This window comes from Heloderma suspectum, chromosome 1 (genome assembly GCF_057233095.1).
Source record: "Heloderma suspectum isolate Gila_16-S chromosome 1, 16-S_ref, whole genome shotgun sequence".
NCBI classification, from domain to species: Eukaryota; Metazoa; Chordata; class Lepidosauria; order Squamata; family Helodermatidae; genus Heloderma; species Heloderma suspectum.
In genome coordinates this window covers 247918920-248207277 of record NC_139458.1, presented here as the reverse complement: position 1 = coordinate 248207277, position 288358 = coordinate 247918920, and the positions used below count along the sequence as shown (strand labels likewise).

At 44.2% G+C, this 288358-nt stretch overlaps 1 protein-coding gene across 5 annotated transcripts; it reads left to right on the top strand.

Moving 5' to 3' along the window:
* The first annotated feature begins 75673 nt into the window (after positions 1–75673).
* Positions 75674–244412, top strand: SERTAD2 (SERTA domain containing 2). 5 transcript variants are annotated; one of them, XM_084823518.1, is made up of 3 exons: positions 189656–190125; positions 190331–190557; positions 235844–244412. In XM_084823518.1, exons 2-3 carry the CDS (start codon positions 190517–190519, stop codon positions 236805–236807), a joined length of 1005 nt encoding a protein of 334 aa, XP_084679644.1. In that variant the 5' UTR covers positions 189656–190125; positions 190331–190516; the 3' UTR covers positions 236808–244412. The 5 variants fall into 5 exon arrangements, with proteins under 5 accessions (XP_084679676.1, XP_084679637.1, XP_084679655.1 ...); XM_084823550.1 differs by lacking the exons at positions 189656–190125; positions 190331–190557 and adding an exon at positions 75674–76237; XM_084823511.1 differs by lacking the exons at positions 189656–190125; positions 190331–190557 and adding an exon at positions 187604–187732.
* Positions 244413–288358: the final 43946 nt, after the last annotated feature.

Below are 288358 nucleotides of genomic sequence, written 5' to 3'. Positions count from 1 at the left end.
GGGGATTCTGGGAGTTGTAGTCTAACTCATCTGGAAGGCACCAGGATACAGCAGGCTGTGTTACACCAAAACCCTACTCCTTTTGTATTCCTGTTCACAAAACTCACAACAATTCCCAGTGTGTTTGTTCGTTTATCTTGATGACTAGCATAATGTATAGCACATAGGGATGTCAGAGAAATCTGCAATGGAATCAAATGATTTGGATTTCTATGAATTCTACCCATGGATTCTGCAATGGACTGGCTTTTCCCGAGTTGCATGGGCTGGTTTTTTTTTTTACTTTCTGGAATTTTACGCAAATTCAGTCATAGAAAAATATGTAAAATAAAAAACCAGTGGAAGAAAATGCAAATTTCCCCCATAGGCTAAAGCATGAAAATGTGCATTTGGAGGGGATTTGTGCATTTCCACAAATGCAAATTTGTACAAATTCAGGAAATGGGAAAACATCTGGTTCTGTCAATGAGCAGATGACAGAACAAAAGGCAATCTGCAACAGAATGGATTTTATAAAATTTGCTCATCCCTAATGGCGGACGTGGTCATGAACACCTGAATAAGTTTCATGAAAAAGCAGGGCTGGAATGTGTTTAATTTCCCAGGCACCACTCCATCTTTTTTAAAATCAGAAAATCATCTGTTAAGGAAGAATAGATAGAACAGCTGCAGAATGCTGGCTTGAGTGATAGGCCAGAAGACCTCCATCTGGAAGCACCCCCGTAAAGACTAGCACAAGGACTACCACTGTGCCAAATTTTTTTATCTGTTTATTTTCAACCATTCACTGGGGGGGAGGGGCAAAAAGAAATTGCACCTGAAAATTTGAGGGAAAAGGTGAGAATTTCAAAGAAATTTCTCAGGGTGCCGGGCTTCCATGCTTACCTTACTGTAAGACAGTGGCTGAGCGGAGTGGGCATAGTCTTTACCATCCCTGCTCCCCATTCCTCTCTTGGAGCCTCTGCGGCTGCTTGAGCTTCTTGGAAAGCCCCCCGGAGGACTTAGCCAGGACTTCCTCCTGTCGGGCTTCCCTGTACAGGGTGTACAGCCTACAGGGTGCCTGAAAGCTGAGGGAGGCATTTTTGGTCTTGCTTTGTTGTTGGCAAACCGGTTTTGTGGGATCGGTTCCAGCTTCTTCCTCCTGATGAAGTGGACAAGGTGCTTTCATCTGTAAGGCCGACCACCTGCTTACTTGATCCTTGCCCATCTTGGCTCATTATGAGCTGCAGAGAGAGACTGGGTGAGGGGATCAAGGCGGTGGTGAACGCCTCCCTTGAGGAGGGAGTGATGCCATCAGCCCTCAAGGAGGCAGTGATAAGACCGCTCTTAAAGAAGCCCTCCTTGGATCCTCAAGTTCTGAACAACTTTCGCCCAGTCTCAAATCTGCCATTTTGGGGCAAGGTGATTGAGCGGGTGGTGGCGGTGCAGTTGAAGGCACACTTGGAAGAAACTGATTATCTAGACACATTTCAGTCAGGCTTCAGGCCTGGGCATGGGACAGAAACGGCCTTGGTCGCCTTGGTGGATGATATGAGGAGGGCTCTGGATAGGGGTGAATGCTCCTTCCTTGTTCTCCTCGACCTCTCAGTGGCTTTCGATACCGTTGACCACGGTATCCTCCTGGACCGCCTGGAGGGGTTGGGCATTGGGGACACCGTATTGCGGTGGTTCCGGTCCTTCCTCTCCGGCAGGTACCAGAGGGTAGCACTGGGAGAGGAGGTTTCGGACCCGTGGCCACTTACTTGTGGGGTGCCACAGGGTTCCATCCTCTCCCCGATGCTATTTAACATCTATGTGAAGCCACTGGGGGCTATCATCAGGAGGTTTGGGGTGCAGTGTCATCAATATGCGGATGACACGCAGCTCTACCTCTCATTCAAATCTTCACCAAGGTTGGCTGTAGAATCCCTGTCCAAATGTCTGGGGACGGTGAGTGGCTGGATGGGGAGGAATAAGCTGAAGCTCAACCCTGACAAGACCGAGGTACTTTTGGTGGGAGACAAGAGGAGGCTAGGGGATGTTGACCTGGTGTTGAATGGGGTACGGCTACCCTTGAAAGACCAGGTCCGCAGCCTGGGGGTCATTTTGGACTCCCAGCTGTCCATGGAGGCTCAGGTGTCAGCTGTGAGCTGGACAGTGCTGTATCAACTCCATCTGATATGGCGGCTGCGCCCCCTCCTTCCCGACCATCTGCTCCCATCGGTAGTACATGCCCTGGTCTCCTCTCGTTTAGACTACTGTAATGCGCTCTACGTGGGGTTACCCTTGAAGACGGTTCGGAAGCTGCAGCTGGTACAGAACGCGGCGGCTCGCCTGATTAAAGGCAGCCGCCGGCAAGATCACATCACTCCAGTGCTGAAGGAGTTGCACTGGTTACCAGTTGTTTTCCGGGCCAAATTCAAGGTGTTGGTTTTGACCTTTAAAACCCTATATGGTTCCGGCCCAGCCTATCTTAAGGAGCGCCTCCAGCAACACCAGACAGGCCGCTTAACAAGATCAGCCTCAGATGGCCTTCTCTCTGTCCCATCAGCCAGGACAGCTAGACTGGTGGGGACGAGGGAGAGGGCCTTCTCTGTGGTGACCCCCACTCTGTGGAACTCCCTCCCTAGGGAACTCCGTCATGCCCCCTCTTTAATGAGCTTCCGTCGTGCATTAAAAACGTGGTTGTTCAGGCAGGCACTTGGGGTGGGTTAGGGTTTTTAAAAAAAAATAAAAATTTTATGGTAAAATTTATTGTTTTAAATTGTTTTATGGTGGGTTGTACATCGCCCAGAGTGGCTGGGTGACCAGTCAGATGGGCGATTAATAAATTTAATAAATAAATAAATAAATAAATAAAAGTCCTTTTAACAATGACAACAAGAAAAATAATAAGTAAAATAACAATACCTCCTCACTCAGCTTTCAGACACTCGGCAGGCAGCAGCACAGGGAAGCCCCACGGGAGGAAGTCCTGGCTAAGTCCTCCATAGGGCTTTCCAGGAATCTCAAGCAGCCGCAGAGGCTGCAAGGACAGAACCGAGGGGCGGGGGGGGGGGAATGGTGAAAGAAAGAGCACACGCGCTGCCTCCTTACAGTAAGGTATGGACTGAATGAAGCCCTGCACCTTGAGAAATTTCTCTGAAATTCTCAGCAACCCAATAAAAGAGGCAGAAAAATGCCTACATCTTTTGCAGGGAAACAAAGGCTGTGAAAGGGCAGATGGGGTTTCGGCACAGCGCTACCAAGGACAGACTAGCGCAGGGAGAGTTTGTCACCTTCCAGTGGTGCAGCTTGGGGCCAAAGTCCACGCCCCAAATGACTCCCCAAAGAGCAGTGACTGCAGCACCTGGGCCGCCATGGGCATGCCAGGGCCCACCAAGGAGGATGCATCCTGTCTTTTCCCTCTTCCTCCTTTTTGTCAGCTAACTGGGCATGTACATGGTTACAGGTGCTCATTATATTATTTTCTCTCTTTTTACTTTTAAAACGTATTATTCTTTTCTACAGCAAAATGGTACTTATTATGTCTTTTAGCATCAGGGTAGCAGAACCAAACTCCATTTTATTCCTATAGTCATGATGGTGCTATGATTTAAGTAAGTTTAAGGGCGCAATCCTACAGCCACTAGACAGTGTCTAGATGGCCATAGGATTTTTTGGATTCTGGGAACTAAACTCGGGGCCAGGGCTTGGTTCCCAGAAACCCAACTCCCCCCTCCCCCTTCCCCTTTTAGTCAGCACTGTTCATTCCTGGCTCCATGCTAGTAAGAACAGTGCAGAGTGGGCGAAAAGGGGGCATTCCTGGAGGCGGGGAGAGGAGGAGACTGCGGAAGCACCGTTATGATGCTTTCTATGCACTGTCTGGCCTCCCCTCGCCCCAACATGCCCCAGTTAGGCAGCCGAAATCGGACGTCTAGCTGCAAATGCAAGGCAGCTGGAGCATGGAGGAGAGGATCCCCTTTGTGCTCTGCCCACCCTGCATTGGATTGTCGTCCGCTTCCAATTTCGGAGGTGGCCAACTATCCCCATAGCATTGCACCCTGAAATGCAAAACTGCACATGCTTAAAGTCTGTCTGTCTGTCTGTCTTTCTTTCTTTTAATCAGTGTTGGAAAACAAGGTTTTTATTTTTTATATTTTTTGCTGTAACGTATCAGGAATGTAGAAGCAGTTGTAAAGTATGAAACGGTGGGGCAGAGTGTGGGGTGGGGAAGAAGAAAAACGTTAGTCATGTGCTTCATAACTGAAGCAACACACTGGCCTGTCTGAAGGGGAGTCCCATGAGGCCTTTAAGTCCAGGGCCTAAAATTACATCCCTGCACCACTGGGTTCACTGTAACAGCTTCTAAAGCACCCATTTACTTGTATGTCACACTCCTGTTAGAGGTGAGGCCAGCACTCTTATCTGTCGTCCTCCTCTTCATTCAGAACCTGTGAAGTAACTAACTTCTTACTGGCTTCCTCGCAATCACCACAGTTCTTCCCTGGCTCACCCTTCGGGAAGAAAATGGCTTTTCTGTGTGGTTGGTTTGCATTCAGATCACATTGCTGAGAACTTCACAGAGTCCAGGCGTCCCCTGCTAGAAACGGCCTCATTTTCTTTCAGACCCTTCAGTAGCTTTGGATTGAGCTGACAATCAGGTTTGCTTTCCAGATACACATGCAAAATATCTCCTAAACCAGGTTTAGGAAATACTTGTACTTAATGTAATTTTACATTTAATTTATACTGTGTTTAAGCTTTAATTGAGTTGTCACAGACTATACTTGTTTGGCATTTCATTGCCATTTGATCAAACTGTTTGCAGGAGTTTCTCTCTCTCTACACGCATGTGCCATTTGCCAACTGAGAGAACACTTGGTTTATTTACGTATTTGCTCGTTCATTCAATTTATGAGCCACGTATTTACGTATATGCTCGTTCATTCAATTTATGAGCCACCCTATAGCCAAAGCTCTCATTTCATGAAGTGGACTCTAGTCCACGAAAGCTAATGCCATAATAAACATGCTAGCCTTTAAAGTGCCATGAGAGTCTTCATTCGTTTTAGGGCAGGGCTGGCCCTACCATTAGGCAAAGTGAGGCAACCGCCTCAGGTGGCAGATATTGGGATGCAGCTGTGGCAGCCTCTTGGCTGTCTTTCATGAGCTCTCCAGATGTTCCCCTCTGTTGGATAGAGCTGTGTATGCCACACAGCCTGTCCTGGGCACCCTAAACTAGCCTGCTGCCTCATGCGATGGAGAACACTATCCCATTACCAGTGTCGAAGTAAGATTCAATTGACAGGCCAGTCAGCTCCTGTGTATGGCCTAGGGAGGGAATGCCATTTTGTCCTTTGCCTCAGGTAGCAGAATGGCTTGGGCGGGCCCTGTTTTAGGGACATACTAACATGCGTGACAGACAATGGAGATACATTGGTTCCTTAGTTCCAAATGGTTATAGGAAAATACTGAATTTCAGAATGCACCCGGGAAAGCATGAAACCCAGAGTGAGTGGTTGCGCAGTGGATTTTAAGGACAGTCTCCTTTTAAAAACATACTGCAATGGACTAATGCAGCTATCCCTTTGGAAGCCTAAACTAGGTTTGTTGATGTGATTTGTATTTTCAAAGAAACATTGCCTTGGTTCACCCTGATACTTCTGTCTCCAGGAATCCTGCTGCTTGCTCACTATGTCTTTCTATACCACCCTCATTCCTTCCTAAACCCTCCCACATTTATCCTGATGAATGCCTCCCCTTTCCGCTCACCTCCAGCCACCTCCATAAATGTTTTAAACGGTGTTGCCACTACTATTTTGGCAATGTGGTTATAGCAGTGACTGGAAATATGTCTGTAAAAATCATTAAGAAAAAGTATTATAATGCTTTAGTGCTACAGCACTCTTTCATTAAGTAGTATTTTACTCATATTTTAATAGCTGTAAAAACACTTTAGTGCTAAAAGATCAACTAACAAAAGTAAATGGGTTGGCAAAGTGATGCCCACCACTAAGGTTATGGTGAATGTGCGCTGGTGGCTGTGGTAGGTTCACCTGCCCGAGGCACACTGCCCACATCCAAACCCTGCCCTTTAAAAAAGACAAGAGTAGCACTTACGGCATCTACACCTGTGGAGGTGGCGCTATGCTTCCATTCTTCTGAAAAAGGTTAGACTCCTTGCGATCTGAGAAAAGATGGAAGAATCACGAGGAAAACATAGGATGGCAATGACTGGATGATGGCATTCTGCATATGCCCATAAAATGTGAGTGAACAAAACATGGCAATTCCACATTTAATGCCTAGTATGGAAGTACCCCTACAGCAGCCTTCCGCAACCTGGTGCCTTCCAGATGTTTTGGACTTCAACTCCTATCAATCCCAGCCAGCATGGCCAATGCTCACAAATGCTGGGAGTGTGGTCCAAAACATCTGGAGGGCACCAGGTTAGGGAAGGTTGCCCTAGAGCAACATGGGAGCATGTGGGGTGGAAGCCACTACAAATGCCACTAGTGGCATTTTTGACATTTCTACTGCAGCCACTAACTTACCTGACAACTGAATTTAAACAGGACAGCAGCTTGTTATCTGATCACCTATGTGAACAACTGCAATAGAAACTTTAGAGACTGTGTGTATTTCTTCCCCATGCGCACACATGGCTTTGTATGACTATTGCTTGATTGGCCATCAGATCTAGCTCCTGCCTATCTGACCAGACCCTACTGATCCACCTACACCTGGGTAGGCAATCTGGTGCCTGGTGACCACCAGCCATGCTACCTGGAGCTGATGGGAGTTGTAGTCAAAAACATCTGGAGGGTACCATGTTGCCTAACCCGGATCTACACCAAGCCTTCAATATGGCACAAGCGGAGAGAAAGTGCTTGCGGACAGTTCTGAATGATTCAGGCAAGAGAGCCAGGCCACACACCAAAGGAAGCCAACCCGTTTCTCTTCCTCCTCCTCCTCCTCTTCTGCCATCCTCTTGTCTCAGCAGTTGTCAATTTGGCAAAAGTCGAAGAAGTAGGGTGGCCAGATGTCCTGCTTTACAGAGGACAGTCCTCTATTTGAAGGTGTCCTCTATTTGATGGGCTGCTCAGTCAACGTCCAGCTTAAAGATAAAGAACCATAAGAAGGGGCCTGGAAGTTACATCTGGTCAGCAGACTTTGGAAGTACACAGGTCACCTGGGGCTTTTCTTCATGAGGCATTTATTGTGAGCTCATCATTCCCTACTCATGGTTGTTTAAGGGTTCTTTAGACAACATCATGACCCTCCAGTTTCACTTCTGTTTGTAAACAGCACTTTGAATGAGTTTTTTTTAGAGCAGGGGAAATGGGGTATTATTTCTGATGGCCGAAAGAAAGTGCAGTTTCTACTTGTGTATTTGTGCTATTCCACTATACCACAGTGCCACCTACAGGTTATGTAGCCAAATAGCAGGGGGGGAAACACTAATTGTGTAGTGCTCAGATCTCAATTCTGTGACAAAAGTGAAAGTAGTTACAGTGGATTAACAGCCTCATATAGAAAAGCTCCTGGTCTTCCCCACCATGGTGAGATGCACTGAATTTCTATTTAAATTATAGTTATGACTTCTAAATTTGCATTTAAACATATAAATTAGCATATATAAATGTTATGCTAAGTGGTGTCTTTTTTTACCTCTCTTTTGGAGATGCATAAATGGCCATCCTACAAAGACAGGAGGAAGAGGTGCTGGATACTGTACATTCACCAACTTTTGCTGTCCCTGAGCTGCAGTGTCTCTTCGCAGCTGCCTCTCCCTGCTGCTGGTTTGCCAGCTCATCCTGAGTGCCTCTGTCTTCCAGCTGTGCCTGTTTTTTTTCAGGTACAGTGACTTGCATTTTGAAAAGAAACAGCCAGGCTGCAGGAAGAAATACAGGCTGGCCTGTGCAGTCACAGTCTGAACTTTATGTTATACCTGCAAAACACACCTTCATGACAGAAAAATTAAAAACCAGCGAAAAGCCGCTTATTATTATCACTCCTTGTTAACAAATGCACAGTGACATCTAGTGGCAAATACATGTATAGATCTTCTCCCTCACGTGCTAATGTTGATGTTCAAAGAGTTTGGGGCTTTGTTTTGTTTTTTAATTTAGGGAGGCATTGAAACATCTGTTAATCCACTTGCAGTCTGAAATGATACAGCCCAGCAAGAATTGCACCCCGTGATTCTACTTTTTATGTAGCTTGGCTTGACCAAGGAAAATAATTGAAGGGTTTATGTGTGTGTGATTTATATTGCTATAGAAGTTGTAGGAGAGAACATTTTCATGACCAAGGCTGCTTCCATGCTAAGCCTTTCCCCCCTAAATTGCCATTCTTTCTTCACTCACTTTTACAGAGCATCCTGATGATGTTGTTGCCATATTGTCGCATTCCAGCATTTTTTGTGTTCCAAAGATCTAGCTAGATTCAGTCATGCTTCAAGTAAGCCCATTTAAGTAAGCCCATTTAAATCACTGGGACTTAAGTCAGTTGTGATTAACTTCGGTTCCATTTATTTCAGTGGTCTACTCTGACTAAATCTGGATCCAACCCTTAAATTGCACTAAAGTTCAATGTCATCAACAGCATGTTCAATGTGGACAGCCAAAGCGCTACTGAGGGTTTTTAGAGGAGGGCTCCTATGCCTTTAAGTGAAAGTTTCCTGTTTGCAGATCTTGCCTGTTTTATCTCTTCCAGTTGATCCTGGCATCTTTTCTTAATTGACCCAGTGTTACTTGGCTGCTGGAGTGGAAGGCCACAATCCACCATTGATCTTTCCCTTCCCATCCTCCTTCCTGGGCCCCCTGAAAAGCTTCTATGGAAACTCAGGGCCCTCTCCTAAACAGTCTGGGCTCTGCCACATAGTAGGGATTTGGCAAAAAAAGTGGATGCAAGAACCTCATATGAGTGAGGCTTCACTCCTCAACCTGATTTGGGCCAATTTCCCACTCTTGTCTGCAGTGACACAGCCAGCACTATTCAGGAGGGCTACCCAAAACTCCAGACAGGGTTTTGGGGGTGCAAGGGGCTGCAGGTAGGAAGAGGGGAAGAGAAGCATTAGTTGTGTGAGTGGCCTTCCGCTCATGCAACTGTTGGATGCAACCTGATGTTTTGTATTTGGGAAAATGTAGTATGTCTGTTTGCTCTTCCCCTGCACACACTGCCATGTCTGCACCTTTTGGTCAACTTTCTTTTCACATGTAATAAAAATTAAAGCTAATTCTTCAGTGCCAGTAAATTCATCCCCTGTGACACACCAGCACTGGAAAAATCCATTCAGCAATGTTTTTAAGTGACAAAGGGCACTTCTAGATGGAGGCCTCCGAGTACTACCAGTCAAAAGACATTTTGCCTTTCCCTCCTTAATGGATTTTCTGTCGTGAGACAAAAGAAAAAGAAAACAATAGAAGAAGCAGAAGCAGTGGGAAAACACAGAGGAAGATTACAAATAGAAGATGATATCTCAACCTGCCCCCTGTAAAATTCTGTATTTGAGACAGGGCAATGGCACAGTGAAATCCTCATCTGGAAGGACCAAAAGAGCAGCAGGGGCAGCCTTTTCCAGCTTCCCTCAGAATTAAGTGAAAGGACCTGCCTTCATCCATACAGGGCTGGCCCTGTCATTTGATGCTGGCAGGGGGAAGTAGCAGCACCATGGTGTTAGAGGACAGGGCTGTGTGTGCCATGTTGCCTGCCTGTTGCCCTCAGGTGTAGCGGAAGATGTGGTCCTAGTGGAGTAAGATTCAACTGCTGGTCTAGTTGGCTCCTGTGCATGGAAGTGGGAGGAAAGGGTGCCATCCTGTCCTTTGCCTCAGGCAACAAAATGTCTTGGGCCATCCCTGCATCTTCCCCAGATTCTTATTTAAAGAAATTGTCAGAAAGTAATTGCAATATATGAGGATGGGTTTTCAACTTTAAAAAAATGTTGGGAGGGGGCTTCAGCCAGTCTGAACTAGTCTGATTTAAGCATGTTGAGCTGCTTAAGGAATCTATTAAAAAACAAACAAACAAATGTTTGAACCTGAACATACAGAGTCCTTTAAAGATATACTGAACCACATATTTTGCCAAAAAACAGCCTGTTCTATTGATCTATAAATGATCTTTCCTTTTAGATTGCTGTTGATGCTCCCTATAGAAAATCAAGTTGATTTTTTTTAAATGACATTATAAATCAACATATAAACATTATTGTGACCAGGTTTAGACCTGATGTTTGCTGTAGCTTCACTAATCTCTGCTTAACCTCATTCATTTTCTCTTTAAGAACAAAACTCCATGAGATTTGCTCAAGGACCTTGGATTATGTCTCCTATGTCAGACTATAGCACTCATGGAAGATCAGTGATTAAAAACCTCCCAGTCATGTTCAACCCACAGCTGCACAACACCTTAAAAAAACTCCCTTTCTATTCCTGATTTTGATTTCTCCATGTGGAATTTATGATCCATTGGCTCATCCTGTGCAGGAAGAGTGGTACAGGAAGCATATGACTGGCAATGTGACATGAACATCCACAGTGCCATTTCCACAATGCCCCGGGTTTCACATGCACTATGCCAGTTCATCCTTTAATCTTCTGGACCTTTGCCCCCATTCACTGTTAGGCGCCAGAATGGGAGGTGGTAGCCTGCTTTGTTTTTCTGCCTTGTGTTTTTCATTAGTCTCTCGTGTACAAAATACAGAGTCTGCATATACAGCCATGACAGGAGAATGGCAACGTAGCTATCTTAGGTAGTTGCTTGTGGAACAGAAATGCATAGAATCATAGGAACAAGCTGCTTCTCCATGTTTTGCCTTGAGAGTAGTTTCTGTTTCAGCTCCCATGTCAGTCCTCTCTGCATGTTAGGACGGAGACGTAGTTAGAAGGGTTTTCAGTCATCATCATCAGTGATGTTACTGTCCAGTAGGTTCTTATGACGTTCACATATCCACATTCCAGACGGCATTCCATTCCAAATTACACTGTGGCCCCACTAGCTGAGGAAAAAGCTGTGTTTTCCCAAAAAAAAGAATCTGCGCCTTCTCACATGTAATGCTAAATCATGCCTTAGTGCTACAAAATTTATACTCTGCAAGATTTGGATTCACACATTCCCATCTCCCTTCTCCCTTCTCATGGATATAAAGAGATTGGAAGCTTTAGTCTCTATTTTTAAACTAGTCAGAGTTCCTTGTTACATCTGAATTCAAACCATGGTTTATGATCCTGGCTTATTAGCAACAAACTAGGGTTATCTGAGTTTGGATGTAATGAGGAACACTAATCATTATAGAAGTGGAAGCCAAAGCTTCCGATCTCCTCCTCATGACTGTGCCAGAGGATAAAAGATGAGGGTGGAACATACAAGCCTGAGGTTCATTCCTGTAGTGCAAAAGTATGGTTTAGCGGTATGTCTGAAATGGGCCATTGCAATTTGAGTTCTGGGGAAATGTGATGTTCCTGGAACAGAAGCAATTCCTTGAGGAAAGTGTTTATATCCAACGCAACAGATAACAGTCCATGTGTTGACTTATGAACTGACCATCTAGAAATGCCTTGTGTGATAGTGAGGCCTCAATTAGTATAGCTAAGAAGAGGTCAGCATCTTGTTCTGTTATCATTACAGCAATTTGGATGGTGCTTTTACAAGCAAGTGCCACAGGGAGGCATTGTGGAATGTACATGTTAGAAGAGATGGTTAATCATTAAACAAGAACTAATGAAAATAATTGTGTGGGCATATATCCTTCTGTGGACAGTTTTGGAGCCACTTCACATTACTTCTTTTTTCTGACACAGGTAATTTTCATGGAGTTGTGTCATTCATACCGTCTGAAATCGGGCACATAGATGTCCTTTTTGCTGCAAGTAGCCAAACACACTGACTGAGCAATTAGTGAACAGCAGCAGCCCGATCAATGTGTACATGGGAAAATGAATACTTGCTCAATTCCTCAGAACAATATGGAGGATGGTTAGTGAACAGGACAGAGGTGGACAACTTGTGTCTCTCCAAGTGTTTTGGTGTATAACTCCCATCAGCCCTAGCCAGGATAGCCAATGGTGAGGAATGATGGGAGTTCTAGGCCAAAACATCTCAAGGGCCACAAGTTGCCCACCCCTACAATAAGATAAATGTAATGCGTTAAGTTGCAATTACTGTAATTGAAATATTGATGATAGGGTTTCTTATGTTCTGGATTTCGTCTTCTTTTATTTCTTCTTTATTTAAAATATTTTCCAAAAGCTTATGGTGACTAACAACACTGCAACATACATTGCTCTGAGTTCGGTGGAACTTACTTCTGGGCAACTATACTTAGGATTGCAGCCTTAGTTAAAACAAGTATGATAAAACAAAATGACTAAGGCTGCAATCCTATACCTGGGAGTAAGCCCCACTGAAATTACTGGGACTTCCTTCTGAGTAGCCATGTATAGTACTGCACTGCAAAAAAAAACAGCAGAACACAAGAGTCCAAAGCAAAGCTTAAGCCAAGTAAATATTTTCCAATATTAAAAAAGAACAGCAAAAATTCAGAACAGTAATTTGAAAGCAGTCCAATGCAGAAGCTTAAAATTCATTATGTTCAAGTCTCTCCTCCTATCTTTTATCCTCGGTGCAAAAAATAAAAGTCCTCTCCAGAGCTCTGCTCCATCACACTAAATGGTGGTCAGAGCTAGCAGTTCATGAGAGCACAGAGGATTTAAAGAAGAAAATGTAAGTCTTCCATTCTTTTTCCAGAACCGGCAGCAAATGTGTCACCTAAGGCTGCAGTGCCCATTCAGTTCTACTGTGTGCCAGAGCAGGAATCAAGAAATAGATAAGTTCACCACAGGAAACAATGCCTCTCTAATCCCACCTTCAACTCACTCTATTTACTTTGTTTATTACATTTCTATGTTTTCTAATAGCTGAAGATCTCTGGGTGTTTCAGAAAATAGAGCTTAACACCATAAAATATTAGAATGTAATAAAACATAGCATAACAACCTTTTATTTATTTTTTAAAAAGAGCTACAGAATGAAACCAAAGAAAAGCTAATAACAACACTAAGATCTAAAAAGCAAGAACAGTTTATGCAAACTGAAGGACTAAAAAGCTAAAAACTGTCCCCAGGGGGGAGGTGGACTTTCTGCACTTGCAAAAGGTTGACAAAGTGCCTTTATCATTTTTACCATGGTTCACTCCAGGGTTTCTTCCTAAAACAGTCTCAATAGCCAAAATGCTTTGGGCAATATCCTATTTGGCACAAGGAGCTAATATAAATTACGTTGCACTAGTATAGACTACCTCTAGTGCAACACCAATAGTGTTTGCTGGCATGATGGGGCAACTTATCACAACAGCAAATGCTATTGACATTGCATTAGAGGTAGCTTATGCTAAAGGTAAAGGTGTCCCCAACCAGTCATGTCCGACTCTAGGGTGCGGTGCTCATCCCCGTTTCTAAGCCGAAGAGCCAGCGCTGTCCGAAGACGCTTCCGTGGTCATGTGGCCGGCATGACTGAACACCGAGGTGCACGGAACGCTGTTACCTTTCCCGCCGAGGCGGTACCTATTTATCTACTTGCAATTTCTTGCTTTCAAACTGCTAGGTTGGCAGGAGCTGGGACTGAAGACGGGAGCTCCCTCCGTCACACGGCACTCGGGTCTCGAACTGCTGTCCTGCTGACCTTCCGGTCTGCAGTTCAGTGTCTAAACCACTAAGCCACCACGGCCCTAGCTTATGCTAGTGCAATGGAATTTATGTTAGCACTAGTGCTGAATGGGACACTGCCATTTGTTTTAATAACCCTTTAATTTTCCTCAGAATATGCAGTAGCGGCTAGAGTGCTGGACTGGGAGCCGGGAGATCCGGGTTCTAGTCCCCACTCGGCCATGGAAGCTCACTGGGTGACTTTGGGCCAGTCACAGACTCTCAGCCCAGCCTACCTCACAGGGTTGTTGTTGTGAGGATAAAATGGAGAGGAGGAGGAGTACGTACATCGCCTTGAATTCCTTGGAGGAAAAAAGGCGGGATATAAATGTAATAAATAATAAATAATAATAAATAATAGTGCAGTCCTTAACAAGTCTACTTGGGAGTAAACTCAGCTGTGTTCAATGGGGCTTACTCCCAGATAAGTGGGTATAGGATTGCAGCCATAATGCTTTGTTAATGGACGGAGAAGATATTCCTGTCAAGCATGAGAATAACAGGCTGCATATTCTACTGATTTATCAACAGCCATCACTGCTAGGTATAAAGGGTTTGATTAGACAAAACACTGTTCACATACTCACTCAGTTTTTGCTGATTTGGAAGAGCCTAAGCCTGATGTTCATAGAGCAACTTTCAAGAGGTGAAAAAGATTCTTGAGAATGTGAGGTAACAGGACTCCCTCACCTAAATTGCTCTGAGATATAGGTCACCTCTCTCTCTCTCTCTTTCTTTCTTTCTTTCTTTCTTTCTTTCTTTCTTTCTTGTCTAACCTCTCCAAAACGAACATAAAAAATCATGAAGCAGCTTCAATTGAATAAAACATACAGTAATTGCAGATGGACTCCGAAAATACAGATGGCCACACTAATCAAAATGTCTCTGTGAACTTAATAGTCTTCCCCAACCTGGTTCTCTCCAGATGTTTTTGGCTACAACTCCCATCAGCCCCAGCCAGTATGAGCAATGGCCAGAGATGATGTGAGTTGTGATCTAAAACATCTTGAGGGTTCCGGTTGGGGAGAACAAAACCAGATAGGTTCCTGAGGACTTAACTGCCACCAGCTAAGCTGTACATCTTCTAATACCCATATATGTGATAAGTAATATCATATACAAAGGATCTAACCCTGCAATCTCCAACCTGGTGCCCTCCAGATGTGCTAGGCTACAACGGTCAGAATCTCCTAGCCAGCCGTGCTGGCTTGCGGATTCTGAGAGCTGATCCTCTAGCACATCTGGAAGCCACCAGTTTGGGGAAAGCTGATAGTGAGCTTTTCTACACAAGGTTGTTAATCACTGTATCTACTTTCAGTTTCATCACAGAATTGATATCTGAGCTCTACTGGAAGACATTTTCTTTTCCTGCTTTTCTGCAACATAACCTCTAGATGGTGCTGTACTATAGTGAAATAACACAATTATACAAGTAGGAAAATACATTTTCTTTCACTTTCACAAATAATAGAGCTTTTCTACATGAGGTGTTTATTATGCGCTCATCATTCCCTACTCACTATTGTTTATGGGTTCTTTAGATGACATCATCACCCTCCAGTTTCACTTCTGTTTTTAAACAGTACTTTTGGCTAGCTTTTTTTAGAGCAGGGAAAATGCAGTATTATTTGTGAAAGTGAAAGAAAACACTTTTCCCACTTGTGTAATTGTGCTATTCTGCTATACCACAGTGCCACCTAGAGGTTATGTGGTGGAAAAGCAGGAAAAGAAACACTCTTTGTGTAGTGCTCAGATTTCAATTCTGTGACAAAACCGAAAGTAGATACAGTGTATTAAAACCCTCATGTAGAAAAGCTTATACTCCATTTTCCTCACTCTAAAAAAAACCATGAAAGTGCTCTTTAAAAACAGAAGCAAATCTGGAGGGTCACAACATAATCTAAAGAACCCATAAACTACTGTGAATAAGGAATGCACATTAATTGTGTCGTGTAGAAAAGCTCCTAGCCATTTGGTTACCCAATGATTATGAAATGTTTGGGCTAATAATATCCATTTTTCCACTGCAAGGGAACAGTTTGATGGCAATACTCACATTGCTTGAAATTTAAACTGGCTTCAGTTCTCTCTGCTTAGTTCCTTAAGCAGTTATGATTCTTGATCAAACTGGTTGGTGTCATTTCTGGATAAACCATGCCATGGTTTTTCATGAGATCCAGCTGAAAAACAGCCTCTGTAGTTTCACGAGATCCAGCTCAAATGCAGAAAGAATTTAATTAGAAGTGATATGTAATGCAGAGGGAGATAATGCAGAAAGCGTGCGACACTGAGCTTAATGGCTTTTTAAGAACATAGGAAATTCTGAGATATAATAAGTTCCAGATATCAAGGGAAGTGCATCTATGCAGTCATGGCCTTCTTAACTCTCCAAATTCTCCTGTTACTTATCTGTGCAACAAAGCAATCCTCTCTTCAATTTAAGCCCTGCTGAGTGACGACAGCATTGCTCCCATGATCCCCTATGTGGACAAAGCCTGAAGATATTCTGCGTGCAGGTTCTCCAGCAAGTAAAGATGGCTTACCCATCTCTCCAAATGCTGCTTTGGGCTTTTGCAGAGTATTACGTTATTTATTTTATTTATATCCTGCCCTTCCTTACAAAGAGCCCGGGACAGCTAGTAGGCTATATAAAATGCAATAGCACTAGAGGCTTCGCACCTTGCATAGCTCCTTTAGAATTGTGACTGGTTCTGACTGAAACCCAGAGCAGATGCCTCACCTGACTGACATTGGAGCCACCGGCTTCCACTGCACTGTACACCACACAGACAACATTAAAATCATGACTCTAAAAGCACAAACGTATAATAAAATACAATGAAACCATCAACACCATCAATCAGTCAAAAAACAAATATGGCACTTGCCTATGCCCCCCAAACCTGCACAAATAAATAAGTCTTTAACTACCACCTAAATGACAACAGCGCAGGAGACGGCTGAATCTCTACCAGAACAGAGTTCCACAGCTCAGGTGCCACCACCAAAAAGGCCCTGCCATGTGTGATAGCCCCATGGGCTTCATTCCTCAAGGGCACCACAAACAGAGCCTCCCAGCATAGCTTGCTGGACTATGCCCCTTTGAGCTACTCAGATGGACGCAGTCGCTGCTCACAGACAGACAGGTAGTTGCTTCAGCAGGTAACAATGTCTGACCCAGAATCCACACCAGCATGGCATCACAGTTAATATGCTGCCAGCGGAACCCTTACCCTGGGTCAGCACTGCTATAGCAAGAGCAAAAAGAGAGTCAGTGGTTCACTACAGTGGGGTAGTGGTTAGAGTATTAGAGTAAGACTGGGGAGACACAGGCTCAAATCCCAACTCAGCCATGAAGCCCACTGGGTCACCTTGGACCGATCCAAGGTGGGAGTCTCAGGCTAAATTACCTTTCAGGGTTGTTGGGAGGACAAAATGTTGGTGGTGGGCAGAACCATGTAGGCTGCCCTGGCTCCTTGGAGGAAATGTAATAAAATAAAAGTGGGAGGGGTAGAAGTGGGGGCTTCAGTACTATATACTGTATAACTCCTTGCCCTTTCCATAACTAGCAAAACCAAGAGAAATTAAGGAAAATCATTACATAATTGTAGTATCAAATGTGCAAAATAAAAGAAATCATGTAAATTCACTCAATTTGCATAATTCATATTACTTGGAGAAATTAACGTTTCTTGATACCGAATTTAGATTGCCTGAGTGCAGACTTTTATTCTGTTTTTCACTACAGAGTACATACATCTCAGTGTATTCTGGAAGCATTATTAACCCTCCCTTTTCTCATCTGTATTCTGAAGCCAGTAATGGTGGATTGTAGGGCAGAGCAATGGAAGCAAGAGCAATGGAAACCTGAAAAGCCAAGCTGCGCATGGGCATCCACTGGAATTTTTCCGGGGTGGGTGGGGGAAGCTGCACAGCAGCTTATGGTTGTAATTCACGTGCATAATGCACACTGTTACAGCCAGCTGTGCACTTTTCTTGTTTGTTTTCTCTTTGTTGCTTAGAGTCATATTCCATGACATTTAGAGGCCTACACAGAGTAGCAAGGGTGTCCGCTGGAATTTTTCGAGGGTAGGGGGGACTGCACAGCAATTTGTGGTCGCAATTTGAGCACATAGCACACACCGCTACAGCACACGTGCACTTTCCTTGTGTGTACTCTTTGTTGCTTACCATCACATTCCATGATAGGTAGTAGCCCACACACAGTAGTAGAAGGTCCTGGGAACTGAACAGCACTCATGCGGAAGGGTGTTATATTTAAGAAGTATCATGAACTCCAGCAAAACTGTTGGAGCGTTATTTATTTGGAGTGAGGGATAAAAAACATACACCTAGGAACAAGAGGAAAAAAACCCCAAATGCACAAACACAGTATAGCTGCCTTCAGAATGTCATACTGTATATTTTATGGCATCACTGCCCTAACATTGACAATTTCACATGTCTCATCCTAGAATGATTTGCTTCATCTTTGAAACATTGGTGCACTCTCTAGAGGAGTTTTCCCCAACCTGCTGCCCTCCAGATGTTTTGGACTGCAACCCCAGCATTCCTGACCCTTGGCCATGCTGGCTGCGGCTGACTGGAGTCAAAGTTCAAAACATCTGAAGGGCCCCAGGTTGGGGAAGGCGGCTCTAGAGAGTAGCAGTGGAGTCTGTGGGGAGTGTCTTTAGCAGTGGAGGGGGAAATCAGTGTGCCAAAATAGGCAGATCTAGCCTGAGACATTTGTACACCAGGGCCCGATCTACATTGCGCCCGCCACCGCACTGAATTCGATGTCCCGTTGGGTTAAACGCCGATGTCCCGTCAGGCCAGCACTCCTCCCTGTGGGCAGCCCTACGCTCTCTCCCCACTCCACTCACACACCCAATTTCTCCCAGAGTGGCCCACAGGCATGCGGTCACCCCCTCCACGGGTGTCCCATCGCTGGGGTCGTGCTGACACAACTTCCCCTTCTGCCAACACAGGTGCGGCTGCACCGGGGAGGTCAGGACAGCCCGCCCAAGGCTTGGCGGGGCCCGCTGTCATGGAGCCCAGTGGAGCATCTTCGGGGCAGGCGAGGACAAGCACCGCTGTCCTCAGAGCCATCATCCGCCTAGAGGGCTCCATGAAGAAGACCAGTGGCTGGCAGCTTCCGTGTGTGGGCAACACGCAGGCTGTTATTCATGGGGGCCCTGATCGGGACTCCCAACCACACGCTTGGGGCGAATGGTGGCATCCCCCTGGAGAATGCTGTGGAGCTCTGCATAATATGGACAGGTGGCGCGTTGTTCCCTGAATGGGAATCATGGTTAACCACCCTCCTCTACTCCTGGCGTATTGACTTTGTCTTCCCCCTGCACTCAACAGCGCTACGGGTGTGGCCCCGCTCAGTCATCTGCCTGGAGATCTCCTCAAAGAAGTCCAGGTTCCTGTGGCGGCTACGAAGCTGCTCCTGGATCTTCTGCTCCCCCCAAATGTCCAGCAAGTCCACTATCTCCACGCGCCTCCATGACACCCCTCTTCCCTTGCTAGTGGAAGCCATCCTCTGTTGACACGGATGGGGGAAGGAAGGGTGGCCCGATGCAGTAGATCTTTCCGAGAACTGTACTGGTTGGGATTTCCCGCGACGGAAGTGGGATCTCCCTGCTGTCAAGGGTCACCCAGGGGCCCTCACAGTAAGAGCCTAAGAAAGGAACACACGGAAGTAAATTGCAGGGCAGGGGCTGACCCACCTAGCAGTCACAGTCCATGATGGGCATCACAGGGTAGCCGCATGTCATGGCCATGATTTGGAGCACCTTCCGTGCAGGGGGCGCCCCACCACATAACCGGGTGGATGCTCTCATGTTTGCCCGTGCAAGTGAGACAGAGCACGTTGCCGAAGCAGGGAAAAAAGGAAAGAAAGCAGGTGGGCGGGCTTTGCAGCCTTTTCTGGGGGAAGAGAAGTGGGGAAAACCGCCCCGACTCATGCTCCAGGGCAAATGCCATCCCATGGGTCCATGTGCCCATACACGTCACGTGTGCCAGGAAGGCCGATCAGCCACCCAGCGCACAATCCCCGTAATGCCAGTCCAGCAGTCTCAGGATGCATTGTTTTCACAACCACGGGCGTGCCTTGACTCTCTCGGGGTGGAGGGGAAGACACCCCTAGTGTGGAGGGGAATAACACCATGAAAACTCTGGGGAAGGCATTGGTGGGAGGACGTGGCCACCTCGCGCAGTACACGGGGGCGCTCCTGGAGAAGGGACAGAATTCACGGCGATGAGAGCAGCGTGGAAGCCTCCGAAAGAAAAATTTCCCACACTGCCGCAGGGGGAGCAGCTCGAGGCGCCGCGATACGTGTCCGGCGGGGGGGGGTGGCGAGGAGGAGAGTGGTGCGCAGACAGGGGGGCACGGTGGGTGCCGACTGATGGCGCCACAGGTGGAAGAGCAGAGTGTGTGGGGGAATACACAGTGCGGAATGCAATGCGTGGATGAAAGGCAATGGGCTGGGAGAATACCTGGGGGAGTGGCGGTCACGAAAGGTAGGAAGTGTTCTTTAAGTACTTACCATAAGATCCAGGCAGACAGGCAGGCTGCAGTGATATCCACAAGCCCCAAACTAAGATTCTTCGAATCTTCGAAGAAGTTATCCTGGTTTTTTTTAAAAAAGGCAAGGGCGGGGGCGCTGGGGGGCTACCTCTTTGCTCACAGACACCGACTGCTCAAGGAGAGACACGATCGATGGCCGGAACACAACCTGGGGGAGTGGTGCGCTCTGATTGGCCAGCAGGGAAATACAAACACCGCCGTATATGGCTGTGCATGGGAGGGGACAACGACCATATACGGTGGCGAAGGTGGAAAATCGGAGCACATTAGGGGGAAATCCCGGGATAACAGGGTGTTGAAAGCAGGGGTGCAGACCCCGGAAACTCCGGGTCCAATACGAGGCGGGTACTGCATAGTGTGAAAGGCGGGCGGTGAGACCGAATTGGAAGCGAGACGAGGTGGTAAGTGTAGATCCAGCCCAGGTCTACTCCTTTGTTGTGTCTCAGCGGGTAGACCTGGTGTCCAAACAACATCTTTCCACCCACCATTGTAATCCCTCAGTTCTTTCCACCACTCCCTTCACCCTGTAATGGCCCTTTGGGCCAAAGGGCATGCTTAAGACCACGGGGTCGGGGGGGGGGGAGTCATCTACTCAGCTTGCAGCCCAGCGCTAGGTTCTGCTCTACAGGCAATGCACAATAGATTCAGGGATCTTCACAAGCAGTTTCTTTATTTCTACAATATGTGAGAAAACACAAACTTCTGTGGAGCTGTCTCAGCTCCAAGGCCATCACTAAGAGAGAGATGGGAAGCGGTTTCACTTGGGCCTCCTACAAGAGCTAAAAATGGAAGATTCTCTTAACATTATGTATATATCACAAGAATCCGTTCTAACCCTTAATAAATTGCACTGCTGCTACAATCAATTTCACAGACCCATCTGCATTTCCCTAAGACATCAACGACACTGGACTACACTGCAGAGTTGTCATACTCTACCCTAACATACACACACCGCTCTGCAAAATGGGAATAACCGCACTGGGTTACTTTGCAGGACTTGGGTAACCCACATTTTCTCAGCCACAGCCCTGCCTCCTGCAATATGGGTATAATAAGGATGAACTTTATCTCCACACGTTGTCAATGTAGTTTTTTAAATGTTTATAAACTCCGAAAAAATATTAACAAGACCTGTTGCTACTACTTTTGGAGGTGGGGGTGGGGTAGACACACTACTGCCCAAACCCAGCTACAGGAAATCCTGGATTTCTAAATTGTTTTTTAATGAGGCTGCAATTACTCTCTAACAGGGAAGACCCCCAAAAGGCCCAACACACCCAGGAGAGTTATCACACCCAGATAGTGGGCATTGCTGTGACTGCATTCATTGGCTAAAAATGCTAAAAGGTGGGAGCAGGAGAGTTTCTCACAAAATGAATGGGCAGAACAGTGGCTGCACATTTTGCCTCATATCTTGGGTTCTACAAGTGCTAGAAGTGTGCTGTTTTTTAACTGAAAGCTGGAAATCTGAGGATTATGGCTCATCCCCAGGGAGTCAATTGACCCTCCTCACCTCTTCCTGCAGATGTCCACAAGCATGGTTGAGATTTGGAATGGCTATTTTGATAATGTGACAGTTCCCTTTCCCTTATGTTCTCTTTCAGCACTTTCTCAGCTTTTGTGGGTGCAAGCATAGGGTTTTAAAGTGCTTTCACATACCAACATTAACAGCCCAATTCTATGCATGTTTACAGGGGGCAGGTGGGTGTTAACCTACAAAAAGCCAGTGTACATAATGCATCTTCCCTTGTGATTCTGGGACTTCCAGGGGTTGTCCTTACAAGCACCCCGACTCCTGTGTTCTCCTCCCACCTCATCTCACCTGTGAAAACAACGCATTGGTTCACTTTAAATTAAAGTGAACTCAGCCAGGGGCCCATGCCAGCTTGAACAGGGCGGGAAATCAGTGATTTGCATCCTCACAGTCAGCCAGGGAGCCTGTCATATCACTGCCCATTTGGTTTATGGGGCAGGCGCTCCTGCAGGCTACCAAACTGAGGGCCTAGCAGGCCATGTTGCTGCCTGCTGGGCCTGCCAGAAAGCCTGCCTCGCTGTCCCTTCCAGGTCCACATTCAGCCATTTGCATTGCAGTCACTCTCAGCTGAGCTAGATGGAATCCTACTGCCAGTTTAATTTACAGACCTACCCTGGCTGGGCCTCACCCACCCATGTTATGGGGAACCAGAGAGTAGGTGCTGTTCCCGCTCTCAGAATGGAGCTACTTCGGCATGGAGGGGCCTGGTTGTGCTGCTGCCAGCTACAACCCCTTTGTCTTACGAGGAGGTGCTCCCGTGGCGCCAGAGCCAGTTAAACTTGAGGGCATCCCGGACTCCTGTGTTTTATTTACAGACTTTCCGGCCTTGCCCGTGTGGCTGGAAACTGAAACTAGAGATAGATGGGGCAGGAGCAGCACCACAGGCCCTGTTGCTGCTCTCAGAATGACATCCTGACAGGGGGGGAGGGGGCATTTGCACCCCCTTGCCCCTATGAGCAGATGCCCATGAAGCAATGCTTTAGTTGCATACATCATTCTGCTGTCAGACACATAATTTACAGATACAGGGCTGTATCCAATGTTAGGCTAGAAGAAAAGTACAAGAGGTAGTGTTGTTACTACAGTGTTTGCACAAGCACTAGAGGAACAAATAGGGGTCCCTAAACTTTGTGGGTCGGTGGGCACATTTGAAATTTTGAGAGTCATAGGCACTCTCACAGAATGGCTGCCATGGGGAGGGGGCTTGCCCATTCATAAAATAGCTACCACGGTGGGCATGGCAGGTCACAAAACACATTTCCCAGAAGGCAAATGGGTGAGATTAAAAGAAAAGTAACTTGTCCAAGAACCTGAGTACAAGGAAGAGGTGGGGGCTGAGTTTCAAAAGGACAAAACCACTCTCTTGAACACAAATAAACATGGCATTGGAGGGCAGCACTTCACTTTGCAGTGTGCCAGCCTCTGAATAAAAATATATATATAAAAAAATAAAACAAAAATCAGGAGGGTCAGGGAGCCTGGCGGGCATCAAGAGAGGTCTCCACAGATATATTGGTGCATAGCTAAGGCAACCAACACCTAGCTAAATGAAGTCAGAATGGCTTGTGAAACAGCTCGTGCAAGCGGAATGAGAGTGTTCAATCTGATGCTTGTGCAAGAATGAAACGAGGTTTCCGCAAGTAGTAGAAGCATTGTGCTGGGGTAATGACACCATGGGATACAACTCACAGTCACACCAGCTAATAACATTAAAGATTTTATTTCCTGGACCTATAACAAAGATGGGCAGTACGGGGGTGGGGGAGGACTAAATAAGCAAAATTAAAATACTGCAATTGCTTTTACAGTAATTTGCCTAGCATTATGCACAATTGCTTTTAATTTTACAATAAAGGCTAGTATCTTTTGGCAGCCACCGTGACTTCAACAAATCATGTCTTATTTGAGCCGTGGCTTTGACAAGAGCCCAACCACAATCAAGAGGCCAAAGAGGGTGGAATAATATCCTATGGCTGTTTTTTCTATCTTACTTTAACAATTATGACAGTCCTTAGTTGACACATCTTCTCAATGCAGCTATAATTTGAGCTTACTTCAAGCCAGTCTTGCATAGCAAGATACTTGTTAATATTTTGAATCAATCTGTACTGATTTTTTGGACATATTACAAATATAACAATCAATATGAAAATATATTCAAGAGAACTAAAACTTGAGAGCAGAAAAGAAGAAACTCCCAGTGGCTCAAAATTTCACTAAATAGGCACAGGCTGTTGTGGGGATTTATTGTATTGTATTGTACTGTACTGTATTGTATTTTAAGTTAAAATTGTTCTTTTGCTATTGGTCCTGATCCTGTGAAGATGTTGTAGAAACTGCCTTTATTCTTCAACTCAGATAAGTGCATAGAAAAGGATTTTTAGAAGGTGAGAGGAAAAGAGATGGGAGAGAAAATCTAGAGCAGTCTCTTAGATTGCAAACCTATACCTACTTACCTGGAAGTAAGCTCCATGGATCTCAATTAGAGTTACTTCTGAGTGGACTTACCTAGGATTGCACTGTTAGACTGCAATACTGGGCAGACTTACAGGGCAATCTAATGCATGTTTACTCAGAGGTAAATGCCATGGTGTTCAATGGGGCCTGCTCCCAGGTAAGTGGATATAGAATTCCAGTCTTACTAGGGCATAACCTCCATCGAACACAGTGGGAACTTTTGGGAAACATACAGGATTCCACTATATATCATCAATATAGAGGACTGACTATATGGTGGCTTAGCAGACAGACCAAAGCAAGGTTTTTGATTTTTATTATATTAAGAATCGCCACTGTTACACTCGGAACATCCTAAAAAGTCATTCCACATGACACTAAATTTACCTAAAGAATTTCTCCATATATATGTCACCCATTTCTTAGAATAGTCTTCCAAAACCTGTTACTCTCCAGATTTGGACTACAACTCCCAGCATTCCTCTCTATTGGTCGTGCTGGCTGTGGCTGGTGGGAGTTGGTCCACAACATCTGAAGGGCACCAGATTAGGGAAGGCTGCCTTAGAATCTAAGGCTTGGGGCATAATCCTGTCAATTGTGCCCTACATTATCATAAGGCCCTGAACCTGGAGGCCTCCGATCATTCAATGCAGGACAGGAGGAGTGACAGAGGTTATCTTTGGCTCCCCATCCTCTCTCCTGCATGTTTTGCTAGACAGGCTTTTTAGCCCTTCTAGTGATGGCGCTTCGGAGGGGGAAGGAAGCAGGCTGGCAGAGGACCAGGATACCACATATCCTGGCCTCTCAAGTCTTCTCCCCTCCTTGCCCCCTGAAACACCCCTTTCCCCGCTCTCTGAGGTCAGTTATCCAACCTTGAAGAGCAGCCCGCACAGTTCTTTCTGCACCAGCTGCAAAGGGGTGGGGGAGGGGGCGGATCTCTGACTCCCCCTTCTGAGGTCGGAGCATCGTCTCCAACTTTGGAGAGGGGACTCCAAATAATCCTATGGCTTCTCAGATGCTGTCTAGGGCACATAGAATTGCTTCCTTAGATGCACATTCTCAAAGATTTATATCTTATTTATTTATTTAGGTAGTTTATTTTATTACATTTCTATTCCACTCCATAGCCGAAGCTCTCTGGGCAGTGTACAGGTGTTAATTTGATTATTACATTTATATACTGCCTTTTTTCCTCAAATGAACCCAAGGCGGCTTACATGATCCTCCTCCTCTCCATTTTATCCTCACAAAAATCTGTGAGGTAGGTAAGGCTGATAGTCTGTGATGGGCCCAAAGTCACCCAGTGAGCTTCATGGCTGAGTGGGGACTAGAACCCAGATCTCTCAAGTCCCAATCCAACACTCTAACCACTACACCACACTGGTTCTTTTAGTCTTCAATATTGGGAGAGCTGCAAGCTTTCCAGGCCTTTAGAACAATTAATTTGGCAGCAATGGATACCCATCTAATCCATGCTGTCTGTGACTTATTTAAGTCCTAGATAACTGATCCGTTTTCAATTATTAAATGAATTAAAAAAACGTTGCAATGGAAGATTTTAAAAAATTCACATAATGTCTATGCAACAGTATGAGGTTTTCTACACTGTTAGTCAGTGGTATCTACTTTCGGTTTTGTCACAGTATTGAGATCCAAGTACTGCATGAAGAGTGTTTCCTTTCCTGCTTTTCCACTACATAACCTCTAGATGGCACTGTGGTATAGTGAAATAATGCAAATACACAAGCAGAGATAGTGCTTTCTTTCCCTTTTACAGTTAAATCTCACATCTTCCGTGCTCTAAAAAAACTCGCTGAAAGTGCTGGGTTAGATACAGAAGCAAAACTAGAGGGAACAATGAGCGTATGATACATGCCTCATGTAGAAAAGCCCACAGGGCCACCCCACTACCTCTGCTCAATGGGCGGAAGAACGTGTTATATTTACATAAGGATAGAGCCAATAGCTTGATTCAGACTTAGTCAGGTTTGGAGGAACCCCACTGAAATCAGTGACTAAATTAGGTCTCATTGATTCCAATGGGTCTACTCTAAACATGACTAAGTCTGAATCCAACCCAATGTATTCAGTTTAAAAACAATTAAACACAATGTTTAAAATACCAGAGTTAGTAGTGACCCGTATTGTGGTGCCCTAGTATACTGATCTCCCCACGTCACTTTTATAATATGAAAATGGACATGCCAGTGTGTGTTAACACATACAAGGAAATGGATGTTAGGACTGATTTTTCAAAGCAAGTCATATAGTTAGGGGCTGAAAAACAGATACCTACCAAAGTGGGTAGTGATTGAACACTTTGTGACACTGCTTTACAAGCGAATAAGTGGGTGCCCCAGTGGCAAAGGAATCAGTGTGACACCTGTTCAGAAAGAAGAGAGGATAGAGAGGATTGTTCCTACTGCAAAGCTTTTCTAGATGAGGCTTTTATTATGTGTTTGCCATTTCTCACTCACTTTATATGACATCATAACCCTCCAGTGCTTTAGACGACATCATAACCCTCCAGTTTCACATCTGTTTTTAAAGAGCAGTTGCGCAAGGGTTTTTGGAGCAGGGAAAATCCAGTATTTTTTGACATCATAACACAAAATGCAAGTCCCCATTACTGTAGTTGCATTATTCTGCTATACCACACTGCCACCTAGAGGATATATAGCAGAAAGTATGGAAAGGTAGGAAAGGGAAAAAACTTCAAGTAGAGTTCTGCAACAAAACCAGAAGTAGAAACAGTGGGTTAAACAGTCTTGTCTAGAAAACCTCATAGAAAGAGAGTGGTGTTTGCTGACAGTCACAAATGTGGTTAGGCTTTGAACACCCTTCAAGTGCCTTCTCCTAGTGACTGGAGCGTCATGCTTTCAGTTGAGAAGCAGCAGGAGGAACTGTGGATAACAAAACCAAAAATCTCTAAGTTGTGCACAGAACTCAGTGACTGCAATTGCAAAACCAAACAGAGAAACCCAAATATGCTGTGCAAGTGTGTTTGTTATGAACAGCCTTGTGCTGGATTGTGCACATATCATGGAGCATGCTAACTTGCACTGTTTCAAGGTTTACTTTTGTATTATCTCTATTCTTCCTTTCCAACTATAATAATTTACTGTAGCATATATTCACAATGGTACTTACTTAATTATATTCCTGTTGCATGAGTTAATATGAGGGAACAAAACTGTCATATCTCTTTCAGATCTCTTTAGTTACCATGCATATAATAGCATTTTGTAATACAATTGTTTCTAGGCCCTGAATTTAGATTAGTTATGACTTTAACTGCAAGGCACAGACACTTTATTTTGTATTTCCCATACTTAAGTATGCTGCAGGAGACATGAATTCCCGAAACACTGCTATACTGCTTAGAGAAGGACTGGTTTCATGGCCTACATTTTTCATGCTTTCCCCCCTACTATTTGAACAATCTTTATTATGCCGCTCCACCACTACTGCTGAGCTGTAAAAAGTTAATTAGCTGGATATAACAGTGAGTCACACAAATTAGCAGTGTTCACCACATTCTTAAATGTGTCATTTATAAAAATGTCACCTACCATCATCTTTGGGTAGCGGGAGGTCTGTCTTTGCCAGAGAACTAGATTCTGTTCTAAACTTTAGAATCTGAAGTCTAAATCCTAAACTTAGCATGGAATTCAGGTTCTGAAATGAAAGTGGCTAGTTGCTTTAACTAGCTTCCAGTTTACTTTTACAAAACATACAAATGTGTGTTAAGGCAGGATTCCACAATGTTAGCCCATTTGTTTACATTTTCCCCATTACTCTAACATTGCAGCTTTTTGCAAGCTAGACTTGCATGTTATTGGTTTGTATTACATTCAACTGGTCCTGAATTAGGTTTCCTTACAAAGCTTGAAATTGATATGTTCCCCTGCAATCTTAGGCTAGTTTTAGATAATCTCTGTGATGTCAGATCTCAAATGCACATAGACCAGTGCCCCACAACTGTTCAAACTGCCAAATTACAGTATTTCCCAAAGGGGACTGGGATCTAGGCTTGAACATCTTCAGGAAGTATTGTACAACTTTTTTTTATTTTGAAAGGCATTTTCTGCCAGGGATTAAATCTATATTTCTTTGTTGGCTGGGGTGGGTGGAAGAAGGAGATATTATGTATTTATTTCTGCATGTTAAGCACTGTTACTTTCCTGGGGCCTAAGGCTGCAATCCTGGGAGTAAGTCAATGGATAAGGATTGTCAAACTAAAAAATACAAAAATGCTTTACAGCACAGTGTACTTTTGGGTAAAGAGATGACATAAATATGATAAACCAACAAAGAAACTGATAGGCAACTATAGCGACTAAGCTTTTGTCCTTTTCCTGTTCTGACACTACTAGAGGCAGTTCAACTGCTAATTGGACTCCAACATACTGAAAAGTCAATAAAATTATGAAGATTGTTGTTGAAAGAGCTCCAATCTCCAGGCAGATGAATCACCATAGAAACAACCCTGTACCCACAAGCTCACAGTGGCAGTATACATCCATGAAAGCAAACTCACCTTGGTCATCTTTATCTTCTCTCCTGATCTTAAGAAAGGTAAAGTAGAAATGGATGAGAAGTTCTCTCAGCTTGTTTTTTGAAAACGAGTTACCAAACTTCTCAAATTTCTTCATAAAAATTCTGGGGAAAACTTGAAATTAAAAAAACAACAACCCTGAATGCGAGAGAAAGTAAGAGGGCAGAGGGCTTTGAGCACTCGGGTCTTAAAAACCTGGGTTTGAAACCATGTGTATTCAGCCATGTTTTCAGTTAGGGCTACCGCCTCGCTTTTCCTGACAGGCTCCTCCTCTAACCGCTTCATGGCAGGCAGGTACAACATGGTCCTCTCCATGCTGAGAATAGCTGCACCGATTGAATTTGGCCAGTGCAGGTGGGTGAGAATTTCACTCGGTGCTTTTAAAAAATAAGAACTGACCAAAATCCACACATTTTTTCATATGCAGGATGGAAAGAACTTGAGAGTAAAATAATTCAAATGTGGAAGAACTGAAACGGACAGATTTGTCCATCCCTAGGTAAAAGCCTAGGGAAACACTTGCTTTGCTTTAGCACATCCCCTAACAGCCACCTTTACACTACACGTGCCATGGAGGCCTATCAATACCGGCCGAGACAGCCGCTAGAACAGACTAGCTTTTGCAGAAAAAGAAGCAGTCTTGAACAAGAGATTAATTGCGCCGGAAGAAGAGACTTTGTCTCAAAACACATAGAGCAGAGCATTTTAGAGACTTGCACAATGACTAAATTATTATAGGCTATACTGCGCTATTCTGAATGGGAAAAACAGGCTGCATTCTGTGAATGGGTAAAGTGGCTACTGCGCTAGGCTACATATTGTGAATGGGAAAACAGCACTACTGCGATATAGTGAAAGGATGAAACAGCTCGAAGTAGTGTTAAGCGGGAAAGAAAGCCTGTGTCCAAAAGTGCCCTACTGTGAATAGGGAAAAAGAGGGAATAGCGGGGAGGGGTGGCCCGACACCTTGGCCACATCACTGCCAGAACACAGCGGCATACCTAGGATTTAATGCGGGGGGATGGGGCACACTGCAGTGGAACTGCGTGGGAGCCATGTTTAAGGGGAAAAGCCACACTAAAAGGACTTTCCGAAAATGCGCCTTTTCCAGAGGGAAGCTGCGGGGTTGTTGTGGATTGGTGACAGCACTGTCTGCTGTGAATGACCCTGGTGTGCTCTCACTCCACACTAAATCGGTCATGTAGATTGGGCCCAGGAATTCTGCAATCGCAGGGCACTCAGGATTGAATGGCTTCACCATAGATGGATGTTTTGGATGGTGAGGCCAGCCTTCTGCCTTTTAGTAGTTGTTCAGAAAAGGGAATCTGAGCAGGCCCAGTGTTTCTCATGTCTGCACCAGAGGCTATACCTATCAATATTCCATAATGATATGTTGTATGTATTCAGCATCTAAACAACTTGGCTCTGTCCATAATAAAATAACAGCCTTGCCTATAGACCAGTCCTCCCCAACCAGGTGCTCTCCGGATACTTTGGATGGCAACTCCAAGCATTCTTGGCCATGATGACTGGGGATGATGGGAGTTGAAGTCCAAAACATCTGAAGGGCAGACACCATATTGGAGAAGACTACATGGACTTACTATCTAATAAAGGCACAACTACTCAAGGTACTGGAGCTCTGTGCTTTAAAACAGAAGGCAGGGAGGAGATTTGCATAAGATGTTGCATTGGTATTGTGGGAATTCATTGCCCTGGAACAGGGACAGTACATCTTAGCTATCAAGGGCAACACAGTGGGGAGAAGGCAGCAGAGCAAAACATGGCTGACTGTGTTCCTGACTGAGTTAAGAAGTTAGTTCACTTCTCAACCTCTGGATGCAAGTTCACCTTGCTTAGTCAGAGGAAGCTTGAATTTTAGAGCTCATTGCCATGCATTAACAGCCCATCACCCAAGATCGGTCTAGCTTGCTGCTTCCTTTGAGTATATGTTAACACCATGAACATAATACCACCAGGCAAAAGAGTGGTGGCTGCCAAACTCTCTTTCATTCCTGAGATCTTCTATGCAAGCTCAGTGAAAGAAATATGATGATAAACGCTTGCTTCAATTACTCCCAGAGCTGCAGTTGTAGAGCTTTTGTTCGTCGTATCGCAGCCAGAAATAATTAGAATATGTTTTCTTTCCTGTAATATTTTGGGAAAGGCCATCAAGAAATGCCACCTGTTCCACCATGTAGCATTTCCAGCCTTTGTCTGTGATTGGCAGCCTGGATATGGACCATGAATTACAGAAGTTAATTTCCCTGTTGCAGTCAACATCTGGCTCTTTGGCAGAACTTGAGAATCAGTGTCCTAGTAGCCTTGGAACCATACCCGGTTAACAGAGGCAGAAGGGGTGGAGCTGACCTTCAGAACACCTGTATACTTTTGGCTTCAGTGTTAACTTGGAAGATCTGAGTCACATCTGTCATTGGTGATTGGTGGGGGGGGGGGCAGCTAGGATCCAATAATAAAAATAGAAGAAATAAAGAACAACAACAACATTGTTGTGAGTGTGGCTACCTAGATCACTGCAGTGGTACCATTGGGTCAGGACGTTGGGGCAGAAGTCTGGGGTCCCACTCAGCCAAATGGGCAAAAAGGGGTCCAAACACAGCAGGGCTGGCTTACTGCCTGTTGAAGTAAGTAAAGTAATACACAACACTACCATGTAAAGAGGGGTTGCGTGTAAGCCCATTCAATCCAGAGCCAAAACTTACCTAAGTGCACCACTGCCATTGTGAACAAGTGGTCAGGGCCTTGGCCAAAGTATGTTAATGTTTCCTAATAACTGTGAATGCCTTCTAGAGCAGGGGTGCAGAACCGAAGGCCCAGGGGCCAAATCCAGCCCTCTGGGCTTCCCCAGAAAGCAACGTTCCTTTCCCCTGGCCCCACTTCCTATCTCACAACCATGGATCGTTTGGTGGTCTCCTGGTTTTGTGCATTTTTTCACCATTCTAAACAGTTGAAATGCCTCTCCTAAGGCTTAATTACTGCTGGAAGTAAGAGCTTTAAGCTAAAATATGCTGATATTTTGGGGTTTTGGCCCTGTGCCTTTGGCCTTTGGCCCTGCCCACCACTGGAATGCACCCCCACCGACCCATCCTGGAGAACTTATCTGAAATGGAATTAAGCCTTTGGGCTGAAAAGGGTTGTGTACCCCTCTTCTAGAATCTGAGGGGAGCTAGCTGAATTGCTCTCATTCCAGTTAATAAGTGAGCCCCACAGCTTTTCACTTTTTGTATCTCTTTCTGGAGTCATGCATTCATCCTGGACATCATGTGAACTATGTCTGCAGGCCAAGGGTAAAAATATATCCAAGGTTTGCCTTACCATAAAGCAATGTGAAACAATCGCTTCAGGCATCAGTTTCCAGAGGAAGCCTCATTTTCTTGCCTCCAATCTCTGTGTGCACTTTTTAAAGAGCTCCAATCCAGAGAGGTGGTGTCATGATCACTTCAGGTACAAAAATATCTGTGGTTGGCACTGATAATATCTGTGGCAGTGCAAGAGTATCAGGTCACATGCACATCTTTGTGTGTGCACATGTGTTTCTCGAGGTGTCTCTACACAAGCGATTTATGGCACACTCATGTTAGGCCACTCAGGGAAGTTTGCAGGTCCATTACATAAAGTCATCAACCTCCAGGACGTCTCCTGTGCCTTTTCCTATTTATACCACTTTCAAAAAGATTGGCGATAAGCTGGAACATTAAAAAAACACAGAATATCAGCAGTGTGAAATGCCAGTGTAGCACTATGAACTTGCCAAGGAAGACTTTCCTTGATTCAATCCACGTGTCTGCCATGTAAATGCTTAAGCACATTTCTTGATTAGAGGAGAAGAGGGTAAAAAGCCTCCCTGCAATGAAGGGGGACAGATCTGATCCCCCAGCCCACCAAGCTCAGAATCAACATCCAATGTTGATTCACAGCACCCATTCAGTTCAATGGGGCTTACTCCCAAGTAAGCGTGCTTAGAGTTGCAGACTTGCAGCACAATCTTATGTCTACTCAGAAGTAAGTCATAGCTTTCCTGTGGGCTGTGAGGAAACAGTACAGCACAAGTTAAGCGATGAAAGCAAGACTCCCTCGCCCTGCTCCTTTGCACACATGGGGCACGGGGAGGTGCTCCTTCAATTCGAATCATGTATCTGCCATGTAAAGGAGTCCATCCTAATCCCACAAAGAAACCGAAAGCTGAAAACCCTGGTAAGGATGTGGTTTTTTTCCTAATGTAGAGACACCCTCAGTGTCCAAATGAATGAGTGAGAAAGGAAGAGGATCTTGTGTTTGCAGTGCATATATATATGTGTGTGTGTGAACAATATCTTTTTCTGTCAGTGCCTATGTGACATTGTATTTGCCTGTATTTCTGTGAATAGCATATGGGAGGAAAACTGAGCAGGGGGGGAAAGGAACCATTTGTCTTTCCTTCTATATTTCTCATCAATAATATCAATATCAATATATCAATATCAGTATATCAATAATCAATATCAATAATCAATATCAATAATATCTTATCATTAATATCAGAGGACTAACATATGCTTAACTCTCCAGTGGAAATCAGTGGTACTTCAGAACAGTTAACTTTGGCTGGCTGTCCCATGTACAGTACGAATCCTCTCTGGTGTTAGTTATAATGGATCTTTTCCCATTGTTTGTAGTGTAAAAATTAAGACCTGCCAAGGGTTTGGCCTTGATTCTTTAATACTTGTGATATGAATGAATCTTTGAGGGCCAAAAGAGACACTACTTTAAATGTATGTCTAGCAGCTATGTCTTTTTTTTCATTCTTACTTTAGGTGCAGGGGTCCTGATGCAGATTGGGGCCCTAGTGTGTGTGTGTGGGGGGTGTAGGTGGGGCTTTTAAGATGCAGATTGGGCCCCGGATCTTAAGAAAAGCCATCCCAAACTCAGCATATTATAGGAAAACAACATTCATATTAAAACTTCCAGCTTTCCTATGCCCTGCCAGGCTGAAGCTGAGAGGGCGGGAGGAACAGTGGAAGTGATCTTTGCCTCCTTATCCTCCAGTCTCCTGTATTTTCACTAGAGGTGCTTTTCAGCCCATCTAGCGAGGGCACTTCAGAAGGGGAGCGAAGGAGGCTGGAGAAGGCCCAGGATCACTCACATCCTGGCTTCCTCGGTCTCTTCCCTTCCCCGCCCACCAGAATGCCCCCTTTATTGAGGCTCTGGGGTTGCTTTTCCGACCTTGGGGAGGCAGCTGGTGCAGATCTCTCTGCACTGCGCGAGGGCAGAGGGGTCTGGGGTTGGATCTCCAACTCCCCCTTCCAAGGTCAGAGTGCTGCCTCTGACCTCGGAAGGGTTCTACGAGCCATCCTGTGGTCCCTGAGATGCTCTCCCAGGGACCATAGGATTGCTCTCTAAAACAGCCATCTTCTCTCCCTTGTTGAAATCATCTAGCCTTGGTTGTGGTATACAAGAAGGAGTTAGTAATGAGTGAAAACAAGATTTCTGAAGGACTTTCACATTACTACACATTCGAGTTTTGCGAAGAGATATCACAGACCTATTAGACTTCTTACATTTCACAGTTTTCACTGCCTCCCTGGGATCTGATGAAAGAGACTAGTACGCCTGGGCATCATCAGCAGACTGCTGACCCTGAGCCCAAATCTCCAGATGACCTCACCCAATTTCATGTAGATGTAAAACCAGCATGTGGGACAAGACAGATCTTCACAGCATCTTGTAAGCAAGGAGTGTGGAACCTCTTTCGGCCCGAGGGCTGCATGCCACTCTCAGGGGCCACATTCCAGCGGTGGGCAGGGCCAAAGGCAAGAAGGGTGGGGCCAAAAATGACAGGATATTTTAGCCGAAAGCTCTTACTGCCGGTAACTCAGCCTTAGGAGAGGCATTTCAACCTTCTAAAATGAGAGAGGGGGCTTGCCCCAAAGCCAGGAAACCACCACATATTCAGTAGTTGGGGGAAAGGAGGTTTAGCTGTCTGGTGGGCCTCAGACAGCCAGATTGGGACCCCAGGTGGGTTAGATTTGACCCCTATCCCTGAGTCTCAGCACCCCCGCCACAAGCCACCAGTGAGACGATGGAGCAGCAGCCTCTCGGAGTGGGACTCACTGGTCCCTCCCCAGTAGAGAAGGGCTTACTACAAATAGAGCTCCTACAGAAGATCTTGATGAAAGAAGCATGCCTGCATGCCCTAAAGTACAGAAGCCATTGCCACTAAGGTCTCTACAGGTAAAAAGAACAGCAGGGAAACTAGCATTTAAAATGGATATGCTTAATGTTATTTTTTTGAAACGCAAAACCAGTTAAGCTTTTCCTAATAGAAAAGGCAACCATCTTTCCTTTCTTTCTTTCTTTCTTTCTTTCTTTCTTTCTTTCTTTCCACGATAGTTTTTCATGCATGAAATGTACAGGGGAGAAAATGAATGCATATCACAGCTGCTGATCTTCTCCAGAGCACATCCAAAATCCACACAAAAGTAGAAGGATCCCGTCTGTTTCTCTAGTGGGGCTTTCCTGTTGGCAGGATCAATCGTTCAAGAACACCCTGGCTGGCAGCTCTTGAGCAGACAGCCTCAGGCCAAATCCCGCTAGCAAATGCATTAATGGTGGAAGAACGTTTTGCTTCTGAAGCAGACTTCAGTTCAGTGACTTCTCTGGGTGGAAAAGTTTTATTAAGTGGCATATTGTGCTGGTTTAAAAATAGCTCTTCCCCCTCCTCATCCAAACCACATTCCCTTTGGGAGCACAAGTGAATGCAAAAGGAATCCTGATCACAAGCATGTTTCTTACTCAGCCACAACAGCCTTCTCTTAAATTGCTCTAAAATGGATGCAAGTAATGTCACAGAGAGTGCGATTGGAGCTCTTTCTGTCTGGGTGATTCTTGTTGCCAGAGCAAGGGGGTGTCCTGTCCTCTGAAATCAAATGTACACAGTCCAGAGGAAAGACATAACAGAACACCTCTAAATGAGCTATTTCTTTAAATATATATATATCAGGATCAAGGAAACAGTATTCGATTTCTTTCTTCAGCTCCTTTCATGTTTATTTATTGTCAGATTTATAAATCGCTCTCCCTAGAGAGATATCAGAGTGGGTTGCAAGAAATTAAAACAGAAAATACTAAAAACAATTGCAGTAAAAGCAGATGCATCAATCAAAAAGTGGCTGGAATTTAATCATCAGTCAGGAAATGCTTGCCTGAAGAGAAAAACCTTCAGCAAATACCAAAAAGTAAGGTAGGTGCATGCCTGATCCCAGTTGGGAGGGCGTTCCACATGTTACCCACATGAAGCTGTGCTCATCCAGTCCAGGAGCAGCTGTGCTGTGCTGCTGTCCCTGGCCCTGTTCCTTGATATCCACATGTTAGACACAGATGTGTGTAGGGAAGATGCCTCTGCATGTAGATCTCTACATGTGTAAGCTTCACTGGGACCTGGGATCCTGCATGATGAGGGTTCCAGGTCCTGGGGAAGCCCCATTCATACAGGCTTACACCCTGCAGACATTCATGCCTAGTGCCACACAACAGGACATCCTTATGCCCCTTGATTTCATGAGCACCCTGACATGCAAGCCATGTGTAAAGGTTAAAGCTGCAAGCCTTCCCCAACCTGGTGCCCTCCAGATGTGTAGGATTGAAACTCCCATCATTCCCAGCCAGCGTGGCCAATGCTGGTTTATAGGTTTATTTATAATATTTTTGGATTGCGGGACAACTTTTTGTACAATAAAACCAGGGATTCATAATAAAAACAGAGAGCGGAATAATGTTGTCTTCACCAGCCATCTAAAGGACACGAAGGAAGAGGTTAGCCTAACCTCCCCAGGGAGGGCATTGCACAACTGGGGTGCTGCTACAAGTACCCGTCTCAGGTACCTACCAACCTCTCCTCTTTAGGAGGTGGGACACATAACAGGTCCCCAATGAAGAGCACAGGCTCTGGGCAAGTTCATGTGGGAGGAGGTGGTCTTTCAGGTATACCGCCCCCAAGCTGTTTAGGGCTTCATAGGTAACAATCAGCACTTTGAACTGGGCTCAGAAACAAATCCGTCTTAGAATATATTGCAGCTATTTTCAGGCTGGTGTTATATGGTTTGTAAAATGCTTGCCAGGTAAGTCTGGCAACCACATTTTGCACTAGTGGCAGCACCATGCAGAGCGCATGACAGTAATCAAAACATGAGGTGACTAAGGCATGGATTACTGAGACCAGATCCACCTTCCTCAGGAAGGAACCCAACTGGCACACCAGCCGAAGCTGAGCAAAAGCACTCCTGGTCACTGCTGCTGCTGCCGCCTAAGGTCGCCAGGAAATCTGGCCCTTTTGGGCCTCACTGGGTTTCTCCGGTGCCCCAGACTCAACTTACATTTGCGAGCTGAACGGCAGGTTTTCCTGGAAATCTGGGAACTTTTTCAGATTTCTAAAAATTTTATTTGTGCAAGTGCAATTTGCACAAATGTCTGTTTACGCAAATGTTTGAAAAGATGGAAAATCTGCCAGCTGGCCCGACTCACTGCAGGCCAAGTTGGGCCAGCTGGCAGAAGTCGGAATGGAGTCTGGGGGGCTGACCCCACAAAAGCTTGTTGAGCTCCACTGCCTAGCTGGATTCCTCCAACATCCTTACCACTGCCTGACCATCCAGTAGAAGTGCTGGATCAAAGACTGCCCCCAAACTGTGTATGCGATCTTTCAGAGGGAGTGCTACCCCATCCAGAACAGAACATTCATACAAGTTTAAACACTGGTTTGCCCTGTCACCCGATGTGTAAGCTTTTCAGATGGTGGGCCACAGGAGATCACACTGGGCTCATGATTGCCCCCTCTGCATGAAGAAAGTCATGTTCATTCAACCAGCTCACATGATGCCTTATTTTGTAGTGCACAGGACATGTGTATATCCCCAGGCCACAGATGCATTCCCCCATGTACAGCCTACATACTGGGGAGGGGAGACCTAAGGGAAGTTAACTTATGGGATCAATCTATGGGACCAACAGGTGCATCCTAGGAATGAAAACCCAAATCCATTCATTCGTCCTCTGCGGGCATATGTATAACGCAGACACAAACTGATATATCAGTCATCCCCCTTCTCAGCAGAACCCTGGGAACTGTGGTGTTATGAGAAAGGCCTATGGACCTCTAACAGAGAATGCTCAGCACCCTCACCAATCTCCCATTCCCAGGATTCTCTGGGAATGGGGAGCCATGAAAGCTAAACTGGCAGATTTCTTGGGTAGCTATGCCCTTAGAGTGGGTCTGCTCCAGCTGGTTTCCCCATAATATATTCTAAGACGGTTTGGCAGCCTTTTTTCCGCCGAGGGCTGCATTCCCTTATGGGTAATCTGCCAGGGGCTGCATGATGGGTGGGCAGGGGCAGAGCCAAAGGTAGTTGGGTAACCCATTTTCTCTTTCTGCCACTCCCTTCTCTCTCCCTCTCCCTCTCCCCTTCTCCCCCTCTTTCTTCCCACACAGTGGGCTACAGGGAGAAGGGGCAGATGGCTGTTGCCAGAGGTCTGAACTGATTGCATCCAGAGGGCTTTTGAAATGAGGCTGTGGGCCACATGAAATTAGGCTGAGGCTGCATGCGGCATGAGAGTCATAGGTTGCCGATCCCTGTTCTAAGACATAATCTCTAGCATAGTCCACGCTGCATCCCTTCTCAGGTAGAGCACCTAGGCATTAGAAGATGCCGCTGACATCGTCAGTCATAAATGTCATAAAAGCAATGCTAGTATCTAAACTACCAGCTGGACATATCTTCTGAAATGGTAGCCCTGCTCCCTAATCTTCAATGAATGGGAGCTAACAGCAGTTCTTCCACAGGGAACGGCACTCCGCCCATGCTCAAATGCACCATCTTCTTAGTTACTACTTCCTTTGTGCCAAAGCTGAGCTCTGTCACTGAAATAGCCTTTGGGCTGAGCCTCTGTGAGCTCTGCCTTGTATTAAGTTCTGCGAACTGGAATCAAGGAGTGGAACGTTGCACTAACCCAGTACAGGTCAGCCCAGAAGAGAAAAATGGGCTGCTTTTAAAGTGTGATTTCCAAAATGGTTCTGCTGTCTCATGAATTTAAAATGGTGTTGCTTGCCTTTGCTCCAGAAATGCATTAGGCTGCTGCATAGCTATTTTTCCAAATAATTAATCTTTCCAGTGGAATAACTTCAAGCCCCACATTTCCTGTTATGTTATACGGCTGCAATTTGTAACCAGAGATCCTGCCCAGTGTTCTGCAGGCAGATTGCCAAATACATGACACTTTACCTACAGAAGTGCCCTACACAAATAATCCTTAACCACAAGTTAAACAGTTAGGCGCTGTTCTGGTCCAGTGAAAAAAGGGGACAAGGAAGCGAAAAAGAAAAGAAGGGGGGGGGGGTTATAAAGTTGTGTTAAACATCCCAATTTGATGCTCATAATATTTTAGTTTGTAACTTGGGCATCTGGAAATATCCATTTCTTTTAAGCCATAATTTGTGTTAGAAAGGAGCTTGAGATTGTTCATGTCACAAAAATGATTATATTGGCTCAAAGACATTTTTTGAGGCTGTTTATTTCGGTAAAATGGGCAGCCTTCTAGCCATCTGCAGACCAGATGTACAGGTATACTAATAACATGCTGATGAGGCTGAATGATTTAAATAATAGCCTTAAGTTCATACATGCATGTATATTACTTGATTTCTCTACACTGGAGGACTGCGCATGTCTTCACTGCCAGCTAAGTGTGTGAGTTGGCTCCCCTGAAATGTGTTTCATTAGAGGTGATGTGAGCAAGATACAATCTTTACAAAAAAAAACTGTAGTGTTATCTCCCTGATGGCCCATTCACAAATGCAAGTCATCACTCAATGTTGCAGTCATCCATTGATAAATATGTGTATGTGAGATGGCTCTTTCCTGCAATTCTATACACACTTACCGGGGTGTGTGTGTGTGTGTGTGTCTCCACGACAATCAAAGGAGAAGCCAATGGTGGCTTACCTGGATTTTTCAAGTAGCCGGCTTTGCTTTGTGCAGGGCTCCACAAACGAGTGCACCGCACCATACCAAGTCCCTTCACAGGAACATACTTCCAGGTGGGGTGGGGGATTAGAGTGAATGTCATCAGACTGGCAGGGGCTGATCAACCAATGCGAGAGATTCCCCCCCCCAATGTGAGAAGCCTCCCCTGTCCTCCCTTACAGCTGACAAAGCTGCGAACGATCAAAGCTTCACATTAATTACTCCAGAGCAAACATTAAAGGAACACAGGTGCAGCCTTCTTTCTCCCCTGAAGCTGCCAAAGCTGCGAACAACCGAAGCTTCGAAGCTTCACATTAATTATTCCCTTACAGCTGAGAATGCAGCTTTGACATAGCTCTTCACATCCTTTAGGAGAATTAACCCTCTGAATACTTGAAGCACCGTGGCTCCAGCCAGCCCCCTTTCTAACTTGATGCAGCACAGGGTTGAAGGTGCAAATTAGTTACTTCTGAAGGGCAATGAACCAAACAACGGAGAATCTCAGCTTCGAGATAGTACTTTACAGCCTTTATGGAATTCATGCTTTAAAATGTGCTATTTGATTGAAGGGGATCTTTGTAAATTTTGAAGTGTGCATTCAGGGGACAAGCGTAATTGACCACAATGGGAGTTACTTCTGGGTAGACACTAATTGGTTTGTGCTGGGAAACACAGGCACAGGAAACACAGGGACACGAAACCCCTGCACATACCTGAGGCAAATGCGGGGATTGGGGCACACAACAACTATACCATGGAGAATCCGGCTTAAGGAAAAGAATTGGACTTAAAGTATTCTCCGGAAATCTGGTTTTTCCGTGAAAAGCTCCAGGACTGCTGCAGGATGGCCATGACATCATGTGCCCCAAACAACCTCAAAATGGAGCCAGCTCGCAGCCAATAGACCATGGAGACACACACCCTGGCCCCCGGGAGCAAGTCCCATTGAAATCATACTGATCATGTGGATAAATGAACACAAAAACCAAACTTTTGACAGTATCCCAATAAGGAAGGGTCACACTCCACCTACACTGCCCAAGGCTCCTTGAACCCTTGCAGTGTTTTGACAGGATGAAGCACTTCTAACCTCAAGTCCAAGGGAACTGCAGAACTTCTCCCCCCTGGACTTTGCTTTGTGCTGCTGTGCGTTTTCCCTTTTAGCCAGCTGAGTTTGCTTTTACATCAATAGATCAGATGCTCTTATGGTCTGTGGTAAAGGAGGAGACAATGGTGTTCTTGCGGCATTTCATAAAAAGACAGGAAATAATGAAAACAAACTTCATTCATTACTCAGGACAGAGAGTCAATTGCAGCCTTCCCTTGTTTACAATAAACATTCCACTAATGCCTCAAATAAATCAGATGTTCATGGCACTCTGCTTTTCTCCTTCCATACTACTGGAACTTCAGTGATGCTAAGCAACATGAGGTCACCGTCTGAGTGGCTCTATAATGCACCCTTGGCATGACACAGCATTAGGATTTCGAGAGTTGTGCTCTTGCAAGCATGCCCCACGCCACATGTTGTGAGAAAAGCCATCTTCATTAAGAACAGAAGAGCCCTGCTGAATCAGAACAAAGGCCTATCTAGCCCAGCATTCTGTTCACATGTGGTAGCTGTACAATTTGTGGCACCTTTATGGTTCTGATTCTCACATGATCATACCAATAAACTATGTGTCAATGAGATATTGAATTTTTACTGTGTTGTAAGGCTCTAAATGGCTTGGGACCCAAGTTTTTGTTGAAGCGCCTCTCCTAGTATGTAGCAGTCCAGCCGCTGAGATCTTTAGTGGAGGTCCTGCTTGTGGCCCCACTGCCTATAGTCAATACCCAGGGAGTTGTGACCTAAATGAGGGCCCTCTTGGTTGTGCTGCCACTATTATGGAATTCTCTCTGCCTTTGGAGGTGCATCTTCAGTAGGGATGTTGGAGAAATCCACAACAGATTCAAAGGAATTCCGATTTTGATTACTCCAACCCACGGGTTACACAGTGGATCAGCTTTCATGGGGATTCCACAGACTTGCAGATCAGGTTTTCAGTTTTGTTGAGAATTTGTGCTAATTCTCATTAGTACTCATTCACATTAGCGCATTTGCACAAGTGTGCATTAGCGCTAATGTGAATTAGCACTAGTATAATGAAATTCTGTTTTAAAAAATCTGATTCCATCAATGAGCAAATGATGGAACAAAAGATACCTGACAATCCGCAAAATACAGATGGAAGAGATTTAACAAAATCCATACATCCTTAGTCTTCAGGCATCTTTATGAACTCAGTTTCATTGGTTGCTTAAGATGCACCTCTTCACCCAGGCCTTTGGGTCCTTTTGATGAGACTGTGGAATAGTTTGCTGAACAGTGTTTGGTGTGTTTTATCTTATCACTGGTTAGATCTGATGGATTTTTAGAGTTTTAATGGCATTCTTTTATTTTTGCTCGTGTCTTGTATTCTTTATTTATAAACCACTTTGTGATTGGTTATGAAAAGTGGTCTAATTTTGGTCTATTACAGCAGTGATTCCATATTCATGTACTAGCAATTTGAAGAATCAGTTTTCCTCTTTTATGGGTGTTTGTAGCATCTTTGCCTAGCATATTGACTAAGCGAGTGAGGGTGCGCAACCAGCTGAGAGGACCAGGACTCAACATCAGTCTTTCCAATTTCCTATAAAGCTGAGTGAAAGGTAAAGTCAAGCATACCATGGGAGAGGGAGCTTAAGCCTTCCCCTCCCCATGCTTTCTCAACCCAAATCACTTTTAAAGGGCTTTGTTTAACTTTTTTTCTCCTGTAGATTTGGGTTTTACTACCACAAGAGTCCCACTGGGAGAAAAACAGCTTTAAAAGGGTGGCTTAGGGAAGGACATGCAGGAGTGTTTTGCTCCCCCTTCTCACTGACCATGCTTCACATTCAATACGACAATAGAACCAATTCCCTAGGGAGGTGGTGGGCTCTCCCACACTGGAGGCATTCAAGATGCAGGCTGGACAGCCATCTGTCGGGGATGCTCTGACTTGGATTCCTGCATTGAGCAGGGTTGGACTCGATGGTCTTGTAGGCCATTTCCAACCCTACTATTCTATGATTGTATGATTCTATGAATAGCCCCACTCCACCATGCTGCTTTTGAGAGAGAGAGAGAGAGAGAGAGAGAGTTTTGTTGTTCAGTCGTTCAGTCGTGTCCGACTCTTCGTGACCCCATGGACCATAGCACGCCAGGCCTTCCTGTCCTGCGCTCTCTCCCGGAGTGTGCTCAAGTTCATATTCATTGCATCGGTGATGCTATCTAGCCATCTCATCCGAGAGAGAGAGAGAGAGAGAGAGATGTTATAATATTGAAAAATGTAACTAAAAGTCAAGAAATAAGGTATTAAAACTCACCTGAATTGGAGTAATGAAAAACGCACAGTTAACAAAATAGGAAAAAGTTATATTTGACATAATCAAGCAAACAAAACCCTGCAGAAGATAATTATTTATTTGTATTTTATTACATTTCTGTACCACGCAATAGCTGAACCAGCGCTTACAGCATGGAAAATCCATCATGCTATGTTATATGGACTTGGCAGCAGACCCAGTTCTGTTGATGTAATATCTAGCTGATCTATGAGCAGTGAACCATGAAGTCCCAGGTTGTCCCATGGAGTCCCAGGCATTGGTCACAAAATTCAGCATCCAGAGCATCTCTGCTTTAATTTTTTTTTTAATCATAAGTTTCTAGCTATTATGGCTGTGTGAATATACTTGATTCACGCTTGCCAAAATTTCAAAAGCCACAGAATTTTATATTGGCTGCAATCCTGAGAATCTCCATTTTGTTTTATTTTGTTTTAACACTCTCTCATGTGCAAGTTTCTAGCCCTTGGGGCAATGAGGAAAAGCTGAAGTGCAAAGGGCCAAATCTCAAAAGTCAGACTGAGGCTCTGTAGGATGGACAGAACAATTGTCAGAACAGAGAATATCTGTGCCTTCTGCCTTGCTGGGCTCCTTGTCCTATGCGCCCTATGGCCATCAGAAGCAGACGTAAGGTATGCAAGTGAAGGAAATAATTTGCTTCATGTATGGAGGTCCCAGAATTCAGCTTTTTTGATGAAGAATTTGGATGCAGAAAGTTATTTCTGTTTATTTATTGCACAGAATACCCACAGTGCTGAAGAAGCTTTTTAGATGAAATGGCAGAAGTGGGAATGGATGACTTTGCCCCATTCTTCCCAGGTCTAAAGTACTTTGGTGACACACAGCACTACTGTAGAATCCAAGCTCCTACAGAGCTACTGGGATGTGCATTTCTGTACGTGCAGAAGGAGTAAGGAGCCAGTTCCTGTTCCACCCCTCTATATCCTTGTGTGGTCCCCAGTTGTAGCTGAACAAAGAAGATGTACAAGGCTGCCTGTGGCATGAATGGGTTAGCATTTCAGATATGCTTCGTGTGGGGTGTAAAGAGCTCCTCAATGGGACCGACAATGGTAGGCAATCAGGCTTGGAATGTTTATTTTCACCGCTTTTGCAGTAGACAGAAAGTGAATTAATCATGTGCAATGGTATTTGTAGCTATTGTGTCTCAGTGGTTGACTACGCTGTGATAACAGTGAAAATAAACATCTTACAAGTAGGCTGCCAAAGAACCCTTCTGAATTAAAAGCACTCAACGAGCCATTTCATTAGCGGATGCTTCTGCAGCTAACTAGATGTGGATACGTATCCCACAACCACTCGAGGCAAAATTTACAAGAGCTGCGTTGCTTGAAGCAACCAAAACATTGATTGAGCTATAAAAACATAGCAGATGATGCAGTTTTGGAAAACAAGAATCACAGTTAGTGGCAGCTTTTCAATTGGGAAATGAAAGAAGAGCCATTCAGAAAACAGTCCTTGTGCCACTGCTAAGGAATCTGGAGAGAAGCTGGGAGTCAAGCAATCAGGATCAGAGGGCAAACCAGGAGACAGGACTGGAGAGCGAGACCAGGAACACAAGACACAGCAGAGCTCTAGTAGAGCTTGTTGCTCAAGAAAGGAACTAGTGAGATAGGAAGTCACCTTATTCTTATCCTACTTCCTCCATGGAAGGAGCCAATGGCCAGCCTGGGTGGGCGGAGCTAAACCAGGGGTGGAATGTTCTTTCCAGAGAGGCTGTAGTTATACGGCTTACCACACAGGGCAGCGGTTGGCAGTTGCTGACCTACCCTCTGGCCATCTGAAGTGGCAACAGTGAAGTGCAACAGAGAGCAGACAGGTTCCCTCCTCTGGGCAGATGCGTTGTTGGGAATCCTGGTGTTGACAACATGATCCCTTGAACGCTGAGGAACTGCAGGTAATCTTCAGTTTGGGTAATTGTTATTGTCAAAATATACAAATATAACTGAGCAAGTCTAGTGAAACTTATAGCAGACCAGCCAACCATGAAAAAGAAAAATGCAAAGTGAAATGTTCATCAACATAATTTACATCCAGCAGAGAGGGTGCTCCTGCCCTCTAAAATTGAACTGGTTCCATTCATAATGAACAAATGTATAATAAATTCATAAATGAATTCTAGCCAGCTTTGTGGAATGTTATCATCTGAATTGCCTAAAAGATTTAGCATTCAGCATGGTGCAAACTAAGGGTGCTTCTAGATCAGGAGTGGGGAACCTCAAGCCCGCCGGGGTCCCAAACCAGACTTCTGGAGTTCCTCAGATGGCCATGACACTTCCCTGGCCTCACCCCTTTCCCCCAGTCACTGATCATTTGGTGGTTTCCTGGCTTTTGTGCAGTTTTTTCCCCCGTTCTAAACCTTGGCAATACCTCTCCTAAGGCTTCGTTCCTGGCAGTAAGAGTGTTACACTGCAATGTGATGGCATTTTTTGTCCCTGCCCCTTTTTCCTTTAGCCCCGCCCACCTCTGGAATACAGCTTCCAGGAGCTTCTCCAAAATGGAATCCTGCCCTCAGGCTGAAAGAGGTCCCGCACTCTCGTTGTATATGGAGGGCTCATGGTGCTAACAACCAAAAGGCAATGTGAAGCTTTTCCACCTTTTCTTCCTTAACAGCCTTTTTCTGGTAAGAAAAACAAATGAACAGAAGAGGTAGAAAAACATAGGAGGGCTAGGAACTGAGGATGTGAATGAGGCAGGGTGATTGCACAATAAAAGCCTCATCTAGGAGGGCCCCTTTTTCTGATGACATTGTCTGTGCTACGAGGTATAAATGCGCAAGACGAATATGGCGTCACCATGATGGGATCGTATCGATATGATGCAAGGTGTAGATCAGGTTCAGCTGTTCCCCTCTGTTGGAGGATAGAGTTATGTGTGTCACACAACTTGTCCTGGGAAACCTAAACTAGCCTGCTGCCTCAGGAGTGGTGGAGGACACTGTCCCATCACCACTGTTGAAGTCAGAGTCAACTGACAGTCAGCTTCTGTATGTGGACTGGGAAGAGAGTGCCATTTTGACCTTCACCTCAGGCAGCAAAATGTCTTGGACCAACCTTGCTTCATTCCCTTTGGTCCTCCACATGTTCTTGTTACTTCCAGGCTCAGAATGTTATTTTTGCTACAAATTTCTGACATTCCCTCTGTGCACTGCCAGTCAGCATGGTGCTTCTGGGCCTATTTCCTCAGCTGGACATACAGCCTTTGGCCATAAGACCACATGCGCTGGCCTTGAATCAGGAATACGTTACTACCACACCTGATTCCAGGAAAAGATCACCCACAGAACTGGCTGGTCTTGTCCAGCTGTAACCAAGGCAATAGAGCCTTTCTTCCAAGTGCCTTCATTTTGAGTAACAAACAGGAGAACTTGCTTACAATAGATTATAGCCAAGTAGTTTTCTAGCCCGGGGTGGGCAAAAGGTAGATCTGGGTCTACTGGTAGATCTGTGGGTGATTTGCAGTAGATCAGCAAGGATTGCTTAGGCCTAATTGTTTAACAATAGCAGCAACAAAATTACTCCCCACCCTAAATTATACTGCTGAAATTAAGCATGTCTACCAGGAGTAGATTTTTGTGTGTAAGGATGGTGAGCTCTATTCAGTTCTCAAAACATATTCCTGGGCTCAGAATTCTTTAATTTTAAGTGTATGTCTTTTGCAACAGGCCCTGGCTAGTAGATGTCAGGATCCTAAAATACAAGATAGGTCCTGCAAGCCTGAGGTCTGCCCACCCCTGATCTAGTGTGACTGAAGGATAACATTCTTCCAATTTGACCTCACGGATGCCTCCTTTACCTCTCAAGTGTTCCTTGTTGTGAGCAACATCAATCATTTTGCCCCCTCATTTTTTTTTAACGTTATGTCAACTTCTGCTTATTGGCTTTGCAAAGTTCTGCCTGCTTGCCTGTCCCACTCGTTGAAGGAGGAACACAGCCTGCTGGTCTAGAACTATGTCCCCAATGCCCAAAGAGATGATGAATAGCATAGTACCTGTACCAGCCTACCCATATTTTTTTAAAATACTTTTTATTCTATTTTTATCTTTATAAGTGAAATAAACAGTACCAACAACCTAATCAGTAACTACAATTTCCCAACAATACAATATTCTTAGGAGGACACAGCAATACAAAAGAAAAAAAAAAAGGAAACAGAAAACAGAAGAAGGAGAAGGAAGAAAAAAGCATGGAAAAATATAAAAAAATATTTAAAAGGATTAAGTTTAAAGTCCATTACACCAAAACTTCAAATCCCATTCTACTTAAAAATTATACCCATAACATTGGCAATAACAATTCAATACAGCATAAATAATCACCCTTACATTTCAATATCATATCATCAATATTGTAGCAAGGAAGCAGGCCTACAATTCATTTCCAGTAACCATATATTGCCCTTCGGCTAACATATAATAGTAAAGCTTAACAATTTAACCAGCCAAAAATCTTACTAACCAATCTCATAATAATGATAATAATAGTAATAAAAAGGAGATTAAAAAGAATAAAACGTTACAACAATCACTAATGTATTTTGTACTAGATATATAAATGAGTGTGCACATTTCTATACACCCTCAAACAGTAAATTTAAGTCCAGTATATCATATCCATTTTAAAAAGAAAGGATTTAAACAAAGAAAGAAAGAAAAAGGGGAAAAATGAGAGAAGAAAAAAAAAGGACTTCTATATATATGAGCATTTATCTCTAGCCTAGCCTGAATCTTACAGACTAAACAAAGCCAGTTAACAAAACATGTTTGTAGATTCAAGTTCATGGGGCTGGAACAGAAATCTCACGTGATTTTCCATTTAGCCACACCTCCGCCATTTCATGATTTAGAAAGGGCTTCATCTGGTCTTTAGAAAAAAATGCAAAATGTAGCAGGATATTTGCAAGGACAAAGTTTTTATCAGAGCAAGTAACTCCTCTGTATTTTTGCTTCTCGGAACCTTTGCCAAGGGATTTAAGGGGGAGGGGGGAGGCGGAGATCTTTTTTTTTTCGCCTTGATGTCGCCATCCTTCTCTTCTAACAGATCTTGCAGGTCCTCAAAATATTGTTGATATTTCTTAATCCATTCCTCAAATATTGTTGGTGTTTCTTAATTCATAAACTACAATGGAGCACGTCAGCCCTAATTTCTCCTATTTAAATAGGAGGTTCAAAACAACTTTGAGCGATGATTAAGCTCTGGCAGACTAGCCTCGGAGTCTAGCCCCCCTGCTACTATGCAGAGAGAGCTATTGTTCCAAAGCTTCATCCAGATGCTGCTCCTGTCTCCCCTTTTCATTCCAGGGGAGAGATGAAAAGGTTTTTCAACCTTTTAAAAAGCTGTTTGAGATAGCGTCCTGTGGAGGCTCCGTGGAATGCTGCAAGGGCGACATTGGCTCCGACCGGAAGTCCAGCCTACCCATATTTTGAGATCTTCTGTTGAAGCTCTTCTCACAGTGCTTTCCTTACCAGAAGTGTTCTGCATAATGACAAAGGAGAGGGCTTTTTAAGTGGTGGCACTCTTCTTATGGAATGCCTGTTCTAAAGCAGTGTGCCTGTAACCTACAATACATTCTTCTTGGCAACAGGTTAAGCCTGGGGGCAGGGACAGTCTTAGGGTGTCTCTACTTTAACAGAAAATCCCGCAGCCCTACTGGAGTGTTTTGCTTCCATTTCTGTGGCGCAATTAGGATTGGTTCAGACAACAAACATGACATGGAATTGAAAACACCCTTTCTCAGCAGCTGGGTGTGTGTGTGTTAGGGATGTCAGAGAATTTCGCCATGAATCTCGGGAAGGCTGAATGCCAGCGCATTCGGCCCCCCGAAATCGGTGGCGAAACGGTCTGCCCCCTCTGCCCCCCCTTGGACGGGACTTACCTTGGGCAAATCTCCCTGGCAGCGGCGGTTCGGCGGCGGTTCGGCGGCAGCGGTTCGGCGGCGGCGGCGGCTGGTCTTCTGACTGGCTGCCGCTGCCGCCATTTCCAAGTTAAAAAACCAAAAAAACAAAAACGTGATAGGCTACGTAAAGATTTACGTAGCCTATCATAGCTAGATTTTTTAAAAATACCGTGATAGGCTACGTAAATGTTTACATAGCCTATCACGGCTGAGTTAAAAAACAAAACAAAACTGCGCGTACGCAAATGGCGGCGCCCATGGGCGCCGCCATTTGCGTTCCTTATTTTGGCACGTCTAGTCTACGTAAACATTTACGTAGACTACGGCGAAAATAAGGGGAACGCAAATAGTGTAGCGTCTACGCTATTTGCGTTCCTCTTATTTTCACCGTATTCTACGTAAATGTTTACATAGACTAGACGTGCCAAAATAAGGAACGCAAATGGTGGCGCCCATGGGCGCCACCATTTGCATATGCGCGGTTGTTGTTGTTGTTTTCACTCAGCCATGATAGGCTACGTAAACATTTACATAGCCTATCACGGCTGACTGCAGGGACGCAAACGGCGACGGCTATGGCCACCACCATTTGCAGCCCTGGCCGGCCAGGATTCGTGGCGGGAGGGACGGGGCGCCTCCCCCCCGGCCAGAATTTCGGGGGGGAGGGACGGGGCGCCTCCCCCCCGGCCAGAATTTCAGGGGGGAGGGACGGGACGCCTCCCCCCCGGCCAGAATTTCGGGGGGGAGGGACTGAGTCAGGTAAGTGACTTTGCTACATCCCTAGTGTGTGTTTCTATATTTTCCAATGACACAGTGCCATCTAGTGGCGGAATTATCACAGTACGCCAGCACTGCACATTGCGGAAATGGCAGGTTTTTTGTTGTTTTTTTAAATATTCCAGCTTATCTCGTGTCTTTTTTAAGGTGGGATAACTGGGAAAAAGCTCAGGAGATGTCCTGGAGGTTGATGACATTGTGTAAAGGACCTGCAAACTTCCATGAGTGGCCAATCATGAGTGCACGATAAATGCCTCCTGTAGAAACAGCCTTAATATTAATCTTTGTAACCTGCTCTGGGAGTCTTTTTTGGTTGAAGAGTGCATAAAAATCTTTAAATAAGTAAATGCCTTAGCCTGCCTCATTCTGTCATTAATATTGTGGTTTATTGTATATTTTAATGTTTTATGATATATTCGCTGTTCACCAACCTGGATTCTACTGGATGAAAGACTGTATAAAAATGTTTTAAATAAATAAGTAAATACAATATTAACAAAGTACTAGTTTCTTTGAAGTTGCCACTTCAAGCAGGGCCAGACCAATATCCTTAACCATAATAAATAGATTTTACCAAAATTAACAAAAATGTCATGTGGCACTTTAAAGACTAATGAAGGCATATACTTTCATGGACCAGAGTCCACTTCATCAGACACTTGGAATGTCATTTTGAGTTAGCCAATATACACACATATACATACACACATACACACGTGTAGGGAGAACAAAATATTAGTAGTGAGATGAGGTGGAAATGAAATCCAGGAAAAATAGACAATGATGATTTTCTTTCTTTCTTTCTTTCTTTCTTTCTTTCTTTCTTCTTTCTATCTAATACTTATATACCATTTAACAGAATAAAATTTCATATATTAAAATCGCTGTTTAAAACATACTAGTAAAACAATTACAACAATTATATTAAAGCTTAGACATATGTAAAATAATTACAGTGACCATTCACATAGTCGTGTTTATAAGCACTAGTTTCCTAGTGTACTATATTTACTGCAAGGGGGCAAGGGGAAGTTTGGTATCTTATATATAACGCAAGCGGGGAGACACCTAATCACTGTGTAAGAGAACCAGGCTGGATGGGGTCTGACTACATATATACAATTCACATATCGTCTGCAGTCTAGTTTGGGAATATTTCAAAATGTGCTTTGGGCTTGAATTAGGCTTCCTGTTCAAAGGCTACAAGTTTACTAATTCCTGACCTCTACAGCTTGTACCTGTCTGATAACAGTATCAACTTTCATTTGGAAAACTGCCTACTACACAGTATCCCTGGGTCAGTCGAGATAAGAGAGCAGTCCAGTATAGTGCATGGAGAGATCTCAGATCTTAATACTTGGACACAAGATCCACCACTAACATTATTGGCCTTAGACTTAGTCAAGTCACTATGCCTCAGTTATCCATCTGTTGAAGAGAATATTATTGGCCTATCTTACCTGGTCGGGAAAAGACCAGGTAAGGGAAAAGACAACAATGACTTCAAGCACACTACACATTTTTGAATAGTAAAAGAAATGGCTACTCCTGCCCTGATTTGAACCCTTCTGGGGTTACTATTCTGCTTTCCCCACCCAGTCTAGTTTAGGATTGCCATACCCTGACAGAGCTTCTGCAGAAACACTTGCCAGATGTTAGAGTGGCCATGTGTCCTACTTTACAGGGGACAGTCCTCTATTTGTAGGACTATCAAAGGACATAGAAACATAGGAAGCTGCCTTATACTAAGTCAGACCCTTGGTCCATCTAGCTCAGTATTGTCGACACTGACTGGTAGCAGCTCTCCGGAGTTTCAGGCAAGTGTTTTTTCACTCCTACCTGGAGATGCCGGGGATCGAACCTGGACCTTCTGCATGCAAACCAGGGGCTCTACCACTGAACTATGGCCCCTCCCATAGCTACAGCCCCTGAGCCAGCGCCCCTTTGAGCAGTCCTCTATTAGAAGGCATCCTCTGTTTGAAAGGCTGTCCAGTTCAAGTCTGTTTTAAAGATGAAGAACCATCAGAAGGGAGAGCTGGCCCTGGGCCTTGAAGCTGCCCATCAACAGCACTTGGACGGCAGACTGAGCAAGGCGCCACAGGTCACAGTCTTCCCCACAATGGTGAGAAGTACTGTATTTCTGTTTAAATTATAGCAATTACTTCTAAATTTGCAGCTATACATATACATTAGCATATCCAAATGCTATGCAAATCTGTGGCCTCTCCTCTTTTTTGGGGTGTGTGTGTGTTGCATTCCCTCTTTTTACCAAGTGTAGCTTTTTCAGTCACAGTGCTGCAGTGTCAGGGGAAACTGTACCTGCTGGAGTTCTCCCTTGTATATTTTAGGTTTATAGCTGACCTATCCTGAATGCTTAGAAAGAATAACCACAATCTAATAGTATATATGGGTTCATGTCCCCTGAAAGGCACAAAGTAAAAATAAACCCAAATAAAAATAAATGGACACAGGAGAAGGAGAGGTAGGGTTGTATGCAATTCGTAAGGGTACAGGTGTTCATCTTACACATCTGCTTATTGCTGATGGACATTACAATATGAGTGCAACATGAAGAGGAGTTCATGCTTTACTTTTTGAACTTGGATACTATATATATATATCCCCAAGTTTAAATGCAAAAGGCACTTATTTATGGTTGTTGTTGTTCAGTCGTTCAGTCGTGTCCGACTCTTCATGACCCCATGGACCATAGCACGCCAGGCCTTCCTGTCCTGCGCTCTCTCCCGGAGCGTGCTCAAGTTCATATTCATTGCATCCGTGATGCTATCTATTTTATATACACTTTTTTATATATTTATATTATATATAAATATATTATATATATATTTTATATACACTTATTTATTACTCTCTTTCAAAATATTTCTGTACCACAGGTCATCAAAAATGATTCCACAGTGGTTTACTGTAAAGCAAAAATGAGCAACAGCCACACAAATGATAAAATGCACACACACGCACACACGCGCACACGCACACACACACATACACAGTTAAAGCCAGCCAAACAATAAAACAACAACAAATCAAAAGCAGCAGCAGAAAAGAACAGTGGTAGCCAGCAAACAATAGCTTAGGGTGCAATCCTATGCATGTTTAGACAGAAAAAAGTCCTACATCTCCTAGCTGGCTGGGGCATACTGGGAGTTGTAGGACTTTTTTCTGTCTAAACATGCATAGGATTGTGTCTCTAATCCATGTTAGCTGGGGGGCGGGGCGGGGGGGATTGGTGACCAAAAGTGATCCAAAACTCTTGTGGAAAGAGGACAGGGCAGAAGCTGTGCAGAGCTCTGTTGGGGTGCTTCCAGACGGAGGCATCCTAGTGCTGCCACTCAAAAGATGTTGTCATCTGTACAAACACACACATGGCACAATTCTGTGAGTGAGTCAGGGGGATGGCACCATAAAAGCCTTATCTGGAAGCACTCCTGCAATTGGGTTCCATAGCATTGGGTCTGTGGTAGCAGCTCCCCTATGGAAAAAGTTACTGGGTTAGGACCTTTAGGGTGCAATACTATGCACATTTAGATGGGGGGGAAAGTCCAATAACTCCTAGCATTCCTCAGCCAACCATGTTGGCTGGAGGATGCTGAGAGTTGTAGGACTTTTCTCTGTCTAAATGTGCAGAGGATTGCACCCTTGGGATATAGAAAAAAGGGTGAGGTAGGGAGACAAGATCAAGGGTATTAAATTGATGCATGGTATAGAGGCTGTGGAAAGAGAGACGTCATAATACTAGAACCCTGGGTCATCCCATCAAGCTGCATAGTGGGTGATTCAGCACAGATAAAAGGACTTCTTCACATGTCACAGCACATCGTTAACTCTGTCACTATGGAATTCACAACCACAAGATGTCGTGATGATCACCAACTTGGACAGCTTTAAAGGGGGATTTGACCAATTCATGGAAAATAAGGCTGTCAGTAACTAATCATGGTGACAATATGCTACCTCCAGAGAAAGCATGCCTCTGAATACCAGGGTCTGGGGAACAACTGCAGACTTTTGGGCTTGCCATAGGCATCTGGCTGGCCACAGTGGGAAACAGGATGCTGGATTAGGTTTGCTGATCCAGCAGGACAGTTCTAGCCTCCACATAAGATTTCAGAGAGGGACCCCCCCACCCCAAGATCTAAGGGAGCAGCTGCAGGAGCTGCTCTACTCTTGGGCTCCCTCTGCTGTTCATCAGTTGGTACTAGAGAGGATGGGGAAATCTGGACCAGGAAAAACTCCAATGTATGCTAGGAGTTTAGACCTTTTAGGCACTAGTGAGAATGGCATTCAAGGCACAATGGCAGGAAAGATCACACTGAATCCAGGTTGCCCAGGAAGCAGGGACCTGATGAAAGGTTAGAAATGATTGGCAACCTCTCACCTGCATCCTTCACAGCATTGGGGAAATGCATTCCAGGAGAGCTCCAGATTATCCCAATGTCCAGAGTTGACTCTTCCCATTTGAGCTTCTCCCACCTGCCACAGGCTGGGGAGGAAAAGCTGTTGCTGGTCCAAAGTAAAGCAGACAGGGTTATGTGGACTGCCCTGATTTGAGGGAGGGGGCAAATCAAACCATGGGAGGACAAGCTGCAGCAGCAGTGTCACAAAGGCCAGAAACCGTGCAGGCAGTGGGTGGGAGGGGGCTCGAAATGTCTAGTTGAACTGCTGCTATGCCTCCATTTGCCAAGAGAGACCAACATTGGGAAGACGTTCTGCCCACCACCACAAAGCTTGCCGAAACTTTGGACTGGTTCACAAGACACACACACACACCATTTGAGATTGCTCACTCACGGAGTTTTGTGGGTCATTTAGATAACGTTGTTAACCTCCAGGGTGTCTCCAACACTAAGAGAGCAATCCTATGGCGGCCATAGGATATGCTCATTTCTGGGAATGACCGCCCCTCTTGTCCGCGCTGCCTCTCAAGCAGTGCAGAGAAGCCCCGTCCTCTGTGCTCGCAAGAGGAGCACGGAGCAACTGAAAAGGGGCGGGGCTGGGGGGCATTCTGGGGCGGGGAGAACAGAACTGTGTGTACGACACATCCAATGTGTTGTATGGCACCTTCCTCTCCCGGTTGCCCCCCACTGCTAGACAGCTGAAAACAGCTGTCTAGCAAAAAATAGCAAGGCAGGAGAGGCACGGAGGGAATGATCCCCTTGTGCCTCTCCTGCCTTGCTTTGGACAGGCGGTCACCTCCGAGGTCAGAGGCAGCCGCCTATCTAGTTAGGATTGCGTCCTAAGGGTACAATCCTATGCATGTTTAGACAGAGAAAAGGCCTACAACTAAGCCTGCTTCTTTTGTACAGACTCATCTTGTCATAAACTGTGGCCTAGTGTCCCACCAATCTAAACCCTTTCTCTCCACACCATCATCTCATCTTCACATTCAGAACTTTCAGTTCTGTCTGTCTAGCTGCCCTGTATGCTTTTTAAAATGTTAATAAGGTTTTACAAGAAAATGTCACTTGCAAATGTCACTTTAAAATATTAAAATGTTACTATTTTACAATGAAATTTTATTTGCAGCCCCTGAGGAAGGAAGTATCTTTTCAAAACACATCGAGCTTATTTTTCTGGCACTTCAGAGCATTTTCTCCTCCATTTTTAGATGCCGTGTATATAGAACAGATAGAATTTCCAAAAATGCAAGCTTGGGGGTTGTTTGCTTCAGCATCTTACTTAGCAATCTAAATTTGGCTTTCAGGACCTCACAATTATATTTCCCAACATCATGCGTGCTGACATGAACTGTGGCCACAAACTCCTCCCCTATGGGCTTACCTTGAGAGGATGCCCCCGCCAAATGCAGTGAGGTGGGTGGCTACTATTTTATTTCATTTATTTAAAACATTTCTTGGCTGACTTTCAGGGCAGATGGCCTCCCAAGGTGGCTTACAGCAATAACATACATAAAAACAGTTAAAATATTAAAATTGATAAAAACATAAAAACAATAAAAGCCAATAATAAAACCAGCAACAATGTTAACAGCAGTAACAGCAACAGTAGCAGTCATATCAAGAGAAGGCCATGGTAAAATAATGTTTTCAAGGCCTTCTTAAAAGCCTGCAATGATGGAGCATGGCAGACCTCCGATGGCAGCTTACTCCAAAAGTGTGGGGCCACTGCAGAAAAGGCCCTCTTCCGTGTGATCACCCACCTGACTGCTCTCACAGGTTGGCAAATGAGAAGGGCCTCTCTTTCTGATCTTAAAGTGTGGGCAGGCTGATATGGGTGAAGGCGGTCCATTAAGTAACTTGGTCCCAACTGTTTAAGGCTTTAAAGGTCAAAACCAGCACTTTACATTGGGCTCAGAAACACACTGGTAACAAGTGCAGCTGGCACAGTATAGACATTATGTGATTGAAGGACCTCGTCCCCACCAACACTCGGGTGGCCGCATTCTGCACAAGCTGGAGTTTCCAAACCATCTTCAGCCCCATATATAGCGCATTACAGTAGTCCAGCCTGGACGTGACTAGTGCGTGGATAACTGCGGCAAGGTCCGTCCTCTCCAGCTAGGGCTGCAGTTGGTGTACCAGCCTAAGCTGGTAAAAAGCACTCCTGGATACCGCAGCCACCTGGGTTTCCCCAGTTAGCTCAGAGTCCAGGAGGACTCCCAGACTGTGCACTTGGTCCTTCAGGGAGAGTGCAACCCTGTCTAAGACCAGTTGTAAACCTCTATCCGAAGTAGTTGGTTTCCCAACCCACAGTACCTCTGTCTTGTCTGGATTAAGTTTCAGATTGTTTGCCCGCATCCAGCCCAAAACAGCCCCTACACACTGGTTCAAGAGTTCCACAGTCTCCCTGGGAAGTGCAGATTGAAATGAGAGGTAGAGCTGAGTATCATCCGCATGTTGTTGTTCAGTCGTTCAGTCATGTCCGACTCTTCGTGACCCCATGGACCGTAGCACGCCAGGCCTTCCTGTCCTGCTCTCTCCCAGAGTGTGCTCAAGTTCATATTCATTGCATCGGTGATGCTATCTAGCCATCTCATCCTCTGCCGTCCCCTACTCCTTTTGCCTTCCATCTTTCCCAGCATCAGGGTCTTTTCCAGGGAGTTTTCTCTTCACATTAGGTGGCCAAAATATTTGAGCTTCAGCTTCAGTATCTGTCCTTCCAATGAGCACTCAGGGTTGATTTCCTTTAGGATTGACTGATTTGACCGCCTTGCAGACCAGGGGACTCGTAAGAGTCTTCTCCAGCACCACAGTTCGAAAGCATCGATTCTTTGGTGCTCAGCCTTCCTTATAGTCCAGCTCTCACAGCCATACGATGCTACTGGGAAAACCATAGCTTTGATTATGCGGACCTTTGTCGGCAAGGTGATGTCCCTGCTTCTTACTATGCTATCTAGGTTTGCCATAGCTTTCTTCCCGAGGAGCAAGCGTCTTTTAATTTCATGGCTACAGTCACTGTCTGCGGTGATCTTGGAGCCCAAGAAAGTAAAATCTGTCACTGCTTCCATTTCTTCCCCTTCTATATGCCAGGAAGTGATGGGGCCAGATGCCATGATCTTAGTTTTTTTAATGTTGAGTTTCAAACCAGCTTTTGCACTCTGCACTTTCACCCTAACAAGAGGTTCTTTATATCCTCTTCTCTTTCTGCCATTAGGGTGGTATCGTCTGCGTTTCTGAGGTTGTTGATAATTCTCCCAGCAATCTTAATTCCGACCTGTGATTCATCCAGCCGGCATTTCTCATGATGTGCTCTGCATATAAGTTAAATAAGCAGGGCGACAATATGCAGCCTTGTCGTACTCCTTTCCCAATTTGGAACCACACGGTTGTTCCATGTCTGGTTCTTACTGTTGCTTCTTGACCCTCGTACAGGTTTCTCAGGAGACAGGTAAGGTGGTCTGGTACTCCCATCTCTTTCAGAATTTGCCACAGTTTGTTGTGATCCACACAATCAAAGGCTTTAGCATAGTCAATGAAGCAGAAATAGATGTTTTTCTGGAATTCTCTTGCTTTCTCCATGATCCAGCGAATGTTGGCGATTTGATCTCTAGTTCCTCTGCCTCTTCGAAACCCAGCTTGTACTTCCAGTAGTTCTCGGTTCACATACTGCTGAAGCCTAGTGTGTAGGATTTTGAGCGTAACCTTGCTGGCATGTGAAATGAGCGCAATTGTATGGTAATTTGAACACTCTCTGGCATTGCCCTTCTTTGGAATTGGAATGTAAACTGACCTTTTCCAGTCTTGTGGCCACTGCTGAGTGTTCCAAATTGGTTGGCATATTGAGTGCAGCTTCCACACATTCCAATGTGTCTGGAATACTGTCATCTCTGCTAGCTTTGTTGTTACTAATGCTTCCTAAGGCCCACTTGACTTCACTCTCTAGGATGTCTGGCTCAAGTTCAGTGACCGCATTATCATGGCTATCAGGGACATTCAGATCTTTCCTGTATAGTTCTTCTGTGTATTCTTGCCACCTCTTCTTAATCTCATCTGCTTCTGTTAGGTCCCTGCCTTCTTTGTCCTTTATCATGCCCGTCTTTGCACAAAACGTTCCCTTGAGATCTCCAATTTTCTTGAAGAGATCTCTAGTCTTTCCCATTCTGTTGTTTTCCTCGATTTTGTTGCATTGTTCATTTAAGAAGGCCTTCTTGTCTCTCCTTGCTATTCTCTGGAACTCTGCATTCAGTTGGATAGATCTTCCCCTTTCTCCCTTGCTTTTCGCTTCCCTTCTTTCGTCAGCTACTTGTAAAGCCTCATCAGACAGCCACTTTGCTTCCTTGCATTTCTTTTTCTTAAACCACTGGATGACTTCCCCCAGTGGTTTCACATAGATGTTAAAAAGCAGGGGAGGCGGGCAGGATGAAACCATGTGGCACCCCACAGGCTAATGGCCATGGGGTGGAACAGAAGTCCCCCAGCACCACCTTCTGAGACCGCTCCTCCAGAAAGGACGGGAACCACTTTAAAACTGTGCCTCCCAAGCCCAATCCAGATAAACGATCCAGAAGGATACCATGGTTAATGGTATCGAAAGCTGCTGAGAGGTCCAGAACAACCAACAGGTAGAACTCCCCGCATCCATTCCCTGGCGTAAGTCATCAACCAGGGTGACCAAGGCTGTTTCCGTCCCATAACCAGGCCTGAAACCTGATTGGAATGGATCTAGGTAATCAGTTTCATCCAAAAACGGCTTGGAGTTGTGAGGCCCCCACACACTCCAGCACCTTGCCCAAGAATGGCAAATTTGACACAGGGTGGTAATTATCTGGAACCACAGAATCTAAATTTGGTTTCTTCAGCAAGGGCCTCACCACAGCTTCTTTTAAAGCTGGGGAGACCTTACCATCCCTCAAGGAGGCATTTACCACCAGGGAGGTCCAGATATCCAGCCCAGCTCTGGCAGATTTCACAAGCCAGGATGGGCAAGGATCTAAAGGGCAAGTAGTAGGCCTCAGTCCTCCAAGCAGTTTGTACACATCCTCAGATTGCACAAGCTGAAAGGCATCGATAACATGACTAGATGGTGCACCAGCCCCATCCATGTCAGTCTCTGTCACAGCAATGGCATCCAAGTCAGCATGAATACGAGCAATTTTATCTGCAATGTGTCTGGAAAATTGTTCACAGTGGGCCTATGAGGGTTCGAGCTGTTGTGTTCCAAGGCTTACACCCAAGAGGCCCTTAACCACATGAAAGAGCGCTGCTGGGCAACACTGAGCAGATGCAGTGGTGGCAGAGAAGTAAGATTTCTTCACCGCCATCACCGCCACAGAGTAAGATCGCAAATGGATTCTTACCTGTGTTCAATTGTATTTGTTCTAAGTCTTCCGCCATTTGTGCTCTAATCATCGAGACAGTCGTTTCAACACCCTCAGCTCCTCAGAATACCTAGTCGTAGAACCATATCAGCTCCTTGGTATTCAGGTGGCTGGCCAGATGGACGATTAAGAAATTTAATAAATAAAATAAAGGAGCCAAACTTAATCCTGTAAAGAATCCAGAAGCAGAAGCCCCAGTAAGGATGTGGGATTTTAGCCTTGTATGGTGAAGCTCTAAGGGGTGAGAATCCCTTTCCTGTCAAGATCCACATTACTTCAGCTGAAACCTGTTGGGATCCACAGTCCTTCTGTGGGTGGGTCCCAGAACCCAAACTGGGTGGTGTCAGAGCCAAAAGTAACCAGGGCTTGCAAAGCAGGCCAAAGGTCCAAATGAAACCAGGTTGAAGACCACATGTGGGCACAGGTTCCCCACCCCTGTTCTATGCAGGGCCAGCCCTACCATGAAGCAGAGCGAGGACCAGTTTGCTTCTGCATGCAAAACGGTGTCTCGTCCTTCACCTCAGGCAGCAAAATGCCTTGTGCCGGCCCTGGTTCTATGGGATCATTCAATAAAATTCCATGAATGAAGTAGTGTGATTGCAGGACAAAGGCCTCATCTGGAAGCACCCCCAGCTCAGCCACTTTAGCCGCATCAGAATGCATTTCTTCCCTAACAAACTCAAGGGAAAGTGATGGTGTCCTAAGAGCCAGCGCTTCATCATGCTGAGCAGCACATGTAACTTGTTAGGTCAGGTCAGGGTGCTCCCAGATGAGGATTTTATGGCACCATTGCCCTGCCTCATTCACAGAATGGGGTGTGTGTGTGTGTCCAGACATTACCATATTCCACTCATAATCCCTCTGTGTTTTCCCATCACTTCTGTGTTTTTCTTACACACAGACTCCTTTAAGGAGGAAAAGGCTGAATAAGCTGCACCACACCTTCTGATTGGTAGCGCTGGGAGTCCTCTGGGTGGGAGCACCCTTGGTTGCCAATGGAAACGTTCTGTCTCGTGTGTGTGGATATGAAAAGGGAAGGGAAATTCTGACAGAAGCGTCTCCTCCAGCAGTGATAGGTAGCCTGTCCACACAGGAAGGAAGTACAGGTTTATAATAAAGTATGAAGGGCAGTATGTTTTCATTGCTGCGAAACATCACGCCACTCATATGCGCATGTTGACTGTCAACTGGTACTCCCCACTGCCAACCCAGGACATTTCGCTACTTGAAGCAGAACCCAAATACTGCCCGCCAGCTATGGCCAACAGCGTAAACATTCTTGCCGCACCAATCAGACACGAATTCATGTCTATCCCCTTGCCTCCCCACCCACTTGCCTGAAGCGGCTTGCTTTACCCTCCCGCATGGGCAATGTGTGCGCATGTGAAATACTTGCATCACTTTTATGAGAGATGCCCATGTTCTACTCAGGCTGGTCCATACCTGCATATTGGTCATTGAATTTCTCGGATGTGTTATGGGACTCCACTGCAAAGCAGGGAGATGGTGTGAGGCAGGGGTAGGCAACCTGGTTTCCTTCCATCAGCCCCAACCAGCATGGTCGATGGTCAGGGATTATGGGAGCTGTAGTCCAACCATCTGGAGGGCACCGGGTTGCCTACCCTGCGAGGGGATAGAACGTTTTAATGCTAGATCCGCGGTTCTGGACCTTTCACACGCATGCAAGTCGTCCTCCAGGGAGCAACGACCACGCACGTGTGAAAGTGCCCCCTCTCTGTCCAAAGTAAGGCACGAGTCAGCCCACGAGCAAATTCTGACGTTCCGGCTCTTCGGACTGGCGCTCCTCTTCCTTGTGAGGGGCTGCGGGGCTCTGCGGAGCCGCCCGCGCCCTGGGCTAGAGCGGCGCGCGGGAGCGGGAGGCAGGCGGCGCCTTCCGGGGGCCTGGCAGGCTGCCGCTGTTGCTACCCTTTTGCTGCCGTCGCGGCGCCGGAGCTGAGCGCGCCTCTGGAAGGGCGGGGCCTGATTGTGACGCGCCCTGCTGGTATTAGAACACTTCGCCTTCTATTTTTAGGCCCTCCGGCAACCGCAGGACACGCTCCGTCTGCCGCGGCCCCGCGGGAGGGGCGAGAGCGGCAGCCCCGTAAACAAGCCAGCCGCGCTCTTCTTTCTGCAGCGGCGCAGCTGACGTCCTGCGCGCCATCATCCCGATTGCACGAGAGACGATCGGCGCGACGGGAGGGCCAGCGTCCCTAAAACGCCAGTCGTCTCGGGCTGCGTTTCTCACGCGTCTCTCGATGAAACGTGTCCGCGTACTCTCGGAAGAGGCGCTCCTATCCCCACTTACCCGAGCGTAAGCCCTATTGAACCCCAGGCGAGTTACTTCTGAGGAGCCGCGTGCAGGATCGCACGTTTCATCGCATTCAGCTACCGGTCTCGAAAAATGAGCGCGTTGTTTTGCCCAGTTTTACACACACACGCGCACGCACACCATTTCCAGGCTGCCCCTCCTCCATCCTTGGAGTTACAACTACGATAAAATGTGGTTTTAGTGACACGGTAAACGACAACAAAAGTATGCTCTTTTTGTCTCTGGTACCTTCACTTCCTCCTTCCTCTTTGACTGGTACATTGTCTCTGCTCATTCTCCTGTTTGTCTGGTGCCCTTGATCCACTCCCCTCACGCCAAAACTATATGGCAGCCCCCTTCCTTATGACTGATTACCTTCTCATGTAAATCCGAATGCCTTCCCCAGTAGCACCCTTACAACTGATTCTCTAGGCCACGCTTCCGCATTCAAATCACACGCACACACCGCACAGTTAAAACTGCAGAAGTGGAAGAATGTCAGTTTATTTTATTCGCACAAAAGGCAAAATAGACACCTTTTAAGGTGCAGATTTTAAAAGTCTGGTCAGAAATACAGTTGGGCTTCTTTCTGGTGAGGAGAAAATCGAGCTCTGAAATGGGCTTTATCCACCAAAGTCTCAGAGGATGGACACTACATTTAATGTTCTGATATAGCAGCCTTCCCCAACCTGGTGGTCTCTAGATGTGTTGGACTACAACTGCTCTCGCTGGCTGGGGATGATGGGAGTTTTAGTCCAACACATAAAAACTATGCTGGATCAGACGAAGGCTTTCAATGGGTCCTAGTCCTGATGGCCATGTGCTACCTCCAGTATCAGAGGCAGTATGTCTATGTACACCAGTTGCTGGGGAACATGGGCAGGAGAGTGCTCTTGCACTCATATCCTACAATTGCGATCATGTCCTGTTCGTGGGTTTCCCGAGGGCAGCTGATTGGCTAGTGTGTGAACAGAATGCTGGACTAGACGGACCCTTAGTCTGATCCAGCAGGACTCCTCTTATATTCTTAAGTCCATCCAACCAGAAACCTACATGAGTGCAACAGTACCCACCCTCCCAGTGGAGGCTGGGGGCTCCAATGCCAGTGGGGCAGTAAATCTACTCTGGGTTCTTACTAGGTCTTTCATACTGTTCCTTCTCCAAAGAAAGGTGCAGGGGCTCAAGCACACTTGGAAGCCACATCTTCTGAAGTGACCAGTGATCTGAAATATATATGGACTGGCGAATTGTGAATACTCAGCGGTGAGGGTAAGAACTGCAAGCTCAGGAGGCAGCCTCTCCTTTCATAGGATTTATCATTTCACTTGTTCAGCAGTGAATTCTGACATTCAAACCAGTTTGCAAGGCTGAGCCCTTGCCCTGGAGCAGGTGCTTAACCCCACTGCAAGCATAGCTGCAACAGCAGCTATCAACACTTTTCACCTTCTCCTGAAACAGTGCCCATTGGCTCTGAAGTCAAGGAAAAAAGGAAAGGTTTCACCTGTGCAAGCAAGCACTGGGTCACTACTGACCCCTAGAGGGACGCCACTTACGCTGGCGTTTTCATGGCAGACTATAGCGGCGTGGTTTTCCATTGCCTTCCCCAGTCTTTCCCCCAGCAAGCTCATTTTACCGACCTCAGAAGGATGGAGGGCTGAGTTGACCTGAGCTGGCTGAGACTTGGCTTCCGCTGGGATTGAACTCAGGTCGTGGGAAGACTTTCGGTTGCCATACTGCCGCCTACCGCCCTGCGCCACACAAGGCTCTAAGGAAAGGTTCCTCCTGTGCAAGCACCGGGTCATTACTGACCCCTAGAGGGATGTGGCTTTCGCTGGCATTTTCATGGCAGACTATAGCGGGGTGGTTTGCCATCGCCTTCCCCAGTCGTGACTATCTTTCCCCAAGCAAGCTGGGTACTCATTTTACCAACCTTGGAAGGATGGAAGGCTGAGTCGACCCGAGCTGGCTACCTGATATCCGGCTTCCGCTGGGATCGAACCCAGGTCATGGGGAGACTTTTGGTTGCAATACTGCCACCTACCACTCTGCGCCACACGAGGCTCATTCTGAAATCAAACACAGCAGTGGCATATCTGTGTATTGGAGTGCCGTCCCCCCCAGAAAGCAGGGTTTATGGCAGCCTTCCCCAACCTGGTGTCCTCCAGATGTGTGGAACTGGCAGTGGGGGGAGCTGAGAGTTGCAGTCCAACACCTCTAGAGGACACCAGGTTTTGGGAAGGCTGGTTTATGGCAAGCAGTGTAGGCCAGGATGCTACCTTTGCTGTGCCACTGCAGCTGAAGTAGATCCCTTTGATCATTCCCAGTTCACTCAGATCCATCAAAGCAGAGGGGAGCCTAGAACAGTATGTTTCAACCTTTCAGTGTGTTCAGTTATGTTGTGATCTAAACCAGGGGTGGGCAGAAAGGAGATCTCCAGATACTGTGGACTTCACCTCACAGCATTCCTGACTGTTGGCCATGCTGGTGGAGGCTTCTGGCAGTTGGAAGTCCCAAGCATCTGGAGATTTATCCTCTGCCAGCCCTGCTCTAACCTGTGTTTGCAGGGTTTGTGCAAAACAGGAGCAAACAAAATAACCTGAAAAGGTGTGTGCGAGTTCATTCTAATTTTTAAAAAGTAACAAGACCAGCTTTCATAATTATCATTGCTGATCCAATTTGAAGGCCTCGCATCTCCTCAGATGCAACACTTTTCAATGGCACCAGTTCACACATTAAACTGGCAGTCATCCTGTATACAGAAACCAGGTGACGTACATGCAATGGGTAAAACAGCCCCTCTTGTTCATCAACAATAAACAGGTTATACAACAACCTTAGAAGTATGGGCTCTTCCTCCACTGGGCACAACAGAACAGCACAATCCATTCAAATGCTATATAGCTCCAACACATCCTATAAATATGAAACTGATAGAAATAGGTAATTAGTTAGAAAGTGAACCAAAAGCTTTTGATAACGCATCATTAGGAGCTATCAAAAACTTTGGTTCACTTTACAAAGTGGCTCCATTTTGTCTGCAATCAGGTGGTGATAAATGTCACTAAAAAGTGATTGTGAGGCAATTGTTAGGGAGTTAATTCAGGGCAAATCACAGTCCTGAGATCCTCCTCCTAACCCACCCCACCATGCTGCGAGTAGGTAACATCACACATTTAAATACATGGAATACTGACATAATTAACCATATTATATAGTTTCGTATGTAGCATTTAATGAGAATTCATTAATATCCACAAATACTGATTCTCTAGATAAGCAGAGAAAGTGGTATTAATTAGATGTAGGGGTTGCTGGTTTCAAGAAGGATAACAAGCAAGAGTAATGGCGCATGACTCCACATCAGCACTGTGCTTATTTGGGGGGTTGACTGTACTCATGCAGTTCACTCGCTCCCCGCATACATCAAGAGTTCCAGCCTGCGCCAATGATTCCTTACCTGCTCACCCAGCCATGGTCTGTATGTGCGTGTGTGTGCGCACATGAAATTACTGAACCACCCCAGGCTGTGAACTCTTCAATGGCACCTTCCCCTTTTCTACATTAAGGGAAGGTGGGAGGCACTCAACTTTTCTAGGAACCCTTCCCACTTGTCTGATTGCGGATTATGGCAGCTGTACTAAACTGGGAGCACTAACAGCATATGTGAGGACATGCCCTGCAAATGAGAAAATTCTGGACCTTGGCATGTTATTCAAGGTGGGGCTATATGTTACCTGGACAAATACATGCTCCTCATAACCCCAAGTCTGCTGAGTTGAAAGCTCAGCCTACACCTGCTAGACATGTAGGGAAAGCACTTGCTATTAGTTCCGTTTCTGGCTTCTTCATCTGCCGGACCGCACTCCCTGGCCTCAATTGGGTGCCAGATTTTTTTTTTTTTTAACACATTGGCAGTGCTTCTCTCAGCCTCTAGAAAATGTTGCTGTTTCCTATCGAGCACAACTCTTTTTTCTAGACATTAAGAGATGGTGAGGATTCAGTACAGAACTTAAAACGTGTTGCCACTTCATGCCAAATGTTTCCCAGCCAGCTTTTCCTGATAGCTGGTCCTTTAAATTCAGTGGAGACAAACAGCTGCAGAACTGTGAGGCCACTTGGCATCTGGGTGCTGCTTACGGTTTCTCACTCTCTCCCAGCTGCTAAATGCCCAACTATGCCTTTCCTTTTCTCTCCCCACTGAGCAAATGTTGCATCCTCGTTGGATTGTGGCCAGCCCTGAAATGCTGCTGCTGCTGCTGCTCAGAGTGAAGAGCAAGGAAAGAACATCTCATACCCACTACAAACGCACAGAGCTCCTTTACAGGCCATCTGGAAGCACAGTTGCTGGCTGCAAAATGAGTGCAAGGGCTATGGCTGGATTACAATCTGTTCATAAGGGATCAGGCTACAAAACTTGCCATTAATGCCTTGATCTTTCTTAAGTCACTTTCCTCTTTCCAGAGGGGTAGCTGTGTTAGTCTGTTGCATCGAATACAACAGCATGTCTTCCAGCACCTTAAAGCAGCCTTCCCCAACCTGGTGCCTTCCAACACATCTGGAAGGTGCCAGATTGGGGCATGCTGGGAGTTTTAGTCCAACCTATCTGGCATACGCTTCCATGACCAAGAGCCCACTCCATGCTTCTGATTATGTGGTCTCTGGTCCATGAAAGCTTACGTCACAATAAAATTCTTAACCCATAAGGTGCCACAAGACTATATTGCTGTTTTTACTTTCCTCCATTTTTGTCATTTGCAGAATTTGAATGTGTTTAATGCAGAAATGCCTCTCCTTACCCCTTGCCTATGCATTATATACAGAATTCTAGTTTTGTTTTGAATTTCTAAAGTCCAATACAGGAAAGTGCCTTGACAGCTGTAGAGGGCAGAGCTCTCCCAGGCATAGACAGCAGGGCAGAGGGTATACACAGATCCTTTGCCAATTTTGGGACCCCAGCAAATATCTGAGCTTGGTGCCTTCTGAAGCCAGCCATGGCATGGACAAGGGGGGCAAACTTTTGGAGAGACTAATCTGACCTTCAGGAGTCCAAAGTAAGTTGTTTGAAAATCATTGTCAAACACAATGCTTCAAAAACACAGGGGAACATCTACCAACTTCAGTATCTGATTTTTGGTATATTATTCTGATGAAGGGCAGGTTCACATATGCTTGTTCGTCACATGAAGTCTGTGAATCAGCCACCACAGATCAAACATCACACTCTGAGCATTCATATCACCCAACATCAACACAATACTTTTCAGTGGAGGCAGTACACATTTCCTGGCTGCAGTTGACATGCCTGTCCTTCACTAGATTATGGTATAATTGGATAACTGGTAGCTGAACGTGCAAATTGTTAGATCCATTGTGAAGCACTGGGTATCTGAAGTGCTATTTAGTGTTAGATCTGTTATGGCATATTTATTGGTACAAATTATACCAGTTATGATTTGATGCTGCAAGAGATAGGTAGGGGTGTGTGTGTGTGTGTGAGAGAGAGAGAGAGAGAGAGACAGACAGACAGACAGACAGACAGAGACAGACAGACGCAAGATAAAAATGTTGTTGTTCAGTCATTCAGTCGTGTCCGACTCTTCGTGACCCCATGGACCATAGCACGCCAGGCCTTCCTTTCCTGCGCTCTCTCCCGGAGCGTGCTCAAGTCCATACTCCTTGCATCGGTTATGCTATCTAGCCATCTCATCCTCTGCCATCCCCTTCTCCTTTTGCCTTCAGTCTTTCCCAGCATCAGGGTCTTTTCCAGATAGTTTTCTCTTCGCATTAGGTGGCCAAAATATTTCAGCTTCCGCTTCAGTATCTGTCCTTCCAATGAGCACTCAGGGTTGATTTCCTTTAGGATTGACTGATTTGACCTCCTTGCAGTCCAGGGGACTCATAAGAGTCTTCTCCAGCACCACAGTTTGAAAGCATCAATTCTTCGGCACTCAGCCTTCCTTATAGTCCAGCTCTCACAGCCATATGTTACTACTGGGAAAACCATAGCTTTGATTATACGGACCTTTGTCGGCAAGGTGATGTCTCTGCTTCTTACTATGCTGTCTAGGTTTGCCATAGCTTTCCTCCCAAGGAGCAAGCATCTTTTAATTTCATGGCTACATTCACCATCTGCGGATCCCAAGAAAATTAAATCTTTCACTGCTTCCATTTCTTCCCCTTCTATATGCCAGGAAGTGATGAGGCCAGATGCCATGATCTTCGTTTTTTAATGTTGAGTTTCAAACCAGCTTTTGCACTCTCCTCTTTCACCCTTAACAACAGGCTCTTTAGATCCTCTTCGCTTTCTGCCATTAGGGTGGTATCATCTGTATTTCTGAGGTTGTTGATAATTCTCCCGGCAATCTTAATTCCGACCTGTGATTCATCCAACCCGGCGTTTCTGATGATGTACTCTGCATATAAGTTAAATAAGCAGGGTGACAATATGCAGCCTTGTCGTACTCCTTTCCCAATTTGGAATCAATTGGTTGTTCCGTGTCTGGTTCTTACTGTTGCTTCTTGACCCTCGTATGGGTTTCTCAGGAGACAGGTAAGGTGGTCTGGTACTCCCATCTCTTTAAGAATTTGCCACAGTTTGTTGTGATCCACACAATCAAAGGCTTTAGCGTAGTCAATGAAACAGAAATAGATGTTTTTCTGGAATTCTCTTGCTTTCTCCATGATCCAGCGAAAGTTGGCGATTTGATCTCTAGTTCCTCTGCCTCTTCGAAACCCAGCTTGTACTTCCAGTAGTTCTCGGTTCGCATACTGCTGAAGCCTAGCTTGTAGGATTTTGAGCATCACCTTGCTGGCATGTGAAATGAGCGCAATTGTACGGTAGTTTGAACACTCTTTGGCATTGCCCTTCTTTGGAATTGGAATGTACACTGACCTTTTCCAGTCTTGTGGCCACTGTTGAGTGTACCAAATTTGTTGGCATGTTGAGTGCAGCACTTTAACAGCATCATCTTTTAGGATTTTAAATTGCTCAGCTGGAAGACTGTCATCTCCGCTAGCTTTGTTGTTAGTAATGCTTCCTAAGGCCCACTTGACTTCACTCTCGAGGATGTCCAGCTCAAGTTCAGTGACCACACTATCATGGCTATCAGGGACATCAAGATCTTTCCTGTATAGTTCTTCTGTGTATTCTTTCCACCTCTTCTTAATTCATCTGCTTCTGTTACGTCCCTGCCTTCTTTGTCCTTTATCATGCCTGTCTTTGCACAAAACGTTCCCTTGAGATCTCTGATTTTCTTGAAGAGATCTCTAGTCTTTCCCATTCTGTTGTTTTCCTCGATTTCTTTGCATTGTTCATTTAAGAAGGCCTTCTTGTCTCTCCTTGCTATTTTCTGGAACTCTGCATTCAGTTGGATAGATTTTCCCCTTTCTCTCTTGCTTTTCACTTCCCTTCTTTCCTCAGCTACTTGTAAAGCCTCATCAGACAGCCACTTGGCTTTCTTGCATTTCTTTTTCTTTGGGATGAATTTAGTTGCTGCCTCCTGAACAATGTTACGGACCTCCGTCCATAGTTCCTCAGGCACTCTGTTTATCAGGTCTAATCCCTTAAATCTATTCCTCACCTCCACTGTATATTCATATGGGATATGATTTAGGTCATACCTGAATGGTTTAGTGGTTTTCCCTACCTTCTTCAATTTAAGCCGAAATTTTGCAAGAAGCAGCTCATGATCTGAGCCACAGTCAGCTCCAGGTCTTGTTTTTACTGACTGTATAGAGCTTCTCGATCTTTGGCTGCAAAGGACATAATCAATCTGATTTCGATATTGACCATCTGGTGATGTCCATGTGTAGAGTCGCCTCTTGTGCTGTTGGAAAAGAGTGTTTGCTATGATCAGCGTGTTCTCTTGGCAAAACTCTATTAGCCTTTGTCCTGCTTCATTTTGTACACCAAGGCCATGCTTGCCTGTTATCCCGGTGATTTCTTGACTTCCTACTTTAGCATTCCAATCCCCTATGATGAAGAGGACATCTTTTTTTGGTGTTAGTTCTAGAAGGTGTTGTAGGTCTTCATAGAACCGATCAACCTCAGCTTCTTTGGCATCAGTGGTTGGGACATAGACTTGAATTACTGTGATGTTGAATGGTTTGCCTTGGATTCGTACTGAGATCATTCTATCGTTTTTGAGATTGTACCCCAGTACTGCTTTTCCCACCCTTTTGTTGACTATGAGTGCTACTCTATTTCTTCTAAGGGATTCTTGCCCACAGTAGTAGACATGATGGTCACCTGAATTAAATTTGCCCATGCTTGTCCATTTTAGTTTGCTGATTCCCAAGATGTCGATGTTCAATCTTGCCATCTCATGTTTGACCACCTCCAGCTTACCTTGATTCATTGATCTTACATTCCAGGTTCCTAAACAATATTGTTCTTTACGGCATCAGATTTTCTTTTCACCACCAGACACATCCACAGCTGAGTGTCCTTTCAGCTTTGGCCCAGCTGCTTCACTCTTTCTGGCACTACTTGGAAATACCCTCTGCTCTTCCCCAGTAGTATATTGGACACCTTCCGACCTGAGGGGCTCATCTTCCGGCGTCATATCTTTTAGCCTTGTGATATGTTCCATGGGGTTTTCTTGGCAAGAATACTGGAATGGGTTACCATTTCCTTCTCCAGTGGACCACATTTTGTCAGAACTCTCTGCTGTGACCTGTCCGTCTTGGGTGGCCCTGCACGGCATAGCTTATGGCTTCACTGAGTTACGCAAGCCCCTTCGCCACAACAAGGCAGTGATCCATGAAGGGGATAAAAATGTTAAGAAATCAATTGATGAGAAACGGAAAGTGTATATAGACTCAAAGTCCAGCTGCCAATAAATATTGCCAACAAGCTTTCTTTTCATCTAACTACAAAGTTTCTATGGTTGGATCACAGAATCTGAAAAAAATTAATACATGTATGCAATTCCATTGAGTTCAGTAGGAAAGCATATGCATTCAGATCAGTTATTCATGACACAGAAAAACATTGCTTATCCACTCAGTATCAAAGAAAAATACATTACTGAGAGGCCACTCTTTGGTATGGCCACTTGGAAGTTAAGAGCTGGATTTATTAGGCCCATTGTTATAAATTACATGGTGGATTCTTGTTTGTACTAGGAAACTAAATGTTTTAACTCTTTTGTACTTATATATTCATTTGTTCATTTTTTCCCCTAGGGGGTCTGCAAAATACATTTTGCAGTGTTGTAATTGCTTATCGCTAAATCAACAATAAATTGTAGTTATTCATGACCTCATGCTCCAAAGACCAGATATTGCACTTTGAATCCACTTGATGCCACCTTCAGCTTCCAATTGTCTCGGGGACTCTTTGGTATTACAGTTTCTAATCCTGTTTCAGTTCCATTACTGGATCTGTAATGCAGGCTGATAGCAAGAGATATAGACTTCTAAATTCCCTGTATAGCAATCCTTAAAAAGGGAAAGAGGGGTGGGGGCGAAGTGAGTATTGATAGAGAAAAATGTGGAATGTCGGAGTTCCAAGCTTAGATGATATCAGCCAACTGGTATCAGATAGCACAGATTATAAAACGATGAGTATTTCAAAATCAGCTTCCAGCATGCACAGGCCAATAATTAGTTAGCAATTTGCTGCACGCCCTTTGAAAATCCCACATCATTCCACAAGCCAGGAAAGGGTCTGTATTCACCCTTTCTCTGGGAAGGCAGCAGGGAGCTCTGGCCGTAAACAGCAGTTGCCCTGCCAGTGCTCGCTCACTCTCTGGAAAACGGCACATCCCTCCCCCCAGCTCCCACCCCTGCCAGCGCTCTCTCTGAAATGCACTGTCTTAGCACTCCCTTCCCTCAGGCCTCCCAAGCCACAGGCTTTGAGACAGACAGCCCACTTTCTCTTCATGGCAGGCAATCTGCTCTGCACCTCCACCATGTCCATGTCTAAGACAGGCCACCTCCCTCCTCCACCCTTTCCTCTATCCCTAGTTCTCTTGCAGTGCTTGTTTCTGGACTCCCACAATAGCTCTGGGAGACCCTTCCCCTCCCTGCAAGCTGACTTCCCTGTTAAGCTTTGGCAGAAGAAGCCCTTCTTCCTCTCAACTTCCCCATTCTTTTCTTTTCTCCTTTCCTTTTTTAAGCAGACAAGCACTTTTTGTGTCTCTTTCCTTTCTCTCATTGATATCTTTTCTACCTACACTAGTGAATCCCTTCTAGAAACATCTGGGGAGGGACATATATAGGTGTTTCTATGATAATAGTAGAAGCCAAGATGGGAGAGTTGGAGTGCTTGGTTTTAAAGGAGGACGCAGGTATTGTAGGTATAACAGAAAACTAGTGGAAGAGAGAGAAACGGTGGGATATGGCCATCTCTAGATATAAACTCTGTAAGGACAGAGAAGAGCGTCCTGGAGGAGGTGTTGCTCCGTAAGTCAAAGCGGGCATAGCATCAAGCAGACTAGAAAACCCAAAAGGGACAGACTCCTTCACAGAAGCACTATGGGTGTCAGACTCCAAAAATAATTTAGTACTAGCGACATGTTATTGCCTCCCAGACCAGAATGCTCAGGATGATCTTGAGATGGAACATGAAATCCAAGAGGTTACCAGCATGGTTAATGAACAGTGTCAATGAAGCTATTAAAGAAGGTTTCCTTCAGAAAACTAAAGTCCTACCCGAGTGAGGTGAACAAAAAGCAACACAAACTTGCACAAAGGAAATGCAAGCAGACAATGACCTGGTTTGCAACGCCAACCCATTGGTTTAAAAACTGCTTTACCACACAACCCATGATTGGCTCCTTTGTAGCTTTTTGAGCATGACATCTGAACGCAGACCGATGGGCTGTTTAGGGGCTAAACAACCCAGCAGTCAACCCAACAACAAACCATGGGTTAACCGCTGGGTTGTTTAGCCCCTAAACAATCCAGCGGTCCTGGCTTGCATGTCATACTTCACAACCTACAAAGGAGCCAATCATGGGTTGTGCAGTCAGGCAGAAGAGGCAGGTGTGCTGTTGGTTTTTAAACTAATGGGTTGTCATTATGAGTGAACACCCTCAATAGGAAATGCACCCCCACCCCATTTTGAGAAGTATATTGCTAACAACATCAAGGCCAACAATACAGAATTTTGAAATCTGAAGCAGGAAACCAGGTAGGAAGGCAGTTGGACCATTGGATGACAATGGAGTTAAATGAGTAGTAAAGGAAGATAAGGAGATTACAGAGAAGCTGAATGAATTCTTTTCATCTGCCTTCACTGTAGATGATACAGGACAGATACCTGTGGCTGAACTGATATTTTCAGGAAGGGAATCTGAGGAACTGAGGCAAATAGTGGTGACAAAAGATGAAGTCCTTATTAACAAATTGAAGGCTAATGTCACCAGGCCCAGATGGTATCCATCCTAGAGTTCTTAAAGAACTCAAATGTGAAATTGCTGATCTTCTAACAAACATATGTAACATGTCCCTAAGATCAGGCTCTGTACCAGCATAATGCCAATTTTTTAAAAGGAGTTGAGGGGGGATCCGGGATCGCCTCTGTGCTCCGGCTGCCCTGTATTGGGTACTTGGCAGCTTCTGATTTCGGAGGCTGCCGACTATCTCAACAGGGTTGCACCCTTAACTGTTTTTGTAACTTCTGCGTTCCATATATTCTTAATATATCTAATGCTGCCTTGAGTGCCATTTTTTTGGTAGAAAGGTGGGGTACAAAATAAACAGCCTTAGGGTAAGGAAATCAAACCCAGCACCAAGGATCTATTCTCCAATTGTGGAGAAACCAAACATCCATCACCCATTTTGCCTGATCTGACCACCCCTTCCTCTATGCTCCCAAGCACCAACAAGGAGGTGTATTCCTCCCCCAAACACATGTATGCCCCCTCCAAAATGTTGCCAGGCTACTCCAATGCCTCAAGGAGCCAATACATGGCTTTAAAGAATAATAATTAAATAAGCAATACATTATGCACTTTCCATATCAAATAACAATATGATTAGAAATTGTGTTTCAACTTGGAAGTGTAAGCTACCCATCGCACTGGATAGAGTACGGAGTCTTTATTCCAAACCAGGTTGACATGTTTCTACTGGTATGAATTAGCACATAATACCTGGTTGGTTTGATCAGTTTTCCATATTACTGCCACATTGCCAGCACACCTGGTCAGTGACTGTGTATATTTTTGCACAAAACACCTTGAAAGGTGGCCAAGAAATATTTTACATAAATAAATGGGCCAGTACTCTGCATGAAAGCAACTGTATTTGAACATCCAGGCAATGTACCTTGGTTCAAACAAGATGATTAAAAAATAAGTCAAGTCTCAGGACTGCCACTAGATTACACAACTACGTTGCTACAAAGTCATTTAGCATAGATTACAAACCTATTGTTCAATGTCACTATTATATGATGCATACATACTCAGGATGGCTGACGCAGATGACTTATTCCCCAATATCCTTTCGGCCTAGCATAATTTGGGAGTGCATATGGAGCTGTTTCCCACCATTGGAGTTTATGAGAGCATTAGAATCTGTGTTTGTGATTATGAGCACCAGTCTCTGCCTCTCTCGCTCTCTGTATGATCATTCTTCTGGATTAATTAACGCTAAATGAAAGGGCTGAGAGGAAGCTTCGCGCATGTGGCATCTTTCTTCCCAGATTCTGGCAACGCACGTGATCACTCACATCCCGTGGAGGCTGGCGGTCCCTTTTTCGGTGGGGCTGTGCATCCGCTCTGGGTTTCAGTCAGAGCTCCAGAGGCCCTACCGAGGATGCTGAGCCCATTTTGGGGACAGGAGTCACCACTTCGGATAACTGCTTTAGCGCTCTGACTGAATCCCAGAGCGGATGCACAGCTCCGCCGACATAGCAGCCACCAGCCTCTCCTGCTCATTCCAGTCGAAGTGCCCCCACGCTGAGCCGGAAAGACACACGACCGAGGCCGTCCTCCCGGGGCGCGACTCCCAGCCTCTCCTTCCGCGCGGGCAGAGCGCACCCAGGCAGAGAAGCGGTGGGAAACGTCGCCCTCCCTGTGCAGGTCCGCTCAGAACGCGCTCGCGCCGCAGCCGACGGGCCAGGCAGGGGGACGCCAGGAAGCACGCACGGGACGGGGCCCCCGCGCAGCGCGCGCTCGCTCGCCCCGCACCGCACCGCACCGCCTTGCCAGCAGCCCGGCCGCGCTGCCCTCCGCCTCCCTCCCGGCACGGTGACTTCAGCGCCAGCGAGAGGGCGGAGCAGGGACGGGAACGTCCCCCCCGCCCTTATCCGCCTCCCTCTTCCCTCTGATTGGCCAGCCTTTTCTTGCCTATCAAACAAGTACCCACACTGGATTGGCCATTCTGTGCAGCGGGGGGGAGCTCCCTCCTCTTGGTTCTTCTCCCCCCCCCCGCCGCGCGCTTCTCTTCTTAGCTTCTCCCACCAACCAGCAGCGCGCCTGTCCTCCCGCTCCACCTCTCCCCGCCCCCACGCTCCGCAGCAGTGTCCTCAGAAGACTCATTGAGAGAAAGGGGCCAGGCCACTCCAGCCTCCGGGCAAGGGGCTGCCCAGGCACTGGTGGGCAGGGCTGTCACTCAGTGCCAGCTGGCTTGGACATAGGTTCCCTGGAGAGCGCGGGGCGGGGCCGCCACTCAACACCCTCCTGTGTCTAACTCGAAGTCTGTGAGTCACTGACTGCACAACCCATCCATCCCATTAGATGCCTTGTGCGGGCAGGCGGTGTGAGTAGCGCGCCGCCGCTCCTGAGCACGAGCTCCTCCTGCTCCCTCAGCCCTCCCCCGCGCACGGGCTGCTCCTGTTCCTGCGGGTGTCGCCTGCTCGCTCGCTCGCTCGCGCTACATGGCTCGCTGGTTGTACTTGTTACAGTCTCACATCCTTCTTCACAGCTGCAGCACCAACTTCCCTCCCAGCTAGTCTCCCTCCTTGGCAGAGGCTACTGCAAAGTGATGGGATAGAGCAGGAGCCGCTTGAATACCTGGGGCGCCTGTATCTTCTTCATTCGCAGCCCGGATCGCCCCCTCCTGCCTTCGTAACATACCCCCGCCCCCCCTTTTGAGTCCCCCATCGTCTGCCTTCTTTTTCGTGCTTGCCCACCCTTTCCCTGGTTCCCCGTTCCTCCCCTCTCTCCTGTTTGTTTTGTTTTTTGTTTTACTTTATTCCCTCCTTTATTCTCCTTCTCTAATGAACCTGGATTGTTGAATTCTTCTGAAAAGGGTGAGTACAAGAGCGTAAATAACGTTGTTGATAGACCACGTTTGTTTACAAGCATTGTGTTCTCGATTTGGAGTGTTCATTTAATTTAGGGGGGGAAATGAGGGCGGGGGAAGGGAATGATATGAATGGTGGGAGTTAAGGCTCATTTTGTACCCCTTTGACATGTTAGTAGTTAGTTTTATTCTAGGTCATTGCTAACTGTTCTAAAAGTTAAATTGCTTCAAATGTTTAAAAGTTATGATCAGATATAATTCTTCCCCTCGATTCCCCACCCATTTTACTTCTGTCTCTCTGTCTTGACCACCAATAGTCCTCCTGTCCCACACCTCCTTTACACTTAATGGATAATGGAAACTGATAACTACTTATTGGTGTGAGATGGTTGATGGCTCTATCTATCTATCTATCTATCTCTGAGACTTGTAGTCCTGACCATGCTTACTCAGAAACAAATCTCCTTGATTTCAGTCCCTTGATTTCAAGCTAAGGATATTGGATAGAACAAACTGACTGTTCTGTGGCATGTCATAAACGGTGGCACTGCAGTCGTCTTTCACAGTGCAAGTATTGCTTGTTGTGGTGTGAACTGTGAAGTTGGGTTTGTACTGTGTAGACATGTGTAGCAGGTGCATAAATGTTCATGTGATAAGGGGCTAAGTGACTGATAAGTTACTTTAATGAAATTTTGTTAATTTAACCCATTTTGGAGACAGGCTGTGTCTGTAACTGTGTTTTCAAAGATGTCTTTATAAAGATTGGACAGTTCTTGTTGCTGTTTTGCTCATGCTCAGGCTTCTTTGTTTTGTGTTACTTTTTCCATGATACTTTGGACTTTATGCCATGAACCTCCGATTTTACCTAGCTACCCACCCCATGAAATGCTGTCAGTCTCTTGATTTAAGCCATCACATAAACAGTTCTGTTTAAGGCACACACCATCAATCCTAAATGTACTTTAGTTCATTGGTTGAACTGGTGGGACTGAACCCACTGCTGGGTTGCATCCTGACTGACCTAAGGTAGGTTACAACAGCAGCACTACTGCCATGCAATATATGGTAAAAAAAAATATGAACTGGGTCTCCAAATGTATGTTTGGGCTAAATGTGGACCCAGATTTGAAAAAGTTGAATCTGCTGCTTAGTTTGTGGCCCTGAGGGAGTAATAAGGAAGGAATGGGAGTACGAGTCCTCTCTAAAAAGGAGTGAATGTGAATGTTATGGGGAAGTCATGGCAGAGGGCATGGGTGTTTCCACTGTAGGAAACAGCCAAGAAGAACTTGAGTATCTCTACATGAGTTCAGTCATTGTGATCCTTCTGAGTGGGAAAGCTATGTGTTCCTATTCATCAAACATATATGTCACTGTACAGATGTAACCTACACTTTTCTGCATAGCCCTTGCAAGAAGTACCTAATGTTGTTCCTCTGCATGGTGTTAGAACTGCAAGTGACAGGGTCACTCTTAGGAGGTTACAAGTGAGAAACATGGTTTTGTGCCATTTTAACCAGGGCACTATCCCTTCTTTGGTACAACTTTGCTGTCCCTCCATCACCCCCTTAATGCATGATGTACTTTATAGTTGTTTCCAAAGCATGAAAGTTTGACAGCACTGGAGTGTACTATTTTATTCTTTTAAAAATCATGATTTTGGGTCTTGCATCATGAATCTAAATACCTAGGAGTTTCCATGACTTCTGTGTCTATGTTTTAAAAGAAATTGGCTATCCAAGCACTTCTCATAAACTGGTCCCAAATGTGTTCCAGGTTTTGCATTGGATTTGATGTTTTGTACTGAATGGTGTTTTCTGGTTGCGGGGGAAGGGGGGATGTTGTTCTAACTTGCTTGTCATGGACAGATCACAGCCTGATGAAGGTGGTTGTTGCTGTGACTTTTTGCCTTCCGTTTGCTGATGGATATGAATGGTTTCCAGACTGACTTGGAGATTTTTGCCAACGCATTGTTGGTTTTTGGAATGAGGAACTAATTTAAGTAGTTAACACATTGCCTTCCAAGCACCTTCTCTCACATGTAGGAGTTCATGCATCTCCCTGGTATTTCAGGGAACTGCTGTCAATGAAGCAGCAGAGCTGACCCACTGAGCAATGTTGGTGGAAAGCTTGGAACAAATGTGACCCCAAACAGGCTAGAGTCCATTTGGAGGTAGCATATTCTGTGGCAGTGTTGGCAGCAAAGAAATCTGGCTTCTCCATCTTCATTGTGTCCTCACGGTGTTATTTAGTGGAGTTTTTTCCCAATGCTAAGAGGTCTTTAACATCTGGGCCAAAATTATTAGCAAGTTCAATACCTGGAGGCCTGCTGACATGGTTTCTTTGCACTTTGCAGGTGAAATAGCACACATGTACTCCAATTTGGATGCCTCTTCAGTTGTAGATCATTTGCCAGAAGTATTCTCTGTCTACCACTGCTGCTCACATTTGCTTGGATTCGTTTCAGTTATTGCTGCCTTAAGCTGTGGATGGAATCCTTGGAGAGGTCCATACAACAATATGTTTGCTCGACTGTTGCTCAGGTTTGGTTAGCTGAGGGAAGCTGGCTGGGATGATTCAGGGAGTTGTGAACACTTCTCTTTGGGAATCAGTAGTTCCCATCACTTTGAAAGAAGCAGTTGTAAAGTCACATAACAAGCCAAAACCATTATTAGATCCCTGAATAATTACCAACCATCTTAAATATACCATTCCTGGGCAAGGTGACCTAGCTGTAAAAAGTGTGTGTGTGTGTGTGTGTGGGGGGGGGGGGGTTGGATGAAACTGATTGGTTTCATAATCTGGCTCCAGTCCTGGTTTTGGGATGAAAATGGTCTTGGTTTGCCAGGAGGATGATATCTGCCTGGAGATAGATGGGGGAGTGTGATTCTGTTGTGTCTCCTGAAACTCTCAGCTGCTTTCAATTCCTTTTGACCATGGTACTCTTCTAGGCAGCCTGGCTATGCTGGAGAATGGAGGCATTACTTTGCAGTTGTCCTGCTTTTAACCATCAGACTGACACCAGAAGCTAGGGCTGGCAGACCAGGCTATATAAAAGATAATGATTATATACACAATCAATTTTTTAAAATTAAATTGTATGTTTTTTTGGGGGGGAGTTTTATTGGTTCCCTTAAAAATGAGGTCTGAATACAAGCAAATATGCTAAAGTCTGTGCTAGTGATCTCTTAAATACAGAAGCCAAGGTCCTCTATCAAACACATTGACTGGGTTCAGATGTCATGATAACCCATGATGGGTTAAGTAAGCTACCATGGTTTATTTAACCCATCATTGTTTATCGTGTCATCTGTCGGGAATTTTAAAATCCATGGTGACTTATTTGGCCAAAATAAGCCATTCTGATAACCCCTGGTCTGCAGTAAGGGTTATTTAACCCACAGTGGGTTATTGTGTTGTCCGGTGCTCAGTGTGGCTTATTCCAATTGCCCACAGAGTCACCTGGCAAGAGCAGTCAAACCTGTTGAGGCTGCTCTGCTCTAACCTCCACAGCTTCTTTTCTGAGATCTGACAAGCAGCCGAGGGACAACTGGAGCCAAGCAAGCACAGCCTTCCCTGATACCACACTACAGTGAAGTTACACAAAGACAGCTTTCCCAGAGTACAGTGACAGCTTCCCCTGATCGTGCCATCACGAGGCTTCCATGATCACTACTGTGAATAGGGGAAAATAGGGGAATCGGGGAAGAACTCCGCACTTTTCTGTGAAGAGGCAAAATTCCACAATTATCCACTGCAGCATTTGAAGGCTCCCCATGAGGGCACCCCACCTGCACAATTTTGCCCCATTCCAGCAACTTGCCAAGGACTTATAGCCCCCACCTCCTTTTCCCTTTTCTGGCCACTTCTCTGTAAAAAAGCAAAGTTGGGCAGTACTGTTCTGCTGTGGTGTGGGGAAGCTCTGTGTCAAGTTTTGTCCCGATCTTCCGAAGTTCCAAGGGTTATAGACACCACCCCCTTTTTGTCACCTGGGATTTTTGCCTTTAAAGTCATAGACAATACTGCAGTAGCTGGTTTCAGCTGTCACCCATACTGCAGTACCGCAGATTTGCTCTGTTGCTATATCGCAGTTGCACATTTAAACCCATAGGCGGTACTGCGGTAGCCCTTTAAATGTGCAACTGCGATATAGCAACAGAGCACTTTAGCAATATTGAGAACAGAAGTGGCTCTGCCAGCAGTGTGTGTGTATGGGTGGGGGGGGGGATGAGCAATTCCACTTTAGTGCCAAAGCACTATAGCACTTGAGCGATTTTGAGAACACTAAAGGCATCTATGCCAGCAATGGCTATGGGGGAAATGTGCAGTTGAGGGTTTTGCAGGTGCATCGGGTGCCTCCCAACTAGGGGAGGCTGCTTATGAACTTTTGTCCTGATCCTGCAAACCCCCAGGGGTTTGTTTGTGCTACCCCTTTTTGGTGCACCCCAGGATTTTGCTCCTATAGCCCCTGCTGCAATGTAATGAATGAGTGAAACAGTGCCATAGCTCAGGCGAGAAGTCTGCAGCAGGACAAGGGGCAGGGAGATGGGTCAGATTAGGCACAGTAGTTTATTAGCCCGGTCATGTTGTGGAGCATCATGGACTATTTAAAAATAAGCTACTGTGAGTAGCTTATTAAGCCACTATGGCTTAAAGTGACATCTGAACGTGGCCATCGACAGGGTTTGCACGTTGCAATAAGCCATGGTCATTTGTAAACTACTCACAGTAGCTTATAAACCACCATGGCTTATTGTGTAACCTGCGAGCAGTTTTTCCCCTGCCAGGGTGTCTTATTAAGCCAGAATAAGCCACTCTGATAAGCCATGGTCTGCAGTGAAGTTTATTTAAATGATCATGGCTTATTGTGTCATCTGGCACTCCACAATGGGTTAAAGAGTAGTTTAAAGATCACCTACAGCATCACTTGGCAAGAACGGTCAAAACCACTGTGACTGCTCTGCTCCAGCTGGCAGATCGCTATTTCTGAGATCTGCCTAGCAGCCAGGTACAGATAGCCACTAACAAAAGCTCTAAACCGCCCCTGAAACACTGAAATAGTGCTACTGTGCTACCACACCATAGTTCAAAGTAAAAAATAAGGAGCTGCTCTCTATAGCACAAATTGCCCTATCTCCCCAGTGTGCAACTGTGAAATAGTGCTTCCGTGATAGTGTAGCATTGTGCAAAGCAAAAATAAGGAGCTGTCAAAAGTGTGCTACTGCTGGTGAGGGAAACAAAAGGAATGGTGAGGGGAAGGGAAAAAAGGTTTTCGGTCCTTTGTTTGTAATTGTGCAGTGTTTTGATGGTGCATCAGGTGCCTCCCTACTAGGGGAAGCTGTGTATGAAGTTTTGTTCCAATCCTGCAAACTTCCAAGGGTTAATAAATGCCACCTCCTTTTTGGTGCAAACAGGGTTTTCACTCCTTTAGGCGGAGAGAGGAACTGCAGTGCAAGGGTGGGGAGTAGCATCCAGCACAAAAGAAGCTGGAATACCATCCTGGCCGAGCGGGAGGACTACAGAGGGCGGAGGGGCGAGGGTGAAGAAAATAAGCTACCCACAGTAGCTTATTTGTTCGATCATGTGGGGGATACAGTAGCTTATAAACTGCTGTGAGTGAGATGTGAACCCAACCATCAAGTTAAAATCAGCTTTTCTATATTAAAGAACAAACCTTTCTTTTTGTTATTATTATTTTGTTATTTTTATTTATTTATTATTTTGTTATTATTATTTTAATAATGCAAAAATACATTAGTTTTTGAGGTCACAATATATATGTGACATAGCAGGCACATGTATTTATTATTATTCTAATTATGAATATTTTTGTTGTTGTTGTTGTTGTTCAGTCGTTCAGTAGTGACTCTTCGTGACCCCATGGACCATAGCACGCCAGGCCTTCCTGTCCTGCACTCTCTCCCGGAGCGTGCTCAAGTTCATATTCATTGCATCGGTGATGCTATCTAGCCATCTCATCCTCTGCCGTCCCCTTCTCCTTTTGCCTTCAGTCTTTCCCAGCATCAGGGTCTTTTCCAGAGAGTTTTCTCTTCGCATTAGGTGGCCAAAATATTTCAGCTTCAGCTTCAGTATCTGTCCTTCCAATGAGCACTCAGGGTTGATTTCCTTTAGGATTGACTGATTTGACCTCCTTGCAGTCCAGGGGACTCGTAAGAGTCTTCTCCAGCACCACAGTTCGAAAGCATCAATTCTTCGGCGCTCAGCCTTCCTTATAGTCCGGCTCTCACAGCCATACATTACTACTGGGAAAACCATAGCTTTGATTAGACAGACCTTTGTCGGCAAGGTGATGTCTCTGCTTCTTACTATGCTGTCTAGGTTTGCCATAGCTTTCCTCCCAAGAAGCAAGCGTCTTTTAATTTCATGGCTACAGTCACCGTCTGCGGTGATCTTGGAGCCCAAGAAAGTAAAATCTGTCACTGCTTCCATTTCTTCCCCTTCTATATGCCAGGAAGTGATGGGGCCAGATGCCATGATCTTAGTTTTTTTAATGTTGAGTTTCAAACCAGCTTTTGCACTCTCCACTTTCACCCTCAACAAGAGGCTCTTCAGATCCTCTTCGCTTTCTGCCATTAGGGTGGTATCATCCGCATATCGGAGGTTGTTGATAATTCTCCCAGCAATCTTAATTCCGACCTCTGATTCATCCAAATTGACTGTTAAAGAAGCAGAATGGACATTTACTTTCCATAGTATGGCAAAACTGCCCAGTTAACTGCTAGTCCTTGCTTTTAAAAAGTTTTGGGCATGTAGCATTCCAGTGAGTGATCTTACTTAGTGTCTTTACATGTGTATAGGGAGAGAGAGCCAAAGAGAAATCCCTAATTTCACAGTTGCTCTCCCAAGCATATATAAACTACTTCATGCAAAAGACGTGTGGGCTGCATCAGGGGTGGGCAGAAAGTAGGACATGGTTTGCACATAATGACAACCCATTGGTTTAAAAACCGACAGGTTGCTGTGTATGAGCGGGAGAGAGCGGGCATGCTGCCTGCAATGTGCCTGCCTCTTCTGTTTTTACTTAGCAACCCATGATCAGCGGCTCCTGCTGAGCATAATATCCAAACTCAGACCACTGGGTTGTTTCAGGACTAAACAACCCAGCAGTTAACCCATGCTGGCTGGGGCTTCTGGAGCATCTACCTCCTCCCAACCCTGGGCTACATGATCAGAGTATTATATTCCTGGGTAGTACAAAGGCTGTATTTAATTGGTATGTTTTATGTGTTATAGTAACCAATTAGTATGCATGCTTGTTCAGGAAATGTATAAAAGCTGGAAATTTAATTTAGGTCAATTATTTAAATCAGCCCTTATTCTTGGTGGTTTAAAATATTGAGTTGCATAGCCTTGATTTAAACCAACCCATGTTAATCTCTCTGTGTACTTAGGTTTAATGGACAGCATTATGTTAGGGTGACTGACTCAAGGTATAGGACACACTTGGTGGTGGTGCCATCTTTATAGAACTCCTTACCTGCAGAAGTTTGTCACAACTGCTCATTTCTAGTTTTTAAGATGTCGTTTACAACCATATTGTTCCAGCAAGCATTTGGGGAAGTATGAATTTTATTCCAGACTTGAACAATATTTTATTGGAATTTGTCGCTGTTATGGATCTGTAATTATGATTTTAAAATATAAACTTTTAATTTTTTATTGCATTGCTTGGATTTTGCAGTTTTTAATTGCTGTTAGCTGTTGTTGAAGCATGTAGTTGGTTATCAACTGAATTAATTAATAAGTTACCATTTTGATGGTTTGTGAGAAACCTCTATTTCAATTTGTATGACACCAAATTGTTCAGGGCGGTAAAAACAAAAATAGATTGCAAAGAGTTCCAGAAGGATCTCTCCAAGCTGGGCAATAAATTGGCAGATGAGATTCAGTTTAAGTAAATGAAGTTATGCACATTGCAGCAAAAAAGCCTAACTTCATATATACATGGATGGGGTCTGAGCTGAGGAAAGCAAACTTGGGGTTGTGATGGATAGCTCAATGAAAAGGTTTACTCAGTATGTGGTGCGGTGAAAAAAGGCAAATTGTAGAGCTAGAAAAGGTGCAGAAAGGGACAACCAAAATGATCAAGGGGCTGGAACATTTCCCTTATGAGGAAAAGTTACAAAGTTTGGAGCTTTTTTGTTTAGAAAAATGGAGAGTAAGGGGAACATGATAGAGGGCTATACAATTATGCATGGTATGGAGAAAGTGGGTAGAGAGAGCTTTTCGCCCTCTTTCGCATTACTAGAACCTGGGGTCATTGGGTGAAGCTGAATGGTGGTGGCAGATTCAGAACAGACAAAGGGCTAGATAGGCCTTTGGTCTGATCCATCATGGCTCTTATTATATTCTTAATTTATTTGTCAAAAGCTTATCCAGGCCAAATCATATTACCATTATACAAATTACATAAGAAAAACATAAACTAAAAGCAAATTTTCATAAACCAAGACTAAATAAAAATGGTCTTGGCAACCACCTTGGCCTAAAGGCTACATCCTGGCATGTAGCCTCCCAAATTTTCCAGGCCTTTACAGTCCAGTTTCTGACCCTCACAGCAATAGGTTTAGACTTATTTCTCAACAGGTCACTCATCATGACCTGTTCAACATGATATCCTGGGATCTTATCCAGGGAAGGTGGTAACAAGAGAGGTCCTATATAATAGCGACAGTTGAAAAGAAAATGTGGGAAATCCTCTATAACCCCTGACACACATAGACCCAGCTGTTCATTGAATTTAGGCCTATAATATCTCCTCTTGACAGCCTTTAGTGAAAAAGTTCGAAGACTAGACTAGCATCTGTAAAAGCCCTGCTGATATGTGGAAGTTCTTTAAAAAGAAAAATAAGAACCTGAAGTCGAGCACAGGAGAGCATGCCTAGGTGAGATCGTGCTACCTTGAACACAACTAATCCAGTCTTCTTGGAGGCTTAGGGCAGAATCCTATGCATGTTTAAAAAGAAAAAAGTCCTACACCTCCCAGCATTACCCAGCCAACATTGTAGGACTTCTTGCTGCCTAAACATGCATAGGATTGTGCCCTTAGCAGTTTAGGGGCATCTCTCTCACCTTCACTGATATGGAGTTGTGATAATTTACTTTTATTTCAGTGTTACTGATCAGATACGAATTGGTGTATTGGATCAAAAAGGCCCTTGCAGAACAAGAAAGTATTTTTGCTTGTGCAAGGATTTCTGCCAGTTCTTCCGTCCCAGCTGCAACCCACTGGGTGACCCCCTAACAGTTAAAAGCAGCTTGTGGTGGTCCCAGGTGCTGCAGTGCAAATGAACAGCCAAGAAAACCCAATTGTGCAAACATAACTCTGCTGTACTTTGAATGTGAGGCAATATATGTTTGATCACAAGTTGCAGAAATAGGACCTTTAGGGCGCAATCCTATCCAGATAGGCAGCCGCCTCTGAACTCGTAGGCAACCACCTATCCAATGCAGGGCAGGAAAAGCATGGAGGGGATCATTCCCTCCGCGCTCCTCCTGCCCTGCATTTTCAGCTAGACAGCCAATTGCAGCTGTTTAGCTGCAGGAGGGCTGAGTGGGGAAGGAGGTTGCTGTACGACACACTGGATGTGTCGTATAGGCATTTCCGCCCTCCCCGCCCTGGAACACCCCCAGACATGATCCCTTTTGGCCTCTCCATTCTCCTCTGGCAAACACAGAGGACAGGGCTGTTCTGCGCTGCCTCCGAGGCAGCGTGGAAATGGGGGGAGGTTGGTTCTCCGGGAAGCAACCTCAGAGCGTGGGCCTCAAGGTTGGTTCCTGGAAAACAAGATAGCTTATGGCTGTCTAGCTGCTTTGTAGCGGCCATAGGATTGCTCCCTTAAACATTTTAAGTGATCCCAGGTTATGAGGGAGTGATTTGATTGTTAATGCCATTTGGCTTTGTATTCAGTATCCCCTCTGAATAGTAAGAATTAGGGACTGTTAAGGAAATGGATTATAGTAGTGGAAGAAATTTGTGCAGAACTTTCCTACACCACAAATAAAATAACCCAATAAGTTGTTCTCTTCCTATGTTTAGGTTTTTCTTGGTAAGAGAGCTCTTAATTATGCTGCATTCATTTTAAAACATCATCAAGAACAACAAAATGAAATTATGCTGGAAGGAATGGAATTATCTTTAACATTCTTATGGAACTGTTGCTTACCTAAAAGTGAAGTTGTACAATGACATGAACATAAGGAGAGCTGTGCTGGATCAGACCAAGGGTCCACTTAATCCAGCATTGTGTTCACAGAATAGCCAACCAGCTGCCTGTGGGAAATTCACAAATAGGGCATGGATATAATAGCAGCATCCCACTCATGTTCCCCAGCAACGGGCATACAGAGACATCATACTGGGAGTAGCATATAACCAACAGGACTAGTAGCCTTTGATAGCCTTCTCCTACATAAATTTGCCTAATCCCCTTTTAAAGCCATCCAAATTGGAGGCCATCACTATGTCTTGTGGTAGTGAATTCCATAGTTTAACTATGCGCTGTGTGAAGAAGTGCTTCCTTTTATCTGTCCTGACTCTCCCGCCATTCAGCTTCATAGGATGATCCCAGGTTCTAGTGTTATGAGAAAAGGAGAAAACTCTCCCTGTTCACTTTCACTACCTCATGCCTAATTTTGTACGTCTCTATCATGTCTCCCCTTACTTGCCTTCTTTCTAAGCTAAATAATCCCAGATTTAAAAATGAGGATTTTTATCACTGAATTTTGTGGGAATGGAATCAAGCATGTAACTTGTTGTGTGAGCAAAGTTGATAGGAACTTGGATCTGAGGCTGCTGAAAGATAATCCCTCCCTATGCAGGCATTTGCCTGCTCATGTGTAGTACTAACATGTGTTAGGGGGTTGTGGGCATGCATATAAGCTCCACCCCCAGCATCCTCATTCACTGGTTAGACCTTTCTGTGTTGAGCACAAAGGCCTGAAAAGGGATCAGTAAACACATTCAGCTGAATGCACTTACAGAGATCCTGCAATCCTGGACCCTGCTTTAACTGGAGCCTTCATTGTTCAAAAAGGGGTTAAAATCAGCCCACGAGGAGAGGGAGTACTCCAGCCCCTCCCCACCCCCCCTCTCTCTGGTGGTATTCCTCACCCTCTACTTGTGGGGAGTGACTGTCTCTAGAAGAGAGCCTCCTCTGTCCTTGGGGCTCTCCACAGGGTTGAGAAGGCAAGAAAACCTTTGTTCTCAATCGCATGGAGGGCCCCCACAAACAGAGGAGGCTCTGCTTTTTAGACAGTCCAAGGCAAGAAAATCTAACTGAAAGCTGGACCTGTGGGGATGCTGGGGGCATCCCTGACACACATTATCCCTACACGTGAGCAGGTAAACACCTACACAGGGCAGTAGTAGTCTCTATTCTCCCCACAGCTCTGAGTTGCTGCTTGTTTCTGGAGAAGGCTCATCCCTTGAATAGGCCAGCTCCATTTAGCATTTGCACTAGCACATGCGTCTTTTAAACTAAATCTCCTGCAACTCTTGAAGCTCTCAGAATGAAGGGACATAATTCTGTTTGTTTCATCATGTTTCCGCTCACTTGGATGACTAGGTGTTCATTGCAATGCTTTGTGTCACTGATGGGTATGTTTTAGTAATTAACAATAATTATACAGACTAGCTTGCCTTTAGGGGCTCTCTGGCTCGTGATATTACCAAATGGTTGATGTAGTAAACAAAATTCTCACATTTTAAGATCCTGGTAAAACTCGATATTATTAGTGAAGAAAGAACTTCAGCACAGGTGACAAGGTGCTTCCAGATGGAAGGCTCCTAGTTCTCCCAATCAAAAGAATTCATACAGCTATTCTGTCTTTTCTTCCTTAACATATTTTTTGTAGGAAAAAAGCCAGAAGAATGATGGGAAAACATGGGAGGGCTACAAATGGAAGGCAACGATGTCTGGACTCCCTGTAAAATTCCATGAATGAAATAGGGTGATTGCACAATAAAAGCCTCTTCTGGAAGCACTTGAAAGGTAGCTTTTAAAAGCAGTTCCTGTTGTTCAGCACTGCATGAGAGGGAACAATTATGAAACAGGTAGATGTGTTTCTGAAAATCCCCCCCCCCTTGTGGATTGATTGATTTTTAATTTGGTTGACTCCATTTTTAAATGCTGAATAACCAGTTTGCTGGGCAATGTATAGACTGAAAATGTAAAATATGAAGTAACAATAAAACAAAGATGATAAGACAAGTCAAATAAAATCAGCGGCAGAACATAATAAAACCAAAAATAAAACCAGCAACAGTGGTAAAACAGTGCAAAAATCTAATAGCACTGTAAAACAGTTCCTAAAATGCTTGGGGGAAAATAAAAAAAAAGTCTTCACCTGGCATAGGAAAGACCATAATGTAGGCATCAGGCGAGCCTCCCTGGAGAGGAGGCCCCCTCCTTGGTAGCTACCCACCTCACCTCATTTGGTGGGGGTACAAGGAGAATTGTCTCAGATGTGGGTCTTGGAGTTTGGATAGGTAAATATGGGAAGAGATATTCCTTCAGGTAACCTGGCTCCAAGCCACCCTTGAGGATGCAACCGGAACCTCAAAGGCTAAACCAGCACTTTACATAGGCCTGGAAATGAATTGGAAGCCAGTGTAGATGGCAGAGTGGTAGCATAATGTGAATGTATTGGCCAGTCCCTATTCACAATGTAGCCACCCTGTTTTGGGGTCACTGAAGTCTCTGGACCACTTTCAAAGGCACTCCCGCATATAACGCATTGCAATACTCCAAATTGGAGGTTATGAGAACATGAATTCCTGTCACAAGGCTATCTCTGTCCAAGTAGGGTCATAGTTGTTATCAGTTTGAGCTGATAAAAGGTGGTCTGAACAGGAGCGGCCCATCCATAATGTTGAACTAGCCGGTTACCTGGGACTCTGAGCTAAGTGGGGTGTCAAATTCAAGGAAATAAAAATACAAATAAAAAAATACAAATAAAATAACAAAGATGTCATTATTTCAGTTCCCATGAGCATATAGAGGGGATATTTCTGAGGCTGGAAGTGAGCGAGGGACTGACTGGGGATGGTGGGGCCAAGTCAGGCTGCCTGCCCGCCTTTGGGACCCAGTCCTCTCTCAGGCGACACGAGCTGTCCTTCTGCTCCACTGCTGCTCCTAGTTGGAGGCAGGGACTGAGACTGCCCCTTGCCCCAAAAGCAGCTGCTTCCTTTGCCCTTGGAGGGCTGAGCCTAGAGGCGGATGTTGCCCCGAGGATGCAACTGGAACCCTTCTTCCAGGGCTGTGCTTGTCTCCTGTGTTGCTTTTATCAAGCCCTCTGTGCTGATACAGGGCTTAGTAAAACAACAACAACATCATTTTGGGTGTGTTTCATTATAAATGATAATATTTCTGGTTCCGAAGATGTCGGGGGGGGGGGTTGCCTCTTCATTAAACAGAAAATAGGGGCAAAATGTTTCCCAGTTCACCAAAAAACCTCAGCCTAGATCTGCCCTTGGGGTTTGGGGGTGGGGGCACTGATTGCATGGTTCACCTAGGGTGCCACTTGTTGGAAGCTAGTCTAGGGCCACCCCTGGCTCTGAGCCACTGAGGCCACCTGTGCCTCCAGTGACAGTGATGGTTCCAAGAGAGCCCAAAACAGCACACCTGATCCTTTAGATCTGCCTCCCTGTAGTGTTGCTTCTTGCTATAACTCATTGTCCCTCAAACTTTTTGAACTTTGGGGAGGGGCTGTTACCTTATGTACCCCCTCCCCCTGAACCAAGTGTTAGCCATCTGTTTAGTGAATTAAGTTCACAGAGATGCTTGTATGGAAGGACTGGAGAAATATTCAAGACGATTTGAGCAAGAGCATTTCTCCTCCCATCACTTCACTTCCATAATTTCTATCCTGTTGCCTTGGTCCAAACCCATCCACTCACCCGGTTGGGAGGCAACAAGGGCATTAGGCTGGCCAGAGTAATACCTCTCTTTCTTCATAACTCAAAGTGCAGCACTTTTCTGAGCAGGGATTTGAGTGACGGCTGAGCTGAGGCTTGATCCAGAAGCTTTCTGGTCATAGTTAAGTGCTCCTAAAGCACAATCCTTATGCATGTTTAGACAGAAAAACACCTTACAAGTTGTAGGACGTTTTTCTGTCTAAACAGGCATAGTATTACATTTTTAGTCATTCCTCAAATTAGGCCTGCTTTTGCCAATTTGAGATGTTCATATGTTCCCTTATCTGTGGTGTTGTCCCCTGGAAACGTTTAAATCTGCACTTCTGAAATGCCTTGCATGCTTGCTTATGAATAAAACTTGCAATTGTGGCCCAGGGTTAGGCACTTTTTGCTATGTTGTATAGAGTCAGATATTAGGTACTGTGGGGAAGGTCATTTTTTAAAAAAAATAAATGCTCCCTGCTTTACATATTCAGAAATTTTGGGTTAGTTCTGCAAACATTTTCAGGTGTATGTTCTATTTTATCACTATCACCTTCTCAGCCCCTCAGGCTATAAGAAATATATGATGGGGACTGGGCGGTTATATGGCCATTTGGAAATCAGGATTGCCTTACCACCAGGTTCAGGGATTTACCAGTGTGTTGCTTTGGAACAGTTAAAAACAGGAACCTGTAAATGAATTGAAACCATGACTTTCAAAAAGAGATCTCATTGCAACAGGGAACTTAACACTGAAAGCTTGTGAGCTTGGTAAGCCCTGGGAATATTGTTTTGAAAATCAGTAGAATGCTGGATTTTTTTTCTTTTGTATGATTAATCATTCAAGTTTCCTTGGCTGCATTTCATATCTGCACACATTCCAGTTAATTGTAAAAGGCTCACTTTGTTAAGACAATCTTATATATAAGAGAGAGAATCTATCATTTTCTTCTCTCATTAAAAAAAACACTTTTGGGGGAAGTTGCATTCCCAAAATCATCTCTGCATCCTAGATTATGAGGGATACAGTTTGTATGTTAGTGGGACCCCAGAGTGAAAGGTCACCTTCCAGATGCCCTTCTGGCATAGCCGTGAGTTTGAGTTCATTATATCTCAGATCTGATGCACTGAAGATTCCAAAATGTGTGTTTTATGCAGCCAGCCCCTAGATGCATCTGTGGAAGAGAAATAGTGGTCCAGTACCAGTACAGATATATATCCCTGCTCTGGGTCTGGGGTGCTTAGTCCCCTCAGCCCAGTATGCAGGACCCTATTCAGTTCTGTGAATGATTCAGTGCCCCCCCCTTGCACACACATGCATCCCCCTACATTCCCAGTATAATTTTGTGCTACTCAAGTTGTAGTAAGGAGATGGAATGGGATTTTGATGCAAACAGTGCCAGCTCCAGGTTTTTGAGGGCCCTTGGGCAAGGCACCCTCCATGCCCCTCAGTGAGTCTACCATTGTCAACAGCTGCTATTGCTCCCCATCCTCTTTCTCATCATTGCTACCACTTGCTTGCTTGACAGGCAGAGAGCCAGTGAGCAAGTAGGCCATGATGTCTACTTAACCTCCTTCTCACCACTACCGTTGTCCAGGCCACAGTGAGAGGCAGGTGAACAAGGAGGTTGCAATGGTGAAGTGAAGGAGCAAGTCCAGGGGGCTCTTGTCAGTGGGCTCCTGCTCATATGATTCGGCAGGTGCCCAATTATACCTACCTTTGACGCTGACCCTGGATGCAAAATTGGACTGCTTTTTTCCGCTTGCTTCATCTTGGGTGCCATTTTGCTGTTGTAGCATGCAAGACTTTTGTCTACAATTCTGGTAGGCTGTGACTGGTCATCTGAGGTGTGGGGTGGAATGGGAAACTGCCTGCTGTGTTGTAGCAGGCTAGCATGCATAGATTCTAGAAAAATGAAGGTTGCCATCAGCAACCTTACAAAGGGGCTTGCTGTGAGACTCCTGGTACTTGTTTAGAGAAAGCTTAGGAAGCTCTTCACATCAGTACAAGCCTAAGGGACTTGTACTGATGTGAAGAGAGAAACTCTTCATATTACCAGTTTGGTGATGCATGCAGAAGTAAAGGTCACCAACTTGGAAAATTAATAATGCAGTTCATGTTGACATTTTGGAGGCTGGTTGGGGTGTGGCACACTCCAGCATGTTTTTTGTAATGGATGTGTATACTCTTTTATTTCATGCTTTCAGTGCAAGAGGGGGAAGTGTTGCCAGTTTCTCCTCCCCAACACAATCTCTCTTTGTCTACCAAGCTAAGAAATAGATGCTTTTAAAAAAGTAGTGGTTTGCTTAATAAATGGGACTGATGTGGATTAGAGGGAACCCTTGATAGCAGGACCCTGGCTGCAGTGTCGAGCTAAGAAAGGCTTGATTGCTATTAGAAGCAGTTCCCACAAGTCACAGAGGGTTTTAAAAGTAAACAAATAAGTTCCACATTATCCTCAATATTGCCTGAGGTGTCTGGACTCTGCAGTGAAAGTTTTCTAAGATCGTGAAGCTACTTTTCCCTAGTGCTGCCCAAACCTCTATATCTCCAGCAGCATGTATCTCTTTAGAGTGGAATAGTAATAGTAATGACAATGCTTTAAAAAGCCAAATTGCCATGGCTTGTCTTTATAAACAAGGAACTCCCAAACTTTCTTCTGGGGGAGGTTGAACAGAGGCTAGACCTCTCTTCAGGTGTTTATGCCTTCCTCTATGCCCTGCATGGTGAAAATATCTGTGCAACCCGTACATACAAAGTAGGTAAATAGCATTTTAAAGAAGAGCAGCATTATCAAATTGTAACACAGAACTATGTTGCTGTAATGACATCAGATATTACATCATTTTTAGGAATGTAAAAAGTTGTGGTTCCCGTAGTAACTGTTATGCTGTCTCTTTCTTTCTTTCTTTCTTTCTTTCTTTCTTTCTTTCTTTCTTTCCTTCCTTCCTTCCTTCCTTCCTTCCTTCCTTTCTTCTTCTTCTTCTTCTTCTTCTTCTTCTTCTTCTTCTTCTTCTTCTTCTTCTTCTTCTTCCTACCTGGCACTTAAGATTACAGTACATACTGTACATTTTAGGCAGGCATCAGTTTACACACTCTCCTAATCCATCTTGAATGTGTGTGCAGGGTGCTTCACTTGCCTGTGTGTACTATCCTGTCAGCTCCTGCATTTCTAGCCTAGCTGGACATTCTTCTTAGATTGCTTGTTTGCTTCTCTTCATGTGTATTGTTCTTCTCTTCCTTGTACCTGAGGCACACCTCCCTTTTAGGGTTCAACTTTGGATGCCACACTGATGATTGTAATACCTGCCTGGGGCAAGTAATGCATGTGTCCTGTTGCTGTTAAGGCAGTGCTGAGGAAGGTTTTCTCGTGTGCCTGATCGCATGAGAGAGCATAGTATCTGGATTGGCATTCTGCTTTCTCCTTTCTGTAGTCTCCTCTACTGGGCTTGAACTGTAGAAAAGATCTTTCATTTTTTAGGGTAGTTGCACCTGTTCCCAACCAGTTTTAGGATGATCCACAGTGGACTTGGTACATTCTGTACATTCTGTAAAGACTTGCAATAACATGGAGGTTGGATGGGTGTGGAGACACCTCTTTGTGAATAGACCTTGTGGTGTTTACAAGAGCAGTGCGCCACATCTGAAGAATCTACTTGCGATGGTTTCAGTGAATGGAAAAATGGTAGTATGGGTCTGTCATCTGTGTATCTGCTGATCTAGATGTTGTTCCTGCCTGTACCACGGATCTGGTGGATGAACTTGGAAAACCACTGTGCCTCATAATGCTGATGCACTTATCCTTTTGTAAAGTGCTTTGAAGATTAATAAGACTGTTAGACTGGAGAACTATAAATAGTTTTTTCTAATTATGAAAGCAATTTTCCTGGAAGAAGAAAGCTGGTTTCTAGTGCGATGTGGCGTGTGTGTGTGTGTGCGTACACCCCTGCATGCCCCTATACCCATACATGCTCTAGTGTTTGTCTTGTTTGCTTTTCTAATGGTTTTCCTGGATTTGTGCCATGCAACATGCATGATTATAATAAAATAGGGGCAGTGGGGGCTATTTTAGTGATTCCATTAATGGATTGGGAGAAGGCAAGTGTGATTTGGTAGGTCTGCCCTTTTTTTGGTTCCCTATTAATATCTTTTCAAGGTAACAGGCCCACGTTTAAAAAAATCCAATGACAACCAGTATTTAGCTGTCTTGGGGCCAAACTAATTGTTAAGGGCCCTGCCCCGTTTGTTGTTCATTTGTCTGTCCCATCCTAATCTTTACAACAAAAGGTATTCAAGGCTGAGGGCAGTGAAGCCCTGATCTCCTCAAGCACTTTTCTCCCCAGTTCAGTTCAGTTCAGTTCTACTATTAGATCTGGGCTGGGAGAAAAGTGCATTCCATAATAGAGCATGGGGGATGGGATAGGGTTAAGTGGGGGAAGGTTCAATTCCCCTCAGCTGTGCACTGGTTAGAGTGCAACTGTTTTTGTGGTAAAAATCGACTGCCCTCTGACACTTGATGTTAATGAGACAAGTCTATTAGAGCTTTTCTACACGAGGCATTTGTTGTGTGCTCCTCATTCCCTATTCACGGTTGTTTACAGGTTCTGTAGACAACGCCTTGACTCTCCAGTTTCACTTCTTTGTCTAAAAAGCACTTTTTAGTTTTTGTAGAATAGGGAAAATACAGCATTTAATTTTTAAAGTGAAAGAAACCATGTTTTTTCAATTGTGTAGTAGCACTGCTATATAACCACTAGGTGTCACTGTGGTATAGTGGAATAGTGCAAATACACAAGAGAGAAAAACAGTTTCTTTCGTTTCAACAGTTAAATGCCGCATTTTCGCTGCTCTAAAAAACTCGCTGAAAGTTCCCTTTAGATACAGAAGCGAAACTGGAGATTCCAACGTCGTCTAAAGAACCCATAAACATCCATGAGTAGGGAACGGTGAGTGCACGATAAGTGCCTCGTGTAGAAAAGCCCTTAAAAAACAGAAGCGAAACTGGAGGATCATGTCATCATCTAAACAACCCGTAAACAACCATGAGTAAGGGATAATTAGCACACAATAATTGCCTTGCATAGAAAAGCTCATGGATACACAATGTGGCTGCTGCTACTGATATATCTAATGTGGTCCCTAACTAACATGTGGCATTGTTTGTTTGAGCCAATATTTTCAAAACTTCTACTAGCTGAGGCACACCTTTGGAGCCCCGCCTCACTAATTTATGTGTGGGTCTTTGATTTAGACATGCCTCTTAACTGGAAAACACGACAACTGGAAATGAACGTATTCAAGGTAATGTTCTGAGGTAAAAAAAAAAAATCATGGAAAACAAAGTATGTAAGGATTTACAATGCATTAACTTAGGGCTAAACTACACGTGATGCTCAATGCGTAATTAGGAACCATATCAGTTTTGTTCTTAATGAATAATGAGTGTGGGGAGGCCCTAATTTTCATTGGCACCAGTGGGAGCGTGTTTCCTGGGGCTAATGGGGTAGATGAGACTTTTTGTTGGGACTGCAGCAGGGGAGGATGGGTTAAACTCCCCTCCCTAGGCCTGACGAAAATTGGGTCCACTCTGTGCCTGCTGTTAATTAAGAAAAAAGTGGTGTGGTTCTTAATAAATGCATTTAGCATAATTTATACTGTGGGCCTAAAGCTTTGGCAAACTCAGATGAGGTGGGGAGGGCAAATGCAAGATGTACTAATCAGTGAGTTTCGTTTTTTCTCTTAATTAGTGATCTTGGTGTATTGCTATGCAGTGTTCTTCCTTTTTGTTACCAGTATTTTCAACTTCATTGCAATTCAAAATAAAAATATGTATTTTTTAAAAAGACTGAACAATTGCACTTGCCTGCAGACATTTATGTACTCCAATCGAGGGGTGGGCAGAAGATAGATCTCCAGATGTTTGGGAATTCGACTTCCAGAAGCTCCTGCCAGCATGGTCAGTGGTCTAGAATGCTGGGAATTGAAGTCCAAAATGTCTGAACTTTCTGCCCTGCTCTAATCTAATAGTGTGGATTATAAACTGAATTCTGGGGAAACCTTTAGAAGCGTATTGGGAGTCCCTGAATGAGAAGATCAAAAATGGCAGACAAGTAGGGTGGCCATGTGACACTTTTTATGGAGAACAGTCCTCTGTTTGAAAGGCTTCCAGAGGACTGGCCTCTATTTGAAGATATCTTCAAATAGAAGAGCTGCCCTGTCCAATTTCTGGTTTAAAGACAAAGAACTATAAGAACTGTTGTCCACCAGCTATTGCCTACCTAGACAGCAGACTGAACAGGTAAGCACACAGGTCACCTGGTCACAATCTTCTACACCATGGTGTGATGTACTTTATTTAAATAATAATAATAGTAATTTATAAATTTGCATCTATGTATATAAATCAGCATATGCAAATTATATGCAAATCTGTGTCTTCTTTTGCCCTCTTCTTTTTTTTTTTTGGCGATGCAGGTCTTCTTTTTTTGAAAATTTATAAGTGGCCACCCTATAGAAAAACTTATCTGAATGACAGTAGCAGAGGGTGAACTAACATTCCCTTTCATTGCACTGCCACAGAGGAAACAGCATATTTTGGCCTTTGTGAACTGAGAGCGTACCCTGTACTGCGCCCCAGAATGCTGTGCACAAAGGTTTCATGGTAGACACTCAGGGGTTCCTTGGTAGACAAGGTGATGTGGAAGGGGTTCCCAGAAGATTAAAGAAGGTTTGAAAAACAGGTTTCAAATTACACTAAATTACTATCTTACAATCAAAGGCTTTGAGGCTATACCATTCTTCATAAGCCTTACCTGCATGCAAACCAGAAGCTCAGCTTCTAATACAATTTGTGTGCATGTTTGGCCTTTCTCCATAGTGGTTCCCAATGCTATGAAGAAAGACTTAAGTACAGCTCCGATACGTTGTGCATAGACTTGAGGTTTGCAAATATTCTCTTTAGCAATCTTGAGCAGCACCTGAGTGTTGTATATAGATATGAAGGCACAGGAAAAAAAACCCTTGAAAAAATGCAGGGAGGGGAAATAATTTTTTTTCCAGGGATTTTTGGAAAATTTGAAGAAGAAAAAGCCACCCCCCTGCTCTTTTCCATCCCCCCCCCAAGCCTTCAGATCTCTAGTGTTATGCAAAAGCTCTCCTGTCATTTACTGTAAGAAGTGGTGGCATATTGGGGTGGGACTATGGAATGTGAACTACATGGAACATAGAACGTGATCAACATATTGCAGAAAAAGCCATATGTGATTGGGTGCTACTAGACCAATGGCTTCTACCACTACCACACAAAAGGCACTGCAGCAATTCCATTTTTCTTCCTTAACACATTTTTTTGTGATTACAAAAAAGATGGAAGAAGCAATAGGAAATCATGGGAGGGTTATAAATGGAAGACACATTTGTCTGGACCCCTTATAAAATTCCATGAATGAGGTATTGCACAATAAAATGAATGAGGTAGGGTGACTGCACAATAAAAGCCTGGTCTGGAAGCACCCCTTGTCTTGGTTCCTGTTCCTTAATTTAAGGAGACCCTTTGACATCGTTTTTTTTGTAAGTAACAAAAGTGTTGTGGCACCTTAAAGATTAACACATTTATTATGTCATAAGTTTCCATAGACTGGAGATTTCATCAGATATAAGAAATATTATCCTAAGTTGCAGGTAGACAGGATGGTGGTGTGTGTGTGTGTGTGTGTGTACACACACACACACACACACACTGAGGTCAGAAGGAAAGGAAATGTAGGAAGTACAGGTAGTAACAATTACATTCAAGCATAACAGTGACTGTTCACAAAGCAGTATCCAGAATGTTTGTGTTATCACCAACACTGCTTTGTGAATTGTCACCATTAAGCTTCATGTAAATGTCAGTGGCTTGGTTCGCACATAATGTTAAACCATGGTTTAGCACTATTGGCGTGAGCTGGAACAAGCCTGAACAAAGCCTCAGTCTCATGTGCTCCCCCCTCCCCCCCCCCGTGTGGCCAGGAGGACTTTGCTAGCATTTTTTATTTATTTATTTATTTATTTATTTCATTTCTATACCGCCCAATAGCCGAAGCTCTCTGGGCGGTTCACAAAAACTAAAACCAAACAACACACAATAAAACAATTTAAAATATATAGAACATTCAAACCACAATATAACAATACAACCACAATAAAACCTAGCAGCAGTACAGGAGTTTAAAATACAGATTTAAAACAGCAAAGATAAAAATTTAGAAAGCTAAAATGCCTGGGAAAATAAAAAGGTCTTCACCTGGCGCCGAAAGGAGTACAATGTAGGCGCCAGGCGAACCTCACTAGGGAGCTCATTCCAGAGCCGGGGTGCCACAACAGAAAAAGCCCTCCTCCTAGTAGCCACCTGCCTTACTTCCTTCGGCAGGGGCTCACGGCTGATTTTGTTTCACTTTCTACCAATCCTGGCTTGTCATTGACCTGGTTTTCATGTCAAGGTAGCTAATCATGGGTTAATTAACCCAAGATATACAGGGACATGTGAGCTCTTTCCAGTTTCAAAAAACAACCTATGAACGCCTCATTCATAGGTTGTTAGCATGACGTCTGGACCTGGACACCCTGGTTTGTTTATGGGTTGAACAACCCAGAGTTAACCTACGATTTGTTGTTGGGTTAGCTCTGGGTTATTTAACTCATAAGCAACTTAGGGTGTCTAGGTTCGGATATCACAGTAACAACCTACGAATGGAGTGTTTGTAGGTTGTTCATTGAAACTGAAAGCGGCTTGTGCGCTCCGCATGTCCCCACAAATTGTGGGTGTATTAACCCACAGTTTACTACCATGATGTGTGACCATTATGTACAAACCAGAGATGGTGGTTTATCACAAACTCTAAACACATTCACAGTTTCTGAACAAGCTATCTTCAAACTGCAGCTTCTGAAGCTGGCTTGTTTAACCAGAGGTTGTTATAAACCACATGTGGGCACGCTGCATGTCACCCTCAAAGTGTTTTTGTGTAGCCCGCCATGGGTGCATAATACGATCCCACTGCTGAATTCCCCACCCGCACCCCACCCGGACTCCATTTTATCCCAGAAGCTGTGGCTGGTATTGTTGCTGCCATTGGCACCGATATGAGCAGCCACTCTCAGAGGGCTTTGTTGTTGGGCCGTCTGAGCGTGGAAACAAGCATGCCTTCTGGAAGGCATAAAGTCACAGAATAGTAGGGTTGGAAGAGGCCTATAAGACCATCATGTCCAACCCCCTGCTCAATGCAGGAATCTGAGGGCTCTAAGGTCTTGCCAGTCAGCAGGTGCTGCTGATGGCAAGATTGATAGGTGCTCCAAAAGGGAGAAATTTAAAGAAATAAAATTAAGTGCACTGGTGTCACTGGAGGAGGTGGAAAAGGCAGTGGGGGCTGGTTGAAGGAAAAGGAAAGGGAAAAACCCTCTTCAAAGTGCCTCTCTCATCCATTGGTTTGGGGAAGGAGCCAAGGGGGAAAAGTGCTTTCTACGCTAGTTGCTGTTTCCGCATTGCTGTCCTCTCACTTCAGTAAGTGAGGGGAGTGGGTTGTGCTGTTAAATCTGAGCATAGGAAAAATAAAGAAACAAATGAAACCATCTTGTATTGACACAATGCCAGCCTTGCCCCCTTTTGGCTCTGGCCACATTCCTTTCAGCACACAGCCCTCAACCTGAGAAAAGTTGCCCACCAAACATTGTTGTAACAGGATTAACCATGATCTCTGGTTCATTCATAACGACAAGCCAGGATTCTTTGAATGTGAAACTAAACGTCAACACAGCCCTCCTCGGAGCTGTGTGGAAGGAGAAGAGGGAAGGGGGGGAATATGTGAACCCAAGGCTTTGTTGTCCTCATCCCAGGTTGTTCACTTAGCACTAAACCATGGGTTAACGTTGTATGCCAGCCAGCTCACTGTCTGTACTTTTCCTGTGATCCCACTGTTTACAATCCACCTCGATCCACCCCCCAACCATGTGTATACATACCTGCATCTTAGGATGACACTTCATGCATCTGATGCGGTGGACTCTAGTCCATGAAAGCTTATGCCATAATAAATTCATCTTTAAGGTCCCACTAGATTCTGAGTTTTTTTGCTGTGGCAGATTAACATGGTTAGTTAGCACTGTGGAATTTTTTAAAAATCAAGTTTTGCTACTTTGAAAAAGTAAGTTTTTGCAGGAAGTGAATAAAGAAGAAAGTGCAAGCCATGCTGCTATTTATGCACCCCTTTTGCTCCCCCCCCGCCCAAAAGTCCGAAAACAGAATTTTGCCACATGCTATATTTGAAAAAGGAGCCTATGAGCTTGTAACTGATACATGAGAATGTCAGCAGAAACAGTAGCTGTTTTAGGAATTTCCAGTCTCCAAAAAAGGAGACTGAGATCCTTAGAGGCAAGTATTTGTTTCATTTTACACTTTCACAATCCTCTAGGGTGTCTGGGTGGTGCTACTATACATAATTGAAAATCAGAGTCCTAATTCAGCTACAGTGCTTCTGCTGCTACACACATGTGCACACTGTGGGATGATGGGTATTTATTATTCTGACTTGATTTGGGAAGATGAAGCTCTGCACTCTGTTTAGGGGCACTCTGCATACACCATCACACCTTTTATTGTAGCTTAATGAATCCTTCAGAATTCCCCCCCCCCCTACACTTTTCCCTGCTCTCACTCTTTATGTGGATTAGAATTGCCACTGCACATAAACCATGCATTAAACAAAGTGAGAAAAATGTATCTTTGATTCCTTCCCACTACCTCTTGGAAACAGAAGGGCACAGACAACTAATATGACTTGCATGATGTTGAATTACAGAGGGCCATAATTTGCCCCCCTCTAGGCCTGAATTTTCATTCTGTTTGCCTCTGTAATGCTCTTTCTTGGGACATCCACTCAGACATTCAAACTATTTATATTTGTTATTTGCTTAATTTATGATTATTATATCATCATAATCATCGCTGCCAGGGAGGAAGAGAGGCACCCTTGGGGTTTTCTGCCTCAGGTGCCAAAATAACTTGATCAGCCTTGAAAAATTCCATTTTTCAATGGAACTGAAAAAATTGAATGAAAAAATTCCATTTCCATGCACCTTGGCTTGAGGAGGGGTATGTGTGTGCCACTTGCCGCTGTGCCTCAGGCAGCAAAATGTCTTGGGCCAGTCTTGACTGTATCACTACAGGGCTAAATCCAATGTTATATGAATGGACTTCGGCTTGCCCAGTGGGAGTTTCCCTTCCCCTCCTCCCCCAAACTGCTCTGGAGGGTTGGAGGACTCTCCGAAGTAGATCTGGGGGGTGCACAGGGTGGCTGCGGGGGAATTCAATCTAACAGTGGTGTCCATTACCTTGAATGTAAAGGTAATGTACAAAGCAGTAAGTGGTACTTGCATCTCAAGTTCACCTAGATTAACCCAGTTTCAAATGAGGTGGTAATTTAGCTTGATTAAAGTCAATGTCCCTGCTTTTATGAAGCACTGCTCTGCAACGCGCATATTTCTATGTTTTCTCTATGAATACAAATGCTATTTTATAAACCCATCTTTTTTTCTGAACAGAGAACAAGAGATTCACATAAGAACTTTATTCACACCTTCCCCTCACCCCCACCTCCACCTTCTGTTCTGTTATCCATTGTCTGTGATTGCCTGAAACAGAGAAGGAAAAAAAGCTGGAATATTATGGGGAGGGGGAGAGAAGCTGCCAACAAATAAAAGTTAAGGCTTATTTTTATAATGCCAGAATATCCACATCCCTGGTTGGGCTACGTCTGCTGCCTCTCTTTCCACCCCTCTCCCCTGCGGGCCTCCCGTCACCCTGGGATTTTGAACAAGCATGCTGGAGTCTGGCCATCCAGAGAGGGTTCTCCGTGTGCCTTTTAAATGCTCCTACTGAAGCACAGATTTTGCCTGCTGAATAGGAGCACCATTTGACATGTGTGGAACTTAAACACCACCCCTGGTTTCTTGAAGAAAACACTGTGACAGTGAGTTTGTATTATTCCAGGACACTGAGTTTTCAGTCTGTTCACACAACATTTGTCCAAGTATGAAAAAAAAAAAGGCGTAGCCTTGCCTTATGTCTATGTGATTCCATGTGCCCACAGAATCAGCCACACTTATGGGTGGCAGACAGCTCCAGTCCAGAGTGGAGGGTCTAGTCTCTTTTCCTCAATCTTGCCCTGGGTGTGCCTTCCTGCTGCCAGAGATTGGGGCCTGTCGACTGCAGTGCTTTGTCTTGCCTGGAGGATGGCATCTCCTGTTCTTCTCCTGCCTGTGCTGGGGCCTCTGCCAGCCGCTTCTTCTCGAGTAGGCAGCCTGAAGAGAGGCACAGAAGAGAGATGAGGCTGTCATTTTAAAACTGCAAGCCTGTGGGCCACCCTCCTTACAGCTGACTGGCCATGGTTTCTAGGTGCCCACTACATGCCTGGCACCCTACACAGCCTTTTCTGTATTTCATCCAGATTGCTATTCAGCATCTATGTGAAACTTCTTTGTTTGACTAGTGCCCAGTAACAGTGGATGAGGAGAAATAAACTGGATCCAGGCAAGACAGAGGTCATAGTACATCCTCATGATCTGGAGAATGGGGACTTGTCCACATTAATGGAGTTATATCTCAACTTTTCCTGAATGTGGTATTGGTGGGAGAAAATCCAGCATTTGTTATGGAACTGATCTTATACAACCAACTACCCTCACCCCACTGAGTTGCTTCCCTATGAAAGGACATTTAGTTTGGGTTTGAGGCCTTGAGTTACATTTCCAAGGGTTGGCTGGTTGTACGTTGTTGTTGTTGTTCAGTCGTTCAGTCGTGTCCGACTCTTCATGACCCCATGGACCATAGCACGCCAGGCCTTCCTGTTCTGCGCTCACATTTTATAGTATGTACGTACTACAATATTATAACAACATACCATCCTCATACTCACTAACCTTTCCTATGATTATGTGAGATGTTGCCTTATTATACCTTAGCCGTGTGATAACCTTTGCCAACAGAAGAGAAATAATACTTTCTCTTGGAAGAATGGCAGTGACCTTTTATTGTTTTATAGTAAAATGATGCACAAATTGCCTTTCTCTAAAGTGAATTCCTAGTTCATACGTATGGTGATTTTATGTACCTTAGCATACAGTTTCACACTTCCCACTTTCGTAAACAGTTTCCAGAAGCTGGGTTCATTGTGAACATATGGTATGGTGGGGCAAAGACCAGGCCCACCTGGGCTGATGTGAACAGCCCTTTCATTTTATATTTTAGGCGCAAGTGCGGGTGAGAAAAGCATTCCTCCCCCCAAATTTTTAAAAGTTATCTAGAACAGAGATTTTCAGATGGGGGTACATGGAATCCTGATTCCCAGGAGGTTGATCAAGATTGCAAAGAAGCTTATTTGAAAGACAACAGGCAGTATCCAATGTGACACTATCACTAATGTAAATTATGTTGCACTAGTGTAAACAATCTCTAGTGCAACACTGGGAAAGCCTGTTGCACCAGCAAGCACTGTTGGTGTTGCACTAGAGGTCATTTATGCTTGTATGATATAATTTATATTAACAGTAGTGTCACACTGGATACTGCTCAACTCCCCCCCCCCCATTCTAGTCTTCCTTGTACAATGTGCAGCTGTGGTGGACCTTTGGCTGCTATTTTTAAGGTTCAGGTTATGGGGCTGATGGTAAGGCCTAATGTGTGCACTGATTGTGCACCCTAAAATATGTTTCCAAATTCTCTGCAGTGGGCAGGGGTCCTCTGGCAAGTGCACAGGTGTTTTCTGGCAGCTGAACTGGTGTAGAAAGGGTGCCCTGAAGGTAGGAAAATCACTGAGGTAGAAAGAGTGACAGACAGCAGATCTTGCAACGCATTTTGAGGGGCATCAACCCTAATATAAAGCTGATGGGTGTGCATACTTTTGGAAGAGAAAATGGAGGCTTGGGTTCAAGAGCAAGTGAGGAGTGGGTGACTACTGAAAGCAAATGTGTTAGCAATGAGAAATGAAACCTGATATGAATAAACTGCGTAATAGTGAGGTGATTTCCATGTGCGCTCAGTCTTACTTACTATGAAAAGTGAAGAATAACATTGATCCCCCCCCCCCCCCGGTAAAGACTTCAGTGTCTCAATGATCCCTGGCCATTTACTGTTATGATTCTTACATTTCCTCTCCCCTCCCTTGGTATAATTTTGACTTGGCAGTAATGAGAACTTACATCGGCTTGAGTAATTTCTGTCTGAAGATCTTAAGCCCTGTGAACGCTGAAGAATATCCTGCCTTTCGCTTCTGAATGGTGCCATGCATAATTCAGAACTGCTGTTGGAATGATTTGTTTCAATTGTGGAGCTAGTTTAAATAGAGCTGTTAAAAAGCACGTGTTACTGGTCCTCATTCATCACAAAAGTGAAGTCCAGTGAATGATGAGTTCTCATGGGGCACCATAAAGAGATAAGCGCTCGTCATGGGCTTTGAAATAAATGGTAATTTTATTAAAAGAAAAGGACTGCATCTGTAAAGCTTAATTTTAAGAGCTGAAGTACGGAGCAGAATTTAAAAAAAAAAGAGAGAGAGAGAAGATATGCAAGTGAATTGTATGGGTACATGGCAATTTCAGAACCATGAGAGGATGCTTGAGCTGAGCAACTTCTTCAAGAGGCTCTTCTCCCCAGGCTACTTGTTTATATTCTAGCAGTGGCTTTAAAATCTGGGGGGTGGGGGGACTGTGCAAAACACAGAAACAGCAGCATGTTTATAGTCCTTTAGGTGGCTTTGAAATGTGATATACGGGGTTGTACCTGCTCCATGAAGTACATCCGCTAACACAGCTTGCAAATAGGCCCTCTTCTGGCTGTCTTTCACAAGTAAAAGTTGTCTCCAGATCGACATCCCTGCTCTTCCATAAGAGCTTTGAGTGCAGGAGCAGTGCTCACTGGGTACTTCCAGACGAAGGCTTTATTGTGCAATTTCACTGCCTCATTCACATGGAGTCCAGACATTTTTGTCTTCCATTTCTAACCCTCCTGTGTTTTCCCACTACTTCTTCCATCCTTTTTCTTACTTAAGGATGCTGGAGAAATCCACAATGGAACCAAATGAGTTTGGATTTTCATGAATCCAACCAGTGGATTCCACAGCAGACTGGCTTTCCCCCTGTTGGGTGGTTTCCATGGATTGTGGATCATTCTTCTAACTTTCCCAAATTTTGCACACATTTCATTGTAGAAAAATATGCGAAATAAAAAAACCTAGCCAAAAATGTGCATTTCCCCCATAGGCTAAAGCGTGAAAATACACATTTGGGGAGAACTTGCACAATTTTGCATGTGCGAATTTGTGCAAATTCAAAAATAAAAAAATCCAGTTCCATAGATGAGCAGACAACAGAACAAAAGGTGCCTGACAATCTGCAAAACGCAGATGGAACAGATTTTACACAATCCATACATCCCTATTCTTACCAGAAAAAAAATAAGTTAAGGAAGAAAAGACTGAATAGCTGCACAGTGCCTTTTGATCGTTAGCACTAGGAGCTCTCTGTCTGGAGGCATGCACTATTGCCCAGCTGGAAAAACGGCTGTGTGCATCCCATTCTCTTAGTGAAAACAGGTGTAGGGCAGTGGGGACAACGGGCAGTGTGTGCAGCAGAATGCTTAAACTGAGGTCAGTCTTAGTTTATCGTTGTGTTTCCCTGGCTGAGAAGACAGCAGTATGCAGTGGGAGCTTACCTCTGTGCAGCCTCTACCTTTTTCTCACCTGGCCATCGATGAATGAGTGAGCAGCCCACCAAGACTGGGGTGTAGTTGAAGGTAGCCATAATGCTCCACTGTGTCGCTCTGGCTGAGGAAAAAATGTACTATGGCTGCTGTGTGAGCATGCTCTATTCCCTCTCTTCTGACACAGAGAGAAAGATCACAGGAGATGTGGGGGGGGGATGTTTCACACACACACATACACACACCATATTTATTTTCAAGTCTGCTTTCTAGAAGTGGGGGTGGGGCAGGGAAGAGTTGACATTTTTGATGTTCATAATTGGACATCTGACAAATGGCATGCATGTACCAAGATATTGGGGTGCTTACCCCCAAGAAAATAGTGGACTTTGAAAAATAGGGTAAAAATTGAGATGGCTGTCCATAAGCTGGTCCCAAGGCATGGTCTGAGGGGACATGATGCAGATAGCCTTGCTGAAGCTAAGCAGGTCTGGGTCTGGTCAGTGCCTGGATAGGAGAGCCCCTGGGGACCCCATGTATGCCACCCTGCCTTCCGCAATGGAATGAAGGTGAGATGGAAGTGTATTAAATGAATCACTCCTTCGAATAGCAACTTTGAGCAGCACTGATAGGGCTGTAGCCAAATGGGGCCCCTGAGAAACAAGAGGGAGTTATTCTTCATTAGAAAAAAAGAACTTAGGGGGCAACCTCCCTGACTGCACATGCTCAGTAGCCACAGAATGTTGTCTGTCAGTTGGAAAAGGAAACTGGGAGAGAGGGGGAATGGAATGGTCTTCTGGAGGGAGGCCTGGCTGGCTGGAACCTTGTATAGAAGCATTCCTATTAGGAGGTGAGTATATACCACAACATTTTGTTGCAGGTCCCATATTTAAATAAAATAAACCGCACTGGGAGTTAGGGCTTTCCACTTGGTGGGCCCTCTCTGCATCCTTGCGGCTTCCTGGGACCAGCAGAAGCACTTTTCATTCCCTCAGTTGCACCAAACAATCTCCTCCCCCGCACACACCCCCGCCCCACAATCATCCCTGCTTCTTGCATGGATGTTCAATTTATTTTCTTTCCAACTGTCTGTGAGCTTTTAAAATGGCTCTGACTATAGGGACTGGAAACCCCTTTCAGGGAGCTGTTACTAGGGAGCTCTAGGGAGAATTACTCAAAAGCTCAAGCAGATTTGTGATCTCATACTGAAGCCACTAGTGAACATTTTGGATCTGAAAGGAGGTTTGTGGTGTGTGTGTGTGTGTGTGCGTGAGCGAAATGCTCTGTGAAAACACCCTGCTCCCAGGTCACAGCCCTGATAAACTGCTCCTTTGGTGCCATTTTTAAATTTCAAATTGGTTGTCTTCTAGCCAGTCAGTGACTTCAGTATTCCTGGGGCAGTGGAGGTTGGTGGCTCTGATGTCAGTGGGGCAATGAATCCGTTTCACACATTGGATAGCTCCTTTAGAGTTCTGACTGGTTCTGACTGAAATCCAGAGCAGATCCACTGCCCCACTGACATCAGAGCCACTAGCCTCCACTGCCTCGGGGGGGAAAAAAACTTCTTTCATGAGGTAAGAAATGGTGCCAAAGCAGTGATGGATTGAGGCTGCAGAGAGCATCACTCCAGAGTGCCAAATGTCAGCTCCTGCAGAGTGGAGTTCTGCCGGAATATGTATTTGATTACTGGGGGTGGGAAGCAGGGAGCGACTGTTCTGCAAAAGCTTTCACCACTTTTTGAAGCTCCTGAAAACTTATCAAAAAGAGGAGGGGGAAGGATAAAAAAAATTGTGAAATGCATGCCCCTTTTTGGCGTGGGTATCCTTATGTATGTATGTATTGCATTTATATTCCGCCTTTTTTCCTCTTGCAAGGAACCCAAGGTGGCTTATATTCTCCTCCTCTCCATTTTATCCTCACAACAACAACCCTGTGAGGTAGGCTGGGCTGAGAGTCCGTGACTGGCCCAAAGCCACCCAGTGAGCTTCCATGGCTGAGTGGGGACTAAAACCCGGATCTCCTGGCTCCCAGTCCAACACTCTAGCCACTACACCACACTGGCTCTCTTATCACCCTTTTTTGTTAACATGATCATGGCTTGTTGATTAAGGGTTCCGGTGAATTTTTCAAGGCTACACATTTTTAGCTTGCTGTACTGAATTTAATACTACCATATGATTCATTTTCTCCACCAAGACTTTTAAGCTTCAGATCCCTGACGTTAAAAGGAAGGAGGCATATTTTGTATGGAGGCCATGGCAAATTCTGCCCATCCTTCCTACTTCTCTTTCATCACCACCCTCCCAGCTCTGGAGGGCATAGCACGTTATTCCACATGGTAGTGGGGCCACTTTCAGGTAGAAACAGCTGCTGGCCTCATCTCTGCATCACCTCCTTGCAAATGGCCAACAAGTATCTTGCAGCCCAGCAGAATCCAGTGACATGAGGAGCCATTGAGGTCCTACCTGGCCCTGTAATTCCCAGCGCTGACCTGGTATGACAAACCCTATCTCAGGGTTACAGAATCTCAGGCCTGGGGGACAAATCTGGGTCTCCAGTGGTCCCAACCTACCCTCCCAGGTTTTCTCAGAAGGTACCACCCCCTTTTCCTGGCCCTTTCCCCAGCCACCAATTGTTTGGTGGTTTTATCCCCTTTGTGCAGTTTTTCCCCATTCTAAAAGGTTGAAATGCCTCCCCCAATGCTTAGTTAGCTGGCAGTAAGAGCTTTAAGCTCAAAGATACTTGTGTTTTGAGTATTTTGGCCCTACCCACCACTGGAATGCGCCCCCCCCCGAACTTCTCTGAAATGGAATTTGGCCATTGCGCTGAAAGAGGTTCTGCACTCCTGCCCTATCTGCTGATGTAGCTCAAGAGTGCCACTTAGAGCGTCTGCTAATTTGGCACTATGCTGGGATGCCTGAATAGGCATATCTCACGCTTATTTGTTCTCTAATATGCATCCAAAAATGTAAAAAAAAAAATTATTTTTTTAAAAAAAAATGGGCTAGGGTATGTCAAGGAGGTTCATCCTGACTGGTGACAGTCTATCAGCAATTCTTTTGAGGTGCGGGGAACCCTTGGGTTGGCTCCAGAATCTGCCTTCCATGAGAGGAAGGGACCTTTTGTGAAAGGAAGGGGATCCACTTATCGAAGGTCCCTCTGCCCAGTTTTTGAGGATCCCTCTTTTCTCCCACACCACAGTCATTCGGCATCATCTCCTGACTCTCTGCATAGCATTCTAAAGGGGCTGCCTGTGAAGGAGGGGGAAGGGAACTCCACTTTTGGCAGTGCAGTTCATCTAGCTTAAATCTGGATCTGACCTTTTGTAAAGAAGAAGTCATAGAATCATAGAATAGTAGGGTTGGAAGGGGCCTACAAGGCCATCGAGTCCAACCCCCTGCTCAGTGCAGGAATCCAGGTCAGAGCATCCCTGACAGATGGCTGTCCAGCCTCGTCTTGAACGCCTCCAGTGTGGGAGAGCCCACCACCTCCCTAGGCAATTGGTTCCATTGTCATTTTTCCTGATGTTCAGCCGGAATCTGTAACTTGAGCCCATTATTCCGTATCCTGCACTCTGGGATGATCAAGAAGAGATCCTGGCCTTCTTCTCTGTGAGAACGTTTCAAGTACTTGAAGAGCGCTATCATATCTCCCCTCAGTCTTCTCTTCTCAAGGCGAAACATGCCCAGTTCTTTCAGTCTCTCTTCATAGGGCTTTGTTTCCAGTCCACTGATCATCTTTGTTGCCCTCCTCTGAACCCTCTCCGGTTTGTCTGTATCCTTCTTAAAGTGTGGTGCCAGATGAGGCCTAACCAGTGCTGAGTAGAGGGGAACTAGTACTTCCTGGGATTTGGAAGCGATGCTTCTATGAATGCAGCGCAAAAGAGCATTTGCCTTTTTTGCAGCCACATCACATTGTTGGCTCATATTCAGCTTGTGATTGACAATAATTCCAAGATCTTTCTCGCTTGTAGTGTTGTTGAGCCACGTATCGCCCATCTTGTAACTGTGCATTTGGTTTCTTTTTCCTAGGTGCAGAACTTGGCATTTATCCCTATTAAATGTAGGGATTTAGGTAGGGAAAATTATTCCAGTAGGGAAAATTATTCCCCCCACCCCAGTCTGTAACACACGTTTCCTCAGTTTAAACAACTTGTCACTCAGTGCAGGTTATAGATTGCCTGAACCTATGGGTCTGCCTCCAACTAATATTCCTGCTGCACACCCCTTCCCAACGTGCACACACAGTAAGATAACTTTTTACTGTTCAGTATGGGCATTTACAAGAGATTACAAGTAAGGTAAATGGAGAAGGCCTGACTTATTCCACTGCTCCTTTTCCTTGTCTTCCATTCATTCCAGCCTCCATCTATTCAGACTTCCCTTTTCAGGAAACTTAGCACTTTACCAAATGCTCATGTTTTAACCCATGTTGGATACTGTAGTATTGGGTTACTAAAATGCTATAAATTGAAACTATTTTTCTGTGGAAAGACTGGCCAGATATTGTCATGCGGTGTAAGCTGTTTTTTTAAAAATAGCTGTAGCTCCAGCAAAAATACATAAGCCATATCTCGTTTAAATATCACTCACTCAACATACCTATTAATTTGGACTAATTAAATTTCCAGTCTTTCTAGCTTGTCATTCAGAATAGTCCAATAGGAATGAAGGTATTCTGGCATTGACTTGACGTGATTCCCTTCCCCCACCCCAACTTCCTTCTCCGCCAAGAGAATCTGGGTGTTGTCAAAACTATGAATCTAAGAATGACTTTTTGATTTAGAATGCATCACTAGTTAATGCATGCTACAAAGTTGAATAAAGCCACTTAAAAAAAATCAATGTACATTCTAGTTATTACAGGTATTACAAGAAAATAACAAGAATGCAAAAACTATATATTCTGACTGCCTGGAGTCTTAGAAAGAGGTATTTCCCAGTCCTACATTTGTATATGTGAGAACAGTATGTTGCACCAGACATCTTCCAAAAACTCAACTATTTATTATTACAGCTCACCCAAGGCAGAACACCTGGATTGGAGGAAAGGAAATCCAAGTTGACTGAGAATTGCCCCTCGTTACCAGTCCTAGATTCTAGGCCCAGGATAATTCTGGCTCCTGAGGAGGTTATGCAGGCCCAGCCACTCATCCAGGTTTCTGTTGCAAAAATGAAACTGTTTTTTCCTCTTCCCCAGTTTACTTGCATGCTGGGCCTTTTGGCTTGCCCCTGAAAGAAGCAGAATACAACACTTACTACCTGAAACCAGTTGGAGGGAGCAATTCTATGGCCCCTAGACAGCATCTGAGAGGCCATAGGATATTTCAGGTTCCCCAGTCTGAGGCTGAAGACAGCACTCTGACCTTGGAGGGGGGAATCGGAGTTCTGACCCCTCCTCCCCCTTGCAGCCAGCATGGAAAGAACCATGCTGGCTGCTCTGTGAGGGCGGGAAGTCGACTTCGGGGGTGTTTCGGTGTGTGTAAGGAGGGGAGGAGACTGGAGAGGCCAGGATATGAGTTATCCTGAGGCCTCCCCAGCCTCCTTCCCTCCTCCTCCAAAGCATCCTGGCTAGATGGGCAAAAAAGCCCGTCTAGCAACAAAAGCAGGGTGGGAGGATACAGAGGTGAAGATTGCCTCTACTGCTCCTCCCACCCTGCATAGGATGATCGTAAGCCTCTGAGATCAGGAGCTTACAATGATCAAGGGTGCAAGCCATAGGACTGCGCCCTAAATGGAGATGCTGAGGGTTGAACCTGGGACTTTATACACACAAATTTGGTAAATTGAGGGCTTGTTGCTAATATGCTTTCCTCCCTCCACTGCTACCTTGTTCAAAAGCCTCTTGGCAGGAATATTGCTCACTTCCCTCCCTTGTCATTAGTCCCCAGGCCATTTAGTCTTAGTCCGCACAGATACTCTAACAGCTTAGCAGAGATTTATCACTAATGGATTTGTGGCATGTGAGTAGTCATGTATTTCATTTACCTCTTGATCTTACCTGGGGCAAGTAGCAACCTTCCTCATATTTATACAGAGATAGAGCACTATAATTTTCCAGTCAGAGAAATTCTATGGTGACTACAGCTTCCCCCACTTCGCACTCTTCAGGTACTGAGGATATGAATGAGAGAGGGAGGTCAGGATCCCCAACCTTTTTGGATCTGTGGGCACATTTGGGAATTTGAGAAACTTCTGTGGACACCACAACAAAATGGCTCCCAAGAAGGATGTGGCTAGTCACATAATAGCTGCCGTGGGGGCCTGGTTAGCCAAAAGAGGTATGGGAGGGGGGGAAAGAGAGACTAGAGGCTAGGAGTGGACAGAAACAGCAAGGTAAAAGAGGTGAGGGGGAAAAAAAGCAAGGCTAGAGGCTGGGGGTCGAGAGAAACCGCAAGATAAAGGGGTGAGTAGGAGAGAAAGAGCAAGGCTAGGGGATGGGAGTGGGGTGGGGGAGAGAGAGAGCGCGCAAAGAGGAAAGTTCAGAAGAAGATTGGGCAGAGCCAGAAAGCAACTCTTTCCTTCTCTTTCTGCCCATTGAACAGCTGATCAGTGGCAGGTTCAGAAACAGAAAGGACAACCTGGCACCCAAATGTTTTTCAAGTTTTTAATTAAAAAATAATTTTTGAAGGGGGCAGGGAGTGGAGAGCTTCATAGGCACCATTGGAGGTCCCTGCACTAAGTGGCTTATAAATTACTTCACAAGGTTGTTATGAAGCTAAAATGAGAGAATGCCCTGGGGGGAAAAGTTAAAGTGCTGTTTGTTTGGAGCCCTAGTATACATGTGTTCATTAGAAGCTTCTTCCAACTCTGTTTTAAGAAGTCAGCCCCATCACCAACCCTTCAGAAGTTTGAGAAAGTAGCTCTAGTCTGATGATCCACAAAAGATAATACAACAAATAGATGCTGAAATCCGATGAAATTGTTTCATGTCATCAGTGTTCAGGAGAAAGAAAAGGTGTTACATCACAATATCAAAACCATGAGGAATCCATGACAATACACAATAAGGTTAATAAAATGTACAAAACCTCAGGGTTTGTTTGTCTTTTACCCAGATATCATGCGGATAGATGAAAAATGTGTTTGAGGTGTCTGATAAAGTGGTGGAAATGGGATGGAGAGGAGGGTGGAAATCCAACTGCCTGAATTTCTGTGCCTGAATTGAAGACACTGTGTGTGTGTGTGTGCGTGTGTGTGTGTGCGTGTGTGTGTGTGTGAGAGAGAGAGAGAGAGAGACAGAGACATGTATGCTGGAAACTCCAAAAGATATAGCCCGCTTATTAACTGGGGCCAATCTGAAACTTGGGAGTTTCAAAGATCAAAGTGAATTTTGGGGGCAATCAAAATGTACTGATGTATGAAAACATCAATATAAAGCGTTTTTAAAAAGATGTACAAGACAAACAACTGAAAACCCATAACTAGATAGCATTACCTGAGAATATAGGGCAATAGCAGGTATTCACTCAGGGCTTTTGCAGTGAAAACTCTTAATGACATTGTACAGTTTTCTACGTAGCTGCTCTGCTTCTGGGATTTCCCTTTGATTTAGGGTAACAATGGTTTTCAAACCATGTGAAGGAGAACCTTAGTCCTCCTCAGAAGCTTATCAGGGCATGTCAGTTAGAAGACTAGTAGTGAAAAATACCTTGCCCAGCATTACCAGTCTTCCCCTGCAATCCATAACTGGAGCCAGGTGGGGTGGGGAACAGAAGAGAGTGTGATGTGTTTTATGACAGGGGTAGGCAGAAGGTAGATCTCCACATGTTCCATACTTCAACTCTGGGAAGCCCCTGCCAGCATGGCCAATGGTCAGGAATGCTGAGAGTTGAAGTCCAACATATCTGGAAATTTACTTTCTTCCCTGCGCTATTCTACAGAATACATTCGGCACATGCAAACCTGGCCAGTGACCAAGTGGACCGAGAGCACCATGTCTCTGAATCCTCTGTCATTCATATGGGATCTTTGGCAGAAGCGTCAATGGAGAAAGAATTCCTGGGAGGTGTAAAGTTTGAAAACTGGTTTAGGGGAATGTTGGCTAGGTAAGGTGTTTAGTGAGATGAACTCCAAAGGCCATCTGTAGTGGGCAAATCTTTCAACGTTCTACTCTTTGAAGTACCTGGAGAAAAATTAGAAAGCAAAGACCCTGTTCTGGAGCTACTTGTGATGCTTATCTGGATTGGCTAGAATGATGTATAGGGGGAGGGGCAGTAGCTCAGTGGAAGAGCCCATGCTTTGCCTGCAGAAGGTACCAGTTTGATCCCCAGCATCTCCAGGTAGGGCTGGAGAATGTTCCATCTGAAATCCTGGAGAGCCACTGCCAGTCAGTGGCCTGGTTCACATTACATGGCTTGTCATGGATTATTTAACCCATGGTGAGCTGCAGTGCCCAAGGGTGCCACTTTGCATATTAAACCCCATTCGGGGGTTGTTGTGTTGTGTGAGTCCAGCGAGTGTGGGTTATCCAAGGGTTCAGTAATGGTCTGTGCTAGGGTGATGCAAGGGCTGTTTAACCCTCGCATAACCCACGCTCAGTGGGTTTGCATAGCATGACAACTCCCGAGTGGGAGTTGATATGCAAAATCACAGCCCTATGTACCCTACACATGTTGCAGCCTTAACCCACAGTGGGTTGTTGTGTCGTGCAAACCGGCCGAGAGTCAACAATACTAGCTAGATGGACCAGTAGACTCACTATAAGGCAGTTTCTTATGTTCATATGTGTGTGTCTGCCTGCATACCAGCACGGGAGAGACAGTGGAGGCGACATTGGGTAAGACTGTGGATAGGCAGACTTATTTTGTGGCAGAGCTGAACTAATTCAGTTATTTTTTTTCTGAACAGGAGTCACAGCAGTGGGGAAGTAAGGGTAATGTGTCTTTATGTATGAGAACATCTTCTTTGAACTGGCTATCAGAATTAATAACAAAAAGCTTGGTAATGTTTGGTTCAGTTTTTCAAATTAAAGATGAGCCAAATATTCTTCAATGCAATTGCGAGCCTTCCTACATGAAGCTCTTAATCTGCTGTTAATCCACTGTTCATCTACTTTTGCTTTGTTGCAGAATCTCTACATGAGGAGCATTTCCTTTCCTGCTTTTCTACTACATAACTTCCAGATAGCACTGTAGTATAGCAGAACAACACAAATACACAAGTTGAAATTGTGCTTTCTTTCGCTTTCACAATTAAATGCTATATTTTCCCTACTCTAAAAAAACTTGCAGAAAGTGCTGGTTAGATACAGAAGCAAAGCTGGAGGGTCACAACATTGCCTAAAGAAACTGTAAACAACCATGAGTAGGGAATAGTGAGTTCATAATAAATATCTTGTATAGAAAAGCCCTGCTTGCTTCAGATATAGAATATCTTGGATTTGAAATGAATGATAGAGGTTATAATTTAGGCTGTGTACAGATGGTCTCTTCTATAGAGTATAAAGAGGTGTTTCTTCTTATCTCTACCATAGCACTACCCTAATCCAGCACTGAGAGTTTGATAACTGTACAAAGATGAAGTGCAGGATGGAATTTCCCTACAGAGAGAATAGCCTTTTCTAATTGCAGCCACTTCTCCAATTCCACACCACGAGACTTGATCTGCATTAGTATGCCATCCTACTGCATAGAGTCTTGCGGTGGTAGAATGGAGTTCAGAACTTATGTGGATGGGGGATTCCATTTCTATGTATGCATTCCTACATTTAAAAAAAACGTTCTGCATTCAGAAAACTAGTGGGCTAGATCTTTTGTTCTTGATGTGCTTTTTTTTTTTTTTTTAACTTGTAGGGAGTTTGCTCCACACATGAAGAGGTCACCCTCCCACCTGTAGTCTGCAGTGGTACAGTCCACTCTACCAATGTTTCAACAGAGACTATAGTGGATTTTTTTTAAAAAAAACTCTTCTACTACCTCCCTCAAGTTTCTAAAAAGCCATCATCTGCTCCCAGCCCAGCTCACCCTTTCAATGAAACTCAACATACATGCATAACATCTCTCATCAGGACAACATGATAGATAGAAAAACCAGCCTTTAAAAGTGTGAAAAATAGAGTTACTAAGCTTAACTGAAGAATTACCTTAGTTCAGAAAATGCCACATGATATGTGAAAAATTGGGTTGATCACATTGGTTAAATTTTATTTTGATTATTAAAACTTAGAAGAAGTGACAAATAGGCATTACTTAACATCATAAAATGGATCAGTGGATAGGAATTCTTAACATGGCTTTTCCCCTTTGGCCAACAATATATTATACCAAGTAACTTCTCTCTGTAGATTCTGCTTGCCCTGTTGCTGCTAATTTGGGGATTTCCTGGTCTTCAGAAGAGGAAGGAACTTTAGCTATTCGAAACATTTTAAAGGGATTCCTGTAAAAGTCTGTGAGGGTAGAATACTGGCATTTATATTTTCATCTGACTACTTTTGTTGCTGTTAAACAGGGGAAAAAGGTTTTGAAGGCTTTTAAAAACAGAAGTCTGAAGCATCTAACATCTGCACATTATGTATCTCAAACTATAGTTTTCGTGAATGTTGCCGTAGCATACTTATGAAAGTGTGTGTGTGTGTGTGTGTGTGTAACAGCCCACTGTCTAGTTTCGCTATGGATGCTCAAAGAGCTTGGTTTGCTGTGGTGGTGGTGAAGGCACAAGATCTTCCTCTCTGTATCTCTATGACACATACAGCTTCTCATGCGCACCATATACAAAAGGAACTTGTTTTTGCTTCTGTTCAACCGAGGGAGGCAGGACGCCGTCTTCAGTTCAGTGGAAATTGGCAGTGTCCCATCTCTTGTAAACAACAGTCTGACGTCAGTTCATGCAAGGCTGATAGCAACACAACTTGAGAGATTTTCAGCTGGACAAGCTGTTGAAAGCCTATCATTGGTTTTGATAATCTTTGGCTATGCTTTAGAGACCTGGGGTAAAAAAAATGGATTGGCTAATGACAGGAATAATATGCCAATTCCTGATAATATTGTATATCATAGTGAAGTGTGTGCGTGTTTAGTGCATGTGGGTTATGTTGGTTTTTAAGAAAGAGTTTCTGCTATGTAATAGTTCATCAAAGTCTATCTCTGCTATTCTGTATTATTTAAATTGCTTTGCTAGAGGCAGGAATAGAGTTTAAAATCCTGCACTTTGAATTTTTGTTACTAATGAACTAATCAGTTTTATTGTACTTTTCCATTTTTAATTTTGTTACTTTCACATTATCCTCATATGCAGCACTTCAAAAATGATAGTGGCAGTGAGTATATAAACTAATACCTTACTAAGTTCAAGCAATTAACGTTTCATTTATTAGGAATTGGTTTTATCCTTTTTACTTGTCGCATTTCATAACCAAAACTGAATGTTGATGGCCTGCAGTGGTGATGACTGTGCTTCTTGTTGTGCTCTGTTGAATGGCTAAATAATTTTAATAACTGGAATGCTGACACTCTTGCGGAACAATCCTGTGCATGTTTACTTGGAAACATGCTCCAATGAGGTCAATGGGACTTATTCCAAAGTAAATGTGCATAGGATTGCAGCCTTAGGTTAAAAACTATTCTTTGATAGCCTTCTTGGCAGCACAGTCTCATGCTTGTTTTCTTGGAAGTAAGGGCCAAACTAGACATGATGTTAAAAAATGCACATTGTACCAGCTGGGATGGGCTGGGGGGATAATTAACAGGATCAGAGCAGGCCTGGAGCAGAATTTTAACACTTTCCCCAGCTTTGGTCCTGAGGAAAATTCCTATTTTGAAGGTGGTATTTGCAACTGGAGGAAATCCCCTGTTGGCAAATTTAGTAATTTCTTCCCAAAGCAAATACCAGCTTCAGAAGAGGGGTTTTCCTCAGGACAGCAGCAGGGGGAAAGGGTTAAATTCCCCCTCCATACTTGCTTTGATCATGCTAATTATCACCCCCCACACATACTCACACACACCCTTAAGTAATTTGCATCTTTAAAAAACTGCATATTATAACAAAGATATTAAGGGTGAGATCCTATGTATGTTTAGACAGAAAAGTAGTCCTACAACTCCCAACATTCCCCAGCCAGGTTTTTAACCAGTTTCTTCTTTATTTTCTTTTTAAAAAGGTAATAGCCTCTCTGTGTGGCTAAGAAGTGTGGCTCCTGCTGTGTGATTTCAAAATGGGGACAAACTTTTCCCTGGAAATGGAGTTACATGACCACATAACATTGTTTCCAAGGGCTGTATGGAAAGAAAGAAAGAAAGAAAGAAAGAAAGAAAGAAAGAAAATGGCTGCTCCCATGGGGCAGCCATCTTTTTTCTTTCTTTCCGTATGGCCCCTGGGAACAATATTATGCAGTCATCTGGCTCCATTTGCAGGGATAACTCCAGTCACTTTATTTTATTTATAAAATAATTATATTTATATAGCCACAAGTTCTCCGGGTGGCTCACAAAACAAATACAAAATTAAACGCAATAGAAACTATTAAAACTGAGGCACAATTAAAACATGTGCTTCCTACCTCTGGCAGAGGATTTTACCTTGAAAGAAAGAAAGAAAGAAGAAGAAAATGGACCATCTTATATTCCTGTTAATTTACTAAAAACATCCCCCCCCAATCACATAGGGAAAATGCAGAAATATAAATTAACTTGATTTGAATTACATTTTTAAATAGTTTCTTGGATCCTAATCAGGGCTCATTATACATTCAAGAACTATGAACATACTTTCATACAAATCCACTAATTTAGAATGTTGGTGGCATTGCTAGTTGTGAGTTCTTACAGCCACATACTTAAAAAAAACAACAACCCTGCAGTACCACTAATTTGAAAGGACAAGCAGCTGCAGATTCCTTCCCTAAAATGCTGTTTTATGTCCCACAATAGGCCAATCACCCCAGACTTTAAAGTGTTGTATTATACAGTGCATCCTTACCCAACGTGTCAATGAGAACTTTCTTTGCCTGATACAAGTGGTAGACAAGATAAATGGTGGCCTTGGTCATCACCCTTAGTGTTAGAAAGCTTTCTGGGTTTCTTCAGAGGCTTTCCCTTGTACATCACTTTATACTCAGAGGTGCGTGTATTTCATGATTTCCACACCAGCACAGGAGAACACACACAATGTAGTATTGGTAACCTAATTCAGCTTCCTTGGAAACTCAGTTTTAATTTTAAAAAGAAAAAATCAAATTTCTCTGACCTAATGGCTATGAAGATAAGATAGGAAGCATAATATGGGCATTGCCTGCTGAATAAATAATGCAAAATGAAGAAAAATATGCAGTTTTGTTTAATTTGTGTCGTTTTAAACAGGGTGTGGAAATGGGCTTTTCTTTTAAGCACAGAGTGTACACCGCACTGATTACAGTCTAATTATGACTGATCAGCAGTGCCCTCCAGTTTTTAACAATATTAGCTTGTTTAATGTTAATTGACTGTGTGGTTCATAGTATGATAAGCACACACAAAAAAGGGTAAGGCAAATATGCCTGGGCCCTAGTGGAATTACCATGCTGGAGAAGTTTAGAAATACTAATTTTGCAAATATATTGTCCCACAGCCTAGAAAGGCAATGTACACATTAAGATATTGGAAAAGTACATTTTTATTATTGCTCAACATCTGGCTCCTAAAATACTAATACTTTCAGAATTTTAGTGCATTACTAATGAAGTTGAATTCCTCAGTAAAATGAGCAGAGTTGTGTGTGCTCAATGTTGACGCGTTACTGAGTACACATTCAGTTCACACTAGCAACTGGTACACAAAATGAGAAAATGTATCATGTTCCCATTAAGTAGGCATGGGTGAGAGGGTATGCTTTGGCATGGTGTACTATTTCACAAAAAGAATGAAAGGAGTAAATAAAATACCTGAGTGTGTAACAGACTAACAGTGCAATTGGTTTGGATTATGATGTTAGTCATAAGCCCCTATTTGCATATCACAACAATCCAGGAGTTGTTGTTTTTTAAACCCTGGGTTATTGTGAACACCTGAATGTTCTGGTGCACGCTGCCCAATCACTCCCGCTATGAGTGGGAGTGGCTAACCAACCCAGGGATGCTCTGTCCCTGGGTTGTTTGCCATGACTTGTGAACTAGGAACTGTGGCCTTTGTCTCTCCTGACAAGCCAAAGTTGGAACCCTGTGTTCCAATTTTGGCTTGTTGTGGGAGAGACAAAGCACAGTCCTTGGGCTGCAAGTCATGGCAAACAACCCAGGGACAGAGCATCCTTCAATTGTTTAGCTACTCCTGCTCACAGCAGGAGTGTTTTGGCAACATGCAGGGTTTTTCTGATGTGCAAATAGAGCCTGTAGTCAATCAGTTTATTTTATATACCACATTTTCCACTAATAAATAGTGCTCAAAGTGGTCCATAGAAAAATAGATAATTTAAAAGCAGTAATAGTATAATAGCCATAATTTATAATAAAAAACATGAGTACACTACAACATTACATCGATAGTTCAACAATTTGCAGTTATTTTAAAACATGTTTAAACTTTCAATAAGCATAAAAAAACCCCAATAGGTCAATTTACAGTAACCAGAGCCAATAACATCAGCTTTATATGCACATTAAACAAACTATACTTTTATACTTTTGCCCCTTATACTTTTGAATCACAATTATTATTATTCAAACTTATAAGCATCTAGTTCTCATTTTAATGAGCCAATCAGTGAGGTTATTTTCAGTAGTTTGGCTAGCATGCCGACAGTACACTTTCTTTAGGACCCTAACTGTTCCGGTTAATCAACATTTGAAAATGAATGGTTTGGAAATCTGTTGTGTTGCTAACCATGGGAGAGTCAAAACAAACATAAAAAATACTATGCCACTCAATGAAAAATAAGGACTAATTATTAAAAAAAAGTTGCCAAATTTGCTAATAGTTCTCTCTTTTAGTTCTCTCTTTTTTGCATGTTTAATGTGGATGGCTTCTTAAATGTTCTTAGCACGATATAATATGTGCCCTTGAGCTATCTGCATTCACTCTGTTGTGTGTGATGGGGATACTTCTGCATGGTGGAATATTGTAGTTTTTGTAGGACTGTGAAGCCAGACAGCAGTGGTGATATAAGCAGCCCATTCCTATACGATGTTTACGGGGAAGTGAATTTTATTGATTTGAAAGGGAGCTACTCCCAAGTAAGAGGGCATAGGATCACAGCCTTAGGTACAGTTACAGTTCATTAAAATAAGCTTTTGGGATCATGCTTTTCTGTACAGTTCCTAGCATGCTGCTGGTACTGAAAACGGGCAGCTTGTGATAAAAGGTAGAGATTGTTCAAATCCATATATTCATAATAGAAAAAGATTTATCTGCTAAGGGAGCCTCATAGTTCTTTTGTAACGCTCACCAGCAATATTTACAGTCCTAAAGTTCACAATTTGACCTGCAATTATAACCATGACGTGAAGAGAAAAATCACTGTGGGAGTTTTTTGGATATTGGTTGTTAACATCATGATAGCTTACAGTGAAGTGAGTGTTAATGTGAAACTGAGACATCCATACACAATACATTTTTAAAATCCACTTGCTTAAACTCCCCGCTCCTCCAACTCAAACAGGTTTTAAATAATATAAGCAACAACATTCATTACACTTTCACTTTCAGGCATTAAGTTCCAATATAACTCTGACATCCGTGCTTTCTCAGGGATGGACATGAATTAGTTGAGGCTTCATAATTCAGTGCCAATTTAATGCGCTTAGTTGTGTGTGTTTTTAATCTGTCCTCCAATCATTTTAAAAGAATGAGTGGGGAAGGGGGGATATTTTGACACTTAAGGAACATGTATGTCTGTGGCTGGCACTGCTCCCCCCACCCAATCTCCCAACAGATAATTGTATGACCAGATCTTTACCTGTGGATGCCTTGTTGTTTATGTGCTTTTATTTGGATGAGAGATGGCTTTTTCTTGATCCCTCAGCAGTGGAGACATCTGTCAATTAAAGCTGCTATGGCTAGCCATAGGCATTATGGCACTCTAGGCAGTATATTAAAATATTGCATCTTCTTGTGCAAATATGCATGCACACTCTTGCACTTCTCACCAGCCATCTATCTACTATCACTAGGATCCCTTGCTGGTTGGCTGATGCTTTCTTACCTCCTGTGGGGGTGGGAGTGAGGGGAGAATACTGAAGGACAAGCTTGTTCTGATTTATGCTTTTGTCTGCATTTATGGGTTATGCTGATCCTTCAAGTGTAAATTTTAATTATGTTAATGTGAAACAACTTTGAATTTCCTTGGAAAAAGAAAGGTATACTTGCATTTCAAAAATAATATAATAAATAAATTAAGATTTGTTCCATATTTTGCTGCTGGGAAAATGCTGTTCTCTTGAAAGCACTGAGAGGGGTTCCTACAGTTGCCTGATAGTGAGGCTGACACTAGTTGCATGTTGCCACCACTTCTGGAATTTTAATGATGAAAAGTCACATCAGAACTGACTCTTGTTGGAAAAAAAGGTGAAACTGAAATTCCTGAGTGGATCTGGTAACATGTACCTTATCCTTTGTACTGCACTGGTCGCTACAGACAGAATTTCTTATACCACAGGCCATTCAAAACAAATTGATTGCTGCAAACTTACATTATTATTTTTAAACTTCTGAAAAGACCAGTATTTCCCTTTTCAAGCTAGCCACTTAATTTCCTTTTTAAAAATGATCTCATGAGTGGTTCTAGACCAGGACCCTGGATTGCTGGCCCTAACGTTATATCTTCTGATGCCTTTTTCAAAGGGTTTGCTGGATGTGGTCATCCATGGTCATGTCAATTACTTCACAAACTGGTTCAGAATAAGCAAATTCATTGCATGTTTGCCCCCCACCCTTTACTGAAAAAGAAAAGAGTTATGTCAATGAATATAATGCAAATGCTTGTATTAGCTATTCTTAAGCAAGACAAGAAGAGTTCGCCCCAGTATGTATGTCCTTTTTCTCTCTTGGGGGAGAGTAAACCTGTAACTTACACTGCCATAGTGTAGAAGAGAGTTCATGATTGGGGTGTATTAGTTGTGGGTATTCAAGTGGGTCATGGATAAGTGGAAGAATCTGACCCTTGTTGTCTTAGAACTAAGCCTTGTTGTCTCCACTTGTTATTTAGATAGGCTGAACTATCTACAGCCTTCAGATAACCTTTTGAGTTGTAGCATACACATGGTGTTAAGATAACAGGCTAGCAAATTGTGTGTAGAAGTAATCTACTTGCCTGCCTAAAACTGCAGGCTCACAAATGCCTAACGAGTTGAATTAACTATTCTTGCATATGTTCGCAAACATAATATTTGGAGACACGCTTGCAAAGTCCTTACTTTTTTGGTATCTATGCAGGCTGGCTTAAATTCTTTGTGTGGAACAGCTACACCTGTTCACTTTGTGCTCTGTATAATGGTCTGTTTTTCTTACATGCGTACTCTGCTTCTCAGCCAGAAAAGGCCCCTAAAGTAGCATACAATAAAATAGGATATGATGTTTACAAAATAATCAAATGGAACAATACATCCACAAACAACTAGATGAAATGATCCCATGGAGCATAAAAATAATCAGCTCCAGAAAAATAGCTTGTCAAAGCCTTCCTGAACAGGAGGATCAGGGTCAACCTCCTAAATACAGCTGAACCTCTCAGCAAGGTGTTCCAAAGTAAATGCAAACAACAGCCATACCTTGGTGACAAAGTCTTATTAAAGAACAGTTCCTAACAGTTTCCAAATGTAAATGGCATTAGGTTCCACACACATCCCCCGCGAACCAAAACCTTACCAAATGTTGCAACTCAGTGGACTGCTTCATATCTTAGTTTCCCCTGAACAGTACTCACGTGAGTTGGGAAATGTCATTGCCCATAATGTAGGAAGCCCATGAGAGGGCTGACTCCAGCTCTGCCATATTCACATCTGGATGTCCAACTTCCAGGCCAAGTAAACTAAACATGATGACTGGGGAATGGGGGAAAATGGCCCCCACATTGTAAGCAATCATGTTTCCTCTCAAAAGTATACTTGCAATGTATGATGTGGCTCAAGTTTGCCAGCAATAAACCATTATAATGGGCAGTATCCAGTGGGCGCATTGTGCAAGCAACCCCCTTGCTGATTCCATTGCGCAAGCAAGACCCACGGCTCGTGCAACAGAGATTTAACACTTCCTATAAGAAGTCGTGAAACAGGCAGAAATGTTTGTTTCTGGACCGGGACGGATCAGCAGATCTCCCTTATGCAAATTTCGCTGACCTGCCCCATTCCAGAAATGAGAGGTTCTGCTCGTTTCAGTTGCTCGTTTTCAGTTGAGTGATTTGTGGCGCTGCAACTGTTTTTAATCTGCTGCCACAACGTTATTGCTTTTATTTGGTGGTGCTGTTTTTATCTGATTGTTTTATCTGATCTCTTGACTTGTAGGCTGACATCATTACAGTTTTTCTGTGTGACCTCAGTACGTTTTAAGATTTTAATGTTATTTTTGTGTGATCATTATATTGTTTTATTGACTGTTATAAACCACCTTGGCAGGATAATCTATCTTGAAAGTCAGTTTTAAAACCCATTTATTTATTTATATTATCACTACTACTACTACTACTACTACTAATTGTAATGCCACCAGTACCAAACCTCCTATTCCAACTGTGTCTGCCCCCAACACTAGGATGCAGTGCCCTTGGTGGGTACATCCAAAGCCTTCTGATGGTGAACCTGAGAGGTACATGGCTGAAGCACTTCGCTCAGCCTTCCCCAACCTGGGCTGTGTTTCCACCAGCGATTTACTCCAACCTGGCAGTGTGGCTCTGTGCACCAGCCCTGCATTTTAATGCGGAAAAAACGCTTCTTTTGAGACTTCTTATAGTCAGACTTTTCCAGCTTACTTTGGCTCCATTACTGACCTGTTTCCACAACCACACTGGGTTCGGTATCATAGTCCTGCCCATGGGGCATGCAGCCCGGCCTTTGTGGGTGTGTCGCTCTGACCTCAGTGACCCAGCCCTTTCCCTCCCTGTTTTCCAGAAGTCTCAGTGCCATTTTGGAGCAGGATGCCGAGGGACCAACTTTTAAAACATCGTTGAAAATAAGCACTAGAACACAGCCCATGACCCCAGTCGAGGGGTGTTTTCTTCCATTGTGCTGGATGGGGCTTGCCCTCTCAATAACAGAAATAATAGAGAAGCCCCTCAGTTGACACGGCAGATATCAAAGCCCTCAATTCCTTAAATGCGATTAAGTGTGATGTCGAGGCTCCAGTCCATTGCCTTAGGACATAACTCTTTCACAGCTTCCATATAGAGATCCTGTGTGTTAAAATGGGGGCTGGTTTCAGTCTCTTTCCCACAACAAACCCATTAGTGTCTCCTCAGAAGTAACTCCCATTGCGGTCGATGAGGCTTGCCTTTGAATGCCCACATCAGAACTTACAGAGATTCCCCCTCAACTGAAATGGCACACTCTAAAGTGTAATTCCTTAAGTGCGATTAAGCAACCAAGCAGGATCTAGAGGCTCCGATGAATTGCCTTAGGAAGAAAGTAATTCACAGGTTCCTTATAGAGATCCTGCGGGTTACAATGGGGACTGGTTTCTGTCTTTGTGTTTACTACTCTTTTCCCCACAACAACCCATTTGTGTCTTGTCAGAAGTAACTCCCGTTGTGGCCAATTAGGTCCTCTGGGTTAAAATGGGGGCTGGTTTCCCTCTTTGTGTTCTCCCCCCCTTTCCCAGGCGTTCCCAGCACAAGCATATGTGTGTCTACACGGAAGTAACTCCCATTGTGCTCAATGAGGCTTGCTCATGAAATGCAGGTGCATCTGGACTTTCGGGGGAAAGGAGAAAGTGGGGGAGAGGGGGGAAGCCTCTCTTTGCAGCAAAGCTGATTCCGTTTTAGAAATCCGGTACTCCTCTGTTGGCTTCTCCTTCCGTTGTCCTGGAAACATGGCCGAGGAGGCAGGAACACAGATGAGGGCATCAGACCCAACCCAGACTCCACTCAGCCATCAAGAAAATAATTCTATTAGAGCTCAGCGGAAACAGCACAGCACCCCAGGCTACAGCGATGATAAGCCAGGTCTTTAAGGGCTGTGGAAACAGGTAAAGGAGAAGATGCGATTGGGAAACATTGCAACAAAGTTGCAAACAAAGTGAAGCCGATAGTGTGGAAACACACCCCTGGTGTCTTCCAGATGTGCTGGATTACAAATTCCACAATTCCCCAGCCAGCATGGCCATGCTTACTGGGGGATTATGGGAGTTGTAGTGCACCTCATTTGAGTGGGGAAAGCTGATATAGATGCTATGCAGAGAACATAAGCTTGCCTTGTCAGAGGAACTGTTAGTATCCCGAGTATTAGCCTTCTCTATTGCTTCTGTTGTTGTGTTTGGGAGTTGTTGTTTTGGCTTTGTCAAGTTTTGCTTTACAGTTCCAAACAGCAGAAGTCTCCCTGTTCCAGAAATCTCCCTGTTATCCAAGAGATGGACAATTGAGGATCTCAGTCTAGCTCTTAAGAAAGTTAGTGTGGTCAGTTTTCAAGTTTGCTGTCCTAGACTTGCAAGATTTCACTTTCATATCATCATCTTGTCTTGAGGATAGTATCCAGACTCAGAAAATGTACACATTTATCTGTGTCTGAGGGACGGTCCACTTTGTGAAAGGCCAGGAAGCGAGGAAATCAAAATAAAAAGCTGAGAAACTTTGAGAGCAGCAGGATGTGACTTGGTGGTGTCTTCTCACAACTCAAAGAAGCAGACAGGCTGATAGATAGACAGACAGACAGACAGATGACAACTTGGTAAATTTCTATAACTGCTTCACACACAGACTTCTGTCTCTGTCAAGCAGCTTATTTTCTGACCAAATGAAAAGTAACAATAACGCGTGTGTGTGTGTGTGTGTGTTTTAAACATTTTCAGTATTGGAGCTCCCCTTGAAAAATCATAAAAACATTTGCTGTAATCACCTCAACTCAACAACTGGCATAACTGTGTGTCATAATAAATGCGTGAAGGGATGAAAAGAAGTTGCCTTCACTGTGAGCCTGTGTAATTTCCATGGCGATTTGGAATAAAAGATCTGAGGCCAAAGGGTGGGGACGGGAACAGGGGGGTGGGGGAATCTCACCTTAACAAAGAAAACAAGTTACAGTCTCTTCAACATTTCCCCTCCTTTCCCCTTTTCTATGAGTGACAGGGACTAAGCAGCAGCAACAGCTGCTGGTGAAAGCCAGTTTTTGTTTTTGAAACTTCCTTTCTGCAGTGCTAGTTGTCAAGACAGGGCCCTGCTGAGGGAGACAGAAGCAGCACTTGCAGTTTGCCAAGTGGAGGGTGTGGCTTTGGCGACTGACTGCAGGCTTTCAGCACACTTAACGCCTGCGATAACAGTAACACATGACAATAGCGGCTCTTTCTTATGTCCTTGTTTGTGGGAGGGGGAAGCGGAGGAATGCAAATGCACTGAAACTATGTTTCTGGATGCCATTATCTACGAATGAGGGAGAAGACGAGAAGTTTTTCTTTTAAAAACGCTTTGTTTGTTTCAGCATGTGGCTAGTGCTGCCCGTTCAGTCCTTCCTGCTATTGGTTTGATTAGATTCCTCGTGAATCTTAAAGAAGTTAACAGCAGGGCATTTTAAAAAGCCTTACATAAAGCAGGGCCTTTCAGTGGTAAATGCATGTCCCAAGTGGATTGAGAGTTCTGCAACGTTGACTATATTCCAAGCTAGCTGATGTCCCCTTCTAGTTCAGTTTTAAAAGTGTATCTAAACTTTGTTTTGACTCGGGGCAACATCTAAAGTCGCCAGAGTGGAATTCAGTTAGCCCCACAGGACTTTCCCTTCCACTCCTCCCCACTGCACCCCCCAGATCTGCAGATCTTGTGGAGAGGAAGGATGAAAAGGAGGAGCGAATCAATTCTACTGGAAGATGGATACTGTTGGATTTCACCCATGGAAATGTAGCTGTACCACATATCTTACTTTTTCTCTCTTCCCCCCGCCCCCGACCGTAAAGGTCCTAAAACAAACAGATTCCATTTTTAGTCTAGGAATGCCACTTGATCTGTTTTAATCAATTAATCAACTATATTTGCTTAAATTCGCATATGAATAAAACAGTATTTTTGAAGAAAAGGCATTATTTCTTTGTTTTTAAACAAAGCACAGCTCTGTCTCAGAGCAATCTCAGACCATCTCAGAAAAGGCATTCCTGTGTGTGTGTGAGAGAGAGGGAGGGATAAGAAGAAAAGCCTCTTCTAAGAAGACGCTTGCAACCCACATATTTGAATGTACTTAACATTTAAAAATAAGTAATCGTGTTTATTTAAAAATCTGCTGCCTGATTGATAGTGTGCACCTTTTACTAGAACAAACGACTTTTAATAAATTAGAAATGGTCATACATTTCCAAATTATATGCTATAGAAAAATAGCTTTGGATCTGTATTAAAACCTAATCTGTAATACAGATTTAATAATCTGTATTAAAACCTAATCCAGCTGCAGTGGTGCTGGTGGAGCCGAAGGTGAAACCGAGGAGGATGGGTTGCTGCAGGATGGGGTGCTGCAGTAGGCAGGGCCAACTAGATCTAGTTTTCTGCCTGTCCTCCTTGCTTGTAAATACCCTGAGTACACCTAAGCAAAGCATTACAAATACATGGCATCTAACTTAATGGAAGAAAAGTGTCTTATCTTGGTTCAGCTGGTTTTCTGTTGGGAGGTCATCAAAACCGCATAGGAAAGCAGCGGTGGGGGTGCGGGAGATATCTACACAGCAAGACACAAAAGCAGCTTGGTTTTTCTAATGCTGCAGGAACCATTGCACAGAAAGGCAAACTGAGACAAGTGACTGAGATCATGATTTAAAAAAAGGGGGGGGGGAGATCCACACAGCAACACCAAACAGTCTGAGACAAGCACAAACTCTCCCACAGTTCACTGACTCTCTCAATCTCTCTCTCTCTCTCTCTCTCTCTCTCTCTCACACACACACACACACACACACACACACGTGCTATTGCCGAGTCAGGACTTGCAAGGATGCAGTGCGGATGTTTTTTTTTTAGCAGGGATGCTGATACCATTTGCCACCCCTCAGAATTTCCTGGTCCTCACAGTAGTTGGGGGCGGGAAATGAATTTTCTCAGCAACAATACTATGTTGTAATGTACAGTATTTTGGGGTGGCTTGGTCCTGAATGGGCAATTAAGACCCATTTGATTTACAAAAGCCGTACTCCTAGAACTGGTTGGTTGATATGGATCAACCCAGCTACCTGTAATATTGGACTCTCCTTGGGGGCGTGGCTGTGGTGACATGATGAATACCTGCACATCGGAATTTACCTGATGTTATCATTTGTGTTATCACAAATGATACACTACAACTTTCTGTCAACAATGCTCTGGTCACTGTGCTCAGAATAAAGTAAAAAAGCAGAAAGAAGCTATCATTGACTGCAATGGGACTTAATTCTGAATACACATGCATAAGATTGTGATGCCAATTTGTTGGTCTTGAACTAGTGGGTTGTGTGCTCAATTTACAGAGGGTAGCAGCAACACCATTTTACTTTTTTATCGGTGGTGCATGTAGGGTAAGAGAAGGGAGTAGCAGAAAGAAGGACAAAGAGCAACAGACAAGGTACAATTTGAATAGATACAATAAAAAATTAAAAGTGGGTCCTATTTATTTATTTATTTATTTTATTTCATTTCTATACCGCCCAATAGCCGAAGCTCTCTGGGCAGTTCACAAAAACTATGTTGCAGGTTACATGGTGTTACAGGTTGAAGGTTTCTGCCTTACAGTACAATCCTATACATGTCTGCTCAGATGTAAGCCCTGTTCTGTGGAGCTTACTTCCAAGTAAATAGTTACAGGATTGCAGCCTTAGCAGATGGTATTGCTATTGCCATATGATAAAAAATGGACTAGGTTCTTGAAATCATGAGATGTGGTTAGAAATCCTGAGATGGAATACACCCTAAATATGGGGTTGTCCTTAATTTTAATCTAGATGGTCAGACTCTCTTGCATTGTTTCTTGGTTTATCACTACTATCTCTAGTTTTCTAAAGTTAGACAATTTTACAAATAGAGAAGGCTAATGAAACATACATGCATGCTGGGGGGGGTGCAGGGTGGAATCAAAATAAAACTGTGTACATATGCATGTGTTTACATATGTCAATTGCGGCTCATGCTAATACCAAGAGTTTGCCTGAGAATGTGAAAATAACTCCTGCAGCTAATAAAAATGTAAACCATCCAAAATGAAAGTTGGGTAAGATGCCCATTCTAGTAAAAGGTTACTAGCATTTCTTTTAATATTCAGAAATCAATATTCATACCTCACCTTTTATAGTGCTGGAGATTTGATGCAGTCTCTCGCCTAGAGAGAACAGCAACAGAATTGCTGGTTTCGTTAGCAGGACACCTGGGTTTTCTCTTGGGAGGTTCCTCCGCCTGGGGCTAGTCTAGTTTGACCCACCTCAGCTGGCAAGGTCTCAGCATAATGTGGCATGGCTGATGGCCATGAAAACATAAGGCTTGGTGTCTGATTCTTTTCAAACAGACAAGATGAGGTATGCTGTCCCAATAAATTCTGCAGTGCCTTTTCATCTATTAATAGTAAAGCATTTATTTTGGCAATGGGTGTTTTTTAAGTGACTAAGAGAGGAGCCAAATTGACTGGCTGCTGTGGAAACTGAAGATCTCTGTTTCTCTGAAGAATAGCATGAGACATGAATAGGAGGCACACAGCCTTCCCTGGGCCACCCTGGAATCACCACATCCTAGAGATGAGGATAAATTCAGACCTTGCTCATATAATGGAATTCGTTTGTTTCATCCACATTTGGAGACTTCTCTCTCTCTTTTCTTTCTTTTTTAAGGCATGTAGGAGTAATATCCTAAGTTTCTTTCCAGTTCCAGGCCCCATTGTTAAGTCTGGAATAACGAGTGGTCTGGAGCAGTGAATACAGAGTCAACTACAAATGATAACACTAAACGCAGGGAAATCTTGGATTGCTGCCTTGATGACTTAACTGGAAAAGAACAAGAGCCACTCAGAGTACCAATCCCAGTGCAGATACTTACAGGCTTCATCCCTAGAGAACGTAATATTGCATGCACATAGTGAGGTGAAACTTGCACGTCTTTCCCCCCGACTTGTCCCTTTGCCTTAGTTCCTATCTTTCCTACATCCACCCCCTTGACTGAAGCACCATAAGAGGCACAGACAGGTTTTGAATAATGTCGGTGCCTCTCCCCCACAGTTGGTGCCGGTTAGGGTGGGCATGTGTTCTACTTTCCAGAGGGAAAGCCCTCTGTCAGTCTTCTGTTTTCGAGGCCCATCCTGTCCAAGTCTGGTTCAAAGATAAAGAACCTTAAGAAGGGAGAGCAAGCAGGAAACTTCGAGTTGCCCATTCACAGTGAGCACCAGGACAGCAAACTTAGCAGGCACAGAACTCACTTGCACACAGGCTTCCCCACTATGGTGAAATGCAGTGGATTTCTATTTAAATGGTAGCCATTATTTTTGAACATGTACTTATGCATATAAATTAACATATGCCATTTTAAATGCAAATCTGCCTCTCTTCTTGTCCTTTTCTTTGGTGTAGCATTTCCTCTTTTTTGGCAACCTGTAAATGATCACCCTAGTGCTGAGTCAAGCCTGTGCTTCTTCAGGGCATGTTTGGGGAGTGGTTTGATGTAGGTGGTACATTCTGGCAATTTGTCATACACATACACACACACATTCTGAAGTTTGTAGACACATGGTAGAGGGGACAGTCCTCATGTGACTTTGAGCATTTTTAGGTGGTTGAGTTTTGGACCTGGCACTGTCTGGCCTGGAACTCTTGTCATTTGCCTCTTCTTCATGCCAAGGAGGGCATTCTAAGGAAGGCATTGCTACCTCCAGCCCTCTCGCATTTTCTGAAAGAAGCATATCTCCTCCTACATAACTTCTCATTGTGGGCTCCCTCACACAGAGCAGCTTTTATCTTCCGATTGAGATTGCTCCTTCATGGAAGTTTGCAGGCTCTTTACATGATGCCGTGACCCTGCTGCAACCCTCCAGGGCGTCTCCTGCACTAAATGCCCTTTGTCCATCCCAGCAGAAGCTGGGTCCCAGGTAGCCGCCTCAGGTCAACTCAGCCCTCCATCCTTCCGAGGTCGGTCAAATGAGTGCCCAGCTTGCTGGGGGAAAGGTAGTCACAACTGGGGCAGGCAATGGCAAACCACCCCGCTATAGTCTGCCATGAAAACGCCAGCGCAAGCGGCGTCCCTCTAGGGGTCAGTAATGACCCGGTGCTTGCACAGGAGGAACCTTTCCTTAGAGCCTCGTGTGGCGCAGAGTGGTAGGCGGCAGTATTGCAACTGAAACTCTCCCCACGACCTGAGTTCGATCCCAGCAGAAGCCGGGTCTCAGGTAGCCGGCTCAGGTTGACTCAGCCCTCCATCCTTCTGAGGTCGGTAAAATGAGCTTGCTGGGGGAAAGACTGGGGAAGGCAATGGCAAACTACCCCGCTATAGTCTGCCATGAAAACACCAGCATAAGTGGCGTCCCTCTAGGGGTCAGTAATGACCCGGTGCTTGTACAAGAGGAACCTTTCCTTTTTTTTCCCCTTCTGTTTTTAAATAGATTGCGGATAATGAGCTATCAAATTACCCCATTGTGTTCCACTTCAGTTTCCTCCGTGAAAAGCATTAAAGTGGCAAGAAGGGGAGTGAGATCAATGAAAGATAATGGAAGACTCAGATACAGGGAGAAGGGGGGGAGGAAGCATGTGTAAAGGGAGTCGGTTGTGATCCTGCGTTTAAAATGGAAGCAGAAAGCCCCGTTTTAAATGCAAGCTTTTAGGCTGGTGTAGAGATGCCCTGTATGTCTGCCTTCCACAATCATTCCAGGATTGATTTTTTTTTCAGGTAGGCACAGGAGTAGACAAAGTATGGGTAAGTGAGGATTCAAGTGAGGTGGTGTGTTCAAATCACTTCCACAAGTTCAGCTGGACATGCAAAATGGGCCAGACGCTGCTTTAGGTAACTCAGCAGCTCCTCTTGATCAACGGAGTGGTTTTCAGTATGATTAAGCCAGAGCACAAATTGGTCTTTGGTGCTCATTTAGTGATCATGTGGCTGCAGAAACTTTTCTTCTTAATATAGCTTACGTAAATTGCAACTGGAGTTAAAAAAAATGTAACTTTTAATATTATCAAGTGACCAGTAGCCTAGGGGAGGGGAGCTCTCCTGTAGCACAGCCTCATGGATAAAACATGCCCTTTTTTGGTTTATGTTACAAACTAGCCATTTTGTTCATATTCACCTCCACTGCTTGGTATTTTCAAACCAAATCCAAACTAGTCTCTGAAGCTTCATTTTTTTCTGGCTTGGGTTCATTGCAGCTTTATGACTTCAAGAGAAAAATCAGTCAATTTGAAGCTGAGGACTTAAAGCCCAGTCCAAAGCAGGTTTACCCAGACGGAATCCCAGTGAATTCCTAGTAAGCCAGTTTAGGATTGCGGTTTTACCTCTGTTTTCATAGCAATATGTTTAATGGCTTTATATAGCTGTTGCTGTAAAAAAAAAAAAAATGTCATCAGATCAAAATATGAAATGGACCTTCTTCAGGAGCCATAGCCATGACAAGGAACAACACCGCAAGCTCTAGCCTGACCTTTCCCTCCCCATTCTATCACATATCTTTTTTGCTTTGATTGCACTGAGAAAGGAGGCTGTGAGAGCTCGCTGCCTGCTTTCTTTCAAAACACTGGGGACTGCTTCTGAGCTCTACCTCCTTTATGTGTTTGACAACCCTAGGCACCATAAGCAAATGAGACCTTGCAGTGTGGAGGGCTCCCAGTTCAAGATTCCAGCCACAACATTTCATTCCACCCCCTACCCAACTACCTGGTTTTCTCTTCCCTCCCTGCTTCCCCCTGTCCCCCAACCACAGCAGTCAGTCAGCATTCTGTCCATGTCCACTGAACATCATCTGTTTTCTATATGCTGTTTTGGGATTTCCAGCGTGCAGCCTGACCTGAGGATTTTTTTTTTCTCTTAAAAAAGATGTACTTCTGCCAATTTTGGCATTCCTCCAAGCCCCCTGATACCTCCCTCTTGTTCATGGCTGGTACCTCTTTGACTACATAAGGACCCATACTCAGAAAATTTAGATTACTATTAGTCTCTCTGTCTCTCTCTGATAAATAATGTGCAAAATTGTACTGTTCTATTCCATAATTACAATCGGTAGCACAGATAAGAGTCCCCACTTCAGTCTTCAGTATGCATTGACCAGCTTGATAGTATGACAAGGTGTATAAAGTGGTAGCTAATCCACATTAAGTACATTTGAGTATGCAACCTTAGTTGGAGATGTTAAGGAAATATCCAAGGCAGGTTAGGTTGAACAGTCAGAAATGTATTAAGGCACAGACACAAATGTGGGAGAGTTAGTTGAACTCCTCAAATGCAAGAAACAGGATGCATTTATACAGACTGTTAGTTGGAGAACAAAGGAAATACACTACACATGCTCAAGAGCTAATTTAGCGCAGCAACAGTCTTATCAGCACAGCTGCATTCTTACCTTCAGGGATGAGCTACTTTGGTGGATAGGAATTTCTTGCTTATAATGAGAGCAAGTTACAATTACCTTCTCATGGTCAGACACGTACACATTCTCTCAATCCCATCAGACACCTTGCCTGAACCAAACTACTTACAAGGCCTAATCAGGCCTACCTTCACAGAGATATACAAACTGTTCCCCATTTTCGGGGGGTTACTATGACAAAGCTTTTGAGAACCTCTGGTGTGTATTGTGCTAATGTATGAAAGGGTTTTGTTTGTTTGTTGTTTGTTGGTTTGTTGTGGAGTATTCCATTCCTAGCTCAGTTTCCATTTCCTGACTGTGAATGTGGGTGTATTCCTGCATGTGGTGCCACTGCCAATGGGTATGGCTCAGGAAATAGCAGCATTAAAAATCAGAGAGAAGTTGAACTCCTAAAAACAATTATAATGGCATAGAGTGTTGCAGTGAAAATGCTATTGTGGCATATCAAGTGAGAAGATGAGCATGTTTTGTTTAGCTTACTTGCTTGCTGATGATCAGTTGACTGTTTCTAGAACTAGATGAAGGAGCCTGCTCAGTGGCTTTTGATGGAGATATGTTTCTTCTATGAAGATTGGTGGTTGTTGGCTATGGCTCCTGGCTATAATGCAACTTACAATCTTAGGAGCTGGAGAAGCATTTGGGAGTTAACAATGTAGCCATTTCAAGAGAAACAAATCTGAGTTCTGCAGCTGGCTTGAAGGAGGGAGTGTGTGTGTGTGTGTGTGTGTGTAAACATGGTTTGAGAAATGCTGTTTTATAAACTAACCCTACTTGCCTTCACCACTGTGCTTAATGTATATATTTGTAAGTAAATAGACCACAAAAATACCATCACTCTTCAGTACTCTTCCTCACAAAACAGCAGCTACCCCTAGAACTTCCTAAAGGTAAAGGTGTCCCCAACCAGTCGTGTCCGACTCTAGGGTGCGGTGCTCATCCCCGTTTCTAAGCCGAAGAGCCAGCGCTGTCCGAAGACGCTTCCGTGGTCATGTGGCCGGCATGACTGAACACCGAGGTGCACGGAACGCTGTTACCTTTCCCGCTGAGGCGGTACCTATTTATCTACTTGCAATTTCTTGCTTTCGAACTGCTAGGTTGGCAGGAGCTGGGACTGAAGACGGGAGCTCACTCCGTCACACGGCACTCGGGTCTCGAACTGCTGACCTGCCGACCTTCCAGTCTGCAGTTCAGCGTCTTAGAGAAATAGGGATTAACCTTCAGTCTAATCCTGGTTTCCAGGGTTCAAAACTATGTCATTTTATTTATTGGGCAAAGTTTGGTAAAACAGCTCAAATGATCATATTCCTTTGTGTCAAAACCCCTACCTTAAATATTTATTTAAATCATTCTCCACTCTAAACATTTGGAGTGAGTTTCCTACCAAACTGCCATACAGTGCTTTGCAGCAAATTCAGTTTAGTTTGTTTAGATACCAGTCAAAAGGTATCTGTTCTGTTCTTGTGAAAACATTTTCACCTTCCTTGTAGCATAGTTGTTGTACAGACATGTTAAAGCATGCATGCCTGTTCAGTCAGACCTCCTGGACACAGTGAACGCAATACACTCTTATCTGTAGACTGCAAGCAGCTACTTTTATTGGCATACTGCCAATAGTCAAAGTTCCAAAAACCAGTCAAATGAGAAACAATTAAGTCTTGTAACAGTATTCCAAACGTGCAGTCTTTATGTACATTTGTTTATTGAAATGTGTGCGTTTGTTGGATGTTTGCTGTGAGAGTTGCTATTGTAATTTGAAGTGGTCACTTGCTACTCCTGATCACAAAAGATAATCTAAGACAAAAACTAGATTGCTGTGTAAAAGTCAGCCAGCTGCAAACTTGCCTTTTCTTGGTCTACAAGCTAACGTCTGAACAGGCTGATGTGCCACTTCCACCACTGCCCAAATTACAATCATCTATGTGATCTAGAGAATTTTTTCATGTACCAAGTTTTCCACTCCTCAATCTTTAGCAAGTAGCAGTCGATGTTTTCTGAAGCAGTCCTAGAGTAAGCCTTTCATAGGCTTACTCTAACACAACACTTCACCAATCATTTGAATGTTTTTGTATAATGTTGTCCATTTATAAAAGGGCTCTGCAAACATCTGGAGTTGCAGTATCTTGCTGAGCTTCCCTTTAGCCTACAAAATGTGCTTTTGGTATTGTGCATATTTCTTAGAGTGCATATTTCTGAGCTATCGCATCACCTTCCCATCCAGCACAGAAAGTGTTTGATCTCTGCTGGCCCAGACTAGGCATGCTTGAGGGATTTGATCTTTGCAAATTCTTGTACAAAATGTGGTGATTTGCATCCCTCTGACAAAAGTGAGGATCAGAACGTAGCTATCCAAAGATTTTGCAATGTCATGACACAGTTCCCAGCACTTCAAATAGATCAGAATATGCATTTAAATAACATTTTGAGGGAAAATGTGTATTTCAAGATTATTTTGAGGGGGGTTGCTTTTAAATCACAGGATAATGTAGGAACAGAATGGAGCTGAATTATGGGTAAAAGAATATGTGAAAATGATACTACGTAGAAATAGATTAATCTATCCCTTTCCCAGGCCTCTTCCAGAACAAATGGGAGAACTGGTTCTCACATTTGGATTAGAAGGAAAATATGGGCATAAGATAGGCGTTTAGTTTTTAATAATATAAGAATATAAGAAGAGCCATGCTGGATCAGACCAAGGGTTCATCTAGTCCAGCATTCTGTTCACACAGTGGCCAACCAGCTGTTGACCAGGGACCCATGAGCAGAGCATGAGCCCAATAGCACCCTTCCACCCATGTTCCCCAGCAACTGGTGTACATAGGCTCACTGCCTCTGGTACCACAGGGAGCACATAGCTATCAAGACTAGTAGCAATGGATATCCTTTTCCTCCAGGAATTATACTCTGTGTGAAGAAGTCCTTCCTTTTATGTGTCCTGAATCTTCCACCAATCAGCTTCATGGGATGACCCCGGGTTCTAATATTCTGAGAGAGGGAGAAAAATGTCTCCCTATCCACATTCTCCACACTATGCATAATTTTGTACACCTCTGTCATGTCTCCCCTTGCCCTTCTTTTTTCCAAGCTAAACAATCCCAGCTGTTGTAACCTTTCATAGGGGAGATGCTCCAGCCCCTTGATCATTTTAGTTGCCCTTTTCTGCACCTTTTCCAGCTCTACAATATCTTTCTTTAGGTGTGGTAGCCAGAACTATACACAGTATTCCAAGTGTGGTCGCATCATAGATTTGTATAGGGGCAGTATGATGTTGGCAGTTTTATTCTCAATCTCTTTTCTAATCATGCCTAATGTGGGGTTTGCCTTTTTTACAGTGGCCACACACTGGGTTGACATCTTCATTGAGCTGTCCACCACAACCCCAAGATCTCTTTCTTGGTCAGTCACCAGATCCCATCAGGCTATACTTGAACTTGGGATTTTTTGCCTCAACGTACATCGCTTTACACTTGCTTACATTGAACCACATTTGCCATTTAGATGCCCATTCTCCCTGTTTGGAGAGATCCTTTCACAATCCCTTTTTGTTTTAACCACCCTAAATAATTTGGTGTCATCGGCAAACTTGGCCACTTCACTGCTCACTCCTAATTCCAGATCATTTATGAATAGGTTGAAAAGCATTGGCCCTAATACAGATCCCTGTGGGACCTCACTATTTACTTCCCTCCATTGGGAGAATTTACCATTTATTCCTACTCTCTGCTTTCTGTTGTTTTATCAGATCCATAAGAGGACCTGGCCTCTTATTCCATGACTGCTAAGTTTGCTCAGGAGTCTTTGGTTAGGGACTTGTCAAAAGCCTTTTGGAAGTCAAAGTAAAAAATCTTGACCAGATCACCCCTGTCTACATGTTTATTGACACTCTCAAGGAACTCTTAAAAGGTTAGTGAGATGGGACTTACCATTGCAGAAGCTGTGTTGATTCTTTTTCAGCATGCCTTGTCCTTCTATATGCTTACTAATTTTATCTTTAATGATGCCTTCAATCAATTTACCTGGAACAGACGTTAAGCTAACTGGTCTGTAATTTCCTGGATCCCCTGTGGATCCCCTTCTGAAAATTGGTGTTACATTGGCCATCTTCCAGTCCTCTAGTATAGAGGCTGATGTTAGGGACATGTTGCATATTTTGGTTAGAAGATCAGCAGCTTTATATCTGAGTTCGTTGAAAACTCTAGGATGGATACCATCTGGGCCCAGTGATTTATTTGCTTTCAATTTAGCCATAAGGTTGAGAACGTCATCTCTTGTCGCCATTGTTTGTCTCAGTTCCTCAAACTCCCTTCCTGAAAACATCAGTTCAGGTACAGATATCTGTTCTATATTTTCTGCAGGGAAGACAGATGAAAAGAATTTATTCAGCTTCTCTGCAATCAACTTGTCCTCCTTCAGTACTCCTTTGACTCCATTGTCATCCAATGGTCCAACTGCCTCCCTAGCTGGTTTTCTGCTTCTGATGTATTTTAAGAATTCTTTATTGTTGGCCTTGATGTTGTTAGCGATATGCTCTTCAAAATGTTTTTATGCATCTCCTATTCTCTGCTTGCATCGTCTTTGTGCAAGCTTGTGCTCCCACTTGGGCAAGACTTCCATTTTCTGAAGGAAGCTCTCTTTTCTCTAATAGCTCCCTTAACACTGCTCGTTAACCATTCTGTTAACCTCTTGGGCTTGGTGCTACCATTCCTAACCTGTGGTATACATTTTAGCTGGGCTTCTGTTGGTTTTGAGTAATCCCCAAGCATTTTGAAGGGTTTAATCCTTTTGACTCCCCCTTTTAGCTTCCGTTTCACCAGTTCCCTCATTTTAGAGAAGTTTCCTCTTTTGAAGTCAAATGTGACTGTGTTGGACTTCCTGGGCAATTTTCCACTTAAATATATATTAAATCTGATAGCACCGTGACCACTGTTTCCAATTGGTTCAGTAACATTTACATCTCATATTAGGTCCTGGGCGACACCGCTAGGATTACATCCAAGGTCACCTCCCCTCTGGTTGGTTCCATGACCAACTGTTCTAGGGCACAATCATTTAGGGCATGTAGAAATTTAACCTCTTTCTCATGGTTAGAACATGCATTTATCCAATCATTGTGGGGGTAATTGAAGTCGCCCATTATTACAACACTTCCTTGTTTGGAGGCCTCCCTGATTTCATTTCCATCTCAAGGTCACTCGGAGCATTCTGGTCTGGGGGACGGTAGCATGTTCCTAGCACTAAATTAGTTTTAGAGCCTGTTATTGTCACCCACAGAGCTTCTGTGGAAGAGCCTATCCTTTTTAGGTGTTCTAGTCCACTTGACACTATGCTCTCTTTGACGTACACGGCAACAGCTCCCCCAGTACGTCCTTCCCTGTCTTTTCTATAGAGTTTATATTCAGAGGTGACCATATCCCACTGGTTCTTTCCTCCGCACGAGGTTTCTGTAATGCCTACTGTGTCTAGGTTCTCCTTTTAAACCAAGCACTTGAACTCTCCCATTTTGGCATGGAGGCTTTTAGCATTTGCACAGAAACACCTATACATGGTATCCTTCCCCAGATGTCTCTGGCAGGTGCATCTTTTGCTATGGGGGACGTTGGCCCCTTTGATTGGCTATTATATACTAACATGTGCTCCTGGCCTATTTCCTCCCCTTAAGCATTTGGGCAATCAAAAACATTTTCATCTTCATACCTTTGGGATTATTTAACCTGAACCGGATGCTTCCCAGTTCCTGTCAGCTTTCCTCCAGGGTTTAGTTTAAAAGCTGCTCTGCCACCCTTTCTATGTTTAGTGCCAGCAGTCTGGTTCCATTTTGGCTCAAGTGGAGCCCATCTCTCTTGTACAGGCCTGGCTTGTCCCAAAACGTTCCCCAGTGCTTAACAAATCTAAACCCCTCGTCCCTGCACCACCGTCTCATCCATGCATTGGGACTCCTCAGCTTCGCCTGTGTAGCTGGCCCTGCGCGTGGAACAGGTAGCATTTCAGAGGAAGCCACCTTGGTGGTCCTGGATTTCAACCTCCTACCTAGCAACCTAAATTTGGCTTCCAGGACCTCACGACTACATTTCCCCACATCACTGGTACCAACATGAACCACGACCACTGACTCCACTCCAGCACTATCTACTAGGCTATCTAGATGGTTTGTGATATCTGCAACCTTTGCTGCAGGCAGGCAATTCACCATGTGGTCTACACGCCCATCACAAACCCAGCTGTCTGTGTGTCTAATGATCGAATCTCTCACTACCACAAGCCCCCCTCCCCCCAGAGGCACATCCTCGGCACGAGAGGATATTTGTTCATCTTCAGAGGAATGGGTCCCTTCTAAGGGATCATTTCCCTCTTCCACAGAATCACACCCACATTCTCTTTGACAGCAGAGGAGCTGTCACCCTGGGATTGGGACACAGCTAATGGATCCCTGAAGGTCTCATCCACCAACCTCTCTGCCTCTCTTAGCTTCTCCAGGTCAGAAACCTTGGCCTCAAGGGAACACACTTGTTCCCTGAGAGCCAGGAGCTCATTACACCAAGCACACACCCACAACTTCGGTCCAGCAGGTAGATAGTCATACATACAGCACTCAGTGCAATACAGTGGGTAATCCCCTCCCCACTTCTGGCTTTCTACCTTCATAACTTTTTTTTGGGGGGGGTGTTCCCTGGAAAACTTAGCTGTTTACTACCAGAAGGTGGAGTAATTATTTATAATTATTTCTTTACAGTTACTTACTGTGAGTACGGAGTAAGGAGGGGAGAGTTCACTGCCCTGGCTTCCTCGCCCTGTGGCTAAACTCACACAGTTGCCTAACTTGCTTGTTTGCTGATATTTCGTCACTGGGGCTCCTCGCAGTCAGAGAGCTGGCTCCCTCGCACGCGTGCCTCCTTATATAGATAGGCCCAACTGCTGCTGCGGTGAATCTGATTGGAGAGCCTCATTTGAAAAGCAAGGGAGGCTGTGTGTGAGCTCCTGATGAGCACTGGCTTTCAGTGGCTAGGAATGTAGGTCAGTTGGTCCCTCAGGAAATGGTGATTCCTTTCCCTCGCACAGTTGCTTACCTTGCTTGTTTGTTGATGCTTTATCACTGGGGCTGAGATGCTTCGTCACTGGGGCTCCTTGCGCTCGGAGAGCTCTATGGACTCTGGAAGTTAGGCTTCAATTTCTAGATTTTTCATAGAAAAGGGTTCTTTCTGTGTTACCTTAGTGGAGTGGGAGTCACTGTGGTTATTTCCTCCCTCCCGCACCACTCCAGTAATGTCAGAAGATCTATAGGCCACTTAGGAGGAACCCACAATGTGTCTCCTTCACACTCAAGTTCCATAATTTCAAGCCTTAAACCAATTTGTGTTCTGTATCTGCAGTGTGCTTTCTAATAGAATCATTCACAGTTAGCTAGACATGGTGTTTGTCCAATGTTGTGAGCTCTGATAGTGGAAAGCTTTTAATGATGTGTGCTGCACTTGATGGTATTTCATGTTCTACTCCTGTTTTCCACAGCTCTGGCCAAGTGGGTTTCCTGGCTATAGCCTTGTCATTCACCAGTCTCCCCATCCTCACCCCAATCCATTTCCTGGCGGCAGCAGCATCACATTAAAAAAAAAAAAATTAAATCACCCATGGCAGCCGAAAATGTCTGCTGGTACACTCCGCCCTGCAATTATTCTTCTGGATGCAGTTGATGGTTGTAGTCCACATGTAGTTGGAAAACTCTTCAAACGCAGGATTCCAACTGTAAAGAGAATCTGCTTTTTCTTACTAACTTTGTTATTTGAATGTTACGTTTGCATTTGCACTGTGTTCTCAATCTAAGCAAGTTAGTGCTTTAATACAAAAGTAAGCAGTTCAATAGCTTAGCCACTTTCCATAAGTAACAAGCCATTCCAGATAGGGTGGAATGAATAGAATGGATTTTTGAAATCCCATCAGTTTCAAGACCACCCACCTGAATTACTTTGCTGGATCAGGCCAAGATTCATCTAATCCAGAATTCTGCTTCCAACAGTGGCCAGCTTGATGTCTGTGTGAAGTCACAAATCAGGCATGAATGTGCTGGTCGTCATCCTCTGGTTGGCCTCACAAAGCATCGTGTAGAAAGATGCTTCCTGGCAGCTGTAGTGGCCATCACTCTCCAAAGCTGCTACAGGCAGCTGAGATCCTCTTTCCAGCCCTTTTGTTGCCCCATGCCTTGGGCAGGGAAAGAGCTGTTGCCAGTGCCACTCATCACAGCCATGCAGTACCTTGTTGGTTTTTGTTACAGAGAACAAGGCTCACTTTCTGTGTTCTGTCCAACAAGAGACATCAATGCACATGTACTGCCATGAGGGTCAGGTGAGTGGTGATGGTTCTCTCCTTGCCCAAGGTGTCTGGTCAGCAGACAGCTAGAAGGAGGACCTCAAGGCACAGCTGCCTATCACTACTTTGAGGACCAGGGGCCACTCTAGACATTGGGGTGAGTCTTTGCAGTGCATGATTAACATCTGTAAAATTCTGGACTGTGTAAGGTAAGAGATTCCGCAAACTTCAACACTTGCTGCCAGGAAAACTAAAATGTATGTTAAAACAAATCTAGAAATTGCCCGTCTTACTTACTACAGTGGTGCTTCTAAAGCCAGTTCTCTGCCTGAGCAGGTTGGGGTGGGCATATGGGTGGAGTTGTTGTTGTTGTTGTTCAGTCGTTCAGTCGTGTCCAACTCTTCGTGACCCCATGGACCATAGCACGCCAGGCCTTCCTGTCCTGCGCATAGGGAGTGGGATGTGATACAGGAGCCCCCAACCTTTTTGGGTCAGTGGACACATTTGGAATTTTTGGAAAGTGTTGTGGATGCTCTCACAAAATGGCTGCTATGGGGGGGCGGTCTTGCCCATTTATACAATGGCTGCTGTGGTGGCCACGACCAGTCAGAAAACACTCACATTCCAAAAGGCAAACTAGTGAGACTAAAAGAAAAGTAACTTGTTCAAGAATATAATGACAAAGCAGAGGTGGGGGTTGAGCTCCAAAACACAAAACCTCACTTTTTAACCCAATAAATATGGAACTAAGGAGCAACACTTCATTTTGCAGCATGGTAGCCTCCCAGTTAATAATAATAAGAATAATGATGGATGGATGGATGGATGGATAGATAGATATCTTAAATAAAATAAAAATCGGGGCAGAGAGCCTGGCAGCCACCAAGAGACATGCATGCGGGCAGACTGGTGTATGCGGGCACCATGTTGGAGACCCCCAGGGTTAACAAAAGGAAGGCTCACATGAAACTTTGCCTCCTGCCATCCCTGAGGTATTCTTCTGGTAAACTGGCCCTCTGCTCCTCAGACATTCACTTGGGTGGGGCTGGGGGAGGGGACAATCTCTCATGTGTGGTGTTGATGCTGGTTGGAAAGTCCCAGTTTCTCTGGCTGGCTGTGCATAATGCTGAAAGACGTCGTATCAATTCTTCCTCCTATATATATATATATATTTAACAGAGACACCTTTTTGCGGGGGGGACGGGACAGGACGACTCTTCCATTCTCACTTTCTTGGCCTAAGGCTGTTCTCAGTGAAGAGTTTCGACATCTGTAGAAACAGCTGTAAGTGAAGGGGAGCCAACATTGTGTGACCAAGCAGGTCTTCATAGAAAACTAGTGGACTACAATAACCTCATCTCAATGGGTAGTCTTCTATTTCTTACATATTATTAACATCCTGTTTCCCGCTTCTTTTGACAAACATAAAAAATAAAAGGACATTTCTGCCCTTTTCAGGTTAAATTCAATATGCAAAGTATTACTGGTTTTAGAAGTAATTCAGCCAATGAACATAATTAATTATATTAGTCTCCTGTGGATAGAATTGTGCTCTACTGTGTTAGATGTTTAGAGCATGGCTCTTGAAACTGAATACAGATAAATTCTTGATAGCTAAGACGTGCTCTATGAAACTGAGGTAGACATTTTAAAAATGTACTTATGTGTCTCTCCCCTAACATTAGCTTGCTGTAGACCAGCCTTCCCCAACCTGGTGCTCTCCAGGTGTGTTGGACTGCAACCACCATCATTCCCATCCCATCCTGGCTGGGAATGTTGTAAGTTGCCATCTAACACATCTGGAGGCCACCAGGCTGGGGAAGGCTGCATGCAGTAGACAGAGCAATATTCCATTTCTGGCATTCTGCATAGGGCCAGCTCCTAGGCTGTGATGCCATCAATGAAGGGCTGCACCAACCTCCCTCTAGTCAGCCTCCTGTCCTCCAGTCTTGTGGTGGCTTGGTGGGAGGGTTGTGGGCAGAATTTCCTGGGTCAAGAATCCTGGGCGAGAGCAGCAGCATGCTGAGTGGAGTTGGGTGTGCTTTCACTTTATGCTGGTGAAAAGCCATACATGGTCATTGTGCCACTTCAGTCCTGACTTCGTCCCACCTTGGAGAGAGTCCATCCTTGGAGACCCCTGTGCTCCATTTTCTTTTACTAGCCATCTTAGATAGACGTAAATCTCTATCCCTGGGGTAGAAATCATGGTGTTCTTTGTTATAATGTCTCTTGAGCCACTGTTGGTTGCAGCGCTTACAGCAGGGATAGGCAATGTGAGGCTGCATATGGGGCCCCTGGCCCTTTTTGTTCCCCCTGCTCATCCCAACCACACCGCTGAATTTGCTGCCAAACGTTGGCACGGCGGCATAAAAAAAAGTGGCGGTTTTGCTTTAAAACATGGGGCGCAGGGAGCCAATGCCTTGTTTTCAAGAAAAAATTGTGCTCCCCATGGAGAGTGTTGGATGGCACACAGAGATGGGCTCCAAAGATAGGCAAAACAGGCCTGAAATGATTCTCCACAGATTTAAACTGAAAATTGACTTTTCCTGCTGGATTGTTTTAGGGCCAATCAACCTTGCAGCGCACATGACTCACTATGAAGAAGGCTCTAGGATATCTTCAGCTCTGGGCAGAGCAGGGAATTTGTGGCCTATATTTACCAAACATAACAGCCAAAGATGGGCCATGCATTATGAGGTGTTATTGTTATGTTTTTATTGTATTTTAATGTGCTTTATTATTTTAATCTATTTTAAATTGTTTTTCCGAGCTGCCTTGAGTGCCATTTTTGGTAGAAAGGGTATAAACCAAACCAAACCAAACCAACAAACCAACAATAAAGCCCCACTCAGCCATGAGGCTCACCTTGGGTCAGTAACTATTTCATAATCTAACCTACATCATAGTGTTGTTGTGAAAATAAAATTGTGTGTGTGTGTTGCGGGGGAGAAGTACCATGTATACTGCTCTGAGCTTCTTGGAGGAAGGACTGGATAGAAAAGTATAAGAAAATAAATAAAAACTACCTTTGTGATTGTTAGGGTAGTTCTTCCTTTCCGTTCTACCTTGAACCTCATTGCAATGCCGTGTATAATAATACATAATTATTCAATAGGAGAAAAAAATATCATCAGGGCAAAGGAGGCATGTGTTTGGGTGGTTAAGATGTACCCCTATTTGGGAGCCTCCAAATCACATTGCCCCTCAGAGCTTTGTGGCGGTAGGCTGGCTGCTCAATGCAAAGCAGCTGTCGGCAAATAATTTAAACACTATAATTGCTTCATTCAAGCCAGCCAGCCACAACACTCTGCAAGCAAGTTTCTCTTCGCAGGCATGCAAATGAGCTACAAATTTCATCAGGGCAAATGAACTACCAGTGGAAGGTAGGTAATGAAGGGAGATATTTGTATGCATAGTGGCCCTTCTGTTTTAGCGTAAATGGTGCTCAGCCTGGACTACCACAAAGCCCCATCTCTACAGAGAGTCAGGCCAGACAGACAGCTCCTGGTGCTAGCAATCAAAAGACATTGTGGAACTCTTCTGCCTTTTCCTCCTTCATTGCTTTTTTTGTAGAAAAAGAAGACAGAAAAAGCCATGGGGAAACACAGAAGGGTTACACGTGGGAAACGATGTCATCTGGAGCCCACATAAAATTCTGTGAATGAAGCAGGGTGATTGCACGGTAAAAAGTTAGCCTGGAAGCACCCTAAGTCCATCAGATAATTTTTTGCCAAGGTCAGGATTTGTTGTCTGCTGATTCTCTTTGGCTGATTTGCATAATCAAACTTTCAGAAAGTTGTCTCCATCTTGCTGTCCTGAGATAACAGCCCCTGTTTCAACAAACTCCAGCTTGTCACATCCTTTCTATCTTGGGCCATTCGCATGTTGCTGAATGTCCCTATGGTGCTTTCAACTCCACCTATCTCCTCAGTATACCAAGATTAAACAGAAGTTTATCTCGAGGATCCTTGATCTTTCCCAGGGATGTTGGATTTATTGGCTTCAGCTTCTGACTCATCCTTTGAATGTGTAGATAAGGTAAGGTGAGGTGAACATCAATAGAGGTTGTTACCCCAGGTGGTGTAAATCGGTCTTTGGTGTATGAACATTGGTATGTTTATTTTATTTTATTTTATTTTATTTATTTATTTATTACATTTATTTCCGACCTTTTCTCCAAAGAGCCCAAGGCAGCATACTCCTCCTCTCCATTTTATTCTCACAACAACCCTGCGAGGCAGGTTAGGCTGACAGTCAGTGACTTGCTCAAAGTCACCCAGTGAGCTTCAGGGCCAAGTGGGGACTAGAACCCAGGTCTCCCGGTCCCAGTCCATCACTCTAACCACTACACCACACTGTGGTGAAGGGGCAGCTATGCTGAAATAGATACATGGATTTCTTCAAGAGAGAGAACTGCATATGGGGCGTGCTTTCAGCACTAAAGCACCTGCTTCTGGGACCTTAAATTTGCTAGTGACCTTTGATGATCTTAGCATTCCCCTGTAGCTTGTGGCTTACACTGGTGAATCAAGAACAGCTATGCTTTCTGCAAGTACTCTGTTATTTCCTGCTCTCTGCTTCTGATACTCTTTGTAATTTGCATCATGTGAATAAATGGGGTGAGAAGGGAGAGCAGTGTGCAAAGGATCCTGGTCTTGTTTTAGGGGCTTGGAGGAGATGCCTTTGGTGGCCACCCAGAGCATTTATGGGACCTGGGGCAGGTCTGATGTGGGGCCCCTGCCACTGCCCCTTACCAGGACTTGGGCATGTGTGACTTGGAGATGCCTTTGGTGGCCACCCAGAGCATTTATGGGACCTGGGGCAGGTCTGATGTGGGGCCCCTGCCACTGCCCCTTACCAGGACTTGGGCATGTGTGGGGCTCTGGTGAGTAATGTGGCAGGCACAGGGGCCAAGGGCATGCACAGGAGATGAGACAAGGGGCTGCCCTGTTCCAGTGTATCCCTGCTGGGAGATGCCTTTTGCATTTACTGTTCTTAATTCAAACACTGGGGAGATCACTAAAACATAATAAGAGAGAGAATGAAGCTGTTTTGCTCTTTCATTTGCATACTGCATGTCCATACAGCTATTTCAATCAGTTCCAGAACCCATTTACAAATGTATTTAGGAAATAGCATGTGTTTTGTTTTGTTTGTGTTAGGACTAACCTTGGGAAGTGTAATACTGGAAACTGGAATTCATACAAAAATCTGCCTGGTGTTTGGAGGGGAAGCACAATGTAATATATTTATAACTCAATCTGGATGCCTGTGCAAGCTTTTCAATACCATTTGTAGCCTAAAGGTGGTAGGAAAAGAGGAGGTGCAAACACGAGTATAATACTTGTTAATACCTGAATTAGCTGTTTTGTTTAGTAGAAAGTGGACAAACTTGAGTTGATCAGTACTTAATGCTGTTAACCATTCTTGTTTGGGTGTTTGGAAAATCACTAGACGTTTCCAGTGTTCTTCACAGACACAATACATGTATTCTGGGATGTGCTGGAGGGTTGGTAAAAGGCAGTAAAAGATCTTAGCATCATCAGCGACAAAAGTTGCTCATCTGAATTGTATTACGTTTGGGGCTTGGTTTTTAAGGCATGAATTTCAGTGGCAATTGCATTGTGAAAGATGGGGGTGGGGGGTGAGACAGAGTCTACTGACGCTCCCACTTTCCTTTTGTGATTCCTTCCAGTCATTCTTGTTCAGCAGCCTCTAAAGATGTTTGCAAGAGCTTTTCCAGATGAAACACACACACACACACACAATTTTATTTTTGGCTGTAAAGTAGCACTAGTTCTGATTCAGTGCCAGCAATGTAATATCCCATTACTGCCCCACAAAATGCACAAGGTAAACTTGCTTAAAAGAAGAAAAAGACAAAGGAGGAGGGGTGGTGGTGGAGAGAAGTTTGCAACGTAATGGGACTTTACAATCTGGAGGGGATGCTAAGAGTTCAGACATTACGAGGGATCTTGTAGGAACGCCACTACCCTTTTATTAATGTGCTATTATTTCATGATGACAACACCTAGAAGTAAAAATCTAATCAGGGACACCCTCTGAGAGGAGATGCAGCTGTTCATGGCATGATCAGGGGTGGACGTATCCCATGAAGAACGGCTCGTGCAAACAAACCCTCAGTGTTGACTCATGCCATATTAGAGTTGCCTTACCCATGCAAATACATGGTTACACCTGTGGTCTGCTCATTGTAATCAGGTAACAGTGGATAAGGAGAAATCGTAGCTCCCCTCCTGTGATTAGGTGGTGGCGGAGAAGCTGTGAACTCCATGGAAATCCCCTCTGAAGTTATACTGGTCATTATATTTATTGATTTATTTTCATTTATATCCTGTCCTTCCTCCAAGGTGGCTGAATGGGAACTTGAACTTGGATTTCTCTGACCCTATTCCAACACTCTAACCATTATACCAGCCTTCCCCAACCTGATGCCCTCCAGATATTTTGAACTTCAGCTTCCATCAGCCTTGGCCAGCATGGCCAGTGATCAGGAATTCTGGGAGTTGTAGTCCGAAATATCTGGAGGACACCACGTTGGGAAAGGCATGCTGGGAAATTATTCACATTAGCAGCTATGTATGAGAGTGAGCTGGTGCCCAATAACATTTAAACTGGGTCTCAACAAGTGAAAAAGTACAAAACTGTTTTGTTAGTTTACCAATATGGTTCAGATAAGTTTAACTTGACAGAGAAAATTCGGGTTGAATATTTCTGTGCCAACCCCAGAGAGACATGAAAAATGACCAACACCACTATTTTTTGTTGAACCAATACATGTTTATCTTAAGCATGCAAGGTCCAGATGTTTTGGAGTACAATTACAATAAGACCCAGCCAAAATGGCTAATGGTCAGGGATTATGGGAGTTGTAGTCCAAAACATCTGGAAGATGCCAGGTTTCCTACCCACATGGCCTTTCTCTGTAGGTGGTGGCACAAGACCCAAAGCTCCCTGTTTCAACAGCACCTCTTTCTTTCCATCTACCTCCACAACTGTAACTACAGGTAAATCGCATGGAGGGTTACTCACAGACAGTTTTCACATGTGTCGCTTTACTCTTCTTCTTTCTTTTTCCATGTTTGGCATTTGTAATTCAAGCGTAATACTTACAATTAGCTACACTATGAACAAGTTCCATTTAAATATGGGTCGCTTCTTTCTGTCCCACATCAATGATGTTCAAACACATGCTTTTATTAGTATCTGCTATCTGTCCAAAAATTAAGTGGTTTACCTGTACTAAAAACAAAGGCACTGCTTGTGGACTTACAATCTAAAAGGGCTAGAATTTAGGGCAGGGGTGAGGAGCAATTTTGGTGTGGGGGGACTGAACGATGCCCCCAGCAGGCTGGATGATGTTAGGGGCTCTGGCCACACCGCTGACCTTTGCCGCAGGAGGGCTTTCAGCAGCAGGGAAAAGCTTACATGTAGTGAAGTGGCCCCGATGAGGTAGCTGCTGGAAGAGTGCTCCAGCCATGAAATTGGGCCGGGCTGCTTCACCCATGACATGTCCTCCTCAGTGAGGAAGGCAAGGCACAGTGCGGGCGAAGTGGGCCCAATCAAGGTGATGGCTAGAATGCTCCAGCCGCTGTGTAGGGTGGGGACACTTTTCCCGCATCATGGACAGATGTCTCTGACTTCATACAGTGCACATCATCCCCATGGGCTCAAAAAGACTTGGCCAGCACTGGGAGGAGCCAGCCCTCCCGCCCCAGCTGAGTCCCTGCATCTCTGATCAGAGATATTGGGGATTCCTCCAGTGGTGGGGCTTGGCCTTCAAGCAGCTCCCCCCCGAGGAGGAATCCAAGGGGGCTCTGAAGGCCAGACGGGGAATCACCACAGCCCAGAGGTTCCCTCTCCCTGATTTAGTGAGCGTAAAGCAAAATGCCAGGCTGCTGGAGGTAAGTTCCAAATTATTCTCTTAATTGGATAGTGGGCATTGCATTAGGGGGAGAGAATGGCTCTCTACATTCTAGATAACAAATATTTTGCTACTGTTAGGTTATAATCTTGATAAGAGATGTGAAGTCCTGGGGAAAAAAATGTGAAAAATGGGGGAAAGTCCTTTTTCCCCCTGTGCCTGGAAAAAAAACCCTTCCCCCCCCCCCTGAATTTTTCGGGGGTGGTTTCAGGCCTTCACATCTCTAACCTCAATAGAGCTAGCTGCTTGTCTTATTTATTGGGGAATCTAAAGAAAATAAAAGGGGAAACACATTTGAAAGTTATCAAATATGCCTGGATTTTGAAGGAATATGTTAAACTACATACAAGCAGAAACTCCATAATAGTGTGTGTTAATGTCTCTTTGCAAATAATTATACATTTAAAAGACACAGATAGTCAAGATGTGCCTTCTAAACATATATATAAGATCCCAAATTCTTCAGATTCTTATTCTACACCTATTCAGGATCTCTGGAATCTGGCTACAGTGGTATTTATGTACTGAACTAAAACATACATGTGAACGGACTAGTGTTGCAGTGTGGCGTTTCCTTGTCTTCTTCTGCTCTTACCAGTGGTTTTCAAAAGCAAGCGTTTTCAGCTTGTTATGCACCTCCTGCACACCAGCCGTTTCATAGGAGATCTGGAACCCATGCCAGAACATGCATGGCTGACTCTAGACAGCAACAGCCATAAGGACTGTGCAGGTCAGACTTTCTTCTGTGCAAACCACCTTCATGGCTGAAAATAGTGTGTTGCAAACAGAGAGAGGGAAAGATTGAAACACACCCCTTTTTTCGGCACTGAAGTAATTAGATGAGACCAGAAAGGAAACATCTGTTGAGCGCAAAGATCTCATGTCAAGTGACAAGACTGAGCTTTAAGTTTTGTCTGCATATTGTGCATAGCAACACACACCGTGTGTGTGTGTGTGTATTTCAGATTCCTACCAGTTGTGTTTCTCATATCCCTTTGAGTATCTTCTACTCTGCCTATGCTTGTTCTCCATGCTTCCTAGAATAATTGGTCTTAAACCTTTTCCCTTCAGACTTGCCCTCCTCCTGCTGTTTGGTAGAGGCCTGGTCTAACAGTTCAGATTCTGTTAGGGTGGGTAGAAAGGCCAATTTGGCTCCAATGGACTCCTTTTGACCAGGGCCTAAGGACGGGGGTGTGGGCGGCTTATGTGCTGTTAGCAGAAACCAAAGACAAAGGCAGAACTTCCAAGGAGAGCCCGAAAGCTGGAGTAGATACGGGACAGGAGCCCAGAGCTAGGATGCTGGAAGCACTGCTAAAGCTCATGCATGCCTGGGACTCATGCCATCTGCCTGGAACTCTTGCTTCTTCATCTAAAGTGTGTGGGAACAGTTGTTTGGTGGTGAGGAAAAGGCACCTTGTATATCACCTTGAGGGCAAATTTCATCCTGGTCTGAGCCCTGGACAGAAGGAAAGGATGCAGAATAGCCTGTGAGCTGAGTAACAGGGACCTTGGGCAAGGATGGATGTGAAAGTGTAATGGGGTCCAACGGGTTCGGAGTCCAATGGTGTGATGAATGGCAAACACAGGTCAAGTGGAAAAAGCAGCGACAGAGAGTCCGGAGGACTAGGGGCAGGCAACACTGTCCCAAAGGAGCTGTTGGGGGAGTTTCAGGGCTGGTAGACAAAGGATCAGAGGTTGCCAGGGGCAGGCAATGTGGTCCAAGTTCCCGGAGACAGAGTGAGGTGAGACACAGCAGTCTAATGACAAATTGTTCAGACTGGAGAGCCAAGCCAAGGACAGTCCGTATACTAGGGCATCAAGGAAAGGCCCCTATTGGCTCTCTAGGTCATCTGATCCCTTTGAGCTGACCAGTTGCATTTCTGTCACTTGCGGGATGGTGCTGTAGAGCAGCAAGGCTCAGAGCAGTCATTCCCTCCATCGGTAAGTTGTCCCAGAAAGAACAAGGTGCCAGGGCCTCTTGCCGAATTCCTTGGTTCAAGCCCACTGGTGTCTTTTAGGTTCAGAGTGTCAGGGTAGAAACTGAGCCCATAGAGCCCCAGAGCAGTTCTGATTCTGAGGAAGAACAGCAATCCGTGGGAGAGGAGCTCGCTCGTCTCTCACAAGCGCAGCAGCTGGCAGAGATTCCTCCTACCAGCATTCCTGGGAGAGATAGTGACCCTGGCAGCGAGAGAGCGCTGGAGGGGGGCTGGCTGGATGCTCGGCGCAGACACAGGGAGTGGCGACAGGTGGAGGGCACCAAAAGGAGGCGCTCTGCTCATTTGGTGCTAAAACAATGGTCGCGTCCCGAGGACCCAAGGGAAAGAAGGAGGATCTCTCCATAGCCCATAAGTTCAGAGTCTTCCCACGGTTCTCCTTCAAATGGGGGCCAACTGCCTAACCTGGAGCTTAGACTACTCTGCTATCTATCCCCAGTGCAGTGTCTTGCTTAGTCGCTAGTGATTAGTATCTGTAAGAGTCATAAAGTAATAAAGGAATAAAGCCTTGGAAAGAATCCTCGTCGTCTGTGCCCTGAGTTGGCTATTGGAGGGGACTGCAAGAGGCAGCTAGGGTGCTCCTGACACAGAGGAGGCAGGGAGCAGAGTAAAGAAGGTGCCAAGAAGAGAGAAGGGCTGGGTGGTGGAATCCCATGTAGGTACCAGCGATAGGGTTGACTCTGTTCTATGGGCAGAAAGGAGATATGGAGGTGGAAAGCCTCTGGGGGTCTGTGAAAGGGGGCAATGAAGCACAGGACACGATGGGAGGGGGGCTCACTACCACACACTAATTTGAACTGACCAACCAAATCCTGGGTTGTAGCCCCGATATATGCTTCTCCTTCACCATACTTTTCTCCTCTGTGTCTTCTGCTGACAATCCTTGGTCCAAGCCCTGATGATCTCTTCCTTTCCTCACATCAAGCTTCTCCCCCATTTTGGGCCTCCAGACCTTTCACCTCTGCTCCTTTTAATCCTCCCAAAGAGTGGCTGCAAAACCAAGTGCTGTTTGCTGCTATTCCAGTTGTACGTATCTCCCCTCTCCCAAATCCCTCCTCCTCTCCTTCCTTCACAGATTGAGGTTGGTTACTCCTGCCTTTTTGCACCTCTAGTTTAGCTTAGCCTTTGCCCCCCACTCTGGAAAGGAGGAAGAGGTGGGTGACACCCCTTCAAAACAAGGAGGCAGACATCACACTTACGTTTAAAATGTGTGAGATTGCTGGTCAACATCAGAAGAACTGGGAGATCAGAAGAGTTTCAGGGTATCTCTACACCAGCCTAAAATCCTGCATTTAAAACAGGGCTTTCTGCTTCCATTTTAAATGCAAGATCACGACTCCCTTTTTCATGTGCTTCCTTTTCCCGCACCCTCTTCCCTCTCCTTCTCCCCATATCTGAGTCTTCCATTATCTTTCACTGATCTCATTCCTTACCACTTTTACTCTTTTCACGGAGGAAACTGAAGCGGAACACAACAGGGTAATTTGATAGCTCATTATCTGCAATCTATTTAAAAACAGAACAAAGTGCATTTAGTGCAGGAGATGCCCTGGAGGGACACGGCGTCATGTAAAGAGACCACAAACGTCCATGAAGGAGCAGCCTCAATCGCAGGATAAAAGCTCAGTGTGAAGAAAGCCTCAGAGATTGTAGGATCTCTGGGGCTTTACCAGAATAGGAATGTCTAATATATGGAACCAGAATACTTAAAAAACAAACAAAAAAACCCAAAATCTTATAGGGCAGATCTTGTAGTAAAACCATTCCTGGTTTATACCTCTTTTGATATACCATCTCACATGACTGACCTCCCTTTGCAGGCAGAGAGGAAGTCTGCAGTCAGAGGAGGTAGCCTCCTGGAAGCCTCCCAGTTGCAGCAGCGGAAACCTTCACCGCCCTTATGTCTCCATGGTCAGGGCTTCCATGGCAGTAGGGAGAAAAAAGGAGTGTGCCGGGGTGGAAGGATCCAAAGCCGCCTCATTTGCTCTGGCATGATCTCAAATGAGGAACTATGCCAGCCTAAGAACCGGCATAGGGAATTTCCACTCCCACCCCCAATGCATTGCATCCTCTCACTTGTGCTTTGCAGAAAAGCAAAAGAACTTTGACCTCCCCTTCATGCACAAAGACTCTCCCCTGGTGATATGTGCCTCTTCTTTTCTAATAGCGGTTTCCTTTTTTGGAGGAAGAGTTTGTGCTTTTATATACACTACTATATGAGCATTGCTTCTGATGGTTGGACCCTGTTAACCAGAGAATTGGGCAAATTTTAGTTGCTGCATCTAAAGAGAAAGAAAGAGTTTTTCTAGGACCACATTCCTGTATTGATTTCTAGATAACTGATTTCCTACATGCCCTGCTTGGATATTGCTCATCTGAACAAATACCCAGATGAAAGAACAGACCTATTGAATAAAAATGTTGTCTCAATTTTACATCAAAATATTTTTGACACCTCTCACTTTACATCAAAAGGTACACATGTACCATCTGATCCCTTATAATCTGGGTCATGGAAGGCAGTGAAACCCATTACAGCAGTTGCAAGAAACATGAGTGTTAAAGCATTAGTGCTTTCTGTAGCAAGTGTGTAAAGTCTGGAAGTAAAATAAACACTATTGTACTCACTTTTGGGAAATCTGGGCCAGTTAGATTTCCCAGACTTGTTGTACACACACATTTTACATCCACATTTTATATGTTTGCTCCAGGGATCACTCTCCCTTTCCACAGCAATTGGAATATATAGGGGTGTTCTTAGGCTCTGATTCACTTTAATGGCCAATACAGATGTAACAGTGGCTGCCTCTTAACTGCAGTTAGGAAATTAGGAGCCAGCCTATAATTTCAGAGCCTGGTTAAATGTAGGCCTTGGTTAGCATTAGCTACAGCTCAGGATGATGATGTTGACTTTGATTTCTGTAACCATCGTTAGAATCATGGGAAAAGGGGGAATTGCTTCAGGGAGGGTAGGGGTGGGGGAAGCGAGTGTGCATTCTGGTGCTGGGTCCAAATATCTTAGCCATAGTTAAGAGTTCCCAGTGCTATGTTTGCACCAGCCTGAAGAAAACAATGAAGGAAACAATGTATATTGCATTGGCCTATTGTATCACACAATAGCTCCATGGGAATTGTAGTCCAACACAAGGTTGGGGAAGCCACTTGCAGGATATGCTTTATGGCAGGGGTCCCCAACCCCCGGGCCATGAACTGGTACTGGTCCGCGGCCTGTTAGGAACCAGGCCGTACAGCAGGAGGTGAGCGTAGGGGTGTGCGAAACCCCCTTACCTTGGGTCCACGGGGGTCCGCGGGGGGGGGGAGGCGATCCATCCCTTCCCCCCAGAATCCTCGTCGGCCCCGGCCAGCTCCGCTCCGCGTGAGTCCACAGAGCTGCCGGCCAGTTCCGGCTGCTGCCGGCCAGTTCCGGCTGCTGGCGGACTTCCGGCCGCTGGGACGCAAATGGCATCCACATAGCGGACGCCATTTGCGTCCCCGTTCTTCAAGTAATAGGCTACGTAAATCTTTATGTAGCCTATTACTGCAAAGTAATAAATGTAATGCGCTTGAATCATCCCGAAACCATCCCCCCCGGTCCGTGGAAAAATTGTCTTCCACGAAACCGGTCCCTGGTGCCAAAAAGATTGGGGACCGCTGCTTTATGGGATTATTGAAGGGATTATTTTTTCTTTTTAAAAAGTGGGATCTGCATCAACATGTTGTAGCGTGGAGTGCTCCTGTTCCAGTTTCCAGACTCTTCGTTCCATTTCTCTTCCCCCCCCCCTGCCCCCGATTTTCTGGGTTTTTTTCTTCTCATCAGTCAGCATTCTGTGCTCACTGCAATGTACGTTATCAGTCCTCATTGAGCTGTGTGTGTGTTGTTTTTTACTAAAGTTCTTTGTACTTCTACAAACCTTGGAGTTCCCCCAATCTTTCCTCTTGTTTGTAGGTGGTGCCACTTTGGCTAGATAAGCAATGGACCTCACAGCCTGAACACTGGAAATAGCGGAAATTATGATGGTTTATCATTCAATTACATTAACCTGAATATGCAAGCAATTCCTCGGGGCACACAGTTTTCAAATGGAGTACATTTCCAGCTTGATCCTACTTGGAAGTCAATGCCATTGACTCAGCAGGCCTTACTTTTAAGTAACCATGCACTGGATTTCAGCTTTAAGTATATTGAGTATATGAGATGACTTACAACAGTCATGTTGATTGAGGATTTCTCTAGTTAATGGTTACTTGGGGTAAAAGATACTAAAGGAATTCAGTGATATTCCCAAAGGTAGGTATAGTGGTAAACAAGCAGATGAGTTGGCCAAGCAGATCTACTGCCTTGCTGCGAACACAGTAGCCGAAAAATGAAATAAACAAAACAGAGGTGTTTGTGGTTACTATGGACACCCATATGTAAAATCTTTGTATTTACTCATACCTCCTAACTCCAGCGATTTAGAAAATTATCTAAAATGAAGAGCAATCTTCATGAAGAGAACCAGTGTGGTGTAGTGGTTAGAGTGCTGGACTGGGACTTGGGAGATCCAGGTTCTAGTCCCTACTCGTCCATGAAGCTCACTGGGTGAATCTGGGCCAGTCACTGACTCTCAGCCTAACCAACTCACAGGGTTGTTGTGAGGATAAAATTGAGAGGTGGAGGACCATGTAAGCCGCCTTGAGTTCCTTGCAGGAGGAAAAAAGGCAGGATATAAATGTAATCAATCAATCTTGTGTGAGAACTAGGCCAAATCTCATGCCTACCTCCTGGTGGTCTTGGGACACATATCCACCCTACAAGGACAATTGTATCACTTCTTGCAACAACAGCCAATCCCTGTCCATCCTTCCTTTTTTGTGTTTCTTCTGTCTTCACAGTCCTGTAGAGCTGGGATTTAACCAACCAGTCTAGATGTCCACATGAAGGATCTGACCCTGTTGGGGCTCTGGGCATGGTCTGAAGGCACATCAATCTTGCAGGAGCTAAACAAATCTGAGTCTATAGCAATGTTCTGTAGCAATGGGAGAAATAAGGGGGATTGTCTGTGGCTAGAGGAAATCTTTTTGCAAATGAAACTTGAGAAGGGTCATGAGAGTGATGCTTTGTAGAAAACCCCTCTCTTTTTCTGTGGTATGAGTCTGTGCATTGAGGATAGTGATAATAGAATGCTGACTGGCTGCAAATCATTGGTCTGTGTACTCTTGATGGTGGATCTGGGTCCAGTTCCTACTAGCCATCTGTATACACACACACACACACACCCCTCCCAGACCACTATGGCTGTTGGCATCCTCCTTACAGATCCCAAAGGGCTGAGGAGTAGAGACCATTTTCAGCATTTTGTGGTGAAATTGCATTTTTCATCTTTAGAGCCAAACTTTAGTTCTGCAAAACAGGGAAGAGAACGCAGGGCCAAACTGGACATGATGTTAATTGCGTGAATACAATGAAGATGCACATTAAAACAAAAGCAAATAAGTGACAGCTCTGTGTGTGTGTGTGTGTGTGTGAGAGAGAGAGAGAGAGAGAGAGGGAGCGCATCAGAATTGGCATAGGGGTCACAGAGGGAAGTTTTAGTCCCTTCCTGCTCTGCTACAATCCTGATGATAGCTGCTTGCCCTCCTGAAACTTTTTGCCTTGGGAGGGAAGCCTCCATTGGCACCAATGGAGACTTCTCTCTTTGGCAGCTTTGGGGGAGATTTTCTATCCAGACTGCAGCAAGAGGAGAAAGGGTTAAACTTTCTCTCCCCACCCCATCTGTTCCTGATACTGTTCATCTGCCCATGGCTGCTATTTTCATTTTTTTTTTAAACCTGAAATATGCACCTTAATTGCGTTCACACAATTAAATATGGGCATTGAACCCTTTTTCTGGCTCTAGGTCAAGTAATTAAAGGAATGATCTTATCTATGCGAAACTTAAAGGCTGCTGGAGGAGTAGCTGTTTATAGGAGCTGGACCCCACATCTCAGTTTGTCTTCTGTACATTCCACAAATTAAAACATTAAATCAAGAACTACCTGGTTTGATCAACTGATGATCTTAGACAGTGATCATAAACCATAGCTGCTGGACACAAAGCATTTCTGCTGGATCATAACCTTTCTTTACAAGTATACAGTTGAATCCTCTGTATATATAAAATTGCCATTTTTCATCCTATCCAATGCCTCTCTGTATAGTACCTCAACGTGTTCTGCTCTGAAAAAAATGCCTCTTGAGTTAGAGGCGTGCAGCTAATCCAGGCACGTAGTTAAACATGTGGTTGATATTATTTTCCTTGCTGCACTTATTCTAAGATGGCAGGGTTATGACACAGTATTCAAAGGGGATAGATATTGAAACAAAAGGTGATTTCTAAGAATTTTAGGGTGCAGTTCTATCAGGATGTCCATCAGCTTCTGAACTTGGAGCTTCTGAACTGTGCATCCTCTCCATGCCCACAGAACCACCCCCTTTCCCTTCCCTCCGAGGTTGCCTTGCAACCTCAGAGAGGCAGCTGGCATAGTTCTCTCCATGCCGGCTGCAAGGGAGCTCAGATTCCTGGGTCCAAGGATCCAAGGTCTCTGACCTTGGATCCAGGAATCTGAAAAATCCTGTCGTCGTCCCCCCTCCCCAGCTGACTAGGGGCCATAGGATTGCTCCCTCCATTATTTTTATTAGTTCCCATTAATAATCTATTAGTACAAAATTATTTAAATTAACACCAACTTCATAGAACAAAAATTAAACTAACAGATTGCAACAATGTAAGCTTAAATTTGAAATAATCTTAATTCCAGCAGTTAATGTTTACTGAGCAAATTTTGGATCAGCTCAGATGAGATAAGCACCTTCATTTTCGATTTAAAATGAGGGTTCCTTAAGTAAGATGTTAGGGAACTACTGTGATAATGAATGGGGGAAGGAAGGTGTGGTTGAAAGAGATGAATATCTCTAGGGGTCTTCCCATGAACCCCTGCACATGTTCACTGTATGCACAGAGGGGATTATGGGCTAGCCCTGCCCGCCACTGAAGCCGTGTGCTGCCTCCCCTCTTCCCCGATGAATATCCACTGGATGTTTGTGAGAAAAAGCTATCCACATCTGTATGCACAGAGAGCTCCCACACATGAGATCCATCGAAGAGAGCAATTTCCAAGCTGCATTCTTGGGGGTTCCAAATGTGCCAAACGAGTTGTTAATTATTTAAATAATGAAGGGTTCTTGTGAGTCCAAAGAATCCTGCCCAGAGAGGAAGCTGCCCACCTGTATCTCTGCATGAGGCACTACTTTGGCCGTCCTTCCAATCAGCTGGAACTCAACACAGGAAGCTCCTTTATCCTGAGCAAGACCATTGGTCTATCTAGTTCAGCATTATCTATGGGCAGAAGGTGGACTGGGATCTCTGTGTGATTTGCAGCCATCTGCTCAGAGGCATTCTACTCGATGTGTGTCTGCTCTGAGCCACAATTTTGCATCTGGCTCCAGTTGGTGAAACTTGATGTTCTAGTAAAAAAAACCCATATAGATCCTGTTAACCTGAAATCTGCTCACCTCTAATCTATGGTGGCTGGCATCTCCAGGATTTTGGATAGGAATCTTTCCAGGATCTTCTGCATGCAAAGCAGCTGCTCTACCACTGAGCTGCTATGGCTCTTCCCTCTTAACAAGGAGTTGGGTCATGCCCTGTCTCTCCATCAGGTGTGAGGAGAACATTCATTCACTCTCAGAACAGAGATGCAGCCAAATTCCTCACCCCTAGGGAAAGTTCCCTGATGTGTCTTTGCTTGAGTTACTGTTCTGGGCTTGCCTCCTGTCAACATGCAGAGTACAAAAAGGAACTTATACCAAAACACAGATGAGCTCCTTCTGACATCTAACTTTGCACACTCTCTTAAAAGTACAACTTCTGGACTGCAAGAATAAACTGTGCCACCTGTTTTAATTCAGATAATAGAGTACCTCAGTGATCAGAAATTTCAGGAACACTGTTTTCAGGAAATTTATTATCCAGATCAGGTAGCCAGTGAACACCTTAACACAGAGAAACCACAATTCCTTGTGAAACTAGGAACACTAGCCTGTTCTATGCAGTATGAGGTGCCCAAATGACAAACACGTTATCTGTGCACTGGTGTTCCTTCCCCAAATGCTTTGTTATGCTACTGATTCATGTACTGCTGCCCTTGTGTGCAAACACTAACAAGATGGAGAATCTAACTGTGCTGTTTGTGTGCCCTTGGGGGAGATGGAAAGTAGCTTTCCCAAATGCCCTGGGAAGATCCAGTCTACTGAATGTGAATGATACATGTCAAATGTATTTAATTTTAAATAAAATGTGTGCATAGAGAATAGATTTTGAAACACTGGACTTAATCTTCTGAATTTTGTATTTAGTAATTTATTTGTTTCATTAACAGGACTGGGTTTTTTATACCCCTCTGGAGCCAATATATAGCGAACCTTCAGCCCCTTTGGGTATTTCTACTACAGCATAGTTAATGGCCGTGACAACAATTTGAGAATTGTACAGCAGGCTCTCCTCCCTGTCTGAATGTTGCAGGCACCAGAATGTCTCCACTGCAAAACCCCTAAACATTCTGCTTCAGCCAAAACTGGATTTAATGAGACCCTATGAGAACTTGACAGGACTTTATTTGTGGGAGGGAGACTTTATTTCCCACCCCCACCCTGCACAGGTTGCCAGAATCATATTCATCCTCTCCTTTGTAAAGCTACTCCGGTAAAAAAAAGGCACATCAACAGATAAATTGCTTCAAGAAGGTCTAATGATGAGACAAAGGGTGGTGTGTTGCAGTGGCTCAAGGGGGAGCTATGTGGCTGCTTTGGTATGATTTCAGAAAGTGAATATTGCTGGGTGGAAGATAGATGGGTGCCAGATGCAGTTTGACATAGATTCAGGCAGCTGTTACTAGCCTTGGTGTTTCATCAGCTAAGCTTGTAAGCTGGCAAACAGAACTCAAATGCAGAAATGGATGCAGGAAGGACAGTAGAGTAATACAGTATTAGCTATGTGATTTTCATCTAGCTGGCAGCATAAATGACACCCAGTCAGACTTTCTAGTCTTTGAAAATCAAGATACATAAAGCTGTTAATGGAGCTACATTCATGAAAGCCCTGTGGGTGTTTGGTTTGGTTTTGAAAAATAACATATCAGTTGAGGAGGGAGAATAAATGTTGGCTCCCGGTTGGCTCTTTTCTTTGTTTTCAGTGTAAAGGCATGCCCGTAATTATGCCATCTTATTAGTGAGAAGAAATCCTAGCCTAGATCCTATAAACACTTGCTGCAATGTGTAAAGAGATATGTGTTTGCACAAGTAGAGCTACAATCGAATACAAGGTAGAGGTAAACATGACTTCATGTTCTTGACTTTGTTTTCAGAGTCTTGTAGAATTTGGTGTTACATTTTCTGCCTGCTTCTCTCTGTCCTGTCATACCCTGTAGTGGGCTACAGTGTTTTGATTTTGTTTGTAAATCCTCAGTTGTTCTAAGACATGTATTCAAAAGTTACTTTTTGACAATTTCCTACAGTCCTAACCAAATAGCAGATTTCAGAGCATCTTGGAGATCTAATCCTTTCATCTTGCCTGAAGCTCATATCTCATACCTAAAGTATTTCTAATACTCCCTGGTCTAGCCTTGAAAATTTCTAGAGAAGCTGATTGATTAATGGCTTTGCTAGGAATTACTTCCTAGCGCTTGACCAAAGTCTCCCTTCCTACTATAGCTGCAACTAGTTGCCTTTTGTACTATGTTCCATCAGTGGTGAATAATTAAAAACTGTTTATGTATTTCTCATTTTAGTTCCCCCCGCCCTGCGACATACCTAATTCCTTCAGCCTGTCTTCATTTGATTTGCCTTCTAATAATATTACTTAGAATTTATAATGCTTTACAGTGTTCAAAGTGCTTCACAGATATTACAACTGTAATCCTTACAACAGCCTTGTAAATGTAGGTGACTATTATTTTCATGCTGCAGATCTTGGGGAAGGGGGGCGGGATGCTGGGACTAAGAGGAAGTGGCTTGCTCATCATCTAATGAGATCATGGCAGAGGCAAGATTCAAATGCGGGAGTTCCTACGTCATCACTTAGCCTGAGTTTGGATGGAACAATAAAGTAACTATGGTATATTATTACAGAAAAGAGTCTGGGTGACCCTTAGCATCACATGCTGCTCTTGCCTTCCATTCGGGCACAGCTGTGAGGAAGAGATCAGATGGTTTTTGACTTACCATGTTTTAGTCTGTTTTTGACTTACTGTGGTTTAGTATTGTGTCTGAACCTGGACAAACTGTGATTAGTCTTGATTATGGCTTACTGCAACATTCCCCACCAGATGGGTTGAATTACAACTGCCATCACACTCAGCCACCATGGCCATTGGCTATGTTGGCTGAGAATGATGGAGGTTGTAGTCCAACCCATCTGGAGGTCACCAGGTTGGGGAAGGCTGGTTTACTGAAACAAGACCACATCAAATGTTGGGTTATGAAGCCACCTTGTTGCAATAAATCATACTTAAGATTAACTACAGCTTAGGGTTTGGACGCAACACTAAACTGTGGTTAATCAAAAACAGAAGGAAATTATTCCAGTCTCCTTGCAGCTGCATCAGAGGAGAGGGAAGCATAGAGGCTTGCCTAGGATTGTTCCTGCCTCTGCACAGGAACCATACTACACCAGCCTCTGCACCACCATACTACACCAGCTGTCACCTAGACACTTCATCATCCTTGTAGAAATATACATGGATACCTGTCTGACTTCCAGACATGGCATTTTGGGCTACTCAAAGATGCTTGCGTGGCTACTTTCACATTATATATTTCATACATGGGTACACATCTACAAAGTATAAAATTGTGCAGCAGTTTGTCAAAAGCCTTCTTGAATTGGTGCTGCCCAAAACAGAACCGAATAATGAAGGCATAGTCTCACCAGCATTAAGTATTATTTCAAGTCTTGGACAAAAATGCTTGGATGTAGTATCAAGTTGCTGACTCCTCTTCTGTGTTGTCTAGTCAAGCCCTCCATGGGGACCAGTTCCAAATGTTTTGGAGGTCAACTGGGCAAGGGATCTCTAGTGAGTTTCTATCCTGTCTGGGAAGAACGTGTGTCACCGCTGTGACCTTTATTTGTCAACCAAGAACTGAGAGAGCACCTGAGAAGGTAGATTTGGAAAACCTTGCAGGGCAAAGCTTGTGTGGCCCTTCCAAGAGAGATGGACCCCTCTGCCAGCTGCTGACTACTGGTGCTGGCGCTGGCCATGTACTTATTTTATTTTTTAAAGCATTTCTATATCACTTTTCAAGTATGCAACCTTCCAAAATGGTTTACGGAGTTTGAAATTCTGCAGTCTCCCAACTAAAGAAGACCATTTAAAAAGCCAGATAACTGTATCCATTAAAGAAACAACCCCCAAAGGCCTGGGCTCCACTGAACAACATTGTGAGGATGCAGTTGGTGGCAGGGAAGTTAGCACTGCTTCTTCCCCACCATCACTGCCACAGAGTACTGTCCAAGATGAGCTCTAACTTGTGTTCAGTTGGATTTGCTCTGAGTCTTCTCCACTTGTTGTCCCACCTGCTTCATTGATGTCCTAACATCCCTGTAAGCCACGGGTGCAGAACCTCTTTCAGCCTGAGAGCCAAATTCCATTTTGGAAAAGCTCTCGGGGGCCGTATGGTGGGTGGTGCCAAAGGCAAAAGGGGCAGGGCCAAAATACCCAAACTACCAGCATATTTTAGCTTAAAGCTCTTAACTGCCAGTAACTAAGCCTTAGGAGCCTTAGGAGATGCATTTCAATATTTTAGAATGGGGGAAAACTGCACAAACAAACTGGGAACCACCAAACGAGTGGGGGTTGGGGAAAAGGGGGTGGAGTCAGGAGAAGGGTGTGTGGCCATCCATCTGGGGAACCCCAAAGGGCTGGATTTGGCCCCCAGCAAGGCTGGATTTGGCCCCCAGCAAGGCCAGATTTCTGCACCCCTGCTGTAAGCCAAAAAGCCAAGTTAGCTCTAGCCCAGCCTCGCCAACCCTCTAGATATTTTGATCTTCAATTCTCGTAAGCCCCAGCCAGTATGACCAATGGTCAGGCATGCTGGGACTTGTAGTCCAAAACATCTGGCATCAGGTTGGGGAAGGCTGCTCTAATTTGTAAGAGAAGGTTCTTAGTCAAATCATATATCTTGAAAATAGCCAGTTTATCCTAATTTTTATACTAACAAACTTCCCTGAGTGCTAATACTTTTGTTGCCCATGTTGAAATTTACTTTTATTTTGCTAGTTTATATCTTATGCTGCTTATATCTGCATTGCAGAAAAAGGTGGTATAAAACCGTTATTATAAACAAACAAACTTGACTTTTCTATATTTTGAATACATTGCCTGCTCCCACTCTCTGCCTGCCCTTCTATAAATAAAACTCCAGTGAATCGAGTCACCTAGCAATAAAAATAGTGAAGGTCACTGTTTCTGATCTATCCTGTGTCACCTAAGATACATACAATATAATAAATATGGATGCTGGATAAATATTGTCTGTTTTAAAGTGCCAGCATTTGGTCACACTTCTGTGTCTGTAGATTTCAGTAAGTACTTTCTAGTCCTCATTCAACATTTCAGTGAAGTTGCATTCTATATTAAGGAGACAATGGCTTTATTTAGCAAGTCAAACATATCTCTTTTACATCAGTTTGTTCACAAGTGGATTGTGATCTAATCATCTAGAGATGTAAGCCATTTTGTGAACAGTGAACTTTGGGGGTGGGGGAGAATCAACTTGCAAATTTTTCATGAATGAGCTGGCTAATTAAAACTAATTTTTGAAAGTGTGGATAAGTGCTCAAGTGCTTGGCTTTCACAGCTGGATTCTGAGGGGAGGGGGGCGGGGGTGGGGGGACATACAGTAACAGCCCGTGCTGCTACTGGTCTTCTGTTGCCACTTGTGCATACACGTAAGCTCTTCATGCTAATGGACAGACTGCCTCCATGGAGAAAAAAAATGGACTTTGTTTCCACAGGTGACAAGTAAAATGAACATTGAGGCTTTTCCCATACTGTTTGTGACCATTGTCGTTGTAGAAGAGAATACAGAACAGAATTCAAACATGCAAGTTATTTTTTAAAAAATCATTCACACTTTTGTCCCACCCTGCCTTCAAGGTGTCTGAGGCATTTGTGCCGTTGCTGTTATTCTCGCAACAACCCTGTGAAATACATGGGGCCAAGAGGCAGAGTGGCTGAAGGTCAACCAGTAAACTACATGAATGAGAATGAATTTGAACCCAGGTCTTCCAGGTCCAAGGCCAAAACTTTATCTGTCACCACTGTACTTTCTCTGAACATTTTACGTTCACATTATAAATCAATTTAAGCCTCTCATAGGAAAACAGAAGCCTATTTTGTGGTGCTGTGCTTCCAGCAGATGAGCTTTGAAGTTGCCTTATTAACAGGGAATTTTTTGAGTGATAAATGGGTTAGACTGTTTAAAATTTTCTTAGTTCGCTGTCTCAAGCATCTGAGATTATTTTTGGTGGTCTTATTCTTGCCAGTGTCTTTTCACTATGTGGGTAAACCAGGGTCAAGATTCAGAACGGTTTTCTACTTTTGTTCCCAAATCTTGCACAGCTCATGTGCGTGAACAGGTAGCTGTGGGGTTTTCTGCCTCAGGTGCCACAATAACTTGGCCTGCCTTGTGCCTTTTGCTGCTCTGACTCGGGAAGCAAGGTGTCTTCAGCCAGCCCTGCTCTTATGCCTTTCACTGTGCCATGACACCTTTCTTTATCTGAAGTGTTGTTTATTTTAAAGTCAGAAAGTTAACAAGACATCAAACAATAATCTTGCCTTTTGACCTCTGGTCGAGCTTGGTTGGTTGCTTTAAAATGGAGTTGGCTCAGTCCTTGTTCTATTACAATGTGCATCACAAAGTTGCCATCACGTGTAATCTCCCTTAATGGCTAGTTGGAAGAGGTCTGGCTCTCAAGTAGCATTGAAATTGTACTGTCCCTTTGCACTTTGACAAAGCCACCTGACCTGTGCACTGAATCATGTTACCAGGAACAGTTGTTGGGCAGGAAAATTGACATTAGGGCTGCTTTTTGTAAAAGCTGAATTGTCATGCCTCGGCATATCTTCTGAAACAGAGAATGACCATCCAGTGTTTTTTTAATGGGGTGACAGGTGAACAATATGACATGTACAAGCGTGGGACTGATTTGTGTTTTCAGAAAAAGCATGTGTTGCCGCTGTCACGGGACTAGACCCCTTCAGGACAGAGATGTGAAATTGCATGATCAAACCCTTCCTTACCTTAAAAACTCCCTGCATGTAGCAGGCCAGCTAGAAGCCTTTTCCTTGTCAGCAGGTTTTAGATAAAGGGAACAATTCATTTGTGATTTCCCCTGCCCTTTGCATCCAGTGCAGTCACAGGAGAGGTATATCACATACAGTTCATCTTGTCCAGCACCCCACCAGTGGAGGAAATGCACTGCTACAGCATGTCTGCGAGGTGGCCATCTGCTTAACCACCTTTAACAAAGGAAGAGTCCAGCACTTTTTGAGGCAATCTGGTCCATTGTCGAAGTTCTTCCTACTCAGTACAGTGGAGGCTGGTGGCTCTGATGTAGAGTTCTGACTGGTTCTGACTGAAACCTGGAGCGGATTCAGCACCCCGCTGACATCAGAACCACCGGCCTCCACTGAATCAGCTGTGCCAATTTCTGGAAAAAACTCTCTGGAAAAGACCCTGATGCTGGGAAAGACTGAAGGCAAAAGGAGAAGGGGACGGCAGAGGATGAGATGGCTAGATAGCATCACCGATGCAATGAATATGAACTTGAGCACGCTCCGGGAGAGAGCGCAGGACAGGAAGGCCTGGCGTGCTATGGTCCATGGGGTCACGAAGAGTCGGACACGACTGAACAACAACAATGGTTTCTTTGCAGCTAGCTGTCCCTTAAATATCTGTTTATAGGGTACACTGAATCAGCAAAGTTTGTGTCTTTCAGCAAGGTTACCCTGTCCCAGAAGAACACTGCAAGACCATTGGATTGGATTGATTGGGCTTTTTCTTTTGGTGTCTTCAGACTGAAGGGGTCTCAGCTCTTTTCTTTCTTTGGAGAATGAACATGGTGCCTTGCAAACCTGTGATCCTAAGCAATTACTTTGAACCATTTGCCCTTGAAATAAGGCAGAAATGTGTTTTGGGGATTGAGGTGTTGAACACTCAGGCTCCCCTGCTGTTGCTTTGAATGTCTGCCCTTTGGTTGTTTTACAAAGAGGAAGTGATCCAAAGCTGCCGCCTCCAATGTTGCTCCACAAGGAGAGGCTTGTACCTGAGTCGCTGAAGCAGCAATCCAGGCTGGCCAAGTGGAACTGGCCTGCATGGCCTGCTACCTGCTAATGGAAATCTTCATTTCCCCCCTTGTTACAAAAAAGTAAATCTGGAGAATAGACAGCCCATTGGGTTGCATGCAGGGCAGGGGCTGCCTGTAACCCCACTGCTTCCCCCTCTGCTCCTCTCTTGCCCCCTGCCAGTTCCAAAAAGACTCTTTGGTTTGAGTTGAGAGCCACGTAGGTTGGGACGAAAGTGTCAGTGCACAGAGGTAGCCAGGAGGTACTTGCACTGGAATTGGGGTCTCTGCTGGGGATCCTGATCTTCTGCCTCATAACTGTACAGTCTAATGTCATGCTTTAGTGGGTAGTTCCTGGTTTCTGCTGTGGGATTCCACCATGTTTGCTTTTTTTTTTCATACCCTCTGTGGGAGAGTACCTGTTGTTGTTTTTAACCTTTCCCCGGTAAAACACATTCCCCTATTTTACATTTTTTGAGAACTGTTGGTGGTGACTTTTAAAAATTATTATGCTCATAGACATGCACACACAGGCACACACACACACACAAACACATGCACAAATTTTTCAGGCCACAGCTCCATCCCTTGCATCACTCAGAATTAAAACAATTGAGGTGGGGGCTAGAAGGATGCATCTTAGAGTGCACACATATGTAAAACTGTAAAATTGCACTCCTGTGAACACAAAATGCACACTGCTTTCTTTCCATCCCTTCCTCAACTACCTATCCAGCTAATAGATATAGCTGCTCATGTTTCAGTCGAAGCTGTTCCATGACAAGTACAGTCAGATGCATTGTGAGATTAAACGGTCTTAAAAAAATGTTATATTCAGTTTACCAGAATCTCATTTCAGAATCCAATGCAGGGCAGACACTTTCAGGGTAAAGGGATACGAACTACAGCCTTCCATAACCTGTAATATTGGGGATGGGATGCATTTGTCCCTGGGGTGAGAATAGGTGTTACAAATACACAAGCATTCCTATCGTCACTTGTGCAATTTATCAGAGGTTCTGTGGTTTGTGACCCACCTCATGGCCTGGAAGTCTGTTCTGCCCCTTCTTTCTAACTGTTTTGGTTCTACTATCCCAGGCTTCCCCAGCTCGGTGCCCCAGCCAGCTGGTGATGATGGGAGTTGTAGTCCAACACATCTGGAAGGTGCCTGGTTGCGGAAGTTTGTGCTATCCTTTCCACTGCAGGAAGTGTCAAGAAGAGGATGAAAGCAAACTAAACTAAAAAAAAAGTAGTTTCCTTTTTGTTACAGAAACATAAAAGCTACGGTTGAGTAGTTGGTTTTGTTTTGGGGGTTTTAACAGCAGTTTATAAGTTTGAAGAACTGTGTGTCTTCATCATGAAGGAACATAATGCCAATATCCGTCTTGTTTTCATTATGCTCAAGTGCAAAGGCTGTCAAAGGTTGCTTGGCTTATATGTAGATGCCACTTCCAGTCTCAAGAAATCCATTGGTGAGGTGGGGGCCTAAGCCACATGCACAAATTGCTGGCTTAGGCCCTTTGACAGGACAAAATTGATAAATGCACTATATGTATTGTAGCAACATATTTGGAATGCATGTCATATGAGGTAAGACTAAAGAAGCTGGCCATGTTTGACTTAAATAAGACGGAGGGGAAGGGGGAGAATGAGAGCAGGTTTCACATATTCGAAGCGAGGGCCGTTTCACCTCCAGCAAGAAAGTACTCCAGCAAGAAGTACAAGAAACGATGCGTTGCTGAATCTGAACATACCTAGGTATATAGCTTCTCTCTAGGAAAAGGATATACTCTTTCAGTGCTTCCAGCCCTCACAGCTTGGGCTGTGTACATGTTGTACAGCAAAACTAAGAATTCTGCACCAAGGCTCTCCTGTATAAAGTTTGCAAACCAAGCAAACTTGCATATATTTTTCTTATTTCTGCTTCTGCCTGGGATGGAGCAAAGAGTTCTACTGGGCATTGCCACCATGGTCCTTTTGACATCCTCTCCCCTGAAAACCTTGCTTGGATTTCAGCAGGCACCATGGAAATATTTTCAACCCTACCTTCATTGCCTTGAGGGTTAGAAATGTCTATGTTAAAAGAATGAATGCTGAAATTCTTGGAATGCTGGATTCTGTACGCAGTATGATTTTCTGTACTTAGAATCATAGAATCATAGAATAGTAGGGTTGGAAGGGGCCTGTAAGACCATCAAGTCCAACCTCCTGCTCAATGCAGGAATCCAAGTCAGAGCATCCCTGACAGATGGCTGTCCATCCTCATCTTGAATGCCTCCAGCATTCAATGGAATGCCTTGGTTCCATTGTCGTATTGCTCTAACAGACAGGAATTTTTTCCTGATGTTCAGCCAGAATCTGGCTTCCTGTAACTTGAGCCCATTATTCCGTGTCCTGAGTTCTGGGATGATCGAGAAGAGATGCTGGCCTTCCTCTCTGTGACTGCCTTTCAAGTACTTGAGGAGCGCTATCGTATCTCCCCTCAGTCTTCTCTTCTCAAGGCTAAACATGCCCAGTTCTTTCAGTCTCTCCTCGTAGGGCTTTGTTTCCAGTCCCCTGATCATCTTTGTTGGCCTCCTCTGAACCCTCTCCAGTTTGTTTGCATCCTTCTTAAAGTGTGGTGCCCAGAACTGGACATAGTACTCCAGATGAGGCCTAACCAGTGCTGAGTAGAAGGGAACTAGTACTTCCCAGGATTTGGAAGCTATACTTCTATGAATGCAGCCCAAAAGAGCATTTGCCTTTTTTGCAGCCACATCACATTGTTGGCTCATATCCAGCTTGTGGATATTCCAAGATGCTTCTTACTTGTAGTGTTGTTGAGCCACGTATCCCCCATCTTGTAACTGTGCAGTTGGTTTCTTTTTCCTAGGTGCAGAACTTGGCATTTATCCCTATTAAATGTCATTCTGTTGTTTTCTGCCCAGCGCTCCAGCCTATCAAGATCACTTTGAATTTTGTTTCTGTCTTCCAAGGTATTAGCTATCCCGCCCAATTTTGTGTCATCTGCAAATCTGACAAGCATTCCCTGCACCACCTCCTCCAAGTCATTAATAAAAATGTTGAAGTGAACTGAGCCCTGGACTGAGCCCTGCGGTACCCTGCTCGTTACCTCTCCCCAGTTTGAGAAGATCCCTTTGATAAGCACTCTTTGAGTCCAATTCTGTAGCCAACTGTGGATCCACCTGACAATGGTTTCGTCTAGCCCACTTTGAGCTAGTTTGCTCATCAGGATATCGTGGGGCACTTTGTTGACAGCTTTGCTGAAGTTGAGATATATTATGTCCACAGCATTCCCATAGTCCACAAGGGAGGTTACCTGATCAAAAAATGAGATCAGATTAGTCTGGCAGGATTTGTTCTTGACAAATCCATGTTGGCTTCGAGTAATCACTTTATTGTTTTCAAGGTGCTTACAGACTGATTGCTTTACCATCTGCTCCAGAATTTTCCCTGGGATTGATGTCAGACTGACTGGTCTGTAGTTCCCAGGTTCCTCCTTTTTGTCCTTTTTGAAGATAGGGACAACATTAGCCCTCCTCCAATCATCTGGCACTTCACCCGTCTTCCACCTGAGTAGTGCAGTTGCAAGATACAGATAGAACCTTGCCCACAGTGTATATTTAGGATGCTTCAGCTGGTGCTGGTCCATGCATTTTATCATATTTGTCATGCTCATCTAATAGTGTCCAACTAGTAGCATGAACAGCTGTGTGCCATGAGGATGTGTTCGCTTGCCCCACTCCTTTCATTCCTATTATACCTATTTGGCAGGATGAAGGATTGTGAGGTACGTTGTACCTAAAACATGGAGCTGGATGCTCTGGGACTATTCTGACACTGCTCAAAACCCAGTCCAGATGATTGATACAGGGATCACATCAGTTTGCTATCTGGATCCTGTAATTAATGTGTGTATTGACAGAGCATAACTATCGTGTGATAAGAGTGCAGTTCTCAAGGGTTGGTGGCTTGCTAATGTCGTGCTAGCACATATCCAACTTGCTTATTTACACCTGTGGAGTTAACACCCTCAGCTGATTATCAGACAAAAGCTTATTAACAGTTGCAATCTTAGGGGAATATGGCCAGTGCCAAAGGTTTGTAGGGTTGGGTAAATGCCAAAGGCCCAGAGGATCGTGCTCACATCTCGCAGAATGTTCTGTCATTCGTGCTGTCTGTGGGGAGTCTGGAGAGATTAGAGGTCTTGTTAGTCTCTCTTGTATTCCTCCAGTCATCCTGAGAATCCCCTGGGGAGTCTGGGTGGGGGATCATCACTTTGTGAGGGCCTCCTCCTAAGAAGCCGTCTCATGCTGCTTGCCATGTCCCACATGGTCAGAAGTGAGGGGTCGCTGTCCCCAGAGCCCTCTGTGATGGTAGAGGATTCTGGAGGACTGGATTGTAGGAACAGGATAATGTTTGTGGGTGGGAACACAAAGTGTCTCTCTCTCTCTCTCTCTCTCTCTCTCTCTCTCACACACACACACACACACACACACACCGCAAGAGAGAGAGAGAGAGTCTTTTTCCATCCCTTGCTGTTTAAGGGAGCTGATTAAAGGGTCTCTTGCCCAAGGACTTCCCAAGCCCTGTTGGGAAGTGAAACACATTGCAAGAGATATTTGTGGAATTGACATCTTGGGAGGCTTTAAGAGGAGGCAAGGGTGGCGTCAGTCAGGGGTGTCTTAGATCCATAAGTGGTCCTTCCTCTGGGATTACATTACTGTAAGAGGTCCCATCCAAAACTCTGGATTAATTTCCCCTCCCAGAATCACAGCACATAGCCAACACGTATGACCAAGTTTGCAATCATACCTAGTAGTAAGGTCCATTGAATTCAGTGGGACTTAATTCTGGGTAAATATGCATAGGATTGTGCATTATTACGCATACAGACATAATTCATTTGGAATGAATAACTCTTTTCTATAATACTATCAGTGTCTATTAGCAAGCCTTTTCCACGGTTAAAAGCCTCTCATTTTTTTCTTTTTGTTCCTCTTGTTCCCCTTTCAATTCAGAGGATAGGTCAGAAAGCTCTTTCTGATCACCAAATGCACCTTTTTGTCATCCTTAATTTTCTCCCTTATTCATCCTGAGTCGTGCTGTGCTCATCATCCGTCAGGCAGGTAGGAGGAGGAGTTGTGGGCGGATGACACTGCTGCTTTTTGGCACTCCACGCAGGCTGGGGGCAGAGCAAATGAAGCTCAATTACGCAAGTACTGGAGGCACCGAGAATGTGCCACATCACTTGTGAGCATGACTGGAGCCGACCATGAATCATGGCTGTTGTTAAGGCTTTGTGTGTGTGTCAGCGCAAGTGGGCAGGAACACAGTGCTTTTTCAAATGTAAGAGCTGCAGCTAACAAGCTGTGAGCTTGTAAACATTGCAGATTCACTGGTTCTTGTTGCATTCGGGCTCTCTCTCTCTCTCTTTTACCGTTTGAAAGTGCCACAGTCAAGGCCTGTAACTAGCAAGCAAGGATTGCTATTGCATCTCTTCTTAGATTTTTACTTGCTAAAAAGAGAGAGAGAGAAATGCTCAGTAGCTTTTAAAACCTGCTTTCCGTTATAACAGTATAGTTCCCAACAGCAACTGATGGTGGTAGGCATCCGTGTTTTGCAACTGTGACAAAGACTGAATCAGGATTTTGGCACAGTTTTTCAGAGAGATTTTCTAGAACAGCTACCCAGTTTCACTCCCAAGTTTGTGTTTTGTTTTCATTGTTTTTACTCTTATCCTGGCAGCCAATTCCTGTTTACCAAATAAAACTGACTTGGTCTCCTTTGTAAATTTTCCAAGAGTAGAAGTGCAAGTTTAGTCACTCAGACTGGCTTCTCTCAGGATGGCTCACAATCGGCTTTCGTTAAGGCTCTTGTTCCCAAAGGAAAGGCAGGCATCATTTGTTGTAGTCTTCCATGAATACTGATGCAGAAGGGATGAGACATACTTTCTGGAAACTAATATGCATTGAAAGACTTCATCTGTTGGATGATACATTCAGTTGGCTGATTCAGTAGTCATAGTGGTGGTGGTGGTGGTGGTAATAGTAAGAGTATGTTTAATACACATCCCTAGTTTCCTCTGTACTTTTGTGTGCATAGTGCATAAATATTGTAAAGTCTTAGAGTATACAAGAAAGCCAACCTAGTGGGCTTTTTTTTTTTTACTTGCCCACCTAACAAAAATGTTGCCATTTGTACTTCCCAGATGCCATTAAAGAGCCCCATAAATGAAAGCTACACATAGGGGATAGAATGACCTGTTATGCACATCAGGCACAATTGTTTAACCCAGGAATTGACGGGAGCACATAGGGACGAGCGAGTGTGCTGACTCTTGCCTGCTTACCACTTTTGCTTTCATTTAACAACCCAGGAATACCTAATTCCTGGGTTGTTTCACAGTGTGCGAACGTGGAAACTCTGGGTTGTTTAGGGGTTAAACAACCCAGAGTTTACCCAACAATAAACCTTGGGTTAATTTTTGGCTCCATCTACATGGAAACAAAATAAGAAATGCTTTCTGGTTATATCCAGATTTTCAGGAAATCACTTTGGTCCATCAGGAGCACACAAAGCAAAGCAGAGTATACACAACCTAAAAACCCACTTTCACGGGTCACACAGACTTCAAACCCCCATACTTTGGGGTTGGGTGGACAGAGTAGAACTGAACATCATCGACCCTGCTGCTCAGCGAATGAGAGAGGCTTGTTCCCCACCCCTGTCCATGCTCCCTGCTCACGTTCCCCTGCTCAGAGACGTTTACTAGTAGAGCTGAATTAAGCCCCACACCTATCCCATCTCATCCACCACTGGGATATTAAGAACATAAGAAGAGCCATGCTGGATCAGACCAAGGGTCCATCTAGTCCAGCATTCTGTTTACACAGTGGCCGACCAGCTGTCGACCAGGAAACCACTAGCAGGACACGAGTGCAAAAGCACCGTCCCACCAGCAACTGGTGTATATAGCATACCGCCTCTGGTACTGGAGGTAGCACATGGCCATCAAACCTAGTAGCCATTGATAGTCTTCTCCTCCAGGACTTTGTCCAACCCCCTTTTAAAGCCATTCAAGTTGGTGGCCATCACTACATCTTGTAGTAACAAATTCCATAGTTAACTATCTGCTGTGTGAAGAAGTACTTCCTTTTATCTGTCCTGAATTTCCCACCAATCAGCTTAACTGGATGACCTTGGGTTCTAGTATTTTGAGAGAGGGAGAAAAATGTCTCCCTATCCACATTCTCCACACCATGCATAATTTTGTAGACCTCTATCATGTCTCCCCTTACCCTCCTTTTTTCCAGGCTAAACAATCCCAGCTGTTGTAAACTTCTTTCATAGGGGAGATGCTCCAGCCCCTTGATCATTTTAGTTGCCCTTTTCTGCACTTTACCAGCTCTACAGTACCCTTTTTTAGGTGTGGTGACCAGAACTGTACACAGTATTCCAAGTGTGGTCGCACCATAGATTTGTATAGGAGCAGTATGTTGTTGGCATTTTTATTCTCAATTCCTTTTCTAATTATGGAAAACATGGAGTTTGCCTTTTTTACAGTAGCTGCACCCAGGGCTGACATTTTCATCAAGCTGTCCACCACAACCCCAAGATCTCTTTCTTGGTCAGTCACCACTAGCTCAGATCCCCTCAGGTTATACTTGAAGTTGGGATTTTTTGCTCCAACGTGCATCACTTTACACTTGCTTACATTGAACTGCATATTGTGAAATATTAAAAGATACTGCTCTATTGTGAATAGGAAAAACAGGCTACATAATCTGAATGGGTGAAGCAGCTACTGCAGTGTTATGAATGATTGAAACAGTGCTACTGTGCTCTTCTGAATGGGAAAAACAGGCTACAAACTGTGAAACGGTAAAGCAGCTCCTGCTCTATTATGAATTCCTGAAACAGCGCTACTGCACTCTTATGAATGGGAAAAACAGGCTACGTACAGTGAATGGGGAAAGCCGCTACTGTGCTATTGTGAATGCTTGAAACAATACTGTTTCGATACTTTGATACTGCGAATGGGAAAAAAGAGGCTAGATATTGTGAATGGGAAAGCAGCCCTACTGAAAATGGGGAAAAAGAGAGAACGGGGTGTGTGTGTGGCCCCACCCCTTGATCAGGTCACTGCCAGGTCACAGATGCACGCTCAGGATTTAATGCAGGGGGATGGGGCACACTGCAGTGGAACTGCACGGGAGCTGCATTTAAGGGGAAAAAACGCACTAAATGGATTTTCCAAAAATGCTCCTTTCCTAGAAGGAAGCTGTGGGGTTGCTGTGGATTGGTGACAGCTTCATCTTTCACCAACGGCCCTGGTGTGCTGTCGCTCCACACAAAGTAGGTTGTGCAGATTAGGCCCGGGATCATTAGACCCCTAAGCAACCCAGAGTTTCCAGATTCGCATATCACAAAACAACCCAAGAACGAGGTGCTTCCTGGGTTGTTAACTGAAAGCAGAAGTGGGCAGGAACCTGTGTGCTGGCTCGTTCCCACATGCTTACAGACCAACATAGCTTGTTTGACCATGCAAAGCATGTCAATGTATGTTTATCTTCCTGTTTATCTTCCTGTTTGTACTTCTCGTCTGCCTGCACATCCTTTCCTCATGGCTGTTCTTCCACTGCTGCACACTACTAACACCTGGGCTGCCACCATCTTGGGGGTTGTAAGGCACCCACCCAGCTGTCAAAATGACTCTCTGGCTTAAAACACAGCATGGCCATGTTCAGTGGCCATGGGATAGTGGTCTGCCAGAACTACTTAGTGCAGAAAAAGCAGGCTGCATCCAAAGCCCATCTGCAGTTTTGGTAGCATTAGGACCATCTTTCCTGCCTTTCAGCCCCCTCATTGTGTTCATGAGGCAGAATGCATCCATGCCTACAAAAAAATAAATTATGGAAGTTGAGTGTGTGTGTGTTTTATGTTGTGAAGGATATGCAGAGCACACCCTTGTATCAAATAGGAACTTCTGTGACTTTCAAAATGCAGGATCTAATGTTTGCATTAGTTTCTTGTACATTAGGAGGATGTAGGGGGTGCAATTAAAACTGAAATGTCCTGTGCACAGACATGTGTGTGTACTTTTCGACTCTGGTACATTGGCCCAAATAGTTATCCTTAGTCGTTGTTCTGCTGAACATCAGCACAGCTCTGAAAACATAGTGCTAGTGAAGACTCTATTGATGTCTGGAGTTCTAACAGATTATGACTTCATTTTTGTAAGCTTTTTCCATCCCATTGCACAGGGGCATTGCTAAACAACTCATCCATCAGCTGCCATAGACAGGAATCTCTCCTACCTGTAGAGTGAACTTGCTTTCTTTTGCTCAAGCTTCCTCAGAAGGGTGAGAGTTCACTTCCTGCTCATTCTTAATATCTCAGCACCTTTTTGCATCATGAGGATCCTCCTGCCATGCGATGATTAAACAGGTTTTCCTTCAGAGCAGCTTGTCACTTGGGGTAATTCAGTAGGGTGTGCCAGGAGGCTCTGGCTCCACAGAATGTTTAGGCTGCAGTTAGCTTTGCAAACAGATCTCCAGGCAGGTCATCCACACAGTGAACCAGAGAATGTAACTCGTTCTTAATGGTCTTGGCCTGATTTGGGTCTGCCGGAAGAGGTGTTAGGGTTATAATCTACAGATCAGTTAAACTGGGATTGGTATGGGGAATACTCATATCATATTGGCCTGTCCCAGGAGATGTTGCCAGAGCAACGTGGATCTACAGGGGTAATGGTAACCATTTTGTTCAAACAAAAGGAACAAAATTTGCCCCCTGAACCCACTCAGGAATTAAAAAACATTAAGCATAAAGTGCATTTTAAAACCAGTTGTGTGAAAGTGACTTGAGGGGCCTTGAAAGGACACTTGCTTTTAACGTAACAGATCTCAAAGATTTCCTGAGAAATTGTACACCTGGACAGTCAAATTAACTGCTGGATTTGCCTTCGGAGAGTCCTAACTACTGGCATGCTGCAGGTCAGCCTCCCCCAACCTGGTGCCCTCCAGACTGGTTGGACTGCAATTCCCATCATTCCCAACCAGCATGGCAGTCCAGCACATCTGGGGGGGGCACCAGATTGCGGAAGCTGCTGTAATTGCTGTGATTGCTGTACACTGCTGGAGAGCCAGTGTAGTGTAGTGGTGAGAGTAACGGACTGGGAGCCGGGAGATCCGGGTTCTAGTCCCCACTCGGCCATGGAAGCTCACTGGGTGACTTTGGGCCAGTCACAGACTCTCAGCCCAACTTATCTCACAGGGTTGTTGTTGTGAGGATACAACGGTGAGGAGGAGGATAATGTAAGCCGCCTTGAGTTCCTTGCGAGAGGGAGAAAGGCGGGGTATAAATGCAATAAATAAATAAATAAATAAATAATTGAATAGTCTCTTTGTTACATGTTAAGGTACATGTTATGCTCATCACTTCCTATTTCTTCTGGCTTTTTGGCCAGGTGGAGAGAGGCCTTTGGGTAATGTTGTACTGCTGTAAGAGCTTGTGTCATGTTTACATTGAGTCGTGGAGGGTGCTGCTCCACCAAATAACTTTAGAAAATAAGAATTCACTGTATTTAATCAATGGATATTTCCCAGTGTTACCATTACTTCCAGATGGATGTAGCATTTTTTTTTTAAGATGTGGATGTTTTCTAATTGTGGACTATCTAATGGATTTTTATTTAACTTTGTGGAGCTGAGGGTGAGACGGGGGGGGGGGCAGAACTTTTTCTTCTTTCAAAAAGTTTGATGCTGCGCAAAACTTATACACACCAAAGCCCCTCCAACCTGACCCAGCTGCATCCAACCCATCACCACACCCCTCTCACTTCACCCACCATTTTCTTTTCAAGGATGCTTAGGAAAGACGAGCAGGAGAACACCCCTGCCCCCCCCCCCGTGCTTCTCTATTTTAAGAAAGCATATTTAACCACACTAGAGTGTAGAGCTGGAGTAGTGCAGGGGGCTGTGGAGGGCAAAGCTGTGGGAGGGGTTGGATGGGTGGAGCTTGAGAGATGGAACCTTGAACACCAGCCCTTTAGGGCTGGCCGGGGCGGGGGGACACTAGCTGCTTCTGTGCAAAAGACAGGTTTGATTGCTTTGATGAAAAGGCAAGTGCATGCTCTGAAAAGCAATGGTTTTAGATGCAATGTGCACGGAACAAAAAGGCCGTTGTCAGCTGCTTACAAGAGTTGGTGAGAGTTTGTATTCCGCTCTCTCTCTCTCTCTTTCTGTGGGAGTTATTTCCTGTTGTTGACTCCAGTTCTTTATTTAGAACCACCTTAGCTACTCAGCAACTGCTAGTTGGGGGGGGGGGCAGTGGAGGGAGGAACAGCATGATTACAACTTCTGAAGGCTTGTTTTAAACAGATACCCTTGCTTTGCTTCATTGAAAAGGAGAAGCTTTGCTTTGTATAAGGGAGAGAAACATTTTTTGCATTTGACACAAATACATTTCCTCCCGATAATGCCACCTTTACTGGGGGAAGAACGTAACAACCCCCTCCCCCCCCCCCCCGGCAAGTAAGATGTGTTACGTTTTGGAGGCCTGCTCACTTAAACATCAAATGCAAGGCAAAGGATACTTTTCAGCAGCAAAAGTGGGGTTTCTTTTGTACTTCAAAAACAACAACAACAACACCCTAAGCACCCCATAAAAACAAAAGCTTGGGTTTCCCTTGCACTTATAAATAAGCTGTCTGGAAAAATGAAGGGCTGTCAGCTTGTGTATTCTGTTATTGTGGAGGCTGCCCTTTTCAGCGGACACCATGGTTTCATAGGCTACAAATACTGCAGCACTCTCAGTCTTCGAATGGCAGCAGAGGGTTTCCTTCTGTAGTGGGTGCCAGCAAGGAGAGTGCATTCCAACTGTGGACCAGGGTGCCTGAATGAGCAAACACACTTCTCAAAGCAGTGAAATTTAGTTCGTTCGCATGTACCATGGCATGCCAGCCAGCCCACACTTTGGCAATTAAAGCTCCAGTAGGATGTTTAAACCTCCAGCTTTAAACACTTTGGGCTGGGGCATACATATACAATGACTTGATGCCTCATGGATGAATTTCAGAAACACATTGAAAAGTATTGTGTGGGGTGTGTGGGGTTTTTTTGAGGTGACATGGGGTGGTAATAAATTCTATCTGTAGTGATGGCTCTTTCATGCATGGAGTGATAAACAAGCAGGTATGAACCAGCTCTTGGAGTGCAATTGAGAAAAAGAGGTCCTTAACTGCATTTAAGGATGAGATGCTTGCTCAGCCAACTTCAGCTGGATTACAATCAACATTGCACAGAGCATTTCTTACAGACTTCAGCAGGATATACTTCCACATAATGATATGGCTATCATTGCTACAGTTCAGCGGGGCCTGTGCTAGAAGCGTTCATTGGATCATATCCATAGGGTCTTTTTTGCGTGATCGTGCCACAAGCACATACTCCTGCAAATCCCTTTCCTAAAAAAAACAGTGTTTTAAAAACTGTTTTAATATGACAGGATGAGCACTCTCAGGTCAGGAATTGCACAGCAGGGCAGCACAACATCCACCAAGATTTTTTCTAATTAAACATTTGCCAAAACCCCCACAAAAACAAAAAAACATTTGCCAGCACTGGGGAAGGGAAAGTTGTATGGCTGGCTCAGGACTACTTAACAATACTAAAAATGTCAAGTTTTGCCTGGAACAAATATGTAAGCATACTTGATATATCAACCTGAATAGCAATTTATATGCTATCTGGGGAAACTATTGAGCACTGTGAAATGTACTATCCCCACACCAAAGGCACCATCTTAACTAAAGTTGTACAGATTGGCCCAGTTCACACATTACGAGAGTGAGTCTTGAGTACCCATATTCTCCCATCCTCCTCCTTTGTACATGCCAAAAAGAGGATATAAAAAAGTTTCACTTTTGAACTAACCACAGTTCTCTGTTACATCTTAGTTCAGGGAACTGTGGTTTGTTCTAACTGTGGTTACTTAACAAACTAGGGTGTCAATCCACAGTTTAATCCTGTTCTGCTTTTGCTAACTGTAGTTAAAACACTCCAGGGTTCCCATGTAACAGGAAACTTTGGTTAGTTAAAAAGTGAAAACTTTAAATCTCTGGGCATATGTGAAGGAGGAGGAGAAGGGATGGGGAGCATGGGAGCCTGAGGCTCATGCAGGCTCCTTCACCAAATAGGAGACCATGGTTTCCTGTTATGGATGAATCAGGACTTTGTGTGCAACAAATGTGCACTCACTGTGCAAAAAATATGGAGGGGGGGCAGGATGACCCTACATCCTTAATAGTGTATTTATTAACTGATTTTCAACAATAATATTCCAATCTCTTTGCGAAGGCATACTAAAAATGCCGTATGATTGCATCAAGATTCTTTTTGTGCAGTTCTTTACTGCATGCTGAAATCGCACTGAAAGTATCAACGTATAATCTTATATACAGTCTCATCAAAGCAGGTTTTTTTCAGTAGAGAGGGGGAAAGATGCAAATGAAATGAAGGAACTGAAAGTCTAGCAAACAGGGCCTGCACAGCATACTGTACAAAATTCAGAAATAAAAATCAGAACTATGGAAGAGTCTTAATGCATCAGTTCTCTTACGCTTTGGAAACAGGGCAAGATAATGCCAAAATCCATAGAGACATTGAGATAGGGGGAATTTCAGAAGGAGATCCCTCCCTCCACTCAAGTAACCATGGAACGAAATGGAACTCTATTCAAGGGCATATGCCTGCCAAAGTGAAGCACACTGAAGTCCCCTTGATTTCAGTGTGTTTACGTTTTAGCTTAATTGTGCTCAGATTATCAGATCCATGAGATAAAATGAAGTTAAAAACATAGAAACTGATTTTATTTTCTATGAGGCTGGCTTTTTGCCTTCTTCCCACCCACCCCCACCAGATGGTATTTCCATACATGTCCAGTATTTTTTTTTTTTAGGAAAAGAGTTTGCATTGGTCAGCACTTCTTGACCTAACATACCGTGTTTCCTTCCTGTTAGTCTCCAATCACATTTTTAGGACAGATTCTTAGCAATGGAGTATGCATAGTCCGTCCCTACCAAGGATTCCAGAACATCCAACTTGTATTCAAATAAGTGGTTTGGCCCTTTGTGCCTAAAGCTCTTTGACAACATCACAACTTTCTACTACAGAATTTCAAAGTTTGGACAGAGTGTTTTAGGAGAGCGAATTATTAATTAATGGAGTATTATAATTTTGTTTTTACTTGTTGCCTGTAACTCCTAGACCAAGCTAGGACTTACAGGCAACAAGTTAGTCTTCTAGCTCTAATGTCTCTGAGCTTTGAGCTTGCTAACATCTTGATGGAGGTTCCTAGTGCTACTGACCAAACAGCACTGTACAGTTATTGTCTTTTCCTCCTTAGCAGATGTTTTTGAAAAGAAAAAAAAAGATGGAAGAAGCGGTGAGAAAACACAGGAGCGTTACCAGAACAGACAGTTCAGAACAACACTGTCTGGGTACCCCATAAAATTCTGTGAATTAGGGAGGGCGATTACACGATAAAAGCGTCTGGAAGCACCTATAGTTAGAAGGAACACACTTGTTTTCAGAGAAGGTGCTCATTCACCACCATGCCATGAATTTGTTGAGCTGGGTACAAAACTGTCTATGGCTACTCTTAGGTTACTCCATGCTTATGTGATTGGTGAATTCCACCTACATTAGCTATTGATTGTGGAATTGCTTCACATGGTAAGCCAGAGACAAAAGAGCAGCCCCTGATTATCTGCCATACAGCAACACTGCTCCGCACAGGCAGCCATGCCCCAGGCATACGTGGGATATGTGCTGCAGCATGGCTCCTTGGTTGTACAACATCTGCTGAGGGTTGCTGCGACTGGTTAGAGCAGTTGCAAAAGCTCCCACCTTCCAATCTCATTCCTTTTACGGACTGATGAGGACCATTGGCAAGCAGTGCAAAGGTGAGCTGGGGTGTCGACGGCCCACAGCACAGGCTTGCATCAGTAGAACCGGGTTGTGGACACTGCTTTGATTCTTTGTTATTTTTTAATTACTCTTTTTACCTTGAATGAATGAACCTGGGTGAACTGTTTTGATGAAACCATAAATCCTAGAAGAATTTGATATATTTCATGGGGGGTGGGGGCACGCGTTGTTATAAGTTTTTTTTAAAGATAACACTGGGGGAGAGAGAGAGAGGGAAAGAGAGATGGATGCAACTGTAAAGAATGTCTGTTGTGTTCATCAGCTCATTGAAACTGGCCTTGTACTCGTAATGGAACAGAATGGGAGTGGGAGTTTAGGCTACATCTGACATTCTCATGCTGGTTTCTGGCAGCCACTTTACTTCTAAATTTGGTGATGCAGACTTAACGTGTGTGTGTGTGTTTTAAAGGAACTTATAGCTCATTTGATGTCTGCTTAAATTCAGCCACAGCTGCTCATTCTATCTACCACCTCCCTCCAAAATATCTAAATTTTGCTCCTAAAAAACTCCAGATTCCATGTAAAGAGAAATCTTGATACCCAACACAGAAAATAAATTCCTGGAAATGCATTCATTTTTATGAACGTTCAATTTTAATTACATATCACTATGTATAGCAACAAAGAAAATTAACTTTTAAAAAATCAAGCTGTTTTTTTCAAGCAGGTAGATAAACCAAACTCATGTATCCTGTTGTACAGAAAGAATCCAGCTATTAGATAACATTGACATTAATTTTTGTCTGATTCTAACCTACTCAATTCCTGAAACATTTGTCAAAAATCAGTCTGCAAAATTTTGCAGCAAGGGAAAATCTTAGGCTATTATTTAATTGGACTTCCTCTAATATGAGTTCTGGGGGACTTCAATTTCCCTGATATTTGTTGGGAGACAAATTCTGCAAAACATGGCCCCTCCAGGAAATTCCTGACTTGTGTGGCAGATAACTTCCTCCTACCGAAAGTAGAGGAAGGAACTAGAGGATCGGCTATCCTTGACTTGATCCTAACCAACAGTGATGACTTAGTGGATAAAGTAGCAGTTACAGGAACTCTGGGGAAAGCGACCATGTTGTACTTCAGTTCCTGGTTCTATGGGAAGCAAAAGCCGAGTGTAGTCAAACACTTACCCTGGATTTTAGGAAAGCTGATTTTAATACACTCAGAACAATGATCAGTAAGGTCCCATGGCAAGCGACACTAACGAGAAAAGGAGTCCAAGATGGGTTGGAGCTTGTAAAAAAGGAAATTCTCAAGGCACAATTACAAACCATTCCAACAAGAAGAAAAGGTGGAAGACAACAGAAGAAGCCAATGTGGCTTCACAAAAAGCTTAGGGATGACCTGAAAACAAAAAAAGGACACATATAGGAAGTGGAAAGAAGGCCAAGTAACAAAGGAAGAGTACAGGCAGGTAGCATAGAATTGCAGGGATGGTGTCAGGAAGGCTAAAGCTGAGAATGAGCTGAGGTTAGCGAGGGATGCTAAAAACAACAAAAAGCCTTTCTTCACCTACATGCATAGTAAAAGGCAGAGGAAAGAAATGGTTGTTCAGCTATTAAATAAGGATGGCAAAACGGTAACAGATGACAAAGAAAAGGCAGAGGTGCTCAATTCCTACTTTGGCTCAGTCTTCTCCCAAAAGAGGGTCTATGACCCCTTGGAAAAGGCGAAGTACAGGCTGAAGGGGCAGGATTGCAGCTTGAGATCGATAGGCATATGGTCAAGGAACACCTCGTTACTTTGAATGAGTTCAAATCTCCAGGGCCAGATGAACTGCATCCTAGAGTCATAAAGGAACTGGCAGAAGAACTCTCAGAACCACTGTCTATTCTCTTTGAGAAATCATGGAGGATGGGGGAAGTGCCAGATGACTGGAGGAGGGCTAATGTTGTCCCTATCTTCAAAAAGGAGGAACCTGGGAACTACAGACCAGTCAGTCTGACATCAATCCCTGGGAAAATTCTGGAGCAAATGATAAAGCAATCCATCTGTAAGCACCTTGAAAACAATGCAGTGACTACTCAAAGCCAACCTGGATTTGTCAAAAACAAGTCCTGCCAGACGAATCTCATCTCATTTTTTGATCAAGTAACCTCCCTTGTGGACTGTGGGAATGCTGTGGACATCATATACCTCGACTTCAGCAAAGCTTTTGACAAAGTGCCCCATGATAGTCTGATGAGCAAACTAGCTCAAAGTGGGCTAGATGAAACAACGATCCGGTGGATCCACAGTTGGTGGATCCACAGAATCGGACTCAAAGAGTGCTTATCAGTGGGACCTTCTCAAACTGGGGAGAGGTAACGAGCAGGGTACCGCAGGGCTCAATCCTGGGCCCAGCACACGTCAACATTTTTATTAATGGATTGGAGGAGGAGGTGCAGGGAATGCTGATCAGATTTGCAGATGACACAAAATTGGGCGGGATAGCTAATACTTTGGAAGACAGAAACAAAATTCAAAGTGATCTGGATAGACTGGAGCGCTGGGCAGAAAACAACAGAATGACATTTAATAGGGATAAATGCCAAGTTCTGCACCTAGGAAAAAGAAACCAAATGCACAGTCACAAGATGGGGGATACGTGGCTCAACAACACTACAAGCAAGAAGGATCTTGGAACTGTTGTCGATCACAAGCTGGATATGAGCCAACAATGTGATGTGGCTGCAAAAAAGGCAAATGCTCTTTTGGGCTGCATTCATAGAAGCATAGCTTCCAAATCCCGGGAACTACTAGTTCCCCTCTACTCAGCACTGGTTAGGCCTCATCTGGAGTACTGTGTCCAGTTCTGGGCACCACACTTTAAGAAGGATGCAGACAAACGGGAGATGGTTCAGAGGAGGGCAACAAAGATGATCAGGGGACTGGAAACAAAGCCCTATGAAGAGAGACTGAAAGAACTGGGCATGTTTCGCCTTGAGAAGAGAAGACTGAGGGGAGATATGATAGCGCTCTTCAAGTACTTGAAAGGTTCTCACAGAGAGGAAGGCCAGGATCTCTTCTTGATCATCCCAGAGTGCAGGACATGGAATAATGGGCTCAAGTTACAGGAAGCCAGATTCCAGCTGAACCTCAGGAAAAACTTTCTGACTGTTAGAGGAATACGACAATAGAACCAATTCCTTAGGGGGGTGATGGGCTCTCCCACACTGGAGGCGTTCAAGATGAGGCTGGACAGCCATCTGTCAGGGATGCTCTGACCTGGATTCCTGCACTGAGCAGGGGGTTGGACTCGATGGCCTTGTAGGCCCCTTCCAACCATACTATTCTATGATTCTATGAGTAGTGTTTAAATATTTGGATATGCTGAAGCCTCCAAAATGCAAGTTTATGGTTGAATGGGAGGAGTTTCTGTGTGTAAGAGCCAATATACCTTTAAATTACCTGTATGCTACAAGAAGTGATACACTATTGAAATAGCCTTATCCCTTTCAGTTTAATCCTGAGCGTAGAAATCCCACTGAGCTGAATGGAACTTACTCCCTTGTAAGTAGGTTTAGGATTCCAGCCTTAAACTACAATCCCATGTACACCTATTTGGGAATAAGCCCCATTAACTTCAATAGGGCCTATGTCTAAGTAAACATTAGGATGTAAAATGCTGCCATGAGGAAGTTGAAAGAAAATGACAGTAGGGATGAAGTCCTTCCATGTGCTCTTACTAGGGAGTAAGTTCTATTGAACATGATGGAACTTCGTTTCAAGTAACTGTTCTGAGGACCATGTAGATCTCCTAAAAATGGTGCAAATAAGTTGCCTATATTATGATTCAGTTCACAAGGTCTTAAAATAGTGCTTTCAGTTTCATTTGACTTTTCAGATACGCATTTTGTGCTTTCTCTGAAAATGGGGTTTAATTGCAAGAAGATCATCAGTTTGATTGATTACAAATCGTTACAGAACATTTGGAATGTAATGCCCAAGCCTGCCTTGATACTAATGACTAATAATCAACTTTATGGTAGGTCTTAAAGCTTTATTGTCCCAATGTACTGCTGGTTTAGTGAACAATTAAAGGCCAAAATTATTTGAGATGATTTTGGGGTTGCGGACAATGTTTTAAGGTGCATGAATGAATTTTTATTATACTAATTAAAAATAAGTTATATTTCTTAAACAACACTTTTAGGTAATTTTATAATAAGCCTTCCCTCAATCTTTCTTGTATGTAGTGAGCAAATCCTTGTGACCTAATCTTGACTTCATATAAAAGTTAGGGAACTCGTGATGGGGGTGAGGAAACTGTGTTTCAGATAGTTTCCTTTCCCATATAAGAACAAATGTCCAAGGGGAAGGAGGAAGGCGAGTGGCCAGTTTCTTCCCTCTGATTTTGATTACCCGTACTACAACTACTTTTAAAATTAATAACCATTTTGAATGGCGGTGGTGAGTTGAAAGCAACCACAGCAGCGATGGACAGGTCTGGGTGCTTAGAACTGTGCTACGCCCACAAGTGCTGCACGAAGGCAGAATTAAAGTACCACCCCAAAGGCTTGGCTTTCGACAGAAAACGCCCACGGTTCCATTATCCTGTATGGCCAAGACAAAAACCTATGAAATATTGCCGAAATGGACCTCGTCCCCCGCCCGGGCATCTATTGACCATCTGCAGCCAGATAACTTGAATTTATGCTCATTACTAGTTCTGACTAGGTAGAGTTCATTGATAACGAGAAGGGGCGGGAGAAGGTGATGGGTTTTGTTTGGATTCGTGGCGTCTCGGTTGTCTGTAAAGCACTGGAATCCGCCTGACGGAGAAGTTCAAAACTAGACTGCAAAAGGCAGCAGGGTTGGCGTGGGGGAAGAAGCTTTTGCCTGTCTGATGGGCTCGATGGCTTGTTTAGAAGGAAATATGCTTGAGCGCATTTCTCGATCGCAACGTGTGGAGTGCGTAGTCGGTCTGGCAGCGTCCCCCTCACCCCCCACCAAGCCCGATCCACGCTGAGTCAGTCTGTCCGGAACTGGCGAGAGCCAGCCAGCAAGCAGCTTCGCTTTCTCGTAGCGAATGCCGTTGCCCGCCTGCGTGGTCGGCTGCTTTTGCGTCCCTTCCCCCCCGTTCCGAGAGACTCAGGCAATGTTTAGGGACGGAGCTGGAAGCTCACCTCGCTCACCTACATTTGGGGTGCGGGGCAGGGTGGGGGGAATGGGGATCGTAGCTTTCCTGGGGGCTGCGAGGAAAAAGTCCGGCACAAGTTGCGCGACGAAGACAAGCCTCCCCGTCCCCCGCCCAGCACACACGCCAGGGAGAGAGGCGCTCCCTCGGTCCCCTTCGCCAGCAGCCAAGCCAACGCTCCCCACTCTCCTCCTCCCACCTCTCTTGATCACTGCTCTAGCTTGCAGGAGGACCCCAGCTGTTGTCCCTTCTGTGGGGCTCGCCTGCTGCTGCTGTTTGCAGGAACTCGCAGTCCTGCTGCACTTCGACTTGTTGACCAGTTTCAAGTTGTTAAATAGCTGGCATGCTTATCATAGTTGTGGTTTGCTCCGCTCTGCAGGCTGGCTGCTGGTTGTTGGGGGGGGGGGTGCGTGAGCCCAAAGAGCAACTGCTTGGGGGGCCATCCCTCCCCCCATCTTCGCCCCGCAACACTGTATAATATAGGCGTGCACATGAAACTGTAGAGTGCCAAGGACACACACACACACACTGGTGTGTGTCTATGCGTGTTTCCTTGCCTGCCTGGATTTCGTTCTGCTCGGAACTGTAGAGTCACCTGGCTCGGTTGCCTCCTTTAGTTTTAAAAAGAGTCGCTGCTGCTCAGTGATGTGGGTGGCACCGCTTTGCGTGCAGAACATTCTGGTTTTAGGTCCGTTCCTACACATCTCCAGTAGGATCGAGGCAGGCTTGAACTCCATCCCTAAGTGCTTGTCAGGTTGATCAGGGCTTGAGGCTGAAGTCTCTGCGTAAAGCGATCCCTGCTCTTGGAACATCCCAGTTCCGTTGCAAACAATGGGCACCTTTTCATTCAGAACATCATCGGTCTGTACAGAACGGGCCACAGTCTGCCCAACTTGTTCGGACTCGAGCGTGACCAGGCTCGGCCTCCGTGGCTATTTTCAATGCCAGGTCTGACCCCCTTGGGGCGTGTGAAGTAAGTAACGATTGTGCCACTGGGCATATGCAGAGTGCAACCCCCCACCGCACGGGTCATTACAGCTCAGGTGGGATCGAGGGAGGATGCAAGAAGGTGCAAATTGCGGGTAGGAATGGGCTATTGCCCAACCGTGGATACTGTCTCCATTGCGCCCATCCATCATTTTTAGATTTTTAATGATAATAAATAATCAGCTAGTGGCCGCCGTATTCCCCAGCCAACCTCGGACTGGGTCGAGGTGGCGGAGAGGACAGCGACGTTGCCTGCGCCTGCTGTCACCTTTCCCCTCCCCCGGGTGCGTTGTCTTCTCCAGCAACAAGCAGCAGATTTGTATTAGCATAGCTGATCTCCTGGGACAAAGGCGCATGTAAGTGATAGCGGAGAGCTCAGCTCCGCCTTCCATTGGCTGGCCCAGCAAGGGGCATGTGTCGCTTGCCTCCCAGGCCTTCTGCGGGAGCCGGAGGAGGAGGAAGCGGGGGGGTGGAGACGAGAGCGGGCGGCGGCGGCGGCAGAGTGGGAGGGAGTGACTGCCTGCTTGACTAGGGACATAGGCGGGGCTTCCAGCGTGAGCCAAAGGGCAAGGAGCTTGCCGGAGCCTCTCCTCGCGTCACTCTCTTCGCCTGGCAAGTGCTGGAAGCAGAGGCTGCTGCTCTTCCAGTGCTTGCCTGCCTCCCTCCCTCCCTCCTCCTCCTCCTCCTCCTCCCCCCCTTTCCTACTCCTCCTCCATTGTATAATGCTTCGTGATCGCCGCAGCCAGAGGGAAGCGGAGGCTTAAATCCTCCGCGAGCTGCATTCACCTCCCCGCCCCCCGCCCCATTCCACCTCCTCCATCCCACCGTCAGCCCCCCTTGGGCGAGAAGAGCGACATATGGAGCGGGTAGTGGAAGATTAGGAGCGTGCAGAAGCAGCCGCCGCCGCAGACCCTGATGCTTTAGTTCTCAGGAGGAACTGCATGTGGTAAGTTCAACTCGCTGCTAAAAAGGAACGATTTGGACGGGGGGGGGGGGGTGTTTGCTGTCCAGCATCAGGATCCAGCGGGTTGGGGAGATGTGAATGGCTCTGTCAGCAAAGTGTATATCGTGGGGGGGGGGGGCGATTGGGGAGGTGCAGCCAGGACAAATGCGGGGGCTGCCTTTTAACCCCCCCCCCATTTGTTGGTTAGGAGCTAAAGGCAGAAAGACTCCACGGCGTGGTGAGAGAGGGGCTAAGGAAGCGCTGATCTTCTATTGCATGATTTGCTCCCCTTGTAACCCACTGGAGAACTACCTTCCCCTGGCTCCAAAGAGAGATGTGCAGTAAAAAGAGGTTGGCTGAGTTACTTTTCTTCCTACAAAACGGTTGAGTCCAAATGTGCAGACGGATCGGAGGCTCCAGCATTCCTTTAAGCAGGTGTGTGCGCGTATCTGTATTGCTTATGGCATAATGTACCTATATGTACATTTTCTTGCTCCTCTGTAGTAGTGTGGCGTATTAAGAGTTTCTCAGAGCCGTGTTTACAGTGCAACTTGCTTTTGCTCTAATAAGTTTCACTATGAGCTGGAGACCAAGATGCCGTGGAAACTAGACCCTGTAATTTTGCTTTCTGATTCTGGAGAAAAAGCAAAAGCGTGGGTGTTTCAGAACCTTAAACTGTGACTCTTGAGGGTCTTTTTTCAAAACAAACATGCAAACCCCAATTAAGAGAGTATCTGTGCATATTAGTCCAGTTGGCTAGGAGGACACACTGAACTGGTCTAGTGAGAAGGGGGTTGCATGTAGGAGGCTTTATAGATGGTGTAACTAAAATTCTTCAGCCAGGTTGTAAGTGTGCATGTTCCAGACTAAATTATTCCTTGCTTTCCTGTTTCAGCATGGCATTATGGTGAGGGGTTATTTTGTCTTTTCTTGGAGACATTCTGCATTTTTTATTTTGTCTTCCTAAAAGTTACCCTAGCTGCACAAGCTCCTTTTAAATAAGGAATTGCAAACGTAGTATTTTCTGAAAACAGCACAGCTTAAGATTTATTCTGCACCTTAAAATGGATCCTGACTTTTCTTGCAGTCATTGACAATACAGAGAGATTGGATTCTATCATGCCTGGGTGGGGAGGATTTATTTATTTAGTTAGTTTCACATTCATGTTGTAGTCCTTTTCATTTGGCATTGTCTTATGGAATGCATGGTTGCTTTTCTTGATAGAAGAGGTTTACAGCTGACTTTGACAGGAAATCCACTTGAAAGTTAGAAGCAAAATTAAATTTGTATTTCTTGTTTCTGTGTCAGGTCGTTGTAGGTCCACCAAGCAAAGGCCTTTCGTAGGTGTTCTTTCATATATATTTTCTTTCATGAATGCATCAGTATTCAGAATTCTGAATCAGGATCATCTATCCATTTGCTCTCCAAAAATCCAACTGAATGCTGCCCACTAAGGGTCCCTTTAGTCTTCTGTGAAGTTTTCATAAATGTCTGGAGTTAAGGCCTCATTCCAGTGCTAGATGCAGTAGTGTGGTTTGTTTAATTGCGTCTGGTTTCCTTTTGTTGAGGTGACAAGGAATGCATTTTCAAGGTTCACCTGCATACACATGCAATTTTGTATCCAGGTGCTGCTGTCTGCCATAAGAAAACCAAGAAAATTAGTGACCCGTATCACCCCCCACACAACTCAGCAGACCATAAGTGTTAAATATGAGAATTGTGCAAGTCTGTCTTTGCTTCTGTTCTAGCCCTGTCAAGCTTTTTATATGGTCAACATGGTTGCATTGGGCTACATTCAATGTCACACAAGTGGACCTTGGCTTACTTAGTGGGACTTTAATTTCCTCTCCTCTTTATCCCTCCCCATGCACCCCCCCAAATTGCTCCAGAAGTTCCCCCATCCCCCCAGAAAAGATTTTGGAGGGTGCATAGGAGGCTGCAGGGTGAGGAGTTTGTTCCACTGGGAGACAGGCACCATTGGATACAACCCATCATTAATAAAACATATTTTACTTGTTTTTAAAATGATGTTTTATCTACATAGTTATATATTTGAAACTAAGGGCTTGATACGTTGTTGTTGTTTTGTTGTTGTTTTCCAAGTAACTTCTTGGATGAAAATACCTGGAAATGGTTGTCCTATTTTCTGTCCTCTTACAGGTGATAAAACAAACTGGGTCCCTTCAAAATAACCTAATTTTAAGTTTAAGAGCTAGTATTCTTTGTGGCAGTGTGTATTGGAGATGGAAGAGGGATTAGCAGCTTGTGGTGCCAGACAGGTACATGAGTCTGTATCCTAGGGAACACTTACATTGTCCAGACAAGTATTGTAGCATCTAACATAACAGCTGCAAGGAGTTTCTTCCTTTTGGTGCCTTACTTAATTTAGCTCAATAACAGCAATCCCAGAACAAAACGGAACCTTTAAAAATACAATCATGCTTGTTAAAATTTGCACTACATGTGAAAAAGGATTGTAATATACTTGATGCACTTATCCTTCTTTGAAGCTGCTGAAAATAGACAGTAAAACATGTTGTTCTAGTATAGATATGTGTTTAAATACAGCTTTTTAAGGCAAACTTTATCTTAAGGCTAACAAGCTGATGTCTTTAAGATGCAGTCTGATGGACGCTTAGTTCGGAGCCAGTCCCATTGAAAGTGGTAGAACTTCCCGCAGAGAAAATATGAATAGGATTGGGCTGCATTAGTAAAATTGTTTCTATTTTGTTTAACATGGATTTCCCAAAATACGGAGTAATAACATGCAGTGATGAAAGCTACATAATATAACCACCCAGATACCAGATTTTCTAAAATCATCTTTTTGACGGATAACTGTTGAAGTTGGCGTACATACCAAAAGAAGTATGTCCTCACACTCAAGACTACCCATACTAAAAAGCTTGCCTTCACCTCCAGGACATCTTATGTTGGCCTTCTCCAACCTGGTGCCCTCCAGATGTATTGGACTACAACTCCTAGCATCAGCCAGCCATGCTGGGAGTTGTGGGAGGGCACCAGGCTGGGGAAGGCTGTCTTATGTAATAGCCAGTTGAACTACTTTGAGTGTGCTTTCTTCACCCTTGGTATGAATCACTGGTGTGAAAAACAGACCTTCATTTTATATTTTTCACATTGCAGAAGTAGTTGGGCCGATATATGGCAAGTGATATTTCACCATTCTGAATGGCTTTTTTGCATTTTACATAATCTTTATATGAGACTGCAGTATATCAGAAGTGAGATTATATTGTTTTTAAAATGTGGGCATTCTTCCTATGACCCACTTATAAGGGCTCTTCAGTGCCGCCTTTGGAAGTACAGTTTCTGTCTAAAAAGATAACACAAATGGAGACAGCTCCAGTTGCAACAGATTCTTGGCCAAAAAGAGGGGGTGGGGGTGAGAGAGAGAAAAGAAAAGAAACTGTGCCAGAAACAGCAGGCTCTGATTACAGAGTCCAAAGATCATTTAATGCACTAAAGGGGAGAGAGAGAGAGAGAGAGAGAGAGCAAGGTCCAGTTTAAATGGCTACAGGCTGGCAATAGGTCCAAAGCACAATGACAGCTGATCCTCCTCCTAAAATCAGAATTTTAAAAAAGCTAATTGTTTGGCTAATCACCCAGAAAAACCTTTCATTTGACACTTTGGTGGAAGTACAGAATGAAGGTAGTGGGAGTCACCATATGGTGTGAGGCTCTGTCGTTCTTTCCTTATGTGGACAGTGCTCACCATAACCTCCCCTCCCCCTTCTGCAGTGCAGGTGGCAGGGAATCAGCATATGCTCAGCATGGGTGCTCTGTGCTTTTGTGGTACTCTGCCCAGACAGCTGATTGACCAAATCTGTTCTATGTAAACTTGCCCCTAAAGGAACTTAAAAAGAAAATGTATGATACACACACAGATTTCAAGGCCTGATTTGGACATTGACAGTGCAATCCTATACATCTCTGCTCAAAAGGAAGTCCCATAGAGTACAGCGGGGCTCACTCTCAGGAGAGAGGGTATGAGGTTGAAGCCTAAATAGCATAGGTTATTTCTGTGCAATTGTCCCACAACATGCATTTCTAATAACTTGTTCCTCCACTATGGCTACAGACAGATGATGGTATTTCTTAAGAAATTTGAAAGCAGGTTGACAGAGGTTTTGCTTCCTGTGATGTGTATGCATTTCTTTCGTCCCACTGTTGCCTCTGTTCAAACAGGCTTTGTGCGTTTCGTAAACAATATGAATGTCTTTTTACCAGAGATGACAGTGGGGCAAGATCACAGGAAGCTGTTGGATGATCTGTCTCCATCCTTAAAGGTTCCCATTTCACTAGGATTGTCATTGTTGTTGTTCAGTCGTTCAGTCGTGTCTGACTCTCCGTGACCCCATGAACCATAGCACGCCAGGCCTTCCTGTCCTGCACTCTCTCCCGGAGCATGCTCAAGTCCATATTCATTGCATCGGTGATGCTATCTAGCCATCTCATCCTCTGCCGTCCCCTTCTCCTTTTGCCTTCAATCTTTCCCAGCATCAAGGTCTTTTCCAGGGAGTTTTCTGTTCGCATTAGGTGGCCAAAATAGTTGAGCTTCAGCTTCAGTAGCTGTCCTTCCAATGAGCAGTCAGGGTTGATTTCCTTTAGGATGGTCTGATTTGACCTCCTTGCAGTCCAGGGGACTTGTAAGAGTCTTCTCCAGCACCACAGTTCGAAAGCATCGATTCTTCAGCACTCAGCCTTCCTTATAGTCCAGCTCTCACAGCCATACGTTGCTACTGGGAAAACCATAGCTTTGATTATACGAACCTTTGTCGGCAAGGTAATGTCTCTGGTTCTTACTACGCTGTCTAGGTTTGCCATAGCTTTCCTCCCAAGGAGCAAGCATCTTTTAATTTCATGGCTACGGTCACCGTCTGTGGTGATCTTGGAGCCCAAGAAAATAAAATCTTTCACTGCTTCCATTTCTTCCCCTTCTATATGCCAGGAAGTGATGGGGCCAGAAGCCATGATCTTCGTTTTTTTAATGTTGAGTTTCAAACCAGCTTTTGCACTCTCCACTTTCACCCTCAACAAGAGGCTCTTTAGATCCTCTTCTCTTTCTGCCATTAAGGTGGTATCGTCTGCGTATCTGAGGTTGTTGATAATTCTCCCGGCAATCTTAATTCCAACCTGTGATTCATCCAACCAGGCGTTTCTCATGATGTACTCTGCGTATAAATTCAATAAGCAGGGCGACAATATACAGCCTTGTCGTACTCCTTTCCCAATTTTGAACCAAGCAGTTGTTCCATGTCTGGTTCTTACTGCTGCTTCTTGACCCTCATACAGGTTTCTCAGGAGACAGGTAAGGTGGTCTGGTACTCCCATCTCTTTAAGAATTTGCCACAGTTTGTTGTGATCCACACAATCAAAGGCTTTAGTGTAGTCAATGAAGCAGAAATAGACGTTTTTCTAGAAGCTGCGGAAATGAGAAATTTGGCTCGTTCATCTTTCCACATTCTGTTACTGGAGCAGATTGATTTGGACACCAGCTCCATAGCAGGTTGGACGGGAATCTAAAACACTTTTGTCCTACCTGGAACTCTTAAAGGAACCTAGAACCTGTCAGTATCTAATTGTACAAACCCTACCCTGACACTGCATTTGGGAATAGCTGAGTTAAAGGGCAAACATGTGAAACAAACATTGATGGGGAATTAACCTTGTTTAAACACAGTGGAAGTTACAACTTGCCATTTAGATATTGTGCGGGGTGGTGGGGGAGCAAAGTATATTACAAAGTGTGTTTCTTGACTGTGCTATGCCATTAGCTCTATTCAGGCATTCAGATTTTGTGTAGACCAAATGTGTGTGTGTGTGGGGGGGTGCTAGCCCTGCCCCCCTCTGTTCCCTTTTTTGTCAACCTCTACACATGGAGGGTAACTGTATCTGTAGAGGTGCGCCATGCAATTTTGAACACTGGAAAATCTACGTTCAAAATCATGTGGAAAGCCTCCATGGATAGAGGAGGCTCTCCCCTTCAGAAAGTTGCCATCCACATATAGAGAGTGGCAACGGATGGGAGTGGGATTAGTGTATTCCACCTTCTCACATTTACACAGATTCCTAATTCCTTAATAGGGTTAGTGTCAATCTGGAATATAAGTCTATGAGGCCTGTGTATTCACTCTTTTAGAAAACTCATGGCTGACTGAGTCACATGACTGAAGATCAAGATGGTTATTTGGTGAGTTCAGCTCTTGTTGCTGACCATGTGACAAAGTAGTCATCTGTGACAAAGCCAGATCCATTTTCAGCACATAGTGATGTAAGGTTTTCTTTTTGCTGCATATCTTTCCATGGATTAAAGAAATATGTGACACTGTGAGTGGCAGAGCAGCCCAATGACCCTTTTATTGTATAGGATCACATGACCAGATATGATTTTTGGTCATATGGTCCAGCCCCTATGGTGTCACATTGACATCACAAAAGAAATGCAGTGTTAATCTGGTGCTGGGGAATTTTATTGAAATTAAGGCGTGTCCATAGATGCCACAAAAGGCTTGTAGGGAAGAAAAGCTGCTAGCAGCCTTTGAATACCTGTGATGGGGTGTGGAGTTGCTTTTGCAGTGGGTGGGATGGGATGGGATGGTCCAGTGTGATCCTGCTGAGCACTGAAGTTAGAATGCTGTTTCTGTTCTAACGCTTAAAAGCTGGCCTGATAACCGTAGATGTACACATCTGCAGAGAATGCTGGTTCCATGGTCTTGTGTTTCTCTGTGTTGTAACGATTAAAGAAGGGCCCAGGTTGTTAGTGCTGAAATATGGAAAGAGCTAAGAGAGGGGTTACTTCTGTTCACGTTTCTGGGTGGTTGAAAGACCAGGGCCTTAGCAGCAGAGTTTAGTTTATAGATTATTCTGCCTGGCAAGTTAATTGCTGCAAAGTCTGTGGAAATCTACTTATGTTCTGTGTTTGTATGAAATGAGGAAGGAATCCCATAACCTCAATTCCATTTTAAGTAAGGTTCACTGTATGGGAAATATAAAGAGAAGACAACTCCTGTAGACTAACTAGTGCACACAGTGATTCCTGTAAATGTCATGCAGCCTAATTAATTTACAGTGCAAATACTATGCATGTTTATTCAGAAGTAGGAGCCACTCTTTTCAATGGGGCGCCCAGACAAGTGTATATAGCCTTCCAGCCTTGGAGTGGTGTTGCGGAACATGCAGACTAACGTTTGGAGAAAAATTAGTTCCAGTTCCAAAAGTTATACATTTGGGGGGTAATGCTTGGAGAACATGCAGTGATATGAGTTAACTAAAGTTTCTGATAGCAAAAGGTACTTATATGAGGAGAGCTGTATTAGATGTTATTGTTCAAAACAAAATTAAATGGCTTTTTAATCCAGCGCTTTCATTTGTTGAAACAATTGTTTTCTATCTAACTGGTACAGAATGCCATTAGGTTTTCATTAATTCCTGCAAGTAATGCTTTATCTGAATTAAACAAAAGTTGTGGCTTTTTGTATAGTGCAAGGGAGTTGTGCTGAAAAGTTCCAATAAGCTTTGGAAAACAACAGGACAACTCATTTCATTATTAATCTTTGTAAGCCACTCTGGTAGCCTTTTTGGCTAAAGAGCAAGGTAAAAATACTGTAAATAAATAAAATATTTTGTTACTTTCCTTAGTTAGATTTTTGCACCAGTTAGTAATGGTGGTGGCTGTTACGTTAAATTTAAACTCTTTTCTTGCCCCATGTTCAAGACTAATACAAAGTGAGCAGCAATATAGAAAGAAACGCCCATGATGGCAGGTAAACTATGCGGATATGTTTTGGAGGGGTGTGTGCGCGTGCGCGTGTGTGTGTGTGTGGAAAGAGGGCCTACTTTAAGTAGACTGTACAGCTAGTCAGTCAGCAGGTCTGACTAGTTTTGAAATGCCTTGTGGCAGTTTTGTCGTAATAAAGTGCAGGTAGCTGTGAAACAAAGTTCTTAAATCCAAATTTGTCAGTATGGTACCACCTTAATGTTTTCTCATATAAGAAGGGTTAGCTTTTTTGTAGTTCATTTTCTCTCTTGCTCAGATTCTAAAAAAGCCACACAAAATAGAATTTGCCATGATACATTTTATTCCTATAGTATTTGGTTGATTGCTTTGAATGACGGGGCCATTCTCAACCTCTACCCAAAGAAGCATGGACATTTGAATATTTTATAACAAAATATACAGTCTGGCCTTGTTTATTAGATAGGCGTTGCAAGGCAGTGAAAATGTTCATGGAGCAGGACAATCCATGCTCTCGGTCCATGTGTTTGTTAATAGTCTGCGGTATACAAGTTCTTATTAGCAGAGTGCTGATATTTTGAACTTCTGTCACCTTCTATCCAGAAAAGTGACCTACCACTTTGTGTGGTGGTCAGAAAGTTTCTTTAGTATCTCACTCTCCCAAAAGGGCAATCATTTTTCTTTATCTGTGACTGAAAAGCAAGGCCTGCATCATGTTCTTCTCTCCATCTGCTTCGGAAGCAGATACTTGTGGTAGATTTCCTTCTTCAGACCAAGGTATTTGTTGCACAAAATCCTTCAGCCAGAATATAGTCCTTGCTTTTATTTTTTAATTTTTTTAAATGTAAGTAGTTCCCTCTTGTTCCAAGCGTGGATGTAATACAATATGTGTGATGCACCCTTGTGATACTGTGTTCTAGTTTCTTCCTCCTCCTCCCCTTAACTATGCAGTAAAACTAAGAGTTGATTCATATGCACACAAAAAACCAAAGAAAAGAAGGGAAAAAAGTGAGTCACTCCTGTTGCTGGTCTGTAATATAGAATTTGATGGTAGTATTTGCCTATATCTTAAAGGAGAAATGTATTTTAGAACCTTTTGTTCTCCAGATGACCATTTTAAAAAGTTTCTGTTCTAACTTTTATTCTTCTAATTACCACCTCCCCAAATAGTACAGTGACGTCTTCTCAGCCTCATTTTACTCAACAGATAATCCGTATAGAGAAAACTATTTCTGTCAAGTTCTTAAGTGTTAAATTCTATGTGAAGAGTATTTCAAATATGTTACACAATAGGATAGTTGGATGAAACAATATATGATATTATTCTTATTTTCCATTCAACGTCACAACAACCTTGTGAGAGTGAGGCCAATTTTTGCATACAGGGAATTGAGGCTTGCAAGAGCACTACTTGCCCACAGATCTCCATTGAGTCCGTGGCTGGTTTGGGTACTTCACCTAGATTTTTCACATCCAAATTCAACACTCTTTCTGGCTAGCAAGCATGGAAAGTGTCAGTCAAAGGGTTCACTTGTTAATTGAAAACAATATGTGAAATTGCACAGATGTGCACCATGAGTGCTTCTGGTTTCCAGCAACAACCTATGAACGCAGCATTTGTAGGTTGTTTCTGTGACGTTCAAACCCGGGCACTTGGGGTTGTTCATGGGTTAAACAACCCCAAGTTAACTCAAGAACAAGCCATGGGTTAATTTGGGGTTTAAGCCACAATCAACCCCAAGTGCCCATGTTCGGACATCAAACAACCTATGAATGCAGCATTGGTAGGTTGTTGCTGGAAACCAGAAGCGGCTTGTGTCCCCATGAACCCATGAATTGCCACTGAACACTGCCCTTCCGTCAGAACAGTGTCATTGTGTCAGGCCTTCCCCCACCATTTTCTCCTCAGCCTCTTCATCTCTATGCACTTTGGGTCTTAGCCTATTCCACTCTACCTTGCTTGTTAGACCACTGCTTACTCTGTGCCTGTTAGCTTTTTTGCTTGCTGGGCACTCTTCTCACTTGGTTCTTGAGCCACTATTTAGCAAAGGGATTTTCTTGGCTGTAGTGGTAGCAGTAGAGCCCCCAATTCTGTTGGCTGTGCTAATATGATGATGCAGAATGGAAGCAGGTAGCATGGAATATTCAGAGGTGGTATCCTCTGAGTGAAGTGAGAGGTCAATTGAGATAGAACTAAAATTTCATACTGGCTGTAGAGACGGGAGGAAGAGATATTTAGATAAACAGTCTGACTAAGAAGAGGCCCAGGAAGCAGGACAGCTAAGGGAAAGGGAGCCCAGAGGCAGGTTGGACAAAGGAAAGGGACAGAGTTAGCAATTGAGCTGAGATACAGAAGCCAGATCAAAGAGTATATGGAGGAGACAGGGGCCTCAGGAAACAATAGGCTGAGAAGATAAATGGAGGAACCAGCAAGGAGTGTGGATATAGAAAAAACTTCTGCAGAAGCTGTATATTGCTGTCAGGAGGAGGGGTAGAGAGATAAATAAGAGGGCTGACCAATGAAGTATGTTGGCTGGGCACCCGTGGGCTGAAGGAAGCAGAACCAATTAGGTAGTAGGAAGAAAATGAGAAGCCTGAGGAAATAGCTTCCAGAGGGGTAGCCAGGTTAGTCTGTTGCAACAAAACACCAAAGAGTCCTCAAGGTGGACATTGAGCAGGGGGTTGGACTTGATGGCCTTGTAGGCCCCTTCCAACCCTACTATTCTATGATTCTATGAGGTGCCACAAGACTAACAGGCTTATTATGGTATAAGCTTTCAGAGATTAGAGGACACTTCGTGGTTGATGGAGGCACGTGGTTGAAGCAACCAAGGGAAAGAAACCAAGGGAGCAAACTTCATGCAAGGCTAGGATTGCCAGTATGGCTTTAAAAGCTTCATTTAGTATTTCTTCTTACTTGACATTTAAAGGCATTGGAGACCTGCCACAAAAAAAGTGGCCACCCTACATATGGCTTAAGAACGCAGGGCACATGAACTGTGGATAAACAAATAGACTTGCCACTTTTGTTCTGGCCCTGCTTCATTAACATTGGTCCAGCATGAAGCAGTTAGGCAAAGCAGAACTTTACTCATCACTGCTTGGTAAAAGTTTCACCCGGTTAATTTATTTGTGCTACACTCCTGCAAAAGAAATGGGGCCAGAGAGAAAAGTGGCAATCCTATGGGCAAGGAAGCTTTGGAAGCCAAGGGCCTTGGCCAGAGAACCAAGGGGCATAGGGTTGCCAGGTCCAAAAACCTGCAAGGAGGTGTATAAAAGGGAAAACTCAGCCAGGTGCAGCATTGCCTGTAAAATTTTATTGGCTGTGTTCCCTTTGTGAGTCCAGGGGCCTCTCAAGGTCTGGACTTAGAAACACAGTGGAGGCAGTGATGCCTCATGGACAGTGTGGAGCAGAGATGAATTTAACAAACTGATTTGAACTAAGTAGACAATTCTTCTATGGAGGGGGAAGGCAAGGCAAATGCTAAGATAGACTGGGCCTGGATTATTCCAGCCTGGTTCCATCTGTGGGGTGTGAGAGACTGGCTCCGTAGGCCGTGGGACCAGAGTTTGTTTTGCCTTCCTCCTGTTTCTCTGGGATGAGGTCCACAGGGGATCACCACTGGCAAGGTGGCCCAGACAGGACCTAACCTCCCCTCCTTTCCTTTTAATGAGCCACAGTCCATACCTAGTGACCTTAAGCCTCAGCTGTTTATTAGGTGAAAGTTGTGATGGGAGACGGCAAATTGGGGAGGAACGACATACTACCTCAGCCAATGCAAGCTCCCCAAATCATGCTTGCCAAGGTGAGGTGAATGTGGGAGTAGGGGTGGGGGGCATTTGTAGAGGGGTTATTAGGAGTGGGGTGTTTAACTTTTGCTGTGCCTACCAGTTCTTTCCTGCAAATGCCCCCAGGCCATTTTCCCCTGGTTGCAGAGCCTGGATGGGCAAAAAGGTGGTAAAAGAGCTGTAGGCCATTTGCAGGGGGAGAAGCAAGAGAAAGCACCTTTCTTCCACCTGCCCATTCTCCCCTGCAAGTGCCTGCAGCTCTCTTCTCCATGGGACATGCGCTTAATCAAGTGGATAGTGCTTGTAATTTAAATGTCAGCTTAGCTTATTTATTTTTTATTTTATTAATTTGTTACATTTCTATACTGCCCAATAACGGAATCTCTCTGGGTGATTCACAACAATAAAAACCATAAAATACAACAGAAGATGCAGTTTAAAAGTTTAAAACCACAGCAGTTATTCAGTAACAAGCAGATAATGTTAAATCTCTTGATTTTGTTTCCATTAACTATTATTGTGACCTCAGAAGTGAGGTGTAAGGATGAGACAAGTCCTGGGTAAATGGACATGCTTTATTCCACTCAAGGTGGCAATCGCCTGCTCAAAACTGGCACAACCAAGTAACAGTTTTTAAAGACCTAATGCACACTATTTATCATAGAAACCAATATGCCTTAACATCCAGTTATTTGTATTTTCTAGAACTGGATTGAAAGGCTAATGGCCACAGTTCAGTTCTAGCTAGAGTTCTCTGTAGGAGTCTTCAGAATTCTCCTCAAACAAGCTTGCAGATATACAAACAGTGTTCAAACAGTGCAAAGAACTCTAGCATACACTTCACTGAAAAACAGTTGCCCATTTGTCTAGCATCATTTAACCCTGTCTCAGCAAATGTCCATGTCACATGTTCCGTATCAGCTTCTGTGTGCATATTCAAGTCTTGTACTTCCAGGATAATGGAATTTTCTCTTCTTTCCATCTTGAAACCAAATAAATTCATAATTTTACCATTTTTAAATAACCTTTGTTTTTTAAGCGCACTGAACATCGCAGAACCAGTGAATGAATCCACAGTTCATTACAGCGTCCTGGCATATGAGTATCCCTTTTCAAACAACCAGAATGCTCTCTTATCAAATGAGGGTTATAATGAGTAAGCATAGCAGCTAAGGGCTGAACTAGGCAAGGCATTGGAGATCTGTGAGTGGATCTCCCATCTCTCTCCACAGTTTCTTCTAAAAGCAGCCACAGGCTGAAACTGGGGTTCCTTGGAAGGTGTTTTCTTTTTTTAACCTTTTCCTAAACTGAATTCCCCCCCCCCCTGCCCTATTTGCCTATATGTACCCATATGTTTTCTTTAATGGAGCAAATAGCTGTGGGGGATTTCCTTCCTCCAACAGCATGTTTCCAATCCATTTAGGGCCTGAAGCTGCTTTAAAAAGGAACTAAAGGGGTGGGAGATTTCATCACTGATCCTTAAAGTCTCATGTAGTTTGGCCCTAAGAAATTAAACAACCAATCAGTAAGTTCCTAGTTTGCATGTCACCTTAGCCACAATCTCAGTCAAGTGGCCTTAGGTTCCAAGCTCCCTTCCTCAGCCAGCCATCTACAGCATGGGGATCATAATACTGACCTATCTTATAGGGGGGTTGTAAGGTCTGTAAGAAGATAATATACATGAAGCACTTTGAACACTCAAAAATGCTGTATAAATAATTATTATTAAGTTGGTGGCTCAGAGAGAAGTTTTTCTTTTTAATGGGACATTTCTTTAATAATGCTACTGTGCAGATGGTGGCTGAAGGCAAGGAATCCTGAAAACTGCTTCTAAAGTGACAAAGACCAACTTGATTTAAATTTTTTTAAAAAGTAACCCCGTGGAAAGGCGTTTCCGTGTAATCTGTTCATGGGATGCAGAAGCAAAAAGCTAGTCTAAGCAATAAAATTTACCAGAGAAATCCAGAAAGCTTGTGATTGCTACAATTGAGCTCAGTCCTGGGGGAGGGGGATCCTGTTACCTTTTGGGTATTATGGTTAATTGGTGCTCCGATCCCTAAAGCATTTACTTAGAAGTAAATCCCATAAATCTGTTAGTGGAACTTTTTTTGGTAATTGGTTTGAGTTGCAATCTTGGTCAAACTTTTTCCCCCCCAGAGCTATAATGTGTTGATTGAGCAGAGCTTTGAGCTTAGAGTCTAAATGTTGTGGTGTGCGCCCCCGCCCCCCGCGTGTATTTCATTAGGGGTCTACAATGTGAGGGGAAAAACAAGGTCTCTTTAGGGAAACGATTTTACAGCAGGGTTGAAAATAAAGACTCTAGCCAAGTAATTATAAATATAGGGTAGATGGGATCACCCATTACAACACAAAGGGATGTGGGTGGGGGTTCTAGTCTCCCTACTGTGCAGTCAAAACTGTTATTAACCTTTATGTAAAATGGATATCTGCAGAGAAGCCTGAAGATTCAGATATTTGAAAATGCACAAACTACATCAACCAGACAATGACATGCACATGTCAATAATGAAGATGATTCCATTCAGACAATGACCCATTGGTTAGTAGTACACTAACAAAATTGCAGAGGAGGACCAAAACACTTTCTAACATCTTGTGTTTTGCAGGCATATAATTTTAAAAGAGGAACAACAACACAGATTGGTTAACGTGTTTTGCCTGTGCTGCCTGCCTTCCAAGTTTTCTAAGCACTTTACATTTAATTTGTGATCAAACTACTTCATCCTGTTAAATTTCTTTCTTAATTAAAAAGAGTGCTTCATGGCCTTTTAACTCTTTTTCTGCATCATTAAGCAATCTTGATTATATATAGCTACTTTTTTTCCTACCTGCAGGGTCAGTAGTGGTCATCTGTCCAGCTATTGGGCAAGAAGCCTTTTAGTACATACTTTTATCTTGTTGTTGTTGTTGTTGTTCAGTCGTTCAGTCGTGTCCGACTCTTCGTGACCCCATGGACCATAGCACGCCAGGCCTTCCTGTCCTGCGCTGTCTCCCGGAGCGTGCTCAAGTTCATATTCATTGCATCCGTGATGCTATCTAGCCATCTCATCCTCTGCCGTCCCCTTCTCCTTTTACCTTCAGTCTTTCCCAGCATCAGGGTCTTTTCCAGGGAGTTTTCTCTTCGCATTAGGTGGCCAAAATATTGGAGCTTCAGCTTCATTATCTGTCCTTCCAATGAGCACTCAGGGTTGATTTCCTTTAGGATGGACTGATTTGACCTCCTTGCAGTCCAGGGGACTTGTAAGAGTCTTCTCCAGCACCACAGTTCGAAAGCATCAATTCTTCGGCGCTCAGCCTTCCTTATAGTCCAGCTCTCACAGCCATACATTACTACTGGGAAAACCATAGCTTTGATTAGACGGACCTTTGTCGGCAAGGTGATGTCTCTGCTTCTTACTATGCTGTCTAGGTTGGCCATAGCTTTCCTCCCAAGGAGCAAGCGTCTTTTAATTTCATGGCTACAGTCACCGTCTGCGGTGATCTTGGAGCCCAAGAAAGTAAAATCTGTCACTGCTTCCATTTCTTCCCCTTCTATATGCCAGGAAGTGATAGGGCCAGATGACATGATCTTCGTTTTTTTAATGTTGAGTTTCAAACCAGCTTTTGCACTCTCCTCTTTCACCCTCAACAAGAGGCTCTTGAGATCCTCTTCGCTTTCTGCCATTAGGGTGGTATCGTCTGCATATCGGAGGTTGTTGATAATTCTCCCGGCAATCTTAATTCCGACCTGTGATTCATCCAACCCGGCATTTCTCATGATGTACTCTGCATATAAGTTAAATAAGCAGGGTGACAATATGCAGCCTTGTCGTACTCCTTTCCCAATTTTGAACCACTGGGTTGTTCCATGTCTGGTTCTTACTGTTGCTTCTTGACCCTCGTACAGGTTTCTCAGGAGACGGGTAAGGTGGTCTGGTATTCCCATCACTTTCAGAATTCGCCACAGTTTGTTGTGATCCACACAATCAAAGGCTTTAGCGTAGTCAATGAAGCAGAAATAGACGTTTTTCTGGAATTCTCTTGCTTTCTCCATGATGCAGCGAATGTTGGCGATTTGATCTCTAGTTCCTCTGCCTCTTCTAAACCCAGCTTGTACTTCCGGTAGTTCTCGGTTCGCATACTGCTGAAGCCTAGCTTGTAGGATTTTGAGCATCACCTTGCTGGCATGTGAAATGAGCGCAATTGTGTGGTAGTTTGAACACTCTTTGGCGTTGCCCTTCTTTGGAATTGGAATGTAAACTGACCTTTTCCAGTCTTGTGGCCACTGTTGAGTGTTCCAGATTTGTTGGCATATAGAATGCAGCACTTTAACAGCATCATCTTTTAGCTACTGACCCTTTAAAGAGGAATTGCTTAATTTGGATTCTCCATCTCTTAGGCAGGGGTGGGCAATTTGTGGCCCTCCAGACATTTTGGCTTACAGCTCCCATCATCCTTCACCTTTGGCTCTCCTGGCTAGGACTGATGGCAACTGTAGGCCAAAACATCTGGAGGGCCACAAGCTGCCCACTCTTGCCTTAGAATGTCCAAACTGCAGAAGTGTCAGTGTTTGTAGCAACAGGAAGAGGGAAAGTGGTGGAGCATCTTAGAAAGCTGCTTACCGTAGCATGAAATTATTCATAGCGTATATGTCTTACATAATTTTGTGTGCATATCTGGTCAAGGGATACCTAGATAAATATTTTATTGTAGTCCTTCACTTCAGAAATACTGGCATTGCCATAAAATGTACTGCATGATTTCATAGAAGTCTGAATTCTGTGTACACAGTGTGGTATGATTTGATTTGTGCTTGGCAGGGAGCTTCCTTTGCACTGCCACATGGAGAGTCTGACCTGACATACAGAATCTTGCTATTCAGCTTGGTTTGTGTAGCCAACAACTTCCTTCAAAAGGGGTGGGGTGGGGGGTGAGAGGAGAGATGTTTCTCTACTGCAATTATTGCTCCAACTTTTTTTTTAGAAGAATGGCTTTGTAGATGCTCTGTGGGCAGCCTGGTTTGTACACACACGTGCGCGCGCGCACACACACACACACACACTTCCTTATTCATTGACACTGTAAACAAAACTTTAGACAAGAAAGTGATCTAGGTTTAAGGTTACATTTCTGCCACCAGGACAGCTGTGGTCAGCAGTCCAGATTCTTGTTGGTCAATAGCCAGATGCTTGAACACTGGTAAGAACAATAGTAAGGGGAGAAATTCTGCTTTTATTTTTCCATCACACTATCTTTCTGTCACTTTCGTATTCAGGCCACAGTTTCAAGATTTTGGGTTATGCTTGTACAATGTAAAACAGAAAGAGAAGCTCTAACGATGGATTTGATATAAAATCAATTCTCTGCCCCAGTTCATGTTTTTCTTGCAAAGTAATTGCTTCATGTGCCAGTGTTCTCTTCGTACACAATCTTCTACTGATTTCAGTGAGGAAACGTTTAATGAATTCACTGTTTAATAGCGTCACTTGCTCTTGATTTTAGCCTAAGCATTCAACGTTTCTTTTCTCCATCAGCCTCCTGGACCAATAGTCTAATTCCTCTAGCATAATTTCTAATAGTTTAACAAGCGAAGGAAGGGAGGTCTGATCACACTTTGTGTACGAGAGCTTAGCGCTACTCCGTTAATATTATAAACACTCTTTAGTAACAGTTGGGTCCTTTAGTGTAGAGACCTGCTCCTCTTTCAGAGGATTAGTTAATGAGGCGGTAATTTATTCTAAAGGATATATTTAGTGAAGGGCTTCTCAGCTGTATTTGACATAGCCCTTCCAGGGGAGTGCAATTTGTCAAAACCATTAAACAAGCTCCTCTTCTTTGGGGCGAGAGAAGGCTACCACTACCAAATGGACAGCGCTAGAAACAGCTTCCAATTTAATAGAAGCTTAAAACCTGTCTCTGCAAAACCTGAGCAAGCTGCATGAGTTACAGGCCTACTTGGACTGTGGCTTTTCGTGTGTGTGTGTGTGTGTGTGTGTGTGTGTTTGCTGCAGTAAACTCTTGTTGGTGGGGAGAGAGAGTTTGGTAATAGTGGCATTGCTTGTGTTAGGGCTTCAACAGTCTGTGGTCTTCAACTCTGGAGAAAGTTATGTGGAGAGTGTTGGTGCACATCTTCCCTTTCCTCCTCCTTCCCCCTCCCCGCCTTGCAGTGTAACGTCTGATCATTAATAAACAGCAAGCACTCTCTTTGCCCTCTGGGCCTCAAATAGTACAGTGTGCAACAAGGGAGTGCAGGCAAGGCACGAGGATGGAAACAGTAGTATCAGATTACAGTTTCAAAATATCACTGGAGCACATTAGCTGGCTTACGCTATTGACTTGCCATATAATTGCATTGCTTATTTGTTAGGAAAGGCTTCCCCTTTCTTCACAATTAACATGGATGTTACCACTAAGACCTTGGAACTCTTGGGTTAGTTGGCTTCTTATAGAAACTAATGTGAATTGTGGGCATTTAGCAGTAATTTTATTACTAGACTACTCAAAATTTTGTTACATGGTAAAGTAAATCTGTCAAACTTCTCTCGACCTAATTTAACATCAGCAGGGTTTAAAAATGAAAAGCTGAGTGTGCATGGCCTCACTTATTTTTGTGGTATTTATTTTTATTTATGTACATTCATATCCCAGCTTTCTCCCATCATTGAACTTGGAATCAGGATGCAATCCCTGTGATGTGTAATGCATAAAAGCAGAAGCGATTACTCTGAAACACTTTGGCATGAACCAATTAGTATGAGAGAAGAATAAGATCTAGAGCCAGGACAGTGTGAAAGTCCTGTCCTTGCAGTTCTACTGGTACCCCAAAACATATGTCATGTTGGTACTGAGGATCTAAAAATTGAAAGTATTTTTAGATGAGCTATCATAAATCATTAATTTATTTGCAGTGTGTCAGTTTCTCATCTCTTTAAATTAGGCGTGCAATTTCAAGCAAATAAGACTTATTTTGGCACATAAATTTAAGGACGAATTTATCTATTTTTAACATCGGAGCTTTGGCTTGGATCCTAACTAGGGCTCCTTCCATTCATGGATGGGACTGAGATCAAGCGGAGGATCCTGCCAGCAGAAGCGGGGGAATGCAGTTTTCGCTAATTTCCCCCTCACCCTGCATGCATGCACGCACACATTTCAGAAGACACCCCCCACCCCACCCCCCGCAGCCTTGGCCAGGAGCATCCTACAAGTGAACTCAGGAGCCCAGCCATTGAGGGTCCCTGATTTTCTTGCATCAGTAACTAACTGTGGGTGACCTCCAGCTCCATTAAGTCCTACGCTTATTGCCCAGTCCTCAAAAGGCTTCTGAAAGCAACCTCTGTGAATTGTAGTTGTGCCAGCATAAAGTGTTCTTTGGGGATTAGAAACTTGCTCTGTGTATTTGTGCTTGTTCTAGCTTCAATTTGATTAACCTCTGACTCAACCTATCATCCACATTGAAGTAAATGGGGGAATGGGTTTGTCTTAAAATGTAAAACAGCATATCTCTCCAATATGTAGTTTTTGGCAGCACTGAAATCTTTGCAGTGAGGACCAGTGAACACTAAACGAGCCTTTGTCCTCTGGCTGCCTAGTTATTTCCCAGAACTGAAAAGGAGCCAATTTTGATGTCATTCAAAAAAACAAAAACAAATTCTTAATAAATAATACAGTTTTCTTGCTGAGAAAAGGAAAAACACAGTTAAAATAGAATTTATTTATAGAATTGGAGTGGGTGGGAAATATATGAAAATGGGAAATCCTAATCAGTATTATGTCTCATATGGGAGGTTGGGAGGTAACCTTAATTATGCCTTCCACTTCAGTTCATATTTTCCAATACCAGGGTTGTACGCGTGATTTTATGCAACTAACTCCTGTAATACCAACATTGATATTCCCAGTCTATACAGGCCTATATGTGGGCCACACTTCATGCATATGCTACAGGGAAACACACAATACAGTAAACAGAAATGCTTGCCCATAGTTCAGATTCAGGGCCTGTTTTACATGATCAGATATCTTAGGATAACAACCTCTGAACTCCTTTAAGGGTGCAATCCTATGCATGTTTAGACAGAAAAAAGGCCTACAACTCACAGTATGCCCCAGCCAGCCATGCAGCACTATCCCACATCATATGCACATGTAGTTGAGATAAATTCATTTTATTTATTATTAGTTTATTGTAGAGAGTTTTACTCCACTCTTCAAAGTCTCAGAGCAACTTAACAAAAAACAAAAATGTAATTTATTTATTTATTTATTGCATTTCTATACCGCCCCATAGCCGAAGCTCTCTGGGCGGCTTACATAAGTAATTATAACATACATACTAGTATGAAGAAATTACCAAGGCTAGGAAAGCAGCATAAAATAAGCCACATAAATTTTTAAAGTATGGGAAACAAAAAAAAGTGTTTGCCTAGTGCTAAAAGGATATCCCGGTAGGTGCCAAGCAAGCTTATCTATGAAAAGCATTCCAGAAATGGGGCACTGCCATCAGAAAAGGTCCTCTCCCTGGTAGCCACCTGTCACCTCTCAGATGATGGAGGAACGTGAAGAAGGGCCTCTATTAAAGACCTTAACAGACAGGTAGGCTTGTGTGTGTAAGGGTGCTCCTTCAAATACTGTAGCGCTAAGCTATAAAGGGCTTTCAAGGTGAAAAACAGCTCTTTGAATTGACCTCAGAATCAGACCAGTGTTAGGGCACTCTTATAATTGGGTTGTGATGCCAAACCCAGTTAGCAGTCTTAGCAACTATATTCTGCATTGACTGCAGCTTCTGAACCATCATCAAAGGCAGCCCCACACTTAGTGCATTACAGTAGTCTAACTTGGACCTTAGCAGAGCAGGGATTACTGAGGCAAGGCTATCTTTGTCAAGGTTAGGGATGCAGCTGACTTACCAACCTGAGCTGGTAAAAGATGCTCTGTACCACAGAAGCAGCCTATGCCTCCAGTGACAAAAGCTGAATCAAGGAGTACCTTCAGACTAGAATACAAACCTATTCCATCAAGGGGAGTGTAACCTTGTCTAGAAGAGGAGAAAGGCCAGTAGTCCAGGCCACCTACTAGTAGCAACTCCGTCTTACCTGGAGTGAGCTTCAAGTTATTGATCCTCATCCATTCCATTAATGTGACGAAATCCTGATTTAGCTTGTCTAGTGCTTCACTTGAATTAGATGGAAAAGAGAAGTAGAGTTGGGTGGCATTCAGAGATTGATTGCACCTCACCTCAAACCTCCGGATGACCTTACCCAGCATTTTCTGTAGATACTGAATAGTGTGGGAGACGGAATGAAACCCTGTGGGCTCATTAGGATAAATGCCAGTGAGTCAAGCTGTAATCCCTCAGCACCGCCAACTCCTGGAATTGGCTGTCAAGGTAGTAATGGAACCACTGAAATTTGGTTGCTCCAGTTCCCAAGTCAGGGTCAAACTACACATTACATTAATTGTGTAGCTGAGATTATTCTTTTTTTTTTTTTTTTACTTTAGAATAAGTGCATGTGGCCCCCTTTTTTTTCTTTTTTAATTCTGAAGGTGTGGGGGAAATTTTGGAACGCAAACAAGGAGGGAAATTTAATCTTTCCCTCCAGGTGCGTGCTGGTCCTAATCTGAATCAGGGCTGCACACACTTACTCTAAAGTCTTTAAAAATAGGCTCAGTGACACACTACACAGTTAATGTAATGTGTAGTTTGATCCTTAGGCAGCCTATCCAGAAGAATACCATGACTATTGGCAGTCATTGAGAATTCCAAGAGAATCAATAGGGTTGCATTCGCCCTCTTTTTCTCCCAGTATAGGTCATCTGTTTCAGAGCCAAAATCAGGCCTGAATCTCAGGGGCCATCTACACGGCACCACTTTCAATGTTCACTCCATCCTAGCTGCGCAGCATTGAAGCTGCGAATTAGCTTTTGCAGTACGTGCATGATTTACTGCGGACTTCTCCAACAGAAAAGGGCTCTGTGCCCTGACACATGGCCGCTAAAGTGAAGTAAACTGCAGGAGTCACACTGCTCTTTTTTTTTACCATTATGTTGAAATGTGCAGCTGCACAGCCGCATGACAATGGGGGTGTGATACTTCAGGTTTTAGTGGCTGTTTTCTATTTTAGGGGTTCTTTTGTGTCTGTTCCTCTTTGATAAGATGTGGGTAGTCTGCTCCTTCGTGACCATGCCAACTGTTTGGCATGGTAACTCTCGCAATGGTTCGCACATGTGAAGGGGCGTGCCCACGTGAGACATACATGGCTACCCATCATTCCAAAATGGATACCTCTGTTACTGAGCAGCTGCAGAGGAACAGGGAGGAATAGGGATGAGTGAAAAGGCAGTGACGTAATCACTAAGCACGCTTGTGCCGCACCCACTGCTAACTGTGAAGACAGACAGCTCAGCAACCGCGGTAAACCCGCAGCAAGCTGAAAAATCGCAGCAAAATGCCTCTACGGAAATCCGCATTTTCCCTGTGAAATGGCGACAGTGTTGTATGCCCCAATGGTCCTTGGATCACAGCAGCCCTGGGGTAAATTACTCATGTAGATGGGGCCTCAGTCTTACTAATGTATGTACATCAAAGAACCCTGATTAAGCCACTATTTAAAGATGCACATACATGTATGTTTACATATTTGCTGTGGGAAACACATATGTACACATAGCAACTGTGTTTGCTGCATAAAAGTCTATAGGTAGCATGCTTTCTCCACTTACTTTACCCTCCGAGGGCAACAGTCCCTGGCAAAAGAATTGGCTCATGACTCACCTCTCAGGTATATCTGAATTAGTAATTGCACACCCAGGGATAGTCAGCAAGAAAGCATATAACTAAACAAATCCCTATTTGCAGGGAAATCTGCATATTACTTACAGACTGACATGTGAATCATCACAGAATATATATTTCAAAATGCATTCTCATTTGTGGTCTCGACAAAGAATTTGGCCTTAAAAAAAGAAACATTATTTAAGACTTGGGACCAGTATATGGAAACAACTATAGTTATAGGTGTGGGTAACTTGTTAAGAAAACAAGCACCGCAAAGTCATCTGTGTAGACATTTCTAAGATGATCCAGTGATTCAGATTGTACTGCTGCAAACCAAAGGTTTTTTGTATCTGGTTGGAAGCACAACAGAAATGAAGAAATGTTGGGGGAGGGGGAGGAAGGACAACTGCTTGTGAATGAGGCTTCGCACAGAACACCTAATGAAGAAATCCTAAGACAGCTGCAGCACATCAAAATGTTTAGCACATGATCATGTACTGTACTGGTAGACATGATCATGCCCGCATTTATAGTCTCCTTTCTACTAGCAGCTCCAGTGCATGAGGAAGGTTATAGAGGGAAGTTTTGTTATTGCTATTTTGTTAGTGCAATCAACATAGTTTGTTAGTTTAAAGAAACTTCAGTTACATTTTAACAGTGAGTACTGAAACAGGCAAGGTTTATTCTACCTTTCTCTGATTGAACACGAGTGTTTGTTTGTTCCTCTTTTATTTCCAGGCTTTTAGACGTGATGTGTGAATGGGATGTCGTGTGCCGCTTGTTCAGATAAGTTAATCCTTCTACTCCAACTCACCCACCCTCTGTGTGTCCTCTAGCCAGCTGGCAATCATAGGATAGCATAACTAGGCATTCTCTGTGCCCCATAAATCTGTTAAGCTCCCACGTCCCCTGAGCAATTCCCCTTCAATCAATCTGTGGCACAGAGTTGGCACACAAGTTTGCACCCTTCAAATCAGAGATGCTGGATTGGGGGCAGGGAGGGGAATCAAAGAGGGAGAAGCGGTAGTACTCTGCCTTCTAGCTGTCAGGATAATCCCTAAAGCCATAATCTAGCCTCAGAAGGCTTTTGGTCAGGAGCAAAAAAGTGATCAAAGTATTCCACTGGAATGAGCCGGTCTCAGTTGTGAGATCCCGTTTATGAAGATTACCATGTTGTATGAAATACTTCCTAGCACATTCAGAGTCAGGTGCCTGTTTATATGGTGAGGTAGCATTTTTAGGCTGCAATCCTATACCCACTTACCTGGGAGTAGGTTCAACTGAGTTCATGGGACTTACTTTTGAGGAGACCTATATAGCATTGTGCTGTAATTGACCTTTAATGCGGGCAACTATGGCCAAGAGGGATTGGGACTATAAGGGGAAATATTTTCCATCTCACACTAGAAAGGTTCTGAAGAAGTATCCTTAATGTTTGGGGAGACTTGAGTCCTGGCTTTAAAGTTTATGAAGGATTCAGTTATTTGTGAATTATCTGGGCCTCATATATAGCATGTTACAACGCGTGTTCCACCACCACCAAGGATTGTAGCATGAACTGTGGACTGCCAAGTGATTCTCACATAAGCCAAGGCCTTCCCTTTTTGCAGTTCCAGGCAAGCAAAAGATTGACTTCCTGTAGGCCAGCCTTTCCCAACCTGATGCCCTCCAGATATCTTGGACTACAGCTCCCAGTATCCCCCCAGCCAGCTGTGCACAATGCTGGGGAAGGCCTCTGTAATGCTTGGTGGGTTCCACATTGTGTAGGCCTGCTTTGTATTTTGATTGCGGCCAGGTATGTTTTGTGTGGTAGTTGTTTTTAAGTTATATATGTGAAAATGCTATATTTTTTGCATAGAATTTCGGTTGTGGGTTTTGTGAAATAATTGTTTTTCCTGTCATTTTTATTTAAGTGTTGTAATTTGTGCTACACAGGATGTCAGTCAGGAAATAGCCAGGGCCAGTTGCTGCTTCCAAGCCATATGTTGAACACCCCCCCCCCCCCGTATTTTTTTCTCCCTCTTCCTCCTAAGTGGACTTGTAAGGATAAATTGATACTCAGGAATTGTTAGAGCTGCTAAAACATTTTTTTTTAAGGTGCAGAGTTACATCTAAGAAATGAATCATAAAGCATTTGGGGGGGGGGGTTAATGTAGAGATTGTGCCATAATCATCATGTATTGTGGAAATGACTTCTGGTTAGACTTTGTAGGATGGTATCATACCACAAGCTATGTGGAACATGAATGGCAAGGATTCCTCAACTTAATGCTTCCTAGAGACAAACCCATGTAAGGTGGGAAGTATATCAAACAGGACTGGAAAACTAGTACATTAGAAAGTAGTCGTTCAGGAAATTCAAAACTGGTTGTTTTATTGTACATTGGCCCGACCTTAAATGTGACACTGGTTGGTCAAACAAGACCAGCGCTGCATTGCCCATGCCGGGTATCTCATCGAAACCAGATTCCTTTGCCTGCATGTGCACGGTTTTACATGCCAGAGATCTGTTGCCCAGGTAGCTGATACACTGGCATGCTTACTGTCAGAGTTCCGCAGGTAACACTAGGCTTGGGGGGTAGTAATTATTTTTGCAAGCCAGAAGAAATATACTAGCAGTGCCTCTGAGCATATGCAGAGCTTTTCCTTTTGTGCAACCTGGTCATTGTCGTCGTCCCCTGAATTAAAGAGTAGGGCTTACAGAAAAGATGGAATCGCTTTCTCACAGTCCTGAGTCCCTACATTTCTCTTTTTCAAATCATAGAATAGTAGGGTAGGAAGGGGCCTATAAGACCATCAAGTCCAACCCCCTGCTCAATGCAGGAATCCAAATCATAGCATCCCTGACAGGTGGCTGTCCAGTCTCATCTTGAATGCCTCCAGCGTGGGAGAGCCCACTACCTCCCTAAGTAATTGGTTCCATTGTCGTATCGCTCTAACAGTCAGGAAGTTTCTCCTGATGTTCAAATGGAATCTGGCTTCCTGTAACTTGAGCCCATTATTCCATGTCCTGCACTCCGGGATGATTAAGAAGAGATGCTGGCCTTCCTCTCTGTGACAACCTTTCAAGTTCTTGAAGAGCGCTATCATATCTCCCCTCAGTCTTCTCTTCTCAAGGCTAAACATGCCCAGTTCTTTCAGTCTCTGTTTATAGGGCTTTGTTTCCAGTCCCCTGATCATCTTTGTTGCCCTCCTCTAAACCCTGTCCAGTTTGTCTGCATCCTTCTTAAAATGTGGAGCCCTGAACTGGGCACAGTACTCCAGATGAGGCCTAACCAGTGCTGAGTAAAGGGGAACTAGTACTTCCTGGGATTTGGAAGCTATGCTTCTATGAATGCATCCCAAAAGTGCATTTGCCTTTTTTGCAGCCACATCACTTTGTTGGCTCATATTCAGCTTGTGATTGACAGCAATTCCAAGATCCTTCTTGCTTGTAGTGTTGTTGAGCCACGTATCGCCCACCTTGTAACTGTGCATTTGGTTTCTTTTTCCTAGGTGCAGAACTTGGCATTTGTCCCTATTAAATGTCATTCTGTTGTTTTCTGCCCAGCGCTCCAGTCTATCCAGATCACTCTGAATTTTGTTTCTGTCTTCCAAAGTATTAGCTATCCCGCCCAATTTTGTGTCATCTACAAATGTGATCAGCATTCCCTGCACCTCCTCCTCCAAGCCATTAATAAGAATGTTGAAGAGCACTGGGCCCAAGACTGAGCCCTGCGGTACCCCACTCGTTACCTCTCCCCAGTTTGAGAAGATCCCATTGATAAGCACTCTTTGAGTCCTATTCTGTAGCCAGCTGTGGATCCACCGAATCGTTGTTTCATTTAGCCCACTTTGAGCTAATTTGCTCATCAGGATATCATGGGGCACTTTGTCAAAAGCTTTGCTGAAGTCAAGGTATATTATGTCTACAGCATTCCCACAGTCCACAAGGGAGGTTACCTGATCAAAACATGAGATCAGATTAGTCTGGCAGGATTTGTTCTTGACAAATCCATGTTGGCCTCGAGTCATCACTGCATTGTTTTCAAGGTGCTTCCAGATGGATTGCTTTATCATCTGCTCCAGAATTTTCCCAGGGATGTCAGACTGACTGGTCTGTAGTTCCCAGGTTCCTCCTTATTACCCTTTTTGAAGATAGGGACAACGTTAGCCCTCCTCCAGTTTATACACACACCATTTCCCATGCATGTATACTATACACAGTGCCAGCTCCAGGTTTTTTTGAGGTCTCATGGGCAAGATACCCTCAATAGGCACCCTTCCTCAGTGACCCTGCCTTCTCACCACCGTCGTCACCATCTGCTATTGCTCCTCATCTGCTTTATCATAACTGCTGCCGCTTGCTTACTTGACAGGCAGAGAACCAGTGAGTAAGTGGGCCCAGGCATCTCCTGCTCCTCCTCACCATCACCTTTGTCTGGGCCAGAGCGAGAGGCAGGTGAACAAGCAGTTTGCAATGGTGAAGAGAAGGAGCAAATCCAGGGGGCTCTTGTCAATGGGCCCCTGCTGGTGTGCAGACCCTTGGCATGTGCCCAACCATGCCTGCCGTTGACGCTGGCCCTGACTGTACACAGTCTCCCTCTGCAAAGAAATCCACTCTTGGTTTTCCCTTTCCAACTCCTGTCCAGTAGCTCTTCACAAAAATAATTCTCGACTGCCCCACAACTCTTCACCTCTTTATCCTTAGGCATACTCTTGGTTCTTTGCACTCACAACTACACGGGGCTTCCTTTGTGCCTAGACACAGTGCGGCAGAAGTCTCTTTTCAATGCCAAGGCATAAAAGGCCAGTAAACACAAACTTGCCCTCTGTAGAAGTTCGCTCCAGGTATTGTTGTTGTTTTTCTTTATTGTTTTTCTGCAGCAGCTCTATTCTTCACAAACTAGTTTTCTGTTTATTTGGTATTAAAAGAAAGGGGGAAGAAAACACCAGCCTTAGGGTGGGATAGAATGGCTGGAAGTGAAAATTAGTGTTCTCTTTTCTCAAAGCTAGGCACAGGAAAGAGAGATCAGCAGAGTGCAACTGAGGGCAAGTCCAGAGTGGGCCTGGGGAAGGGAGAAAAGTTTGACTGAAGTGGAGGATTGGGGCTGGGCTGGGGGGTAGAACAGCAACAGAAAAAAGCATGCATGGAAGTAGGAAGTAAAAAGGGAGTTTAAAAATGGTGCTACCAGTTCCTGTTCACGTAGTCAATTTGAGGACTGTGTGAGGTATGGCAGGATTAAAGGCATGACAACCATGGCTAGTCTTGCAGCATACCTTATATTAGTTGCTTCATAGGGAAAATCCTGGCAGTTGCAGAAAGCAAGAGGGCAAAATACTATGCCCACCATGGTCACCGTGGCAGTCATATTTGTGGACTCCTTATAGCATGCATAGTGGGGGAAGGCCCATTTAGACAAGACACTGGGCATATGGAAGGCTACATGAATAAGTTCTTCTTTTCCCACTTGGCACCATTGTATAGTGCTGTCCTTCATTTCTGCACACCATTCTCTGTTTGTAAAAGCATAAGCAATAGCAAGAAAATAAATCTGTGAGCAGTCACTGTCTCTTAGCTAACCTGCCTCACAGTCATGTTGTGACTAAAGCGGGGAGGGAACCATTTATGCCACCCATGTATGCCAGCATTTTTAACTAGGGCTGTGCACCGCTTTGGTCTGAAGCCTGAATACCGAGTCAAAGCGGGCTGTTTCAGAGGTGCCTCTGTGTGGTACGAGGCAGAGCAGAATAGCAACGAAGCACCCCTGGGGCGAAGCAGCTTGTATATGAAGTGCCTTGTCCGACTCGGTGATTCGTTCTGAGCACCCCAGAAACCTGGCGCCAAAAGTATCAACTTCAGAAAGTTCAGCGAAGGGTTGAGGTGGAGGGAGGGAGGGAGGGAGCTTTGGTGAATGGAAACTCTAGTTGTCAAATCAGGGCTGAACATAACCCAGCAATCTCCAATCAGAGACAATAGCGAATAAGGGGGAAATATTGAATAACTGGAGAAAAACAGCTGCGTTTCAGAGACAGAGATCATTCTGGTCGTGTTACTTAGGGATATGAGAAGTGAGAAAGCCCTGCCCCTGCTCCGCTCACTGGTTGCTCTGCCTCTGCCGTGATCACCATGTATTTTAAAAACATGGCGATTGGAAGTCTATATGCACATAGACTTATACACAAAAAGCACTGTGAATCACCCAGGCAGGAGGAGGAGGTGAGGCACAAGTCCCCGCCGCTTGCTAGCTGTCTCCTCCTCATGAGCAGGAGATGGCTAGCAGTCTTTGGGGGTGTTTCCACCAGCAATTTATCCCCTCAATTGACAAGGCACAGCATCTCTTTGTTATAGAGATCCTGAGGGTTAAAATAGGGGCTGGTTTCCATCTTTATGTTGGAAGAAAGTAAAACAAGGATCCATGTCATCAAAAAGGGATCCTCATGATTTCATACGGTTTTTAAAGGGGAGACTCCCCAAACCACCATCCAGTCACAGAGCACATTAGCCTCCACGGACTGAAGCAGAAACATCATGGATCCACCACTTGTGTGTGCAGCCATGGTGCAAAAACAGGGATCCTCTTGATTTCATATGATTTTTCACACCATTTGAGGTGAAGCAGAAGATCTGGGATCTGCTGGGAAACAGCAGATCTGGGAGTTTCAGTGGGCATACTTGGACAAAGATGAGTTGTGTGCTTTGATGGGGGTGTTGGGCAGGAGCGACTTAATGTAAATATTCAGAGGATCCATATTGAATTGGGTGTGTCTCATCCATGGCTTTATAACATGACAGTGCTATTATGCTCCAAAATCTATGTTTTTGTCAGTCCATGGGCAAAGATGTGCTCTGTGATATGACGGTGTTTGGTGGTATCTTTCTTGTAAAAATCATGAGGATCCCTAAGGATCCCTGCCTCAAATCCAGTTTTTTCCACCATGGCTGCACCCACAAGTGGCGGATACATGATCTTTCTGCTTCAGTCCATGGAGGCAGATGTGCTTTGTGATTGGATGGTGGTTTTGTGGGTCTCCCCTTTAAAAAATCATATGAAATCGGGAAGATCCATTTTTTATTTTTTGGATCCTTGTTTTACCCAGTCCCCTTTGTGCTTACTGCTCTCTTTCCCAGCACAAGCATATGTCTGTCTACTCAGAAGTAACTCCCATTGTGGTCAGTGAGGCTTGCTCCTGAAATGCAGGTGCATCTGGACTTTCAGGAGAAAGGAGGGAGGGGGGAAGCCCCTCTTATTGGTTGAATAGCCCCTGCCAGTCAGATGATGTTCACGCCAACCCCCACCCCCACCAGGAAGTATGTTCTGTGAAGCAATTTTTACTGGTGAGGAGAACCTGCTCGTGGAGCCCTGCATGGACCAAAGCGCAGCAAAGCTGATCCCTTTAATTAAAATCCAGCACTCCTCCATTAGCTTCCTCTGTTGTCAGGGAAACATAGCCATAGACAGCCGAGCAGGCGGGGGGGGGGGGCGGTGGCATGGCCCTGAGAGGTATAGCTTTTTGCTTTGAGAGTTTTTGTGGAAAAACTCAAAAGTTCAGCTGCACCTAGCACAAAGGGTAAAGGGCCAAACTGTCTGAAATTTGGCAGGTGGGATCCCCTCCATGTCAGCAGAGAGGTCCCCAGGTTTCATTTATTTTTCATGAAAACTGAAAAAGTTATGGCCAGTTGTGTTTTCCCATGCAAGTCAGTGGGAAAATGGCCAAACCAAGTGATCCAGATATCCGAATCTCACTTCGGAACCAAGTCAAAGCAGAGGGGGTCTGAATCGGTCCAAGTCAAAGCAGGACTGATTAGGAGGGTCTGAAGTGAATCAGGGGGTCTGTGCATAGCCCTATTTTTAGCCACCCTTCTGGGTATAGAAAGGTGGTTAAAATGTTATAGGTTTTACAGCCCCCTTATAGTAGAATTTCAGGGGGGGTTGTGCAGGGGAGGGTTTAAGTCAGGTGTATCATCCCACGTCTCCTGCATTACTGATGATGGAAAGGAAATCCAACAGTGCAAAAACATTTATGATTGATGGTTAGATCCAAATAACAGTAAGTAGAAGAGAAGTAGGCACCAGTGTGGTTCTGCAAACATTTGCATAAGAGTTTATGCAGTGTTATCATAGGACGTGTCTAGAGCACTTCTAATGCTTCTCCTTGGAAAAAAATGGAACACCTTTGGATTTAGCTACACCTTTCTCACACAACAGTAGGAGCACAAGATGTAAAACAGACCTTCCATGAATAGAAAATGCCTTCCACATATAGAAGGGTACCTTTTGATCCAACCCAAGACGTATAAATATTTATTTCCTCTCCATATATTTTGCACTCTTGAATGCTCATCCTTTTTTAGACAACATTTAACTAGCACTTGCTAGGACAATGGGGAAAAGCTGTGAAATTTGTCAGCAAATCGCTACTTTCTCCCATTGTCCTAGCAAGCACTAGTCACGTTGTAAAAGCATTGGTTTACTCTAGTGCTGTGCTGGGGCATGGTTGGATACTGCCCATAGGATGAAATCCAACTCCATACATCTCCCAGCAGAATGGTTCAGGAGAAGGAAAGGAGGGGGAAGTCCCATTGCGTGACTCTGCTCACACGATGTTGTATGTTGCCCATATATTGCAACATGACAAAAGGAATAACAAAAACAGACTTTGGTAAGGCAGCTTTTCACAAATATGAATGGAGTCACAGATTTCAAAAGCCATTTGTGATATGGCATGGGGAGGAAGGGGGTTTCTGCTGTTCAAAGGGGAAGAAAAAGATTCCCAAAATCCCATTGGGCAGGCCCAAGAGCTTGGGAGTGTCTAAAGTAGCTCTTTAGATTCCAGCGATTAAAAAGGGATTTGAAGCAATATTTCAGCTAACGTGTAATTGGGGCATGCTTTGACTATTTCCCAAAAAGGCCCTCTGCAGAGGAGAAGATGCAGAAGAGTGTTGATTAAAATCTCCCCAGAATTCAGTGTGTTTCAGGGTATGTCCATACTGGTGAATCTTAGAACTGCCCAATTGTGTAAACTAAATGCAGAATTGCAATTGACTATCCACACTTCAGTGGGCATAGCACTTTTTGAGTGCATGTACATCCAGCTATGTTCTGTCTGCACAGTGACATAGTGCTGTGGGCAAGAAAGGGACAGTTGTAAGCATGACATCTTTTTAATCAGTGATGGGTGACTGATATTTGAAAGTAAACAGCCTGGTGTACGGGAAAGGCTTGAGTCACTTCAGAAAAACAACTGAGAGAATTCACTATTATTCTGCTCACTCCTGAAACCCTTAAGAAAAAAAAATGGCCTACCAACTTTTGAGTAATGCACTTTTCATGTTCCATTTAGACTCCAGTCCATTTAAGAACTAAGGCAAAGCAACCATCATAATATTGTGTGAGTTGGTAGTGTATGTATTTGCTGCCCAGACAGTGTGCTTTAATAACCAATAGAACTTTGCTTTGCTTTATAGAGCAGGGTTGTTGTTTTTTAATGAGCAAGAGTTAATCTACACAGCCTAGCAAACTTTAAAGATCGGACATCTTTAAAGTGTCATGCTGGCGGAAGGGAGTTTGTGGAAGCTGATTTCCCCACTCCTTCCTTCCCCCAGAACCCCCCAAGTATGCTACACAGAGCATCAGAGCACCCTTCTGAAAGTGTGTGTGGGGTAGGGGGAAACAGAGTGGGAAAAAAAGATCCTCAAAAATCAGGTAGAGGCATTTGCAAATTCCCTTCCATCAGTGCACTCTTGGCTGTCACCCCTGGTGCTTTGTAGTGTTTATTTGCGCCATTATAAAAGAAGAAAAGAAAAAGATGCATGTGCGCACATGCACACACAGAGCATTAAACAAGTCTTCATCAAATATATTTTTTCTTTCCTCGTCTTTAAAGCTGCCCACAAAGCTTATAAAACTGCTTATGATTTTACTCCATGTCTGTCGGCCTGGTGTTTTCTTCTCTCAGCACATGCGTTTGAAGCCAAAGGAAGCAGTGTGCCACTGGGAGAGGGGAGCAGAGCAGAGCATTCCTTGCTCTTGGTACTAGGAAGGAAGAGCTAAACTGTACTTCAGGGACCAGTGCTAAATCACCACATTTTCACTCACCTTGGAAGCCAGCCAAAAAGCTTGGATTTTTAAAAACCTACAGGTTCCCTAACCTGTTAACTATGGCATTTTCCAGTTTTTCTCTAAAGAGTATTACTCCAGACACAATGTGGACCTTTTCTGTTTTCTTTAAACAGAAAGATTTGTAGCCCAATCCTAACTATGTTAACTCTGAAGTAAGCCCCCTGAAATCAGTAAGACTAACTTCCTGATATGTATACTTAGAATTGCAGGCTTAGTTTTCTCTCTGACTTCTCTTCCTGTTTTTGATATCAGCTGCGGCCACCTCTCCCTCACTGTAGGGAATTCATTTGACAGTTTAAAATTATCGCCATTCAGTGCATTAATTATAGTAGGGTGAAGAATACAACAAATGGAATATGGTTTGAACTGTAGTCACTAATTGTAGTCTCCTAATTGCATCTGATGAAATGAATTCTAGTGCACAAAGTGTATGCCATAATAAATTTGTTAGTCTTAAGGTACCACAAGGCTCTTTGTTTCTCCTAATTAGAGAATGCTTAAGGATGTGTATTTTCCAGGGGTAAAAGGTCACTGTGAATGCTTTTTTTTTTTTTTTGTACATTTAAGTTTCAGTTGTGATGTAATTGTTGCAGTCTGTACTTCTTGCAGTTCTCTCTCCCCCCCACACACACACAGAGCCATGTATATATGGAGCTTATCCCATGATAAATGTGTTAGTCTTAACCTACCACAAGACTCTTTGTTGCTTTTTGTTGCAGCCAACTAAGGATGCCTCCAGACAAGGCTTTTATTGTGTCATTGCCCCACCTTGTTCATGGAATTTTACGGAGGGTCCAGACAATGTTGTCTTTCGCTCATAACCCTCCCATGTTTTCCCACCACTTCTTCCAGATTTTTTGTTACTGCGAAAAATCAGTTAAGAATGAAAGATGGAATCACTTCACAATACCTTCCGATTTTTAACACTAGGACTCCTCTGTCTGGAAGCACCCTAACACAGGTACCCTTCTGGAAATCTTCCAGAGATGTTATTGCACTGTTTGAGAGGTGTTTTCGGATAATTACCATTGGTATTCTAAGGCTCAAGAATGACTTTAGTCATTACGTTTTAAATAAATTCTTAAGTAACAAATCACAGTGTTGAACAAAGGCAAAACAGATACCAAGAGTTTACAGCACACGCAGAAAACCAACTACTAACTGCTTCAAGCTAAAATAGGTTCCAATGTAAGAGAGAGAAGAGCACTAAAAATGTAGGCATGTTGGGAAGAAGAATTACAAGGTTCTAGCTGGGAACTCCTCGAATGCAAGAGTGATAGATTAACCAATATAGGGCACCCAGGATCCAAGAACTTTGTCTTCCCCTCTGCCCAGCCACACACTGGTGTATATCACTGAAATCTGTCTGGAAGAGGAGTGCAGGATGAACCTGTCCTGCCTCTGTCTGCCAGGTTTTCCTGTACTGCAGCAGCTAGGACTAGGGGGCAGGGTTGGGTGTTGCTGTGGTCCCTTGGAATAATATCTCTCTGACAAGGTACCCTTTTCAGCCATCTGCCCATGGGGATTTTGGTGGGTGTGCTGTCCACTGCTGCTCAGCAGTCTCTCTACCTGAGCTAGCCAGGGTCAGGGACGATTTTGGAAGTGGCATTGGAGCCCCCTCAACTGGTGGTGCTGGGTGACTTCAACATTCATGCTGAGACTACCCTGTCAGGAGTGGCTCAAGACATCATGGCTTCCATGAAGACTGTGGGGCTGTCCCAAATGGTATCAGGCCCACTTCTGCAGCAGGACACAGGACTTGGAGTTTTGTTGTTGTTGTTTTGGACAGGATTATAGTAATCTGGGGGCGGAGGGTCAGATGTGCTCCTTTTGTCATGGACAGATCACTACTTCGTGGTGCTTAAACTCACAGAACCTTCTAACTTTCATAGTGCAAGGGCACCTGTTAAAAATCTCTTCCCCTGGAGCATGATGGACAAATGGTTTCCTGGCCACTCTGAGGAAGTTGCCTGCAATCTCAGCTGGTGATCCTGTTGAAGCCTCATTGACCTCTGGGAGGATGCTCAGGAGAGATTTCCCAGACAGGGAAATGATCTGGGTGGTGGACAAATCTCTCCTGAGCATCCTCACCCTGCAGATGGAGCCACACGGGCTCCATGGTTTTCCAGGATGCTCAGTGCAATGGAGCAGCAGCAATGACAACTAGAGCGTTGTTGGATGAAAACTCAAGGCCAAATCCTACCGAGCGCAGGTTAGAACCCATATTAAAGCCTGTACTCTGGTGATGACGGCAGCAAAGTATTCCTGCTTTTCTCCCACCATCACCATCTGCACACAGTCATCCAGCAGACCAATTCCAATTAGTGAAAGGTTTATTACACCAAAGACGAGACAGAAGCAAAGAAGATGAATCGGCTCCTCATTGCAATGTTTTTGGTTAAACACTTTGCTAATAAAGTAACTTGGATCTGCTCCGACTTGAATTCCATTATTATAGCAGATCCTAGGGATGCACCTTTGGCATCTGCTTGTCCTGTTGTGCATACCTTTCAGTTTGCTCAGCCTGAGAATATGGACAAATCCTTGTTAGTGTGAGATTGAGCACTTCCTTGCTTGACCCTTGCCCTCTCTGGCTGATTAAGGCAGCCAGAGGAGTCTTAGGTGAGTGGGTAAGTGGTAAATGCCTTGTTGATAAAAAGGGTAATGTCAGTCAGTCTGAAGAAGGCTGTGGTGAGACCATTATTGGGCAGGGCGAGGGGTTAACCGCCTTAATCCCACTGTATTGAATCATTTCCATCCAATCTCAAATTTGCCATTTCTGGGCAAGTTGAGTGCCTAGTGGCATCTCAACTCCAGGGGGCCGTCTTCACTAGCGATTTAGTGCGTAGTTAGAGCAGTCTGAGTTCCTTTGCGACAGATGATGTTGTCACCAGTCTGCGGCCAACCAGGCGCTTTCCTCTTGAAAAGCCACATTTTCTGAAACTCCTTTTACTCCAATCTTTTTACTGAAAGTGGCCCCCTGGCAGTTTTACCACAGTGTGCCATGTCGTCCCCGTCCCTCCGTATTAAATTCTGAGCATGCCTCTGTGACCTGGCAGTGAATGGGTGGGACGCCCCATTCCCTGTTGTTTCCCCAACAGAAGTAGTTTTTCCCATTGAGAAAATCCCCAGGAGTGCAGCAGTGACCCCTCACATTACCACAGTAGTGGGAACACTCATTCACCTTAGGTAGCCTGCTTTCAGTCTTTAACATATCCCCCCTTCTGTGCATGTTTACTCAGAAGTAAGAAATAAATCCTTCTCTTCTGCAATGAAAAGTTGAAGGCTAACATTAGTAACTCAACCTAAAGCGCTCTTTTGCTTCTCTGATGCTCTCTTAAATCGCTATTGTGATGTGTGCTTCTTTGATGTTCTGTAGTTTCTCTGATGTAAAGTTGTTTCTCTGTTGTTATGTAAAGTCCCTTCTCTGCTTTACGGGAGCTACTCATTGTGAGCAGGGAAAAGGAGAATGGGGGAGGGGTTTGGAAGCAATAACTCTGCAGCAGAGTGCTGGAATGGGGCAAAATTGGGGTGGGGGGAAGCTCTCAGGAGCTTCAGATGCTGCACTTGAGAACCAGAGATTTGGGCCTCTTCAGGGAAATCTGCACACATGGGGAAAATTAGTTGCTCTCCATTCATAATAACGTAGTAGCAGCGGGGAGCCTACACAGGGGCGGGGAACAAGCCTACACGTAACTTGTCATCCCACCCACCCCCATGGAGCAGAAAGCAGCTTGGGGTGTATGATTTTGATGGAAAGTAATAAATGGCCCCCTCAGCATCACCAAACTTTGGTCTAGATTACTTTAGATTTATGTATACACAGAGAGAGACACACACATACCCCAAGAAGAAAAATCCTTTGGAAAAACATCCATACAGCTCTGCATTAGTTGTTGAAGACAGCATAACATAAGCTTATCTTGCTTTGTGTGTCTGTGATGGACCAAAGCCGATCTCATGAAAATCAAGGCAATACTCCAACGTGCTTCTCATTACATTGTCGTGTTTTTGGATGAAGCAGATTTATCTCTAGACTCATTTTGGTCTGGCTTCAGGCCTGGTTTTGGAAGTGAAACAGCTTTAGTTGCCTTAGAGTATAATCCTATCGATCAGTCCTTCATTATCAGAAGATCCCAAACTTGAAGGCTTCTGATCATCCAATGCAGGGTGGGAGGAATTGTGGAGGTGCTCTACGCCTCCCCATCCTCCTGCCCTGCATATTTCGCTAGACGGGCTTTTTTGCCTGTCTAGTGATGGGGCTTAAGAAGCGGGGGAGGCTGGAAGAGGCACAGGATAGCTTGTATCCTGGCCTCTCCAGTCTCCTCCCTGCCCTACCCACCAAAACTCCCCCCCCCCAAGGTTGCTTTTCCGACCTCAGAGGCCAGCCGACATGGTTCTTTCCGTGCCAGCTGTGAAGGGGTGGGGGCGGATCTCTGACTCGCCCTTCCAAGGTTAAAGCACTATCTCCAGCCTTGGAGGGGTAATCCCTAGTATTAGACGGCCCCTGAGACAATGTCTAGGGGCCATAGGATTGCTCCCATAGTTGACTATCTGCATCAGGAACTAGACGGGAAGTACACCCTTGTTGGTTCAACTGCACCTTTCAGCAGCATTTGATACTATTAACAATGGAGTCCTTTGGGACAGTTTAGCTAGTTTTAAGAAGAACAGTTTTATGGTTTTAGACAGTCCTTCATTGGGAGTCGTTTTCAGAATGTGGTGTTTGGGGACTCTTGCTCAAGCCCTTGGCCACTGATTCATGGTGTCCCACAGGGATCAATTCTGTCTCCAACACGATTCTACATAGAACTGCTGGGAGTAGTCATCCAGGGATTTTGCATGCATTATCACCAATATGAGGATGACACGCAACTCTATAGCTCTGTTATGGCATTTGCCTGAATGCCTGAGGGCTTAAACCAGGCCTGCTGGCTTCACTCCCTTCATCTCCATCTGTGCCAGCCCCTTAGTGGCCAACCTTGCTGTGCTGAGTGGTGAGGTCTGAAGGGGCGTTCTATTCATGTTTGCTTGAATGCACGTAGAACTCTCCACATGATCATGGACCTGGTTAAAGCAGGGTCCCTCACTGCACTGAAAGTTCTACTCATCTTCAAACAAACACGAGTCGAATGCCCCTTCAGGCCTCCCTGCTCAACATGGGGAGGTCGGGGACTTCGGGTGTGGGGCCTGGCACACACAGGAATGTAGGGGCAGGATCAGTGTGTGCAGCCCCAGACCCCAGTTCAGTTTAAGACCTCATATTCAGTCAAACGCGTGAGCAGGGCTTATTTTTCATTTTCTTCTAACATTAACAGAGCTGTTGAGGTTCTGAAGGTGCCTGGAGGCAGTAATGAGGTGGATGAGAGCTAATAAATTGAGACTTCATCCAGATGTGCTCCTGGTTGGGAGATGGACTCTGGAGTAGGAATTCAACCTCTTTTGTTGGGGTAGTACTCTTTTAGAATCAGGTTTGCAGTTTGGGGCTGCCCCTTGACTCATCTTTGCCCCTCTGAAGGTTGTAGCTAGGAATGTCTTTCCCAGTTGAGGCTGGTGCAGCAAATTGTATCCCTTTCTGATGAGAGTAGACCAGGTCACTTGCCTTAGTTACATTTAGATTGAATTATTAAAATGTGCTCTATGTGGGGCCACTTTTGAAGAGTCTTCAGAAACTTCACTTGGTCCAGAATCTTACACGGAGAATGCTGGTGGGAGTTCGCTACAGGAACATATCACATCTACCCTTCAACAACTGCACTGGGTACCAAACTGTTCCCAAGGACAATTCAAAGTGTTGATGATCACCACCAGCAGGGTGTCTTAGGGACCACCTCCTCATGTACCAACCTGTCCATGCACTAAGATCTGGTGGACATGCCCTTCTGACATCCCAGCTATGTTGAAGGCTCAGTTAATGGGGACTACAGATAGGGCCTTCTCAGTGGTTACACCCAAATTATGGAATTCTTTGCCATGTCAAGCTCGGTTGCTCCCTCATTGTACCATATAAAATAAAAACTTTTTTATTTTGGTAGGCATTTATTGTGCCAGGTAGATAATTTCCTATTCCTTTGATATCTGCTGAACTTGTTTGTTTTACCTTATTGTCATTTTTACCGAATGTTGTTATATTTTCTAATTGGTCTTAATTGCTGTAAGCCACCCTGAGTGTTGTATAAGCACTAGAAGGCTGTGATATAAATTTTTATATAGATAAAGAATACAAATGTTTTGTATTTATGTTATGCAAGCTAGCTATGTTCATATATTGGGGCAACAAAGAGGAAATTGTGCAGTTTTACATTATTTTTTTTAAAAGCTTCCATGCTATGTAATATATATATTTAATTTAACTAGGCTATGTTAAAAAAAAAACCCTCCAGCACCCATACTTTACAAATGTGCAGGTCTGCAACCCCTCAGATTCCCCCCCCCCCAGTGCAGTTATATTAAATTTAAGGTTAACAGAAAACTTACATCCTCTTATCAGTGCTCACTCCCTTCCTGTAAAACCATGGAATTTCTAGTGGGGGTAGGAGGGAAGATAGTTTCACACATTTTCCTTCCTCTCCCCTCTCCACCCCCCACTCCACCTGAAATACATGCAAACTTTGCAGAGAGCCAGTGGCAGAACAGCTTCAGGCTAAAAGTGTGGTCCTGTGGATGAGAGGAAATGTCAGCTGGAGGTCAAGGAACTTCACTTGGGCATAGCAAAAGAAAAAAAAATCTTGTCATTGTGATGCACTCCATGACACAGATCAAAATTTGCTTACTTGAAAACAGTAGAGTGTGGCCAGCCTGCCGTTGAAGTGCCCAGAAGCCTTTTTGCACAATCATGAGAAATGCACCCTCATTTTTGATCAGTTATTTACAGCCCACACACACCTTCACTCAAAGCTGTGCTCCTGTAGTGGGACTATAACACTTTTCAAGCATACGAAAAAATGCAACATTTTGTACCTTAAGCCTACATCTTAAAGAGCTTTTAGCTCACTTTTTAAACAAATTGGTAGATCACCCCCACTTGTAAATCTTTGGTGCTGGACTACAGGTATAGGGGTTGGGGGTGGAAAACAGACCAAAGGTGATGATTCAGACAGATGATTCCTGCAAGCAAACCAAGTTAGAAGGAGAAGGCTAAAAAAACCAGACAGTTTGATGAACCATCACCCCAAGAACTATAAATAAAGTGTTTCTATTCCAACCAACACCCTGTCTCTGATTGTATCAGACTCTGATTTGTTAAAGAAAGGGGAGAGGAAACATGTTTATGTACAAGGGAGAGGGAACTCCATGTTGAAACTGTTAGGGCACAACTGAGACATCAGAATGAAGCCACGAAGTATGCTCCTTAATCTGTGCCAATCCGATTTGCACCCAGAGTTGTTCTTTGTCCTAGTCTAAAAGTTCTAGAACTCTTATCTACTGATTTTGTACTTACTTTCTTATGTTTACAAAGTAAATACTTAGTTCTTTACCCACAGCCTTGTTCTCCCTAAATAACTTGATGTTACCCTCCTGGTGTTGAGTGCGGAGGGGGATGAGCAAGGGAAGATGAGGCAATCAAATCCTATAACCAGCAATGACATCCACTTCCAGAAAGGTTAAAGGGACTGTTAAGAATAATATTCAACACTAGCAATATTTTGAAACTCAAGTGTCATTTTCACACCCCTGTCCCCTGCCACCCACCTCATATTGCTTACCAGGTTAGTGTTTTAATAAATATTCCCAGTCTAATTTACGCAAGAGTGCGTACAGTGGAGAGAATGCTTTTGGAGTTATTCCAAAGCAGAAAAGAGAAGTATTTTCTGTTTTGGAATAACTCCAAATAGAACTTTTGCAGCTGCAGTTCCAAGGACGATGTACCATATTCGCTGCGGTCTTGGATAGCTTTTTAAAAACTTTACAGCCTGGGGGCTCTTGCCACTACAGTTGTTTCGATAGTCAGAGCTTAAGAAAAATTCCTGCACGTATCAAGTATGCAGCTGTGCTCTAGATGAAGAAGCAGCTCAATGTTCAATGATGTGGTCAGGCAAGTGACCCTATATGATGTCTGTTTTAATTAATTAATTGATTGATTTCATTTCTATACCACCCAATAGCAAAAGCTCTCTGGGCGGTTCACAAAAATTAAAACCAAAGAGCACACAATAGAACAATACAAAATATATAAAACATTAAAACCACAGTAAACAATGCAACCAGAATAAAATCTAGCAGCAGTGCAGGGATTTAAAATACAGATTTAAAACAGCAAAGCTAAAAGTCTAACGAGCTAAAATGCCTGGGAAAATAAAAAGGTCTTCACCTGGCGCCAGAAAGAATACAGTGTAGGTGCCAGGCGAATCTCACTAGGGAGCTCATTCCAGAGCCGGGGTGCTACAGCAGAAAAAGCCCTCCTCCTAGTAGCCACCCGCCTCACTTCCTTTGGCAGGGGCTCACGGAGAAGGGCCGCTGAGGATGACCTTAAGGTCTGGGCAAGCACATATGGGAAGAGGTGATCCTTCAGGTAACCTGGCCCCAAGCCGTTTAGGGCTTTGAATGTTAATACCAGCACTTTGAGTCGGGCCTGGAAATGGACTGGCAGCCAGTGCAGCTGGAAAAGTACTGGCATAATATGAGCTCATTGGCCAGTCCCTGTTAACAGTCTTGCTGCCCTATTTTGGACCAGCTGAAGTTTCCAGACAATTTTCAAAGGCAGCCCCACATATAATTATTACTGATTATCTAGATCCATTTCACTCGGGCTTCAGGCCTGGTTTTGGAACGGAAACTTCCTTGGTCGCCCTGTGGGATGACCTCTGCCGGGAGAGGGACAGGGGGAGTGCAACCCTGTTGATTCTCCTGGACCTCTCAGACGCTTTCGATACCATTGACCATGGTATCCTTCTGGATAGGTTGTCTGGGTTGGGAGTTGCATAATATATGCATAATATATGCATTGTAATAATCGAGGCAAGAAGTTATCAGAGCGTGGATAACTGTAGCTAGGCTATCTCTGTCCAGATAAGGGCATAGTTGGTATACCAGCCTAAGCTGATAAAAAGTGCTCCATGCCACTGAGTTCACCTGTGCCTCAAGTGACAGTTCTGGATCCAAGAGCACCCCCAAACTATGAACCTGATCCTTTAGGGGGAGTGCAACCCCCTCCAGAACAGGTTGAATATCACCTAGCCAGGCAGACGAACCACCCACTAACAGTACCTTTGTCTTGTCTGGACTGAGTTTCAGTTTATTGGCCCTCATCCAGTCCATTACCATGCCCAGGCCCTGATTCGGAACAGCCACTGACTCACCTCAGTTTGATGAGAAAGAGAGGTAGAGCTGGGTGTCATCCGCATATTGATGGCACCTCAGCCCGCACCTCCGGCTAACCTCCCCCAGCGGTTTCATGTAGATGTTAAATAGCATGGGGGATAAAACAGAGCCCTGTGGAACCCCATGGTGTAGCTGCCGTGGCACAGAGCAGTAATCCCCCAGCACCACCTTCTGGAGTCGGCCATCCAAGTAGGAGCTAAACCACTGCAGTGCAGTGCCTCCAACTCCCAACCCAGACAACCTATCCAGAAGGATACCATGGTCAATGGTATCGAAAGCCTCTGAGAGGTCCAGGAGAATCAACAGGGTCGCACTCCCCCTGTCCCTCTCCCGGCAGAGGTCATCCCACAGGGCGACCAAGGAAGTTTCCGTTCCAAAACCAGGCCTGAAGCCTGAGTGAAATGGATCTAGATAATCAGTTTCATTCAAGAGTGCCTGGAGCTGTCCTGCAACCACCCATTCAAGCACCTTGCCCAAGAAGGGGATGTTGGCCACTGGCCTATAATTATTAACATCCCCCGGGTCCAGGTTAGGCTTTTTCAGGAGTGGTCTGATTACCGCCTCTTTTAAAGAGGCTGGCACCACTCCCTCTCTCATGGAGGAATTTACAACCTCCTGGACCTAGCCGGACTTCCCCTCCTTGTTTGATTTAAAAAGCCATGAAGGGCAAGGGTCAAGCACATAAGTGGTCGATTGGACTTGGTCAAGCACCTTGTACTCATCCTCAGGCCTCAGTAACTGAAACCCATCCAATAGAACTGGACCAGACGGTGCTCTGAATGCCTCTACCAGTGGAACTGCATTAATCGTGGTGTCTAATTCATGGCGAATCTGAGCGACTTTATCTTCAAAGTGCCGCGCAAACTTGTCACAGCATGCAACCGAGGGTTCCACAGTCTCTCTCCCTGGCCCAGAATGTAACAGCCTGCAAATCACTTGGAAAAGCTCCGCTGAATGACACTGAGAAGATGCAATGCTGGTGGGAAGAAACTATCTCTTTGCCATGCTCACCACCACAGAGTAGGCTCGATAGTGAGCTCTTACCTGTGTTCGGTCAGACTCAGCACGAGTTTTCCTCCACCTGCATCCTAGCCGTCTCCCCTCTTGCTTCATTGCCCTTAGCTCAGATGTATACCAAGGACCTGGCCGGGCTCTGCTCAGAGGGAGAGGGCGCTTGGGCGCAATCGTGTCAGCCACCCGAGTCATCTCTGCATTCCACAGAGTGACCTGGGCTTCGACAGGAGCACCAGCCATACCAAGAGGAAAATCCCCCAGAGCCCTCTGGAATCCATTGGAATCCATTAGCCTCCGGGGATGGACCATTTTAATAGGTCCCCCACCCTTGCAGAGGGGGAAGGCTGCCGAGAGTGTAAACCTCAACAGGAAGTGTTAAGCATCAGCATTAATGCCTCTCATGTTTTTAAGCATCAGCGTCCCTATATTACAGACCTGGTGCTTTTGGTTCAGACTTCAACCTGCTGGTAAAAATATGGATGAGCAAGTTCTTGTTTCAGACTGCAGCCGATACTCTCCAGGACTGGTGGATTAGGGGTCTCTGCATGGATAGATTTAGGAAACCAGAAATCATACAGTAGCTACTTTATGCCCAGTACCTGAACCTGTATAAACAATTATCTGTAAACTCTGATAATGCAGTGAAGCTGAGCATTAACAATTCTCATCTTGCCCTCATTTCCAAGCAGCTGCAGAGAGGTGACTGGCAATACACTACTAATCACTACTTTTCCATTCCGTTACATGTGCCATGATTCTGTAAGGTTTTAGGAGGTTCCAGCACCTCATTCTCCCCTCATCCCCAGTGTTCCTGATCAAGATTGCTGTTTGCCTGACATTAGCAGTGGGAAACAGCAATCTCTGCGTTGGGATTGCTGGGAGGGAGTCAAGGTTAAAGCTTCCCCCCTTTGTAGTGATTCTGAACAGGATAGATCTTTCCTTGCTGCTAATAGCAGCAGGGAAATCCCCCCCCCCCCGCAAATCTGGATGGGGAGGAGGCTGTAACCTCACCCCCTTCAGCAGTCTTGATCACTATTAGCAGTAAAGGAACAAGGGTCTTGATCAGAATTGTTGGCGGGAGAGGTTTAAAGCTCCTTCCTCCCTGCCCCCCCCCCAGCTATCCCAATCAAGAACGCCGTTTCCTCGCTGCTATAGGAAAGAGTGATCTTGATCACTGTGGGGGAGGGTTTAGCTTTGCCCTCCACCCCCTGCAATCCTAAACAAGATGGCTGTTTCTCCACTCCTAATAAGCAGTGGCTAATTAGCTGAGCGACAGGGAACACGGGCAAGGCTTCCTTGTGCTGGCACTCCACAGAGAGAGCAGCCAATGCTTATAAGCTGTGGTTTGCTAATATGTGCTCTGAGCCATGTATACAGAAGGATACAAGGAATCTGTAGCTTCTTGAAGTAATTAAATCTCTAGTTTTGCAACCAGCACATGCACATTTTATACTAGGATTCAGTTATGCACATTAGCATGGTTTATTTTTGTTACACCATTTGTTTTTAGGGACTGTCTTTGTCAGCTTTCCCATTATTTCAGTGGTTGCGTCATGGACTGCAGCAGAGTGAATGAGGCTTGTAGAATACCATGGGTCAATGGTAGGCAGATTTAGAAAAAGAAGGACGGCACCTGTGCTAGATGAAGAAGTCCCCATTATTACCAGATGATATCAGTCATCCCAGACTGGCTTAGCAGAAACCAGTTCCAGCATTTTTTTCTGTAACCATGAGAGCTAGAAACTTCCTTCTCTTTAAATGAATACCCATTAATGACTAGTGGTAGGACCAGGGGAATGGGCTAACCAGTCAAGCTTAAAGGCCCTTTTACCTTTGCTGTGTGTCTGATTCTGAGATCTGACCATAGCAATAAAGGCACTTCCTGCTCTTACATCCTCTCATGTGACGTGAAACAAAATCACAGATTCAAATATACATACATATATTCATGTTTGAAAATTAAGACCTTAAGTTCATTGCATTTCTCCAGTATACACTTGCCTCCTACATTTTAAGGTTACAGAAGCCTGCCATACCCTTATTAACCGGTGATTAATTCACTTTTATCAATACCTGCTGTTTAATAAGGAAAGTTAAGGTGACAGGAAGCTTATCTCATGATTCGTTTTTAATATTTCAAGGCATTTGCTTAATGGCATATATAGTAATGTCTGATGAGAGTTAGTTCCAGCTCTGGGGTTCATGTTTTCTGCTTTAAGGTCCAGGGGTCGGGGGGATGTTTATGAATAAGTATATTAAGCTATACTTTGTATCAGAACCTTAGGAATGGAGATACCAGAGTGCAAGCTAGATTCTCTATATTTTATTTTATTATTACATTTATATCCTGCCATTTTTCCTCCAAAGAACCCAAGCAGCTTACATGATCCTCCTCCTCTCCATTTTATCTTCACAACAACTGTGTCAGGTAGGTTAGGCTGAGACTCAGTGACTGGCCGGAAGTCACCTGGTGAGCTTCATGGACGAGTGGGGACTAGAACCTGGTCCAACACTCTAACCACTGCACCACACTGACTCTCTGGCTGGAGGCATTTGGGGGTGGGCCCACTTGCACACATCCTGTCCTCACTTTAACTGTATCTGTGCTGCAGGTGAATATCTGCAAAGCCCTTAGGTGAAGACAGCATCTGATGCCCGACATGTCAGGCTCTGAAATTAGCATGATCTTTCGTATGTGCTATTCTGTATGTCAGTGGGGCTGTCTTGTGCAAATTCAAAAGAAGGAAAAGCATTCAACCTGCACAAAATGAAATTTCAAATACCTCACACTTGGTCACACTTATAATGGAAAAACTGAGGCATAGTTTCCAAGCATTCTTGAGGACTTACTTATATGAGGAACAGATAGATGTGTGTTTGCTGTATTAGGAAGAGAAATGGGTGATATGTGTGAGTGTGTGTTTAATTAGTTGTAATTTTCCTCTTTCCTGTGTTTTCAGATATATGTTGGGGAAAGGAGGAAAGCGGAAGTTTGATGAGCATGAAGATGGGCTGGAAGGCAAAGTGGTGTCTCCTATTGATGGTCCATCTAAGGTGTCTTACACCTTACAGCGCCAGACTATCTTCAACATTTCCCTTATGAAACTTTATAACCACAGGCCATTAACCGAGCCCAGCCTGCAAAAGACAGTTTTAATTAACAACATGTTGAGGCGAATCCAGGAGGAACTCAAACAGGAAGGTAGCTTGAGGCCTGTGTTCATCACCACTTCACAGCCTACAGATCCTCTTGGAGACAACTTTCGGGAGGTTCAGCCTGCCTTTAGCCATCTGGCCTCTCCGCCAGCCCACCCCACAGACTCAGCAAGCACTACGCCCCTGGAGTCTTGCCTCACCCCTGCCTCGCTCCTTGAGGAGGACACTTTTTGCACTTCCCAGACTGTCCCACCAGATAGTCCTACAAAACTACCACCTCCAACTATCCAACCAGTAAAAGACAGTTTCTCCTCGGCCTTGGACGAAATTGAGGAGCTCTGTCCAACACCTACCTCCACTGAGGCAGTAGTAGCTGCAGCAACAGCAGAAACAACGGCGTCAGATAACTCTAAGGAGAACTCCAGTGAATCCAGCATTCAGAAGCCTGAGGGAGTACCGGAGAGCAGAATAAACGAACCTAAATTAATGGACTCTTTACCTGGTAATTTTGAGATCACAACGTCTACAGGTTTTCTTACAGACTTGACCTTGGATGATATTCTCTTTGCTGACATTGATACTTCTATGTATGATTTTGACCCTTGCACATCTTCTACTGGGGCTGCCTCAAAAATGGCCCCTGTCTCCGCAGATGACCTCCTAAAAACTCTGGCTCCCTACAGCACCCAGCCAGTAACCCCAAATCAGCCTTTCAAAATGGACCTTACAGAACTGGATCATATAATGGAGGTGCTTGTTGGGTCTTAAAAATATAGCAACTTTTTAAATATACCAGTATAAACACTTCATAGTATTTTCACAACCACCCCCCTCCTTACAAATCTTACACACACACACATACACACACACACCACTGTGCATGCGTCTTTGCTTGTCTTTTTTTAAAAAGGATCACACTAGTTTTTGCTTCAAGCAGAGTTGGAGTGCCTTCATCGATGTATGACCACTTTTAATGTATTTTTGAAAGTGGTTCCTCAAGGGAGACCTGAAATTCTGATATAGGAAGAAAAATGCATATTGTAAACAATATTAATACATTTGACAAAAAATGAAATGTAAAAACTAAGCACAAGGATTACGTTGGGGGAAAGCTGTAAATTGCATGTGCATATTTGTCTATTTTTTCTATAAGTTTTATTGCAAGAGGTTTAAAATATTATTTAGATAATTGCAGTACCTTTTTGGCATTTTAGCCCTGTCTAGGTTGACTTAGCAATTCAGCTTTTTTAGAGGTATTAATTATTCCTCTTTAAATGTTGCATTTACATGGCTCTTTAGAAACTGCTACCCAAATTTATTTTATATTTTTGTACAGATTCTGCAATTTATGATATTGGGGGGTCTTTTCTTAAAAAAAGAAAAAGGAAAAAAAACAAAATGCTGTTTATACTCACACAAAAAGGAAATAGTTATTTTGGTAGGATTTGCTCACCCAGTTCCTGCATACACCTTCTGATGTACAAGAACTGCTTGTAGTTTTATACAGACTTTTAGTGTTTTTTTATGTGTATAATGGTGCAAAGAGAAATTTGGATCAAATCAGTCTGCAGTTGGCCTCCCCTAATCCAGACACACATGCTTGAAGGAAAAGGCCAAGGGCTCTTCCCTTAAAAGTTTCACAAATATTTACTCCCTGCTGTGTACTACTGTGATTAACAAAAACTTTAGAGCCATGTATATTCCAACACTGATGTCAAACAGTTGGCAGGAAATAGCTGTGAAACTTCTTTCTGATTAAACTCTGTCCTTCCCATCACCACCCCCAAAATGATAAATACTTTTTTTAAAGAAATCCTGAAACCAAGCTTTTTTAAAATTGAAAAACAGACTTCAGCCACAATCCAACACAAAGTTAGGCGCCCCTAAGCATATTGGCTTGGATCCTAACTTTCTGCTTCTTTCATGGCAGGAGAGTTGCGCTCCTGGAAAGACCTTTTCTGTGAGCTCAACTCTCCTTCTGTTTGCGGAGTGAAAACTTGGAAACCAAGCCATAGAAATAAGTGGCCTGAAGGCTGCAATCCTATACCCACTTACTTGAGAGTAAGTCCATGGAACTTACTTTTGAGTAGACATGTCTAGGATTGCATTTAACTCTGTGTTGGACTGTCATGGCTATTGTAGTTGCATCTCGTACATGACTTAGTAAATGTTATTGGTTTTGAATGGAAACATACCTACAATGTGGCTGTAGCAGTTCATTTTTTGTTTTGATTTTTTTGTTTTAAAGAAGACATTTCTTCTTGGCTGCATATTAGCTACGCTTACTTGAAAGAAAGTTGCATGTCAATGAAAGTTGGAAGTCAGTGGAGCTTCCTTTCAAGGAAATGTGATTAGGACAAGTGGGGGAATTGTCCCTCTATCTCTCTTTTTTACCGTGTAATGCTGATTTACCATATTCCTTTGAATTAGTCTTATGATTACCCTTGCCCTTTTCTTGGAACATTATTGTTGTTATAATTATAATTATTCACTGTATTTACAAGTGCTGAAAAAAAGGCAACTTCAGTATTACTGCAGTGAAATCATCTCTTACCAGCATTGGACGGACTCACTCAAATATCCATTGCTGTCAAAACTGGAGCCGATCATGTTATGAACACTTGGTATCTTCGCTAGGGTTGGTTTCTTGAATCGACTGTGTTACCTGCTTTACACTTTATAAGGCCTGTTTTACAATGTATAGACAACTGCAACTCTCTCTATGCATGTTTCCTTCCCACTGAAGGCTTCTCATTACTGCACCTGTTGCAATTTTCCCTCTGTATTCATTGTGATGTACATTTATTTTAAGGAAAACTTGCAATGTTATCATGCCTGTTGCTCAAATTGCTATGGCATATTAATTTTAAATGGTACTTAATTGAGTGCAGGTTACAAACTATATTGTTGATATGCATATGGCTTCTTTAGGAATAACTTTTATATTTATTTAAGAAATTTTAAATTATGTTTTATGTAATTTGGCAATATTCAGTCAGTTCTGCTCACTTCTTGTCATGGATAAAATACATTGGGTCTTTGCCTTTAAGAAGGCAGCTTTATAAAACTGGCACTTTAGAACAGGCCACATCTATTTATTTAAAATACATTTAACGTATTATGTGTAATGCGCACACACACACAGCTCCTCATTCCTCTACAAACCAGCTTGGCAATTAGAGACTTGCTTCTCTAAGCCAAATAGATTCTGCATAATTATCAATTAAATCCTAATTGGTCAGTCAGTTTTTAATACCTTGAAAAGTCTAAGGGCACAATCCTATGCATGTTTAGACAGAATAAAGTCCTACAATTCCCAGCATTCCCCAGCTAGCTTGGCTGGCTGGGGAATGCTGGGAATTGTAGGACTTTTTTTTCTGTCTAAACATGCATAGGATTGTGCCCTAACTCACTCAGATAACAGTGTGGTCATGAAATAATTGAAGTTGCATGTCCATTTTCACCCATTATTGGTGGTGTGGGGGATGAGAAAAGCTGGAACATTTTGAACTCTTAACAACAAGTTGTAACTAATTTAGATTGTAAGCTCCTCTTGGCATGGGCCTGTTCTTTGTTACTCTGGAAAGCACCATGTGCCCAACTAGTGCTATAGAAATCATAATGATAAAATAGCCGGTCGCATAAAATCTTGTAGTGGCGCAATCTAGACTTGCCAATAACTCTATAAAAGTTACCAGTCCACAGAAAACGTTACTAGTCCAAACATGAGTGGTTTGAAAGGGTGGAATCAAAAGAACCAAGTCAGTTCCAGTTTACAAAAACCTCCCCTGCCAGATCATGTAGGGATGCTGTTGGTGATGTGCTACCAACCCAGTGGTACAGGTGCCCAGCCTTGGGTACAGATACTGAAGAAGCAGAGTGCAGTTACCTGCAGTGGAAGTTAACATCGGGCACAGCAAACAGGTCTTAGCTGGTGCAAGCCTAGGTTCAGGCTAAAATCTATACAGTTAGGAGGATTGTTAAGGAAACAAAATAACAATGCAAACAAACATGCTTTACCATTGTTAAAATCTGATTTTACACTTAACTTAGAAACAACTGCCCGCTTCTTTGGCCTAGCGAAATGAGTATTTGAACAACTACCATATGTTGGGCAAGAGTTCAAATGAACGCCATTTTTTGAGCAAAGCAGTATGTTTGTTTTTCAAGCACTAACCTCACCATGCAGAGTAAATCCATTTGAAACTTTGCAGCTGAAGTCAGTCCTGTTAGAACATTATCTGGGGCAAATAGGTGGTAACTGTGGTAGGCAATGCAACTGCCCTGTAGAATTGTACACCAAAATGCCTGGTGCTTCGTATTTTGGATGGCAGACCTTGCAAGTATCGATCAAAATTATTTTGCTATTGGGTAGCTTCTCTGTCTCTAGCATGACCCCATCTTTTGAAGAATTTAATGGGCTAAGATTTCTCCTTTCCCTCCCTGCCCCTAAACATCCATAAATGCTGAGGAAATTGTATTGACACTCGCATGCAGTGAAGTGACAAGAAGGGAACAGAATTAAAAAGAGCTTTTTGAATTTGAAGTGATTTTTTCCATTATGTTTTTCATAAGTTATTTATTCCTTTTTATTTTCCTTTTGTAAATATATTTATTTTATTGTGAAGCTAACAACATCTGGATTGTAACATGTACAGAATGTATGGTAGGAATGTATTCTCTTGTAGGAATGTAAATCCATACAAGAGGGGGATGAAAGTTAGGTTTGGAGATCCTTAACTGGGTTCTATTCAGGAGACATGTCATTCACAAGATCCTCCCCCCCCCCCCGCGCCCCCTTTCTGCTTTTCTCTACAATGAGTAGATCTGGTTGGATAGAATTATGCAAAAACAAAAACAAAGTTTATAAACTTAGTTAAAAAATCAACCTGTTTTGTACTGTTGGTTACTTTTAAAAGGGCAGATCCTATTTTGATCAGCCAAGCACATCCTTGGTTCCAATGAGGCTTTGTTGTATCATCTTCACCCCTGTGCAGTGCAATCCTGTACATGTATCTGTTCAAGTCCCACTAAGTTCAAAGGGACTTCCTCCCAGGTAAGTGTATGTAGGATTGCAGCCTTAGAAACCTAAATCAATCTATTCTCACACTGGTAGCTTGAACTGGATGGGTGTGCTATGGCAGTGCAGCCTAAGGCATCTGAGTAGGCTTGCTGATGTAACTAAAACATACACAGAGTAAGTGTGTTTTAATATTTCTCCCACCCTCCAGGGATTCATGCAAGCAGAGTTGGGCACCAGTTTCCTAACAGGGAGACCTGATGGGGCCCATGCAGAGCAGCCTGGCTTATTACAGAGCAGGGCACCATAGGCTGAGGAAGCAGGTTCCATGTCAGCTTTCAAACTACCATTAAGCTTGACAAAAGAATCTGACGTACATATTACCACACGCATTAAATATTAAATATTGATTCCCTTTTCCAATTGAAGTTTTAATTTCAAAAAGCCACTGTTTATGGCCAGGGGGTTAAAGTGTGTGTGTGGGGGGAGCCGTAAACAACCAACCTAAGCGTGGTCTTCACCTAGTAAGTATGCTTTTTATTTTAATTTTTTTGTTAAGGCAGTGTAACAACCTGCGTCAAAAATACATGTTTAGAAAGTGTCGCGAAACGTCCTTAAAAAGGCTTTGAACCATTTTAAATGCTAGCAAAGGTGCAGCTGTTTGCGGAATGGTATTGAAGGAAGCCTATCGCTGATCAGACCTGGCAACTGTAAAGTCCCTTTTGTATGCATGCACTCCTCCACTGGGCTGTCTACACGGGAGCTCTCGGAGCAAAACTTAAGTGGTGCAGACGCCAGTAAGCAGAGATGGGGATGGGAAGCCCCATCACACAATGGATTCTTAGATCTGCCCTATGTATGGATAACACAACTTGTAATGACTCTGCTGGCTGCTGCATGGGAACAGCTGCCTTGGACCTCTGCATGAGTAACTGAGGGAAGAAACCTATGTGGGCAAAATGGCAGGAGTTCATGCAGAGCAAAACCTATTTAAATGTGTAAATATACTATATACATATATTTACAATATGAGCATCTACCTTCATTTGTTGTTGCTTTTCAAAGGAATTTGTTAATGTGGGTGCAGGCAGTAGACCAAATTTTGGTTTTGTTAAATCCATAGACTCAGACAAACTTTATAAGAGTTTACAAATGCTTCGAGGCAAGATAGAGCAGTGCTGATTCACATAACTGTTCTTTAGAAGTGCATTGCTACTGGGCTGAAACTAAAACGCATCACTTCCACCTTCTTAAAAGGCGCTTGATCTGCACGAAGACAAAGACAACAGCTGCATCTGCACTACAGACTGGGTTAACAGGTAGTACCCATCCCCACCAGGGTCGTCCTGGGGAAATGGTTGTTAGGGATGAAACAGTTACTAGGACACTATGATTTGCAGGGTTCTTTGTGGGGAAGTGAACCAGTTTGTAGAGTTGATGTGCCCTGACCCATAGAAACAGAAATGCACCTGTGTACTCAGAGCATTCCCCTACTTCTTCCTTCTACAAAACAGATTGGCAGATTCACACAATCAAGGAAGCGAAAATAAGCCATGGTGGCTTGTGAGACCCCTGCCAAAATCTGTGCTGGAGGGAGAGGCAACTGCCTGCCCAGAATGTGCTTCCACAGCACAAGCTGTAGGCATGGCAGTCTGCTGTGCTTGGCCCTCTGACTGGTGGGTGCACCACTTACATAATCCCAGGGACTCGCTGTGATGGACTTTCTTGCCATCACAACCTACTGAATGCAGGTGGGAGAACCTTGCACAGAAACCAGTTACCACAAACATTGCCCTTAGCGGCTACGGTTGCTCATGTTTGCAGCGAGATACAGAATAACATCTACCTTTTCAAAGTGACCAGTTTGAGAATAAATTGTACTATGTGGTTTTCCTGCTGTATTCTAGAACCTGACTTGTGAATCTAAAGTTTACAGTTGAAAAACAAAAATTAGCAAATGTTAATTTGCTGTATTCCCTGGAGAAATGGTTCATTGGCTCTAGAATATAATTGTGTCTCTCTAAAACACACACACACACACACACACACACACACAACAGGACCTTGCTTTTCTTAATTTTTCAGTGCTTATAATATTATGGCTGAACTTTATTTGGAATTTTTAGCTCATTTTATAGCCTTTTGTTTTCAGTGTTATGCTAAAAATAATCCTAATGCAAATTTTGGATTTTGTTTTTTAAAAATTTAAAAATTAAACCTTGTAGATGTTTAACAGTGTAATCCATACTAGACTCTCTAAAGGCAGAGATTCTGGAGTGGGGGGAGGTGTAAATAGTCTGGACATGTTTGGTGCATGGTTGTTTTAAAACAGGGCGTGTTTTCTGTCAAAGGCTGTATTTTCTCTCTCCCCACCCCCACCCTTCCTCCCCACAAACCACAGACCTTAGAGCTGTGCCTTTTCTATGCAATATTACAGACATATACATCTGAAACCAGATTACTGTATTCACTTGTAGGTATGGGCTGTAATCAAAAAAACAGTTGGGCGAATTACATGGAAATGAGCAGTCTTACTTTTGTAGTTTTATATTATACAATAAACAGTTTAAAAAGAAACACAGCTGTCTTTGGTTCAGTTTTTAACTACTATTTTCACAAAGTAGAAGTCAAAAGAGTCACAAATGAGGATAATATTGCATACAAGAGAAAGGGGGGGGTGGAGGGTGAGATCTGTGGATTGTGCCTGGGTGGGGTAGAACCAGCCAAGGCGTTTTTTTCTCTGCAAACTGGGACAGAGAAGTGAGTCGCTACAGCTGCTCCAGTATCCAAAGATAGCACATATTCATGCCACAGATCCATGGTTGCTGAAGACACAGAGGGCGAGAGCAGGAGCGTGTTTGCTACCCCAATCTCACATAAGAGCCTACATGCACCACCTGTACAATTTGTCACCTGCAAAATTCTTCAAGGTTTTGATAATACAAGCAAAACTATGAACATGTTGCTTGTACGTGTATAGGCTCTCCAAACAGTGTCAGAAGGACATGCAGAGGTCAGGGTCAGTGCATTGCCACTCCCTCCACAACAGGGGTGGCCAGTGATCCACTGTGTAAGCAGGACTTTCACATTTTAAAGCATCTCTTCTGCATGCTACTGTAAGAACTAGGAACATAACTTTCCGAATTAAGTAATTTATGAACCTAACTATAAAGCTAACATTTCTGGTTATGTATGAAGTGGTTGTGTGTATGTATGAGTGTGTCTACAAAGCAGTACATCCCCCCCCCAGCTTATCTTGATGCATTATCTTTTTCTTTTTTTTTTGCCATGTGGAAACAAAAAGCTGCAGGGGCAAAGGAAAAGACAAGGTCACTCTACATATTGCATCCATGATAGCAAAACTGAGCATTGATGCATCTGTTTGTATCTCTCTCAGATGCAGTAGGGCAATTACTCCCCTTAAGCTGCAATACTAAAAACGCTTACTTAGGAGTAAGCCCCATTAAACACAGTGGAACCTACTTCTGAGTAAACATGCATAGGGCTGCACTGTTGGAGGCGGAAATACCTTTTCAAAGATGCATATATACCATTCTGGTACCATTCTGCCACATCTAAAGAGAGGATTTCTGCAAAAGATGCAAACCTCTATCCTTGCACTCTCCTTTTTTGTCAACTGTAAACAAAATTGCCCATAAATTCCTAACCTAGGCTGGCTAGCTGACTGACTTGATAACCACCTTTGTGCAAGAACCTTGCTTAGAAGTAGACACACTCCGAGTCTGTTTCCAATCCCTGTGAAATGTCAACAATTTGCCAACTAAGGATGTTGAACAGCCTCCCCCAACCTGGTGCCACTCCAGATGTGTTAGACTACAGCATCCATTATCCCCAGCCAGCATCGCCATTGGCTTAGGGGAGGCTGGTCTGTAGGCTCAACGTTGGTTCTCAAATTTGTTCAGATGTGAACTGGCAATTATTTTGCTCACAAGATAAAGAAGCCTTTAGATGGGGACTTTAAAATTTTAAGAGCACTTTATGTGCATTATCTGAGTAATCCTTGGAACACCCCTGCAAGATCACGCAAAATGATCACCCCTATATTGCAGGGGGAGGCTGAAGCAAAGAGATTTTTTAAGAAGGAAAGAAAATCTAGTCACAAAGGTGGGGTGTTTGGTGGGAGCCTCCTGGATTCATGGTTGTGGAGACGCTCTGAACTAGGGATTCACAAGGCTCTGAGTGGCCCACACTCTTACCCACGACGATACTACACCAAGGACATTGTCCCCCTACGGCTAGTATAAGACACATTTCAGGTCTCCAAGGCATCCTTGCAAATAGACACATTCCATGGAACAGGGGAGGGCAACCCACAGCCCACAGGCCTAACCAGGCCTGCAGAGGTTGCCCATCTGCCCCACAGCCTTCCAGGATTCCTCCAAGGGGTGGGATTTGGTCTCCAAGCCCCCCCCCCATCATGAATCAAAGGTAATAGAAGGGGATGCAGACACGCAAGGGGCTCACCCCTGCAGCATCTTCCCCATTGGGGATGCCTCTGTGAGAGCCAAATGTCTGGGACTGGGCTGCCAGCTGGAGGAGCAATGTGGGATGAGATGCAGGGGGCTCCTGGGGGAGAAGGAATCATCCAAAATCAGGCAGAGAACCATCAAATTTGGGGCAATTCCTCCTCCCCCGTGGCCGCCTGTGTTCTTCAGGACAGCCCCCAACCTCCAGAGAGGCTTTTCTGGGGGTGTGGGGTGGGGGACAAGAAACCTTCCTTCCATGAACTTCCTTAAAGTTCAAAGCCAGTTAATATAAGAAAACCCAGAGCATGTGTGTAACAGCCATGGCTTCCTGGCATGGGCGCTGGTGTCCTCATGCAAAGTGAGGTACTTTATGCACACAGGGCCTTGAGCCAAGACACTTCATCTGCATCCAGATAATTTGTTCTTAATGCAGACAGTTGCTTAGATCACTGTGCACATACATCCATGTGCAAAACTAGGAGTGGTATTTTTTCCCTACTCCAAACCTCTAGTTTGCAGCTATTGTGGCCTAAGGTTTGCAGCCTTAAATTCATAACCAGTAGAAAGATATCAGTTTACTTCCCCTTCCCCCCACCCCCTCTACACACACACAAACACACAGTGGTAGAACTTGTCTGCCCCAGATGCACAGAATTTCAGAAACAAGATTCTTGAACAGGAAAAGCCAACAGAACAATGTACAAGTTATGACAGGTTAAATGTGCAGTTCACTCCATGACTGAATTGGACTTACTGTTAAGTTTTTGCCCATGTCCAATTGAGATAGGAGTAGATTTGTTTACCAGCAGGGCTTGTTTTTAGAAGGCACAGATAATCTTACAGAATGGCAGGCTGCACGTCTTCAAACAGTTGACCACCAGGGAGTACCATTGGCTACAACTTGTCCACTTATGTCTGTGCATCCATTTCTTATATATAAAATGGATTATCCTGCCAGATTATCTCCAACTAAGGCTGGAAAAATTCCTGCCTGAAACCCTGGAGAGCTGCTGCCAGGCAGCGTCAACAATACTGGGCTAAAGAGGAAGCTGATTCAATATAAGCAGCTTCTTATGTTCTCATCCAATTCACACACTGAGTTCTTGGTTAAGCTGAGTATTCTTCTAGGTCCATATCACATGCTCTCAACCACCATGGTGCGTACCAGGGCTGTGTTTCCACCAGCGATGTCTCTGTGATTCCATGACGTCATGGGCATTCAGCACCAGCCCCGCATTTTATCATGGAAAACCCACTTCTTCTGAGACTGGTTATAGTCCAACTTTTCCTGCTTACTTCAGCTCCAGTAATTACTGAGTGTCCACAGTTGTGTGTCCACAGTTGCACTGGGTTCGGTATCATAGTCCTGCCCCTGGGGCGTGTAGCCCAGCCCTTGTGGGTGTGTCGCTCACCTGCCCCTGTCCTCACCGGAAGCTCTGCATGTGAAGGAGAGGGGGAGATGATTCTGGAGGGAGCAGTCAGGCAGAGATGAAGAGACGCACTCATAAGCACCCCTGACATACCAGTGCGGAGTCTGCCCATCCTGGGTATCCCTATGAAGTTCCCAGTCAAGGTGGTGGCAGGGAAATCAGGAGAGCTGCAAAGGCGGCTTCACCGAGAAAGGTGGCTTCATGGCGAGATGGAGAGTTATTGAGTTGTTAAGTCCTTAGGTCGCATCCCCGCTTTAGGGGAACAAAGGGTTTAAAAGGGAGAAGATGCTGCACACAGCTTTTTCTGCTCCTTCGTTAAAGTGGAAGTGGGCTTTAAAACTCACTTTAAAGGGGAAAAAACAAAAAATGATACTGGAGCGGAGCAGCGGAACGGGGGGGGGGGCAAGGGAGGCAGAGATGCACAACTAATGTATCATCCATCAGCTGGCTCTTCAAAATTTCCCCCCTGTGTATTTCCCCTTTAGCTCTTTGTCCCACTTTGTGTGGGCATGTGCTAGCGGGTGTTGCTTCTGAGTAAACTTACTGGCTGTATGGCTTTCCTTTCCTGGGAGTAAGTGCCATTGAAATCTGTGTGGCTTGCATCTGAGTATGCGTGCATAGGAGTGCATCCCCTTCAATGCATTTACTTGGGGTCTCCCTTCTCAGCCACGCAGGAGAAAGGCTTGACAGTTAGGATTTCAACAGATACTAAAAGTGCCTTCGATTGGGAAGCCAGCCAGCCACTACTTCTTTTTCTATCCCACCATGCAGGGTCATTGCAAAGCCAGAATAAGGGGGGAGAACAACAACGGGGGGGGGGGGAGAAAGCCAGCCACTATCTCTTCTCCTAGCCCACCTCGCAGGGTTGTTGGGAAGCCAGAATAAGGGGGGAGAGCAACAACAGTGCGGGGGGGGGAGGCAGCCACTAACTGGATCGGAGCACAAGGGGGCGAGGGAGGGAGGGAGGGAGGGGCACCCGGCAAGAGGAGGAGGCAGGAACACTGATGAGGGCATCAGACCCAACCCAGACTCCACTCAGCCATCAAGAAAATAATTCTATTAGAGCTCAGCGGAAACAGCACAGTGCCCCAGGCTACAGCGATGATAAGCCAGGTCTTTAAGGGCTATGGAAACAGGAAAAGGAGAAGATGCGATTGGGGAAACATCGCAACAAAGTTGCAAACAGTGACGCCAATAGCGTGGAAACACACCCCTGGTCATTTGCTGCTCAGCTCAATAGATTGCCAGGTCCCTGCTTTCAATCAAGGTAGGGCTCCTGTTGCTTTAGCAACTCAGATGCCAAGGAGCCATTGAGGAGACCCAGCTTCTTCCTAAGTGGGGTCCCAAAAATACCAGCATGCCCCCATCCCTCTAAGTTGCCCTGATGTGGCGACAGCCGCTACACAGAGCATGCAAGAGTCAATAGCTGCACTTCCCTGTCACCACTTCCTGTCCCTAAGCCCCCGCATGTCAGGATTCACCAGCATCCATACCTGTCATGTTCCTTGTTTGCCACAGTATAGAGCTGCCTTCCCCAACCTGGTGCCCTCCAGCTGTTTTTGACTACAACTCCCAGCATTCCTGACCATTGGCTATGCTGACTGGAGCTAATGAGAGCTGAAGCCCAAAACATCTGGAGGGCACCAGGTTGGAGAAGGCTGGTATAGAGGAATAGAAGGGGGTGGGTGGAAATGTCCATTTAAAGAAACAAAATTTAAGTGAGGTTAACAAAATGCCATAAGCAAACACGTCAGGGTGCTGTAATATCCAGCAAAGATAGCCCAGTGACAAGGGCTGAGCAAGAAAGGTGAGAAGGTTCATATGCAGTTCGTAACAACTACTATTCAAAATGTGATACAGTATAACAGGATGTATATATTTATAGATTTAATGAAAGCCAAATGCTAATTTATTCCTGTATGTTCAAAATTCCCTAATTGCTCCTGAATAGGAGGCTGGTTCAATAAGCCATTTAGTATAAGCATTTCATCATGAGAAGGAAGGGTAGCACATAGCGAAGTACTGTCATTAATGTATTGGTGTGTATGTTTGCTGTCTGGTTACTGTGTGAATAGAACTATCACTATGGTTTTGTCTTAAATCAACGCCTGGTCACACTCTGGATTTGACCTAAGAATCTTAATGACCCAAGATGGCCAGTTGATGTGTCTAGAATGTTTGGAATAGGAAAGGTAGTTTTTTTTCTTTTTACCCCCTTCAGCTAAAGGAGAAGTGTGTGTGTGTGTGTGTGAGAGAGAGAGAGAGAGAGAGAGAGAGAGAGAAGCAGTTTTGAGTCAGGGCTAAGAGTTAGCTAAAGGCTGGAAGCATCTTGAGATATACGGTGCTTCTCTCTGGAAACCTGATGTTGAGTAGCAAGTCTTCTACTTGCTCTAAGCACACATTTGCTTGCCTTCATCATGCTCTACTTGTAGATGTTTAAATAAAGGCTGTTTCCCGCCTCCCAGCTGAGCGGAGCGGGCTGCTCCAGCTGGTCTGGGGGCTGCGGAGGCGGGCGGGCTCCCAGAGAGCGAGCGAGCAGAGCGAGCGAACAGGGGGAGCAAACAGGAGTTGGCCAGGGGAGTTGCAGTGGTTGAAGAGACAAAGGAGACAAAGGAGACAGAGGCTAAGAGTGGGACTCTGCTTTTAACCTCTACTGAGTAGAGGAGCAGGCACAGGCTAGTCTAGAACAATCACAAAGCTAGACACAAAAAGGGAGAAGAGGCTATGGAAGGACAAGACTCTCCAGTGGTGGTGACCTGCAAGGTGTGTGCAATGTTTGTTTTCTTGCCTGAGAACAACTTGGCCTACACCTGCAACAAGTGCAAGTTGATCACGCTGCTGGAGGAAAAAGTAAGTGGACTGGAGCGGCGACTGTCGACCCTCCAGGGAATAAGAGAACACGAAGAGTTCTTGGACAGAATGGGGGAACTACAGCAGCAAAGGGCAGACCAGAAGCTTGAAGAGCAACAACAAGATGAGGCAGTGGGAAACGCTGAGGTGAGGAAAAATGGAATAGAGGATACTCCTTGGAAAAGGGTGACAGTTAGGAGAAGAAGAACTAGATGCCACTCTGCACCAGTGGAAGCAGTGGAGCTGTGGAACTGATTCCAGGTACTTGCGGATGAGACTGGAGGACAGCCTGCAGAGGAAGAATCACAGGGGAACCTGCATGAGAGTGGGCAAGAGGCTAAAGGTCAGTCAAACAGAGGCGATGAAACCCAGGCCTACAAGAAGAAGAGAAGAGTGGTAGTAGTGGGAGACTCCTTGCTGCGTGGGATCGAGACCCAAGTATGTCGCGAAGACCCATGAACTCGCCAGGTATGTTGTCTCCCGGGAGGACAGATTAGAGACGTGACTGAAAGGTTGCCTGCACTCATAAAGCCCACTGACAGGTATCCCTTTCTTCTCATCCATGTGGGAACAAATGATACCGCCAAGCGGAGCTATGAAGAGATCACGTCAGACTTTGAAGCTTTGGGAAGGAAACTCAAGAACTTTGGGGCCCAGATAGTTTTCTCATCCATCCTTCCAGTAGTTAGAAGAGGGATAGAAAGGGAACGAAAAATACTCCGGGTGAATGACTGGCTATGAAGGTGGTACCGATGAGAGAGATTTGGATTCTGGGACCACGGGCTATACTTCCTGGAAGATGGGCTGTTGGCTAGGGATGGGTTGCACCTCACAAAGGATGGGAAGACTGTGTTTGGCCACAGCATGAAGAACTTCATCAGGAGGGCTTTAAACTGAATCCCACGGGGAAGGGAGATGTAATGTTGCGGGTAAGAATGGATATAGGCGCATGCACTTGCAATGGAGAGAGCAGCTCTGATAGCGCCCAATAATAGTCTTCAGACACATGTAGGAAGAAAGCCAGACTATGAAGCACATGGTCTTCGATGTCTATATACTAATGCCCAAAGTATGGGAAACAAACAGAATGAACTTGAACTCTTAATACAAGAGGGAAATTATGACCTGATAGGTGTAACTGAGACTTGGTGGGATGACTCTCATGACTGGGATACAGCAATTGAAGGATATAATTTGTTCAAAAAGAACAGGAGGAACAGAAAGGGAGGTGGGGTTGCACTGTATGTGAAAAATACATATCTCTGCACAGAAATACAGGAGGAGGAACTTGGTAGCCCCATCGAGAGCATCTGGGTTGAAATAAATGGAGCAAAGAATAAAAGGAACCTGGTGGTCGGAGTCTACTACGGGCCACCCAATCAAGGAGAAGACAAGGATGAAACTTTTGAAAAGCAAATAGCCAATGTTTTAAGGAAGCATGATGTAGTAGTAATGGGGGACTTCAATTTCCCCGATATTTGTTGGGAGACAAATTCTGCAAAACATGGCCCCTCCAGGAAATTCCTGACTTGTGTGGCGGATAACTTTCTCCTACAGAAAGTAGAGGAAGGAACTAGAGGATCGGCTATCCTTGACTTGATCCTAACCAACAGAGATGACTTAGTGGATAAAGTAGCAGTTACAGGAACTCTGGGGGAAAGCGACCATGTTGTACTTGAGTTCTTGGTTCTAAGGGAAGCAAAAGCCAAGTGTAGTCAAACGCGTACCCTGGATTTTAGGAAAGCTGATTTTCATAAACTCAGAACAATGATCAGTAAGGTCCCATGGCAAGCAATGCTAGCGAGAAAAGGAGTCCAAGATGGGTGGGAACTTTTAAAAAAGGAAATTCTCAAGGCACAATCACAAGCAATTCCAACAAGAAGAAAAGGTGGAAGACAACAGAAGAAGCCAATGTGGCTTCACAAAAAGCTTAGGGATGACCTGAAAACAAAAAAGGACACATATAGGAAGTGGAAAGAAGGCCAAGTAACAAACGAAGAGTACAGGTAGTTAGCACAGAATTGCAGGGATGGCGTCAGGAAGGCTAAAGCTGAGAATGAGCTGAGGTTAGCAAGGGATGTTAAAAACAACAAAAAGGCTTTCTTCAGCTACGTGCATAGTAAAAGGCAGAGGAAAGAAATGGTGGTTCAGCTATTAAATAAGGATGGCAAAACGATAACAGATAACAAAGAAAAGGCAGAGGTGCTCAATTCCTACTTTGGCTCAGTCTTCTCCCAAAAGAAGGTCTATGACCCCCCTGGCAAAGGCGAAATACAGGCTGAAGGGGCAGGATTGCAGCTTGAGATCGACAGGCATATGGTCAAGGAACACCTCATTACTTTGAATGAGTTCAAATCTCCAGGGCCAGATGAACTGCATCCTAGAGTCATAAAGGAACTGGCAGAAGAACTCTCAGAACCGCTGTCTATTCTCTTTGAGAAATCATGGAGGACGGGGGAAGTGCCAGATGATTGGAGGAGGGCTAACGTTGTCCCTATCTTCAAACAGGGTAAAAAGGAGGAACCTGGGAACTACAGACCAGTCAGTCTGACATCAATCCCTGGGAAAATTCTGGAGCAGATCATAAAGCAATCCATCTGGAAGCACCTTGACAACAATGCCGTGATTACTTGAAGTCAACATGGATTTGTCAAAAACAAGTCCTGCCAGACAAATCTGATCTCATTTTTTGATCAAGTAACCTCCCTTGTAGACCGTGGGAATGCTGTAGACATCATATACCTCGACTTCAGCAAAGCTTTCAACAAAGTGCCCCATGATATCCTGATGAGCAAACTAGCTCAAAGTGGGCTAGATGAAACAACGATCCGGTGGATCCACAGTTGGCTACAGAATCGGACTCAAAGAGTGCTTATCAATGGGACCTTCTCAAACCGGGGAGAGGTAACGAGTGGGGTACCGCAGGGCTCAGTCCTGGGCCCAGTGCTCTTCAACATTTTTATTAATGACTTGGAGGAGGAGGTGCAGGGAATGCTGATCAAATTTGCAGATGACACAAAATTGGGCGGGATAGCTAATACTTTGGAAGACAGAAACAAAATTCAAAGTGATCTGGATAGACTGGAGCGCTGTGCAGAAAACAACAGAATGACATTTAATAGGGACAAATGCCAAGTTCTGCACCTAGGAAAAAGAAACCAAATGCACAGTTACAAGATGGGGGATACGTGGCTCAACCACACTACAAGCGAGAAGGATCTTGGAATTGTTGTCAATCACAAGCTGAATATGAGCCAACAATGTGATGTGGCTGCAAAAAAGGCCAATGCTATTTTGGGCTCCATTCATAGAAGCATCGCTTCCAAATCCCGGGAAGTACTAGTTCCCCTCTACTCAGCACTGGTTAGGCCTCATCTGGAGTACTGTGTCCAGTTCTGGGCACCACACTTGAAGAAGGATGCAGACAAACTGGAGAGGGTTCAGAGGAGGGCAACAAAGATGATCAGGGGACTGGAAACAAAGCCCTATGAAGAGAGACTGAAAGAACTGGGCATGTTTAGCCTTGAGAAGAGAAGACTGAGGGGAGATATGATAGCACTCTTCAAGTACTTGAAAGGTTGTCACAGAGAGGAAGGCCAGGATCTCTTCTTGATCATCCCAGAGTGCAGGACACGGAATAATGGGCTCAAGTTACAGGAAGCCAGATTCCAGCTGAACATCAGGAAATCTTCCTGACTGTAAGAGCAATACGACAATGGAACCAATTACCTGGGGAGGTGGTGGGCTCTCCCACACTGGAGGCGTTCAAGACGAGGCTGGACAGCCATTTGTCAGGGATGCTGTGACCTGGATTCCTGCATTGAGCAGGGGGTTGGACTCGATGGCCTTGTAGTCCCCTTCCAACCCTACTATTCTATGATTCTATGATTCTATGAAAGCAAATTTACTCTTGTAACTTCCACCATCTTCTATGGGGCTTATTCTCTAGCAAGTGTGCCTATACCCATTTATCTGGGGTTAAGCCACTTTTAACTCAATGGAATACACTTCTGAATAGACATTCTCTGGCTTGCACTGTTGTTAGTAGTTTATATATTAATGGGGAGTGTTATATATGTGAACTCTGTTTTACAGCTAAGATCACTCACTCAAGAAGAATTCCTGTGGTAGGAGTGCATCCAAGCATTTAGAACATCCCCAATACAAATAATTGAGGCAATGTCAATTGGAAAAGTGTGTGTATGTGTGTGCACGCACACACATATAGATAGATATACACATACAGAGAGAGAGAGAGAGAGAGAGAGAGAGAGAATAGCCAAAGCCAAAAATTAGCAATTAGAAGCTCACTTCTCAGGAGATTTCAAAAGAAAATGTTCTCAGACCAGAGGCACCATCAGAAATCAAAATGGCCAAGGTATGGGGGCAGTTATCAATAGGGATTTTGCAAGACCCTATACTTCTTTCTTGCTCCCCTTCTGTACTTAGCCTTGCACAAGGGTTCTTCTTCGTCCTTCATTATTATTTTGCACCATTAATGTGCGTGGGCCTTTATGGTACAATGATGAGGAAACGATAGGTCCCCTGCCCCCAAGTAGTTACAATCAATGGGGCCTGTGTGGCAGGGGAGGACGAAAGGAGGGAGAGGTGCTTGTCGCAAGGCGGTGTACCGCTCTTTCGTAGCTCCACCCTCCCCATCTTCTTAAGCTTACATGATCATACAGGCGAAATGTGTTGGAGCACTCTAAAAGCACTGCATGAATGCTACGTAAGCATTTACTTTGATGAAGTACTCACATTGCCCTGTAAATATAAAGAAAAAAGAATAAAAAGCAAAGGTTAGCCGTCTTGACCATAAGCAAAATCCCCAAAATCCATATTAGTGTAATACCTTTAGTAGACCAACCAAAAGATCACAACAAAACGTGTAGGCTTTCGAGGTCTCCAGATCTCTCCATCAGGCAAGGTGGCACTGGGAGAGGCAGTGTGGTGTAGCAGCTAGTGTTGGACTGGGAGATCTAGGTTCTAGTCTCCACTCAGCCATGGAAGCTCACTGGGTGACTTTGGGCCATTCACAGACTTTCAGCCCAACCCACCTCACAGTCTTTTTGTTTTGAGGATAAAATGGAGGAGGAGGCGGACTATGTACACTGCCTTGGGTTCTTTAAGGAGGAAAAAGGCAGGATATAAATGTAATAAATAAATAAATAAAATACTCAAGAGCATAGCATGGCTAGTGGACTCCATCTACACAACACTTTTGAGGAAAGGAATTTTAGCATTCATGTTCACTTCCAAGAAATCTACATCTTTACAGACTTTGCAGATACAAAGTTAATAGCTTACTTGCTAACATTTAGGGTGCAATCCTATGCATGTTTAATGAAAAAAAAAAAGTCCTACAACTCCCAGCATTCCCCAGCCACCTTGGAGTTGTAGGACTTTTTTCTGACTAAACATGCACAGGATTGCACACTTAACTGTGGAAAGCATAAGTAACTAAGTCTGGGAGAAGTTGCCTCTACTCTTTCTCAGCCTACATTGCATACGGCATGCTCAAATCAAGGTGAAACGTTATGCTTGCATGGCTAATTTTATCTCTTAGGGAGGGAAGCTGGTTCGTTCTCTTCCAGGATTAGCATTCATGCTTGTGCTCCATTTATTCATTTATTAAAATATTTATCCCACCCTGAAACCGCAAGGACCCTCACAACAACAAAACAAAAGCACATCATTGGCTGTGCAGATTAGATTTCCAACATCCTTTGCCTGGTGGCAATAGCACCTTGTAGGAGGAAGTAAAATAGGGAATGATCTCAAGGTAACAAAAATTCCATAGGTATATTTGCTCCATGGTGATTCATGAAAACAAGATACACCCAACCTCTTTAGGCTCTACTTCCTTGTTCACCAAACAAGGATAATATAGTTGTCTTCTGTTTGACAGGGATGTTAGAAAGAAAAGAAAAAGTTATGGGCTCGTGTAGCAACATGGGTGAGATACTTACATCACAATAATTCCACTGACTGGGCTTGCATGACATGTGGGCAGTTAATAAGCCACAGTGGCTTGTTCACCACACCCTGAGCACTGGTCACATGCCCACTGGCTTTATTTAATTGCCTTCAATCTACCATGGCCTGTTCTAGGGTTGTGGGATGGTTTGTTAGCCAGCCACCCTCACCAGGTTCGAATGACAAGCTGCATACAGCAAGGCTAATTAGGTAAATTGGGCTGCATGCGCATGGGAGCGGGGGAGAGCCTGCCACTGTGACCTATGAAACATCTTCATGACGTGCAAACCGGCCCGCTGTATTCCAGAAGTGCCATTTTTGTTATGTTTTGAAATAAAATTTAAATTCCTCTACAGATTTCATGGTGGTCTTCAGGGGACGGGGGGACAGACAGCCGTGAGAAAGCACTTACTACTTAGAAACCACTGTATCTGGCCAGATGTCATCCTTTTTTAAAAAAACAGGAAGCAGTTGTATTTTGTAAGGAGGGCAGGTTTTCTAATCTTGCTTTCCATTACAAAATTGAAACTTATTCACACAAACACACACCTCAGTTTGAATCCCAAGAAGCTGCATATTTTTACCTCAGTCATGCAACGGTCTTGATTTGTAACGTTGTTTTGACAAGCTGTACATTGTTTTTGTGCTTTGGTATCAATGCCAGCTAATCACAAAGTCATTCGTTTATCCATATTTTTAAATCATAGATAAGGAATAATTTTAAATGCTCTTGTCTAGTTTCCAGGCCCATATCTACAAAATATGCATTTCCTGTTGCAGTTGGGGGACCCCATGACGTATCTGCTCTCCTCAGTGTGTAGTCACACAGCTCGAACTATGGCTCACCCCACCATGCACAATCACAAGGCATACTTTTTATCTGGGGCAGAGATTGATCTCTGTGTCTTTGAAGCTGCCTTTGGGTATGTCAGCTCCAGTTATTTTGCAAGTAATATGCCCCAGACTATACTGCAAATAGCTGGTGCACTCCATGTCCACAACTCATAAGGTCCTCCTCTGATTACTGCTCCGTTTCCTTATTAGTTGGCAGGAATGTTCATAACTTCACAAACATTCTAATTATTTGTAATAGTTTGTCCTTGTTAAAAAATGAAGGGGGAAAACACCTACCACCAGATACTAACATCCAAGATTATACCCATGTTAGTATGGAAATAATGTCATTCCTTCCGGCCATTATTCCACTACATCTCTTTATCTATTACAGTTGTTTTCCTAGTACTGGTTATGTGCCAGTCCATTCATGCATCATTCGCTTTCATGTTAGAACTGTGGGCAACTTTGGTGATGATCTCCTGCTGAAGTGTATGAATGCCAAGACAGCCCGTTTGAGGCAAAACTGTAGCTTCCATCTACGGTCACTTTCTTTTTTTGTTGGCTTTACTTTACTTCTGTCAAGGGCTGGTCCCATCCTGATTCCAATAAAGTTAGCATCCTTTTCCACAGGATGGCTGTGAAATACACACACACACACACACACACACTCCTTCCAAGGAGCTCAGGGTGGCACACACATGGCTAGCCCATATATATTCACCTAAACGTCCAAGAGAACTAATAGGGTCTCAGCCACCCTTCTAGGTAGATCAGGCTAAGAGATCATGACTTCCACAAGGGCAGGGGAAGTCCAACCCATCCAAGTCCAACACTAGCCTCTGCACCACAATGTCACTGTTTCTTTGGGTGCAGGGCTTGCTTCTGAATGACCCAGCCATAGGATTATCACAGTGTGTCAAGCTCTCTCTCTCTCTCTCTCTCTCTCTCTCTCTCCCTTTTGTTGCACACACACACACAAGCACAGTTGTCTTTGTGCACGTTAGCACAACTTAAGAAAAACTTGTAAATTAATTCAAAGAGCAGCCCACAACCCCAGGAGGAGGAAACAAATACATAGGAAACATACATATGCGAAACAGGTCCCAGGGTCTGAAGGCACATGATGTAGTAACCATGCTGAAACTAATCAGGGCCAAACCTGGTCAGTGCCTGCGGAGGCCACCTGGGAACCCCCTGGAGGCTGTTTTGAACACTATGATATGGAAGAAAGGTGGGATATAGATGTAATCTTCACCTATAATAATAAAAAGAGATTTGTTTGTTTGTCTGACTGTCTGTGCCATAGTACCAAGACTGTGAAACCTAGGCACCTGAAACTTGGCATGCATACTAAGGGGACCCTAGAGGTTATTTGGTGTTTTTTTTTAAGTAATTAATTTAAAAGTGTCTGTGTGTTTGAAGTCAGCCATACCATCTTCAATTACTAGATGGCAGACTTCACTAACCAGTGTACAGCTTTGCTTGCAATTGACATAGTTTGGAGCAAGGAGGGAGTAGTCCAAGGGACAGAGTTATGCAGCTGCCTCTCCCCCCTGCTGTGGGGCAACCCACCCCCCTCAGGGGAATGGAATGGACAGACTCCTTCAGGAGGCTACAGGGGTGAGCCATAGCAGGAGCTGTGCCGAGGGATGCCAGTGGGTGTGGCTTCACTCAGATGAGGTGGGAAGAATGTGTCTAACTGTGACATTTGTGCAACTTCGTTTGAAGCAAACTAAGGGTAACTCCAACCTGTGCAAAGCAAGGCCCTTTTGTTGGTAAATAAATAAATGCAAGAGTGCCAATGACAAAGGGCAGTGATATGGACATTTCCTTAAATAATGTTGTGTGTTAGTTCACTGCTATGTTTGTTTCTAACCCCAGTCTATCCAAGTACCCTAAACACACCTTAGTACTTTTATTGCTTGTTTTACTATACATTTGACATAAAGTGATGCATGATTTAAGGATGGCAGATGCACTTTACCAACAAGGAGTATATTGACTCTGAAAGTAGTACTAATTTTTATATTAAGGACACCACACTGGACTGCACAATGGATCCCAAATGTATGCACGTATGTATTTAAAATATTTTTATACCACCTTTTGAGGCAAAGCTCCCCTAAGGTGGTTTACAAGATAAAAATTTAAAACAATACAATATACAATACAATAAACTAAACAACAACATAAAACATTTAAAATAACAGCAACAGTAAGAAATCCAATTCATAAAATAAAGATGGGCATCCATTCATTTGCAAGCAGACTGGAACATCCAGGTATTTGAGGCCCATTTAAAACAGTCAGGAAGGAAAACATACTCATATCCCACAGCAGGACATTCCATAAGGATGGGGTCAACACAGAAAAAAGCCCTATTTCTTGTGTCTGCCAGTGTAATGAATCTTATTGGCCAGCATGTGAGCAGTGCCTCTGTGGCTGATCTGAGGGCCTGGGCAAGTTCATTCATACAGGTGCAGGTGGTCTTTCAAATAACCTGGTCCCCGTCCATTTAAACTTGATCAAATGGCTCAGAATGTGCTTTTTGCTAGGCCAGGGAAAACAGAAAAGGAATATTTTTAATAGCTCAAGAGGAATCACTTTGCTGCTTATTGTCAAAGCTGTGATGTTCAGATGAGCACAAGTACACCCCTCTCCAATCCTGGATTTGGGGAGTTGTGTAGGATCCTAGAGGGGGCTTCAATGAAATGAAGGTGCTGAACACCTGAGGAGCACACACGGCCTTTATTGTCAATGTACATCTAGAGTCCAAGCCAGGGGAGTATAGAGTAGCCCATGGAGCCCCACCCACACTCTGTGCAAATTACCAAACCAACTTCAGAGCTCGGAAGCCAATGCCCTTTAACAGAGCCTTGCTTTGCCAAAGTCTGGTATGTATCTCTTGCCATAAGCTTCTGCCACTGCTGCTATCTTATGTCAGCCTTCTCCAACCTGGTGCCCCCAGATGTGTTGGACTGCAACTCCAGCCGTAATTCCCAGCCAGCATCAGCCTCGTGTATGCATGTGCTCCAATCCCTATTTTCATGGCTACTCTTTTGCAGGTGGGAATATTTACTGCTGGGGTCCCAGCGCACAGCAAGACAAGTTTGTTTATGCCTACACACCTTTTATTATCCATTTACCTTCAAGCTGTAAATGTCTGTGAGCAAATATATTTTCAGAGCCATAGAAACAGCTTTCCTCCCATTTATAATATGCAGTCAAGGAGAAACCAGTGGCTTGATGTCAGATTCAGGGAGACAGGTAAAGTTATGCCGCCCCTAGCATTCTGCTAGCCCAGCCTTTCCCAACCTGGTGCCTTCTGGATGTGTTAGACTCCAAACCCCATCACCCCCAACCAGCATGGTTTGTACAGAAGGCATTTATCTTGTGCTCATGATTCCTTACTCAAGGTTATTTATGGGTTCTTTAGATCATAGAATCATAGAATAGTAGGGTTGGAAGGGGCCTATAAGACCATCAAGTCCATCCCCCTGCTCAATGCAGGAATCCAAGTCAGAGCATCCCTGACAGATGGCTGTCCAGCCTCGTCCTGAATGCCTCCAGTGTGGGAGAGTCCACCGCCTCCCTAGGTAACTGGTTCCATGGTTGTATTGCTCGAACACTCAGGAAGTTTTTCCTGATGTTCAGCCGGAATCTGGCTTCCTGTAACTTGAGCCCATTATTCCGTGTCCTGCATTCTGGGATGATCAAGAAGAGATCCTGGCCTTCTTCTCTGTGACAACCTTTCAAGTACTATCATATCTCCCCTCAGTCTTCTCTTCTCAAGGCTAAACATGCCCAGTTCTTTCAGTCTCTCTTCATGGGGTTTTGTTTCCAGTCCCCTGATCATCTTTGTTGCCCTCCTCTGAACCCTGTTCAGCTTGTCTGCATCCTTCTTAAAGTGTGGTGCCCAGAACTGGACACAGTACTGCAGATGACGTCGTGACCCTCCAGTTTCACTTCTGGTTTTTAAGAGCACTTTCCTGGGAACAGGGAAAATGAGATATTATTTCTGAAAGCAAGAAAAAAGGTATTTTCCTACTTGTATAATTGTGCTATTCCACTACACCACAGTGCCACCTAGAGGTTATGTAATGGAAAAGCAGGAAAGAAAACACTCCTTGTTTCTCAATTCTGGGATGAAACCGAAAGTAGATACAATAGATTAACAGCCTTCTGTAGAAAAGCTCTAGGGGTGCTGGGGGTTGTAGAGCAACACACTTAGAGGGCACCAGGTTGGGAAAGGGTTTGCTAGATGAAGTATTGCGCCCTCCAAACCTATTTGAATTTTATACCTTTCTTGTAAACGCATTTACTTCAAAGTCAGATCCATTGAAATCAATGGGTCATACTTGCAAGATTGGAAAATTTGTAAAACTGCCTGGTGGATAAAGAATCCTTCCTGTCAAGCCCTCCAAGGGTGCTTCCAGGTGAGAGTTGTGCAATCACCCTGCCTATTCACAGAATTATATGGGGAGTCCAGACATCACCATCTGCTATTTGTAGCCTTTCCCACTGCTTCTTCCATCTTTTTCTTACTGAAGAAAATCTGTTAAGGAGGGATAGATGGAATAGTTGCACAATGCCTTTTGATTAGTAATGCTAGGAGTAGGGATGTTGGAGAAATCGGCAACGTATTCAAATGAGTTTGGATTTCTATTAATCTGACCTCCGGATTCCACAGCATGCTGTTTTTTTCCAAGTTGCATGGATTCTGTGGACTTGAGACCCACTTTTCACTTTGGGGGAAGATTTGTGCTAATTCACACTTGTGCTAATGCCCATTAGTGCAAGTATGCATTAATACAAGTGTGCATTAGCGTAAATGCGCATTAGCCCAAATGTGCATTTGCATAAGGGGAACAGAATTCTCATACATCCCTAAAAAAATCCGATTCCATCAATGAGTGGACGATAGAACAAAAGATGCCTGGCAGTCCGCAAAACACAGTGGAATGGATTTAACAAAATCTGTACAGACCTGGAAGCACCCAAATAAACAACTATGAAAGCATCCCCTTTCAAATTCTACATCTAGCTCAACATATGAATACACCAATAGATTACACCTCCTTCCTTTGGCAGCCCCTCCCACCCCCTGTAAATGCTACACAGAGGGTTGGGGGGACCCTGCTGAATGGGGTAAGCTGTGGTGCAAGGGGAGAGGGGATCCCCCGAAATTGGGCAGAAGCACCTTCTGTAAGCACAGCCCTTTCATATACAGATGGCAGATCCTAGATCCAGCCCAATTACGCATATAAAGTACTCAAAGCAAACACAATTTCTTGTCATCTCTTTAGTGCAAGAAACTTAAATTTGTCAAATTGACCTAGGATGCAGCCTTTTGCAAAGAATTGTGGGTGGGGCTGGGGTTAGGGATGCTTGATTACCTAACCTGATTTTCTGTGAGAGAAAAAAAGGTAAGCATTGGTTCATGACCCCTGTCCCCAAGCAACACACTCTGTGCATAGGTGCTTGACTTCACAAATTCCAAGAGGGCCTTCTGCTTTCCCCTTTATCCTCTCTCGGATGTTGCCCTCCTTGCGTATTTGCTTTATTTTTCATTCATCTGAGGCCTTTGCTGTTGACACATGCAGCTGTTCCTCCTCCTCCTGCTTCCTGGCCTGAGGGAAGCGGGCGAGGCCCAGGAGTGGGTGGCAGAGCATGACAAAAATGCAGAACAAGAATGGGATGTGTGGCTCTCAGCTGGTAGGGAAATGGGAGGGGCAGGTCAGGGCGAAGCTCCTGCTGGGACTTGTAACCCAACCTGACCCCTTTCCCCACTGGCAGCCCCAGAGTTTCTTGAGATAAAGCATAGCACAGTGTTTAAAAGCATGAGCTTTTCTCCAGCCAGGGCATCCTGGCTTCAATGATGAGCTCAGCTATGGACATACTGAATGTCCTATCTATTTATTAATATTAATCAATCAATCAATCAATTAATTAATTATATTTATACCCTGCCTTTTTTCTTTTTGCAAGAAATCCATGGCAACCTGCATGGTTCTCTTCCTCTCCATTTTATCCTCACAACAACCCAGTGAGGTAGGTTAGGCTGAGAGTCACCCAGTGAGTTTAATGGACTAGAACCCAGATCTACAGAGGCCCAGTCTGACACTCTAACCACTACTCCACACTGGCTCTCTCTTTGAGCCTCAGTTCCTTCTCTGTGATATCAGATAATAATCTGAGTATCAGGTATTACTCAAGTATTACTGAGATTATGTATATGAAGTGCTTTGAACTGTTAGTATTTATATAGCATGTTCCCCTTAGTACATCCCCCCACCCTCACCCAAAGCACCATCATGGTAGGTTAAACTTACTTGATTGTTCCCAAACTGGTCTAGCAATGGGATCTCATGGCCAACTGCAATACGTAGCACCAGCCAACCTTGATAAATCCACAGGAACTTCACGATCAGTCATCGGTAATCCATTCCAATTTCTCTAGAGCCACATGCTTCTGAATCCCATGTCTGAGAGACCATCAGTCGCACACAATTAGCCTAAAGGCCTTTGTTGTTGCACTGATGTTGGCCTAATTGGCAAGGCAAGAACGAAGCCCAAGAACCAGTAAAAGTAGCAAAATGTTCCCATGAACATCACAGAGCTTGGATGCCCCATCCTGTTTTATGTTTCAAATGCCAAAACCCATGAGTGGGGATGGGGAGCTGGTGGCCCTCCAGACGTTGTTGGAGTGCTGCTCCTATCATGCTTCACCACTGGCTATGCTGGCTAGGGCTGATGGGAATTTCAATCCAATAACATCTGAACAGCCACACATTCCCTGCACCTGCCCTTGAGGAATGGAGAATGTGTAGGAACATTTAGAGTGTGTAGTTCCAAGTTCCATAAGTTCTCCATGAGACTCTTGCCATAACAGTCAGGACATTTTCCCTGATGTTCAGCCGGAATCTGGCTTCCTGTAACTTGAGCCCATTGTTCTGTGTCCTGCATTCTGGATGATCAAGAAGAGATCCTGGCCTTCCTCTCTGTGACAACCTTTCAAGTACTTGAAGAGCGCTATCATATCTCCCCTCAGTCTTCTCTTCTCAAGGCGAAACATGCCCAGTTCTTTCAGTCTCTCTTCATAGGGCTTTGTTCCAGTCCCCTGATCATCTTTGTTGCCCTCCTCTGAACCCTCTCCAGTTTGTCTGCATCTTTCTTAAAGTGCGGTGCCCAGAACTGGACACAGTACTCCAGATGAGGCCTAACCAGTGCTGAGTAGAGGGGAACTAGTACTTCCCGGGATTTGGAAGCTGTATTTCTATTAATGCAGCCCCAAAGAGCATTTGCCTTTTTTGCAGCCACATCACACTGTTGGCTCATATTCAACTTGTGATCTACAAGAATTCCAAGATGCTTCTTGCTTCTAGTATTGTTGAGCCAAGTATCGCCTATCTTCTAACTGTACATTTGGTTTCTTTTTCCTAGGTGCAGAACTTGGCATTTATCCCTATTAAATGTCATTCTGTTGTTTTCTGCCCAGCGCTCCAGCCTATCAAGATCACTTTGAATTTTGTTTCTGTCTTCCAAAGTATTAGCTATCCCGCCCAATTTTGTGTCATGTGAAAATCTGATAAGCATTCCATGCACCTCCTCCTCCAAGTCATTAATAAAAATGTTGACGAGTGCTGGGCCCAGGACTGAACCCTGCGGTACCCTGCTTGTTACCTCTCCCCAGTTTGAGAAGATCCCATTGATAAGCACTCTTTGAGTCCAATTCTGTAGCCAACTGTGGATCTACCTGATAGTTGTTTCATCTAGCCCACTTTTCGCTAGTTGGCTCATCAGTATATCATATATCAAAAACTTTGTTGAAAGTTTTGCTGAAGTCAAGGAATATTATGTCCATAGCATTGCCACAGTCCACAAGGGAGGTGACCTGATCAAAAAATGAGATCAGATTTGTCTGGCAGGATTTGTTCTTGACAAATCCAGGTTGGCTTCGAGTCATCACTGCATTGTTTTCAAGGTGCTTCCAGATGGATTGCTTTATCATCTGCTCCAGAATTTTCCCAGGGATTGATGTCAGACTGACTGGTCTGTAGTTCCCAGGTTCCTCTTTTTGACCCTTTTTGAAGATAGGACATTAGCCCTATCATTAGCTAACATTAGGCCTCCTCCAATCCTCTGGCACTTCACCCATCCTCCCTGATTTTTCAAAGATAATAGACAGTGGTTCTGAGAGTTCTTCTGCCAGTTCCTTTATTACTCTAAGATGCAGTTAATTTGGCCCTGGAGATTTGAACTCATTCAAAATAGCTAGGTGTTCCTTGACCATATGCCTGTTGATCCCCTTCAGCCTGTACTTCGCCTTTGCCAGTGGGCTCATAGAACTTCTTTCAGGAGAAGACTGAGCCAAAGTAGGAATAGAGCACTTCTGCCTTTTCCTTGTCATCTATTATCATTTTGCCATCCTTATTTAACTGTTGAACCACCATTTCTTTCCTCTGTCTTTTACTATGCACGTAGCTGAAGAAAGCCTTTTTGTTGCTTTTACATCCCTCGCTAACCTCAGCTCGTTCTCAGCTTTAGCCTTCCTGACGCCATCCCTGCAATTCTGTGCTAACTACCTGTACTCTTCCTTTGTATCTTGGCCTTCCTTCAACTTCCTATTTGTGTCCTTTTTTGTTTTCAGTTAATCTCTGAGCTTTTTGTGAAGCCACATTGGCGTCTTCTGTTGTCTTCCACCTTTTTTTTCTTGTTGGTATTGTTTGTAATTGTGCCTTTAGAATTTCCTTTTTAAAAAACTCCCACCCATCTTGGACTCCTTTTCTCATTAGAGTCGCTTGCCATGGGACCTTACTTATCATTGCTCTAAGTTTATTAAAACTGGCTTTCCTAAAATGCAGGGTACGCATTTGGCTACACTCAGCTTTTGCTTCCTTTAGAACCAAGAACTCAAGTATAACATGGTCACTTTCCCCCAGAGTTCCCGTAACTGCTACTTTATCCATTAAGTCATCTCTGTTGGTTAGGATCAAGTCAAGGATAGCTGATCATCTAGTTACCTCCTCTACTTTCTGTAGGAGGAAGTTATCAGCAACACAAGTCAGGAATTTCCTGGAGGGGCCATGTTTTGCAGAATTTGTCTCCCCACAAATATCGGGGAAACTGAAGTCCCCCATTACTACTTCATCATGCTTCCTTGAAACACTGGCAATTTGCTTTTCAAAATTTCATCCTCATATTCCCCTTGATTGGGTTGCCGGTAGCAGACTCTGACTGCCATGTTCCTTTTATTCTTTGCTCCATTTATCTTAACCCAGATGCTCTTGATGGGGCTACCAAGCTCATCCTCCTGTATTTCTGTGCAGAGATATCTATGTTTAACATATAGCGCAACTCCACCTCCCTTTCTGTTCCTCCTGTTCTTTTGAACAAATTATATCCTTCAATTGTTGTATTCCAGTCATGGGAGTCATCCCACAAAGTTTCAGTTACACCTATCAAATCGTAATTTCTCTCCTGTATTAAGAGTTCAAGTTTGTTCTGCTTGTTTCCCATACTCTGGGCATTAGTATATAGACATTGAAGACCATGTGCTTTATAGTCCGGCTTTCTTCCTACGTGTTTCTGAAGACTATTATTGGGCGCTATTAGAGCTGCTCTCTTCGTTGTGGTGCATGAGCCTTCATCCATTGTTACCCCCAACTCTATGTCTCCCTCCCCTATAGGATTCAGTTTAAAGCCCTCCTGATGAAGTTCTTCATGTTGTGGCCAAACACATTCTTGCCAGCCTTTGTGAGGTGCAACCCGTCCCTTGCCAACAGCCCATCTTCCAGGAAGTATAGCCCATGGTGCCAGAATCCAAATCTCTCTCATTGGCACCACCTTTGTAGCCAGTCATTCACCTGGAGTATTTTCCTTTGCCTTTCTATCCCTCTTCTAACTACTGGAAGGATGGAAGAGAAAACTATCTGGGCCCCAAAGTTCTTGAGTTTCCTTCCCAAAGCTTCAAAGTCTGACGTGATCTCTTTGTAGCTCCGCTTGGCGGTATCATTTGTTCCCACATGGATAAGAAGAAAGGGATACCTGTCAGTGGGCTTTATGAGTGCAGGCAACCCTTCAGTCACATCTCTAATCCATCCTCCTGGGAGACAGCATACCTGGCAAGTCCATGGGTCTTCATGACATACTTGGGTTTCGATCCCACACAGCAAGGAATCTCTCACTACTACTACTCTTCTCTTCTTCTTGTTGTAGGCCTTGGTTTCATTGCCTCTGCTTGACTGACCTTTAGCTTCTTGCTCGCTCTCATGCAGGTTCCCCTGTAATTCTTCCTCTGCCGGTGGTCCTCCAGTCTCATCCTCCAGTACCTGGAAATGGTTCCATAGTTCCAGTGCTTCCACTGGTGTAGATTGGCTTCTAGTTCTTCTGCCCCTAACTGTCACCCTTTTCCAAGGAGTATCCTCTACTTCATTTTTCCTCACCTCATCATTTTCCTCTTCTGCTTCAGCTTGCTGTTGCTCTTCTAGCTTCTGTTCTTCACTTTGCTCCTGTCGTTCCACCGTTCTGTCCAAGAACTCTTCATGTTCTTTTATTCCCTGGAGGGTCGACACTCGCCTCTCCAGTACTTTTACTTTTTTTTCCAACAGCACCATCAACTTGCACTTGTTGCACATGTAGGCCATGTTGATCCCAGGCAAGAAAACAAACATTGCACAGACTTTGCAGGTCACCACACAACTGGAGAGTCTTTTTCTTCCATAGTCTTTATTTCCTTTCTCTTTCTAGCTTTCTGATTGTACTGGAATAGCCTGTGCTTTGTCCTCTATTCACTGTAGGTTAACAACAGAGTCCCTTGACTGAAGGAGTTCTGAATCATGTCCATCCTTTGTATTGGCTGTTCATTTGGTCTCCTGGACACCAATGCCTTAGGATGGCAAACTGTAATTTATAATCAAATTGGAGATTAATCAAATTGGAGATGAATTCTCACCCTCTCTTGACTTGCAATAAAGGTAGTCACTTGACTGCTGTGGCTAGAGGCTTGGAAGTGTGGAGATGCGGGTTGAAATCCCCAGACAACCATGGATGACCTTGGGCCAGACACTATCACTCAGCTTCATTTACCTCACAAGGTTTTTGTGAGGATAAAATGAACATCAGCTTGCATTCCCTTGGAGGAAAGGTGAGGTGTAAATGTAGTAAATGCATACATGCATATTCTCCTAAATGAATACCTACCTTGCTAGGCCTAATCCTTGAAACAAGTCAATGTGTACTACACCAGGGGTAGGCCCATGGGCACATTTGGCCATTTGAGAAACTGACCTGGGTGCCACCACAAAATGGCTGCCATGGCAGGCATGGTTAGTCACAAAGGAGAAATAACCTGCCCAAAAGACTGAGTACAAGGCATAGATGGGGTCTGAGCCCCAGCACAGTAGACTCCATTGAGCCCACAGTTTTCAGCACCAACAGAAATCTATTTCACCGAAGGCAAACTCTTTTTTCTTTTCCTCCCCCACTTTGCCAGCCAACTCATTCCCCCTTCTTCTCTTTTTCTCTTACACTCTGGATCTGCCCACCTCTCTCTTATACCTATACTCATTCTCTCTCTCTCTCTCTCTCTCTCACACACACACACACACACACACACACACGTTTCATACATGTATACATGCATGCATACACACACACACACACACACGCACATATCCCCCCTTCTCCTACCTAGACACAAAAAAACACGCTCTCTCCTTTTTAAGGTTCCCTCCAAAATTCCCCTAAATGCTTTCTTTTCCCCTCTCACACATGCAGCCCCCTTCCATTCAGACGTACAACCTTTCACCTTTGTTAGCTTATGTGAGGGCCAAAACAGACATTTATTTAAATGTGTATCTAGCAGCATTGTCCTCTTTTCATGTTTACCCTAGAGTAGGTGTTGTCATTGTTGTTCAGTCTTTAAGTTGTGATCGACTCTTCGTGACCCCATGGACCATAGCATGCCAGGCCTTCCTGTCCTCCGCTCTCTCCCGGAGTGTGCTCCAGTTCATATTCATTGCATCGGAGAGTAGGTGTAGGGGATCATAAAAGCCTCCTATGCTCCACACTTGGGGCCTGATCCAGGATGGGGGTTTTGTGCCTACTCTAAAGTAAAAAAGGGGGGGAACAAAGCTGCTAGACACACATTAAAAATAATGTGTGTTTTGGCTCTGAGCTCTCTAAATGAGGCTTGTGACACTTCTCTCTCTCTCTCTACCTGGTTCGCATGACACGACATTGTGGCTTAATTTACACACAGGGGTTGTTGCATTGTGCCTGGCACCCATGGGCACCCAGCTTGCCATGACTTGTTGTGTCATGACAGGAAGCCAGATTCCGGCTGAACATCAGGAAAAACTTCCTGAGTGTTCGAGCAATACGACAATGGAACCAATTGCCAAGGGAGGTGGTGGGCTCTCCCACACTGGAGGCATTCAAGACGAGGCTGGACAGCCATCTGTCAGGGATGCTCTGACCTGGATTCCTGCATTGAGCAGGGGGGTTGGACTCGATGGTCTTGTGTATGCCCCTTCCAACTCTACTATTCTATGAGTCTATGATTCTATGCGAACTCAGGCAGCAGGGGTTGTTTGAGGGTAGTCTAACCCTCAAATAACCCTAAAACAAGCCATGGGCCATTTTAGGTTTAACCCTCAAACAACCCTAAAACAAGCCATGGGCCATTTTAGGTTTGTTTAACCCTCAAACAACCCCTGCCACCTGGGTTCACATAATGACAAGTCACAGTAAGCTGGGTGCCCATGGATGCCATACAAAAATGGTGCCCCCCACAATGCATCAGCCTCTACGGGTAAATTAAGCCTTGGTGGACTGTCGGGTCATACGAGCCAGGTCTTTCTGACCAGCACTAAGCACCACTGACACACAAAAAATCTGAAGTAGCAGTCCTGGACTGGATTACTGGAGACACAATTGCCCCCCTCCCCCTCCCACACACACTTTCCCAGCTGCATTTCCTTTGCCATTAAGCATCCAGCCCTGCTTCCTTTTAAAATATAGTTGGCCTTCACCCTCTCTAGAGAGTGAAGCAACATATTCTTTCTAATAGAGTTGCCATCTTTCATCTGGCAGGAGTCCTCTGGCAGCAACAGCTACATGACAGGCAGAAATAAAGCAGGTCATATCTGATGCAGTGATGGAAAAGCCTCCCCTTTTTGCTTGCTGTGCTGCTGTTAAAGGCATAGAAACCCTGCCAGAAACAAAAAAAAAGTTGGCAAGCCTGCTTCTGTATTTAAAAGTCTACTCTTAAGTTCCACAACAGACAAACCTGCTGTACCAGATCTTCAAATGATGGAAGCAAGCACAGCTATTGAAGCCAGCAGAGCTCAGTCAATTATAGCAAGTTGAATGGTACAAGCAACTGATTTGGCCACTGTAGTGGTGCTACATAGTGCACAGCTGGATTAGTAGAGGACCAAGATTGCAAGCAAGTGGAACAATTCTAGGGCGCTATATTCAAGAGAGTGTAGGAGAGAAGTTAATAAAAGTCATCCGCTAAGCAAGGTTCAGAGAAGGCAGAGAAATATTCCATGCTTTGCATATCTACCACGCAAAATTGACTTTACTGAACTTTTAACATTTGAAATAAAGAAGGAAAACAAACAAGGGGAAAAATAAGATTTCATGAACAATAATTTCCTATACTGTTTGAGTACTATCTGTATTTTAAAATCTGTATTTTAAACTCCTGCACTGCTGCTAGGTTTTATTGTGGTTGTATTGTTATATTGTGGTTTTAATGTTCTGTATATTTTAAATTGTTTTATTGTGTGTTGCTTGGATTTAATTTTTGTGAACCGCCCAGAGAGCTTCGGCTATTGGGCGGTATAGAAATGAAATAAAATAAATAAATAAATAAATACTAAATAAAAGGTTAAAAACGGTAATTAAAAAAATTATTTCCTTATTGCATATATGTCATCTTGGCTCTCTTGTCATCCTCTCTTCGAACATAAAAACATGAGAAGAGCCATGCTGGATCAGTTCAGCATTCTGTTCACATAGTAGCCAACCAGCGGTCGACCAGGAACCCACAAGCTGGACATGAGTGCAACAGCACCCTCCCACCCATGTTCCCCAGCAACTGGTGTACATAGGCTCACTGCCTCTGGTACTGGAGGGAGCACATAGCCATCAAGACTAGTAGCCATTGATAGCCTTCTCCTCCAGGAATTTGTCTAACTCCCTTTTAAAGCCATTCAAATTGGTGGCCATCACTCCATCTTGTGGTAGCATGTTCCATAGTTTAACTATGTGCTGTGTGAAGAAGTCCTTCCTTTTATGTGTCCTGAATCTTCCACCAATCAGCTTCATGGGATGACCCCGGGTTCTAGTATTTTGAGAGAGGGACAGAAATGTCTCCCTATCCACATTCTCCACACCATGCATAATTTTGTACACCTCTATCATGTCTCCTCTTAGCCTCCTTTTTTCCCAAGCTAAACAAGCCCAGCTGTTGTTACCTTCTCTCATAGGGGAGATGCTCCAGCCCCTTGATCATTTTAGTTGCTCTTTTTTGCACTTTTTCCAGATCTACAGTACTGGTTTTTTAGATGTGGTGACCAGAATTGTACACAGTATTCCAAGTGTGGTCACACCATAGATTTCTATAAGGCAATATGATATTGGCAGTTTTATTTTCAATTTCTTTTCTAATTATGCCTAACATGGAGTTTGCCTTTTTTTACCATGGCCACACACAGGGTTGATATTTTCATCGAGCTGTCCAGCACAACCCCAAGATCTTTTTCTTGCTGCTTGTATCTCCTCAGTGTTATAGTATCTGGATTAAGATAGGCTAATATTAGTTGTTTGCTTTATTACATACAAAGCTTTCATATTATAATGATGTCTTATGCTATAGTTTAGTATGATGCTATACACGTTTAAGCTGGAACAGGCAAGCCAAATAAAGCAAAGCATTGTTCTTTCAAATGGTAATACACTAGATTTTAGCCCCAATACAGGGAAAGTTAGTCATACTTAATTCCCATTAATTTCAATGGGTTTTTAATCAAAACCAATTTTCCCTGTTAATTTCAAGACAACTTAATATAACTTGACTTTTCCTGAACTGACACCCCCACCCACCCACAAACAGTTTATGTTCAGGTAACTAATATTACTTTCCTTGGAGAATAGTGTGTTCAAAGAAAGGGGGGGGGTGTAAAGTTGTACATACTGCATAATTCCCAAAGGATTCAAGGAAATAATAATACTGACGTTGCTACAAAGTGCCAATTCTACAAACTTGGCTTGCTTCATAATGGAAAAACTCAGGGCCTCTGCCAGGCCTGGTCCTACACACTGGGAGGTGGGGGAGAAGAAAAATTCCCCGCTCTGTCTTCTTCCTCAGTCTGAGGAAGAATTGTCTCACGCAGCCTCCTGCATGAAAAGCCAGCCTTCCTAATACATGAAGTCACACTGCCAGCCTGCTGCTCTGCGCTCTCCACCCTTTTCCTTCTTCCAGCCAAAGAGGAGAAAAGGCACAAGAACAGACAACTCCAGATGGGTACCCCCCCCCCCCGAAAAGCAGGGAGGAGGAGGGAAAGTTGAAAGCTGAAGTGCTCAGTGACAGAGTTGCTGGCTGGGCTTTGACAGAGCTCCAGCCTTCAGTCAGCAGTGGAGCTTTAAACCTGCCATCTCCACAAGAGCAGCATGCGTGCGAGGCCACATTTAAACCAGCCATTGGATCGTCAGCGCCTCTCTCTCTCTCTCTCTCTCTCTCTTAAACTACTTCAGCGTAGGCCGAGTAAAGGGATAATTTATTGCCCATGATAATAAGCCATTCACAACGGAGGCAGCCATTTCCAGCACTGTAATATGATCACACACTGAAAAGAATCCACTAAAGCCACACTATAGTGTGCCTTGTCTTAAGGCCCGCTTGATACACATAACAGGCTGGTGGCCCTCTCTGCGATGGAGCAGTAGTGGACACTCCTCTCTGTCCCCAGTGTTGGATTTAGACACAACCTAAGTAAGCTAAAGCGTAAGAGGGACACACATTATGAGGGGCCTCTGAATAGTTTATTTTTTTTTTAAGACTAAACTTCAGGTGTTACATAATTGGTTGAAAAATAAAGGAGAAAGGGAGGGACTGTAAAATGGACGTTATCATTCCAATAAGACAAAGATATACTTATATGACTGCACAATTATTTATTATATTGGTACTCATATTTATATACAAGGCTGTCTGGACCTATGTGCATTATGTGCATAGAAACGGATAAACTATCATTTGATGACCTCATCAATGACTTTGTGCTTCAAAAATTATGAAAGAAGACATTTAAAGTTTATGTGATATGCAAACAGACATATGCAGGCTGTATTGCTTCTTGAATTTAGTAATGTTGTACTCTGTAACTGCTCTTGAGTTTCTGTACATTAAGTCTTCATTAATGCTAAGTCAGAAATCCTAATGTATTGTCATTTAAAGATGTTTCTAATGCAAATAGGCTTATTGCAAGATAGCTGTTTTAGTTAGATTATAAATTATTCATCCCATCTTTGTTAACTATATATGTACAAATAACGTTATATCATTTCTATTTTTATTGTCCTTTTTGTTTTATATATTTTTATAATGCTTTGGGGCCCTTTAAGTTTGATATAGCTTATGGCCTCTGCCCCTTCATGGATCACTGCTTTGTTGTGGTGAACTGGCTTGCATAACTCAGTGAAGCCATAAGTTATGCCGTGCAGGGCCACCCAAGATGGACAGGTCATGGCAGAGAGTTCTGACAAAATGTGGTCCACTGGAGAAGGAAATGGCAACCCACTCCAGTATTCTTGCCAAGAAAACCCCATGGAACATATCACAAGGCTAAAAGAGATGACGTCGGAAGATGAGCCCCTCAGGATGGAAGGTTTCCAATATACTACCGGGGAAGAGCAGAGGGTATTTCCAAGTAGCGCCAGAAAGAGTGAAGTGGCTGGGCCAAAGCCAAAAGGACACTCAGCTGTGGATGTGTCTGGTGGTGAAAAGAAAATCCAATGCTGTAAAGAACAATATTGTTTAGGAACCTGGAATGTAAGGTCAATGAATCGAGGTAAGCTGGAGGTGGTCAAACATGAGATGGCAAGATTGAACATCGACATCTTGGGAATCAGTGAACTAAAATGGACAAGCATGGGCGAATTTAATTCAGGTGACCATTATATCTACTCCTGTGGGCAAGAATCCCTTAGAAGAAATGGAGTAGCACTCATAGTCAATAAAAGGGTGGGAAAAGCAGTACTGGGGTACAATCTCAAAAACGATAGAATTATCTCAGTATGAATCCAAGGCAAACCATTCAACATCACAGTAATTCAAGTCTATGCCCCAACCACTGAGGCCGAAGAAGCTGAGGTTGATCGGTTCTATGAAGACCTACAACACCTTCTAGAACTAACACCAAAAAAAGATGTCCTTTTCATTATAGGGGATTGGAATGCCAAAGTAGGAAGTCAAGAAATCACCGGGATAACAGGCAAGCATGGCCTTGATGTTCAAAATGAAGCAGGACAAAGGCTAATAGAGTTTTGCCAAGAGAACACGCTGATCATAGCAAACACTCTTTTCCAACAGCACAAGAGGCAACTCTACACATGGACATCACCAGATGGTCAATACTGAAAGCAGATGGATTATGTCCTTTGCAGCCAAAGATGGAGAAGCTCTATACAGTCAGTTAAAACAAGACCTGGAGTTGACTGTGGCTCAGATCATGAGCTTCTTGTTGCAAAATTTCGGCTTAAATTTAAGAACATAGGGAAAACCACTAAACCATTCAGGTATGACCTAAATCATATCCCTTATGAATATAAAGTGGAGGTGAGGAATAGATTTAAGGGATTAGACCTGATAGATAGAGTGCCTGAGGAACTATGGACGGAGGTCCGTAACATTGTTCAGGAGGCAGCAATTAAATCCATCCCAAAGAAAAAGAAATGCAAGAAAGCCAAGTGGCTGTCTGATGAGGCTTTACAAGTAGCTGAGGAAAGAAGGGAAGCGAAAAGCAAGGGAGAAAGGGGAAGATATATCCAACTGAATGCAGAGTTCCAGAGAATAGCAAGGAGAGACAAGAAGGCCTTCTTAAATGAACAATGCAAAGAAATCGAGGAAAACAACAGAATGGGAAAGACTAGAGATCTCTTCAAGAAAATTGGAGATCTCAAGGGAACGTTTTGTGCAAAGACAGGTATGATAAAGGACAAAGAAGGCAGGGACCTAACAGAAGCAGATGTGATTAAGAAGAGGTGGAAAGAATACACAGAAGAACTATAGAGGAAAGATCTGAATGTCCCTGAGAGCCATGATAGTGCTGTCACTGAACTTGAGCTGGACATCCTAGAGAGCGAAGTCAAGTGGGCCTTAGGAAGCATTACTAACAACAAAGCTAGTGGAGATGACGGTATTCCAGCTGAGCTATTTAAAATCCTAAAAGATGATGTTGTTAAAGTGCTGCACTCAATATGCCAACCAATTTGGAACACTCAACAGTGGCCACAAGACTGGAAAAGGTCAGTTTACATTCCAATTCCAAAGAAGGGCAACGCCAAAGAGTGTTCAAACTACCGTACAATTGCGCTCATTTCACATGCCAGCAAGGTTATGCTCAAAATCCTACAAGCTAGGCTTCAGCAGTATGTGAACCGAGAACTACTGGAAGTACAAGCTGGGTTTTGAAGAGGCAGAGGAACTAGAGATCAAATCACCAACATTCGCTGGATCATGGAGAAAGCAAGAGAATTCCAGAAAAACATCTATTTCTGCTTCATTGACTACACTAAAGCCTTTGATTGTGTGGATCACAACAAACTGTGGCAAATTCTTAAAGAGATGGGAGTACCAGACCACCTTACCTGTCTCCTGAGAAACCTGTACGAGGGTCAAGAAGCAACAGTAAGAACCAGACATGGAACAACCGGTTGGTTCAAAATTGGGAAAGGAGCACGACAAGGCTGTATATTGTCGCACTGCTTATTTAACTTATATGCAGAGTACATCATCAGAAACGCCGGGTTGGATAAATCACAGGTTGGAATTAAGATTGCTGGAAGAATTATCAACAACCTCAGAAACGCAGACGATACCACCCTAATGGCAGAAAGCGAAGAGGATCTAACGAGCCTCTTGTTGAGGGTGAAAGAGGGGAGTGCAAAAGCTGGTTTGAAACTCAACATTAAAAAAACTAACATCATGGAATCTGGCCCCATCACTTCCTGGCATATAGAAGGGGAAGAAATGGAAGCAGTGACAGATTTTATTTTCTTGGGCTCCAAGATCACCGCAGACAGTGACTGTAGCCTTGAAATTAAAAGACGCTTGCTCCTTGGGAGGAAAGCTATGGCAAACCTAGACAGCATAGTAAGAAACAGAGACATCACCTTGCCGACAAAGGTCCGTATAATCAAAGCTATGGTTTTCCCAGTAGTAATGTATGGCTGTGAGAGCTGGACTATAAGGAAGGCTGAGCGCCAAAGAATTGATGCTTTCAAACTGTGGTGCTGGAGAAGACTCTTACGAGTCCCCTGGACTACAAGAAGGTCAAATCAGTCAGTCCTAAAGGAAATCAACCCTGAGTGCTCATTGGAAGGACAGATACTGAAGCTGAAGCTCAAATATTTTGGCCACCTATTGCGAAGAGAAAACTCTCTGGAAAAGACCCTGACGCTGAGAAAGACTGAAGGCAAAAGGAGAAGGGGATGGCAGAGGATGAGATGGCTAGATAGCATCACCGATGCAACGAATGTGAATTTGAGCACACTCCGGGAGAGAGTGGAGGACAGGAAGGCCTGGCGTGCTATGGTCCATGGGGTCACGAAGAGTCAGACACGACTTAATGACTGAACAACATGGCCTCTGCATGTCATAATTTGGCCCTGACCTTCACCATGCATGTCATGTAAGGTGGTTGCCCTACATTCAATTGTAGGGCAACCACCTGAGGTTTGAGGTGGATTCTACCACCTCAAAGAAAAAAAAAGTGAGAGGAAGTGTTCACATGAACTGGATGTATAGAGGTTTTCCGGTGGGGTTCCCATCTTGCATATAATTATGTATGGAATAAAGGGGGAGCAGGACCAGCCCTATCATTAGGCAGAGTAAGGCAGTTGCCTCAGGCAGAAGATGCTGGATAATGGAGAGTGGTGGCAAGATGTTGGCGGACAGTGTTGTGTGCGCCACATGGCCTATCCTGCATCCTCTAAGCAAGCCTGCTGCCCTGAGGTGCAGATGATGATGCTGGCCCATCACCATTGTTAAAGTACAATTAAATTGCCAGTCACCTAGAATGGGAGGGAGCACCATCTTGTCCTTTGCTAAGGCAGCAAAATATCTTTGGTCAGCTCTCAGGGAAAGCTACATGCCTTCTCCTTCACCATGCAAAATTGGAAGGCCAGCCTGTTAAGTGTCAGAAGTGGGAATGTGTTGCATCCAGAACTACTGTCTGGGCTACTTGCACTTTATGGAGCAACATATATTAATTTAGGGATGCTGCTGGGGAGGATATGTGAAGAGCTTCCGAGTTCTAATTCAGCTGCTGCCTTTATTCTCTGGGATAACAACTCGGCAAAGTCACACAGGGAAGGGCTCTGCATACCAGTGGAGGTTCTTTTGAAATGTTCACTGTTAATTTAGATGGCCTTTAAAATAATTACTGACAGGCAAACTGACCCCCTTATAATCCCTTAATTTGCTCACCAGGTTATGAATTGAATATTATAAATTGGTTAAAAATTCTGCTACTACAAGTTTCCATCATCTCTTTGAAGGTTTGTGCATGCGTGTCACCAAAGTATATCTTGGGAATGTGACGTGCATAATGGCATTGTTCTCCAGCCCCATCTGAGCATGCCCGGTGATAGCAGAGTGTGGCTGCACAGTCATGCACACCATGCATACACAGAAAATATAAATTAATTTGTAATCAATCAGAGATTGAATTATGAAAACATAGAAGTTTATTGGACTGGAGTCAAAGCTTCTTATACATCTGAGAATTACAGAGCCACTAGGTTGGACTTTTGAGCTGACTGATGTTGAGTTTTGGTAGCATCACTAAAAATAATTAAACTCATGGTGTTTTGGGGGGTCTACCAATGGCTAGAATAGCTAAAAGTAAGCCCAATATACTATGGGTGGGCAACAGTTGGCCCTCCAGACATTTTTTGGCCTACAATTCCCATCAGCCCTATGGATGGGATGCGGGGTGTTGTGGCCCTCCAGATGTTTTAGTCTGCAAGTTGCCCACCCCTGTCATATACTAAGGCAGTTTACCTTTTAGTGACAGGTGCTTGCAGACACCAATAAGATAGCTACTGCCTTTTATGCCCTGATTGAGAGCTTCCAGAGGTCTCTGACTGAGCGCTCTTAGAGACAGAGTGTTGGATTAAAAGGATCCTTGGTCTGACCTAGAGGCATTGGTAAACTTTTGGCTCAAACTCTGAAACAAGCTTTGGGGATCTGGCAAGGCTCACCTCAAACTAGAATGAGCATCATAAGTCCCAGAACACTTATCCAGCCTGGATTAAAGTGGGAGCTGGAGAAGGATCCCCCTACCAAGCTGACACTAGGAAAACTGGGGTAGGGGTGGGGCAGAAGCCCACTCCCACAGGAGACCTTCTTAACCCAAGGGTAGCCCATGGGGCAGAAGTAGGCTTTTGTCCCCTCAGTCTTGAGTTTTCCAGGAGCAGCTCTTCAAGGCAACACAGTAGCAATGTCACAGGGAGGTTCTCCACGGCTTTGCTAGGGGCTAGAGTTGCCCCATGGAAAACTTGAGTGGGGGCAAAAGCCAGCCCAGCAGTACCCTTGGGGTAAGAGGGTGGACTTCTGGCTCCCCTGTTTTTCAAGGGCAGCTCTTCAAAGCAGCCCCTAACAAAGTCAGGGAGAAACATCTGGTCTGCTTTGCTGTGGGCTGGTTTGAAGAGCTGCCCAGATTGATTCAAGTAATAAACTAAGACAATTATTGATTTGGGGTAAAGAGCTCAGCTCATTCCCAAGCCCATCTGGTGGGAGCCGAGGGAAGCTCATCCATCTAGAATGTAACTAGTATCAAGCACTTTGATATAAGGTACTTCACATTGCAGTGCAGATGAAAACAATTAGTGTTAAAGCACCACTAACACTTCCAGTTAGTGGAACTTCAATGACAGAAGCACAAAGCAACTGGAAGGAGAGAGGAAGGATTACTTATAGCCAAGACTTAGAAAGAAGAATCTAATACAGCTGAACAGAATCATGTGTCTATTTTTATTAATAACTGCATAAATAACACTGTAAATCAATAATGAAGATGTTTTACTGGTTAAAAACACCATTTCCCTTTTGTTCTATGTGGCAAGAAACATCAACTGTTTATTGATAGAAGTTGCTAACGGTTCCTTTTCCTTTTTAAAAAAATAGCCCAGCCATTAAAATTGGGAATGTTTAATGGGGGATTTCCTTTGGTATGTTTAAAACTGTGTAAGAGAGCAATCCTATGGCCACTAGACACTGTCTAGAGGGCCATAGGATATGCTGTTTTCTGGGTACTGACCTCAGAGCCTGTGCTCCAAGGTTGGTTCCCAGAAAACCAGCCTCCCCCCATGACCGTGCTGCCTCCAAGGCAGCACGAAGCCCCGTCCTCCGCACTCGGAAGAGGAGCACGGAGCAACTGAAAAGGGGTGGGGCTGGGGGCATTCCAGGGCGGGGAGAGTGGAGCTGCATGTACGCAGCTTCCTCTCCCGGTCAGCCCCCCTAGTGGAAAATAGCAGGGCAGGAGAGGCGTGGAGGGAACAATCCCCCTGTGCTTCTCCTGCCTTGCTTTGGATAGGCGGTCACCTCCGAGTTCGGAGGTGACCGCCTATCTTGATAGGATTGCACCCTAAGTTATCTATATTTAAAACAATGAAACTTTAGAAATTTTTCAAGGATTATTTATTAAAAGCAGTGATATTCATAAAATATAATTTTCAGTGCACTCTTGTAGAGTCCAATCAAGGGAGCCTCAAAATCAAGTAATACCTAGGCCAAGATCCAAAGAACCATATAACCAGTTCTGCCCAATGGACTTTTGTGCTTTAATTTTTTTTAAACTGAACCTCCAAATGCTATGTGAAAAACTATGTGGAAAATAGTAAAATGAATTCTTTAAGGAAATACGGTCCATGGGAGTTATCACAATTTAAAATACTTTATACAGTCCCATCTAGTAAAGGCTTGGTAGCAAAAATTCATGCAGTCATAAAGGATATACAAATCACATCAGGATATCAGAGAAAATGGGAGAAAGATCATTTTGTGAGCAGAGATTTGGCAATGGATATGGGATAACACCGGAAGAAATTTAATAGCAATGAATTAAAGCAAAATATGCTCAAAACATTGCATCAATGGTACTTAACACTGTATAAGATTAAAAAAAGATATATCCATTAGAACATGATATATGCTGGAGGAGTAGACAATTAGAAGCAGATTATTTACATATTTTTTTAGCACTGGGAAAAAATCAAGCCATATTGGTGTACTTCATCATATGTTGAGCAAATCACAGGATATAGAATATCAACTGATCCACTGAGAGTTCTGTTAAATTATCTTAAATTCTGTGTAGAGGACTGTGATACAGAAGTAGTTATTTATTGTTGCCAAAAACTCATAGAAGCTCATTGAAAGAAATGCAAAGCTCCCCACTTATAAGATGTATTTTTTTAGAATTTGCAATATTGCCATGATGATGAAACTGACTGATTATATTCATTCAAGAGAAAATCACTTATTAGAAAATAAGTTTGTTGAAAAATGGGTAACATTTGTTGCATTCATGAGTGATATGGCAGTATCCAGTGGGGCTGCTCCACCTGCACGGGATCTATTGCACTTCTGAATGAGGCTTTTGTGCTTCTAAAAATAGCCCCAGAAACAAGCAGAAAAGCTTATTTCCGGATCTGGACAGGTCAGTGGAGCTCCCTTGTGTGAGCTCCGTTGACCTGCCCTGTTCTGGAAACTAGCATTTCTGTTTTTTCAGGTTGTTTTTAGAAGCACGAAAGCCCCGTTGCACAAGCAGTCACTCCTGCGAGCACAAAGGCACAATAGGATACTACCCATAAATTCCAAGATCATGTTCATCTATTCTTCTCCTTTAATATGAAATATGTTTGGGTTTATTTTAGAAGAAATTTATTTATTTGATTTTGTATTTTTGCAGTGTTATAATACATTTCTGTTAAAAAAGAAAATAAAACAAATTCAACTGGGCAGCTCAGCATCTCAGCAGTTGTGGGAAGTGTCTTAAAAATGTAACCACTGAAAGGAAGATTGTTCTCTTTTATGCAATTCACCACACACAACAAGCAAGCTTATGTAACTCTGATACATTATTTTAAGTGTATTTATAAAAGACAAAGCACAATAAATGTTTTTAAAATTTCACTTTATTAAGAAACTGAACAGGCAGATGTTTCTTACTCTTCCTTTTTGTAAAACCGGGCACCATGAAATACTAAAGTGTAAAGCATTTCAGCTGTCTTTATTATAGAAGGTTGAAGGCCACGATCCAGTTGACGTGGTATAGTTGATTCTATCCCAAAAGGACAGGAAATTTCTCTCTCTCAAACAATGAAGACTAAAGCTACATTGAATGAATATGTATATGAAAGGAAACTCTCAAAAGAATTGCTAACTTGATTGTATCCATAGGAGTCCTTTGAGCAGACATTATGTTTTTGCAGCATCTTGTATCTTGGCATTAATGTAGCAATAAAAAAAATTAAACTCTGAGGTTAATAAGATAAGTTAAAGTAGAACATATAGCAGTTGGGCTTCACAAGTTAATACATATATTCTATCAAAAAAGTAGTACAACCATACGTTTCCATTATAAGAAGCTTTTTAATAGTACGAGAACAACTGATTAATGTGTAAGAAACTTTTTTTTTTTTTAAAGAAAAAATAGCCATATAGGCAAAATAATCTGGCATGCAGGGGCATTGCTAGGTTCTTAAAAGATCTGGGGCACAGGCCCATAACACAAATTTGCATATATATATATATATATGAGTCTAAGCGCACCTCATATATATATATATATATATATATATATATATATATATATATATATATGTGTGTGTGTGTGTGTGTGTGTGTATGTGTGGTGGGGGTGTGTGGATGGGGTGTGCTTGCATGTGTGTATAGATTACATACAAACATACATATGAAGGATGCACTGACCCCCCCCCCTTCAACTCACACCCCGATTCAGCGTTTTGGAAAAACATACCGCTTCTGCTTGGGCCAATTTATAGTCAGACCATTTCAGCTCAGCACCAAACCTGAGTCACGGTTTGGAAAAATGAGTCTTAAACATAAAGACTCTGCTGGCTACCATGGGAAACTGGGAAAAAAACCTGTTTTCTCTTGGTCAGAACTGGATGATAATTTCAGGCATAGTAGCCCCCTAGAAGGGGATTGCACCTGCCCAATGTCAGCAAAATAGATTATATTTTGATTTTCTTTTAAAGGGAACTGCCAATAAGGTTTTTATTACTTGGAAGAATTGGATACAATTTTCAGGATTCATTGCCCCATCAGAGGAGAACATGTCTGCCAAATTTCAGAATGATAGCCATAGTGTTTTTGTGTAAGGGTGGCCTTGACATTTTGAGGTTTCCAAAAGAAGACATATTTTTCTCCCTATTTTCCTTGTGGACCACTGTTCTGAAAACTACAGACAGTCTAGAAGTGTCCTTAAGTAAGAAACCCGGAAAGTTTCAGAAGGATAGATGCAGCAGTTCATGTGGATGCAGGGTTCTCCAATTTGGAGGAGGGAGTGATTTGCTTTCCCTTCCCTTCACCCCTTCCCCAATAGATTTTGGGTACGTTTGTATGAAAATGCACAGGTCATTAGAGGTGTCCCCCAGGTAAGAAACCTGCAAAATTCCTGAAGGATATACATGCATACAAATTTAGAATTACTAGAATTTGTTTACATTCCACCAATGTTAGCAGCAGGGGAGCATGGCTGGGAAGGTGCTATTGTACTCATGTCCTGCTTGTGGGTTTCCCGTGGGCATCTGGTTGGCCACCGTGTGAACAGAATGCTGGACTAGATGGACCTTGGTCTGACGCAGCATGGCTCTTCCTATGTTCTTAAATAGAGAGTGCCTCTGAACATATGCAGAATGTTTTTCTTTCACCACTGAGCACTTACATTCTCCCCCTACCAATTCTATTCCCCTCCATGCAGCCATCCTTCCTCATCCTACCATCCTCCAGCAACTCTTCCAAAAAAAAAAAAAAGTGACTTGTTTTGAGCAACTCTCCTCTACCTCCTCCTTGTTATGCACAAGTTCTTCTTGTATATTCCTCCCCATAACTTCATTTGTGCCAAGACTTCACCAGGATTCAGATAATCAATCTGTTTTCAAAACTAGGGTTAAGTTATGGAGAAGCTCTGAGCATGTACTAAGTGGCTTTCACTCTCCACTGATGATAGATGCGTACCTTGGATTTTAGGAAAGCTGATTTTAATAAACTCAGAACAATCATAACTAAGGTCCCATGGCAAGCAACTCTAACCAGAAAAGGAGTCCAAGAAGGGTGGGAGTTTTAAAAAAAGGAAATTCTCAAGGCACAATTACAAACAATTCCAACAAGAAGAAAAGGTGGAAGACAACAGAAGAAGCCGATGTGGAAAAAAGCTTAGAGATGACCTGAAAACAAAAAAGCACACATACAGGAAGTGGAAGGAAGGCCAAGCAACAAAGGAAGATTACAGGCAGGTAGCACAGAATTGCAGGGATGGTGTCAGGAAGGCTAAAGCTGAGAACGAGCTGAGGTTAGCGAGGGATGCTAAAAGCAACAAAAAGGCTTTCTTCAGCTAAGTGCATAGCAAAAGACAGAGGAAAGAAATGGTGGTTCAGCTATTAAATAAGGATGGCAAAATGATAACAGATGACAAAGAAAAGGCAGAAGTGCTCAATTCCTACTTTGGCTCAGTCTTCTCCCGAAAGAGTGTCTGTGACTCCCCTGGCAAAGGTGAAGTACAGGCTGAAGGGGCAGGATTGCAGCTTGAGATTGATAGGCATATGGTCAAGAAACACCTAGCTACTTTGAATGAGTTCACATCTCCAGGGCCAGATGAACTGCATCCTAGAGTCATAAAGGAACTGGCAGAAGAACTCTCAGAACCACTGCATATTATCTTTGAGAAATCAGGGAGGATGGGTGAAGTGCCAGATGACTGGAGGAGGGCTAACGTTGTCCCTATCTTCAAACAGGGTAAAAAAGAGGAACCTGGGAACTACAGACCAGTCAGTTTGACATCAATCCCTGGGAAAATTCTGGAGCAGATCATAAAGCAATCCATCTGGAAGCACCTTGAAAACAATGCAGTGATTATTCGAAGCCAACTTGGATTTGTCAAGAACAAATCCTGCCAGATGAATCTCATCTCATTTTTGGATCAAGTAACCTCCCTTGTGGACAGTGGGAATGCTGTGGACATAATATACCTCGACTTTAGCAAAGCTTTCAACAAAGTGCCCCATGATAGCTTGATGAGCAAACTAGCTCAAAGTGGGCTAGATGAAACAATGATCTGGTGGACCCACAGTTGCCTACAGAACTGGACTGAAAGAGTGCTTCTCAATGGGATCTTCTCAAACTGGGGAGAGGTAACGAGTGGGGTGCCGCAGGGCTCAGTCCTGGGCCCAATGCTCTTCAACATTTTTATTAATGATTTGGAGGAGGAGGAGCAGGGAATGCTGATCAGATTTGCAGATGACACAAAATTGGCGGGATAGCTAATACTTTGGAAGACAGAAACAAAATTCAAAGTGATCTGGATAGACTGGAGCGCTGGGCAGAAAACAACAGAATGACATTTAATAGGGATAAATGCCAAGTTCTGCACCTAAGAAAAAGAAACCAAATGCACGATTACAAGATGGGGAATACCTGGCTCAACAACACTACAAGCGAGAAGGATCTTGGAATTCTTGTAGATCAGAAGCTGAATATGAGCCAACAATGTGATGTGGCTGCAAAAAGGCAAATGCCATTTGGGGCTGCATTCATAGAAGCATACCTTCCAAATCCTGGGAAGTTCTAGTTTCACTCTACTCAGCACTGGTTAGGCCTCTCCTGGAGTGTTCAGTTCTGGGCACCATACTTTAAGAAGGATGCAGACAAGCTGGACAGGGTTCAGAGGAGGGCAACAAAGATGATCAGGGGACTGGAAACAAAGCCCTATGAAGAAAGACTGAAAGAACTGGGCATGTTTAGCCTTGAGAAGAGAAGACTGAGGGGAGATATGATAGCGCTCTTCAAGTACTTGAAAGGTTGTCACAGAGAGGAAGGCCAGGATCTCTTCTCGATCATCCCAGAATGCAGGACACAGAATAATGGGCTCAAGTTACTGGAAGCCAGATTCCGGCTGAACATCAGGAGAAACGTCCTGACTGTTAGCGCAATACGACAATGGAACCAATTACCTAGGGAGGTGGTGGGCTCTCCCACACTGGAGGCATTCAAGATGAGGCTGGACAGCCATCTGTCGAGGATCCTCTGACTTGGATTCCTGCATTGAGCAGGGGGTTGGACTCGATGGTCTTGTAGGCCCCTTCCAACCTACTATTCTATGATTCTAGAGTTCATGCAAAATTAAAACACACACACACACAAATGATGAAACAGGCATAGGACTGAGCTGAAAGGGTAGTTAATTCATTATACGGAATTGGATAGGCACTGTATTAAGCCTACAGTACCATGCTCACATCTCAGGACTTATTTCTGAGTAAACATGCAGAACATCATGGTGACAACCTACCTGCAAAAGTAACTTGTGCTGGGATCCTATGCACACTTTCCTGAGGGTAAGCCTCATTAAACATAATGGGGCTTCTGAGTAGGTATACATAAAAAAAAAAAAGGTAAAGGTGTCCCCAACCAGTCGTGTCCGACTCTAGGGTGTGGTGCTCATCTCCATTTCTAAGCCGAAGAGCCAGCGCTGTCCGAAGACGCTTCCGTGGTCATGTGGCCGGCATGACTGAACACCGAGGTGCCCGGAACGCTGTTACCTTTCCCACCGAAGCGGTACCTATTTATCTACTTGCAATTTCTTGCTTTTGAACTGCTAGGTTGGCAGAAGCTGGGACTGAAGGCGGGAGCTCACTCTGTCACGCAGCACTCGGATCTCGAACTGCTGTCCTGCCGACCTTCTGGTCTGCAGTTCAGCGTCCTCCACTTAAAAAACAAACCCCCACATCCTATTTTTATTAAAGCAGCCTTATACTGAGTAGGACCCTAGGTCCATCTAGCCCAGTATTGTCAACACTGACTAGCAGCAGCGGCTTCCAGGGTTTCAGGCCAGATTCTTTCCTAGCCCTACCTGGAGATGATGGGGATTGAATCTGGGACCTTTTGCATACCAAGCACATGCTCCACCACTGAGCTACAGCCCTTCCTATTGCTGGATAATGGCAACTGACAAACAAAACAGCCTCAGATTTGTTTGTCTGCAACCACGTGAACCCACTTTTCTCAAAAACTTGAGAAGGAAAAAAACCAACCCTCTTGTCTGTTTGTATAAAGTCAAATACAGTTCAGAACTTCTCTTGCCCACTGAAGGGAATTCTCTTTAAGAATTTCCCAAGATATGCTCTGGGTGGAATAAAGAAGAGAAAGAAAGAACATGATTCTGGAAGGAAGATGAAAAGAAGAATGGTGATTGGAAATACTCAGGGGGAGGGGGTAGAGAGAATTCCCTAGGCCAAGTAGCTCCATTCAGAGAGGCAATACTACAGAGGAGTTTTAGGAGGCTGTGGAGGGTTTGTAAGGATTGCACATACTTAAATTAAGTTTATGAGGTGAGGTGGCTGAGGGCTTTTTCTAGCTTTTTTAAAACTGTAGAACCTATTTAAAAGCCTCAGCGGGTCCTCTATCATGATGCCCCATAGTCCTAACCTTCCTTTTGGAATAATTTGAGTCCTACATCTGTTTAGGAGAAATTAAAGTGGAGGGGGAGAAAGAGGTTTGTGAAGGCTGATTGGATCATTTGCTGTACTGAAGCTACTAAACTTCTGCAGAAGCCAAAGTTTCCACTTTGTGGCAGTAAAATCAGATGCTATGTGAAATACCAGTATTTTACATGGAGCTCTTTCTTCTCTTCCTTCCCCCTCTTCAAAATTTCATTGCAAGCAAGCTCCCAACAGTAGACATGTAAGAGCAGAAAAGTAGGGGGACAGAGGTTTTTTGCACCTGAAAAAACCCTACACCAAGATTAGGGATAGTGACCTCCTAACGGTCACCTTCAACACCTTCTGATTAGGATCTCTAATCCCCTGTATGGCTTGACAGTTTTTAAAAACTTTTTTAGTATTTGAGAAAAGGAAACTTTATGCATGGCTAGCACAAAAGCCACTGGACCTAACTGTCTGAAATTTGGCAGGTTCAGTCAGCTCCATAGGGGCTGCCAGCTCCCCAAATTCCATGAACTTATGTGGACGCACAAAAAAATTATAGCTCTTTACTCTGACAGATTTTCTTGAAAAAGCAGATTTTACCTGTGTCTAGCACAAAAGCCATTGGACCTGTCTGAACTTTGGCAGGCTCAGTCAGCTCCATAGGGTCATACAAACTAAAACAGTTATGGCCATTCCTGTTTTCCAATGCAAGTCAATGGGAAAATGCGGGGGTGGGGGGAGGTAATTGGGACAGCTCAAAAGATTTGGGGCCCGTGCCCAGGTGAGCCTCTCTGAATGACACCCCTACTGGCATGTGTTTCAGTGCAATGGTTGCTGCACATGGGAAAAGTGTATTCATTTGTATGCTCTAATGAACTCTCCATTGGCAAGCTCAAAGTTAATCAAGGGCAAGCTAGATCAATATAGCCTGATACAGTCTCTAAGAAAATTCTTTTATAGGCCTAGAAATTGGCTTCAGTAATGCAGTAGGTGGCACTGTTCCCTAAAAGTTACAAGTAGTGCCAGCAGCAAGGACCTTTTTCCTGTGCTTGACTTTTAGATAAGATGAAAACAAAAGGCAAGCTTTAAAACGTCATTAAGCATTCTGTAGCACTTTTCACAGCATTAAGTGTTTTGGGCTTGGCTTTTTAGCTAGATGAGAATGTGATTGTTCAAAGATTTTTGGCCCAAACGTTCTTTCTGCCTCGGCTGGAGCTGCATACACATCACACAAGCTATTTAAACTCAAGAGTCTGTGGAGTAAATATTGGGCACACTGCCACATGTGTTTTTGTGATATACAAGAGGATGATTTAGAACAGAAAGATGCAGTGCAGCCATATCTGTATTAGACTGGGGACTAGATGAAGTACAGGACAATCACAATGTAGGCATGCATTTGTAGACCCCTGAGTTGGCAACTATTTTATTATGAACATTGAGCAAGAACTGAATGGCAAGCAAGCTAGCTCTATCTATTCACTCACTCCCACACAGAGATACAAGCGAATGACAATTAAGTCTCCAGGGCACCAACAGAAGCTTGGGTAGAGACTTCCCATTGTGTTCCTCATTCCTATGTGTGAGCCAAGACAAAGGAAAACAAAAATGAGCAGCCAAGATGTCATAAGGGAATGCTGAATTAGGGAATGGCGACAGTCACACTGGGCTGGGGAGGGGGTAAAAGTGCCCTCTGCCAGTGCCTGAGGCTCAAGTGACATGTGATGGGCAATTCCTTTTTTCCCATCCCTGCAA

Coding starts and splice junctions, on each gene's coding strand:
- SERTAD2 (XM_084823511.1), top strand. CDS start 187,614: ATGGCCAAGACAAAAACCTATGAAATATTGCCGAAATGGACCTCGTCC. Junction 187,733..235,843: donor TCATTACTAGTTCTGACTAG/GTAGAGTTCATT, acceptor CTGTGTTTTCAG/ATATATGTTGGGGAAAGGAG.